Here is a 288,358-nt window from a genome sequence, read left to right on the forward strand (position 1 = left end):
TTCTATTCATGTGTAACCATGACCACATTTGATTTCAGTCACACAAACCTTGTTCTTGCCTCATCATTCAAGAAAGCAGGCAAAGCATTGCCTTCTTCAAGTATTGCAGTGGATGCCCCTCTCTTCCCACCAGGAACATGCTTTTGAGGTGCATCTGATTGCCCTCACTGCCTGTGCTTGCTGCATGCACATGACAGGGCAGCCACAGGCTACCACAGATGGTTTCATTTTGAGGGAAACTAAGTGTGTGCTCCAAGGATCAGCAAGAGCAAGCTTAGACACCATGTCCTGGACAGCACAGCTGTAACACCAGCCTAAACACTGCCTTGTTAAATGTGCCATCCACTGTCCACTGAGAGGAACCTTGTGCTTGTCAGCACACAGAAAAGCATCCTGGCTTTCATTTCGATGATGATTTTTATCTGCTTAGTTATGATGCAGGCTGCTCTGGTGAATGTGGAAAGTGCTTGTGTCTGGCCTGAATTTGTTTTCTAAGTTCTTGTCTCTGGCCAGATTTGTTTTCTAAGGTGTGTTCCAAACATGGCTTGGGTTAACAAGGGAGAGCTCTTGTCAATACTGAAGTCCACAGATGCAGTCATAGTCTATGGTCTTCATTTTACACTGTTTCTGGGAGGGGCTCACTTCCACAGTCACACAGCTCTTTCATTCATGAGCAGGAAGCAGCTGTTTCTCTGGAATAGCAAGGTGTGACTCAGAGAAGAACTAAACAGAAGTAAAACAAGACCAGATACTGTCTAATAAAATATATGCAGCTGAAGTTTTGTTTCAAGACTACAGCAGTTGTCAATTTTAGCTTCTTGTATTTTGGCTATATTAAAGTACAAGGCCTTTCTGAATTTATTAAAGGGAAAAAATGTAAATGAAAAAAAAAGTAGTTGAATCTAATATATAATATTACTGAAATAGAATTACTGTAGTGGAATCTCATACAGAGGATATCTATACATGCAGGGCAGAATTGCCTCTATTTAACACCCTTGTCAACTCCCAGCCTGCTTATCAATTCTAGCCATACACAAGAAGTGTTCTCTGTATTCACTAAAACTTATTTTTAAGCACTCAAAGATAAAATGAAAACTTGTGGAAAAAGTGCCTTCTCATATCCTGTTCTTAAACACTCCTATTTGTTTTCTGTTGGTGGAAGAGGACATATGGAACTGTATTTGACCTGCCAGCCTCATACATTTAATTACTCTTTTATTTGGCCAGATGTTCAGGCTAATTGCAAAGCTGAAATATGAGCACTAATAAAATAATAAACAACTTGAATAGGCAGATTTCTTGCATACCAAAGCTCTGTGTTTATGAGGTCCACCATATGTCTGAATACCAAAATCCTAACTACAACTCTCATTAAGCCCTTCTTCTGGTCTTGTAGATCAAATGCATGGAGACAGTTAGAAAGTGAAAAATTAAATGTGACCCCCCCTGCCCTGTATATCCATACGTGACTTGTACTTCAGTAATTGCCTCTGTGTATTTGTGATGAATCTGATCTCCAAAAATTTTCTTAACGTTTATGGAATCCTCAAGTTTAGAGTAATCCTAGATGAAAATCACTAAAACATGTGGTAGTTAACATAAGACGGGTCAGATGACATCTGGGTCATTCATTCTTTAAGGGACAGACATGCATATGTGTGGACATTGAAGCTGGCAGCTGAAGGAGGTGCAAGTCTTACTGAAAGTAAAATAGGGAGCACAGTCAAGTCCAGGAATCCAGGGATGAATCTATTTTCCTGATTTATGTTCCCTAGGGTATGCCGTGAGCTGTATGGAAATTTGATTCTCCCACTGCAGCTCTCTAAGCAAACTCTTAAGCATTCAGAAGGCTAAACTCACTACGGGTTTCATAGGTAAAATTTTCAAAAGGCTGAGAAAATTTGAGCACACAGCTATCAGGGAAACTATCCAGTGATGAAAGTGATGGGAAGACTTTCTGCTGCTCCTGCGTCTCTTGGTTGCTGGTGCTCATCACATTTTGAGGTGGCAAGAAACTTTTTAATCTTTCAGGCTTCTCCATAGGACATTTGTCACTTTGCAAAGCCAGCGCCTAGAGCTGAGGAAGCTGGCAAGGTGGCAACACATACTGTCCTGGGCTCTGTCATGTTGTGTGTGGCAGTACAGAGGGCACTGGGGGTCTCTTTGTGCCCTGGTGTTGTATTGGGATGAAGTTCAGGCAGCCTCTTGCCCTACTTCTGTCGGTAGGACACCAGGTCTTAAGGGGTGGATTGAGACATGCTCCTCTGGTGAGTGGAGGAATGACAAGTCTGTTAATAAAGACAACCTTTGTCCATGAAGCCTTGTCCTACCCTAGTTTTTCACCAGCTTTCCTCCGCCTCCCTCTGAACACTTTCATAGTGCATAGCTGAGAGGGACTCAGAGGGTAACTGGAGGCCTTGTCCTCCATCTGCCTCCACAGAGGTACCTACCTACTCCTGCATCTGTGAGCCTCCAGAAAAGTCTTGAAAATACATAGAACCAAACACCACTTCTTTTATCATGCTTCTTGAAACAGGTACTTTTTAAAGGCACAGGTTTTAAAACAAAGCAGTGGGGCTAGTTTTGCCTGATGCAAGGATCAAGCTGTGATGGCGGGGTTGTCCTGGCAGCACCCTCACCCCTCAGGGGCACCAAGGCTCAGGAAGCATGAAAACACTGGCAGCCATTCATTGATGCTGTAGCCACGTGATAGCATCTGCTCCTGGTTTGCCTGCTACAGCAGATCTTGAATTTCCTGGAGGAAAAGAAGGGAAAAAAGAAAAGCAAAAACGAAACTCCCTCCTTAGGCTGAGCACCACCTTTTATGTGGCAACGAAACATCCTCCTCCTGGTCATGCGCCACCATGTGACAAGGAGCACAGTATTCTTCTCACCAGCCCTTTCCTCAAGGCACCAGATGACTTCCCAAGGATCAGAAGCATTCCCGCAGCCACAGTAAGTGCCCTGTGTAACAACTCAGCTCTGCTAAAGCCCCATGTCAGGCAGTCAGCCATCCCCTAGGAATGCAATTACACCCAGAACAATGCAGTGGAGGCTAGATAAGGCAGCTTTTTCCTTAGTTCCCAGGGATTTTACAGTCTGAAAGCTGGTATACCCAGATTCCTTCAATATAATGTTTGAACGTAAAATGAAAAAAAAATCGCATCTACATTAGCAAAATACTTTTTGCTAAAGACAAAAGACTTTTTAATAAATATCTTTAAGTGTAATAGAGGCCTTTTTGCCTGGTTTGCTGGGCTCTGATGCTAGTGAGCTCCATGACTTCACTGGAAATAAGGCTGATGTTGAATAGCTGGAAACCTGTGAAAGGCATGAGCAGGTAAGCTGAAGACACAAAGGCAGCCATAAGGCTCCACAGGGAGAATTATTCCTTTCTTGTAGAGGAATGTGGTTTTGGTTTTTTTTTCATGGCACCATCTTCAAGTATTAGTTTTATTGGTACATTACGGGGAGACAAAAATGTCATGTATTGTTTTAATTTATTTCATGAAGATATCACACTGTAGATACCCACTTCATGGATTCATTTTATTCCAGATGAGATTCTGGTCATACCTATGAAACTGTGAGGTGACCTCTTGCCTTTCTTCTGCAGACACTTGTGAAACAAACTGATAAATATTCAGTTACACAAAAAGTCAGTGCACGCATACATTGCAACACATAATCGCAACACACACACACACACACACACAAGTACTCCTTAGGTTTTAGAAGCATAGAAACATAGTTTCTGATGATGGGTAAACTATAAATTAATTGGTTTTGGTTTAGAACATTTTTTTGTTTTTCTTCCCCAAATGTTATTGCCCTTCATTAAAAACCAATGACAACCACCCCAGAACCACCAATGACAACCACCCACTTGAAATGATGAACAAATATTCTGTTTATGAAAACTTAGATTTTCATAAAAATAGAATTTTAACATTCAGTTCACTGCTGCTCCAAAATATTCTTCAAAAACACTATCAAAAATTTCATCAACATTTTCTCATTAAATTGCTTTGCTGCCTTAGAATCTTTTTTTCAGGGCCAATTTCCAATGACAGCAGGGTGTTTGGCTGGTTTTGGTTTATTTCAACTGACTCAAGCAATAATTTATTACATGGGCCTCCAAGAGGCTACTGTAGAATATTTGCTTGGGAAAAGCAAGTCCAAAGACTAAGTCCATCTTTGGAAAAAATCCATTGAGAATGCCATTCTAAAAATTGGCAGATTGGGTTCTATTTTTTTTAAATTGCTTTGATACGTATTTCTTGATCAGGTCACGAGACCTGGACCTTCAATAGGGATACAAAAAAAAAAGGGTGTCTCTGTGGGCTGACTGAACTACAGGCTCTCTGCCTGTGTCATCCTCTGTGGAAGAAGGTCAGTGGGTGGATGATTAGACACGGTCATTTCATTGCACACGAATTTCTCATGATTCTCCCCAAACTAGCCTCTGGGAAAGAAGCTGACAAGCAGCCATTGTCCAGGGCTTTAAAGATGGCAACACCACACTGAGGACTTTTCCCATCAGATCTCTTAATCTTGGGAGTCTAGGTTTCCATTCACCCTACGTGCCTGTCATGTGAAAAGGGGAGATTATCTCAAACTTTTAATGTTTAATTAGTCTGTCAATGCCCTTAAAGGGCCCACATGAACAGGTTATGGTTTATTAATAAAATTGTGACAGGCTAAGATTTGAGGACTGCCTGTGATAGCATTTTACTGCAAAAACGTATCAAAGCAATATAGTAATTCAAAGCAGTACAGTAATTCAAAGCAGTACAGTAACAAGCTCTAATTCCTAACAAAAGTTACTTTGAGATGATCATCCAGCGTGCACAGAGCACAGTTCTTGCCCAATAGGCATCGGAGGGGGAGAGGTTCAGCCTGTCGACTGATCCCAGAATTTACTCCGGAGTGTTCCCTGAGTTCTCCCCATTCGTAACTTACTTTTATACTATTCTTTTATGTTTATGTGCTGTTTGAGTGACTTTAGTCACACATATTACTCACTGGGGGGTGGTCATACCTTGGAGGTAAGTATTTCAGTATAGTACCTGAGATAACCTTGTGACAGGTACATGTGTCAGTTCAAGGAAAGTGATTTTGCCACAACTGCTAATTCAAGGACATCTTCCTTTATCTCCCTTGCTTTTCAGCTGCTGCGTGGCTTATCAGCAAGGAAGTATCATTGACTTCCCTCCTCTGCAAGGGTTTTGAGAGAGCCTGATCATGGTGTATGCACTCCACTCCACGCTCCATTTGTTTAGTCTCTCTTAGATTGTATTGCATGTGGGAGGTCAGGTATGCTGACTGCATTCCACCCAGGAAGTAGCAACTGTATTTTTCCCTATAACTTCCATACTGTTATCTTTTTACCCTCAATCATCTTCCCACTGACAGTTACTCTCTGCATTTTCAGTCCAGTTGGCAGGACACCATGGCTGTAAGGGTGCAGGACATCTCAAAAACCCTTCTAAGACTTTAAGATCTTTCTGTTTTTCCTTTAAAGAAAATATTCAGAATTTTTCAGGAACATGCTGCAACACAGCATGTAGGGATGCAATGTTCACTTGACACCACGAATTTTCAGAAGCCTGGAGAGATAGTTCTGTTTTGGAACCACAGTGCTTCCCAACTAAATCCATTTTTGTTTGTTGTGCACTTCTGAGTGTGGTGAGTTACTGTAGTGAAGGATGAGAATGCCAAACGTTGTCCCAGTATTTAATGGGAAGGATTTGGAAAGTCATGAGAAGAATATTTTTTTTATCTTTTGTATTGAGATAGATACTAATTAATTACACAGTGAAGCCAAGGCTGCTTCTGTAAAGGTAAAAGATGTTAGATCTTGCAGCCATAAAAGAGGATATAGCTGCTTTCCTGAAGTTATTAGGTTTTGTATTGTTTTGGCTTTGTGAATATATTCAAAAGGAAATGGAAAAAAACTATCTCTAAGGAAACAAAGATCTTCCTTCCTATTGGGAAAGGAGTCAGCAAGAATGATAAATTTCTTGCCAAGTGAGTAATTTCTTCACTTAAGAGACTTCAAAGCTTTAAAAATTACTTTTTATACCACAGAGCTTAGATATAAAATTGCATGTGCTCTTAAAGGACAAAGCTGATCTCACCCTTGACTGGAAATGATACATAGAAAGATGGCAGGAAAATGAGTGGTTTTGAATGAGACACTGATATTACATCTTCCCAGAATAGTTCTAAAAAGTACCCTTTAATTGTATTGCACACTGACAGAAGCGAGAAGCAAGTGTTTAGGACTCCTTAATGCTTCCAGTGTTAGTTGTCACATAATTTTCAGGCTAAGTAAATATATATAGGATAAATAAAGGAAAACTAAACTACAATTTTAGTTTGACAGTGACATATTTTCTCAAAACACTCCTGCAAATCACATGACTAAAAATAGGATCATCGTATAGCATTTATTTAAGAAGCAGGTAAAGTGAGAGCTTTTACACAGCACTACCTATCAAGCTCCAGCCCTACTCTGGCTGCCGTCTTACCTCTCATGTTCTTTATTTTGAGTAGCTGTTATGAAGACTGCTGGTGGTCTTGTGAGAGCTGAACAAACATATTTGTCCTAATGGTACATTAATGCTGTGCAGATTTCAGAACATGAACTGACACAAGTGTCATGAAAGGGCATTACTTTCTCTTTTTTGAGTATTTGATGATGTGGTAAGGTACTCATCATCAGCACACCAGTTTTTCTAGCACCTGTGTCTTCCCAAATGTTATATATTAATCTTAACTTAATGCTCTAGGTCCTTAAACACCTAAAAACGAGATGATGTGACATACAGGACTGTTTCTTCTGAGTGCTAATTCCTTTTGAAGGCTTTTGACAATCTCCCAGCCTTAGCTTAGGTTCAACCTGTTACATGGTCACAAAGTAAAAATCCCATTTCATGTTGAATCTCCCAGTAAGTACCATGGATGCCATTTTGTCAAATAAAACCCAACTAAAAACTACAAAGCATCCAGTCTGTTAAAGCTAAACAACCCCCTCCCCCTGTATCCTTTGAGGTGTCAGTGCCTTGAGCCCCAAGCAGAGGAGCCCATGCAAGGGTACAACTGTGACATCTTTGCATGAGTTGGAATACTCTGGAGTTCTTCAAAACTCTCCAACTGATCAAGCAAAGTTGAATTTTAGCCTTGCTATCTTAAAGAAGAATTAAAAATTTACCTTGATCAGAACTACAGTCCAAATTATTTTATGTGAAGAAACTTCCTTTTCAGGTAATTTTAAGGAAACTTTTTAACCCAATCTTACTCAAATTGGCTCCTTAGCAGCTTCACAGATTTTCAGTAAACACATGATGGGAGCAGCCACAAAGATGACCTGGTTAAAAGGGAAAAAAATACTCAGTAGGAGAAGTCTGCTGAAATTCTGAGAGAGAAACTGCCTGCCAGCCCGGGAGCTGTGACCAGAAGCATCCTTGAGCAGCACAGCCAGCATCTCTGAAGTGCAGCTGGACACCTAGAAACCAAAGGCATCCCGAGACACCCTCGGAAAGTGCAAAACTAAGATACTGTAATGGTAACAATATCTGATAAGCTGAAAAATGGTCTGGAAAAAGGGAAGACACAATGAGAAAGCATTAGCATTGGTAACTGCCATTGGCTTTTTAACTGCAAGAACAGGAAAAGTTCCAAAATGGAACAGAAATCATAATCTGTTGGCTGTCCCAGGTGGAAACCAGAATTAACCGCTTCTGTTGGCTGCTTGAAGTGGTAGTGTCCTACACCCTCTTGTATCTCTATGATTTAGAAATTACTTTCTATCCAAATCAGCTCCTCTCTTCCCACACTGCACATACTTGCTCCTTTCCTGAACAGGTCTGCGTGAGCTTGTTCTGCAAGACCTTGGACCCTTGCTGGGGACATCTTGCTGACTCTAAACTCTGTGACATGGATCATCTTTGCAGGGAGACTCTGCCTGTTGTTCTGTTGTTCCTCCACTAAGCCCATGTCCAGGGCTGGTCTGGTTTGTCCTCCCACCTCTGGGATGGCTCTGCCCCTTCTGAGATTTAATAAGCTTGGGGTCACATCTATACATGTAAGTAACCTGTCATAACTGTATCTGCTGTTATATTATTGATAAGTTTCCTTCACTAATGATAACTTTATAGATAAAATATTATATACACACACATATACACTTTATTGCTGCTACTATTGGGTGCTGCTATAACTGAGTGTTGCTATCAGTTAATTGCTGCTGTATCATTGATTTTTGCTATACTGATGCTTGCAGATAATACTTTGTAATAGCTTGATATACATATAGCTGTACTTGCTAATGGTGAGTTTTAAAGAAAATTAAGAGGCTAAAGTCTCCATGCCCTGTGTATTACAAAAGCTATGAATGCACAGGTCAGGTAACCCCATCACAACTTAAGTCACCCAAACCCAGCTCTGAAGTACAGGATGCGAAATAGCCAGAAAAGAATAAGAAACAACACGCACAGAATTCTCTAATATCAAAATATAGCAATTTATTCAAGACACTGAATATGATCTGTTGATTCTCTCCTTAAAACAAATGAGCTACAATACACAAGGTGAATTTGAAGAAAGTGTGGGTGGGGGAAAACAAAATAAGGGTTGATGTTGTTTCAACAGAACCTGGGAAACGCTGAAATGAGAACCAAGTCTGGCTGCAAGTCTGACACAGACAATAAAAACTGCAGAAGCCAGAATTCAGAATTTCAGTGAGTGGCTGAAAGAACATTTCTGCAATTGACAAAGAACCACATATTTTAAAAAGGCAGTAAGAGGAAAAAAACGGAGGAAAAATTAAAAAGGGAAAAAGAAAAAGAAACCCCAAAACAAAGCAGACCCTTACATTTGACAAAGTGCACTTCACTTGGCTCTAAAATTAGCTATTTTTTTTTAAAAAACAAATTAAAAGGAAATTTCTAAGATGTAGCATGGGGTTAATGTGTGTATAACCCTGTAAGTCAGGCCCTTTATTGCCCCATAAGGGACCCAGTGTTTTCTACATAAAAGATTCAGTATCCTTCTAACCCACAGAGTGGAGTGGTTTTTCAGAAACTGGGGTTTTTTTCAATTCCAGGCCAGTTCCAGACAGCCAGCAATGATAAAAATCCAGCAAGTCTCTGGATGGTTTCACAATCCTGTGTGGCCACTTAGGTTTTTCCATTTCTCTTCTGTTACAAAGAACTATAAACAAAATTATAAAAAGAAATTTTATGAGAAAAACGAACTCCCCCAGCCTGTTGCTTCATGCAGTTCTGTTTTAGGGGAGCTGCAGGAAGGCTCTGCTGGCTGGAGAATGCTGCTGCTCCGCTGTGGTCGAGAAAAGCGAGAGCTCCTACGAGCACAGTTCTGCAGGTCTAGGCTGAGACGAACTACAGTGGAAAAGCCTCTCTCTCCCCAAGTCGTATGTCCTAAAGAAACCATCTCCTTAGCCTAGGATTAACCTTTGTAACTACACCTTCTGTCTCCCTTAATAGCTGACAATGATCTACTATAGAACCTTTGAGGATTTTCCAATCTTTTGGGTCTGGGGAGGGGAAGGAAGGTGTATTTTTTCAGCTCCTCAAATGTGCTGCTTTTACATCTGATGGTCAGTATAGAAAACTTACAGCAGCAGCCTCTCTCACACGTGGGCTTTGCAAACCAACTGATATTCAAATTTTGTTTCTCTTGGCTTCTTACCTCCATGTAGGCAGGCAAAGGAAAAGTGGTGTTCTGACAAATTAAAAAAACAGAAAAAGAAAAAAGCAAGAGGTGGCATGGACACTGCACTGTTATCTACAGTAGCTATCCTGGGAAAAAGCACAGCCTGGGAAACACAGGCTATGTAGCCAGTCAGTCATACAGTGTTGCTGAACTCAGATTGAGAAAGCTCATCTCTTCAAATCCTGAGGTCTTGCCTATTCTGGTGTCACTCAGGGGACAGAGGCAAGGCCAGAGCCCCATCAGTGCTGCCCTCCGCCGCTCTGCTGCCCACAGAACTGCAATTTCTGCCTGTTATTCTCAAAAATGCTACCAAAAAGCAGCTTAGGAAGTTAGTTAACCGTGTACATGCAATGACTGTAATTAAATCATTGACCCAACCGTGCTTTATAAAACCACATTATGCTCTTGTATTCAAATTCAAGCCTCTCTTTGAGCAACTAGTCTTTTTTAAAAAAAGAGTAATGATTTTAAATTCATATGTACATGTGGTTATTATAAAACAGTGCAAAACTGCCACATGATGATCTACAGCCCATGCTCTTGGAGCAGAAAATTAAAACTAACACATAAATGCATTTAACACCAAAAATAATCCTTGATACCTTCTAGCATCCAATTATTTGAGATAAATTACAAACAAGCCTAACTGACATTAATAACCAAAATTCCACATAACTGCTTTCGCCTCAGGATTGAGAAACACTTTTAGCAGTTATTTCTTTCTGTTCTTTTCTCCTTTCTGAAGATGTATTTTTAAGAAACATTGCTGAAGCTGGCAGTGACTAGTTCCACTGGAAGGACTAAGATCCTGTACAGATGCAAGCATAAAGAGAAGAAAACTCTGGAGAAAAAGTGGTGTACAGATTCCACGATGATGCTGTGGTGCTCATCAGGTCTTACACCATCACTTCAGCCCTAGGGCTCTGAATTTGCTCAGATGAAATCACCACTTCAACAGCTGTGATCAAACCCAAGGGGAGATGCCGTGTTACATCGACTTTGGGCAAGAAGGTACTACATATGTTAATCTCTCTCCTACAGATCCTAGCCTAGTCTGTGGGCTAGAGAGGACACCTGTTTGACTCAGCCAGTTCTGAGGATCTAAGTAACATCTGCCACCACCCCAAGGTTGCCTTATAGTTACAGCACTTTCAGTAAACTCTGCCTATGTGCCCTTCTTTGCATCCATCATTTCCTCTTAGAGTAATGTAGTCTTCAGTTGGCATCTGTGCAGGTGTCATGGTTACAGTAAAGAAATCTAGTCCAAAGTGGATAGGCGGTGCTTTGGAACTCTCCATTGTCATTCTGATCATTTCACCCACCTTAACTTTATAGTGGTATGTATGTTGAGATACAATTTATATATCTTTTATGATGATGTCACCTGATGAAGTATTCAAAGTTGTCTTCTGAGTACCACACTGAGGACTCAAGGCTAAACCTGCCTGGGTAGACAGTGAGCCTCCAAGTGCAGACCCAGAGCTTTCCTAGCAGGATGCAGCACGTGCACGGCTGAGGGTGACAGCAGCACCACATACCACCAGATGCAATGGAAGAGCCTGCTTCCTGGTGTTTGTGGTCCATGGATGGACAGGAGCCTGGCAAGAGCCCATTCTTCAACAGTGACAGATGCAGTCAATATATTTCAGTTCACCTGGTCTCATCAAGTCAGTGGTAAAACCCCACTGACTTACTGGAATAGAAACAGCTGAGTGGAATGAATAGTGGAAGACAGCACTGCTCAGTAAGGCCACAGGCAGCCAAATCCACGTTCTGTCGAAATTTGAACTATCTCTAGAGGGAAGAAGATACACAAGCATTTTCTCCTGGCTACCAAAAACAAACAAAAATATAGACTAGAGAAGAAAATGAATGTTGTATTTATAGTCTCAAACTTATGAACCTCTTTGAATAAGTGTACCTCATCAAACAGTCATAAAAAATGAAATGAGACTATATGAATGGCTGGATGCTGGAAGAGGGCCCTTAGTAAAGGACTGGTATCTATTGTATCAAATGACATTTTTTCTTACAGCACTTTCTGAGAAAGAGGAGAAAAAGGATACTGCACCTTTCATGTTACCTGGACTCTGTGTCATTCTTTTTCCTTGAATTACACAACTGGTCTACATTTTGTGGTAATTTTAGGCTTTTAAAACAGTTTAACATAAAAAATATTTTTTTTCCAAAAATACACTGGGTTCTTTCTGTTAAAAGTCATCTTTCTCCTGTAAAAATCTTCCCCAGCACTGCATTCTTATATAAAGCACTTATTACACAATTTGCTGAAAGTGCCCTTGAGACGTTAAGATCTGAAGCATGGAGGATTTTTTTTTTTTCTTTTAAATGGAGAAAAAGAAAGGAAAAGGAAGAGATAGAAGAGAGGAGAAGCAGTCTGTCAAAAATTTTCATTGTCATGTCCACCTGGTTGTATCTACTATGGGCATACAGGGAAAAAAGAAAAAAAAAAATAAAAAAAGAGCAAGAAGAAAGGGGAGGAAAAAAAAAGGAAGGAGAAGTTGGGAGTGGAAGGGAGAAATAAAAGGAAAACAAAAGTTTCATCCTAAGCCTGGGATCCTCCAGGCTGTAATATTCCAGCTGATAGAAAAACCACGGAACAAAAAAAGTAGTCTAGAAAATAGAAAGTGTTGTGATTACAAAGTTGAGCATTTCATCAGTACAAACTGGTCTTTGAACGTCCTTTGGGAGAGCAACTGTAGTGTCCAAATTGGAAGGAAAAAATACAACACCGCATGGAGGAGGATTTTTTTTCCCTTTTGGTTTATCACAGCATTTTTCTTTTTTTTTCTTTTCTTTTTTTTTTTTTTTTTAATTATTAATTTTTTTTTGGCACAGCTTTTTTTATTCCCAGCCATCAGAGCAAGTTCTCAGATGCAAACCAAACAGTGCAATGCCTAGCTGGTGGCTTCATGCTTCCAAGGCTGAATGTTCCAGGTGGAAACCATTCCCTCCCCCTCTGAAGTGACTGCGTTTTAACTCCTTGATGAAGGTTACGGACAAAATACTAGTCACCTGTGGCCAGGGAGAGTTGGTTTCATGGTACACTCTAACTTTGTTCAAGTTCGTACAGTTCTGGAGCTGTTAAGAATAGTTTTGAAGAGTGCTTCTCCCCACACATTCACTGCTGGTCCATTTGAAATTTCTTCTAAAACATTTCACTTCTACTTCCGCAGATCTAGAACACAAACCTGCGGAGAAAAGACCCAGCATTAAGAACCATTTCTGAAGGTGATGTGGCAGTCCCCCTACACAGGCTGATCATCCAGCTGAACATCACACTCCCCAGCTTCGAAACAGCCTGTCTCAAGCACTGGTTTGCACGCACACAAGTAAAGGAACAAACCCACATGGGAGAAAACCCAAACGAAACACACACATTTAACAGGGCTTCCACTGGGTTACAAACATTTTGGTGGCACATCCCAGATAACACTATGGTATGATACTATTCAGTTACCTAAATACAATTCCACTTCTGAGACAGGTCCAAAATAAATGCAGGCTCGGCAGGCATGACAAGTGGACACGTGCCCATTTGGAGCAGCTGTTGGAAGCCAGGCATGGCACCATCTCAGATGGCACAACTAAGCTCAAGCAACTGAATCATGTTCTAGGTGTGCCCCTTGTTAATACCAGTTGAAAACCACTGCTCCAAAGTAGTTATGCCAGCCAGCCATGTGTGTCCTTCATAAGCTGATCATGATACAACTACAATTTTTTAAAAGTAACATTCACAGTGAAAACAGTAACGAGTAATCAGTATTTCCATGGCAATATTTCTCCTTTACCACATGATGAAATCTTTGGGAACCATTCCTTTAGCTACTCTTATTCAAGGGTAAACTTCTGTGGGATCAAACTTGGAAAGCTCCAGGAAAACCGTTTGTTAGAGAGTTGACTGCTGTGGTATGATCATTAAAAACTGACAATGACAGAAACAACGCTTCTGTTGTTCTTGTTAAATATGCATTTAAAAGTCATTCTCATTTTCAGCAATATTCACCTATTCCATAACCATTCGTCATTTCCAATAGAAACATCACCTCTTAGCATTCAAAACCTTTCAAAGCAGGAGCGTTTTCAATATACTACACAGAGCTACTTATTTATGTCTTGAGCTGCCTTCACCTTCAGCTCTGTTAACAACAGGTGACACAGCATGCATGTATTTTGTTGGTGTTCCCCAGAAAAGAAATCTCCACTCAACCTTTACAATGTTTAAAGATCCTTACCGATCCGTCTGATGCGCTTGCTCCCACTTTGTCTCCTCTAGCATTCCAGCAGACTTCAAAGATGCCCCCGGTGCCTCTGTAGCTATGTACTAGAGTTCCACTCTGCAATGCAAAACAGCATGCAGACATTTGATACAGAAGTTCCCCTTCTTTTTCTCTGTCATGTGGCACTATGTTAAAAAGCGATAGTGAGGGGGAGCTATTCCCATCACCCAGCTATGGCTGCCTCCATAAGGTGCTGAAATTAGGAAACTGGTCTTTGAAAATGAAGAGCAACAGGCTCCTCCAGAACAGTAGGAGCGTTTTTGTCAACTCTGTAACAGTAAAGGCCTGGGGAGTTAGGCTGTAAGGTCTTCTCTAAAGTTCGTTGCTATTTCAGGTTGTGAGGCATCAGTATCCAGAATTAAATCTGTGGAATTATGATGTCCCACTTTTCTCCAGAATATCATCAGTCCCCAGCTTGTACACCCTTTGTATCTATCACTTCTTCTTCAGAAAGTCTAAGTCAGGAGCATCAGACTCACACCTGAACTCAGCTTGTAACTACATAAAAGTATCCCCTATTGCATTTAAGCTTTTGCTATTAATGTGTCACCTAAACCAGCATGCGCTTCACATGAACAAAACAGTACCTGAGTATTCCATATATGGACACATTTGTCAAAGGACCCACTGGCTAGATATTTTCCATCAGGACTAAAAGCTACACTGTAGACGGGCTCTTGATGTTTTGTTAATGTATGGATGCAGACTCCTCGGTCAACGTCCCACAGCCGAACAGTGGAATCAAACGAAGCACTGCAACAAGCATTCAAACACAAGCATGTAATAATTTGGGTGTTAATCCATTTGTAGTGTGATACTGTAAACGTTATAAAAGAATACCACAGAGATTCTTGGCTAAGCAAGACATAATGTTTCAAACAGAAAAGCTAATATGTACCACAGCCTTTGTTTTTTATGTTAAGAACTATAGCTCTAGAACTAAATTCTTGTATGAAGACCCTTTGGGCTTATCTATGTGTGCTGTATATAGCCCTAAGAGGGCCAAGCTCCCTCCTTTTGAGATTCTACCTGCTATTATTCAGGAAGGTCAAATATATATTATCATTAATAGGATAAAGGGTTCCAAACAGATCTTATTCCTAATGTGAATTCACACTGTTTAATGAATTAACATTCTGTAATTCTCTAGAACTGTAGTCCTTTTTGCTTTGTTTCAGGGCTGCTTTTTGCTACACTCCATGTAAATCCCAATCCACGGGCTTAGAGAAAGGCAAAGGAAATAACTGGTATTAAAAATAATATTAAAAGAATAATTCCAAGAAAGTGAAGTTTTTCACTGTCCACTCCCAGACTAAAGAGTAAAATAAATAAACCAGTTTTGACACAACTCCTCCCCAAACTCCATACCCCATGAACTAATTTGACAATCCCACAGTACTACCATCAACTGGCATTCTATAAGCAAATATATTTCCTAAACTCAAAGAATAATTTTGCACAGATTTTCTAGTGGATCTTTAAAGATTATCCAAGCTTTTCTCTGTTAGTTAAGAAGGCTACAAAAACTGTCTGTATCTGCCCAGGTGAGTTACCTGACCCTGGTTAAAAACCATTCCAGCTGGCTGAATAGGTGCCATCTGCCTCAGTACTTTCACTTATAACAACCCCATGCTGAATGTGAAGGCGCAATGTCAAATTTACAACCTTGTAACCAAGGCAGCTGAAAAGTTAAATATCATATGACTCAATTTTCCTTCTTTTTCCTCCTTCCTTTTTCAAATATGAATCCTTTCCCTTTGTATCCATCCTACTTTTTAGTAGAATTGCCTTCAGGAAGACTGATGGAATGTGACAGCAGGGTTACATGTCAGAAAGACGATCCTTCTTGGCAGGCAAGAGAAAGAGGTACGTTTTTTACCTTGCTAACATGATGTTGGAGTTTGGGTTGCTGGTGCCTGGTCCCGTAGGGCTCCATTTGATAGTATAAATCTCTTTGCTGTGAGCCTGAAGATCATGTACACAGGTATCTTGCTTCATACTCCAAATCTAAGTCAGAGTAATAATGAAGGGGATAAACAGCAGTGTTACTAATCTCTTCTCAGCTGAGTTATTTCAGTCCTATGTTATTCTCACCATTTGTTTATTTAAGATCTTGACCCACATACATACACATAAACATAATTTATTAATGCAGTAATTTGGCACACACATTAAAATAACTCCAATAGGGGAAGGTATAATAGTACTTATTCAATAGGTGAGAAGAATTAAATAGTTGCTGTACTACCCATAGCTCATAAGTGTATTTTCATAAAGAAGTTAAAGGTAATCTATTTAGAGAAGTTTAACTTGAAGTTTAAGTCACACAGTCATTTTAAAAAATGAGAAGAAAATTGCAGTAACTGCTTAGAACCTAGCAATTTTCTCTTATGCAAGTAAAATTTTCCTTTCCCTCTTGAACTCCATTTGTCTTCCTCATGCTTTTAACAGTGCAGAAGATGGAAGACGATCAGATATTTATGCAGTGTTATATGGCCAAATACTTCAGCATGAGATGAAGAATATGCTCAACAGAGATGACAGGTAATTGAGTCCATCTTTTCTTAAGCTAACTGAGAAAATAAGATGAAGCTAATTCACAGCAGGAAAAATAACTCAAATTTAGTCACTCAGTTTCAAAGAGATACCAAAAAGGTAGCAATGGTTTAACTCAGTTGTTGTAAGTCTGCACTATGAGAGGAATGATGAGCTCTTATGCTGAATTCCCATCAGTGGACCTGAGACTGCTTTTGGAAATGCTACATAAAGCTCAGCCATGTTCTATGGCTAACAGGTAGCATGTTCTAAGAAGTTATAGGAAAATATAATGAACTCCAAAAATAGAGAAGAAAAAGAAGTCTGGGAGGACTGATTTACGAAGAAAAACGAAGAAGAATAATTGCCTGAATTTGGAGCATTTGCAGTCTCCATCACTGAAGGTTTTTAAAAACAGGTGAGGTCAGGGATAGCAAACCATTAGTTCTTGTGCCAAATTCAGTGGTCAGGAATTTGAACTGGTACCAACAACACCAAGCCACAGTGGTTTTTAAAACACAGCACACAACTGGGCACCAAAAAGTTGTGCTACCACTGGGTCAGGACGTTTAAGAGAGCAAGAACATTTACTGCAATACTGCTTTCTGGCAGCATAACAGACAAGGTGCTCCCTTTTCAGCCCCATTTTCTGTAAATTTCCAATTCTGTGAGTAGTTTGCAATAATACATTTAGAATCCAGAATAATGAAAACCTCAGTGGGCATAGGTGGCAAAGCCAGAGCAGAACAACAGAAGTCAGGCTGCTTATGAAGAGGAAACATTTGTAACACTGACGTTCACTTAGCTCTCATCTGCAAGTTCTGCTGCTCTCTCAGTTTCATGCTAGAAATGTCCCATGCTTTGGCTGTGTCAATCAGCAAGGGAAAGAGGTATGAGTCTTAATTAACACAACCACACTATGAGGAAATTATTACTGGTACAATTCTATCCACAAAACCAAATCTTTCCTTGGATATTTGCTTTGTTCAAGGAACCAGCATAAATCAACAGTCCAGCAGGAGGTCTTTGCTTTTAGAACATACAGCCATTCCTACACAGATATAGCCTTCATTTGATGTCACTGGGAAAAGAGAATGAGAGAGAGGGCTTTGGGCTGGAAAAGCTCTATTGTAGAAAGCATTTCTGCAAAACAGATATTAGCAATACTGTGCTGATACAGTACCAGGTGTGCTGGTAAAGCACTTATGCTGCCTGCGAGCCAGAATATATATTCATTCCACACAACTTCAGGCCCCTAGCAGAGGCATGTACATCAGCAGCACAGCTACCACACACTTCCTATACAGGGAATGGATAAAGATAGGCATCTTCAGAGAGGAATTCAGATTTTTGGTGGGCTCTGAATACATATGTTGTGTTCCATTGCTTAGTCCAAGGCTACTAAAAAGAGAAAAAGAATATTCATATGGCTCTAATGAAGTTATTTCAGGAAAAAAAAAAAGACACCAAAGGGAAAGAAAACAACTTTTTATATTCTTTTTCAAAGTGCAACCAAGAGACTGCTTCTTATCAGGCTTGTGCTTCTGTTGACAGGTATGCAGGTGTATATATATCGGTGTATATTTAAAGTATGACTTTTCTGTGACAATGACATATCAGTCACGCAACACTTATTTGGATAGTATGTCTCAATTTTTCCAGTGCCTGCTTCTCTGTGCTCTGTCTTTCAGATTAACTTTTAAGAAATATGGGACAAAATGGAGACTACTGCTCATGCAGAGTTTTAAGTGGTACAGCACCATCGTTCTGGAGAAGATGAAAAAATAGACATAATTTTTGTCCTTACTTTCTGAACAGCAGGAATGGAAATTATATTACCTTTAATGTCATATCATCGGAGCAAGATGCTAGTAGCATGCCAGATGGGTCCCATTTGATTGCATTAACTTCGTTCTGAAATAAAGAGTGAATTTTTAAAGTAAATATTCCAGTCACTGCACTGTATTGGGCACTCAGCAGAGGGCACTCAAGGTTTATGTATGGAGCAAGTTAACCCACAAATTACAGTCCTGGGTGCTTTTAAGGGTGAACAAAAGCAGTGCTGCCTCCCCAACACACTATTTAAGTGGCATTTTGGAGTAGAACCATTTTATACTTGTGAACAATACAATCAGTCTTCTGATGTGTGTTCTGGCACAAAGTCTCTCATATCCTTTCTTCATATGCTGGGATTTAAATAAACCCTCAAACAAGACAGATAGATACAGCATTAGCTTCTTTTTAAAATGGAGGCATTTATTTCATCAATATTCTGACAAGTGTTCAATAGAAAACACTGATACTGGTGGGGTGTAAAGTTTTGTGGAGTTTATAATTCTTAGTATTGCAGCTCTACAACAATGTTGGTCTCTCTAAAGAGAGATATATATGTGCAAATGAATGCAAAATGGTGCATTTTATATAATCATAAAAAGCACCAGTATGTTGCTAGGAATGTTCAACCAGTCATGAAATATCAGTTTAACCACAGACTAGGAAAAAGGTCTCCAAATGCAGTTTTTCCTCAATGGGAAGATAGCAGGTTCTGGAAGTTAACATCTAAATTACAGGTTGGTAGATGACAGCAGTTTTTCTCACAAATGAAAGCTAGAAAAAGTAACCTTTGATGGTTATTAAATACCACAAGGAAAAGAGAGGGGAAATACATCTTAAATACATCTTATTAGATTAAATTGATTCTAAAATTGAACAATGGCTGGGGGTAAATTGTTCTCTCCTTATTTACAGCTTTCATTAACTAAAGGAAATTAAGCTAGTGAAAACCAAAATCTTATTTTTTAACATGCCTTTAGTCTGCAGCTCATGCTATGTATAAACACTCACTGTTTAAGCCGCAGGTTTTGCCTCCTACAGTGATTTAGAACATTTTATCCCTTCTCACAGACTGTGAATCACTCCCAAGGAATATGTTTTTAGGGAAGCAATGGGGTGTAACACCTTTAGTGCTAGAACACACCCTGCAAACACATCTGCCATCCTTGTAATATGCTGCTAACATTTTGGTCTTAAACTTACTGTGTGTCCTTGAAAGGTTTTAACGGGACGATCACAGCCAAGTCTGCATACATGAATGCACATGTCAGTGCTGCAGGAGGCAAAAGTAGTGTTGTTCTGCCAGTCTACATCCAGAGCAGGAGCTGTGAAGTACAAACAACAGAAGGAATATCAGGGAACATGGCAAAGAAACAGCTACCCCAAATAATTTTTCTCCTGTCACCTACATGGATCAAACAGACTACAGGCTAGTTCTTGGCCTGTCACCTGCTGCCTGTTATAGGGCTGATTAGGAACTGTCTGAAGGGCACAAATTAATTTTTCTACTGCAGTGGATAATATGGATGCTTTGCATGGCATCTGTTGATGAGAATCTTTTGGGTTGTTACGTAAGTGGGGGTAAAACACAACCTCCACCCTCTCTGCTCCCAGCTACACATGGCTCTTGGGCCATTTCTAGCATTCTACCCTCTGTAAGCCAGTTCAGTGAAGAAACTGAAAGAAAACTAATCCAAAAAAGCCCATGAATAATTCCATCTGGGTTAGAAACGATGTTCCTGTGAATGCCAGACACAACACATTGGGAAGGTAAAGACACAGGTGGCATCTCCCTTTGCACCAGCTTTATGCAACCACCAATACAAACCTATTGCTGTGTGCAGGCACCTGGATTATTAATAACACTGACATTCAGTTTAATTTGGTTTGGGACTGATTTTAGACAGGTACCATTGATCAAGCTGATCTGAAATGAGAGGAAGAGTTTCTGTAGAGGGTTTGGCATTAACTAATACTGAACTAATGAAACTTTGTACACAGATAGCACACGAACGCGTAACTAGTGTCTGTGTGCAACATACACACTTTGCAAAAAGTATGGGAAAAATACTCCAAACAACTTTTACAGCATGTCACTGCAGACTAAAAGCATGTGCAAGAGCCAGAGGGTGCTCCTGACAAACAGCTTGCTTGTGTTTTTTTGCTGCTTGGGTTTTTTCCCTCAGGAAAGAGTTTAGCTGCCCTCCAGAGGATGACATAAGACTTGCTAAAATACAGAAATCTTCATTCTCAGCACACTATAGTGAGAAGAAACTGTGTCAAAAAGAGACCAGCATATAGTAAACAAAGTTGAACCTCTTTCTGGCAAAGATACAATGCAAATTTATCATTAAAATGAAACCAAGAAATTCCTTATTCAAATATGTTCAGAAAGATACTTTGGTAATACAGAGGTGAAAGGATATCTGTTCTTCCAAGCCTGTTAGATTTAAGTATGTTTTTCCTGTTGTAATTTTTATGAACTGCAGAATGAAAGAGAATCCTCATCACCTTCTGAATCATCAGGCAGCTCCCTAAATGAGAATGGAGGGCTGAAATTGTTTCACATACAAGTATTTTTTACAGTATTAATGAAAAAGCTCAATAATTCTGTATGACAGGTAAGGAATTACTACACTGCAGAAATATAAAGGAAATTTCTTTAAGAAAGGTAGACTACTTTTGAGTTTTCCAATGAACATGAATGAGGATCAGGAAACAAAGGATTTTGTTTCTTTAACTGCCTCTTTGTCTTTCTTTTTACGCTGCACGCTTTGTATTATTAATTCAGAGCAAACAAAAATCTATCATCATTAATAACAATATGCCTTCAGGACTAATATCTAGTATGATATGTATGAAGCAAAAAGTAATTTTCAGAGAGCTATTGGCACCTAAAGCTATGGATTTACATTGCAGCATAATTTGAAACATAAAGTGCTGATAATTAACACTGATTCATTTATTTGTGTACTCAATCATATGTTTACTGGAGAAGTAACTACATAAAATGGTCCGAAAGAAAACAACCAAACGTGATTCTTGATGCAAGTAATCAAATTGCCAGAGTGTTCCCAAAAGCACAGGATACTAGCCAACTGCATAAAACCAATTAGAATATCATCTAATAAAAGTAGCAACAAATCTGTAAGAAACACAGCTAAAATAAAAACCAACAATAAAACTGTTACAATAATTATCCATTAATTTAGGCTTTTTCTGAACAAATTTAGGTGTGATTCAGAGCACTTAGATCACAGAATCACAGAAGGGCCTGGGTTGGAAGGGGCCTTAAAGATCATCTAGTTCCAACCCCCCTGCCACGGGCAGGGACCTTTCACCAGGTCCACCCAAACTGGCCTTGATGGAAAGGGGCATCCCACCCAGGGATGGGGGCGCATCCACAGCTTCTCTGGGCAAACTATTCAGGTGCTTCACTACCTCCCCAGTACAGAATTTTTTCCTAATATCTAATCTAAACCTAATCTCTTTCAGTTTGAAACCATTCACCCCTTGTCCTGTAACTACACACTTAGATATCTAAAACTGAGTCGTACAAATAGCTCTCTTGGTAGCAATCAACCAGTTTTTGTTCCTGCATGCATAGACATCAGTCCACATCTATCACCAGATGTCAAAATTGGATTTTTTTGCTCCATTTTAAAGAAATAAGTTTTGTGAATACATATTTTGATCAAATGCCCCACGATGACTCATAGTTTTGCAAAGAATAATGAAACCCTAGAAACTACTTATCTGCATAATTATGTATTTTGACTATAAAACCTTAAAAGTTACATGGGAATACTAATGCACCAATGATATGGAGGCCTTCAAGACCTAGAAAAAGGAGCTTTTCTTATGTATTTTAAGATGATAGTTTTGTTCATGTAGTTGTAAACTAAATTAATTGTTGTGAAGCAACAGGAAGTAAAAAAACTTACGTTACTCCCAGGCCAACTATCTCCAAACTTCAAAGAAGTATGTATTAAAGGAAGTGTACTCTGCCTAGACTAGACTTTAATTGTTAAAATGCCACCTTTAATCCTTATGTAGACAAGGTTTTCAGATTCCAGATACGGGAAGGAATTTGCTGTTAGTTTGTTCTGGTGAGTAAGTGATTCAAAGATGACAAGGTGAAGTCTTTGTGGCTTTAGACTTGTGAGGACAAAGATTCCATCATGTGAGGACAGACTCCGGCTGATTTTAAGAGGGTTGTGTAGGACATATGCTTTTGGCTTATCAACAACTTCCTGAACAACTAATTGCTTTACTTCCCTATGAAAACGTATTTGAAGTACTGAAAAAAAAATTAAAAATATTAGCTTCTCCACATCTACACTTCAGTTGTGTCTTATGGTCCAAAGACAAACAAGCATGTACATAAGAATTTTTTAAAAAAGTCTATTACTGCAGATGGACATGGGCATATTGCACCGGAAGATGTAGAGAAGTTTTCAACTTGCTAAAAGGGGAATGGAGGGATATGTCCTCGATACGCATCATGGCTAAGACAGCTTATATGTCAGTGAATGTGATTCTGAAGGGGCAACCAAGTTCTGGATTCACAACCATTTAGATTAATAGATGGGGATCAGAGGATTAAGAGTCTCATTAACTAAACCGCTCTACAGTGCGAAGTTTGCTGTTATGGAACAGTTACGATAGATAAATAAATGCCACTGTGAGAAAATCTGTCAGCAGACACCAACTCCTCTAAACTGACAGTTGCATTAATAAGCAAGGAGATGAGTGAGAAAAATGCAGAGTATGGATTTGCTGTGCGCATGGACATACTTTTGGTCTTCTGTTGAATAACCATTTTGATGTGCATATTATTAACATCTGTGAAACTGCGAGAAAAAGAACAACTAGAAATTGAGCTGAAAAGCATGGGCAAATTAATGTTTCAGAATTAGCAGCAAAATATGTGTTTTTAAACACTACTAAGCACCTTGTGAAAGCCTGCTGTGTTTAAAGATGGATTAGTTGCAGCGAACACACAGGAAGATGAACATTTCTAGTATCATCACCTGGAATGTCTTGGTGGTTTTAAACCTGATTTGACTATACCCCTTAAAAGTCTTCACTATGACAACTTAGCCAGTTTGGATCATAAATCCAGTCATCATCTTACAAGTCTGGTCTCAGGTGAATTTCAGATTGCATCACTGATTGCCTGATGGTCAAGACCTGTAGTATCTGTGCCATCTCCTGTCTTTTTGCAGCAGATCGGATCTACAAACGACCATCCAAGTGAGGTTTTGGTGCTGCAAGGTTTTGAAATTCAAGGTTGGCAACTGACTTCTGATAATCAGAGAAAGCAAATATTGAAAAATTTCAAGTCAAAATTAAAAGCTAAGTAATTCCTGAGGATCTTAGTGCAGTGGTGAATGCAAGCTACATGACAGATCTGCCTGCTTCTCTCTTAAGTCAGCTTCATAGGAACAGGAGCAGAAAGAATAGAAAAGAGCCCAGGAACCTCCACTGAAAATTCTCTCCATAAATCACCACTTGGTACTATTCAAGCACATATGATAACGACAGAATTGTTCAGTTAGGTAGACGTGGCTGGTGTATAAATCCTCTCTTAGAATCAGTTTGACTTTCAAAGCTGATTCTCACAGAACTGCATCTTTCTGAAATGAGAATAAACGTACAAGCCATGATACTCAGGATAGTTAAAGCACAAAAAACTTGACTGAAACTTTTCTCTGGCAGATACATTTTTACAAAAGGATAAAGTACATTGACAAAATTAAAAACTGCGTTTCATTTTCCTAAAAAGAGTTATGCAAAAAATTACCTGAATGGAAAGGAAATTGCTGTTTAGCTTCTCCTGTGTGAGCATCCCAAATTATTGTTGTCTGTATCCAAAGAAAGTGGGAAAAAAAATTAGTGACTGTTACAGCTCAGATTAAAAATAGACAGCACCTTCACTGAGGGGCAATTCTAAAAGATGGACTGATAAAATTAGTCACTGCAGAGCACCTTGTGTGCTAAACAGCTGAAAACCCAGAAATTGCTTCCACGTATTACAGAATAATAATGTAAGTGTAGGTAAAGAAGTAACATGCCTACAGAGGAAGCAACAGAACTATGAAGAATGGGCATATTCTCTTTGAATAATGCTGGAAGACAAAACTACGCATTTTTAATAAGCATTTTGTTAAGGCTGTTTCAGTTGTCTTCTTCAAAGAATACTTTTTCCCCTTGCCGAAGATGTAAGTTGCATTCTACTCTGAAACTATGCTGAAATACATTTCTAACAATCAAACCAACAGGTGAAATGTTTATCTATCAGCAGAGTACATATCTTGCCACTGAGGCGGGACTAGAGTGTAACTGGCTTACTACAGGTTTTAATCCATACTCACATAAGCATGTCCCCTGTAGAGCTCAATAACACCTTCTGAGCGAACTGTCAATTTATTGGGAGTATATACTTCCAGAAAATAAATTCAGGATGCATCATCCTGCTGAGAATGGATCATCTAAAGAATTGCTGCTTTTACTGAGAATGTAAGTTTGCCAGAGTAATGGAACTACCATTGAAAGACAAGTGTAGCTGAACATATACTGAGCATAAGCCACTATTAAAGGGAAGGATGTGAAAATACAGGGATTCATCTAGCCTACAAATCAAATGTACAGGCTTCAACTAATTTCCACAGACTCCCTCTTGCCAGGTGCTGGAAAGAAGCACTGTCAGTGCATCTCACTGAAACACAGGCCATGCAGCACATCACTTGGAAGTGTCATTTTTCTCTCTGAATTTTATAAAGGAAGCCAAGGATCTAATTTTTAGATCCTTGCACATGCATCTAATTTTTAGACATCGAAAGTTAGGCAAGATGAATGCTGCATACTTTCCAGTTTCAGTTTTAATGGATTTGTGCTTATCATCATCAGTCATCTGTTCATTTTAATCTCTAATGTGAACTTAGCTGTAACTACTATGTTTTGCTTGATTTTGAGTTCAGAACTACCATTTTTTTTCCTTATTTGCTTAGGAAGCCAAATATATTTTATTCAAATAAAAGTGTTTCAATAATTAGATGAGCTAAAAGGTGCAATATTTTTAAGATCACTTCCTTTCTGTCAATAATTAGTTGATAAAACTACAAAAGTACTGGAAGCAGTTCATTTCTTAACTGAGACACACTTAAGATACAATTTTACACATTTTTTTTTCAAGGTAAAATATTTTCCATAAAAATAGTACACATTTATGCAGCCTCAAAATGTAATCAACATGCACTAAAACATATTAAAGAAATGTAAACTTTCCAGGATGTCTGGAGAAGAAGAAAATAATCTTAAGGAATTCAACAGCATAAGCTCACTGATCAGCATATTTATATGTAACAATAATGTATTTTTAAAACTCACTTTATCAACACCAGCACTTAAAATATAATTCCCCTTTTTGTTCCATTTCAGGGCAAATATCGGACCTTTATGTTGACCTAAGGTGCTTGCAAGGTTACCTGGAATAAAGAAAAGGTTATTATTACAATTTGCTTACAAATTAGTCATATTACAGTTCACTGCTGCTTGATGTTTAAGAAAATGAATGTTGTTTTACTTACCATCTTCTGTCCATATTCTTGCAAAACCATCATACGAGCCTGTAGCCAATAGTGTTCCATCACTCTGTTGGGATATATATAAATGGCAAAGGTCAACACAAGATGAAATCTACTTTAACCAACCTTCTTTCTTCTTTTTAAGGTTTGCTAATTATGATTTATGGGAATTCTGAGTCCACTCATTGAGACAAATGATTTAAACTATGCAGACAGCACAGAGGAAATAAGTTGGATTCATGGGGCCCAATTTAGAGGAAAAAAAGACCATGGATCAGCAAATTACACATATTCTTCTGGAAGGAACCCTTCACAGAAGGGTATCTTCTGTGCAGCCAATGATGCTGCAGTGACTGGGCCACAATGAAAATAATGAAAATGGAACTTGACTCTTCCATCTGGTGAGATGAGTACTGTTGGAGCTGGGCATTTAGTCTTTCAGTTTTTCAGCACCTGGATTAAGAGTGAGATTCATCCCATTTATCTCCAGGTATCCAGAAGTTAGGAGTTAGTTTAAAAGTGCAATCTAGTCTCCCTGTATAACTAACAGCATCATATAAGTGCATCTCTGGAGTGTAATTCATGATTCCATTTGCTTCAGATTATGCCCAGACCAGCACAAAGGTATGTCTTGTTGTTTCTGCTGACTTAAAGTGAGTCTAGATGACTAGTTTAGATAGTTAAATCTGTGGGAGATGAATCCAATCTTTGGTACCATGATCTGAATATGACCTGTAGAAATAACCTTTCTTACTATAACATAAATCACATAAACCAGATAAGAACTGATTCGATATCACAAGTGTGAAAATTTCACAGGGAAATATGATTAATATTGTGGTTCTAAATAAACAATAAAGGCAGATGTCATTTCTAGCTTCATGAATAGAAAATTAGGAAAAAGCATAAAATAATCCTTTGAAACATATGCCCACTCCAATCCTCCAAAACCAGTGAGGCAGAGCAGTTGTAGATTTAATTAAAATGTATAATGATGATGGGGGAAAACAACAAAATCTAAGCCAACCTAATCTCACTGTGATATACTCTTATCTGGACCACTGATGAGAACAAAGGTGTTAAGGGCAAAAAGGAAAGGAAAGCTCAGGGACTAGATATAGAGCTAATCCAAATGTGTTTGTGGTAATTAACAGTTTTTGGAAAACTCAAAGTACATTGGAAGCATTCAAGTGTTTGAATTAGGAACATTTCCTTACTTTGAGTACTAGCACAATGCAAGTAAAATACTGTGATCAATGAAGTCTGGAAATGTAAGGAACTACTACAGGAAATACTACACAATGCCTTATATGTTTTGGACATCCTTTCTCATAACTGTTCTGCATCCATTACATGTTTTCCTCTTTCAATTACTCTTTTTCTACTCCTCAATTCAGTTTTTTCAAACTATTTTTCTTTAGTGTGATATCCATAGGAAACAAGTGATAAACATTCTTGAGTTTTATTTGCTTTGTTAGCCTACCTCTACTTTTTGTACTATTCACCAAGTTCTTTCATTCTGCAAATATAAATACATAGGGGAAAACTACCTTGTGCAGTGGCCTTATCTTTTACTTTTGTGAAGCACCTAGCTCACCTGAAGGACAATAATATTGCGGTGAAAATTAATCAAATCTTGGTCTCTGGCTAGCAACTGAGACTGTACAAAACTGCTGAGAATCCTTTCTGGTTCTTAATTTTTAATCTGTTTTCCTATGAAAACAAGACTAATGTGATCACTTTGTCTGTACTAATATCAGCAAAACAGACAGAATGCAAATGATCTCAAGATTAATTAAAGTTCCTGCACGGTCTTGTAAGCTCTTTTTACAATGCTTGGTGGCAGAAAGGAGACATGAAGCAGCCTTAAAGCTGCCCAGGGACACTGCCCAGACACTGGGGATTCTTAAAAATACCTGTCCTCTCTGCTCACTTCAGTATTCTCTGTGCAGGAGCACATTACCTAAGAGAGGAGGTTTTGCAGGATGAAAGTAAAAGGGTTTAGGCAAGACAATTTCACCCAGAAGGTGGGTGGGTAAAGACAGAACAACTACACATGCTCCTACCAAGATAAAGAAAGTAATGTGAATATGTTTTGCTGTGCACAGCATAATTCAAATAAAAGAGGGTCTTGAGAGTCCAACCTCAGAAAAACCTTCACTGGTGCTTTTATCTCCTTACATGCTAAAATAAAGTAACTCTGAAATGCAAATACATTATTAATTAGGCTTCATTATTACACAGATTGCTCACTTAATCTTCATTCTTAAAGTTAACTTAAGTTTATTTTTACCCATGCTCTTAAAATAGAGATACAAATATATAATTGTTAAGCTTGAAGATGGCAACAGTCCTGGAAAATTACAGTCTGTAGGGGAAAGTTCAGCTATTATGAGTATTTGAAACTGGAGGTCAGTAGGTTAGGACAGAGCTTCTGGTCACCTCAGATATAAAAGATTTGGAGCAGCAGCTGTAATTGCCTCTGAATTAAATTTAGACAGTTAAAAACCATGCACAGTCTTAGAAGTTAGCTTACATTCCAGTCCAGTGAAGTCACATCCTTATTGCTGGGGACATCGTGTCCTCCTTCTCTTATGCAGTGCCTCAGAACTAGCTGAGTGGAACCGCTGTTGCTGTTTTCATTGAGATTCCATATTCTGGCCGTTGAGTCTCCGGATCTATAAAAGCAATTGTGGAGAGTTGAAAACTCCTCTTCGTGTCGAACCATCAAACTGTAAAAACTGCTATTTCTGTTTTCACTGAGAGAATGTTACGGCCTTGTAAGAGACTGGAGGAATGGTTGACTGGCTCAAAACTACCAGGAAGTGGAGGGGGAGCAGGGTGAGCTCTGGGTAGGTGGGAGGGCGCGCCACCAGTTCCACACTTTAACGGGAGCGGCTGACCGTGTGCCTTAAAGTTTGCCAAGTTAAGGTTTGAGAAGTGCCTTACTTTGTCTGGATGTTTTAAAGATTGCTAAGTTAAAGTTTGCCAAATGCCTTGTTCTATCAGAATGTTCTAAATTTTGCAAGTAAAAGTCATTGAACCTCCTGAGAATTTTGTTGTTTCTCCCGCGCAGCGCCAAGAGCAAATCCAACCACCTTTCTCTAAACCTACTGAGCAGACCAGGGCATCATAAGCCTTTAAAAAGTAATTTTTCCTTTCCAAATCCTTCTGCACTCCATATAATCTTTAAAAAATGCTAACACACATTTAAATTATATCTATCATCTGAATCCATGTAATAATTTGGTTTATTCAAAGAAGTTTTACCCAAAACACATACACATTCCACATTTTGTACTTCATACCTTAAAGTTAGTATCACCATAACTGAGATAGTCTGGGGCAGGACACTATTACAAACATAACACTGAAGAGAGACAATAGACAGACATAAACAAGCTGTGCCACGTGCCTCCTATAAAAAGTGTGCACATTAGCTCCAAAAGGCTTGCCGAGTCCCTGGTGTTCTTGGAATTGCTGTAGGCTCTGAGCACAGTGTGACAGGACCCACAGGATCAGCACCTGCAGAGCTGTGGACTGTCACCATGGCAGCAGCCTCAGGGAAGTGGACCTCTAGCAGTGTGACAAAGGTGCTGCACTGTCAGCTCCCTGGTCCTGCCTGGGTTCCTCTGACAGCTACTGCAGGAGTAGGAGGGGAACTTAAGGCTGCCTTAAATTTGTCTATGGCCTGTTCATAATGTACTTCTGTTCAGACAGACCAGAACACAGCCTTTGACAGAAGACGTCTTGTAAAACAGCCTCTCTGCATTAAATCAAGCTACAAAGTCTAAAGATTAGGAAAGTAGAAAGGCAATTTAAATTATTTTTAAAAATCTTAATTTCATTTTCTAAATTCATGTCTACAGGGTCCTTCGCTGTCTGTAGCTTGGCTGTTTAGCTCATGTTGTTTGAAAAAGTGGCAAAATAGCTACTGACATAGCAGAACAAGACAGAGACAGTATCAGGATTTTGATCTATTTTATAGGCTGATTATTTTCCACAGAGGTGTTTTTAATGCAGGTTGAAACCCTGATTTTGCTTAGAAAAACTTTTGAGGAGGAAGAGTTTATCATTATCTGCTTGTAAATAATATATTTATTTTGACTTTGCATAAATTTTTCTTCTAATGAAAAACATCTCTGAGGCAGAAACTAATTTGCAATGGAGTGGAAGACAGTATGATTTCTAGTTAATTCTCTCACTCCCCCTCCTCCCTTATTTAAAAACAATCAATAACAACAAAAATCAAAACAATCAAAGTACCTGGATTGCTTGTTTTGCCCAGAGGGCAATTTTTATTCACATGTAGGTGGAAACCTGGAGCAGAATTAGAATCTCTCTTATACATCCAAGAATTCATACAGTCTAGATGAAATTCTAGTGTTGAGATACCTGTTGTGTTAGCTTTCTCTTTTTTAAAGTAATGACTAAAACTTCCTTTCCTATACACTAACAAGGAGGAAAAGTCTTCCTTCGAAGACTAAAAACCTGAGATCCATTTTTGCTTTGATAAGCCATGTTTTACTGAAAAGGAAATCCATCACATGTGAATACTAAATTTTCTTTTGGCCTACTAATAAAACATTTTAATTATTTATACTAAAAATCCCAGGCAAATTTTAAACACTTGACATGTCTTCAAGTGCAAATATTGACCATGCAATTATCGAACTTCATTGATCTCTGTACATTATTTTACCAATAATTTAGCCAAATTTTACACAAACAACAGTTAAACTGTAAAAGCAGAAACCTCTCTGCATGTATCAGTGGCTCTGAGCTCTGCTGGGTCATGGCACGTGGGGAATGTGCCCCCATCTCCTCTGAACCTTTTGTGCCAAGCTGAGATGTGATGGCTGGCCAGGACTTTGCTTAGCTACTGCTGTACAGCCATTCTTTAATTTTTGGCACTTTATCTTTCATGTAAGTGATTAAAAAATAATTCAAATCAGGGTAATTTTGGCCACCACAGAGAGCTGTGACTGTAATATAAATCCTTACTTCTTCAGAGGTCCGAAAAACTGACAATTTTACACATGTTGTCCAGCAAATTAACAAAGTTAATTATGAGGCTCAGAAGTTAAGGAACATATTTAATTGTGATCATTAACAATAGTGGGAACATAAGTCTTTCAAGGCCTGTTTTATTGGTTAACATGCTAACTAGGAAATTCCTTCAGTGTTGGTTTCTCCATATAAGACTCCAGGACAGTCCTGCCCGCATGGTAATAATCCAGTTTGTTATTGGACTCTGTGAATAAAGTACTCAGTCCCTTGGCTATCGAATACAATATCCTATTTGCTAGTTCTAAAAGGCTTATGTTTTGTTTTTCAACAGTTTTATTTAGTCAGTTTTCTGGCAAGGCCTAGGCAATCTTATTTTCCAGTATTTTAATTTTGTTTTTCCATTTTCTTCTTCCTAAGGCTACATAAGCTATTATGTGTCCCTGCAGAGAGGCTTTATAAGCCTACCAGTGTGTGGCAGGGGTATTTGTGTGTCTTCCCTTTTGTTGCTGGGGGAAAAAAAAGAGTATTGTCTGCTGTGAAAAATATTCTGATTTCTGTTGAATGATTCAATGAACCCTGACTTATTAGAGGACCATAGTTCAAGCAAAATTCAGTAAGATATTTTATCTCCTTAGCTCACAGAAGCATTTCTATCTGCATGATAAAGCAGCTCTTTCCAACATGCAAGTCATGAACACTCGAGCAGTAGGTGTACTCATCTGCACCATGGTAGAGTACTGCCAAATTTTAAGAAGGCTAGTTCTGAAAGAATTTTATTTCATGCTCTCCTGCCTGAGTATGTTCTTCAGCTGCAAGTCTTACAATCACTGTTATTATGAGATGCAATATTGCTAATGTGTATTTAACACTTTTTGGCTCCAACAGATTAGAGTTTTAACTTTTTTATTTTAAAAGAGATTATTAAAAGCATAAAGGGAAGGGAACTCCTCATAATTTTTCTGACACCTAACTTTTCCTTAATAAAGCAGGTCTCCTAAAGTAAGTGCCTAGTCTTCCTAGGTAATCAGTACAGGGAAGTGCCTCACAGGTATCCTGAGGGAGATCTCTGTCCCACTGATTCTACAACATTGCTCCCAGCAACAGGTTATTCAAGTAGACCTCCCCAAAAGCTGACCACTCTGCATTAATGCATTTGATGCACTGAGGAAAACAGTCCCAATACAGTCACCTGCTAATGAATAAGTACTTACAATTAGCAGAATTAATACCTGGCACTAACATGGCAGGAGTGGTGTGTGAAAAACACCCTCAACCTGGTAATTCAAAAAGGTAATTTATAGTGGATCCTAAACCACTGATATGAGCGGTACAGTAACCTGAAGTGTTATATAAAACCCAGAGACCATGACAGCAGATGGCCTGGAAACATCTTTTCTTGCTTCGGAGAGATACAGTCATAACTGAAAGATCCTGGACAACAGCTTTTACGGATAACTATTTTGCTGACTAGGGAGAGCAAAGGTGCACAGAGTGATTTGCAAAAGACAAAGTTCCCCAAGTGAGAGAGGCTGGCATAGATCAGCAAAGACAAGCAAAGAAATCTACTGTTAGCTTTTGGTAATGAGGCCAGGTCCTTCTGCTTCACAGCTACATGAATTACTTGAAGGGTATGGTTGGATGTCACAGAACAGAACACACTCTTGGAAGCAGCAGTGGAACATGATGACAGAAACATCCTGAATTCAACAGGAAAAGCTTTTGGAGTTCAAGGCTCTAGCAGCCTTGACATTTACAGTCCATCCACTTCCACACTGGGAAATTCAAGTATGTTCAGAACACTCTGTGTCACTGGACCATGATGACCTGTGCGAGCAAACTGACAGGTTATTCCCTGGCTAGATTTTGGCTGGTTTTAATTAGCAGTCTTGCTTGGGGCCCTGATGTTCTGTCTGAATAACTCCTGGGCATGGCTTGGTGGTTACAATGTCCAGAGACGATTCCCAGTGTGCAGTTTGTTTGGCAGCCAGGGCAGTTTGCTAGCACAGACACCAGCTGTTTTGTGCCAGCTGGCTTTGGTGCCTAGGAATATTCCCAGGCATGGTTAGTTTACTAATGTGAATGCAGCTGTAATGGGTTTCTACAATACCCAGGGAACATAACCATCTGCAACAATTTAAATGTGTCATAAAATTAAAACTTAGATATTGAAAGATAACTACTGGAAGAAATCAGTCTTTGGACTTATGGTTGGGAGTGGCCAAATCTTGATATTTACTCAAGTACCTATTTTTTTCTTTTTTTTTTCTTTTTTTTTAACCTGTCCAAAACACTCTGCAATTATTTGTTTTGGAATTTTGATTTCCTTCATCAAGGCTATATGTATACATGGCTGTATGCACACACTTCACTGTATTATTATAATGCTTCTGTTCATAACATCTAAGCATTCTTCTCATAGGCATCTGCTGACAGTCATGCCTTTCTTTGATAGCCTTTACTCGTATTTCTAGTCTCCCCATCCTCAGCTTTAAGGGTTATGGGTGCGGTGGAAGAGGAAGAGCAGCTGCAGAATATATTTTTTCAAGCTATTTGATCAGAGAAATTCCTGTCTCTATGTTGTATTTTGAAACAGTTCTTTGCAAAGCCCATAGAGTATATATTCCTGTGCCACTCTTCACACACTAAAAAATCAGCAACTGGGTAAATGCGACATTAAATATCAAAATCCCTTTCTCTCAGTGGGATACTCACTAAATCTGGAAACCAATGCTCTAGTTTTGGGTAATTCACACTATATTCCTCTTAAACAGCTTGCTTCAGATGAGGTTCTGAACCTGCATTATTCTTCTGGTTCTTTGAGGATTACATCAGGTTGCTGTCTAAACTGCTGCTGCTAATTGTTAGAAAAACTTATTGCTTGTATAACAAGGCTTGAAGAAAATACTTTGCCATGAACTGAGATTTGATTCAGCACTTTATAAACAAAACAAATGTTTATTAATTCCTCTATTTAATAGTTAGGTTTTGAAATGTATTTTTTAAGACAACAGATGGGTACAATCAAGCAGATGGGAAACCAGAAGAAAACTACGGACTGGGTAGCACAATATGGCTATTATAGAATCTAATAATTTGACGTTCATGCATCAGACTAACTGCTGTCTTTTTTGTTGAATCATTACTTTGTAAAGGGCAAACAGAACTGCAGCACACTGTAGATCTCTGGGAATTTCTCCCCCTTGTTCAATTGGTGCTGTAACACAGAGTTTACCTGTAGATAATAGCTCACACTGTTACTATACCAGACATCTCAAAGGCCTCTTTGTGCAGTGGCATAATCACTCAGCTCTCTTCCTTCAGTGTCATTCTCTTCTGTGCATTCCATGCCACTTCAGTCATGTAAACTTCATCAGGCACTGGCAGCTGCCTTACCCGAAGGCTAAACTGTGTCCCTACTTCGTTTCTTATGAGCAGGCTAAAATCTGATCAAGATGCACATGCTGCATTGCTGTTAGTCTCCATGAGACACAGCACCTGACTGTACTTCGTAACCATGAGTATATTTATGTGCTTCTACAGTCAGTAGCAAAGCTTATTAAAAAAGACCAATTACGCTGAAGGGTAAAGCTTCATTGAAGGGGTAGTGAGAGTGTACTCCTCTACCTTGGATGTCTGACTACTGGTTCTGATCATCACCCTCCAGGTTTAACTGAAACTGTGTAAGATACCACTCTCCCAGGGATCCATCTACCAGTGCTTAGTACTACTCTGAGGCAAAGTTAAACACACACTGGTTCCTCAGTCACTGCACTACATACTCTGGTTTATTAAATGCTCCCCCATTTAAACTGTGAACACTAGGACTGTGAACCATGGATTCTAGGGAAGCAGTCCAGTATGGCAAGCACTGACTTGCTTGAAATGAATAAATGAACATACTTAGGGTTGCAAATGCTAAAAGTACTACCAGGCCTGAAACAAAGCATTCCAGAATGAAGCATATTCAGCAGGCTTCTGCTTTTCAAGAATTCAGTTTGTTGTCTGAAATTATTTTTTTGAAATTTCTATCTTCACTCTCTTAGAGATCTCTGCTGTTTATCCAAGCTTGAATTTACTTGAATTTTCTTTCCCATTTATACTATAATTCCTTGTTCTCATGTATTAAGTGAATAAAGACAAGAAGACTATTCTGATGATCTTGCAAAAAGCTGGAAATAAAATAAGACTCTCCTCTTCCTTGTGAGAAATGTATTCTAATACTGCTAAGTAACATTGAGCGATTTACCTGGTCTAAGTTAGATCAGCTTTCCTCCATGTTCCCAGCTAGATTTCTTAAGTTTAGCCTTCACGTTAAGGTTTAACTTTAAGCATGACCAAACACAGATTCCAACAGTGCCTGCATGTAGCTCTTGGGGTATGTTTGCAATGGTACTTTTGTTCGGATCAAAAGTGCTTTTTGTAAGTCATTCTCCTGACTGATCCACTTGCCATGCTGTGGTGGTCATTGCTGAGCAGTCCTGCAGAAGATAGACTGGACTCCCTTCCAATGACACTAAACCAAAACATTTCCTCAAACCTCTCCTTAATGTTCAGCTCATTGGACAAACTTAGGTCCAGTCTGAAGCCTCCCATCTCTATACTTTTAGAAAGAAAACATGGATGCCAATGTCTGAGATCCCAATGCGAACCATTAACCAAGAGCAGTAGATTACACAAATTTCAAATATTCAAGGAATTATCCACAGTGATTTAAAAAATATTTTAAAAAATTTGACTGTATTCAGGGCCACAGAGTGCACACCTTAAATGTAAAAATGCTTCATATTCTGCATCATCTTATAATTTCTTAATTGTTACAGAGGTACTGCTGAAAAAAACCATGCTGCAGGCCGAAAAAACAGCTTGGAGAATATTCATACCCCGAACACACCTGCAAGTTCCTGCATTTCTAAATATACTCTAACTGTGGAAGCTGGCTTCAGTCATGGTCTTACCCAGATGCTAACAGGTCACTGACAGGGTTCCAGGCACAGATGAACACCTCTGATTCATGGCCCCGAAGGACTGTTGCTTTGTTAGGAGGAATTTCAACATCCCCATCAATTTCCATTGGCTTTGAATGATTATCTGTGAGGAGATAGATCAGAAAAAGCAGTTTACAAGATGCAGTTAGGTCTACTTTAAAAACAACCTAGCTACTCATGGCCTAAAGCTTACATCAACATATACACTATAAATAATACTCTGTGTTGTGTCACTGACCATATTACTCTATTTTCTTCCCTACAGTAATTCAAATTTCTGACATTTCCTCAAAATGTAGAGCTTTCCAAAATATTTTGTATCAATGCACGTAGCTTTTCTTCCCCAAAACAGTCAGCATTTATTTCAGTATAGTTTTTTTTTAAGCTGGCTTCATTAAAAATTACTTACAGATTTTTAACATACTTTAAAAAAGTAACATACAGCACATACATTTTCTTACACAGTGTCCTGTAAGTAATATGTGTGCTACTCACAGAGAATAAACTAAGAAAGGACCTCATTCCAAGAGCATGGCAGGGAAATGGCGAGTGATCACCTTCTCATAAAACATAAAAAGGTACCAAATGAGTCTTAGATATTACAACATATGCATGCTGTAACTCTGTGGTTCTTTAGACTGCAGTCTAAGTAACTTTGTTTTTATAAAGCTTTTTTATTTCCTTAACGAAAAAAAAAGTGAATTGTAAATAATGAATTTCTCTCAGTAACCATTCATTCCAACTTGCATCACAAACCATGTTTTTACTCCAGACTCTCACTGCTTCATTATAAATCTTCCTCATTAAGCTCTAGCTACACTTCCTGGCAGCAACACAAGATTATTATCCTCTGCAAACAAGACACCAACCAAGGACAGGTGACACACTGAAACAGCAGACAGCAGATGCTACACACAGAATTATGGCCCATTTTGCAGGGAGCACACCCAAGAGTGGGTAGCTGGCAGGCTGAGGCAAGGCAGCCTCATGTTACCTAATCAATGCCTTGGCCAGTTGATCTGCTCTGATTGATCAAAATGCAAGTGCTCTTTCTGGGTTAAGTCTTTTAGTTAGTCATTCTTTAATCACATATGGAGATCCATAGGTTTGCAAGTAGAATAATTATGCTCTCTTATTGCCACATCTTTATGGCATTTAAAATCAGCCATCTGTCCTCATACTCCTGCTTTGCTGAGCTATTGCCCATCGACTGGAAAAACAGACCTGCATGACACTGCACAACTGCCATCCAGATTTCTACCCTTACCCGGGCTTTCAAATACCTTGTTTGTCTCTGCCTAATTTATGCTGAGTCACACCAGTAGCACTTCTCATTGCACATTTGGTCAAGTACCCTAAAACTATGTCTGTGCCACATCTACGTTACAGACAGAATGGAATCTACATGTAATTCAATGAGTTGCACAGCACTGAGTATCAAAATCAGAAAACAACTAACAGTAGTTTCACACCCCATTTCTAATTAAAGATACCTGTATTTTTAACTACACTTATTACCTTACCTATGGACTTGTTGCAAAAATTAAACATTAGAAATGCTTATTTGTAAAATCTACAACTATGCTGAGCCCATACGTTAATCATTGTCCTTGACAATTCCCTATGTGTATGATTACTAAAAGTAATACTGTCAAGCTATACCAGTACTCAAGATTTAGCCTGACACTAGCAGCTGGGAGCTTTGATGTGATATTCTGAGCAGTCAGGCACTGAAGAACAAGCAATGCTAAAACCCTCCAGAACATACAAGCCCTGAACTCACAATTGTCTATTTCTCAGCACAGCACAGATTCACCAGGTTTAAAGCATATTTTCACGAGAAAAACAGCAGCGTGACAATGGCTATGCATTCATCTGTGTCCTGTTCACAGTGTGAGTTGGAAGCTGGGGGTAAATCAAGAAGATATTTCAAGCACTTTAATTTGAAAAATTTAAATGAGATGCTACTCTTACAACATTGGATCCTACTGTTACCTGCCTGGCTCTAAAGGCAGGTCTGCTTTTCACTCTCAATTAAAACCAAATGACAGCTGGGAAGCAGCATTACTCCAAGGTCCCAGAGTCAAGAGGTGTTATCAGAGCAAAGCCATCTGATACTCAGAAATATTTTTTGTTTGTAGACGGCCAGATGGAGGAACCTAGACACACACTTTGAATGTTATTAACTGCTGTGAAAAAAAAACCCCACAAATAATCATGCTGTGAAAAAGAAACCTTGATTAGCTGATACCTGCATTAGTACATGCAAGAATGACTGGCCTCTGGGAGCAATGAAATACCTGCAGGATGATTTTGTATTGTCTTCCAGTAATGATTTGCACACTACAGCCTTTGTGGTTCAGGAGAAAAGATGGAAAGATGAAGAGTCTTTCAGAAATCATTTGAAAATGTTCACATTATATGTGTTTTCTTCCCATTTTCATCAGTAGTCAGCAACATTCATATTTAGAGTGTTATTGTTCAGCACAAAAGTTAAAATGCCCCATTGAACAAACAGGACAGTTCAGGCTTCTGTGATACTGCCTCAGGCTCTTGTCAGATTCAGATAGACATTAGCAGTATACAATGGTTACAATAATGATAACACCAAAAGACTGCAGAAACCTCTGAGCACAAAATGGCACACTCATAGGAGTGACAAGCTCTTTACGTAGCACAAGCTCTTGTGAGCCCTGGTCTCACCTGAAAATTTGGCTTTCCTATGGATGTAGCCACAATGTGTGCATGGGGAATGACAATAAATAGGTGATATCTAGTAACCATCAAGAACAGGCTTCTTTTGTTTTAAAGTATCTTCAGAGCAGAAAGCATTTGGTTAAGAGCACATTTGCACAAAACTGCCTCTGAGAGAGTCTCTAAAAGAGAAAGCAGTTCTACCAAGTGCAGCAGATCCTCACAGGTGAAAAACATAATCTTCAGGTCACATAGAGGAGGATTCTGTTAACACAAACATTTTCTAAAGGTCAGAGGATCTCTGGTTAAGTTTACACTATATTCTAATTTTTTTCCTCAAATGTATTAAAAATTCCAAATTACTGGAAATCAGAAGTCTCATTCCCCCAAGCTATTACAACTGAAGTTATTTGGTTTTTTTAAAATAATAATTCAAAACACTGGTAATATTAACTCTCTATGTCCTCCAAATAAAAAAAAAAAATATATTTTAAAGGTCTTCCAACTGCTAACCCTGTCTTTTCTCAGGAAATGTGTTTTTTTTTACTTGAATCTTCAACAGGCCTTTCACTGAGGTTGTTCTTTATGGCTGCAGTTAAAAAGGAACAGGGCATAGTCCTCTTCCCAGAGCATTATTTTTCTTAAACCCAAGCCAATCTTTGCAATTAATATGAAACAAACGACACTAAAAATATTTGAGTTCTAAAACAATCCAAAGTTTGGCTCCATTTCTAGATGCAGACTTTAATTTTTTTCCTATAATATTTAAAATGACTTGAAACTGAAAACATTACTTGGGAAGCAACAAGAGAAGGCAGAGATTTTTTTATTCAGTATCTGAATCTGCACCTCAAACTGTTGTTATTTTTGTTGTCTCTTCTCTTTCTTAAATCTATCATTTTATACGTGTAATACCACACACAAAAATAAATCATATTATATTAAATATATTAAAACTTTTTTGGAAAGACTTACAGTGTCAGGGAGAACTCCGTGCCAGAATAAATGCAAACTAGATAACTTCTCAAAGACACCTCTTTCACCTGTCTTTTTATGTCTTTTTATGGGAGACTTCCAGGTAATGACTAAGGACGCTAGTTATCATTTTTCAATTTCACATTATTCAAACCCATCCTAACACATGCCAGTTCTATGGAATCCAACAAAAGTAAAAACTTTTGGTTTTGGGAATGTTTGAGAAGTTTCTCACAGCTTTCATATCAGCAGTCTTTTCTACCCAGTAGGTCTCCCAGTACTACTTTTTTCTCCCAGGAATAGTCATAAAGGACTTTTCCTTCTCAACATTCCAAGAAAAGGTCTGCAACTCTTTGTGAAAATCCTTCTACTAAAAATAGCTGTGAGAATCATTAATGTTAGATCTGAGAAATCAAGGCTTAGAGTGTGGCTATAAACCTGAACTGATCTTTAAGGCTTTCCTTTTATTAATACATTAATAATGTATGTTTCTTTGGATCAGAAGGAAATAAGTCTGAATGGTTCTCTATTTGTGATAAGCTGATAAGTCTTCTACCTTAAGAACTTCTTTTTTCCTGGTCCTGAGATAGCAAGACTTTCTCCAAAAATTTTCATGTATCAGCTGAATAAATGTGTCAAAAACCAAAATGTCAGCGTTTGATATGTTTAAAAGTACTTTTTTTTTTACATTTGGTTTCTCAAATGAAAAATGTAATTTAAATAATTGCATTTTTATTGGGGGAAACTATCCTGTCTAACTGGAATTCTCTGAAGAAAAACCTGGTTTGAAAGTATTTTCCTCACTCACCCACACAGGAATCTAGTCAGATCAAAGAGAAGATGGAGACTGATAAGGGTATCTACACTGCGGAACAAACAAAATCTGCAGTGACTACAATCCTGACCTGTCACTTGTCTGAGCCAAAGAGCTATTGGGACTTCTACAAAACCTGACATGCATGTTCCTCTAGAATTCCCTAAGGAGGCAAGTGGGCAATAAGGTCTCATTTCAGAAGTTAGGCAGTACCCTAATAGGACTTGCACACAGAAACCAGAACCAGTAATCACATCTGCCTCACAATGTTAGCACATCAGCAAGATCTAGTTACACAAGCAGGCATGTCCACTCCATGTTTGACATGTCTGACTTTAGATGTCTAAGACACGAGTGCAGTCTCCCTGAGCAAAGGTGAATTCAGAGCTCTTGAGAACTGACTGTTCCCACAAACCAAGGAAATCTCAGGAAGGTAGGATCTTCTATTGGGTACCTGCAGCAAACTGTATGACTAAGCACGTCCTATTAAATAAAAGGCTGAGGAACAATTTTCCTCTGTGCCTTCAAGACAGGTTGGGTGCATCCAAGCTGTCTGCTGGGAATGGTCCTTGGCACAAGTGACTCCTTATCCTGTGCTTGGCAATGCTGTATAGGGATGGATAGTTGGTACAGTACAAACTGGACTAAAGACCATGACAGTAAGGTTATGGATAATCCTATGCTCAGACCCATTGTACAAGAATGGAAGCTGATATAGGCCAAATTGGGCCAAAGACCATGCCAAGGCAACGGATTCTCATAAGACAGTTACTGCACAAGGCTACACTCTGGTCATACTGTATTTACACAGATATGGCTTGTAGGTCCCAGCCTCTCAACCCATCTTTCTCCTAGCCTGGCCAAAATGACAAGCTTTGGCTACAGCTTGTCCCAAATTTTATCAAATATCTAAAAGCACCTATAAAGCTGATAATATCAATAAAGCCTGCTCTAAGGAGAGAGCATAGAGTTCCACTTCTTGATCCTGTCTTCAACTTGCAATTCTGAGGACATCTGAAGTTTCTGGATTCTGAGAGGAGACCAGTAAAGCACAGCACTGTGACACGAAACGTCACTTTTACTTGGCAACCTTTCTAGAAATACCCCGTCCTCCTGAAAGGACTGCCCTTAGTTCTACCACCTTGCAGAAAGTACACCTTGCACCCCACCTTGCAATTAAGCACAAGAATATCACTGAAACAAAAACTGCCCAGAAGTGGCATATTGTCTTACTTATTGCATGTGCCCCATTCTCCTCTCCATTCACAGTGGCTTCTCCGTTCTTTGGTGTGTTCTGCTGGGAAACAGCGGTCGTCGTTGCTCCTGCTGTCGCTGCCGTTGCTGCCGCTGCTGCCGCTGCACTGGCTTGTTGCTGAGCGAGCTTCTCTCTGAACGCTTGCTGTCGGGTCTGAACAACATCAGGCATCACCGCGTCTATCAGAGACAGTGATTCTATTGGCCTGCCGTCAAATACTGTACCATCCTGCAGGAAAATGAGCAGAAGGGAAACCTCAAGTTTAGGATCTTCACCACTGAGGCTGGAAAAGAGGTAATGACGTAGGGAAACAAAACTAGGTTGTGCGAAGATACTGCACTTCGACTTATCCAACAGAGCCACATGACTGTGGACCGGTTCTCTCTCAGATCCATGACAGTGGTACTTATGGTCCACTTAGAAATCTGTTCAGTAAAAAAATATTCTGTTGGAATTTTATAGAAAATCCAACTATATAAATGCTTTACAGATGCAACAGAAATTATGCTGTGGGAAAAAATATGTCTGACAGATGACATAAGGTTTCAGTTTGTTTTCTATTTGAAAAAAAGAGTCATGGCTAAAGCCATGACAAAGGCAAACAGACTCTGGTTAAACTGTTTGTCTTCCTGCATTTGCAGGAGCATAGGAATGGAATGGAAGAAGCTGATGAATAATGAAACTCAGCCAAAACATGATGTATGCACAAATTCAGTGGTTTCTTACACAGTGTTCATCAGCCTAGCACCACACGTTACAGCTGATTTCACAGGACAGCCTTGCCATTATTTTTCCTTTATTCCACTACTTTTATTCATAACAGTAATGACTTTCCTTTTGATTTCTGTAAATTAGGCTTCAGATTTAACAACCAACTGAATAAATTTTTAAGGGCTGTTTTTTTAAGACTTAATACAGACTCAGATCAACAACTGCTGTATCTACTTAGCTTTTCTTCACTTTCACTCTCCTATTAAATATAGGAAGAAGATTTTAGAAGTCTTTTTAAAGTGCCATTTTACCAATCTTCTGCAAACTCCCTTTAATTCTTTGAAATAATAATGGCCCAGCAGTGAAAGATTTGTGCTTGAGAAATAGCAGATAAGATTAGGGTATGGATAGATGATGTAACTGGTAAACAAATAATTTTTAATAGATAACAACAACTAATAAGGAAAAGTAGCTGTTTGCCTGACTGGTATGCTTCTGCTGGACTAGTCATTGCATTACCCCTTAAAATTACAATATTAAGATAATACATTTTGCTTCCTCATGGTGAAGAAAAATGAGGAAAGAGTCATCAGACAAGAAAAATATCATCTCCCTTTCTCCTCAACAGCTTTTTATGTAAATGTCTCTGCTGACATTTATTTGAATATTGGCTCAAATCCTTGCTGTGCAATAAACAAAAGGTTTGCCAATGGATTCTGCCATCTTACATTTTCAACTGTAAAACTGCTCACTGGACTATGACTGCCCTCAACACACCACAAACAATAATTTTATACACACTAGTTTACAGATTATACACCAGTTTACTGATTACTTGCCACTCTTAAGTAATACAGGTAAAAAAGTATATATGAAGCATAAACTTAGCCCTTACTGGCATTCAGTTGTAGCAAAAATGGCCTTTGCTTAGTTGTAACATATTTAACAGGATGTATTTGAACAGAACCATAGAGTGGCTTTGGTTGGAAGGGAGCTCAAAGAACATTTAGTTCCAACCCCTGCCAATGGGCAAGGACATCTTCCACTAAGATGAGGTTGCTCAGGGCCTTATTCAACGTGAATCAAACCAGGATGAGAGCAACATAAACTTTAATGGTGACAACAGGCATATTTTTAGATTGTTCTCTCAATTTAGGGCAATTCTGAAGCTGGACCCATGAAAAGCAGGCCCCTACAGGTCTCATACAACCTGAACTGATATAGGTGCTGTTCACAGCTGAAAGTTTTTAACTGTGTGGCTCCAATTTCAGGCATGGGGCAAAATGTTAAGCAGCAGTGAATTGGGACAGCTTCCTAACACGGGTTTGTTATTGCAACTGCATCAAAGTGCAGCCTGGCATGAATGTCAAACGTCATTGCCCCAATTACAAAATAACACATACACAAATCTTATAAGTGATTATCAAGTCATAAAAAGAAAACCACACAGAATGCCTGGATAAAAACAAAAGAGTTTTCAAACTACACATTGCACACTGCCTTTTCTCCATTTTATACCCCTTTGTTCTCACCCATGCTGTTCAAATGCTACATTCAGGTATAGAGGATAAAGCAAAAGCTTTTTTGTATTAATGTTTATTATAGATGTCTGTCAATCACAAATATGTATGGTAAATATCTTGTAAAGCAATCCTTGCTTATCTGTCATGCTTCACTCCCTCTCAAAGCATCATGTCTTTAAGGTTGGCAGGGCAAAAACACTGGCTTTTCCCACATTCCTTCTTTGTTTCCCCTGGCAGTTCAAGGAGAACAGAGACATTTTGTGGCTGCTTGTACAATCCCCATAGACAACCTGCACCCCAGACACAATAAGAATTTACACACACCAGCTTCACCACATACAGGATGCCTGGTCTTATATGATCTGAGTCAAAGTCATTGAAATCACTCTCCAGTGACCTCCATGGATTTTTGATCAGGCTTCTCTCATGGCTTGCAAGCAGTGCTGTCTGCTAGGAGGTGTCAGGGAGTGAAGTTTTAACCTACACTGCAGGTTTTCCCTGCCAAATTCTGCTGTGACCTTGAAAACCCAAGACCGTAAAAACACAGATGGCTTTCCTTGTTTGCTGCAAGAACCTGTGCACCCCACATCTGTTGACTGGGGTAGCAGAAACACCATTAATATCCATTTAAACAGCACAAAGAAGGCCTCAATGCCACAGCTAAAAACTGAAATACGTCTCGGAGCTTTTCAGCTCTCACCTGGGGATGGGGTGAGGGATGAGTAATAAAATGAAAGCAGATCAAGAGAAACTGGGTACCAGTGGCTCGTGTCTCTGGGCTGTCGGGACGTGTTGCTTGGCACATTCCAGTGTGCTGGCCAGTGGGGGCAGTGGTGGTGGCACAGGGTGGGGGGGTTGGTGGTACTTACTTCGTTGATGCTGATCTCAGCCTCCACATACTGGAGCCCCTTCTGGAGGATGGAGATGAGTGCGGCAGGTGGCACTAGTGTTCCGTTGATGTTGGACTGGCTGATGTGGCTCTCGATACCGAAGGTAAAGGCCGAGTGGGAGAAACCTGAGAGCAGGAAAAGGAAGTCATGACATGAAATCTAAATGCACCAGTCAGATACACCTTCATGGTCTAAAAATAATTCTGTCCTGAGATCTGAGAGACACTGCTGTGTAAGCAGAAGGATGTGGGCTGGCGGCACGGAGCCGGGGAGGTCATCCAGAGCCATCCTGACCACCCATCCCCCACCACCTGGGGAGGTGTACAGAAAGGGAAATGCAGGCAGAGAAAAATAACTGCACTAACTGAAACAAAAAAAAACAAAAACAAAACACATGAAAAACATCAATTGCCAGAAGGGCAGGTCCAGCTAAAAAAAGTGCCTCAAGTCTCCATTTCCCTTGCTGAATTTCAGTGCTGGTTGTTTGCTGAAGCTGCACACTTAAATCCCTACTAGTGTGCAAGTTGTATAAAATCCAGGCATAGATGCAGCTGACACAGGGGAGACATTCCCTTATACCAGGGATTTCCAATTCTCTCTCATATATTGTATATATGATGGGCAGAGCATTATCATTAAAATGTGAAACTACAGAAAGACCTAATTTCTGTATGTGAACAGTAACAGCAAAAGCAATTAATTGGGATCTGTCAGGCAGCACATGACAAGCCAATGTGGCAGCCTGTATTTTAGACAGAAGTCTTTCTCTTCCCTGTTTTATTTTTGTCATTGTCTGAGTAAGTAAGTGGCAGTGAAGGTGATGGCACCAAAAATCAAAGGATTTCAGTGGACAAATTTTAAAGAGTGTTGCCTTAAATGCTGGCTGAAGCTGCTCAGAACTGTTGCTGGGTATGAAGGCGAGTGCTGCAGAGCAACTGCACGTAGGGGCAGCTGTGGGAGGGGGGAGGGGGAACAGGATGTAGATATAACTGTAGGAACCCATTTATCATCACACTGTCTCCAGAGCATTAATCTAACATTAAAAGCCTTGGGGAAACCACCCATGCACTGTCTCAAACAGGAAGAGCCCTCACAGTCTCCACCAACTAGACAAGAAAAAAAAAAAAACAAAGCAAAAAAAAAAAAGCAGCTTTCAAATGAAAATACTGCCATTAAATATAGCTGTGCCTCTTCCCCTTGTCAAGAGTAGTTTCATTTATAGTTTTGTCCGTTAAGGGATTTCCCCCGTATCACTGCAATGTCCACTTATGTGCAGGCTGGGGATGTGATTTTGGGCTCGTGCCACAGTAATGCTTTTTTTCTCTCTTTTCAACATCCTTTTTGCAGCTAGTTCAATTATGAACATAGACAGCTAACAAAAACAAGCTGAGAAACAGAATGCCTCCCACCGCAGGCATTGAAACTGAGGTATGTATTTCTCTGTGATTCTCCCCTTCCCCCCCACTACACATTTTATTTTGCTGCTGCTTTTCTCTTTTTCCTGGTAACAACCTCCATCCTCTCCCTTCCCAACCCTAACTTTCCTTCCTGGCACTCTCCCAGTTTTGGGGAATGTTTGGGATGCTTTGGAAATATTTTAGGAAGTGGCAGGTCTGCCTATCAACAGAATTATGTAGGATTACTAGGCATGAAAATAAAGCACAGAAAAAACTCACCTGAAAAACTGCAGTATCATTTATCTAACCCCTGGTCCAATTCTTATTCTGTATTGTTCTTTATGTCCTGGTCTAGTTTATGAGCTGCTGGACCCCTGCTGTACCCAAAACAGACTATAAGATCTGCAGGGTAGTGTTTTCCCTTGCTGTTAGTTTTGTAGGACATCTAGGTATGTTACTGGGCACCACAATGAGGAAGAAATCAAGTATCAAGCATACACAGTCTGCCTCTGTGGTCAGCCTGCCTGACCACTGAACACTGAAATCTCTGCGTATATCTATAAATACATGGCATGCAACCACCCAGAATTAGAGAATCAGATCCCTCTTAAATTTATATTTAAGTGGTTTTCAATTAATCAACAACAGTAACAAAACTTTCTTAAAAAAGAATGGACTTAACACATGACAGATAAATCAGCAAGTCTATGTAAGAACGAGAAAACGAAGCTGTTGTCCAAGAGCACTGAAGGTGGCTGCTAAAATCCCCAGCAGCTAGTTTGTAAGTCACCAGCTCAGCAAATTGTAACATGGTCTCTGATTAAAACAACAGGTGGATAGCATAAAAATGGCAATCAACAAACATGGATAGAAAATGAAAAAAAAAAAAAAAAAGGAAAATCATGACTATGGATCCATGGTAGGCATAATTTTAACCATGACTTTTTACCTCTCATTATTACATTTGGTATCTTACAGACTTTTTAGTTGTCTGCTGCCACATATTAAGCCCCTTCTTTGCCAGGAGACAGATGATTATGGAACACAGTTAACCTCTTTGTCCAGTACTGAGCTGCCACATGCCCAAAGAGCAACACAGCTCACCTCACTGCATGTGAGAGAAGAAACTTCTCAGTACAAACCCCAGTTGTGTTATTGCAACAAATCCTGTTATCTTACTGTTTCTCTTGATACTAAGAAACTATTACCAAAGCACCTGTTAGATGAAGAAACACAAAACTTCTGTCACAAAACTTCTGCTACACTGTCACTGAAGAGCAACCTCACCCACACACCTCCAGTTGTGACAAACTTTCCAAAGACTTTATCTGAGAAGATCCAAATACTGAAACATCAGTAAAGCAAAACTGTTTAAGTGGGTGCTGCCGGACATGGTGCTTCTCACCACTCTTGAAAAAATCCTCCCATACAATTGTAATTAAAAGAAAAACAAACACATCAGAAACATGCTAACCAGTCCTCCAACTGACAGCTAATTCCCTCTTAATTTCTTGTATTACTGTAGCATATATAAGGCTCATATGAAAGTAGATTGCTTTTTATAAGTAACACACACAGTTAACAACATCCTCAACGAAGCTGTACCTACATCAGTTTTCTGGTAACACCAAAGAATCATCTGAGCTTTACTTTTATAGTTACCAGATGTCATCAATGTACAATGAAATGCAGAGCAAAGTTGCAGCACTATAGTTCAGTCTTACAAAAAAGCGATTTCCATTAAACAAAGGTAATTTTTAAAAAATGTTAGCTTGCTAACTTGGCCCTCCTTCTACTTTCATGAAACCACACCAGGGATGCAAAGCTGAAACACAAGCACCACCCCCACTTCCAGTCTGTCAAGGCAGTTGAGGAGCACGAACAGAGACAGAAGGTGCTCTGTAGTCAGGATCTGAAGAAAGGATGTGGTAGGGATGACGTGAAATTACAGTAGACACAAACTGAAAATGCTGTAGCAGCAGTGAAATTAATGAAAGTTCCAAATCTGTGTCCATATGCATTCTTTCTCATAAATTCTGTCATTTTGGTGACTGTAATAATCACTCTATAAAACAATAATTTCTATTCAAATAGTACCAGTAAATGAAATCTTAACGTAATAAACCCTTTGAGGACACATGCAATGAGACTCTGAGCTTTTAAGGCTAAAGACATAAACACAAAGGGCTGAAGAGGAGAAAGCATGGTCACACACTGAATGGGTCTCATAGCAGTGACCCAGACAATCACTTGTGCTGTGACACGACCAGTGCCCTGAACTGCATCTTTCAGAAGATTTGAGAAAATGCTTCCAGGTATTTTCTGCCTTAAAAAAGATGAGAAAACAGAAACCATCAAACTATGCATAATCTGTAAATACATTATTATACATGAAAAATATATCCAAATGAACAGTTAAGATCTTGGGACAATCTTGGTATGAATGGAAGTGATCTCTTACCTGTGGAATAGTTGGGCTTGAAGCATTTTATAGAACATAAAAGCAGAGAGGAAACAATGAACCAAGAAAAAATTACTTAAATGACACCCCCCCCCCCCCAATTGTTATGCAAGTCAAAAACAGACTTGAAAACTGAGTGGAATTCCTCATTGGGAGTTTCCCACACTTTTTTGTACTGACAGTGGTAACAGGTTCCGGTTCTGTGCTGCATCTTTTCCCACACTGAGGTGTCTGTATATACTCTCAGTGGTACATACACAGCCATTTGGGAATTCTTGCCCTAGGCAGTGACAAAAAATGCATATGTAAGACTGTGTTTTGCAAAATTTCACTGATAGGTTTTGCTATAACTGCAAAAATGGAGATGATAGAGATTTTTTTTTTCCTTTGACAGCTCCTTTTTCAGTTAAAAATGGCCTTCCTTTAAAACTGGATTTGTCATTGATCATAAAATGACTAAGTTTTATTTAATGAACATAATGATGTTCTGCTTGTAGGACCTGCAGGCTACGTAGTTTTAATTGTTTGCAACATGCCTGGCTCACAGCAGAAATGCCTGTCAAATGTAGGTGTAGGAAAGACAACTAGGAAGCCACGCAGCCTGGGGAATGACCTGTCTTCTCCAGAGATGTGCCTCACCTCTTCTGGGAGCAAAGTGTTCCTCCTTCTAGGCTCACAACTGGGGTGGTGCTGAGTATTCCCCACACCAGCTCATCTGGTAGTTGCAGCTCAGTTAACTGACACCCACCAAGTGCTCCTTTCAGTTTCTGATCCTTTTAGCACTGCAAAAACCATCTTTTTTAACCTGCAGTCTTGTTACAGCTACAGCACCTACTGCCGTGGTTGTACAGGTGAGGGGAATGACAAAGAGGGGTCTGTGGAAGCAATGACTTCTGAACTCTTGCAGTCTTTGCTGGTTACTCAGGAGTTGCCTTGGGGATGCCCTGATGAACAATAGTTAAGCGATCTGTAGAACACTGTGCAAGTTTTCTGTTTGTGAACTGGACTTAGTTTTCTCTGGTAAATCCAAATAGTATGCCGTTTAAATAATTTTTTAAAAACCAGATGTTTTTAAGTTCTTTGCAAATTACTCAGTTTAATCATTCACACTGTAAGGTCCTTCACTGAAACATTTGTTACTGTAGAGAATAAAGAATTATGAACATGAAGTTGCCTTTTACACACACCTCAAGCATCTTTATCCCAATAGTGAGTACAAATCTTTGTATAACTAATGCTCAGTGTGGCCCTCTGTCCTGGAAACTAGTGAGATTTCATACGGAAGTCTATGTCATTCCTTCAGTAAATTTTCCTATTTCTTTAACTCAAGCACTCCAGACTGAGGTTTGCAAATACAGACATCTTAGGTTCAATTTCTGTAAATGACTAAATTAGTGACGTTATTACCTCAATAAAAAGGGAGGAGAAAAAAAAGAGGAGGCATGAACTATCTGACAATCCCTTCTTTTTCTCTAATAATTTAACCATCTCCAGGTGGAAATGGAAACAACCAGCACTTTTTATTTAATTGATTTCTCCGACATTGTGTTTTCCTTCTTTTTGGGAATTCCCAGTACAATCTCCTCCAACCCTCACCTCCGAAATAACATAGTGTTCTCTTTTAAAGTACAGGACACAGGCAGGTTCAGGATACAAAAAAAAGCAAGGCTTTAGAAGTTATTAAAACTTCTGGCTCAGTAGAATCAACCTGCAGCTGCTATAATGGGATCCACCAGCAATCTTGAGTTTTCCAGAAGCACAAGTGCCTATTTTCTTAAGGTAAGTACCTGGCACTACTGCTTAGACTTTGACCAAAGTACAATTCATGTAAGAATGGAGGGCACATAAGAGCTGACTACAGCTGTACAGGCTGCAGGGGAAAACAAAAAAATATGCTTGTGAGGGGTAAAGGAAAGTCATCTATTCTGACTATAAATGGGTATATGGGCAAAAGTCCTGGGAGATTTAGACAACATCAAGTAGGAACAATCCACTGTGTTATGAGTCAAAAGAAAATCACATGCAGGAGGAACAGACATCCCCACACTATCCCATCAGCTGCTTTACCACGTTACCAAACTCAAGTAATTCTACAGCTGCCTGCACAACTGCTTGCCAAAGAAATCAGATGCAACCGGTCGAAAAACATTCACCTCAAGTGTGACATCTGGGTCTTGGGAGTGCCATCTAAGCAGTTAGGCAAGAATGGAAGAGTGGTGCAATGTGGTGTTCTGAAATAAATTAGAGTCCAACCAGTGCAGTTGGAAAAAAAATCCACAAAAAACGCCAGTGAAATATGACCACTAATAAAGTAATTTCCTCCAAATACTAATGTACAAACAAAACAGTTAATGTTAAATTAAGACTTCCTTAGGTCTAGATTTCCCAGTGTAGAGAAGAGCAAGGGACAAGTATCATTACGGGCAGACTTGAATGCAATGTCTGGATGCAAAACCAGAAGCAAACAGCTTAACTTAGAGCAACTATATTTTCTTAATTGGGGGCCTAATGCTAATCTAGTTCCTCAAGTAAATGATGTAATTTCTTGCCATGGCCCAAGAGAATTACAGTGATGTTCTTCACTGTACTTGACTGCAGCTACCATCTTAGCCTAGTATTCCCCCTTCTGTATGATGCAGTGAGTGAGAACTGAGAATGTAACATGGATCCCTATCCTGCTTCTCCTTAGATTACTGTCTAAATTTAAGTATGTATCCATAAAAATATGGTCATAAACCTCCAGTGTACATACATGCAAAGGCTTCACAAAAAGGATACCAGCCTCTGTGAAATGTCTGGTTGCAGTTAATAAGTGTCTGGTGTCTCAAGCCACTGATAACAGTTAAAAAACAAAGGTGGACAAAATCCTACGGCACATCTTGTTTATTATTCACAGCAGACTGAGATTCTTCTCTTAGCTGAGCTTTTTCTTTCTCGGTGTTACATCCTAAAATGCCTCTCTGTTTTTGGCAGTGTCTGCTTATTTTGAAGTCTTACCTTTGCAATTACATAAAGGGCTTAACAAGGATGCATATTAGCAATTTAAAATAGAGAACTGCAGTTGAAATATATTTTTAGAAAAATCAGCTGAACAATAGGGCTTGTACATTTGTTTCAAGATTAGGATTGCTGAATGATTAAAATTATTTTCAGAACCCTGGGAAATGTGTCCTGTATTACAAGTGCTTTCACAGTTCCTGGGAAATAAAAAGAAAGGATTCCTAGCTGTAGGTAAAATTATAGTATGCCTAGTTACCCAAAGTTTTGTAGAAGCGATTATTCACTAATATTAAACATTCAGTTCTTTTTTCTTGGATATTTGACCTGTTACCCTTCTGCCAAGAATTCAGAGTAAATGTCTGCTACCCAAAATTATTTTATTATGTGCCAAAGAATGTTTTTGGCAGGTATCTTTTTTTTCTTTTTCATGAAGGAAAATATGCTGGAAAAGATTAATACAACTTGGAAATGATCTTTTGATGAGCAGTACTTGGCACACACTTGGCACAGCCTTTCTGAGGACTGCAAATCAACAAAAAGAGAAATACAATACAGAGAGAAAACAGAACATGACCAACAGAACTTATAAAAATCTCTTGAAAACAAGATCTGAAATAATCCTTGTTTTCAGTCACTCTGTGTAAATTAGAATGACAACTGCAAATAAATATCAACACAGATCTAGCAATTTAATGCAACTATGGGCAAGTTTTGAAGCTGCTTACAAAGGCCATAGCAAGGAAAAAAATAATCTTCTCCTTTAATCCTTTAAATTAACGGGATGTTGTTGTCTTTTAGTCATGTCTGTGCAACCAAACATCCAAAGAGAGAGACTTTTAAGGATTACATTTATAGAAGAGACTTTCACAGTCATACATATTGCCCTTCAGCTATGTTCTTCTCTCTGTTCTAATATACACCTATAAGTGGTGACCCATAATGAAAGGCAGTAAAATGACAAATGCTTAGCAGTGCACTGGTTTTGCTAGCAAAGCCATCTTGACCTTTAGACATCTGTCTTCCACCCAATATGCTATTTTCTTAATACCTCTAAAATCCTGCATTTATGCAAGTTTTAAAAAACAGAACACAAAGTGATCAGAAACAAAACTTGTGCTTTGGATTAAGTTTGCAAAGGTGTAATTGTTTACGTTTGTATAACTTAAGAATCAGTGTGTTTGCTCAGTGTCCAAGATCCAACAAATGGCAACTTTCAGGTCGAAGTAAAATAAAAACAGCCAAGTTTAGAAAACTGTGACAAGATCTAGAAGGAAATATGAGTAAGCAGGAAATACTCAAGTGTATTTCTTTCCTTCACATGAACTTAAAAATTCTGCCCAAAGTATTGCTTTCTTACGCAGCATTTAGCTTGCTCTTATGCAAGATAAATGGGTAGAATAAACAGAAGTTTTCAAAAGGACCTCTTGAGCTCCACCACAAAACATTTGAAACTATTGTTTATAAGTATATACATAAAAAGATATCTAGTCACAAATCTCTGTACATGTAAACCCACATAAAAATGGCTCTCATACAGCTTATTACATTGTTCTGATAATATTACCAGAAGAAAGCATGACAAAAATTACTTCTTTAGCTGTAAAAATACTTTTTCTTCTCCATTGTGAAATTTGGATTTTGTGAAAACAATCAGTACTGCTAGTTCATATTCACTGCTCTATGAAAAAAGTATGCAATTGGTTTTGACTTGCAAAGGTGCTGTTGGCTTAGAAATCAAGTTGCTTATCTTTAAAGGAAGCTGCGAAAAGTATTTACTTTTAACCTATCAGCTTCATTCTTCCCAAGATCTATATCTTTGATAAGTTTATAAAAAATGGCTTGGGAACTTCAGCCCAATAAAGCTTTTTGTCTTCTGATTTTCTTAAAATGTACTTAGTGTTTACAAAGAGAATAAATGTTTACTAGCAGAGACAGAAACTGTACATAATACAGTTCTGATTTTAGAAATGGATTTGTCTTTTTAGCAGTCATCCATTCTCAAACTATGAAGCATAATTTCAAATTCAGAGTCAGTCTCACTGTTTCTGGAATCATACAGTCACTATCTCCCTAGTTTAGAAGAAATACATGAAGTAGAGGAGAGATTAAAAAGAAAGGAGATGCAGTTCAGTAAAATCCCTACATACACCCTTTTGATAATACATTACTTTACTCCATACATATTATGCTGGAAGCATTATATATATATAATGTTGTATTATATGCAATATGTATAGCTACAGAGGGTTTCCCATTATATAACATTCATTCTGAGGTGACTTTTATGAAACACTTTGATTTAAATCACACCATTTTTTTGGTCAAATCTCTCAGGTTTTCTTATCCAAGGGTCACTTTAACACATATTGCACTTCTCGAACAACACTGTGGCTTTATTTATCTACAATAATTCATGAAAAGACACAAAAGTTGGTTCTATAGTCAACTTCCAATATATCAAAGATTTGGAACAAGCCTTAAGTCATTTTATTTTAATTGTAGGCTGTTCCTAAGAAGGATAATACACCATACAAAATACAAATGCCCACAAATCAGACCTGTGCTAAATCATAAGAATTAAAAGCGGAGTTTGTTTTGCTCCAAAGCCTTGCCATTGTACAGCTAAAAAGGTGAAAGAATCCCTGCCTTCAGTCTTAACACCAGTTCCTGAAAAATATAGTTAGCATCTCATTCATACTGTGTTTAGGGATTCACCTATTAATTCATAAACAGCAATCTGAAATAATTGAAAAAGACTGTTAAATATTGTCCCAGCCTCCCTGTAATAATCTTTACTCAGAGGATTTCAATATATTTTAGGACTATAAACTTTTAACATCTGCTTTGAGGTGCTGTACGTAGTATCAGCTTTATTTTCAAAGAGGAAAACTGAGATAGAAACTTTAGGGCCAGGTTTAAACACTCGGTTTTTATGTATGTCCTAAAAATGTATTACTTTATTTATTCAGTAATACCTGTTTCAGCACTCAGTTACACTAGCACAAAATACCTGTGCAAAGAGAAGGTAAACAAAATACACAAGTGTCCTCACATCTGTGCAGCTGAGTTCGGTCTACAAACTCCAGTTACTCTATGCTGTGGGCAGAATATACATGGCCCAAGGGAGAGTGATAACATGTATGTAGACACAAATAATGCAACCACAGACTCTTACTGAAACTACACTAAAATGTCTGTTTAATCTTTGGCTGGCAGGTTGTCATTTCAAGGATGCATTTTCCCCTCAGCAAACAAAAGGTCTCCATCCTTCCTTTAGAGTGTAGCTACATACAAAGCCTCAAGAACATTCCAGTGACTACCCTGCTAACAGCACCTTTACCTATAGGTTGTTTAAAAGATCTTTGAGGCTCTCCAGGCTTGAGCAGGAGGCTGGAGTACTTGAACATGAGCCAGCGATGTGCCCTTGCAGCAAGGAAAGCCAAGAGCATCCTAAGCTGCGCTACAAAATGTGTTGCCAGAAGGTCGATGGAGGAGATCCTTGCCCTCTACTCAGTGCTGGTGAGACATGTCTGGAGCACTGTATCCAGTTCTGGGCTGCCCAGTGCAAGAGAGAAATGGATACACTGGAGAGAGTCCAGTGGAAGATCGCAAAGATGATCAATGGACCAGAACATCTGCCATACAAGGAGAGGCTGAGAGAGTTGGGACTGTTCAGCCTGGAGAAGAGAACCTTATCCATGTGCATAAATGCCTGAGGGAGGTGCAAAGAAGATAGAGTCAAAATCTTTCCAGTGCTGCCCAGTGACAGAACAAGAGGCAATGGGCCCAAATGAAACACATGTGAAATTCCAAAATTTTATTCCACTTTCCTACTGTGAGGGTGATAAAGTATTGGAACTGTCTTGTCCTCTCGATCATTGGGAGATATTCAAAACTCAACTGGACACAGCCCTGAGCAACTCGCTGCAGCTGACCATGCTGTGAGCAGGGGAGATGGATTAGATGATCTCCAAAGGTCCCTGCCAACCTGAACCATTCTCTGATTCTGTCATCTCCTGAGACACCATCCAGACTGAACTCTCCTATGACCCTAATGAGCCAAACTGGACAAAAACATTAAAAAGGCAAAAGAAAAATCATTATCCACTGGCTCTGTCATCATTGCACACCACTGTCACACTGAACAAATGCCTTTATTGACAAAGTGATTAATTCTTATAATGAATTATTCTTCAAGGTATAGATTTTAATAATTTAAGAGAAAAACAAGCACTGTACGTTCCCCTTCTACCTAGCAGCAGCCTTCCTACACAAAGGAAGCAGTTAGCTTTGAAGCAAATTTAGCTGACCTATATATGCCAATCTTTTATGCTATGCTTAATTTGAATTATTTTCAACATGCACTTCTCTTATCTGTGACTCAGGAACTCTGTGTCATACACAGTTGTTCAAAAAAATACTCTCAACATACCTCATGCAGGAAAAGTATGGACTTCAGAGAAAAATTACACAGGCTTATATAAGTAGAGACTGTTGCATAAGGCACAAATTCAAAAGAACAGAATACTGATGTTCAGTCATTCATTATTGCCTGAGAACTTACCCACCAAAAATGTGATATTTACATTTTGTATAAAGTTTCTTCATTAAAAAGGAGCATGATTCTATAAAAAAGGTATTTTCCTTCAGATTCTGTTGCTTTCTTCTCAAAAAAATAAGAAATGCCATTGGACAAAATGTAATTTAGTACTTTTCTGATTACTAGTATCTAGTTGAACACCTCCACAATGATGAAATCCCAAAAGCTTCAGAACATCCACACTTTGCATTCTCTCATAATTTCCAAAGGCAGAATGACAGTAAAATGTATTGGATGTGGTTAACAGGAAAGAGCACATGCGTAACTACAAAGGATTTTGTGCTGTGATTCACAGAAGCCCTCTGTGCTCTATATGCCCTTGAATCTGTGCTTATAATCTGAGAATCTTATTTTCTAGGAAAACAAGAAAAATCTGTCAACTGTGAACCAAGCTGACTAATGTGCTGCTATCATCCTGATTTTACAGAAGGAAAAAACTATGTTTTCAGCCGCCTTCATTTTTATGGTTGGGAAGAAAACAAGTGAAAATTCTAAAGTGTAAGGGTAAGTCGTCCCAAGTCAGTATCTATAAGTATCATTGACAGCTTTTAGCAAAAACATCTAGCTAGAGCTTTTATTGTCTTAGATGTGGTGCAGATTATACACTGAGAAAGTGTGTGTCATAAAACACGGAGAAATTCACACCAAAAAGTAAAAGTAGGAGTGAAAATGGAAACTGCTACACCATCTTAACTCTAACCAGTCATTGCCAGACATCCATTACAATAAATGCCCTACTAGAGAACAGTGTAAGCCACAGACAACTGGGGAGCTGATTTTCAGACAAGAATTCTAGACAATATGCATTTAAGTGCTAGAAAAGGAACACAGTAAATTGATCAATGCATCAAAAATACCAAAGTTTTAAAAGCTTTAATAACTGCATTGACATGATGGGCTATGTAGGGAAGGTAATTTACTGTAGCATTTGGACTGATGATGGGATTTGTCACTCACAACTAATGACAGCACATTTTAGATTAAAAATTATGTGAGAGATTTGATTTCCCTTTTTTTTCTTGCCACCTCCCCTAACCTCTTAGAAATTTCCCTGGGATCCTTATTACTCCTCACTGTATTGTACTACTCCGACCTTCATTCCAAAAGACAAATAAATATATGTTTCTCTTTTGGGAAAAGCAGAACAGGAAAACTCTACATTATGAATTCTGTATGATTTTTTAGAAACAGAAAAAACCCAAGTGAAGTTCTATGTCAGCAATGAAGATGGCTGCTAGCAAAAGTGTGCTTCTCAGGAGTTTTAAGAGATACAAAGTCGAATCAATATAATTTGGATGCCAGAATTGTGGCTACTTTGGTATAGCTTTTTTCACTTTTGTCAATGTACTAGCTTTGTTGGTATAACTATGTCCACCTCAAGAGTATTTTGTGTGCTCCTATCTCAACACTGGTTGTACACTTCGTGTAGACATACCTAAGCCTGATTTTAGTAATTGGGGCCAACATTTCACTTAAAAGTAGACTTTGTATCAAGACACCTAAAAATAAATATAACCTGACTTTAAAAAGTTTGTGTCCTGAGATAAACAGTGCCTGGAAGTACTCAGCACTTTTAAGAGTGGCCACTTAAAACTGTGCACCAAAAAAGTTCATATGCAAAAAGAAGAAAACTAAACATTGCAAGACTTGACTTAGGATAGAAAGCAATAATTTTAAACTGAAGATAAACATCTATTTTCTTTATACCTCAAGAAGGGGTCATTCACTAGAAGAGATACCACCTAGTCCCCTTAGTGGTGGAATTTCTATGCCATTAAGACATGGAGCCTAAATGGAAATTATGTCAGACTGCTTTGTTTTTCTGGGGGTAGATAAACACTGAGACAGTCACCCATGTAAAGAGGCAACTATTTACTCACTTATTTTAATACAGCTAAACATTTAGAGCCTTAATTTGTCCAAGTCCTGTCTCGTACGGGGGGGGATCTGACTGTACTGCCCCTTGAGCAGACATCTTCTCCAGCAGCAGGCAACTCAAAGCAGTCTCCCTGGCTGTTAAACCACATGATCAGTCAGTGTTAACTCACCAAATGCCACAACTTACTATTTCATTCCATCTGCAAACTTACTCGGGAATCACTTTGTATTTCCTTCCAGGTAACTGATAAAACTATTGAGCAGTATTACACCAAGAACAGATTCCTATGAGTTCCCACAAGAAGCAACTTCTGAGATGAATACTCCCCAACTCTAATTACTTTTCAAGATGTTTCTGTTAGCCCATTTTTAACCCATTCGGTAACCCTGGATTACACTGATTATACTCACTGTTATTTCATTTTAACTGCAGTGTCAACAACACTAAGTAAATGTCATAAAGTAGACATCTAAGTGTATTAATGTCAGCACAGCTCTCTCTGTCACCTTCATTTCTGATCTTGGAAAAAGCAGTATCAAGTTTGTTTGACGAGATCTATTATCCATAAAAACTTGCTGGCTGGCATTTGGCATGAGGTCATCCCTTCATCTTTGTTGGAGATATTTAGTCTCAGCCTTCCAGTGATTTTGCTTGACCTATAGTTACCTGGATCATCTTGTTTAACCTTTAAAAATTCTGGCACAACATTTGCTTTTTCCAGTTCACTGAAACTCTCCTTAGTATGCCAAGGTTTGTTAAAAAGCAACAATAACGGTTTAGACAGTTTAACTCTATTAATACTCTCCCACGCAAGTTTTCTGGTCTGACAGAAAATTAAGGAGGAAATATAATTACTGAATTTCACATCTAACTTCAATTTTAGAAGAGGTAAATTTCCAGTAGAATCATCTGTCAGCATTTTCATAATGAAGCGTAGAGCACTCATCAGAATCTTTTTTATAGTGTTTCAAATAATCTCAAGTATTTCTGTGCATTGCAGATGAAAAATACGTGAAATATTATAGGGATATTATGCTTTTTTATACAGTTATTCGGCCATATGTATTTCCTTTCATCATTTCTCTCTTCCTCCCACCGTTTGCCTACACTTCATGGGAAAGCCTGGAAGCTTTACACATTAAGATTAAACGACAGGTACCTGGGGAAAAAAAAAGTGAACTTTTGTATGGTCTTGTAAGCAACCTTTATGGCTGTGTCCAATACAATTTTTAGAAGCTTTAGGTTCAGCTAACGTTAATAAATAATCAATGTAATAACTTTGGTTTTGGCAAACACCTTTAAATTGTAGGGGTTTGAACTCAGACTGTGTTTAAACACTGGGCCTTTAAATTTGGCATGCCTTATTTCTGAAGCTATGGATTAAATACCTTTCATCTGCTGTCACATCTTATGGCATTTTTAGTAGCAGGTGGAAAGGTAAAAATGCTGTATAACAATTTCTGTCTAATTACCCTACTTCATTTGAAAATACAGATATAAAAATTCCTTTGGGAAAACCCAATGACAATAGGAAAAATGATTCAAAATAAATGTGAGAAGCTTTTTAAACAGATTAGTGGATTCATCATTGGTTACAGCTCTTGTATGCTGAATAAAATTCCTAACAAACTGTCAGGTATATTTACTGAATCCATACCCAGCACCTAGATTTCAATATGCTCAGTTTGAAGCATATTTGAATATTTCTTTAAATATTTGACCTCAACTTTCACTCTCTTAAATGTGTAAAATGGAACAGAACACTGGAAACAAAATGCCTTTAGTATGTGTGGACTAAAAAAGAGAAACTTTTGGCCCTCTAGATATGAAGGTAAGAGCAGTACAACTTGCTATTAATATGAAAATTTATATGTAAACTTCTCTGTAAAATGGCAAAAGTGACTGCTTGCTTGTGGGAGATGGGTTACCTAGAATATCACCATTCTTGACTGACTTTGTAAAGCCTCCTGAATCACTACACAACACTAATCCACTTACTGATGTATCAAGAGGAATAAAAAAGGCTAATTTTCTTTTTTCACATCAGGAAAAGCTACTGCATTAATACACTGTTATGTATTATCTCCTACAACTCAAATATAAGAACGTAAAATAATTTCAAGATTCTTTACACTTTGATTATGTCCATCTGTGCACTGCTCTAATCTCTAAAAGCTCTATCCACTGTGGTACACAACAGCTTATTTTTAAAAGTAAACTTTGTCTGGATGATGTTTTTAGTTTTGTTAGTTCTTCTTTTTCTTTCATCTGTTTGCACACCAGATCTAGACTATTTTTTTATGAAGCTCTGTTATTAAGAGAGTGGAATGGAATACAACATGAGAAAAGAGCTAACACAGGCCACAACTGGACTCTCAAAGAACTGCTTTAAAAGACCAAATACTAAAAAAGTATGAAAAATTTTCTTCCTAATTTCAGTGGAGATTCTTTACACAAGGATTTAGGTTTTTGGGATCAAAACAGTCTTGCAAGTAGAAGAAACATCTCAAAATAACATATCTAATGAATGCTAGTTATAATGACCAACAGAAGTAGGCTAACCCCACATCTTTTTATCATGCTGGGATTTTGGTCCCCTGTGCAAGACATCTCTTGGGTCTGGAGGGTTTATTCTAAAACTGGCTTCAAATCTTCTGACAGGACAACATGTATTTTTCATAGAAATTTTTGTTCATTTCAGCATATGAAACATGAAATATTTTTAGTCAATTCTACTTTTACCAACACAAAACATAGGATCAGTACCAAGTAACCTGTGATGCTGCCTATAAATTATTTGTCAATGTTTCTCAACTCCCCTATCATCTCTAACAAAATATTTTCCATTAGCTAATAGACCCTCTACTTCTTGCAGTCAAAGAGTGGAAACAAGACTATGGAAACAAACCCAAAATTTAAGTTTCAATTTAATATTTTTTTAATTTTTCCTTCTAAAAGGAAAAGCCCTGTGATATTTTCCAATATGAAAACAGACAGAAGTGGAAGCGATATTGAGACAGAGCCACACCGACCCTTGTGCAGCTCAGTTTACATACATAATTACCCTAACAAAATTCTAAAACATCAGAAATTTGCAAACAGATTTACATTAACAGCCAACATAAAACCAATTTAGACAATTTCAGGTAGCTAAGAAAAAAGATACAACATATATGTGCTTTGTGCCCATGCTGCCAAAAAATTACTTTGGCTGACATGATATTACTCTACCAAAACATTTGTTAACGTAATGTTATTTACTTCCTTGTTTTACCTAACTGCAATATTTACTTTTGTACCTGTGCATGTTTGCACTTTTTTTATGTTCAAGACAATGATTTCAAAGAAATGTGGGTTTGTGCGAGAAATATTTAGTCTATCAGTCTGAAACACTCAAGGCAACATTCCTAGAGTAATATCATGCTTAAAGCCAATTTTCCCATTTCATTTATGACCAGAAGTTATGAGGAAAGACCAGAAATTTACCCGATTCCTGGAGATAGCGATACACCAAGAAATTCACTTCGTCACTGGTTATGCTCATCTTAGCCCAACCTCAATATGATGAGGTCTACGAGAAGTGTGATCCACGCTCTGTTCAAAGGAGAGAAAAGAACAGGTTTTGTTTTATCTTCATTTGGTATGAAATGTGTTATCAAAATAGAGGTGGGAATTGCTAAGGTATTTAAAGATCTCATACAGTTATTAGAGCTGTAACGTCCCAGTGTGAGGCACCCATTAAATATTGTGAATCAAGTACTCAAGCTGTACTGCACCTTTTATTATAATTAAAGAGCAGTATTTAACATATACGAGAAACACAGAGGGAGCATTTCATATCTTGGGAGACTTTTTGCAAATGTCAATCCTTTTACTTCAGTGGCTTTACCACAGGTTCTTTGGACACTCCTTTTTACCATGTGAGCACTTTTTTTCTCAGAACTGCTGACAATTACAGTCACATATAACACACCAAATCATAACCTTTCTGCAGCCCCAAATTTGAAATCCAGTTTTCTGTCCAGTTATTAATCCACTGAAGACAGATTCTCTCCTTACAAAGCCATGTTATGCAGTGAACGGTGCAGGGGGAAAGTGGGGAGAGAAAAAGAGAACACCATATACCTTGAGCCAACAAGGAATACGAATATCCTTGCATTATATAAACTTATAATATTATAACATTATGGTGAGCAAGAATTAAACTTTCATTTTTCACTGAAGTAATCGCAACCTTTAGGATGATGGTTTTACATTACTATTTTGGGCTTATACTCTGGTAATAAAAACACTATAGGTTTAGATGATGAATTTATTTTGAACATTTTCCATTAAATCTTGATGATTCATTCCTGCTTGGGAATCTGACATAAGTAGTTTGGTTTCAAAAAACATAATACTCCTCAGACATAAACTTTGGAACATTGTCATCCACACTAAACCTATAACTAATCACGTACAGATTTGGACACAGAGGCACACACTATGCTCTCATCGTGTCTCACAAATGAAAGACCGTGGGCGTGTGCTGTTTCTTTCAATTTCCCGTATGTCTCTTCCTGGCAAGCGGAAAGGTCGTCTTTGTTCATCGAAAACCTCTTCAGTAATTCCTGCTGCCTAAAGTAGCACCTGCTACTGCAGGCGACACTGATCGACGACGTTTCCCCTGGTGATGATTTAAACCAGCAGGTCACTCATGACTGTAACAGATGTCTCTGCATATTTATGTAAATGGAGGTCTTTTGAACCCTGGTAGGCCTTTTATTATCCTAGGCTGTATTTCATCAATAGCTTGGATGCTGGTTTTCCATAAGAAACCATAGTTCGCTAATTTGGGAGGCATCCTCCTCAAGTACTCCAGTCTTTATCACTACAGTTTGCATTTCACAGACAACAAGAAGAAATAAAATACTGAAAATCATGCAATCTTGGTAAGGAAAATTTCATCTCCTTTGGAAAGGATGAGCACTTTCTGCTAAGATTCTGGCTGAGGACAGCATCAGCTGTATCCAACAGCCAGTCCTGTCACACCCGCCACGTATTGCCCTGGGAAGCCACTCGATCTCTTTTCTCTTCAATCCCTCTTCTGCAAAATGGGCTCAAATTTGTCTGCCACATGATTTGGAGACTGGAAGCACTGACAGCGTTAAGGGCTTCAGTTACCAAGGTTGGCAACTGCAGCCAGTGAAAGCACCACTTCCAGTATAACTTTATACATACTTCTTCCAGATAAACAGACTTGGAGCTGAATAATTAATAAACCCCTATGCCCCTTTTTGCATAATCATCGTTGTACAATGAAGAACAAGACAGACATTCGTAGCAACAGTTAAGGCCATTTTCACATTTGAGTGCTTAAAATACATCTGTATCGTTGCTATGGCCATGATAATATTAAATCAAAAAAATCTGATAGCTGTGAGTTGAAAAAAAACCACTTTTAGAAGCATTTTAAAAATAGCTGTTTCAGAATTTGGTGGTAGGAAAGTTGGTAAAGATGAAACCTCTTACAAAAATTCAGTTTCAGTAATGACGTACTCTGTGGTAAGATGAACTTTATTTAAAAAAAACACAAGAAACTACAAATGCCATTTCTGGATTCATCCTGCCAATTTAAGACATTAACATGGTATTTCCCAAATACAGAGCGTTGCTTCAGGAAAGGGAAGCAAAGGAAAGGAAGAGTGCTGGTTTTTATTTGTTTTTCTAAAGATGACTTTTCTTTAATGAACTAAAATCAGAGAAAATCAGCATGATTGCAAAATAAATAATCTGACAGCCCCAGAAGAAAAAGCTCCATGGCAGCTAGCTACCTTTGCATCAGAATCCCAAGCACACCAAGTAGTAGTTGGATTTACAATGCATTTTCCCTGAAGTCAGTCAACAGGAATTACTTTGACGTACGTGTCAGATCATATCTTTATACACATTGTTACCATGCCACAAATAACTAGATGATCTCCACTCACATATTTAAGGTTTCTTCCCTCCCACAGATGCCAGTGTAGCAATCAGATACACAACTGTAAAGCTTTTACCCATCCACAGCAATACACAGTTCTTGGCTTTTACCCAGAGAAACATATTCATTAGAAACTTGGCTGAGCTATGAAAGACAAAGACCATACTCAATTTCATTAACGCTCTTTCTGATTTCCTTCTCCTCTGCAGATAAACAGCTCAAATAAAAGTGGCTAAAAAGACATTTCAGAGAGGAGAGAAACATACTTATATTTTGTGTATCTCCAAGGCTGATTCATAAGGCACAAACAACTAGCCTCCCCCACAACACAATATTTTTTAAATGTAGAAATGCAAACTTCTGTAGAAAACTGCAGAAACCTTCAGTTATCACTGTGATAGATTTAATTCTGCTAATTGATGATCTCCTTTTTTTTACTGAAGACTGGTATTACCTAGATTAATAGTTTTTTTTAACAGTAATAAAGTAGTGTATGAAGAATACCGATGTGCCTTTGGAGACACTTCACATTTATACCAGCAATAACATCTTCATTCTTTACAGTGTCAAGAGGATTAACAAAAGGCATTCAAATGTGCTACAACTCTCTTTACTTGAAACACTTTTTCCTGCACCCAATTACACATAATGGGAAATTCTATTTACTTAAACCTCACCTTAAAAATTTGGGTGGTGATGCTGCAGACATTTAAGAATGTCCAAACATGTGACCTGAGTCAATTAAGACTACTCAAAGTATAATGTATCTAAAACATACAAACCCCATCAGTGGATGGGTTGTCAAGATCATGCAAAATTAAACACTTATTTTAAATAAAGACTCAACTCTCAGATCTACCGAAATGGGTTTTTTGCAAAAATGTTTTGCACACAGAGGTAAAAATCTAGGATATTAGCCCGAATATGCCACCACTGTGCTTCTAGGGCTGCTCGGCTTTTGCTGAAGTGGTTCATCTGGCATTGAGCTGGCTCCAGCGAAGCTTAATGCTGCAGCTTCCCTGTGCTCTGGGCAACCAGGGTAGCTTGATTCCTGGAGTACACCACTGGATCTCATTTGGCTCTGTGCACTGACATACCACTGTTCTCAAATTAAACCTTCCTGGGGCACTGGGAATCCTGCTAATGGGCCAGGCCAGTGGCTCTGGAGAAGGCAGCCTCATGTATAGCTGTAGTTCAGCACAGTGCTGGTCAGGTGAACTAAGAACTGTTTCTTTACATCCCATGCCCCTACTCAAGGATTGCTCTCCCTTCATCAGGCATATTTTAGCACTGTTGCCATAAATAAGGGAGATCTGACTGAAGAATCAAGGGAAAATAACTTTTTTGATTTTCAAATAGTATCTAAAGACTCAACTCCTTTGCCCTTCTTCTAAATGATGGTCACAGGGTCCTCCAGGGCTGTGTCCTGCCCTCCAGGCTAACCCCAGACCAGGGAATGGTCAAGGTTATTTCAGGAAATGAGTTTACATTTGCTACTTGCTGCAGCATGCCATCCACAGGGACTGGGAGTTACCAGTCAATCTTCCCCTCAGGAAGGTGGAAACAGGCCCAGACATTTAGGGAAAACACCTAAAGTAAAACCTAAACCTGAAACCTAAATAGGAAGTCAGACACTTCCCATTTCTGCATCCAGCCCTGCTGACAGAAATGTATCAGATGGCTGGTCAGGCCACACTGTGAAAAAGTCTGCTAGCTCCAGTCTGCTTTAACTCAGTGCTGAGCAGTTGCCAACTTCTCGGAGGGTTTTTTGGGGGTCATTTTGTAATAACCCCTCAAAACCCCAACTTAAACATACAAATTTTCATTTTATCTCCTGGAGAGGTTTCACTATTTACCTACTTGTTCGACAAGGCTAGGCCAAAATGTCTTTTCACAACCGAAGTTTTACTGACAACAACACTGTCATTAAAATGATAGGGAGGTTTGAAGAGAAATTGCATATTTGCTTTGGGAAAAAAAGGCAAGGAGAGGTTCCATAAAAATAAACACATTGCAGAGAAGTTCAAACACGGAATGTTGTCAAATTGATGCCTTGCTGCATGGGAACTGGAGTTCACACTTTTGTGCTCCCATTTTCTCATCCAAGATGGATCCACGCACCAAGGTGCATCTCTCAGGACCCACTACAGTCTCCCTCTGTCAGAGAAGAGAATGTGAACAGAAGAACTAAAATAGACTCTAGGAAGGCACCATGACAGCATAGCCAAATCAATGTGTTACTGTTTTGCATATACTCTGTAGTTTAATGAAAAACATTTCCCAAAGCCAGAAGCCACTTCTCAAAAAATTAGTCATTTAGGCAATCTCAGTATTTTCTGTTGAAAAATGCTTTCATCAGAAACTTTCAATGAGCTCTATGCTTCTGTATTTCTCGGATGCTCCCTACCATAGAGCCAGAACAGAGTCAGTAGCCAGCAGCTCTTCCCCAAAGGGTAATGAGCTCTGCTTGGCCCACACCAGTGCATTCCTCAGTCTTGGCTTTTATCGCAGCTGCCTCCTCTTGTGGAAACTCCAGTATGCTACTTTCCAAAAATGCCAAACGAAACTTCTCGGAGAGGAAAAGAGCACACTCTGCTCCCTCTCCCCTCACAGTCTCTCCTGTCATTTTACGAAACTAAGGAGTCTTTACAAGTATCCTGACAAGGGAATGAGACCATCACACTCCTGATTACAAGGTGCGGGATGGTGTTTTCCAAACTCCACATGTCAGTCACCAAATTAACAGTGAGCCCTCTTCAAAATGCAGATTGTGCAGGCATGACTTCTTGACTCTTCCTTTTAAGGCTTGAGCAAGACATCACACTTAAAAAAAAAAAACCAACCAAAAAAAACCAGTTGCCCCTTCTGGAGACCTTGCACTTAAGAAAGCACATCAAGATGTGCTCACAGTAAGAACTGCACCATACCTCCCTGGCCTTTCATAGTGGGGAGGTGAATAGTTAACTATCCTCACTCTGCAAATGATCCTCACAGGTCACCCGAACTACTGAATGACAAAAAATGAGGGGATTGCAGCCTTTCAGACCTATTGTCCTAGGCTCCTTACAGATGCTCACAGATGTCTTTGCATCGCTTATGCTGTTAATATTTTGAAGTTTTTGTCACAAATGCATTTGCAAATTTGTTGTTTTGGGAAAACAAAAGCTGAGATTCTGCAGAATAATCTCCTTTGGGAATGGTTATTGAGCTGTACAGTATGTACTGTCTCACTTAGATGTCTGTCACCATCATTTATAGCAGATCACTAAGGACAAGGACCTCAAAAAGAGAAGGCAATAGGCTTGTCAGAAATCCTGCACTGCCAAGTGTTAAGCCTGGCTCTAATTTTGGTTTCAAATCTACTTATTTACACTGAACTGCCACTGATTTTTAAAAGACCACACTATACCAAAACAAACCCAGGGAGCCACGGCTCATTCCCATTCTCACTGCTGCCTTTAAGACCACACTCAGATGAAAAGGCCAATGGCATCCTGGTCTGTATCAGGAACTGTGGCCAACAGGACCAGGGAAGTGATTCTGCCCCTGTACTCACCTCGACTACTGTATTCAGTTCTGGGCCCCTCAGTTCAGGAAGGATATTGAGGTGTTGGAGCAGGTCCAGAGAAGAGCAACAAGGCTGGTGAAGGGACTCAAGCACAAGTCCTGTGAGGAGAGGCTGAGGGAGCTGGGGTTGTTCAGCCTGGAGAAGAGGAGGCTCAGGGGAGATCTCATCACTCTCTACAACTACCTGAAAGGAGGCTGGAGCCAGGTGGGGGTTGGTCTCTTCTCCCAGGCAGCTGTCAGTAAGACAAGAGGGCATGGTCTTAAGCTCTACCAGGAGAGGTTTAGGTTAGATATTAGGAAGAAATTCTTTACAGAGAGGGTAATCAGACATTGGAATGGGCTGCCTGGGGAAGTGGTGGATTCTCCATCCCTGGAGGTTTTTAAGATGAGACTGGATGTGGCACTTAGTGTCATGGTCTCGTAACCATGGTGGTTATGGATCAAGGGTTGGACTTGATGATCTCAGAAGTCCCTTCCAACCTGGTTGATTCTGTGATTCTATGAAAAGTTGTAACAACTTCATCTGTACCTGAGAGCTTCAGAAAAAATGGCACAGATGTAATAAAGGTCTAGCTTGGATCCTGACACTTGGATCTCATACTATTAACCAGCAAGCTCTACCATATCGGTGTTCCAAATCTGGTGCCAATCGGATAAAAAGGATGTCGAAGGAATGCCAACCATAGACATGTGGTACTGATCAATGAATCCATAATTCTGTCTTCACGAGGCCACTTCTGATGAATCAAATGTTGTGTGGGCAAACCAGACAAAAATGAGGTTTTCATTTAAATAAAATCAAAACATTGTTCAGGGAGAAGGTTGGTTTACTATGCAATATCTATAAAGATGTGTCTTTGAACAGATGAATCTCTATTTTTTAAAATCATAACAGTGCCTACTATATTTATATTTTTAAAAATCTGCAATAGATTATCAAAATGGTTGTCCTTTCCTGGAAAAAAATGTTAACAAAATAACACATCATCCAGGAAACTATCAAAACATGAAAAAAAAATAAAAGCAAAAGTAACATAAAAATATTTATAAAAATAATTTGGCCAGTTAAACACTTCAGTGAACATTGTTGCAGAAAGCTTTATTTCTGCATGAATACTACTTTTCATTAAATTATAAATTACATTTCAAACTGAAGGGCCACTTGGAACCAAATCCACTTGGAACCAAATCCACATCTATTTACTTAAAGAAAGGGCAGCAAGAGATATTCCAGCAATTTCTAAGTACTATTCAAACATTTTCAATTAATCAACAATTCCCAGAGCAAAATAACTAATCATCAACAAAAGACAAGCCTTTAATCACCAAATTCCCAGCAAACTCTACTTCCTCTATCTAAAGAGATGCTGAACTCTGCAACAGATCTTTCATACTTATAATCTCTTAGTTTGATCAGGTTGTTTTTCAGTTCTCAGCTGATTTACTTAATGACAGCAGCCTCCAGTATTTCAGTTCTGAGTTCAAGTGGATCTTTTCCAACTGCCTTTGCTGCAGAATGAAATGCGTTTTCCAGTATTGATCTTTCCTCTTTGTCTCTTTGCTAAGGGGAAAAAAAGCAAAAAACCCCCACTGCTCCTCTTAATTAGTGCAATTGTGTTAAACCTCTTTTACAGCTTGGTTCTAAAAAAAGGAAACTTCCTTTTTTTTAATAAACAAAAATATTGTTCATACTAGCATATTATATGGAAAGGTCCAGGAAGCAAAAAATAAGACTAATGGGAGAGCAAGACTAATGAGAGAGTTGACAGTAGGCCCAGAAATTGCAAACGAAATGAAATGAACTGTTTTAAAATAAAAAAGGAAGGAATTACAGAGGCTTGAGAAATCAAAACACATGATTGGATTTAGTTTGAGAATCAAGATCCCTTGGAACAACTGAAGTCAATTGGGAATCCTGCCACTAAAAAGAACCAAGGATTTTCATCCTTACATGAGCACAAAATGGCAATTAGGACAAGCAGAGGGACAATGGTATGTGTCCACTCATTTCAAACCAATTAGGTCAAAATACATGATTGTCTGATTGAGCAGTAACAGACTGTCTGTGTGCACGTGCGTTTCTATGCACGTAACGCAATAAAAATGTGCTTTAAATCTTACAAATTGTGCTACATGCTCAAAAAAGTTAAAGAACATTGCAACTTTAAAAAGATGGCACAATTTCTCTAGCAATATTTGATTTTCTTTAATTTTGGCCAGAGAGCCACTGTACTAATGCTCTCTCAAATTTAACTTCTCACTTAATATACCTGGATTTTTGCTAAAACCTCAACAAAATCAAATATTTACATTTTTCATCTGTGCTTCACATTCAGAGTTTTGAGGTGAATGAGTGTGATGGCATGAGTTCCTACCAGAACTGGTTGTACCTGTTTCAGATGTAAAATAACACAGATGAACTTCTAGAATGGACATCCCTCCTCCCCAAATATCTAGAATAAAGTGTAGTTTCTTTTTCAGCTGTTTGACACCTAATAGTAAAGATACACTTAAACGTGAGGTATCTCAAATCCCAAGCTGGCCTGCAAGAACAGGCACAGACAGGCACTAGCTGTGATGAGACAGGCCATGGTCCAGTTGAGAAAACATTGTCTTTGAGGTGACACCATGCAGCTGGAACACAAAAGGAGCTTCCAGAAACCTCAGAGCCACATGGGCAGTGGGAGTTAGCAGCCATGGCACCTGTTTTAAATGAGGCAATGCCAGGGCAAAGAATGTAAGAGCAAGGAGCCTGGAAGGACAACTGAGAGACAGTCTGAAGGCCTTGCTCAAAAGACAGAATATCTGAATAAGGCTTTTTTGATTATTTCTGATTTTTATCCTGCAACTTTGCTGCTTAAAATGGTCAAATTGTGGTAGCAGGGGCCAAAATCCTGCTTTTTCCCAACACATCTGAGCACTTAACTTGGCTGCAGAACTGGGTTGTGTCTGGCATGTGCACCTTATTTTTGAACAGCAAGGTAAGGATAAAACATCCTTGTGTGCTTTTTTTACCCTGCCTCTTACATAAACCACTTCCTATACCACCCTGAGGGTAAATTCTCATTTTAAAGACCAGACCACTACCACCTCACTGGTTGCAGTGGTGTCAGTGCCCACTACAGCAGAAGGTACTTCCACCACCCAGCACACCGTGCACAGGCACATGGCCTCAGCACCAGGGAAGAGACGCACAGAGCTGAAAGTGTAAAGGGCTTTGAGACTTGGTCCCATATTTTGCTCCTTTGTCCCAGAACTACGGGGCTCCTGCAATGCTCTCCAGGCAAGCAGCATCATGGACACAGCAGTGGCGCCAAGAAGCAGGGCCTGTTTGTCCACATATCTGCAGGTTTGTTTGTTACATCTCTCCCACAAGACCCAGATATCCAGTAAAACCTGTTTCAATTCCATGTACATAGAAATTTCATTCTGTTTCAGTATCTTTTAGGACACCCTGACACAAGTGCAGTTAGAGAAAGACTAAGAGTGAAAACCTTTGTGGTACTACTGTCTCATGACAACACCTGTAACTTGTATGACAAAGAGCACCCTTGGACTTAGCAAAGCTCTGTGTATAGAATGAGGTAAAACAACATGAATCTGTGCTAGGCTAACCAAACTACATTTTTTTTTTTAGCCATGCAGGCTGGCCCCACACAGCTGCAGGTCCCCACAAGTAGCAGACAGAAGAAGGACCAGCGTTGTTCATCACGTGTGGGAAGCGGAGATGGGCACATCCCTGAAACCTCAAAATGTGGGATCCATCCAGTAAGCGAGTGCCATGTGGAAGACCTGCGAAGGTCCAGAGGCCAGCAGGGAGCTACAGCAGCTTGGCTAGTTCATGTCTGGATGGCCTCAGGCAAAGGGAATGTGCAGCGATGTCATTAACGGGGTGGATTTTTATTAGTTTCTGCTAATAAGCTTAGCAGATGTTACTGGAAACAGTTTGATGTTATTTTTCCATCATTTATAACTTTTTTTTCCCCCTCAGCAAGCAAAAGCCTTGCCACACATTTCAACCTTCACTTGTTTCCCCTGTAGTATTGTTAAAAATGTAGTTGAAGATTTTCTTTATTTTTATTATTATTGTACAAAGGGAAAAAGCATTTTTCCCATTTGTCTAGAATTCCAAAATAGCTGAAAGGATTATACTCCAAATTAACGAAGCAGAAATAGTTTTCAGACTCACAACATGGAAAATTTTACCCCCCAAAAGCCGTATTTTGTAAATTTTAGAATATGTGAAAACAAAGAACTATAATGGAAACTATTTCAAACTTTTATTATGGCAGATCCTATTATAAACTATTTATAAAGATTTTAACTATGGCTATAAATACTTAATGTTTTCCCTTGAATAATCCTAAGAGAATGCCAATGTTAAAAGCCGTAAGGACAAAGATTACATAGAATAGTGCAATGGAATAGAAAAATACATACATAAATTCAGGATATTTCACTGCTGTGTATTTCTACTTCTAACATTTAGACCTTAGTGGAAATCTGTTGTGGGGGTTTTTTGTGTGCGTATTAATTTTTTTTTTAAATATAAAGTTTCACTGGCTCCTGGTTTATATTGGTTTGAGCTCTGGAGAAGGGTCTCCATTTTATAGAAGGCGTAGTACTACTTTCCTTGTTGGATGGTGGAAAAGGAAGGAAGAAGGATGGAGGGAAATAATTTGCTTTCAAAGAATGCCTGCCGAAACTTCTAAGCAACCACTGAAGTAAAAGCTTATTTCTAAGTTACTCTTCTGTATTCACATTGCTAAATATTGTAGAAAAAATTCCCATTAAAAATCAATACAAAGAATTAAGGCTAAGAATTAAGGTCTCATAAAAACCACCTCAAGTGCCAACTTCAGATACTAATTTATCTTTAACTTTTCCTCTGGATACTCCATACCCAGGATTTAAATAGCAAAGAAAATTTCATACAGAATGTATCCAGTATAATCCAAGTTGTACAACACTATCACACACATTATCTGCCTTTTCATCCATTCTCCGTCCTTTACATGCTGTAATTGGCCAAGAGGGGTGAGGCCGTCTCTTTGTCATTTGAGGTTTTCCTGCTTTCTGTCTTACTGGTAAGACCAGTGGAAGACTTTGTGCTTCTCTTTAGCTGAAAGATGTTTGACTATTTTGACCTCTGACCACATATGAAGGTACCAAACGTATGATGGTTTTACCCCCTCCCAATCTTCTATCAATTCTTCCATTAATTTCAATATGGAATTCTGATGTTTCCTCAAGTCTAGGGATAGCAGGAGACATAAGCAGCAGCATTTTCTAAGGTTTGTGTCTTCAGATAGTATTTTTAGAGTGAGTTGTCAGTCCTCATTTTTTTTTCTATTTGTAGATGGGTGAAGAATGTACAACACAAAAAGACAAAGAATCACATTTCTAGTGGCAGCATCATGAAGTCCTACACAGCCCTAATATAAATAACAATGTCTACAGATTAAAAGGAAATGCTAAGAAGAAAGCTTTTTAACCTATTTTTTGAAAAAGCTAACCAGCCTAGAAACTAAGATGAACTAAAATATCCTTGGGGAGTCAGAGACAGACATGACATAATCTCAGGTTTTCACAAAAAATTTCAGTTAAATACTTCTCTGGAAGGATTTTAATATATTATGACACAGCTATTAGTTAGCTCAGATTAAATAAAAAAAGCACTCCCCTGCTTTAAAAAATCAAGATAGAGAGAACTGAAGCCTTAAATCCACACGTACAGGGTTTGAGAAGCTTTTAAAGGTTTTAATCCCTAGACAAGAATTACTTCATCAGAGAATATATAGATTCTGAGTTTTTGGCCTTCACTCCAAGAAGGACTCTAGGGAGGCTACAGGTGATCAGAAGGGCTGGTGTTAATCATACACTTGCTATTACAGAAATATTATAAAGGTTGTTGAAAACAAGTAGGATTTTGGGTGCCTAAAGGCTTGAGGGGTCACAGGCTGGAAGGGACCTCCGGAGGTCTCTAGTCCTACCCCCTGCCAAAAGCAGGACCAGCTTTGGGGTCAGACCAGGCTGCTGAGGGCTTGCACCCACCAGAGCTTGAAACCCTGCTAGGACAGAGATGGCACAGGCTCCTGGGGTGATCTGCTCCACTGCCAACACAATGTGAACATGTTGGAAAACGTTTCTCCTTTTATACCCACTCTAAACCTGTTGCAACCGGTACCTCTTGCCTCCTACCCTGCACCACTGTGAGGAGCCTGGTCTCATTTCCTCAGTGATTTCCTGTAGGTGCTGGGAGGCTGTCAGGTGCCTCCAAAGCCATTCCTTCTTCAGGTTGCCCCATTCCCCCCCAGTCCCTCCTCACAGTGCAAGTGCTACAGCCCCGCTGCCCTGGGTCCTCCCAAGCTCCCTCCAACTTGTCCACATCTCTCCTGTGTCAGGTGCCAAAACTGGATGCAGTATCTAGATATGGTCTGACAAGCACCATATAGAGGGGGACAATCCCGTCCTTTGATCCCTGTCTGCACTCCCACTCATACTGCCCAGATTATTTGTTTCTTCTAGTTCGCACAAAGAGAAATCACATTGGCGTTATGAAGAGGCAAAACCTCCATACGGCTTTTAAATGAACATCAATATCAGCATTAATTCAAAGGAAGCAATTTTTCCAAATTGGAACAGTCTTACTCATTTGTCCTCTTCACTAATTTTATTTGGAAAAAGAACTTTTACTTGGAAAAGACATGCAGGAAAGTAGAGTAACACTCCATACTGTCATGCCTATTAGATCTTCTAAGGATATTGTAACCAAGAGAGTATTTTAGTCATCCAGATCCTGGAACATAATTCTCAAAGACTAGCTAGCTATGAAATTCCCTCTACAAGGAATGGGGAAAGTTATGTGCCTGTTTCAAAGATTTATGTGTTTTCCTGTAGACATGGATTAGACACTTGTCTGAGACTGGGATTCATTGCTTCAAATTTCCGCTCCAAATCCAGGCTCCAATTTGTACTTTTGGCTGTGGAGAACTGACTCAGTACTTTTATTTGAAAAAAAAGAAAAGGAGAAAGGTGGCAGTGGAAGTGGTATAACAGACTTTAAGAGACTGAACATTAAAGTATTCACTTAAGAATTAGCAAGTTCAAACTTGCTAAATTCTCCAGCTCCCAGGAGAGCACACTTTACACCTGGTTACAGGTTGCGGAAACAAAAACTCTATGGAGCAAAGAATTAGACTCCCACAGACGGGAAAAGAAACAGAGATCTGTAACCACTCTTAACGATCCTTTGTTTATTTCAAGTATCTGGCTGCAGAGTCATGAACCATTTACACTTCCATTTTTTCAGCATCAATGAAAAAGTGATGTAAATATAAGCATTTGTCCAAAGACGAATTTTCATTCATTTTTTCACTCTTCATCACAATTCTTTACATATGTTTTACATCTCCTTATTAAGGGAAGATAATTTTGCTCTCTTCTTATTTCTACAGAAACTCAAGAGCCTTTGTAGTATTATGCAAGGAGTAGACATCAATACCTATATTTAAGTATGACACATTATAAGCTTATATTATAACCTTTAATTTGACTCCATTTTAACTGTTTGGACTGTAAAGCTCCACAGTGAGTCTTTGCCTCAAGCAAATTTTTTTTCCTGAAAGGCATAAGCAAAAATAGTTCAGTTGTTTCAGAGTGAAGATGGTGAAAACCAGTTTTGCTGATATTTATACAGTTTCAGTGTTTCAGTGAGAATCTCCAGTGCCTCCACACCTCAGAGCAGGGACTTGACATGTGGCAGAGAAGCTGCTCCCATGGTAAAGTGTCTTTTCTGTCATAGTGAAAATCCTTCCACATTTGGCTAAAGTCTCCTGAAAATACTACTTGTATATGCATGGCACAGGTTTGTTAGAGGCTGTAATTGAAGTATATTTTCCTTGCATTAACTTTGCTTCCTACTCATGCCTTTGTATACAAGGAAAAGCAGACACAGATGCACGGGAGAAGGTGAGGGATGCAACAGGCACTGGGAAGGGTAAAGGGCATCATGGCTACAGACTTATGGACAGCTGACATGGCAGTCTCAGGTGTCTCTCCAGACAGTGGAGAATACTTTCTTCCCAACAAGTGTTTCAGAGGAAAAAATACTATAGCCAAAATATGACACTGATTTTTAAATTTCTCTGCTGGCCTTCATACTAATTTTTATCAGTAGTTTATTCCCGCAGACTTAGACCATGTGATCTTTAATGCCTTGTAGCTCTATTTATTTACGTCTTACTTTTATTATTTTTATGAGCTAAGGATTTTTCTCCTAAGCATTTGATTATAACACTTAGCTAGTCTAGGGAGTTATTAAAATATTTTAGAAGTATAATTTTAAAAACATAAAGTAGATTTTTTTTTTCCCTCTCCCATTTGTTTTTTTCTCAGTTAAGAACAGATTTAAATCACAGCACAGCTGTTTGCTTCTAAGTGCCTGTATTTTACTTGGGTCAAATTTAATTTGAAAATTGCTGAAATTTTTAGCTCTTAATAAACTGCTCGTATTTAGTCAACTCCTTCAAACATAAGAAATACACACAAGCATACATCATTCAATGCATTCTTGTCCTCAGGGATTGCATTCCAAGACAGAAAGGAAACAAAACTCGTACTTTCCAATGTCACTTTTACCATGGCTCAGCTGTCACTGAGCAATATTTTGGTACTATGAACTAGACAAAAGGCAGTCAAATAAAATGCATCAGTGAAGAGCCATCACTTAAATTTTTATTGACTACTAACTTGTACAGAGCTGACCTGGAGCTTGAGAAAAAGGATATTCTAAACCCTACCACCTGCAAAGAAAGCACAAGACTTTCACAACGATGCAAGAAATTATTCCTTTCTCTTTTATTAATATATGCCTGATGTAATCCCCTAGGTTCAAAAGACAGTTTTTCCCCACCAAATGCACTGATGCAGATGATCCTCCTTCCAATGAAAAACCTTGTGAAAGAAATCTTAGAAAAAGGTTTCACCTATTCTACATTTCATACTAATAAAATCACTGTTACCTGATAGGGTAATAGCTTTTTATTTTCTTCAGGAAAAGGAAAAAAATACTACAACAGATATTTTGTGAAGAAATTTTGGTTTTTAGCTGCTGACACTTTAAACCCAACATATGCACAAGTCTTCCAGGATTATTAAAAACTGTAAAATACTCTGTAACAGACATGTAGTCACTAAGATGCAATGGAGATATGTTAAATTGTTTTACTTTATGTGAACTAAGCAGTAAGAGGATTATAGATAGCATGTAACTTAAACTCTCAGTTTTCTTATTTTAAGACCTGACATAGACACTCCCATACAGCATTTATCATACACCCAGATCAAGCACCTTAAGGCTTTTTTTTGGAGGGGGAGTAATAATTTAGGGATATCTCACTGACAAAGAAAATCAGTTATAATTAGTAATAAAATCTGCATTCCTTTTATAAGAACTACAGTATAAAAAGCAGCAAAATAAAATAAAACACAATATGGGGTGTTTGTATACAATCGATAATGATAACAATAGTCTAAGAAAAGTATAGTTTTATGCACATGTAAATGCCAATTCTTACATAGAGATGAATCTCCCACCTCAGGAATTAATAGTGTCACATTAATGGCTTTTTATTGCTCTATCTTTCCAAAGTACTCTTAAAACATTACCTAATACATCTTAAATGTTTCTGTGTAGGTTTTGGTGTTACACAGAGGCTCTCATTACGTAATGTCATCAATGCTTAGGAGGTTAAGTCACCACATCCATTCTCTCTTAAAGTGAAGGACCACAGTGCATCTGTGATGAATATGAATATAAAACATGTTTCATAAATTCACATCTCTAGCCTCTCTGATCATTTCAACTGTCAGTACCAAGCACAAAATAATTTCTATTAGTTTTTTCTAAAAGTTTTGCTTTTCTCGAAAAGCAAAACTAACAACAGTCTTTCTAGTTCTACTGCAAGTTAGTCCATAACATAAACTACCAATAATGCTAGTGTGCAAGAATGGCTCTTAATCCCTCTAACACAACATATTAAAAAAAAAGATCTGAAACATTCATCCATGTGTCAGCTGTTCACTTGCCCCTCCCAGTCCTGCTTTAAATGAGCTTTCAGTTCCTACTGGTTCTATCTCTGTTACAGCAGCAGCAACCAGCTGAGCTGCATCCATCCTCACTACTGAACTTCCACAAAGCACCTCTTAATTAGTGCAGAGGGTGGCTGACATACTCAGGGTGAAGGTTCAAGTGCTAGATCATCTCCAGATGATTGATCTCTTCACTGAGTTGCATATTTGTTACCATAAAAATAAAGTAGTGGAGGAAGGAGAAGCCTAGAGACAGGAGGTCAAATAAATTTCTACCAGTGTGGAGGTAGAAGTAAGTAACAAATAAATCACTGAATTAAAATTAATCAAAAAGCCCTGTGAATGCATGTTCAGTGTTGTTACTTCATCACTAAATATGGTCCAGTTCTTTAAATTATTAAATTTGTAAAATATTCTGGAAGACATAGATTCACTAAGGTGCAATGAGTATCTATTAATATCAAATGAAACCCTTAAAAATGTTTTACTTCATGTGAGCTAACCAGTGATAACATCATGTCTCAACTCTTATAATCACTTTCTAAACAAATACTCTGTTGCAGCAGGTTTATTTTTAAATTGGGGCAATTGGCTTATCTAAAGTGAAATGTACAACTTTTATTTACTTTTTTATAAGGATCATTTTTGATTATAAAGACACTTCTATTTAAATTTTGTGCTCAGGTGAAGTCATTTAAAAGCCAGTTGCTACAATGCCTGTGAGGTGAAGCTGAAGGGGAAAACCATCTACACTTGAAGGCACCTTACAATGGGAGGCAAAGGCTACCAATGGCCTCTCCTGCCACCAGCTGCTGGAGCAGCAAAGGCAAACCCAACTCCTGAGCTTCCCTCTGGAACCAGCTGGCTAAGCTTGAGAAGAGGCACCGTGAACTTTCACATGTGGAAAGGTCTGAGCTGAGCTTGAACTGTGGGGCTCAAACTCAGGGGACTGGTGGCAAATTGCACTGTGAGAGAGACGATGGGCAGGATTGCGTACATGTATGTACATCCTGGGGGCATGGCAGGAAAGCTGCAGTGGAAGGGCAAGGAGGCACACACAGCAAAAATGGAGGCAGTGCCAAGTTGTGGGATGCAGCCTAGCAAGAGCTGTGACAGGTGAAAGTGCCAGCTGAAGTGAGGCTCCATTCCCAGAGCAAAGAAATGGTTTCCTATTTAATTCCTGCTGTTTAATTTCACCCTCTCATGGCATTTAGGAAACACCATTTACTTTGATTACAGGTGAGGCTATAAAACAGAAAAGTTGCACAATTGCTTCTGCTTCAAGTTAATATTCCAAAGATTTCACAACTCCTGAAACACCCACACTACATTCCCTCACTTCAAATCACTCAGTCGTGCTCAAAAAACCTGGAAAAAACCCCAGCTTTAATTTCCCCTTCCCCCAAGATCACACACAAATAAAGACTTGTATTCAGCAAGCGGAATAAATGTGTTACCTTTTTGTCACCAGTAGAACTGATGCCTGTAACTATACCTCTAACATAAAATGACAATTTTGTCCTTCAAGAAATCATCCATACCCTTTAGGTATAAGCAGGATACTTATGCCACTTTTCAGAAGTAACCAATTACACACAGTAGAATGGAAAACTACATTGTAGGCAAATATTCCCAAGACAGGGTCTGAAATATTACTAATATTAGATGTGAATACCCTATTCTGAAGATTTTGCCTTTATTCAGACAGAAGATCAAACTATTTATATGAAGACAGAACGGATTTTTCTAAATACTCTTGCACCCCTGGAAAAATAAAATAAAAAGTTCCTCAGGGTACTGAGTATATATCCTCTATGGTTTTCTTCCACATTTGAAGGAAGTGCATAATTCCTCTTTATGCAGTTATAATATAAAAAAAACACACAGGAGACCAAAGAGCTGCGAGCAGATCCCTAATTTTGTGTTAATTCAGAAATCAAACTCCCTCTAAAGTTAAAACTCCCCAGTTTCTATTTCCCATAAATCAGCCTAAATTTTGGCTGAATTTGGGGTAAGCTAACAAACAGAATTTGCTACTGTAGGCACTGGGGACACAATAGCATGGACCTGTCGAATCTCCAATCTCCATCCAAGTTCAGCAATAAGTATGAAAGATAACACAGACATAGTTAGATTTTACTCAATTAACAGGGCACATCAGAATTTCTTGCTTTTACACACTACTCTTCTGGTAGGTAGCATAAGTAAATGACCAAATGAGCCATTAGAGGACTCAAACTATTTAACAGAATAGCATCCAATTCCTTCACACTAATACATTCTCTTCAATATAAAATAGCAGTTTTGAGGTCAGAAATGTATGGCAATAATTAGATGCTCAATGTTAAACCAGACCAGGGAGGTGGTTTACAGCTATTCTCTTAATAGCATCTCTTAGGCTTCCTGACAGCATTTAAAATAGTGCCTGGCCTGCCTGATGTGGCTGGAGAACCTCAACAGCTTTATCTAGCATATCCATTAACAATAAAACTGGGAGACAGACTTGTCACAGGTTACAGTGTTCAGGTTAAGGGCTTCTACACAAGTCATTTAGGTATGATAACCTCATTAAAATCATGCTCAAAAGCTGCTATTGTGTCACCCGTGACACATCAATGCTTGTCAGAAAACCAGTCATTAATATCTCTATTTCTTCTTCTGCACAGAAAGGCTGAAACTGAGTTTCACTGTTTATAGCTATTTCTGTTGTTCTAGAATCATTCTTTCTAGACTGAGTTTTTAAGGAAAAAACCCCCATGTCTGGCCAACATTACCCAGATTTTAGTTGTATGTCCTGCATTCCTGTCGGTCAATGAAAACATTTCAATCTTGCTTTATAAACCATCTTCACATGAGATCATAGCATAAGCTATTTGGAGATGGCTCAATAAAGCCCACTGGCATGTGGTAGAATGTAGTAAATTGTATGACAAATTTGACACAATCTCATTTAAAAACATGGAAAAAAACCCTTTTAAAAGTTTAAAAACATTAAAAAAAATCTTTAGATGTGAGTTAAATTCTAGTATCACTCTCAATCTGTTTCAGATATACCAAGCCTGAAATCTTAAAATATTAAGAACAATCTTAACATTTCCACTGCCCACACTGAACCACTTCAGTTCACACAGACTCCTTCAGGGCATTCAGAAACTGTGTGGTCTAAAGTCTCCTTGTGGATTTCGTTTCATGAGATACCAGGCCATTCCCAAGGATGAAAGTGAGTCTGGATATTTCCCAACAAGTTTGACATTGTTTTGCCATTTCCTGAATGAGCGTATCAGTCCTTGGCCACCACACAAATCATCTAGTCAGGACAGGCTATTTTTATAGTTCCCAGATGGTCTTTATGTACTTTCATGCATGACATGAGCTTTGCAGGATACAACCACTCTGTCGACCTTGGTACATGTGAAACTGTTCTCTCCAAGTAAAGAAAGGTAGGAGCTGTGCTGTACACATGGGTACATCTATTCATAGTTAGGTCATGCACTTTAGCTAGCACTGCATCATTTCATTTTCACAATGTACCTTGAAATTTGTCATTGGCAGGAGTTCAATCTGTGTCATAAAAAACACAGTCTCCAGTTTCAGTTCATTCTAGTTATCTGCTGCTTCCAAAGGGAAATGTGGCAAGACATTTGCATTCGGAAGTCAAACGGTACTTTTGACCCCAGCTCCACTTCAGCAGCAAACAGCCATATTACTCATTTCTGAAATTACATTGGAGATACTATTGATAGTCAGCATCTGAATAAACTCTTCTAAAAGATTCCTTTGAGGCTGTTTTCACATAGTCTTGGAACTAGTAAAAAAAAAAGTCCAGACTCAAATGTTTGATCTCATCGTTATTAAAGCTACATGAACTCTAGAAAAGCCAACAGAAATCATGCCACTAATACATTCCTTTCTGAGGATAACCAGTTATTCATACAGATTGCTGCTTAGCAAAATGGGTAACTTACCGCCTGTTCAGCAATTCGCATAACTGAATATAAATGGTGTTAGTCGATGCAATAAAACAACAATTTTGGGACAATCAAGATGCTCACAGACACTGAAGGCTCCTTCCATAGCAAAGCACAGCAAAGCACAACTGTACTCTGGGAGACCACAGAGAAGAGGTGAAGCTTATGGTACAGAAGTAAAGAGGACTGTTTATCTGCCCAAGAATATTAGTTATGGTGAAACAATTTGCAAAGTGTTCCTGGTGCTTCGACCGCCCTTTTTGGCTCATTACCGTGTAGCTCCAGGTCATAACTGAAACTCACATCTCAGTATCACAATACTCAACGAGGGGTATTGACAGATGACAGAAAACGCTTGAGCTCTTGGGTTTGTAACTAAGATAGCAAATAACAACTTCTGTACAACAGCCATTCCAGGAACTTGCTAGACTGGTTTTCCTATTCTGCTCCTGTTCTGGGCACTACATTAATTTACAACAACTTAAAGAGAAGTTGATGATGATGGTGACGATGAATGGCATGCTGGTTTCAAATACTTTTATATACAGATGATGAGAAATATTTTATGGAGCTACATATATAATGAAAAAGTGACAGTATGCATAAAGCCACAGGACACACAACAAAAAAGATGCAATATGCCTTTTTTTTTCCTCACTTGGAACAACTTTATGATTTTAGTACAGTGTTACAGCAAAATTCACCAAAGAATGCTGTTTTCTATGCCCATTAGGGACTCACAGGAAAACTGCTCTGGGTGTCTGAAGCCCAAATTATACATCTTGGTCTATACTTTTGACAGAGAATTGACATTTTCCTTTTATGTGTTCAAAACTCTCTAAAGTTTTAAAAGCATGTCTGGTACTTGATACAGTCACACATTAACCTCTCTGACCTCAAACCCAAGGAAAATAAATACCCCTGAACAAACTACAAGAGTAAATACCACTCCTGGATAGCTGAACTGTGCCTGTAAACATGGTGATAGACTACTACTGGAATCATAAACACATTTTTGTTTGGTTGGCTTAGCTATAGAGACCAGGACCAAAGGCAGAATGGAGTCCCCAGATATGTGCTCGCTCGGCACACCCCAGCTTGCAACCTGCTAGGAGTGGTGGGTCTCACTGCAGAACTTTGCTCCTTCTCCCCAGCTCTCACCTGCTTTGTGCAGAAGCCTGCAGCGTGGGCAAAGAAGAACTGCAGTGTGTGGAAGAAGAAGGCTGCAGCAGGACAAGGTGCTGTGTGTGACCAGCTTTCAGTCCACACCGGCCAGGCATTTACACCGGGGGGTCCTTGGTGTCACTCCTCATCTAAGTCTGAGCTACATTAGGTGCCACCTTATATAAACAGCAGCAAGGGACCAAACCAAATGGATAAAAATCAGGATGTCTGACTGAAGTTTGGCTCCACTGCCTTTGTTTTGTAACCCTGATTTACACCTGAAAAGGCGTGTTCTATCAGCTTCAGTCAACACTAGGTGAGGTGGCTTTGGTGGGTGAATGATAAAATGGATGTATCACTGCAGCAAAGACTCCTGCCATGGTACTCTCCACTACAGCACAGCTCCTGCCATGGAAAATGTCTCTGCTCAAGTGTGAATACGGTGCAGAGGCAGCGATGCAGGCGTAACTTGTATCTAAAAATTAAAGCAAAAAACTGGGTGACACATTAAGAGATCTATGCATACAGTCACTTATTTTTCTCTACTTAACTAAAGAGAAATCCTTTAGAAAAAAATTTCATAAGCATTTTACAATCACTACTCTTAAGCTATCAGTTAGATTAGTTTGACCATGCTTACAAGCGAGCTGGACAGTAAATGAAAGTTACAGTAAATCCAGAAGACAATTACAAATTGTTAAAGTCTGTTTAAATTAGCTTAAAAATGTGTTAAAAAGAAACATATTTGTTTTCATGTCCTACACAATCCACCTTGCTTTAAAAGCTTGGAATATCACAAAATTTAGTAACAGTCACCAGCACGCATAGAGAAAAATAGTGTTATCCAGAGATATAATCCTTTGCTATCAAGTCTTGTGTTTGGTCTTGTACAACACCTAAGCCATTTTTGTGCTAGACAAAGAAAAACACCTGCAGGACCGAAAATTGCTACATTTATTTTGAACCACAACACGCTTGTGAATCAGACCATCATCTGAACATTGAAATTAAGAGATAATATTTCAAGCTTGTTCCATATTATCCTAATGAAGTACATTTTGTAATGCAAAATAATGGAGAAACTAAGCAGTTTAAGCTAAAGACAGATTCCCAAAAATTACATTTAAATCTCAATTCCAACTCTGCAACCTTGGGAAGTAGAACTTAGTATTTTTACTTAGAGCTCACCGCAAACTGCTTTATAATAGTTCTCTTAGGGTTCATTCATCTCACCAGCAGTTCATGGTAATTAGATGGACAAAATGTACAGAAAAAATGAAACAAAATCCAAAATTCTAAGGCAAACCTTATCGAAGGATATAAACCACCACGTCTTTTTGCTTTCAAAATTCCCTTCAAGATACATCATCATCATCATCAAAAAAACCCAACCCTGACTTTGAATTCAAGGTTGATTGAATTTCATCACGCTCCCAACCTTCCAGCTTCCTGTTAATTCAAATTATTAATTGGCAGATAGCCAGAAGCAGGGGAGGGGAAATCCAATTTGTGCATGTACTTAGACAACCAAAAATTCCCTTTACAATTGCTTATCTCCATATTCCCTCTGTTCATCTTCCAGAAAAGCAACAAAATAAAAGCAGAAGCACTTTCTTAGTGGAAGAGAACAAAGTGCTAAAAGTATACTCCATTTTTCAGCAACTGCACAAACACACATCCTTGCCTTTTTTGCCTCCTTTGTTTTCATTGCTGGTATTAGTAGTTATTTTTTAACTGCTGCACAATATGGCAAGTCCCTCTGACAGGAGACATAAAGGCAAAGCCTCTTTCCCAAAGAATTTTCAGTTAAAGCTCTCGACTAAACGCACTGGAGCTATTAAAGTAAAGGATGAGACTTTATGGCTCTCAAGTGAAGCAGGGGCATGACAGTGATGCTGTGGTACTCAAGACAATCTCATTGCTTTCAGGTCTAAGGGAGACACAGTTTACAAGGAAGAAGAGGAGGGATGCAGGGGACTAAATGTAAGTGCACAAAAAAATTGGATTTATGCACTTTCTAAGCTCACTCTTTTTTTGTCACCTCCCACGTTTATTTTTATCTTTTACAGTTTCTTTGTTATGCTTTTAAAATTTCTCTGTTTCCTCTCAGGGTTTGGGGTATTCAGAATGAAGGTTATCTTTATGCTGGGATGGTTGAAACTTTGCAGTTTTCTATTTCCAAGATACAGTTGACTAAACCTGATAACATTTACAGTATCTATTGAAATCAACACCTGACTTCCTTTATACCAAGCAGCATTAATTAGAAAACTGACAGTAAAACTTAAAAAAAAAAGAGAAAAGAGGGTGATGATCATTGTCACCTGCCCAGTTTTGATATCAGTCACTTTTTACTGCTACCATTAAAAGAATGAATGGTTAAATCTGGAAATATTAGTAGCATAAAAAAATACTCAGTTGAGTTCATACTCAATTTTGCCAGGTTATGTAGGCATTAGAAGGGCTGGAGCCAAAAGTCGTACATAAAATCATATAATCATCTAGGTTGGAAAAGACCTTTAATATCAAGTCCAACCATACAATATTGGTATTCACATGCCTTGCAATTTGTTCCCTACTGAAACCCCTATGAACGCCCGACAGCTGAAAGCACAAAGCCTGGAGGGTCCCAGCTGCCACCACAGTGCCGGTGACCCCAGGAGGATGCAGGTCACTTAGGGATTGGGAGAACTCCACCATGAGGAGCTCAGCCATGGCTAGGCAGATATAATACAGCCTTGCTGGGAGGTTTTGCACTTCTTGCTGTATGGTCCTAGAGACTTGGGATTTTATGTTGCTCTTCATTATATTAGTCCCATAATAAGTGGGAATAAAACTGACATTGGAAAATCAAAGTGTTTTTTCTTGCACATTACTGCTAATAAGATGTGTCAAAGTGAAATTTGCACTAATCTGCAGAGACAATACTCCAATACCACTTTTTGCAGTGTTGTTGCCATAGACAGATACTAACAACTGTATCTGACTGAAACTTATTCAACCATTTGTCTGCTTCACAGAGAAGATGAGTTACACTTGATTGTCTTTCATCAATATGGACTTTGACTAATATTCAAAAATGCAGTAAACACTCACTTGTTAACTGTGTGCACCAGCACCAGTATTTGGCAAAGATACTCTTATATGAAGATACCCGAGCTATGAGCTATGCTGTTACTTTCCAAAATCCATGCAAATCCAAAGCCATAACTTAGCCTTTACCATCACCAAATACCCTACAAATGTGAGGTGAGTTTGTTTCAGTAGGCTCAACACTCAGTTCAAACCTTTCAAAAGATGGTGCACCACACCGAAACTCATTTTGCAATTGCTCCCTCTCCTCCCAAATCTTTACAAATTCAGAAATACTTCAACTGTTCTGCCACCTCCAAGAGGTAAATAACTTCAGTTGTTGTTTAAACTGACTTGGAAAAAAGATGCACCCTACCAACCCTTTCCCGAGTCCCGGGCTTCTGCAAAACTCAGTCACATCTGCACTGCATACAGTAAGCAACCACATGTTGTTTTTAAGACTTGACCACATCTCTTAACCTCTATTTCAGCTTGGTGGGCCTAATTTAGGTAGTGATTTACTAATTAGATGAAAAAGCATTAGGAATGCCTGCAAAACTAATCAGGAATCAAATCTCAGTGGCTACTTTGCCTTCAATGGGCTAATTTCCTTAGCTGCCAGATCAAAGGTATTGCAGATGGGACCAACTCAACAGCAGAATTCAAACTTGAGGATTATCGACAATCAAACGCCACTGATGAGCAAACCAAAGCTAATAATGATAGCTTTTCAAAAAGGCATGGGAACTAAGAGGTTCATACAAATTCTGCTAATAGCCCACTTTTTTTTTTGCTTTGAGGTCTGTTTAGTTAACATTCACTGTACCGAACAGGTATAATACAAATGGGGATGGGGAGAACAGAGCATCAACTGGTTTTATTCTAATATTGGGCTGAAAAGCCTATTAATTATGTGAGATTACACACCATCCACAGGAAATGACTGTTGTTTTCAACTGTTACATTGAAATTACTAGGGGAAAGAAGTCACCGTGTTTTTAACGAAATGGCCTAACAACTTCTTACATAGTGCCTATGATCCAGAAGGAAATAAGGTAATGTCTAAGGGCAGAATGTTAATTTTTATCTTCTATATCAGTTAAAAATACCATATGGTAATGAAAAGCTATTCTGCATTGTTCAAAACAAAACTAGGAGTGGATAAATTAATAGAATTGTTCAGCTGACAAGGTACAGTATGCAATAAATTGTCATTGGTTTTAGGCTGTTTTATGCCTGGTTTTTAGACTCCATACAAAATACAATGTAGGAAAATGTGATCACAGATGCATGAATTTATCTGTTTTATCAGTTCAGTTCTAGTTTAAAGCAGTTTAAATGGGCTTTGATAATGAAAGGTGAAGGGACCAGATCAAATGGTGCAAGTGATTTGATTACCTCCATGCTAACCATCACGGGTAGATTTAATTTAGAACAGAGCGATCACGTCTGACTGCAGTAAACAGCTCTGCACCTGCCTTCTGAGGTAACATCATCATAGGAGAGAGATCGAGATTTGCTGTGTTTGTAAGGTTTTTAGCTAAATCACCTGTTTTAAACTTCTGGTATCTCCTCAAGACAAAAAAAAGTTCCATAAAGAGAATAATGCAAGTTTCTAGAACACCAAGTAAACACATGATGAATAAAATCTGCTGCGTAAATTCCCTCTAAAGTCACTGAAAAGCATCATTCAAATTATGTGAACAAGCCCTGGGGCTGACGTTAACAGAGCAACCTGGACAAGACCACAGCAAAAAACATATACCTCACTATTTCATCAACAATTCAACTCCAGTAGCAACAAACATGCCACAGTACCAGAAATCTTTATTTCCTCCATCTCTGTAAAAACAAAGCCCCTCCTATTTTGCTCTCTCTTTCAAAGGGACACACAATTCTTCTGCTGCATAGCAACAATGGTTTAAATCAATACAAATGCAATCTCATTTGTCTCCAATACACTTATGTCAAAATGTTAGGAACACAAAACATAATATAATGATGCAGACTGTTACCTGTCAATGAGGTCTTAATACTCACTCTCCTGTGAAATCCTAAACCAAACTCGACTTAAAAGTCAAAAGAACAACATGCAAAGAGGCTAGACTCCAGCAAAGCTCATATACTCTTGACGTGAAATGCTGCAAGGAGAAAGCAGACACTCATTACAGGACAGGGGACCACAGCAAGAGAATGCTCTGAGAGACAGAATGCAGCATGAAAGCTTTGGGGAATGAATGAAACAATCTCCACAAGATAAATGGCAATTCCATGTAAGGAGATTTTGTAAATTCTCAAAATATGACTTTGATGAAAAAGTTATTATAAATACAGATGGTTAGTTTATAGGAAAAAAAAGGTGGGAAACAGTTGGCAAATTTTTATTTATACAAAACTGATAATAGGCAATAACAACAGGTTTAATACCTAGTTTTCCCTCATTTTTTACTATTGGCCACACAAGCTAATAAAGCAACTATGGAGTAGAGAAACTCAGAGAATCCCCAAGCTTTGGCCTCCCAGCCATTCCTCCTCAGACGTTCCTTCCTCCCTTTTCACTTAACTTCCCTGACTCAGCTGCTTCTTCTGATCCCCATCCTCATTCTTCGGAGGAAAGTCGTCAGATTGATGACACCACGGGCAACTCTGCTTCCTTGATTTCTGCTGCTCTGGCCTAGGGTTATTTTTTAAAAAATTTATATAGCATTTATCACTTTTTTTAAAATGATGTTTGCATAGTTTTAAACACCTACGTATGAGGGGAATTTTCATTTTTTGAGCTTGCAAAGACTCTATACATTACCAGACTTCCAAAACATTATCTAATTAGAATAAATTTAAAATATTTGGGCTTATTCTTCAGCACATAATTTACGAAAATCTATCACTATATAGAAAGACATCAAAAGCACACAAACATTAAGAGGGAAAACAGCTTCTCCAGTTTACTACTCCATTGAGATTTATCAACTTAAATTGCTTAAAACAGAATCATCTCACTATGATTAACAGCTTGACATAAAGCTAGAGTTCTTTAAAACAAGGAAATGAACAGATTATTGGAATGATATAATTTAATCTGGAAGGGTTTTCAACCAGTGTTTTGTAAAAACATGGCTGTAAAGACCTCATGTCATATCAGATACCAAGTTTACACTTAGTCATATTTTATCACAGCTGAACTTTTGACTCAAAAAATAAAGAATTTGAAAAAAAAATCGTGAAACTTGCAATGTAAAATGAAGTTATTGTTCTAAAACCTAAAGTAATATATTTTTAAAACACAGGATTCATTTACATTTCAGGCCAAATTTTGAAGCATATTATTGACCATCAAATGACTAAAGATATTTAATATTTGTATTCATGGAATGGAATCACGTAAATAACAAGCAGACACACTTTTGCTTAACACCATATTACAAATGTTTATTCAAAAATGTGCACTACACACTTCTTTTGTGCCAGTAAAAGAATTATTATTTTTGCATGATGATGCTCAATTTTTAACACAGAGGAAAAGATTCATCTCCATGTCAAAATATATTCACGTTAAATCTTTCTTGGAACAAAGTTCATAACTTGAAAGCTCAAAGAACAAATAAGCATATTTTCTGAATTTAATTTCTCTACAGACATAAGAAGATATTCTAATATTAAGCAAGTCTTTAACATTGAACCTACCAGTAACAAGGCAAGATGATTAGCTCATTTAAAGTCTAGTTTGTGTTATATGGACCAGTATGCTTCAATTTCTGTATAAAAGCCAGCAGCTACAGTTCAACACCAAGATTTCTCCAAACCAATTTTGGTTTGCTGTCAGTGCTGAGCAGAAGAGGCAGAAACAGCAGCAGCATCCTTAAGCTACAATACCAGAAGCAGCATTTGGCTGCTCAGGAGGTATTTACATACCATTTTGAAGCAACTCCTTGCTATACCTTTATCTGGAACACTATTTCTGAACTAGAAGTAAAGAAATTGCCATTAACTACTATGGTATGAATACTTCTCAAGACAACTGCTGTTTTTCTAATCTTGTCAAATGCACTTAGTGGGACATATTCTGAACACATATTTTAGAGATAAACCAGCTAGAACACAAATTTGCCTTGATGCCTTTTGCAATTGCAAAAGGCAGAATTTGTTGTTTAGAAGGCAAAAGTATAGCAAGCAGCTGCAAAATACTACTGTAAATAAAGTCCAAGTTGATCTTTCACATATTACACATTTTTCATAATTGCCTAGCTAGACAAAAGTAATGAAATGTGTGATATACTATAAATGTATATAATTAAAAGATCATAGACAATTGATATATAGGGTAAGTAGTTCACCATAAAAGTATTATCTGCCAGCCAGTTTCAGTTCTGTGTGGGAATAAGGGGATGCAGCTAATCCATTAAGGAGGCTCTCAAACCATAACCTAAAGGGAAGTTTTAATAGTTTGGGCTTTTTCTAGTATCTTACATGAAGCCAACCTCAGGTTTTGCTTGGCACTTTATATTTCAATTAAGAGAAAAAATGCCTAGCCAGAGTCCTGGACTTGCTGGAATCAGAAAGAAAGGGGCCAGTGGCCTCAAACCAACTACAACTAAAAAGAATGAGTAGACATTACTAGAGGACAAAGTCTTCAAAACATGGTATCATTGCCATTGTGTTTACAAAGAGTTCTCTCAGTCAGACTGGCATTCTTTTCTGTGTTGTGGAGAAACAAAAATACCTTATACTTCTTTAGTTTTACAATGTTGAATGTAATCATCCTTTAAACACACGAACTAAAAAAAAATATTTTTTTTCTATCAAGGAATGTAAAAATGATTAAGGTAAATCATTAATCCTTGATTATGGGGGGATCTAAGTAGGGACTAGAGAGAAATTATTTTACATTTTCCTTGATCAGAGATATACAATCATGCTATAGAAGAAGGCAGCTATGATTGATTAGTCTGTTTATTAGGACTGCAAGTAGGCTAGATAAAAGGGAAATTAATTTATGCATGCATCAGATGAGCTAAGCTTATTTAAACTGATTTAGGTTGATGATAAACACAATTCATGTTACAGACACTTTGAATGCTTGCTAAATCACACTGTAGCTCATGGAGCAACCAATACAAAAATGTTAACCATCTCAGATATAATAAAAATTGCAAAACCACTTTGCTCTTTTACAACAGAGATGTTGTTTGGAAGAGTGCCTTCCCCGTTCCCCCTGTATTTCCTGAGTAGGTACCATCCATACTAACCCTGAACCCAATCTCCTGAACCATTTATTAGGAGAAGATACAGCATTATACAACTCCAGGAAGTTGGATTATTCAAAGGGAGTGGGCTCCACCCAAGTCAACCCAAAGACTGTTTTGAAACATACTGCACAAACGGTGGCACCGGTGTAAAACGAGGGGTGCTGCAGCCATTTGCCTCTGCTCCTTACCTGGAGTTTACTGTCCCTCACAGCTGAACCAGAGCAGAAGACTGACTGATCTCTCATTGCATTCCTTAAAGTTAGAACATCCTGGCCATTTTAACAGACTTCAGCAAGAGCTGCAAATGGACTTTGTACTGAAACAGTCAGGCACTCAAGGGCGCTGCTCTTCCAGTTCAGGTGTGGGATCTGTAATACCCTAAATCACCTCAGCTTTTTTTTGTGGTGATCACTCACTCTCCAAATATGCCATTACAACAATTTAGTTACTAAGTCAGTGTAATCACATTTATGAAAAAAATCAAGCTTGGGTCAAGGTCCTCTGTTACGAGGCCAGCTGTGAATCTGTGATCTCCATGAGTAAGTAAAAACACACTATCAGTGAGGACATGCTTGCAATTCCATTTTGATTAATTATACCTAAAATATCTCTGGTTCACACCAAAAAAATATCTTAACTCTCACCACTATATTGAATAAACTTTTGAGAAAAAAAATGATAATTTTATTTCTTTCATTTACAGATTCACAGTGAAGATTAGACAGTAAAATACCATGTGAAAATGTTCACAGGCTGATTAAAGATGAAATTCCTTCTGAAATTAACTGATGTTAATCTGTATATTGAGCACAAATCTTTAGCATGTACTATCTATATAACAGTATGTTTATCCATAAATTATATTCATGTTCCATTAAATCAAAGCAGTATTAGGAACAAGCTCATACAAAAATGTAAATATAAATACAGATCCTATACCTCTCCATGGCTTAATTTAGAGAGAAACAACTTACTGAAAGAACAATTATATTACCTGTTCTGGTTCTGTGTGGGATGGCTACATGAGACATTAAGATTATTTAGGAGTATGTTTAACTATACTGCCTTTAGTAATTCCATTTCTACACCATGATGTAAAAAAAAAAATGCAATACAAAATAAAAGCTTCAAGTGAACCAACCTTTAAAAAGCAGAAAACCCCATTCTTCTTCAGAGGAAAACTGTCCTAATTCTCCTTGGGAAGCAGCAGATTTACTGCACATACATAGTCCCTCATTACAGGCAGGTTGCAGAAGACACGGTGTCTCTGGAATGTACTACACACACAGTACTACACTACATGGTACATGTCCAAGGACATACCTGAGCTTTCCAAGAGTGCCACAGCCTAACCTGAATTCACCGACCTGGCCAAATTTCTGCAATTCTGTCCAGACAAGTTAAGCAGATTTTGGGTAGATGAAGATGCGCTGTTCACCTGCATGAAGTCTCTGCTGAGCAAACTCAGACAGCAGTCTTGGGCAAAGCAGAGCTCCATGCTCCCCTATCCTGTGCTATGGTGTATGCTCATGAAGGTATGCACCTTTCACTTAATCTGGCACTCCAGGTGAACCAAATATATTAATAACAATTACAACCAAAACTGCTTTTCTCCACTCTGCATATCTATTACTAAGCACTTTCAAGTGACTGGCATGGTCAACGTGGCATCTTAAGGTGCTCTACAAATCAAACAGTCCAGTCCTAAAAGGTCTGAGTTATGCCTTAATCACCATCTTAATTTAAAAATCAAAGGATAAGGCTTTTTACAATCTCATTTTGCAATGTTAGCATCCTCTTTACTATCACTGAAAAACTTCCTTGAAGCCTTAGCTGTGTCAAAGAGAAAAAATTTTAAAAAATAAAGAGCAACAATCTTATTCCACTAGCAGCAATTTAAAACTGTACTATGTAAAAGAAAGGCTCAAAACACGTATCTCAGAAGTTAGCCATGACTGAAATAGTTTCCTCATCTCTCCAGCACCATGTAAGGCGCAAAAGAGACAAGTTCATGTTCTAGCTAGATCGATACTTTTTTCTGACTTGGTTGATAGGCCAGAAAGTACTGATTAAGTAATATTTCATGAATAAAATCAGACTTCAGTTAACCATGATTCACCAAGTAACAAGAAAAGCATCAGGGAATATATAAATAAAGCCATGAAACAGCTGCAAATTTAAAGAATGTCCATGTTATTTTAAATATGTCTATTTTTAAAAATGTTATTACAACAGTTCACTATTTTTCAGTGAACAGAAAGTGTGCCATATGACTTTCAAGAATAACCACACTATGCGTAGTAAATGCTGAGTAGTCAGAAGGAATAGTTCATGTGTATGCCCACAGGTGCAATTTTAGAAATCAAAATCAATACAGAGCTTATTAACTAAACCCAAGAATTATAAAGGACACTGTTTAAAAGCAGATTGATTTTTCTAGTCCATAAATCTAACTGACCAATAAAATTATTTGGTGGGATTAGGTGCCAACAACTGTTGTTAACATACAGAAAGCCTTTGTATTTTCTGTCTGTGCAGTATCATTTTAAAAGTTCTAAATAAATTCAAACGAATCACTAAAAATCAGTAATTGTACAAAATCATAAAAGTTTTTAAGAAACAGTATGCATATATTATGGTACTTTTCAAACTCATGCAACTGCAAGCCAAGTTTTTTCTTATAATTTCTTGTACTTTTCCCTGAATAAAAGGCAATGTTCTTCTCAACAAAACATTCTTCTCCATCACACCAAATGAATGCTTCTGAAAAAGTACTGTTCTGGAAATATTTTCTTTTAAAAATTATGAATATTTTCTTATGTTAATCTGTGCCTTTATGTTTTTACCAACAACAGTCACAATTTGCACTATCACATTTCATTTGTGACATTCTTGAACTGCACCTATTGCAAGCTTCTTGAACAACAGACACCTGCTCATACGCTGATACGTTTGAAGGATCTTCCACTACATCCTATCCATCTCGCTCTTAAATTCAAAGCAACTAATTCATACAATAAACATCAAACTAGCAAATGGTGACCTGTTTCTTCCTAGGTATCATGTGCATATGCCTACTTTTTCTAACTGAACTTGCCCAACCTTTCATTTTTCGACATCTGATTTCACCTCATCTCTCTGTTTCATCTTGCTTTTTACAAGGTTTTCTAGTCAAAATACTGTAATTCCCAATGCATTTATACAACATATCACACACCATCTCGATAAAGCCAACCTCTTGTCACCCCCACCACAGCAATAACAATGATGACAATAAGAATGCATAGGACAAAATTAACATGACTAAATTTTGTTAAAACATATTTTGGTTAGTCTGCCTAGTGATTTTGGCCATGATTTTCAAAAGTCACAACTAAGTTGAGGAAATAAGTTTGATGACTACCTATTGGAACGTACCTAAGTGATCTGACACTCATCATGTAAAATATGTTGGTCTAATTCAAGCAACTAAACTAGTAAAACATGAGTGAAGAAATTTCTGTGTTCCATTCTCAGGCACAAAAGAAGATTCACTAAAAATTATTACTAACTTTGTAAAATCATAATGTTTTTCTCTGCTTTTGGGTTTCCTCTGACTGATTCAGGTAAATGATCATTACAGATGTGCCTGAGCAGATGTGCATTGCTGCTCCTAACAAATCTCCAAAATACAACAAGGAGTCTCCATAACATTTAATGCCAGGAATCTATGACATTTTCCTGGAGCTTCTTTCTTTGAAAACTGACATTTTCTCCCTGCATTGTCCCCAGATTGGTCAGAGACATTCTCCTGCAGAGAGGAAAGTCTCAGTGATACTGTGAGAGGAAAAGTGTTGAAGCATGTACTCACTCCCTGTTACAAAATTTCTGGATAGTCAAGACCAGCTGTAGGTTTCGGTAGGACATGAAAGAGGTCTTGGAGATCTGTCTGACCTTCAAAGCAACAGAAAACAAAAAGACTGATGATCAATTATTGGCTACATGTCTGGTGAGAAGTTGAGGTGTTCTAGCCTTCAAAACAGCAGCTGGTATGTGTGGCAAGAAGGAGCCCTAGTAGGGGAATAAACTTCATCTCACCGACATGTTACTTTTTGGTTAAGGACAATCTAGGGCAGACAAAAAGCTTTGCATGTCTGGGAGGTGTTGGAGAAACAGATGCAATACAAATTCAACCCTACACATGGACACCTGAGCCAAGAGAAGTATCAGTGGCCAAGGAAACGGGCAAGAGAGGCTGTAAAGTCTTGTTTAGGAAACGTTTTGTATAGTTATCAGTGAACAGAAACTAAGAGCTCACAAAATACATGGCACAGAAACAATTCAATACAAATGACAGTGAAATCTTATAACAAAAAGGAGTAACTAATCTCCCACACATGTAAGTGCATAACACCAGAGATACTACTTCTGTTCATAGCATTCATAGTACTGTAATAGTCAATACAGCTGTATAGTCCCTGCACTGCTTTCCCAAAAATGGCAAAGATCTTGTTCTTTCTCTATAATTCACCAAAAAAGGGGAAGAAGTCTGTACCTTCTTAAGATATTAACCAGAATGCCCCACATGCTGCTATTAGCACAGAGAGGGATTTAGAAACTTGTGTGAAAAGAGCACAGCAGCAACTTGAAAAGGCTGCAGAGTACCAATGAATGTTACATAAACACAGAAACAGTCCCTGATGCATTGCAGGAGAATAAGATTGCTCAGGCCTAATGTTAGAGACAGGCAGTACTGTTGGTGGTGTCAGTACACTGGTAGGATTGATCTTACTGCTGATGCATTTTGGAGTAATTTTTTTACCCTAGCAATTACTGAACACCAAAACCATTTAAAGAATTGCCCAGTGCTTCTTTGCATTGCTTCTTCAACCTGTAGCTTAAAAAGCAACCCTGATAAACGCAGACTTTCTGTCAAATATCTCTGTTCAAGAGAGCTGGACAAAGGACAGCACTGGTGTATGTACAGGGACTGCCTGGGTGGCTTGAACAGGGAAAAACCTGAAAGGCAGTTGGACAGGAAATAGTGCACTGGATGTGAGCTCTTACTAAGCAAGTCCTTTTGGCTTACCTGGTCGTGAGACCCTTGAGCTGCTGAATGTTGCTCCTCGCAGGCTGCTGTCAAGAGTCTGGGGGTTTGAGTTACCATGGAGATCACCACATCTGACAGCTGAGAGGGCTGCAATGAGAGAAAGGTACCTGTCAAGATGGTACGGTGTCCATCACCTCATGAAAACACAAGCATTTGACTCCTTTTGCTTTTGGCATTCACCAAAGTGCTAGCTTGCAAGTTAGGAGCTTTGACAGAACCTGAAGGGGAAAAAACCCAACACCCATCACAGAAAGATTTAGAGAGGTGAGGGGAAGCCCCAGTGACACACAGCACTCGAGCACTTTGCAAAGGTGTGCACTTTCTCAGGAATCTGGAAGAATCCTAATACATCCTGAACTTGGCTTAACAATTTTCAGCATCTCTGGTCAGGTAAAACAAAAGCAAGCAATTCACCCTGAACCACTGCTGAGCACAGGACTGAAATGCCAGTGCGCTGCCTCTGAACAGTGGGATGCACACAAAAGTGCTTCCTCAGAAAGCTTCCAGTGGGAACTGATTGAGCACCACTTTGAGCAAGAAGAAACAAGCAGGCAAAAGAAATCACCTTCTTGAATGTTTTTTGGGGAAAGTCTAAAGGCAACCATTTATGAAAATCAGACATGAAAGACAGCCTGACATTCTTCTGCAATAATAAACCCATTTGCACACTTTTCCATGCCTGCCATCGAGTGTGATGAGTAAAGCCTTATTTCTTACTTCCTCTGCCATTTGAGCACCATGTATCTTGACTAGCTTCCTACTTCTCCGTTCAAGCCTTAAGTTTTATGCTCAATTTTTGTCTATGTAATCTAATAATTAAATGTTGTAAAGTGAAATGAGATATTCATTGGAGACTTTTAAAATTAATTATCCTCTTCCACACAAATGTCTGACAGCTTTTAAGATTACTGTCCTGGTTTTGTTGGGGATAGAGTTAATTTTTTTCCTGGTAGTTGATACAGTGCTGTATTTTGGATTAAGTATGAGAATAATGTTAATAACACACTGATGTTTCAGTTGTTGCTGAGCAGTGCTTACCCTAAGTCAAAGACTTTTCAGTTTCCCATGTTCTGCCAGTGGGCAGGTGCACAAGAAGCCAAGAAGGAGCATGGCCAGGACAGCCATGCCATAGAATGTCATGCCCATATAAAAGCTGGGGGGAATTGGCTGGAAGGGTGCTGCTCACTGCTTGGGGAAGGACTGGGCATTGGTCAGCACGTGGTAAGCAACTGTATTGTGCATCACTTGTCCTTTTTGGGTTTTATCGCTCTCTTGTTTTGTTATCTCCCCTTTAATCATTATTGTATTATTATTATTAGTAGTAGTATTATTCTTTATCTTAACACATGGGTTTTATCATTTTCCAATTCTCCTCCCCATCCCACTGGGATGGCTAGAGGAAGTGAGTGGCTGTGTGATACTTATTTACCAGCTCAAGTTAAACCATGACAATTATACATTAAGTATCATTTTCTGATATAATCAATGTAATAAGTAACATATTTAAACATATAATCAGAAGCGTTCACAAATCCAGTTCTAATTCTCAGTCTACAGTACTACATACAACATGTTCTCATTTAGTTTTCTGTGAGGCAAGTACACCATCTAATCGACTACTACTCACTTCAGAAAGTTACATCTATTCCAATCAGAGGTGAATGACTACACAAGGGACAATAAATGCTATTTAAGCATCACAAAGTATTAACAAGACATAAGCTAGAAGCCCATAGTTTTTCTGCGTTCGTTTACTGAATGCATACAAATCTCCATCTGTGTGGCTACCTATCTAATTACCTATCTCAGATAGCATTCTGAGATGACTGTTCTTATCTCTCCACCCCATCTTTTTTTTAAATTATGGATTGATAGAATCATTTGGGTTTGAAGAGACGTTAAAGATCATCTAGTTCCAACCCCCTTGCCATGGGTAGGGACACCTCCTACTAGACCAGGCTGCTCAAAGCCCCATCCAACCTGGCATTGAACACTGACAGGGTTGGGAAATCCACAACTTGTCTCCCATATCATTTTTCTGTGGAGAATATTATGTTTATAAAAAACAAAACAAAACAAAACAAAAACCCCAAGAAGCATAATTGTGCGTAAATACAAAATCTAAAAATCCAAGCGACAATTAGAGGATTTTTCTGTTACAACTTCTCCATGTCTTATGGGGAAATTGCTAAGAGTATTATTATATTAAAATTATCTCTATTCAATACTCTTGACATTATGCTATGCAACAGTATCTAACATACTGATGCTGCTCTCATGTCAAGCACCAAGAAAATATCTGTACTGTAGGCTTCTGCAAGATTTATTGAGTTTAAAGGACACTGTAGAATACCAGATACTCACACTGTAGCACTGTAGATGGAAGAATGGTTATTGAAGAAATTCTGTGAATACTTTCTATCATAATTATACTCATAAATTGGTTGGGTCATTTTGTTTTCATTTGTTCTGTTTACAAATCTTACAAACTGGATCCCTGGTGGTTTTTATCCATGACAGGACCACTTAAAGGCTATTCATCTTCCCATGCTGCTACAAAGCAGGCAGAAGGCATCAGTGGAGGCAGCACTGGTAACACAGGCTGGAAGAGCTAATCAAATCCTTTCCTAAGACCAGCCTTGGTTACCATGCCAGACAAATTTTTGCTAAAAAAGTTCATACTAGCTCTCTGCTGAAAAAGTGAAAAACAAAAGGAAAGAGACATCCTAGAGGAGAAAAGATAAAATTTCTTTATTATTATTTTATTACTTATAAGTATCAGTGACATTGAAAAGTTATATAAATTTCCCTTATGAGTAGGTGAGAGCATGTACAGATGACTGCAATAACTGGTCATGCTAGCAGATGCCCCTACCCATAAGGTTTTACTCAACAACAAAAGAGTTTCTTCAAATCTGATTTCATACAGAATTAAGTACTAAAATGAGCTTTGAAACAAACAGTATGCAAAGATAGAAAAGGTTCTTTTAAACTTTCTTTGGTGATATTAGTATTGCAACCTATTGCTACTCAGAATAGGATAAGGTCTTCACGATTTAGAAAGAAATTGAAAAAAAACCCCACCACCAGAGATCACAGAATACAGCTGCAAAGTGTTAATATAAAGTATCTGGAGAGTTCAGCTTGTATAGTTTATCACCAAAAAAAGAGATGATGACCTAATTACAGCATCTAAGTATTTTCATTGGGAGAATATTCTAAGTACCAACTGGCTTGTTAATCTAGCAAAGGGTGTGCATAAAACAAATCAGCATCTGGAAGCTGACACCAAATTTAAGTGAGAAATAAAGTACATGCTTTTATCACCCGTGACTAACCATTAGCGCAGCTATCCAAAGGAGAATGCAGAGATTCTCCATTCATTGATATCAAGCTTTAGTGGGACTTCTCTAGAAGATGAGTTTTTGTGAAAATACAAGATATCTTGCAGTCATATACAAGTTACTATATAGATAGTTTGTTTCATATAGATAGACAATGATTCAGAGAACTACAGCTATCCTTCCAGAGACAGGTGGACTAAGTTCTGCTGTGAAAATATTCTGGCTTCTAATTTAGGAACCTTATTCTTTCCTCCATGAGCTGAAAGGACTCAGTCACAGGAGTGTGGCAGCAGGAGCTCTCTTCACAAGGGTCACTCAGGGCATCAGTATGACCAAAGGCAGGCAATACAAATGATGCTCTCTGCGCAGAGAGCCATAAATAAACAGCGCTTCATGCCAGTCCCATCCTTACAGGTAGTAAGCTTTCTGGTCAGAAAAACCTTCTTGTAGAGGTGTTTCAGTGGGTTAGCCAAGTAGTTCTCCACCTCAGCTAAAATCCAGGAGCTGCTGTGGCCCTGCAGTGTGCTTCCAGCTCTCTCCCTGCAAGAAGCAGAAGCCTCACTTTAGGCACACAAGTAACGTGGGCTTCTTACAAAAGGGACAGTGGGAGAAGAAACAGAAATAAAAACAAGAATGTTTTTATGTTACATTGAAGTGATCTCACAGTTAGCAACCTTAAAAAATTTCATCCTCTAAGGAAGGGATAAGGAAAGATATCAGAAGTGTTAATTTAGCTAGCAGTTGCTATATAATAGCTGTTGCTATTCTATGCCTTGGGCTGGGCTAAGCTGCCAGGAAATGCAACCAAAAATAAAAGTTAAAAAAAATCATTCATTTTTACTAATTGTAAATCTGGTACACATTGTTTGACTTTGGATTTGCACTAAACAGTACAAACGTGTTCATTGATCTCTGTGCATCTCTCTCAGCTACTCCACTGGACACAACCTCTGTGAAGCAAAACCATGGGAACCCCTGACACGGACTCCCATGCAGGCAGTTGATGTATAAACTAACTTATCAACCACCCTTCTTACATAAGAAGTGTCAATTTAACTGAATAATAGTAATGTTGCCTTTCACCCCTGTCCCCACAGCACCAGCCAGGATAGGGTAGAGAACAAGCACAGTGTCCACAGCACCATTTACACTAAGAAGTCAATAAAGCGACATTTCTTAAAGGAGGGATGAATTTAGTGCTGCCCTTAGTAGGCCATAGATGAAACACTGCATTTATCCTCTGCTTCATATGCAGATTTAAGTACTATTTCTGCAGAGTTTCAGCTAAATAATTTTATTTCTTTTTACTACACAACAGAGATGAGGAGAAACCAAACCAGTGTCATTACTCTTCTTAACTCTGTTTCACAATGAAAAAAACATTAAGTGGGTGACTATTTATTATCCCCCCTCCTTTCTGGCTTTTAGAGGCACTGGAAAGTTTAAATGCTAAACAGGCCATCTTCGACAAACACTAAATTACAAAAGCAGTTTCCAGAGATTTCACTATATCTCTGGGAAAGAAATGCAGAATACCTGGTGCACAACACGAATATTTTGCTTTCTTTCAAATTGATAAACAGCTTTAATATTTTCAAACTATCCCTGGGGAGTATACTCATAGTAAACCATGACTATACAGAAGATTCTAACAGGACATCAATAATTATGCCACCCATCTGCAAAAAATAACCTAAAATGTATTTTCTAAAGCAATTCCTAAAAAGTGTACACATGAGTGAAGAGAACACTCCAACATCTGCAAAACTTATGCTGATGTGCTAGGGTTTTAGTTTCTTTATGGATTTACATTATATATAAATATAATGTCATTGGTATAACCACAGCTGTGGCTCCCCTGGGGCATGACCAGCAAGTGCTCTGTACATGGATCACAGATGACACTGCAGTCACGTGGAGCAGACCACCACTTTCAGCACAACACAACATGCTGGGTTTCTCTACTATGTTTCCACAGAGTACCTATGCACTGGAACTCCAAATTCTGTTCAGAAAAACCCACACAATCCCTGAATAGTAATGTATTTGCCCTAAGGTCTTATAGAGTAAATAAACACTATTTAATGGTTTCCTATGATAAAAAATTCCCTCTTTCGACACTTATGCATCTATCATTCTCCCATAGCTGCTTCCTCTAAAGGAAGTTAAGAAAGGGTTTCTTATTTTAAATCTACTATAGATAAATGCTCAGATTTGATGAAGGAAACGAAGTCATGAATCAGTCAAAAATCAGAAAATCAACTTTGAAATAAATCTTCATTATAGTACTAGTGCAAAAAGTTTCTCCATGGTAAAATCTAAGTCAAAGCAACAAAAATACCCTCAGAAATAACCCATCTCTTCCCACAAAAACTTAAAATACTTAAGATTTGAAAGCCTCTCCCCAGAATACATCAGTCTTTCAGGTGCAGCTCACAGAGCCTGGGCTGTCACTTTGAAGCAAGTGTCTCCAGGGAAAACCAAACTGCAAGTGGAAACACTTCTCATGTTTCATCTTAACTACCTCTGTCAAAGCTAGTGGACATCATGAAATTAAGAATTTCAGAAGCACAGTCTCGTTAATTTGGCTATATTCTGCTAACCCTCTTACACAGGCTTCTTCAGACATAAATTAACTCTCAGCAGCCCAAACAATGACTCAATACAACCAGTCTTAGAGCCAGACTGGAAGACACAGTTACAACATCAACTCTCCAAATCATTTACCAGTGTCAGCACTTTGCCTGCACGGGTGCTTCAACAGCTTTAGCTTTTTTCTGCTTCAGCTGTGTATCTGACTGTAGTAGATATTCCCTCTACATGTGTAATAGTTTCAGAGACAGGACATACATGAGTTATCTACCATTATTTGATAGGCCTGAACTTTCAGTGGTAATAATGCATTTATGAAAATTTAGCTGTCAGTAACCAAAGCAGGTACCAAGACTGCAAATGCTTACTACTGTAAAAGGATTTCCTCAGTACTCCTATGGATTCATGGGTCCTGTGGCCTACAACACAGCATTTCTGAAAATTTTTTATCACAAAGACTTACACATATCAAATAGCACAGCATTTATTTTACCAACTCTCAGGCAAACCAAATGCCATTTTTCTAATTAACAAGTCCATATTTAAAAACAAAAAAAACCCCACACCCAAACTTCTCTCTTGACAGTAACTGATGAGATTTCTGCTGAACTTTATAAAACATGAAACAAATCCCATAGCACATCTAGGACTGTTGTGATGGAAACATAAAAAAGGAGTTTAATTATTAATTCTGTGATACTGCAGGTAGGTGGGAAAGAATTATCCCCTTCAGAAGCATTGAAGTGTAATCCTTTCATTTGTCTATTTAGCTGTATCTCAGGCAAAAGCATAGAAGAAGAAACAGAAAAGAAGAAATGCAGCCTCCTCTGCACTGCCCTAACAGTCACCATTACCTGATTTAATAGTGAGTGCAAGATTAAAAAGAAAACCACACAATTTCACTTAATTCATGTAATTTTTGTCCCAAGCAGATCTGTCATTCTAACCTAAGAAATGAACTTTCAAGTCTTTGGCCCCCAGTTGTGCAAATACTGTGCTGCTGTCAGCATGCACCTCTTGGAGGTACCCAACTGCAGAGCACCACGTGAAAGGATTTGCTGTTTCCCGTATTTGAATGATGCAAAGTCTGTAGAGTTTTCTCAATGTGCACCCATAATGTGAATTGCAGCCCACGGCAAAGAGACAGAGCCAGTATAATTTTCTTAAACAAGGTTTAATATGTCTTGCCAATATCATCAGCTTTGGTTTGGACTAGCTGTAATTTCCAAGAGATTTTGAAGGTGGGGTACGACAGGCACTGTGGTAATAAGACTCTTGATGTTGTGGAGGCATCAGTACTCGCTGCAAGGTCAGGCTTTAGGAGAAATTACTACAATCAGCTTAGGAGGAACAGAGATGGTAGGCACTGCGGACATGTCACGTGGGATTTGGGCAGCAGTTTGTCCCCGAAGGACCTTTTGAAACTTTGGGTGGAACTTCAGCTACACATCGTTGAAACAAAATGAATATATACATATGCAGTCATTAATATATTTAAGTCACATTTTCCCCTTATATTACAGCAATTGTATGAAATGCTCTAGGCTAGAAGCTGCTGAATCAGGAAATGGATCAGAAGCTAACTAAAATGCCTTTCTAGTTATTGATTCCTGATCTCTGTTTCCTGTCAACTTCCTAGAATCCATCCAACGCAAGCACGAAAGGGTAATGAGTTTCTGAACGCACGCTCTAATAATGCACACTGCATCAAAGCTTTCAGTAATTGCCTGGATGCTGCTTCCCAGCAGTACTAAACAACTTAAATATAATTATCTGGAAGCCCTATGGGCTGCATTTCCCCACTGGAACACCTCTTACACTAATCCATTTATCAGTCTGACAGATGACTGAATCACCGGCACTATGGACCCATTCTCCTAATAATATTTCTCAGGCCCACATTTTGGTTTGTGCTTTATCAGGTACATTTCTGCAAAAGAAAAACCTGTATTAAGAGTGGGGAGAGAACCAGACATATAACACATTAATCTCTTCCCAGTATTGAACAATGTCATTTGTTTGATTAGCCCACTAAGTATAAAATGCTGGAGCTATCAGGCAGAAAATGGAAATAAAATGTATGCATTATGGAACTCTATGACAGCAAAATTAGTAGGGAAACACACAAACACAGAGAACTTCTGTAAGTTTTCCAGCCATACAAAAGTTTAGAGAAGTTTGCATTAGGGGACAATTTTCAGGGCATCCTTCCTGAAGATGGCCTGGCTACAGCTGTCGAGCTAAAATTTCTCCATACTATTTCCTTCTTGTACATCTTTCTGAACAATGGGTAACAAAAGAAATTTTCAAGCTGTCTGAATTATATTCAAATAGACTTGAACTGAACATCATGCTGCCACAGAACTATGCACTTTGCAAGCTGCTAGAGAATTCTCATAAAAGTACCAAAAAATTTATCTAATTTCTTAGACAGAATTTTCTAATGTTGTAACAAAAACCACTTTATCACTGTGACTTTTATTTCCAGACAGGTTCCAATAAGTGGACCCCTGCAGAGTCTGAAATTTGGGGGACTGCAAGCAACGTCTTTTGAAATGTGCAACGCTGTGAAAATGAAGTAATTGTGAAACTGCTAAATTCTCATCAAATTCTTTTTTAATGATGAAAATAATTACTCTATGATGTTATAGTCTTATGATTCCTTTCTAACAAGTTGTGGTACAGGAAACAAAAAGGGACAAAGCTGGCAGTAACCAGTAGGAAGATGTAGAAAAAGATGGGTTTTAAAAAGTGCCCTTCTTCTAGACCCATTGTACTGCAGTCAATAATATATATTCTGGCTTGGAACCACAGGACCAGCTAGAGTGGTAGCATTGCTTCATCTGCTTATTTCTTCCAAATGTTCTCATCATGGACACAGAAAATCTCAATGTTCCAAAACAATAAAACAAGAAGGACGGACTCCTTGTACTTCTACATGAGCCTAACCAGTACCTTGCCAACAGTCAACATTCATAAACTCTCTTAAAAATAGAACTACAAGGTAAAGTTAACCCATGGCCTCATCCTTTTACCTGGAAAGGTGGTCATCAGTATGAATTCAAAGCGTAAATACAAAAGCTATATTTGAACATTCAACAATGAAATATATAATTAAAACATATGCAGTGATCTAAACTGATTTAGCTTGTGAATCAAGCAGCAGCAGCAGCAAGATGAGGTACAGTCAGCACTTCTCGGGAGCAGCACTAACCATCCATCTCAGAATAGGGCCAAAAAATAGCAGCTACTTGGACATTACCAGATTTGATTTTCAAAAATGTAATCACAGGTCTTTCCACTGCCTGCTAAAGTACCGAGCAGGTTATTAAAAACTGAGCTGCTTGAGATTTCTTCATGTGCACCCCGGAGCAGAAATCTCAGTTTCACTTGCACTCTCTACCCACTCCTTCCCTCCGGCCTGAAACTGGAAAACTCATCCCAGAGACACTGACACTTGCACATCAACGAGCCAACTTCCCTGTCGTTCAAAGACAGCCTCTTCCTTCCCAGTCTCATCTCCTCTGTTTAGCGTATTCTCTACTCCCACAAACAGGCAGAGAGTATCCTGAGCAAGGGCTGCCCTGAACCATACGAACCTTAACACTTGTCAGTCATCCTTTCACATGAAACGCAGAATTTCACACTCCTGTTAACACAGTCTCCTTTGAAAGGCAGTGGTACTGAGCAGAGCAAATGTCAGATCTAATCAAAAGAACATTCTGAAGTAAAAAATATCCCAAAAAAAAATCTTCTCCCATTTTTAGCCATTTTTAATAAAACAGATCAAGGTCCTGAATTTCCTAAGTAAGAAACCATCTCTGCCAAACAAAAAATGTAACACTGCCTTCATTTGTATGCTTTAAGAAGAAGCTTGCTATATTGTTGGTGAAGCTGAATTTGCTGGGTATTAATTCTGAGACAATTTTTTAATTCTTGAGGTAAATGGTATCTCTTTAAAGCACTTCCAAAATTATTCTTCCCTTTAAATCAGAGGCAAATTTACAGCAGCTTATAGTTAAAACAGTTGCACTGAATTCTGACTTTTTTTTAATAGAAGTCGAAAAAAAGAGTTTGAGGAGAAGAGAGGAATCATCTAAGATAAAACTTACAGCTGGAGTCATAGTCCACTAACTTCCATGCTTTGTATGGAAGAAGTGTACACCTGGAAGGACATGGCAGGCTAAGCAGTCAGATACTGCAAAAATGCAGAGGGTTTTATGAGTGCAAATAAATGTCTGTTCTAAAAAGCATGGCAGAACTGACCTAATACATTTATCTACAAACAGAACATTCATTTGTAACATCCATTTGAAAATCAGATTTTTATATTCAGTAAGTATTATCTTCAGCATTAGAAAGATAACAGATTTTCTTGCAAGACAACTTCTGTGCAGTTTCCATCTTTGGACTCCTGACTGGACCAAACACAGAACAGCTGGGACTAACCCCAAAGCTGGGCCTGCTTTGAGCTGGGTGTTGGACTAGAGACCTCCTGAAGTCCCTTCCAATTTGAATTATCATATGATGCTACAACAATCATCTCTCCATACTAAAACTAATTATGCTTCTTGTGCTATTTACATAGAAAATAAGGAGCTTAATAAAAAACAGCAGAGCACAAACTTACATGCTGAATCCAGACAGATCCAAGGTCTTAAAAGCATCAAACGTGAGGCATTCTTCCTGATCATATAAAGCTTATGCTGGTTAAGCAACTGTAACAAAGCTAAGACTGATAACTAAAGATACAGAATGCTTTTGTTATACTGCAGCTTACCTCTCAACATTATCTTTTCCTTTTACCTAAATCATTGTAGAGATATAGGAGTAAAAACTATTTATATTAAATTAAATTAAATTACAGTTTAACTTTGTGAATTTTAATCTTCCCCCAATTAAAATGCATGACAGATTAATAGGTTATACTGTCTGGATACGAAAAATGCAGCTGAGAATACTGGCTAGAGAAATACACTAAATGAAAAAAAGATCAGGAGCATGAATTAATCTGCAGTAAACAGGGCTGTGAAAAATCTGAGCATTTAAAAAACACACAGACAAAATAACCCTCCAACAAACATCCCACAGACTTGGTGGTAAAGAGCATTGATCTGGGGCCTTCTTGGTCTGAGGAATCCAGTCCTCTGAGTTGTCCGGGAACCTACGTAATTTCAACACATTTGAACTTTTTAATAAAATATTGTAAGAGTCACCAGTAGAAGTAAAATTTCAGGAAAAAATCTTCAAAATTACGATCTGCATGTTACAAAAAATAACTTCTCTAGATTTTGGTCCTGTTGATTCATTAATCTGATTAAACTGATGGTTGATATTAGCTGTCTCATCATCATATGCCCTTATAGGACTACATGGGTATCCATACCTCTACACTGAGACAAAATTCACCTCCTATGATAGCATATATGAGAATATTGACTAGTATATACAAGAAAAGTTTGTTCGTGCAATGAGATTAGGATAAATTCCTTTAATGAATTTCAGTAAAGTACTATCTCTCAATACAGATGATGTTCTATGGTTTAATGCAATTCTGATACCATAAATGGTATGATCTAGCCATCTTTGGTTTCTTTTATTTCAATTTCCTATCTACTTTCAGAGGTATTTCAGCTACTAAAGCTGACAGATTTTTAATGATTCTCTAGACTGTATTTCACTGAAGGGACACACAGAAAGAGTACTCAAGATCTTAGTATCAGTAAATGGTTATCCAATGATTCAGTCAAAACATGGTTTATAGTCCCTATTTCATGGTATGTTCAAACATAGTAAGGTTCACCAAGCATGTTAAAAAGCCATTAGCAAAAAGAATCTGAATCAAGTGTCAAAACTCTAATTAAAAAGCAACCAAACCAAAAAACCAAATCACACAACAAAACAAACCAAATGCAAACCCACACCAAATTTTGAAAATTCGACTAATTAGTTAAACTTGTTGCAGAGGGAGAAGGACTTTTGAAATGCAGAAAACCACAAAGTTAACTTGCTTTCCTTTTTCCTGAAGCTTCCTCAGGCTTGCTAGTCCAGCACGAAAGCTCAAAGATGCTGATTATGTTGCTGCAAACCTAATTTCTTGAAACCTTGCAAGGACCTTGCAAGGAGCTTAAAAGCGGAAAGGGAAAAAGCATTTATTACTTCCAGCACTGTGAAGTGTCTCACGTTGTTTAATGCTTCCCTGTGCATTAATTTTATTAAATAAATTCTTCTAGGTCTCTTCAATAAATAGTTCTCATTTTTGAAATGCTAAAGTAATAATTCAGAACATCTGGAAGTCATACAGATCATGACAATAATTCAAACTACAATGTAGACTGCTTCAATTTGTATATATACATATATGCCCTAATCTAACACTACACTGCACCTTCATTTACAACTTCCAGCACTGAATTTCATGCAGTCAGTATGTGATGCTACTTTTAGGCAGCATTAAAATGTGATTTTTCCCAGGGTCGCAGAAGTGCAATTACCACTGACTTCAAAATGAAAGGGAAGTGGCCTGCAGTTCTGGAAACCTGTCAGTCTTTTCATCTTGGAAGCTAAACTCTTCTTCTGCAAATTGACAAAACTATGAAAAGTGAGAGCAAGCATTAGCACAGAAAGATATTTGCTTTTATTCTGCTGTATTAAATGAAACAAAACCTTTTTATTTCATGACAGAACATGTCAGGGACATTCATGCCACTTAACTTTGATTCTAACAAGTACATGTATATGGATGCTGATGCCTAAGGCTGGGTATAAACACGCAGCCTTCATTATAATGAGTAGTTTTCTTGTACTACATTAGTGGGAAAGGAAGGACCTTACAGTAAAAGACTCACTGAAATCAAAGAACTACAGTAACAAAAAAAGGATCATTAAGAGTCTTTTTGCATCTCAGTTTACAGATTTTGTTTACATTTAAGTGTTTTATTGAGATGCAAGGTGTTAAGACATTTTTGGCCCTGGCCTTTGAAATTATTCAGGAAAATTTTGAGGCATAGGCTAGGAGACTTAAAAGCTCAGCTTAGAAATTTTGGAGAACAGGTATTAAAAAGTTCATTTTCATCATGGTAGCTGTAAGTCTAGCTATATACCTCATTCTATCCACTGTAGTGTGCAATTTCAGGTTGTTGTCAAGCTTCTTATTCTGAGTGAAGCTTCACTCGTGTAGCCTCATTCCCTTGTTTCTTGTAATCACTATTCCCTTACATTCCTGCTGAATATTGCTGTCCCTCAGTATCTCAGGAATAATTGCTCATATCAAAATGAGTCTTATTAAAAGAGTTCAGAGAGTTGGTGTTAAAAAGTGTTTAAACTAAGCTATAGTATAGTGAACAAATCAGGTTAGAGAGTGACTACATGATCAGCTAAGTCTCATGGGAGTAATACTGAACAGTTGTGGACAGTGGAGGATGGGAGCCTATTCAGCCAGTCCAGCTGCTGCCAGGATTGATCCTAAAATTTTAACTCTTGATTCAGACTGTCAGGTTTCCTCAAAACAATTACCCCCTCCAGCAGTACCCGTGTTCAGACTTGTGAGGCACATCCATAGGGTAGCTGAAAAAACCCACCAAATTAAATGTGCCCCACAACATCACTTCAGTAAAACAGCAATGAGTTTAAATACAGTCATCTCGGCGTCCTCAATTCACCTTGTTATTGCACCTCCAGTTGCTGCAGCACAGATGGGATGCAACATCTCCCACTGTTTGGGGACTGCCCCTAAAGGTGAGCCATATGTTTTGAAATACCCAGAAACAGCAGGATTAGATAAGGAAATCTCTGCAGCCTTAAGGCAGAGTTGCTTTGATTTCACTGCTTTGTGTCCTACCTCCTCCCCCAGCCTTTTTTTTTTTTTGTAATTTAATTTATCCGGGTTAAGACTACAGAAAAAAAATCCAAACAAATACTGTGTTTGCGCACGCGTGCATGTGCGTGAGTGTGTGTGTGAGATGCCTAGGAAATCTCCTGTGTTATCTGTGTAACGTTTTACCTTCCACTAGACAAATATATTTTTAAACAGTGTGGAATCAAAACAACATTCTCGGCATTCAAGACATTCTGTCATCACTGCCCATTTGTTGCCCTCTGGGTTTCTCTCACCTGGCAAATTTCCCATTTAAGGAGTTATCAGATTCATCTGCTTAGACAAGGCTGCAAAATAGAATGAAAAGCTGGATTATGCTAGAGAACTCATATTTTTCTTTCAGGGCAGAAAATCCAGTGCATGAGAGCTGAACATTAACAGCAAATGGAACCAATCTCTCAGAGTTCACAATTCTACCTCACTATAGTCTGTGAAATCTAATTTGGATTAAGATGCCACAGCATTTATTTTACATTCATACTTTATTTCTTTGAATATGTTTAGTGCCACATATTATGTTAACCTGTTTTGAAGCCTTAAATATTATGTTCATATATGAAATTTATTTTTAAACTGTAGTTCTAGTAAGCCTCTAGTGCATCCTGCTGCTTCTACGCAATTTATCATAAAGAATTACCAATTGCTTTGTTACCATTTTCCCTACAGTACATTTTTTGCAGAGTGAAAATGTTAAAAAAAGGGGGAAAAAATAGAAAAAAAGGAATAAATCGCCAGTTTTCCACAGCAAGATGGCTCGAGATTTACTTAAGTGATGGAGTAGCTTTCATGACAGAGGCTGTACTGCAGAACCATATTTGTGTTTCTGGGCCCGCTGGCTGCAGTGCTAAGATTTCTGTAGGGATATGCCATGGTTCTTAGTACTGTAATACACTAAAACTCCACACAAGCCTTTTGTATCAAAGTGTGGAACACTAGTTTCTCCCCCTAGGTAGAAAGAAAACTGTGGTAAGGTCTGGAGAAACATCTCAACAGCAACCTTCCTTACTGAGCAGACAAAGAAGGTCTCGTTTTCTTGCCACAAATGAATGAACTAACAAAAATTCCATCAAATTCAGGGAAGGGTTTCATGTGCTACGTATGCATGTGTATGTGCACCGAGTTAAGCAGAAGATGAACACAAGAGAAATGTTAAGTGATTTTAAAGTGATTAACATAACAGCAAACTCATTACTGAGCCAGACCTACTTTATGGAGACTACTGCCTTCCAGTATTCATACTAAACCACTATCTTATGATGGTCACTGAAGTAAAAGTCTATTTCAAGGTGTTATATTATTTTAGCACAGTGATTAATCAATTTCTTTTTAGAGTATCCTCTGAGAGCTTAAAAATTCATGATTCACTTTATTAGCATTCTGTACAGCTTTCCATATTCTTTGAGTGGTATGATTAAATTTATCTGTGGTTGCTAATGGTCGCAATATGGAAAACGAAGTATGAAAGTCACCATTCCACATACACCCGTGGATGTCCTTAAAACCCACCATGAGTTCCAAACAAAGAGGATTGCATGTGACAAATCCTTTCTTTTTATTCTCACAAGCTAGCCTGAATACACTGTTTGTGCAAAAGGCAGACAGGATGGACTTGTGAAGGAATACGGAACAAATAAAATAGTGCATTATATATGTCACATTTAAGGCTGGAAATTAGTTCCATAAAGTCATTTTCATCACTAAATTGAAAGATTTTCTACTAGGTTTGAAGGGTCTCAACACTGCCGTATTTATTTAGACTGCATGTTCTAGTAGTCCAGGCTTGTCATCAAAAGATAGTAAGAACTACACTTTGCCATTCTGGGCATAAAGTATTAAAAATTTATCAAAGAAATCAAAGCACCTTTCTAGTAACATTGAATCCATCATCCATAGAAAATGCCTATACAGACCTACAAATACATTTTAGGTTTACTGAATATAGCAAGATATAATAGTGTACAGTCTCATTAAAGAGCCAACAGATAAATACTGAGCCATCCAAAATGACAGTTCTTTCTAAAACCTGATGTCATGCATGCAGTAATAGTAGGATATTCTGTAACATAATAAAAATTGATATGAGCAGAGCAATGTATCGAGGTATTTATCATTAAGTAATACTATTATAAGGCTCTAGCAACGTAAACCATGGTTGATCCCTGAGTAATTTCTCTGTTGTGTGCATTGCAATATATAATCTGGAAGAATGAAGTTCTTCATTACACAGAAGTTAAATGATCTTCTTTCTTCTCCTGTATTTTTTTTTGTGAGCTGCTCTTTTTGTGAGCTATTCAAAATTATGTAACTAATTTTCCCTGTTTTCACAGGGAAAGAGTATCTTTGTTCCAAAGGAGGCACTGGTGTACCTTTTCAGAAATATCACATTAAAAATAAACCACCATAAAAATTGCATTGTATTGACTCTGTGACCCTAAAAATGCACTCCAGACTGTCACTACCAAAAAGGTAATGAGTATGTTTTAATTCACCGGTGATAACTTTTTGGGTACAGGCATCCCTCCACCAATGCATTTCACTTCCTCCCCCTGAAAAGGGGGCACAAATATTATCATCACATGACAGTGCAGACCCACCACAGGGCTAGAGAAGGGTCACTTTATTAGGAATCTGCTGACAGATCCAAACATTCTGCAACATTCTTTAAAGCAGAAGCACACCATTAATTTCCATATGTATTACTTTCTATGAAAGATAAGCGACTCAACATTGGGAAGGGCTTTACAAGGCTAATATTTCATCTCTGTCCAATACTTTTTTGGTTTGTGATGTGTCTGCCTATTATGAGACTAACTTATTCCAAAGAATAAATTAAGCAGCAAGACATGACAAGCAGGGCATTTGTATCCAATTTGCTTACAACCTGAGGCATGCTACAACAGCTCGAGGCCAAAGGCTGAGTAACCTTAACCATTCAATAAATGCAATAATAATCAAACTGAATGCACAGCATTGGGAGACGTATTGCTATTATAATATGGAATTTATATATAGGACCAAGCACAACTGTGCATTTAGTGACTGTTACTAAATAACTGATATTGTTGAGAAACTTTTTCTAACCATTGTTCTGAAAACGCTATCCAATACAAGTGAAATGTAGAGGTTTATATACCTTGTTCTACAACCAGACAATGCCTGTGAAATGACAGAGTTACACCCTGGACTGTAGGTCCAGTATCAGTTTAGAAATATCCATGCAGACATGTATAAATATTAAAGGACTATACGGCATAGGACAGGACACATAATCAGCCACTCTAGAGCAGCAACCAGCCTGTGCTATCCTGTTCATGTACCAATTAATTAAGGTCTAGCTGTGGAAGAAACAAAGAATTAATTTAAAATAATTTATTTTTTTCTAACAGCACTACCTTATCTCATTCTGAAGAGATTGTGCACAGACATAGGCTGTGCTACCAGAACACTATTTACTTCACTGCTCCAGCTTTAATGAATAAAACAATGACATTATTTAGGTTCATGATCCATTCTCCAGTCACAGTAAAGTTCATCTCTTAAATAAACAGTGTCACAAGCTGCCTTTAATTTGTACTCAGCATACCAACAATTGATTTTTCCCAGAAACTCACTCCCTTTCCGCTCTGCCTTGTGACTATATGGTCTGATTTATCCCTGGTGTGGAGAGCTGCCTTCTATGCACATTCCCAAAAACCTCCAAGAAATTAACACAATTGAGAATAAAACATGTGAAGATCTACTCCTGAGGTGGAAAGACCGGGCAGCAAACTGTTTCACAAGAAAGCACAGCACCTGTTTCCTTCTGACGTCTTCATTCTGCTCTGGTGAGTCTTAATCTGTAAGGAGGACTGTTTTTAAAAATGAAGATAGGAATAATCATTTTAAAAACTGAGAACTAGCTACTGGATTCTCTTTTCCTATCTTTTCTACCATACTCCCCCCCCAAACAAGGGAAAAAAAAATCCATCCATAATTGCAAACAGAATATGAACAGACATAAATAAAGCCCAAACCCTTTAAACATCAGCACAGTGGTGTTTTTTGTGTTCACTGGCAAATCACAGAAATGAATGATATCACATCTAAGCTCTTGGATGTTAGAAACATACTGCTCTGGGACAGGCTACCATTGCTCCTGATCCTGCACTAAAACATGCTAGCAAAAGTCCAAACAAGGCTATTGATACCTTCTGATTTAAGAAATCATATTCTATTAGGCTGTTTCTTACAGTTCAGTCCAGACAAAATGTAACTTAGAATCTCATACTAAAAGGCATTTGTGTTCCAATTTACATGTCTTATGAAAATTCTGCATAATATACACAATATTTAAAGTTATTTAAAATACATATTTAAAATTAAAAGACCATAAAACCAGACTGACGACATCCACTTAGCCAGTATCTCTTCTTTAACCACGACGAAAGTAGATACTTAATGAAGAATGTATGAACAAAGCACAGACACAGTGGTATTCTCTCAGCCTCCAACAGCCTACAGCTCTGGGACCTCCTCATGGTTCCAGTATTGAGACACACCAGGACATGCTTTAGAGGAACATTAATGTGTAATAATGCTGTATATTTGTGGCAGGTTTCACTGGAACGTTATGGGACAAAACAGCTAAAATCACAGTTAGGTATCTCAACTCTGTTACTTGAATACTATGGTGTCCTTAATTTTTCTATGTCCTGTTCTAAGTATGAAAAAAATTCTAGCATTCAGCTCCCTCCTTTGAACCAGACAAACGTGTAAATACTTCCACAATAAATTTGCACACTGAAGCTATCCATGAGAACTGGGGATTTTCACGCACATGTATGCAGCAACCATGAAATCTTCACATACATGGAGAGGTGATAGACCCATAAACAAATAAACAGAAAAGTGCTCTTGCATGTCTTCCTTTTTGAAAATCTTTAGGAATATTGTACCTCTGGTAAAATGGTGTTCTTTTCATGTGAGTATAATTACTTGGCATTGTGCCTAAGAACATACCAAAAGTATGGAGTGATCTTGATGACAATCCCATCACTGACACATTCTCCAAGCGTTCAGTGTTTAGACTTCTATGAACTTCCCCCAAGTCAGGAAGGAGGACAGAATTACTGGGCTATTACTGAACAATTCTTATATTTTGGAGATTTAGTACCAGTGTCTTATGTTACAGCTGCTGCTGCTGCACTGTCTTCCACTTTATTCCAGTTGAATAATTAAATACCCTTTAGCCCTTCTGACAGTCCTAGACTCAGCATGGCTGTTAATCAATATCACATAAGAGGGAATTAGGCTTAGGCAACTATTGCACAAGGTAGGATGGACAAGGCAAGATGGAAAGAGATCTCCTCTTTCAATCAGAAACCTGATTTTCTGTATTTTACAACACGCCTTAAAATGTGCACACAGACTTGTCAATACATGAGATATATACAGATGTGTGGGGGAATCAAAATTAACCTCAGAGATTTGTTCCATAATAATGGCAGCCAACAGTCACTTCTCTTTCCATTCTTTTATGAATTCCCTGTCTTCACATGTTTCTGGGATTAAAAAAAAAAACCCCTCAGCACCAACATTAAATTTAAAGTATTAAGTTTATAGGGAAAATGTGACTGCATGAAACCATTTCTGAAACTATTACCATATGACTGCAAAAGAGAAATATAAACAAAAGACATTTAGTAATTATTATCTGAATTCTGCTCAGTGCAAAATATATAGGAAGACTTATGTTTCCAAAGGTTAGGAGAATTTTTCTAGAATCTCTAAAAACTGCCCACAAGTTATGCATTTTTTTCATTATTTTCTTGTCCTGCAATGACTCCATAGGCTATTAAGAGCAACCCCAGGCTGAGAGTACCAACAAATGAAAGATTCACATGAAGGGGTGTGAATTTTCCCCATGCTGTCCTGCCACCATGCTTGATGCTCAGATCTACACAGAGAAAAGGTGACACGGTTCCCAAGTCTCAACAACTAGTCCTTTCTAATGAAATACTCCAGTATTGAATTTAGAAACACCTCAAACTTCCTATGGGGAACAAGACATTAACTGAAAAGTCAAACAAGTGAATTTCAGGTAGTTAAATAAATAAACAGTGATAATGACACCATCAAGCCACTGACATAGCGGTGGAAGAGTTCATGTACACTTCACATTCTTCTGTTGTGGGTGGCCTCTGGTATTTCAAGTTTAAAGACCTGTGTATTTATAAAACACACCAATTCAACTTCAATCCATGCACATCGTAACAACAGCAACTCTAAGTAATGAGGAATAATCAGCAACTAAAATGGAAATGACAAAGTAACAGATTATTCTCAATATTATATTTTCTGAAGCATTTAGCTGAAATTCAGTTTTGCAAAAAACCCCAAACAGTATTTTCCCTCCTTCCTAGTGGTAACATAAAAAGAATCTGCATGTTTTATATCTAATTTATTCCTTATTTCAATTTTCTTGTCTCACCAAGATTTGCTTCAAGCTTTAGGAAGTGTGCTTCCACTAGCACCTCCCTCAAAACGATCCAGAAAATATATTCCATACAGTACACTGTCCACACTCAAGGATCACAGAAAGAACAACAAAGCAACTTCAAACCAACCTGGGCTTTTCTAGTTTCTTCAGTCCCTTCCCTGGAACTGCTCAGCCTCAGGGAAGGCTGGCCAGCCTCTGGCTCCCAGAGGAAGGAACAGCAGTGCCAGAGCTACGCTGCTGAATCGCCCGTGGCAGGCACTTGCAGAAGGGACAGGGCACCCCAGGCGTGAAAGGAGCCAAGGCAGAAGGGATGGCCATGGCTGTAGCTCTAAGCCCAGTCTAACCTCCTTCTGAAGGGGGGCAAACGGGGCCTTGCTGCTCTTATCTCCCCATCCCAGAGCTTGCCCACTTCAATTCAGCCAACACCCTACATGTTTTGTGGATCTTAGCCAAAAAGATTCTGGAGCTACACAACCATTTATTTCTGTGGTTTTTTTTTTTTTGAGCTTCTCAGTACACAATGATTACTCTATATTGAAATACAATCTTTACATCAACTCAATACTGCAATTTGCTTACCATGAAGCTGTGTTACATACATATCTATGGAATCATATGTGGTAACTTACATTTCCTCTTTTTACACACCATTTAGCTAGAAAATAATGAATGACCCCTTCTTATAGATCAGGTTATATTCTTTTAAAACTGGAAATTAAACTTCAATTAAAATGAAGGAAAAAATTTCCATGTTTTAAACACAATAAGATCTTTTGAAACAGCGCTTTACCAGTTAATAAAGGTTTATGTAAGACATGCATGACATTAAATAAAACAGTTTTGCATTTTGAACCAATTCAATATATACAAGAGAAATTATCTATAACTAGAGAAATTAACTGAGTATTTCCGGTCCCTATGTCCTCCAAGATTTCAAAAGTAACAGATCTCATGCTCTCTTTCTTGGTTTTCTAATTGAGTAACTCATTGGGAGAAAGTAGGGGCTTTCCTAACTAGTAATCTCCCAAGCAGTTTCTCATCTTTAAGCTGTTCGCTAAATTGATAAGCAGAAATTAAGAAAAGCCCTTTCCCTGCTGGAAAGGCTACAATTGCCAAAAGCAAGTTTACTACATTGGCCAGATTCAGATCCGGAATTAGTCTTCTCACAATTGAGTCAATGACTTTCTCTAAAATTCCAGTAGCAAATACTCTCTGACTATTTTTTTCATTAGATCAATGCAAATATAATAATTCGGGAGTTAGCAGCTCCCAATTTTGCATAGGACTTATAGGCTGTGATTTTGTATTTCATATTAAATTGCTAAAAAAAAAAATCTGTTCTGTTTCTAGTGAACATTCAAATATTTTCTTTTTAAGATATTCATGTTGACATGTGATTCAGCAGAATCTTCTCCTGATGCAGCAATTGTCTGTAGTGGAAGCAGTGTGTCAGGCAGTACTGCTGGACTTGCAGAACGATGATTAAAAAGCATGTCTTAAAAAATGAAAGTGGTGAGCACAACTATAAAGAAAACACCCAGAGAAATCCAAGCAAAAGACTAAAGACAAAGATACAGAAATAAATGCATAGCTCAGTTCCCGAATTAGTTTGCAGTGCCAAACTGATCTCCCCTTCTGTAGGGTCACAGCCAAGTGTCATTCCATTTGTAATCTAAACTGAAGCTAAAAATATACACAGAAGTAATATTTGAAGAGCACAAGTATATATATAATTGATTTTCTATGAAGACTTTAGGAGATGTCTAAATCCAAAGTAATCTTTAGAAACTATGTTTAACAGAAATACCAATTCTTGCTAAATACTGGATTTCCCCTAACTGCCTTTATTTAACCTAACTGACCATAATGTCTAACAATTTAGCTCAGTTTACAAACAGTTTCCATCAAAACAGACTCTCACACAGACCAGTCTGTTAAACGGAAATCTTCGCCTCTCCAGACAAGTTTTCCTCTGACACTTTCCTCTTTTCTGTATCACAAAGGCTCTGCCTGGGATGAAAAACCGCATGAGATGAACCTTCCTTTAATTAGCGTAGATTGCTCTACCATGAATCAACAAATACATGACACCAGTCCCATCACTATGGTTGTCTTGGTCTTGACGGTCTATTCGTTTGCTTCCATATTCCACTACAACTTAACTGCCTTAATCCCCAACATGTCACTCACCTTCTTATTTCGCTGGGTGCCAATTCTTCACACTAAAAGGCAGTCTGTAGTACATGTATGGAATTTTTTTTAATTATGTCTCCAACTTACCAGCTGTCAAACTCTACTTGACATTTACAATAATGTCTGCAGAGTAACCTGTATCTATTCCAGTTTTTTTCCACTATGAACTACCCTTGCTCTTTCTTTATAAATTCACTTGCTTTGTACTCTTCATATAAATGTTATCCTTTTTTCATTTACATCTATATTATGACTGAATATGAAATTAGAAATAGAAAAACAGTACATTCTTTATGATGAGGTTGAATTGCATAATATGTACTGAACAATTCCTCTTTACTTTGGCAGGCAGAATGCATATTCTCCTTTATTCTGTTCAGGCATTCAACCACCACTTTGGACTTTGGGACAAAAAAGCTAAACTAAGTTTTCAGTGAAGATTTGCTTCAGACCTCCACTATAAAGTAAAAGCTATATCAAGCAACAAACAGTCAGCTTAAATCCCAAATGTTTTCATGTTTTGCATTTAAGCTTGGATGATAACTTTGCTCTTTTCCTTTATTGCAGCTCTCAACAATGAGCAGCCTCAAGAGAAGAAAATAGTTTCTCAGTTTGAAAATCATATGGAAAAGATCAGCTGCCCTAAAAAAAGTTATAAATGTCTGGACAAACTTTTCCCAGATTTTCCTTCTTCAGTTATTTAATGAACATATGGTTATTTATAATGTGAGTTACACTTGTAGTATTTCAAAAATTAGTTATAAACATGCCTAGAGCTACTCAGCTCCTCCCTACTGACCTTGCTCAATACACTCAAGCATTGCTTTCTTTGGCATGTCTTTGACAGTGAATCCCTGTTCTTCAACGTCTTCTCTCTGTGCTTTAAAATTCACCTTAGCTTTCTTCTCTTAGCAAGTACTTTATAACAGGTTATTTTAATTTCAGAAAGCTCATAACATCAGATATCAATTATGACAAATAAAAGCCTTGGCCAGCAGGCATAGCTGATTAAAAATACATATAAAATGAATGCAAGCTCAGCTATATTTTAAGCTAAGTATTTAAGGGACAGTAAGGAGTAATCATTTAGGTTAGTGAAACGTAGCAGAAGCTAATAGCTGTGTCGATGTCTTTTTGACAAGTACAATATAGACATGTGTCCAAGTGAGGCTCCTCTCCAAGTCAGGAGACAGGCGCTTCTGGAGCATGATGCACCTCATCAGTGAGACTCTGCCCCAGAAGGAGAGACCCTTTGCTGGGAGCACCTAAGCCTGGGTCAGGGATGGCTCCAAGGTAGACAGACACCTCTGTTATCTGACATCTGCGTAACCCATGAAATTAGGTGAGATGATCTGACCCAAAAGAAACTATGTTAACAGTAATAGGAATACAGTTAAGAGACTAGAAATACAGTCTTCTACTTTTCATTCTCATGAATGTATGTACGTGTGTGCATGTTTTGTTTTTTTCTTTTTTCCAAAGAAAAAGTGTTAGGCAACATCGCCCTGAAAATCCAAATTAATCTTCTTCGATGTTTAACTGTCTGTGGGGTTTAATGTAACTTTTCATGTAAATATATCAATTTTTTCAAAAATTCTTCCTATTTAATAGAGATTTAATTCTATTCAGTGTATCACTTAAAAAATGGCAATCCTTTCCAATCAATACAAACTGCAGATGTAAAATGTCCATCAGAAGATGGAAGGGCTTTTTACTCAACATCTAGCATTTACTCAAGTACTCTCATATACTGTTTTTTCTACTTTTGAATTCAATTCTATTGTAAAGAATCCAAAAGAAACCACTAACTGAAACATCAATGTTGCATATAGCCATGGCTTCAAATGAAAAAGAAACTGCTCATTTCTTATATTTCTTCTTAAAGTCTATGGAATTACTTTTTGTTTTAAATGTTTCTGTTCACCGTTAATTGCATTTTACACCTCACCTGGGGATTCCACGGAGCTCTGTCCTTGACTCTCTTATGCTCCACGCACAAGGGAAATCTCACTCAAAACTGATTTTAATTATCACCTATGAATAGATACTCTGTGCTCCAGACTTGCCTCTTCTATGCTGTCGACCAGAATCCTTATCCATTTCTGATGTGATTATTCTCCAGAATAATTTTGAACACTCAGTATACTTTTTCCCGTTCCTCTGCAGCCCTTCTTGCTAGACTACTACTAATCTTAAGTACTGTCAACATCACAGTCATCTTGTTTGTCACACAGACTTGCAACCCTCGATAACATTATCTTAACCTACACATTTGGAAAAAATCTCCACATTTACATAAGTAACTTAATTTTTCTATAGAATCATGCCATCATAGAATGGTTTGGGTTGGAAGGGACCTTAAAGGTCATCTAGTTTCAAACCTGTGCCATGGGCAAGGACACCTTCCACTAGACCAGGCTGCTCAGGGCCCCATCAAACCTGGCCTTGAACACGTTCAGGTGTGGGGCATCTGCAGCTTCTCTGGACAGCATGTTCCAATGTCTTTATTTTATTATTTTCAAAGTCTTTCACAGCCCTTCTCTAACCTCCTTTATCTTATTTGCATGTTAGTGCCCTTGTCTACTTACTACATTTCCAACTGGTAATCTGCATGTTCTTTTCATGTTTTCTCTTCTATTGGGAAAGTGTTTTCTTAAACATCCATCAAGCTACTTCACTAAGGTCCTTCATATTCTTCAGAACTTTAGAAAAGATGAGCATTTTCTAAGAAAAACGTTGCTTTGGTAAGAAAACCAAAATGTGCTTTCTAATGAGAAAAAAAATCCCTTCCTAAATTCCATTAGTACTTTGAGACGTTTTATTCCTTCAGGTGTGCCTTTGAAAATGAATGAGAAGAATGGCTATAATTAAAGGACTCCAGTTACTTGTCACTGAATCTGTTCAGACTACCACTGTTATTCCAGATTAACATCCTGGAAATTCATTCTAGACTTGAAAGTCGAACAGACTTACTCTGTTATGGCTAACTAAAGTAATCAAGATTTTCCACATAAAAATTTTTGCCACCACACCTGTTTCAATTCCATCAACATTACAAAGGCAGCCAGTTTGGCTCTACACTAGGAATTTAGTTAATGATCTAGTTGATGTCTCATCCAGAAAATAATTTAATTTACAATTCTGTCAGCAATTCTGCATGAATAAAAAAGCAGTAGACAGGAATTCAACACTTTAAAATACAAAGAATGTGAGGATCTGATCCACAGAATAAGAGAGGAACAAATAACCTAGAGTACAGGCTTTGAGTTTTGGAAAATAAAATTCTAAATGTTTAACTTTTTGTACTGTATGCTCATCTGAACATGATTCCTTGCTTGATCATGTTCTTACTGTGTCTTATTTTACTGTATGTTGTTAAAAAAGCAAAACCTGTAATTATATGAGAGTTTTATGGTACAATGAAACTCTTTGAAATCCTGGTCTCTCGAGCACCTTCACATCCCTCTGAACTGCTGAAATCAGGTGACACCATTACTGGTTATTTCACATTTACTGCAAAAACTCACTACCACCAAGGAAGGAAATTCCAAGGTGTGCTTCAAGAAGCTTTGCAAACAAAAAGCTCTCTTGGCAGATGTTTTATGTTTTAAGGTATTTTCCTAAGAAAAGCTACACAGTCTTCAAAGCTTTCTAACTCAGTCAGCTAGGAGCCCTGGGTGGAATTTCTACAAACCCATGGGTGACTTTGCGAGAAAGGCTTTTGATCATGGCCACTGGAAATCCCAGGACAAAGACAATAGCCTTCTCACTTCTTATTCTCAGCTGTTCCACAAAATCAAGATTAGCTAACCAACCCACATCCTCAAAAGACAGGGAGCTGGGTCACTACTGGAGTTTTATTTAGGTAAACCTCTACAATGCTTTCATCACATCACAAGGAAAACATCAAATATGTACCATTCGCAAGCTCTTTGCCTCTCTCTCAAATTTACAGCTTGTATAAAAAGAAACCAGATAAAAGGTCTAAGAGCAAAACTCAGACCGATAATACAGTTGAACACAAAACATCCCAAAAACCACAATGGATTAAGCAAACTTTCCTAATGAGGTTACTTAGTTTTCTCTTTCCTCATAGAAGTTAGGGGTCCATCCCCACCCCCATTCATTCATTTCTCCACGTTCAGGCAGAACTGATTAAACACTACGAAGGTGCATTGTTTCTTCCAGTCTTTCCTCATCATATTTCATCATGTAAGGTAAGTGTATAACTCAACTGGCTTATGTCCTCCTAAGATACAGTGGCTAAGATGGAGAAATAAATCCTTTGAGAAGACTGACAATAAACTCAGTATTCAGTAAGTGTTGTGGACATTATTAAATACAAAAGCATATGACAAGATCATCATATTTTAGTAATTGTGATTCGCTACAGTTTATCAGAAGACTCCTGCATGTGGGTAGGAGCTGTCGGACTGGGGGGAGATTTTGTTTTATAGGCAGTCAGTTATGGGAGATTACACAGTGAGAAGCACTGACACACACAGACACACATCACACACCCTCCTCCAGGCTTTTACACAACTTAAACATATGAAGACACAATAATTTGATGCGGGAATTTCTGCTTTAATTGAAATTAGCCCTTTGTTAATTTAGAAAAGATGATTCCTAACATGTGAGCTTAAACTTTTCTCTTACAACGAAGCTGTTTCTTATTTTCAGCTGAAATAATATTTTATCCTGTAACTTTACTAAAAAGAATTTTTTTCTTCTCCTAAGAAAATGTGTGCCATATTCTCACTTCATGTATAAGAATTTGGGTGGCTTAATTGTAACAGGTTTTAGCATACGAAAATCAAAGCTTTTTATGCACTGCAGTGTATTTCATAATATGATATATGACACACATTGACAAAATAAAAGAAAAGTTAACAATTTATATCCTATATGCCAAGTGTTTTCTTAATGGTACTAGAGAAAAGAGAAAAGGAAAATAAAGCCAAGGTTTCAACGTTAAACTATGTATCACAGCCACTGTACAGCAACGGCTGTGGCTATACTGGAAACAGAGAACACCAAGAGCTGATAACACTCCTCCTTTTCCTTCTCTGCCTCCATCCCCCAGTAGAAGCCGCACACACGTCAGACTCCTTTACTCTGGAAGGACAAGAGCAGAAATGACATCTCCTCAACATATGCCATGAAGCTACTAAGAGAAGACTATCAGTGTGAAATGTGGTTGGTACTTAGTCCTGCTAATTCCTCACTGGTCACTAAAACTTTCTTCAACTGAGGGATGAACACAGGCTAGGAACAGTACCCAAAGCAGTGTCATTTAATCCTGGTACTAATAGACTACAACAGCAGCACTGGTTAACACCTCACAGCCTTTTGGGGCCACATTATTTTCTTTATTTTGATAAAGAAAAGCACATGCACACAAGAGGTTCCCCAGACCAGCACCACTTAAAACAACAAAAACAACAACAAAACACAGGAAAAACCAAAGACTATAAAAAGACAAACACTGTAACAAAGTACCAATTAGTCTTACCCTTCAACAAAGCAAAAGCTTATCAAATAATAAATGAGTAACCTAATATCTCCTTCTGCCTTAAATCCTTTCCCATTCCTTGCCAACCCCCCCTTCCCTGTAAAACCAGATGGCCCCAGCAATATGCCCTGAAGGTCAACAGATGCACCATGTCTTTGGATGAAGAAAAGGTATATGTCTTTATTAATATTTCCAGATGATAAAACTGGAAAACACAAGGTGAAAAAAAGCACAAAAACAAAGCAAGTACAGTTACTGTGTTAAAATATTCAGGACACCAATGAAAATAAAGCCAAGTAGTGAACTCTTATTAACGCTATGAATAATAAATAACAAGTGAAAAGAAGAAGGTTTAAAAAAAAAGTACTATAAGAAATCATATAAAGAAAGGATACTAGATAACTCTGGGGACTGGTATGCATATGGCTGCTTATTTGTCATGGCTGTCAGAAGTTGTGAAATTCAAGATTTTCATGTTTTTACAAAATGTGCTCCTGCCTTTTGGCTTCATAGGAAACTGTGTCAGTGGGTGAGTAGATGAACACGCTCACAGGTGAATAAACAGGTGAACTATTTAGCCTGGAGTGGGTTGGCTGAGGCTTCATGCTGTTCCAGAAAAGTATGTCTGGAGAGACTCAAATGACTTACAGATTAAGCTACTCCAGATTTTCACTGGTGAATTTGAGGTACAAATACACATCTGTGAGTCTTAATGTGAAAACCGAGCGTAGTGACATTATTGTGCTTGATGCTTTTTGTGTTCCGTTACTTCCAGATCAAATTTGTCCAATTTAACAATAAAAACAACTTTTAACTGCCAAATTTATCAGATAGCCAGGCAGATACCTTTCCTCAGAACATCCATGATAAAATATTTTACCCTGCTCCCTGTCACGACTGGGAAGTTGCATGTTCTTTACCTTTTGTGCATGGGTACAATTGTGTTTATCACTGACAGCAATATGATTCCCTAAGTTGGATTCCAAGACAGACCTGCATTTTCAGGCTTAGTAACTGAGGTCTGTAGACACCCTGTAACTTATTACTTGTAGGAAGACAGAGGTGTATTTGTGTAGGTATTCTAAGCTCATGGCACATAAAAGTTGCACAGATTAACTTACCACCTTTTCCTCAACATGAAATAACTTGTTAGCCTAGAGTACCTTGCTCATGTGTCCTTGTACAAGCCTAGAAGATAAGGGGCTAATGTTAATGTGTGTGTCTTAAACACTAACAGTCAGACAGATGTGGAGCCAACCGAGGATTGTTGGTAATAACACACTGTGAGGAAGAACAGGATGTTGCTGGAGAATGGGACCACATGGAGGTAGGGCAGCCCTTTCCTGGGACAAATGTCCTCGTTCTGGCTCCTGGAGATAAGCACAATGTAGTCCAGGGCAAGCACAGGAATGTGGTCCAGAAGCAGGCATGGACCATAAGGGAGGATCAAGACCACCAAAGACCACTGAAACCCTCGACCCATTTCCAGCAGGGTCTAGAAGAATGGACTGAGAAACATCTCCAGGGCAGGGAAACTGAGCTATAAAAAGGCACCCCAACAAAGCCCAGGCACATGTACCCCCCAGAACCCTGGACATTCCATCAGGTGGATTGATGCTGATACCAGGACTGGTGATCTCTCTCTTCCTTATTTTCCGCCTTTCTTTGTCTTTCCCCCTCTTTAATTCATCTCTCTTTCTTCCCTTTTTCCCTACCCCTTTATCCATACTCACTGCCATGTGCTCATACTAGGAGATCAGGGACAAACTAATACATGTCAAGTGTGTAATTTACTAATAAAACTTTGTAAGTTTTTGCAGATGCTCTGACTTTTGTCAGAGCACACTTTTGACCACAAGCATCGACTTGGTGCTCCCTTCTTGGGTGCTCCCTTCCCCTTAAGGGACAACCACAGTCCTTAGTTTAAAACTCTATGCCCCAGAAAAAAAATATGATTCAGTTTAATTTCCTCATGGGTTCAGAAATACCAACAAACAAAACCTCTTCCAAGAGCATGCATTAACCATATAGCACCCTGCGTAGCTATATTATAAGAAAAGTAGCCTCTTTTTACTTAAAATAGATTTACGCCATCTTCTGAAATGAAATCTTTTATGCTTGTACACAAACAATATAATAAAGCCTATTCCTATCTGAAACTACAACCATATGAACCAAAAAGGCAACAGCTACCTGCTCCTAACAACACAAGGCCCATGTGGATATGCTACTGGGGCCAAAAGGTGTTGAGAACCTTTAGCCATGGACAGGTATCAGCCGTGCAAAGTAGCTTCCACCAAAGCAAATGATGCAGACAGATTGTACTTCACTGGCAAAACAGACAGGCAAGGAGGAATAACATAACCACTCCAGCTTAAACTCTGATGGTCAGAAGGTGTTCACCTTCAAATCTGAGGACCTGTCTCCAGTAGAAAGCCACTTCTGGCCTAGCAGAGATGCCATGTATACATGTAGAAAGTACTGCTTTGCCATCAAGGACCCACTGTCTTCCCAAACAGTACGAGGTACAATGGAGGCACCCACAGTTTGGCAGACATGGCCTCTTCCAACACTTTCTCTGGCCATAATACTCTTAAAGAGGGTTTGCAAATCCTGGATAGAGTTTTATGTTTCTCTTCCACTCTCTATGTAAGTCAGAATGCACCCAGTATACCACCACCTCACAGTCCAGCTAACATCCAAGCCAGAGGAGGTATATATCAGACTCAATATACCCTAAAGTAGCACTGCAAATGTATACTCTATTTTAAGAAAAACTAGAATAAAGTGCTGAGAAATTAAAATTATTAATCTGAATAACTGTACCCATTTCTATATCCCACCATAAAGACTGAAATCTGTAGAGAGGGTTCACTAGATTTTTTGTGCAAATAAGGAGTAACCATCACTGTGTCACTGGAGCACTACTACAACCTGGGAAAAGCCTGTTACTCATGAAATTGAAAAATAAAGCAGTGTGTATGTCAGTCCAGCAAAGCAAGCTGCTGATTTCTAGGTATGACTGTGTGGAAAGGGAGAAGCTATATGAGAATAAAAGACTGTGAAAGTTGCTCCATTTTTAAAACAGAGATTGCAAAATTGTAAACATTTTACAGTGGGTCAGGTTCAGTGCCTAACATCTGCAGCCTAGCATTCACACTGTGTAACAAAAATGTCTGCAGAGATCTCTCCAAAGCAGCTCCACATTATCAGTGCATTGAAATATTTATTCAGCAAGACAGAACATCAATAACATTACCTCGTAAGTTTTCTATTTTTAAAATATTTGGAATTGCACTAGATAGCCTAATGCTCAAACCACTTTGTTGCAATGTTTTCAAAAAAAATAAACAAAAACTCCTAGTCTCATCTGAATTATTTATTCTTCTCTTCAGAATTACAAGCCAGCGAATATCAGTATAAAAGAGCTCAAAGCATCCAATCCAACCAGCTGTTTTCAAGATATAACAGGAGACAGAAAGCCTGAATCAACAATAAAGTATCGTTATTTGTATTTAACTGCTGCCTAGGAATGCTAATCATGAATCTTATATGCAAGATTATATTAAAATCTAGAAGAATCCAGATGAAAAAAGAGAAAACTATCCTTATCCCCAGAAGGTATAATTTAAAATAAAGAGATGGATAAAGAGGTAAAGGGATAGATGTATTCTGGTAGATGAAAAGCAGAACAAAACAATGAATATGCCTCCAGGCCACACTGCAGAGGACACACTCATATTAGCTTGAGTACTGCAAGACATGCTACATTCCACAATTTTTCCTGTAGTAAAGTATGAGTGGCCCAGGTAAAGCATCACCCTAGAAAAGCCGCACTGTTTTGCTAACCATGCTAAACTTGGGCTTCTGTACAAAACCCCACACTGTGCAGTGCTGTTACAGCCAATAAACAAACACTGCTCAGCATTTTCAATGCAATAATTTGTTCTTCTTTGTTGCAAAGTGGATACCTCCTAGAGTCACCTGACCAGCCTGTTGCACTCTGCCCAAATTCATGTTGTCACAGACCTCGTGGGACCCATCCAAAACAAGGGACACAATGGAAGCAGGCAATCTGGTAACAAGCCTGCTCCAAAAAGCGCTGCAGTGGAGCCTTGCTCAGAGGGAGGGAGCAGCTCTGCCAGCTTCCATGCTGGCACAGCAGTATGAAACAGGTATGCTTTCCAAAGGGCTTTTCAAAACAAAACCTGCAGTTGTCTTACCAGTTTCATTTTCAGACTCCTCCACTCCAGTTGTTAAAAAAGAAACAACAACAGCAGAAGAATAAATATGAAGCAAACTGTAGTATCTCCTACAAATAGTACTCCTCCTATTCCTTTGGTACACACATAATTTGACTTTATTTTTCTTTTAAAAAACATTTTTTCCCCAATGAAAAAAAAAAAGGTTATCTGGACAGCTCTAAAAAATACAAAGAAAAGATAGGGAGAGTTTGATTCACAAGAACACATCTCCTCTTTGATACTGGTACAGCTGTGGGGTGAAGTGTTTTCCCCGGGCCTGCAGTGACACTGAAGCAGCACAGCTGACCTCCGGAACAGGGAAACAGCTACATGGGCACTCTCATGTTTCCACCCGACATGCAGTGCAGTTTTCACAGAAACAGAGGTGTTCTAGCACAGGTCTCATGGTGCTATGTTCAACCAAGAAAAAAGGTGCCCCAACCCTGGCAGTGTTCAAAGCCAGGTTAGATAAGGACTCGAGGAACCTGGTCTAGCAGGAGGTGTCCCTGCCCATAGTGGGGGGTGTGGGCTGGGACCAGATGATCTTTAAAGTCCATTCCAACCCCTTAACATTCTATGATTCTGTGAAAACATCTCTACAGCTCTTCATTACGAAATGCAGCAAGTACACTACCTTTTGCCTTTAACTCTGATTTGGACTACGTAAATTGTGAATATGCTCAAAAGCAACATCGGTCTTGCAAAAAAGGCTTATTGCACTACTGTGTTAAAGGGATGACAGGAAAGAACAGGAAAAACCTATTCAAAGGCATACAAGAAACCTATGTACATCAGTGCCATACTGATATTTGCTAGTACTTACCTGAAAACAATGCTTTTGGAACACTGCTTGGAAGCTGGTAGGAAAGCCCACAGTTAAACGCAATATGCCTGGCTCTGACTGGGATTTTTGGTTGGTTGGGTTTTTTCCTACTCTTTTTTTCTCTCCCTTATTACCATAAACATATGCAGATGGTTAAGAGCCTGGCTGTTAAGAGCTCTGGTAGTTTCAGCCCGAAGAGTCCCCAGGCAGGACCTACGAGGCAGAATGGGTTACATGATCCCAGAGCCATTGCTTCCACAGGCGCACACAGGCTAGACTGCATTTGCTTGAGCAGCTGATGACGGATTAAGCCCAGCAGATGAATACAACAGATAACTGTCACATCTTAAACCAGCACAGCTAAATCTACCAGTTTATGAGACAGTAGTTTATGTTAAAGGCCCAAATGCCAAAGGAGCTAGAAGTCCTTTTGAAAGACTTTCCAGAATATTCCAAGTAAGTGACTTTCTTGCTCCCTTAAGAATTTATAATTCCTTATGCCACTTCTGCCTTTTCCAACAGGATTCTGAGAGAATGAATTCATTAAAACATTGAGATCATTTGAAGAATAGAAGGAAACAAACTGCGGCAAAAAGCTAGAACAATTTGATAAAAATTGTTATTATCCCACTTAATGATGGGATAATGCATTTGAACAGCAGAGAATTTTGTAGTGGGTTATTCAGGGGGAACTGGTTTGTGCAGATCATTTCCGTATTAAGATTAAAACCTTCTTGGCCTAGACATCCTTCAATGTTAAGAGTTGCATGCATTTCTATTTCACATCACATAATGTCTGCTTATAATGCAATGCTATGTCACTCAAATGGTGAGAAAATTAATAAAGTCATTTTTAGAAGCACTAAATACTTAAGAAAACAAGACTTCATTATTATAATCGCTAAAAAGTAAGGGATTACAACACCTTGGAAGACAAATTTCAAGCTTAAAGTCTCACCTTGCATATACGTGCATTTATATACGTATACAGGGAGCACCCCTATCTGGGAAGGGTTCCCTCGGAGCACTGGTGAGGGTTTGGAATGTCTCCCTTCCACCCCTCCTCCCACCTTGCTGAATGGCAAACCTGCAAGGACTGAAGCGAGGCAGCTACCTGGAAAGAAAAAGGATCCTTCACAGTGTATTTATAAATGTTAAATGGCCTGGGAAACTGCTAAGAGATTTCTCATGCTCGGATTCTCATTTTCTCCTGCATGGCCATCCCTGGGACACGGCTGGAAAACAAGGCAGCCATTTTCTCATAAGCTGTTACATTCAGCAAACCAGATTGAAGTGCTTGATAAGCTGCTGTTCTCTTCCGTGCCTGCAGCGATCGGAAGGGAAAAACAACCCATCACCCAGAAACAGGTACAACCACAGCCATCTCTGCTGTGAGCTGGGGCAGGCAGCGCAGATGGGGCCGGGGGAGGAAGGGAGGGAGGGATGGATGGGGTGGCCTCCATGTGAACATCCATATTCCTGGGCAGCGCTACCCCTCATCTGTGCAAAACCTCACGGACATGTGACATAACGCTGCTTCCTCACGGTTTTGTGTTTCCAAGAATAAACTGCCACTGTGAGAAAATGCTTTTGTAGAACCTGTGTGTCCAAGATACTGCCCTGTGCGGAAAATGCCTCCAAACCTTGTGGTCTGAATGGGCAGACAGTGATTTTAATTGTGTTCGGCACAGGTACACATGCACCTGTAAGCCCACACATACTTGATGCAGTTTTCATAGGCAACATGGCTGTAAGTAACTTCTCTTACATGTAAGTAACCTCTCTGAAATAATTTCTTAAGAGACCAGACTGTCAAAACCACTGAGGACCCCGACACTGTACAGTATACAAATCTGGATATTCGAGATTGGTAATAGTTCGAGAATAGAAAGGTCTGTCCTTAGATGTAAAGCAAGAAGTCATGGCACTTAGATTTACCTCTGTCTTCTATTATAATCCACTTTCTTGTCAGTTTTGTAAACCTCCCTATTTTGTAGCAGCATTTCGAAACTGGGCAGCAAGAAGTCCTGGGCGCAGAGAGATACCTTTTCAGTCTCAGCAAAACATGTTCAGACTTAGCTATGCTCAAAGCCTCTGGAGAAAAAAAATTCCCACTCAGCTTCTGTCAACAGAGACTACTAAAACCCATTTGCTGAAGTCCCCCACTACCCTGTGCATGCTGCCCTGGCTCCTTGCTTCAACACAAAGTCAGGCTCCAGCCAGACCCCAGTGGGCAGGCTGCCCTGCCAGCTCACCCAGCCAGGCCCACAGGAAGTTCAGCAAGTGGAGGACACGTGCTCCCATTTGGCCACTCCTGATAGCTTCTGTTTGGCCGGCAGGAGAGTGCTGCACTGAGCTCCTTCTCCACGCGGACAGAGGTTGCACAAACAGAAGGTGATTTCCTGAAGCCATCAAAGTCCCCATGCCTCCGGCTCAGTTTAAACCACAGAGGGTCTGGCAGACCTGCCCAGCTTGACTCTGCTGGCACGTTTAATTCATTACATCCAATTCAGACACCTTTTTCAGGGGCTGGTCCGCAAGAGATAGCAGTACAATCCTGTTACCTGAGGTAATCATTTAGGTCAGCTTTAAGCAGCAATTTTGTCACGGAGTGCCAATGGTCAGGAATCCCAAAACTAGAACTGCTGTCAATACCACGTGTTTTTAGCACTACACCTACGAAGTTTCCTTTCTCTATAGAAAACAGTAGAACAGCCAAAAAGGTGACACACAAATAAAAATGCTATTAAGACCATAGAAAACCTAAATATGAGAAAAGCATACCTGAGCTGTCGAAATCTAAGGCATCATCTCTCCTTTGCTTTTTCCAGCCAGAAGCACAATTTTGCTCTGAGTTCTCCCTTCCTGTCACCTGCCTCCCCCGACCATAGGCAGCTCCCTCCACCACCCACCGCTGCTCCCATGCTGGGCAAACAGCAGCAGCTGAAATCAGGCAACACTACAAGATATTTCTTGCCCCAATCAGTACCTGCTCCAGCTCTTGAGCACAAGAATTAAGTTTGCCCCTGCAACCTTTGCACTTCCACTTTCACACATGCTCGCTAAGGCTGTTAAATCAAAATGGTACCCAACACATCATTCCTAATGCTGCAAACTCTGTAACTGTTTCCCGAAATTACTGCATGACACCAGAGGTAACTCTGGCCAGCTCTGTAGAACCTCAGTAAGACAGGAACAAACAGAAGTAGAGCACCAGTACTTCAAACATGTGATGCCCTCATCAGCTGCCAAAACTACTGAAACATAGCCCTGTTCTACATGATTAGCTGGTGAAGAACACTTTTGTTCTGTGGCCATTTATTTTTACTGGGTAAAGTAACAAGTCTTGTTTTTCTGCCAAGTATACATGCACCAAGGCATTTTTTAGTATCTTTTATTTTGAAATGCAGGATAGCATAAGTTTAAGAGTAGAAAGTCTCCTCACTCCACTAAAATTCAAAGTATGTAAAACCACAGCTCTATTAATCATGCCATCTGTGCTAGAAATGCCTTTTTTTTTTTGCCATAAGACTATTATATCATTTGCAGGTGGTAACATCTAAAAATATATCACAGAAGATACATGTAAAACCAGACTACTCATTTTCTTGATCAAGATAGTAAGGACAAATGAACCCATGCTGATCTAGCTCATGCCTCTTGGTACTGGAGGTTTTCTCACTAGACCTGTGACCCTCAAGCTGAAACGTCATTTTCATACCATCAAACTAGATAAAATGGCTTGATCTCTTCCAGGAAGGAAGGAGTTCAGCAGCGGACTGAAGAGTCAGACAAGCACCATATGGCTAGAAGGGACAGGAAGACAAAAGTGAGGGCTGAACCACCTCTCACAGCAGCAGCAAGAGTTACGTTGGCTCAGCTGTGTTGTCTAATCAAGTATTCTAAATCAATTAAGACTGAAGCCAATTTGTACACATGAATCTTTGTATTTATAAATGAACCTAAGTATTCCACAGTAATATTCCATATGGTTTATTTCCTGTAGTACATGGACAGAAACCAAGGGCTGGCTGAGCTCATTAGCCATGAAAACATGCTATTTCATAAGGCAAGCTTTTGTCCAGCAGTACAAAAAATGAGCAGTGAATGGATGAAGCCCTTCCCACCCTATAAAACAATGGTCTCTCATGCAGGAATGTCAGTTGATGTTAGTTATCAGTAAACATGGTCTCTCAGATGTTTGGAATTGTCACCAGTTTGTAAGTAATTCTCATACATCTTCCCAGAATACTTTATATATCACAGATTTTAAAGAAAACAGAAAGCTGCTTCTTCTGCCTGTAGAGTATTTTCCTAGGTTTTTGTTTGGGCAGTGATGCTGGAGCAGAGGCAGGGTGGCTGCAGAACCCCACGGAGGTAGTTCTCCACAGATGCCACCCTCAGCTCTCCCCACAAACAGCTGAGTTGCTCATCATTCAATGGCCTGGGACAGCAATTTACAGCCATCCTAGGCAGATCAGCTCTAGCAATGGTTGGCTTTAAAAAGGTGCACAGCAAAGTAAAGCATTTCAGCAGTGACTCAGCCCTGTGTATTAACAGCCAGCCTAAGCTTATTTAAGAGCCTACTGTTGCCATGTGTCAGGGACAGAGGCTGGATCAGACTATTGAGCTAACTGGACGCTCCCCTCACATTTTTCAACATGACAACAGAGCTGCCAGTACTCTGGGAGCAGAAGCACAGGTCAAGCAGAAGGGGAAGGAGGGCAGGACAGGCCCTTCGGAGCCACTGCTTTTGAATCGGCTGGGGTCAGCTGCGAAGAGTTGGATTCCCTTGGTCCACAGGAGGAAGTGGAAGCTGAGAGGCTGATGAAGTTGTGAAGAATTGGGCCCCATGTAAGTCTTTATACCCGCCATGCAATGGAACACAAAACAGTGTTTAGAAGAATCTTGTACGCTCATGTAAAATACCTGTGTGCAGAAATGAAGAGTATCGTACCCCAGTGCATGGCTTTTGGTCATACTGGAAAGTGCAAGGAGGTGAAAAATAGAAAAAGTCCCCATAATCTGATTAGCTGTGTAATAAAGACTAAACTGGGAGATCAATGAGGGAAACTATAAGGAGGGTTTTTTTCAGCACAGTATGCTGGAGAAAAAATGGGAAATCTGGTGGAAATCTAATGGGATAAAGTAACAGATGGTAGGTAGAGACCTAAGGGACATGGAATATGTTTAAAGATGATACTGGCTAACAGTATGATTAAGAGTACATGCAATATCACAGTGCACTGCATTGAACTAAAATGTAAGTATTAAGGCCATAAACCCCTTAATATTCTAGGTTAGATTTACATACTTTTATAGACACCTTCAAGACAAATACGAAGAACGCTTACAAGAAGGATCTATATAACACAAGTATCTGGGCTACTTAGGGGAAGGCTCCTGTCCCTGTCTTGAGAAATGTGGCAAATAACTGTCTACAAATATGACACAGGACAAGCAATTAAATTAATCAGCAAAGATATAACAATAAATAATCGAGTCAATATACAGAAAAGAACAAGTACAAACCACCATCATCTGAGTGACCTGAAGTCTACCTGACAGTATATCATTCCACCAGGCCTATAAGGACTCTTGGGGAAAAAAGCAGATCAAACCCTATCCACTTTTTCAATCACAGATACACCAGCAACTTCCAGCAAAATCTTTCACATAACCCACTGTTCTTCCAGCTGGTACATGAGCAGGAGGAGGAATTGTGGTCTAAAAGATGTAAACACAAGCAGGTCAAGTCAAGATGGCCACTCATGCTCAGGCAATGCTTTCAATGTTCTTTTAGGTACCATCAAATTTGCTACAGCAGTCTCACGGAACTATGGTGGTCCCATGCCTTCCAAATATTTGCCAACAGTTAAATAATATCCATAAACAATACAGTCCAGCTGTAGAACTGCTTATTTCTCCATAAAATAAACATTACATATATAAACTCCAGATATACACAGATAGATGGATACATACATACATACAATAGAGAGAGTGTTAAATGGAGTAGATATAAACAAATTATATAAAAAGATATAAACCAATGCTGCATTATTATAACCCAGTTATTTATGTAGATTTATTTTAAAATATGTCTGATTACATTCATAGCACTGATGAAGAGAATAGTAATGTACTAAATACCATTAAACACTTAAACTAAAATTCCTCCTTGATCGTCCCTTCACAACCACTTTGACTTTACTTTGCCACCCAGGACAAGAATAACCACATGACCTGAAGGTCAGAAAATTCCTCCTCTGTTATGAGAGCAAACTAAACAATTTTCAGAAGGAGAGTCCTCTCCCATGCACAATCCTGCTTTTGGCTCTCCCACGTCCGACTGGCACTAATTTAAATTAGAGGACTGGTAGCTTTAGCACTTCAGCTGATATCAATTACCATTATATCAGGCAAAGCACTCCCTGAAGTAATTAGGAACTAAGCTGCTTATGGAAATAGTGCAAAAACCTCACTAGAAATTAAACAGAAGCTGGTACACAGCAGAGACATAACCAGCCCCCCTGTAAGAAAAAAGAGATTTAAATGGGCAGCTGCATTTTGCATCAGCAGAATTACAACCATTTCTGTGAATGGTTTTAAGGTGCATAGAGAGGTCACTGCTTGGGTCACTTCCATAGCTTGGGTTACTGCAAAGCCAACAGATAATGACTACATAAAGGAAGCAACTGGGCACTGTTTTAAGGCACTGGACTGCCTTAAAACAGCTGAGGAAAAATAGAATGATGCAGCTTCAGAGCAAGCATCATCCTCTGATTTATTCACAGCTAGCTTATGAAAACTTTCCAGTGTTTTTACAATCATAAAATCCAATAAACCAAGCCCCAAAACACAGACTTTTTCTTTTAATCCCAGTCCAGGAAAATGGTGAGAGGTAATGAGAGTGGGCCCAATTAAATATGATGCAAGGAACAAATAAGAAAAACAGTCTTTGGAAGCCTAAGTTGAAACAGTTGTCTTGCATAGCTGTGCCTCTGTCTGTTCTTGGGATGTCACCTCAATGGCCCCTGCCCAAGGGCAAAATATTTTGTTTTAAAGATGCTTAACTAGTACTTGTTATGTAGAGCAAGCTCACTCAACTGAGGAGACAGCTAAAGTCATTCAGGGCCCACCTTACACGTTCTGAAAAGGCAGATATAGATAGGCTTCCTGGCACCTTTCCATCCTACAATTTCCTACTGCTATTACACTGATGATTCAAATCTAATTTTAACAAGCAAGCAAGCTTTCTGCTGTCAGCAACCATTGTTCCAAGAGAAAAGGAAAATATTTTAAGTACAATTTCGTGCCTTTCAACATCTGCATTTTTGAATTGCTTTTGTTCCTGGAGAGGGGCACGGAAAAGGAAAATAAGGGGAGCACTTCCCAAGATAAGGAGCTAAGATATCAGTGCTGTCACTTATCATTTCCTAAACAAGCCTAATTTCCCCAAACAATACATGGGTGGCAGAAGGGTATTATTCATTTAAGGACTAATGCTTTGAAAAATCTACAAAACTTGCTACAGTAACAAAGCAAGTTTCAAAAAAACATTCCTCTAAGAACATATAAAAACAATGGGGTTTTATTTTCAAAATTACAAAAATATTTTCCACATCCTTTGGTAAAACTGAGTCGTACACAGTCACAATGTTTATTTTTTAAAATAACTAATTCTTTACAGCTAAGTTTCTGTGTAAATGTAACTTCACCACCAGCTCAGGAAGAACCTAAAACTTTCCTTGATTGTATAGTCTCTCACAAAGAGGCAGCCACTCACCATGTTTCTAAGTGTTGGCCAAAGAGATCAGAAATGTGAAAATAGTTTGAATATTCTTTTACCTATTTTTCAGATGGCCTTCAAAAGCAAAGTCAACACAGAATAACAAGCTGAGTTCATTAGTTACACAGCAAAAGAAATCATCCCATATAATGTGCACTGGCAGTGAAAAGATATTCACTGAACCTAATTAGTTCTGAAGATTATTGTAAAGGGACATAAACTTGGTTTCAATAACCAAGAATAAGACAACAATGAGCATAGAAAAGTCTTCCTCACAAGGAAGAAACAGCTCAGCTGTTCTGAGTTCCAGCACAATTAGCTATGTGGCAAGTCCTGATGTTTGTATCATATGATTTTAATAACTTATAATAGAGGATTAAATACATGTGCAGGTCTCTTAAATAAAACAAATGCTATACTGTGGTGCTGCAATATGTAAGGTGTTTCCATTACCTAGAATTCATATCACAGAGGGTTATTTATACATTGGAACAGGAAATATTTAATGGCAGTTAACACCCTAAAAGGTACAGAAAATGTTACCTGTGTAATACACTGCTATACTGTTGTCTGAATGGCAGTAGTCAAAATATGGGGGATCAAATGTTGCAGTCCTCTTAGACAAACATTGTGGAACTTGCTCAAGGTATTTATTTTGACCCCTTTGTTCAAGTCACTGGCATTTGCACTCATTCACATTCAGCAAGTTATTAATCTAAAAAAGCTAAGGAGTCATTCATTTCTTCTTTTCTCCAAACTCCATTTGCTCTTCTATAAAATTAATGCCATAAATAAAATGTTGCATTTAGACCTGTTGTGATACTGCCAGCCAATTTTGCTGCAGATAAAGGTCAAGGAAAAATTGATTAAAAACCAAAATAACATTTCTTTTCCAAACTCCCAACAGTACCAAGCATTCAAATAAACTCTCAACACCAGTCAATCCTTACTGGGTTCTTAAGTGAGCTGTGTTCATTTTAAGAGCTAACCTTTGGAGCAGAACAAATTACTGTACTACTTCAGTTTCTTGCACAGCAACTACTGTGTTGCAACTGTCCTCCAGAAACCTACGACCATCATCTGAACTAAATAATCTGAGTGTATGAATGCCTGAACCTTAACTGAAGGCCTTAATAGGCATGAATCCAACAAGAAACACACAGGTTACCTAACTGAGTGTCCTCAATAACACAAGTTTTGAAACTCAAACATGCAATTCTTGCATTAAACATAACTTTGAAACAATGAAAGAAGTCTGTATTCTAGAAATTCATCCAAGCAGGATGTAAAAATTTCAGCTAATGGACAATTCCTCGTCTCAACTTCAATAGTTTTGCCAGCTTTAAAATATCTGTGAATATTGGGGAAATAACAAACTCGGTTTCCTCTTTGAATTCTTCTGTCTTTATCTTATTTCCAATGCATCTTTTTATTTCCATAGCATCCAAACAAAAGAGCCTTCTCACATCATAAGTCTTCACATGTTTATTACTAGATGATGATCAACTCACAATTTCAATTTCCTTTTAACAAAACACATTGGATTTTGTCAGTTTTCTACCAGAAAGATTAGCTCCTGCAGAACTCCCAAACCATCTCCCTAATAAATCCAAATTCTCTGAGCTTCTGGTAGGAGTACTGCTCCTCAACACTGCACCTCCATACTAGCTATTTATCATGCATTCCATATGGATAGTAAATACAGTTTTCATTTTTTACTATTGCAATCTTACATAAAAACATCACACTGAACAGGAGACCTATGTGCAAGCTGTACAATACGGCCACAATGCACCTTCAAGATACACAAATGACAACTTGTGAAGGAGCTTCAGATGTTATGGGCTTGCACAGATCAAAACAAGAAGACATCACTTTGCTATTCCTCATCACTGTCTTTACAACTGAGTAGGGCAAACTTCTTGTAGATCTGAAGTAGGGAAATGGGAAAAATGCTGATATTTAGTTCAGAAACAGCTCAACATAGCTTTTTGCATTAGTGCATAGTGCACAGTGACTACTGCATTAACTGCTGTATTCGCTTACAAATTCAGTCAGTGTTTTAGGGACAGCACGCAGGACAGGCTTCTGCAAAAGTAGGCAAGTCCTTCAGCATGCGTAATTATCACACAGTATTACCAGAACATCTGGCTTCAAAGCACAGGAGATACTGCATCCACTGCCTTCCTCGTCACAGATGTTCACACAAACCAATAGGCTGGTTTGGACTGATGCTGAACATTGACTAGATAGATTAGAAGTTACAGAGACAAGAGGGACTTGGATTTAATGCAATAAAAGGAAACACAGAAATATAAATGGAAAGCAACAGAGATATTACCTGGGAAAATGCAAGATATAACAAGTTGGTTATGAAAAAATCAGTAATAGGGAAGGTAGAGAAGGACGGGAGATAGTGCACTGAGACATAAATGAAGTAGGAGATGATATGGGCAGTCAAGCCATGGAGTAGAATTTAAAAAAGAAAAGCATCAGAAATCATGCTAACAGCAAAAAACATATTCTCTATAAATTTAGGAGGAACTGGACTCCTGAATCTCTTGGTTAAATGAAGAGTAAATATGTAACGAACTGAAATTTGAGTAAAGACTGAGAGATGGATTTTGTACAGGTGAAAAATGGTAAGGTGGAGCAAAGAGAAAGTGGGGTATTAGTTCACAAATATCTAAAGGAGGAATCTGCATAGCAGAAAAAGGAACATATTTTCTGTCAGCTATAGAAACTCAAGAAGGAGTACATGGAAAGTGAGGGTTTTTTTGGTGGTTTGTTTTTGTTAGGTTTTTTACATGGAAAATATTGAGTGACTAGCAGGAAAGGCTTTTTGGAGGGGAACGACTGTTGGCCTGTAAAAAAACTGCCAGAGGGAATACTGCAAAGCTACTGCTGGGCAAAATAACAGAAAATGCACTGACAGGAACAGTCCTGTATAAGCAAGGAATACGCTGGATAATGTAAAAGACCATCTCCCAGTCTGCTTATCTGTACACCATGCATACAACTAAGATATATTACCTGAAAATTTGTGCTCCCTTTTTAATATAACACTAATGTACTTTATTACTGATTTTAACAGGCTTTAATAGGAGGAAGCATATATTCAATTATTTTATTACATGCTTTGAATATAAATGGTGAGCATCTGCACTCTAGTTTATTCCTTTCATCCTTGCACTCTCATAAAAAAAGCACTGGCACATTTTAGAATTCAGAGCAGCCCAACCTCTTTCTTGGCTGGTTTGCTGGGATCTATATATCCAATCTAATTATTTTGATTCCCATTTCCAACCCTATCAGTGGTGCAGTGGTGCAAGAAATCAAAATGCCAGTCTCCTGAATGTGTTAGAACCTAAAAGCTAACAGCTACTCATTTGCAGAGGCATCACTGCATGGCCCAAAGCCCCCGTCACCATGCAATTTACGTTCAGTGTTCTGGATGTGACTCGAGAGGGGTTTCCCAGAGTACCAATACTGAGCATTTCATATCACATTTCAGATATGCTACAGGTTGTTGCATCAGCTTATTTTGTCACAGCAAAACTGACTAACAAAAAACCCCCAGCAACGCTTCAGTTCAAATTTTGTCTCTTTTTGAAGACTTAAGTCCTTCTTTGTTATTTTTCCCTTTGTTTTCTTAAAAGGGAAAAATAGGATCATACAAGCTAATATTCCCTTAAGTGATCAGAAGAGAAAGTCAGCAATAATCCTACCAAAACACCTAATACCCTCTCAAATCAGGGTGATCCCATGTTGCTCAGTAGCTGAATTCCCCTGTGGGTCCTTTCCTATATGCTTTCCCCCTCTTGAATTACAGTCTTACTTAGATTACTAACGCCTCAGCGCCACCAAAAATATTTCCATTCGTTTCCCCAGCTTTTACAAACATGATAACATGATTTGTGTTTAAATATAAGCGTCACCGTTTTACTTTTTATTATGAATATCATATGTTTGGCAAGCTGTCTGACCTTCCTTATGATGATGAATGCTGCAGCAAACAATTTGCTGTATCTTTAAAGAAATGGCCAATTCAATTACATTATGCCAGAAGCTTTCAAATCCCTCTCTGCCAAATGTCTTTGCTATATCCTGCCACAGACAGCCCATTTGTATTCCAGCACAGTAGGACACTTGTTTTGTTGAAGCACACAGTTCTAGTTAGGTACTATCAACAGAGCAGTATTTCAGTTCTGCAGCTCTATGTTCCTTCCCACCCCCTCAACCCTCGGTTATCAGGATTTTCAATTTTACTGACCAAACGTGTATGCATTACTAATTACGTGCATGAAATGCAGTAGTTATCGACTGCTACAACAAAATACATTAGTGACCAATTACAGGAGTTCTTGGCAGCAATGGTTATCATTTTAGTGGATTTAATCATTGCACTTAGAGTGAAGCTTGAGATTCCCTTTGAGATTACACCACTAATTGCTTCTGTTTTGCCAGTTACTGCATGAGTTGGTTTGCAAAAAGGATCACTAAAGATGCTTTCTAAATATGGGAAGCAGCAAACAGATGAAGCCTCCTGTAATGAGTGTCCCCCCCCATAAAACCACAGTGTCAATTTATTCACACTGCAGTGCCCATCTCCGATACATATCCCCCTTGCCACCCCCTCTTTCCTTCTCACTTCTTGTTATTTGGGCAGACAACAGCAATACAGCTGCACTGCTGTTCATGTGAATTGTGTGACACACTATCATTTATTTATATAGATAGTGACAATATTACACTGTGAAAATAAAAAAAATGTTTTCCCCTCTCTTCGGTGTTTGCAGAGAGGACACTACTTGTTATTCTTATTATGACAGAATGTTTGAATGGTCTTAGACCTTAAAAAAAAAAAAAAAAGGAAAAAACCCCAACCTAGGCAAAGTACATGATTTATTACATGCACAATACCACCGTAATAGGCTTCCACTCTCCAGGAATCCCTAAAAACAAACACTCCCCCTCCAAAGGAATTTGTAATATATTGTTCTTTAAAAGCCCACATCTACCTCCAGATCGTCAGCAGTGATGAATTATATGGTTTACGGCCCCATAAAGCAGAAGTGTCTATGTGTTTTAATGCTGAGGCCAACCACAGGACTTTGGTACCTTTCAAATGTAGTGATATACAACTTTCCAAACATCAATGAAAGGGTGTGACACTTGACTTCAGGCAAAACAGAGAGATATAATTTCATCAATATTTTAGGTCTGATCAAAATAAGTAGTCTTTCAAAGGCAGAAAGCATGAGGGAGGGTTGCAACTACAGTTCTGTTAGCTGCCTGAGAATAAGCTATTTTAATAAATAAAATTGTTTAAATAAATTTGTTTGGCTCCTTTTCATTAAAAATTTCAGCTACTGAAGCTTTCCATTACTCAAACACCACTTTGTGAATAACAAAGAAACCCTCTCAAAAATATAAAAAAACCCCCAATAATCCTCAAAAATTTTTTTTCATGAGATTAAAAAACCTACTATATTTATTTTAACATCAACTCTTTTAAGATTTCAGTAGATGCTAGGCTGATACAGCTTTAATTAGAAACTTAATTGATCTCTGTGAGAGAGATACTGTAGAGAATTTTAAATCCCCAGAGATTTCCAGACTATGAACAGCAGAGCATATGACATCTTTAAAAACTGTCAGAAACCATACACTGCAATTTACAATTAACTGCTAAAAGAAGCTGAAGAGCTTCATCCTACAGTATCAACAGGCTCCAGCAACAGTATCAGTTGGCTTCACTTCAGCCTCTAAATTCAGGATGGACTAATACCTACCAATCCCTGAAAAAGAGCACAATGCAGCACACAGAGGGCTGCAGCACAGATATGTTTATCTTGCTTCAAACCCAGATGCAGATTTGCACAAACCCGTTGATCTTTCCAGAACACCAGGCACAAGAACTGCTACGCACAGGATGCTCTCAAAACCAAGGCAAGTTCATTTTCATGCTTAACTGAGAAAATCTTGCCCCAAGGCACTCAATTTCAAGTCTGAATGAGAAAATCCGTAGGTGATGCAGTAACTACAGTAACTGGCAAAAAATAAACTGGATAAAACACCTAAATTAGAGATCAATCCTACATTCATAAAGGAACAGACTACACAATTCAATTGGATTATCCCCATCTCTTAGTTCAGTAATTCTTGACTTCTGCTTTATTAAACAACAATTAAGGACAATTTTCAAGTAAAAAGCAACATAACACTGACATGATATCTCTGTCAATGCAGAAGTCACTACAGATCCTCAAAGCCAGCAGATGACTGCCTTTCTTTTGTATGGCCAAGTTCCTGTCCCATGTACGCAAGCACAAAATCTAAACTATAATTTCAGAAACATTACCATTGCACCTGGAATTTCTAGTGCTGCCTTTCAAACAAGGAAACGGGAACAAAAGAGAAGAAAAATATTCCAAAAGAGAAAATATTCCCAAAATGAACAGCTGAGCTTATGAAGCACCCAAAATACAAAAGGTCAGAAAATACCTGCCTTTCATCACTGTCAAAAGCAATAGACTAAAATATGCAGAGTAGGACTGATAACACAGGAAATAAATGAAAACATTTGCTGCATGTTAGTAGAGAAGTTAAAAGAAACAAGGCAAACCCCTCTCTCAAAGGTCCTGCTGGATTTAAAACAGAGCTGTCGAGTCAATTGTGATTTCAAAATATGCCATTATTATTTAAGAACACTGAACTTCTTTTCTTTAATAAACCTTACACGTAGTAGTTCGCTATTCCAGAGGCTAATTCCTAAAACCATACAAAATGAGTGCAAGACAAGGAACTAGAATTTCAGTGAGAACTACTAATGCACAGGAAGGCAACCAATTACTTATAATAGAGTCTCAGGTATTATTTGTGATTCAGTACCTAATTTACAAATCAAAGAATGATAATGCTAAATGCTGCTATGGTGCATTTCTAAATGAATTTGAAGTCTTATGCATGTATAGCTCACAAAGCCTGGCATATTTTTAACTTGTATATTTAACTCTCTTTAATATCAAAAGCAACAAGAGACCTTTTTGTGTACTACTCTACTGCAAAGATAAATACAGTAAATACTCTAGCAAAATGAAATATATTTTTTAGGTAGACATATCAATTTCTAAGTTCACGTATTCCGTACAAGAATATAATTATTATAATTATTATATTATTAAACCACAGCACATTTGGAATAAACAGCATTGGTAACAAGTTTAGACCAGATTAAATTGAGAGACTCTCAACTGGTAAGTATTGTTTGTAAAATTTAATGCAGATACCAATAAGGATATTCAACTTACTGAAGCCTTCCAAAACCAAAGATAATTCTTTTAGTGTGATAAATGCCAGCAGGAAGAAAGGCTCCAGCTCTAGCGATTGTTTCAGAAAACTCAATTAACTTGTCCATTTTTAAAAATACGTTACCAGTAGAAAGAAGTTTCATGCCATACAATATTTATCTACTCATTAATATTACATGTATGCCCTATATGAATATGTATGACTAAATAAATACATTAAATAATAAGTAATACATCAAAGTACCTTTTTGACATGTAAAATTATTTTTTGTAAACAGAATAATCGTTGGATTGCCAGGAAAAAAACCTAGGTGGATAACTGGAAAATATTTTTTCTGTCATTTCAGAAAATTTTGTAGGCTGAGTTTGGAACTGGAGTCTTTCAGATCCCTAGGAATGTCTGCCATGTGCCATGTCCAACTGATGAAGAAAAGCTGTCCCTATCCTATTTTAGTGGGAGCAAACTCAACCCAGGTAATAGTTTCTGTCTCAAAAAAACAAACCATGGAATGAGCATTCAGCCTTTGCAAGACAACTGTATTAGGCTACCACGAGGTCACTCTCAGCCTTCACCCTCTGATGACCTCATACTTAACCTGGCCCATTCCCAGGACTTCAGTTCTGCTGAGTCGCCGTGCCTTACTATTGATTACAAACCAGCAAGATCAAGTTTAATCTTATGAAACTCAGGAATTAGCCTATAGATAAAAAACTAAAAAGGCAAACCACCAAAATACCAAGAAATCCTGCTTATAATCTGTGTTTCACTTTATGGAGGCTTTAAGGGCAAGAATAAAAGGAAAACCTACTGCAAAGCACTAGAGGCTCTATACAACATTCCCTCCCTGTAGCTAGTCCTAGTTCTTCCAGTCTCAATTCAAAAGCCAAAGTATTGTCTCAAATTATAGATTAGGTATGGAGATGCTGAAGAATATTTAACGGTTCTAACACTTTGTAAAGCTGATTTTCAGCTAAGCATTCACTTACTCAGGTGTAAGAACAGTCAGGCTCCCCAGTTTCCCCCAGATTTTCCCTTCAGGCCAGTTTTATCCTTAGGTACCTGTGTACAGTAAAAAACAAAGAAAAAATTAATCTGCATAACTTCTTATTAGTTCATCTCTTGATTATATCAAATTTTATGGCCCCAATTTAAAAATTCAGATATCCAGCTTTTCTAACAGGATTATTCCCCATCAATTTGCTTAACCAGAAGCAAACTCAAAGCTTTTTTCTCCCATGTAAAAAGACTGGGTTTTATTTGGCCAGTTCTATATATATTTTTTTTAGACTCAGCACGACCTTAAATGAAATGTAAATTCAACCCAGTAGTAGGTGGGATTGCATGATTTAAGTATATTTCATCACTTGTTTTTAGGAGTACAAACAGAGAGCACACAGTTAAGCCTTTGTCAGCCACAGATTTAAGATACCTCAAAAATGTTAACACGTGACAGGAAAATCCTACATATTCAATTAACACTTTAAAACTCGAAAGAAGGTTCATGTACAGGTGTACTGTCACTTAGTTAAGTAGGAGCTTAAAAAATAAAGTTATTCTACTTTCTTCTGGCAGTAGTATGAATTAAAGAAACATTTTCAAAATGTGCTATTTGACCATTTGGAATCAATTTTTGCAGACATATGGAGCTCCAATTAAACAAGTGTGGCTTTGCTGACACAAAAGTCCACCTGCATGTCTTCAAATCTTCCAGAATTAGACCATCTAATTTAGAGCACTCCATCTAACAATAACAGAGTAGAAAAGCAATGCATTTGATATGACAACCACTGAAACTAGTCTCTTTAAATAGTAATTGCAGCCTTACTTTTGACCATGGTCAGAATATAATCAGATAAAATGGAATTAGTTCCCCTAAAATACAGCCGTAATTACATCAGATTAAAAGAAAATTATTTTTCATCTTTTCCATCATGCAAGTATATATAATTGGAAAATAAACCAAGGTACAATCTTTCAAAGAAGATATTACCAGAAGTCAAGGGAAATTAAAAAACCTGACTGTAACCATACTTCCTAGTTTTTATGTTTTCTTTGCACATTGTGCATCCAGATTTTCCCAGGAAAAATGTATGGAAAGCATGCCATTTAAAGAAACAGAAGTCATCAAGCTATATACAAACATCAACATTCTCAACAACCCTAAAATCTTAATATAGGACAGATGTCCAATGAGGTGGAAACTAACACATTTTTAAAGTAAGCACTTCAGAAGTTCTTTTTTTGGTTTTAATTTTTTTTAAAGATTTGGAGTCAATTGGGCCCCCTTGTTCAAATGTAGTCTGACTGGCTTTTTACTAGGTGATGACGTGAATTTTTTTTTTTTTTACAGGACCTGATTCAGTGAATACAGTAGCTAGAAGAGAGTACTGGAAATCTACACACTGACTGCATTACACGTGGTCACAGCACGGCTCTGTATGTTACCTGCCCCAGGTCATTCTGTGCTGTTCCAGAAGAGCACTCTGAGCACAGAAACGCCAGTTTCCAGACAGAGCTCCTCTCTGGTGCTGTCAGGATAACAACAGATTGCATTACAGCCCCCTGCAAGGTAGGTTATATGATCCCCATAGACAAGACTGAAACTTTTGAATCAGAAGCATTACAAACTTCAGTGTTCAACCAGATTCCTAAAGTTCATTTATCAGACTACTTAGCCTCAAACTAATTTCCTGGGGAAGCTGTACTCATCTGGCTGCCTATTAAGGTGACGCACATCTTTCCTGGCTTGTTGTGCACTGCCCCTGTCTTCTACAACAAATAAAAGCAAGTTTTCAAAGACCTGTCTACTTTGCTGCAGTCTTCATACACCTCTGTTCCACTTAAAAAGACCATGCAAATCTGCAATCATATAATTTAAAACTATATCATAATGCATATGTCCAAGGGAGCCCAGTTAACATATTTTAGAAAATCTTAATTCTTCACCATCCCAGCTTTGCAGCACTTGTTCTTTGCAACTCTTAACAACTTTACTCAAGGCAACTTTCTGAGCTTGGTTTAACTTCCAGCTCTTTTAAAATGGTAACTATTCAAAAGGAGAAGCTCCACCTTGTTCAATGCAGACACTTAAGTCTCCCTCAAAACTCTCTCATCCAAGCTCTATCACTGCCAATCCTGTGGACATGTGCCACCACCCCCATCACACTCTTTGTCATCAGGCTCAGTTTCCTAGTTGTGATCCCAGTCCTGCCCCTCTGCCTCTTTTCAGCAACTGCTTCATTCTCATCAACTTCATTATACAATATATTGCTCCTTCCCCACAACCAGAATCCCATTTCCCATTAGCTTCCAGCTCTCCTATACTAGCTTTCCTTTTAATCTCAACATCTTCTCTCAGCTTTCTGTACCCTTCACAGCTCTGTTAGCTCTTCCTCACCGCTTTTCACCTCCCAATGTTTTTCCCATTGCTTTACTCTCCCACTCACTTCTCATGCTTGCCTCTTGCCCTGGCAGTTTTCAGATTTCTTCTCAACAACCAACTCCATATCTTTTCCTGGTTCCTACACTGTCTGTGATTAGCGTGCCATAGCCATTTGTGCTGAACTCACTTCCAAGGATGGGTGTTAAAGAGATCTGTACAAGGGCTAATGAGCAGGAACGCTTAATGTCAAGATCCCAAAAGAACTGGGGCAGGAGAGAAGCTAAACCAGCAGTGCTGTCTGAGCAGACACAGAATTTCAGGCACTTAAATCCCTCACTACAGACACCTACACATTTAGATGTCAATGCAGCTGTAATGAAGGCTTTTTGAACTGTAGGTACTTCAGTTTTGATGGTAGATTAACACCATTCAGCCTTTTAAATTAAAAAAAAAGTAAAATCATTCTATCATTCTACAAAGGATCCAAATAAAGTTACTTAGAGTCTAAATCTCAATCTAAACTCAATCTACATTTCAGTTAACAAGGTGTTCCTTACACTTCTTCAAACCGTTCTTTCTGAAGACAAAACAGTCCTTGATTCAGTCAAATATATTAGGCACTGTGGGGGAGGGAGGAATGGGTTTTAATTAAGAACAGAGTTCTCTTGGCACTGTTTACCAAGAAGAAGTGTTCTTATTTTTACTGTACTGGAAGAAAGTAGATTATAGCATACCTTCACCTATTTCTCCCAAAAAGAACGAACTAAACAAAAATATCTCCCTATCCTGTCTCAAACATGCCTGTCATTTGTGTGGGGAGGCTAAGAGGGTTAAGGCTGAATTTAAGATGATTTTATACAATCACAGAATCATAGAATACCAGGTTGAAAGGGTCCTCAAGGATCATCTGGTTCAACCTTCCATGGCAAAAGCACCATCTAGGCAAGATGGCCCAGCATCCTCTTCAGCCAAATCTGTAAAGTGTCTAGTGCTAGGCAATCCACCACTCCCTGGGGAGGCTATTCCAATTGCTGATTGTTCTGAATGTGAAAAAGTTTTCTCTTGTGTCCAACTGGAATCTCCCCAGGAGTAACTTGCACCCTTCATCTTTTCCATGGGACTCTTTGTAAAAAGGGAGTCTCCATCATCTTTGTAGACACCCTTCAAGTACCGGAACATGGTCATAAGGTGTCCCCATAGCCTTCTTTTCCCAAGGCTGAACAAGCCCAGTTCTCTCAGCTTTTCCTTACATGACAGGCTTCCCAGTCCTTTGATCATCTTTGTGACCCTTCTCTAGACCCTCTCCACCACATCTTTTTTGCAAAGCAGGGACCAAAGCTGAACACACCATTCTAGGTGTGGCCTGGCAAGCACTGAGTAGAGTGGAATAATGACTTTTTTATCTCTGCTGGTGATTCTCTTATTGATGCAGCCCAGCATCCTGTTGGCTTTCCTTGCCACAGCAGCACACTGTTCACTCATATTGAGCTTACTGTCCACCAGAAGACCCATGTCCCTTTCCACAGATCTGCTCCCCTGGTGGATAGATACCAGCCTGTGCTGCAGTCCTGGATTATGGATAGATCTCTCCTATGCTGCTACTGTATTGCTGCTACTGTGTCCATTTAGTAACAGCATAATTTACTTAATGAGTACAGATGAATGATTCCGTGATAGAAGCTGTCTGCTAGAGAGGAATTTCTATTACATCTTGATTCTTGCCATATTGAAACAAAAAAGAAAAAATAACTCTCTGATTTAACTGAAAAAGGTCAATAAAATACTTTTTATATTAAAATAATGAATTATCAAAAATATTTAGGTACACTACAAGGATGTAACCTTTCAACAGCCTTTTTGTGTGGCCGACATAAAAGTTAAGTATAAATGCAGTATTATTAATGAACACAGTATTTACAAATAAATCACTCATTCCTCTGCTGAGCCACACTGTGTTAAGTACATTTTAATGCTGCAGGTGGCATCTAATTATCTTTATTTGATCCCAAATGCAACAGGGAAATAAAAATGTTCAAAATACTTAGATCTTGCTGATAAGTACTCAGCATGGAAAGGTATGTGCCAGGATAATGTAAGATGCTATTTATTCTTATTTCTTCTGAAGAGGTTCAAACAGTCACAAGAATATACTTAATTCTGTACAACTGCTTGTTCTTCCACTTCGTACACTGTCTTGCTAGTGTCCAAGGCAGAAGCAGATTCAGTTATCCTGGCTCCCATCCCCAGCATGGCCTGACCCTCCAAATCCACTATTGTCACATCCCATGTAGGAAGGAGGACTGTCAATATGAATTATGCTCTTGGAACTAGGCTTCAGGACATAACTCATGCAATGACTGCAACTCATACACAAGCCAATCATCACAGGTGATCGGAGGCATTTCTCAAAAGCTGGCATTCTGAGTCTCCTATTAATCCCTATATTCACATATTTGCTACTTAGGGTAACAAGAAATTAGTAACACAACTATTAGTAGTAGATTGATCCTGAATTAAAAAAAACCCACAAAACCCACACACATACAACCCCTCCCCCCCAAAAATACAACAACAAAAAACTCTTAAAAAGAATGTCAGTATTTGCCTCCACTCACTTTAGAAAAACTTTCTGCTTTGTTTATTTTCTCTTCCTGCCCACAGGTTCCTGGCATCCCTTGTATTGCAATGTTTATGTTCTAGTTTCCATCACCAGTGACATGAAAAAGACACTTCATTTACCCACACATATGTCCTTGCCAGAAAAGTCAAGAAAATCATTTACAACTGAAGGTCCATCATTTTCCGCCACAAATCACACATATAAGATAAGAATTGCCCCCTTCCCCACCTGGTCACATTAACACGTGCCTGTGCCTCCCAAAACCTGCAAGACAGAAGGAAAGTAATGATTCCTACCATCTAATGGTTTCCTGGCATGGAAAATTTACCAGTTAATAACGACAGAATCATACACTGAACTAGTTTAAATATTCCATGTAAGGGTCTGGAGGGGGAGGGTTTGGCAATAAAAAGGTTTTTTGCCTAACAACCTTCATCCAAAAGAAGCCCAGCTCACCTCAAAATATCTCTCCTAGAGTAAGAAGATTTTAGGATCACCACTATAGCTGTTATCGTCTGTCTGATGCCAGTTAACTTGCTCACACAGAAAAGTCCTAGAACTTTCCAGCAAACAAGTGACCTGGGATTATACTTTATACAGCCTAAAGCCAATATAGTTAACATTTCTTTGATCCTTGAGTTTCATGCTTCAGAGAGCTGAAGGAGAGAAGAGGTGCCGGTACTTTCAGGAACCATTAATTACAGGATCTCATCATGAAGGGCATTGCTAGAAAGTAGTAGAGATAATCCAATGGTTTAAATATAAACAGTGCAGTTGGTGTCACACAGTTGTTCATGAAAGACAAGGTTTCAGTGCATTTTTTCCCCCAGACTGATGATCTATAAGGTGTTAAACAGGAAAGAAATTTACCACAGTATAAGCCCCTTCCATTAAAATGTATTTCCTAACATATTTGATCTCAAAGTAATTTATAAATCAGATTCATTTTAAGAGTCTAATATAATATAAATGTTATGGCCAAAATTTTCAAAAGACTGGCTATTACATTTAGTCAGCAAATACACTCTTCTGAACTCAATTAATTTTTGAAACAGAATTCATCCTGAATGGGAGGTACCATCTTTTTATGGTAAAAACCAAAAGTGACATTGAACTGGCCTCAATTATAACGTTAATGAGCTTCTCAAAATTATTTGTCTCCTTTTCAAATAATATGTATAAAAGCACACAAGTTACTGGTGGAAGCAGGAACAATATCTTATTTAACTAGTTTATTTTCTTAGGAATTCTCAGCTGCTTAACAATGTATTTTACAAATATTCAGGTTTACATTATAGCCATCCTCTGAATAATTTTTTTATTATTTTTTATTACGACAATAAGACACCTAAAGCCTAGAGCCCTTTTCACAGACAGCTGAGTGTTTGGTGGTACAATATAGCCTGACCTATCAAGCTCAGTAAATTATAATTTACTTTATAATCTGACCCTCCAATGAAACACTGAAAAGAAACTTTTCCCTTTAAATCCTGTCCTGAACAAAATCTAGAAATCAGTAGCCCCCATCCTTTATCAGCTGCTTTTTCATTTACTAATTTAAGAACAACACTTCCTCCTGTGGCACACTTACCAGGAAACAGCCATGTCATGAATGTATTATAAACACTACACTCCTCTCAAGCTGCACAGCTTTCTGCAAAAACAAGACAAACTAATGGAAGCACTGCTCTTTACCATCCTCTACTTCCTGCCCACATTCTGGTTACTTAATTCAATACCAAAGTTAGAGCCTATGAAAGAATTTCACATCTCATTTTCCTTCTGTAGTTCCCCCTCCTCAATCTGAGGTCTTGGCTGAATTCCCAGCAAATCTACTTTCTCACAGAAATGCCAAAAATGCAAAGGCAAGTGATAACCCATCTACAAGACGTCACTTACTGAGAACAATTCTTCTGGGGTACAGGAGGTGACAAATACATATATTCTCCAGACAACATGACCAAGAAACTTGTCTGCACCAAACAGTAAAGTCTGAGCAGCAGAAATAATGCAACACCTCCTCTGGACCCCCAACAGGCAATTCAGTGTGTGCGTCAGCACAGTTCAGAGACACAGGATGGTCCTTTCAGGACTGATGTGCAACTGCAGGCAACCACACGATGAATGTTCAGTTCTGAAGTTTCCATTGCATATCTGCTCCATGTGCCCTAAACCCCAAAAAAGCTTCTCAATACCCTACAAAAGGCAAAATAGCTATAGAAAAAGCTGTAATTATAGAATACAGCTTGAGGGCACTGGTTATATTCTATGTCTTTGCAATAGTTGCATATGTTTTTAATAATTGCTAAGTAACAACTTCTACATGATCACAGGAAGTGGGCCATGCTTCACACAACAAAAAAGGGATAAAAATATCTATATTATGTTTAATTTCCCGAGGGGGACTCATTCATTCCTGATCCCAGATCTAGTAATTGGTTCCATGGCGAATGCGAGAAGATGGGGGCTAGAACAGGGAACAAGTAAAATAAGTTGTTAGTAAAATGGTTTGGAAGAAGAGCAGAAAAAACATGCTTCTTATCCACTAGCAGCCACTGGAAATGCTGAAGTATGTTGTTAGTGCCAAACAAATACAATGAAAACAAGCAGTTTCAGTCTCCCTTCCGACCCCTTGGAGACCTCAATACTTCAAACCTAAAGACTTGTCTCATAACTTAACTTTCTATTGTCATTCCAGAATGAAATCTCCTGTGCAGCTTACTAAACTTGGGCTTAAAACTGTTCAGGTTCTTTGCCCCACTGCTCTGTTCAGAAGAAATGGTGGGGGAAGGTCTTGTAATTTCTTGTCTAAGTTCATTCAGGACCAATTGATAATACTAATACCAAAAAAAATTGAATATACTTCAGCTGAAAGAGGTCTTGGTTGCTGACGTTTACTCATAAATATTTTACAAAGAATAACTTCATCCTGTCAGAGCCCTGAGATGGAGGACCATGACTGCGAGAATGATCAACTCCCAGTAGACCCGAAAATTGTGCGGGATCTGATGCTCCAGCTGGATCCCTACGAATCTATGGGGCCTGATGGGATTCATCCCAGAATCCTCAAAGAGCTGGCTGATTTCATCTCAAAACCTCTCTTGATGATTTTTGAGTGGTCTTGGGAATCTGAAAAGGTCCCAGTTGACTGGAACCTGGCAAACATTTACCTGATTTTCAAGAAGGGTAAGAAGGAGAACCTGGAAAGTACAGGCCTGTCAGTCTCACTTCAGTGCCTGGTAAAAGCATGGAAAAGATTTTTCTGGGATATATTAAAAAAATGACCTGAAACACAACAGAGTCATCAGTCATAGCCAGCACGGCTTCATGAGAGGAAAGTCCTGCTTATCAAACTTGATTTCCTTTTATGACAAGGTAACCCACCTAGGTGATCAAGGGAAGCCAGCTGATGTAATCTTCTTGGATTTCAGTAATGTTTTTGATGCCGTCTCTCACAGGATCCTTCTGGACAAAATGTCCAGCACGTAGCTGAATAAACACATCATGTGGTGGGTGAGCAATTGGCTCACGGGTCGAGCACAGAGGTAACAGTGAATGGGGGAACATCGGACTGGTGACCTGTCACTAGTGGGGTTCCATATGGCTCCATCTTAGGCCCTGTGCTCTTCAACATCTTCAAAAATTACTTGGACAAAGGACTTTAAGGGATACTGAGCAAGTCTGCAGATGACACAAAACTGTGAGGAGCTGTTGACTCCCTCAAAGGCAGGGAGGCCCTGCAGAGAGACCTTGACAAACTACAGGACTGGGCAATAACCAACCACATGAAGTTCAACAAGGGAAAGTGCTGGATTCTGCACCTGGGATGGGGTATCCCTGGAGGTCTGTACAGACCGGGGAATGAGATGCTGGAAAGCAGTGCCATGGAAAGGGACCAAGGGGTCCTGGTCAATGGCAGGTTGAATATGAGTCAGCAGTGCCCTGGCAGCCAGGAGGGCCAAACGTGTCCGGGGGGGCATCAGGCAAAGCATCGCCAGCCAGTCAAGGGAAGGGATTGTCCCACTCTGCTCTTCACTGGGGCAGCCTCACCTTGAATACTGTGTGCACCACTATATACAGAAAGATATTAATCTATTAAAAAGTGTCCAAAGGAGGACAAGGAAGATGGTGAAGGGTCTTGAGGGGAATGAGGGGTATGAGGAGCAGCTGAGGTCACTTGGTGTGTTCAGCCTGGAGGAGGCTGAACAGTCTACTCATCACAGTCTACAACTTCCTTGTGAGAGGAAGAGGAGGGGCGGGCACTGATCTCTTCTCTGTGGTGACCAGTGATAGGACCCAAGGGAATGGCCTGAAGTTGTGTGAGGGGAGGTTTAGGTTGGATATTAGAGAAACGTTCTTCACCCAGAGGATGCTTAGGCAGTGGAACAGGCTCCCCAGGGAAGTGGTCACAGGACCAAGCCTGATAAGAGTTCAAGAAGCAATGCTCCCAATCACATGGTGTGATTCTTGGGGATGGTCCTGTGCAGGGCTAAGAGCTGGACTTGATCCTTGTGCGTCTCTTCCAATCAGCAGATTCAGTGATTCTGTGATTCTCAACCTTCACTTGACTAAGCTAAACAATAAAAGCTTTCTAATTTGCTCTTTGAAAGATAAATACTCCCTAATTCTGATCAGCCTAGTAATATGTCTTTGCACCTGTTCCAATTTAAGTCCATCTTTCTGTTCACTGCAAAGGAAGAGCATTGGACACAATATTCCAAATGAGATCTCAGGAAGGCTTCATGAAATTGCTATTAGCATTTCTCCTTCTCTCTACAAAAATATTATATCTAATGTATCACAGAAGCACATTAGACTTTTTCACAGCTGCATCATACTGGTGGCTCAGAGCCATTTAAGTGGCATCATGACAGTACTTTACCTAATTTAGACTGCTACAACCATTAAATCATCTACAGAACATCCTATGATGTTAACAGATCTTCTCCTAATTTTAAACATTGAGATAAAGATTAGTGCGACCTCTCTGAGACTAGGCACTGGGGGGGGCTTGCAGAACTGAATTAGCAACTGAGACTTTCTGATTCTTAATCCTAAATATACACCTCCAAACCCTAGGAGCAAACAGATGACCTACACAGCGCACAAGGGTACTCCTGTTACTACACACCAAATGCACATACCTGCACTCAAAAGTAATTTCTAAATGGATGGTTCTAGACAGCCACTTCTCTGCCATGTAATAATTGCATTAGCCTGCTGAGGAGCCACACAGAAGATACCCAGAAAGGCCAAACCTCCACCCACCCTGACTTGGGCGTGGTGTCCCCACTGCCTGCTCTCATCTTCCTGTCCTCAACTAGCACTAAAAGTGCCTTTCTGTGAGGATTACATCCACACAAGTCCCTAGGTATTAGGCCACTTCCCCTCACACCTACTTGCTCTTAGTTGTCAGAGTAAGAGCTGTTGAGTGATAACCTCTTCTACCGAAGCTCACATCTACGCTGATATAATTCTCCTGAAAAATGTTTTCAGGATTCTGAATTTACAATTTGAATGCTCTTTTTGTTTAAGAATTTAGATCATACTGAAAGTGACAGCCTCCTGGTTTCCCAAGAAAAAGACACAAAAAATCTAAAAATGCAGGAGCACAAATTCAAAGAACAAAGATGGACAAAGGAGCCGACTGTTAAGAAGCAAACACCTTGGTGGTTCCTATACAAGTCAGTTTGTTGTAGCTATTCACATCATAGTGTTAATTTCACTATTACAATCAAATACTCCTAATAAAAACGTACTTTCGTGGAAAGTTTGTTCAAAACATGAACATTACTAGAACCAGACAAAACAAGGACTTTCCCCTAAAGCTCAGGATCTCTTAACTGCCCAGAAATGCCATACGCAATTTGCAGCCGCATTCCAAAAAATACTTTTTCTTCCAAGTAACAAGCAGAGCCAACACTGTCCTCTGAGCTAAGCGCATGGGAGGATTTTTCTGTAAATAAAGCAAGTATTCTAGTCAGAAAATAAATATCCTAGCTGTATTTGAACTTGGTTTCTCTTTTTTACTCGTTATCACATACTTACCTTAACCATTTTCCATTTAGATCTGTCTTACACAGATTAACCCATTATTGGTATTGGAAAAAGCTCACAAATAGCAAAGACAGATGGGATGACTTTTGCTAGTACCCTGTGGTGTAGAAGTCAATGTTAACAACAATGCTGCACTGAAGTGAAACCGTGCAGCTGTGCAAAGCCTCAAGCACTACCTCACAGAAATTGCAGACAACTCACTACATCACCTCTATAGATAAAATAGATATTTCTAGATATTTATGTTTTCAGAGCACTTTCATGCATCACTGAAGGTAGGTATGGATCAGAAACAACTGAACTGACATGACCTAGCACCTTACTGCTGGCCAGCTGAGCTGAGTCAGCTACAGAAGAGGTAGACATTCTTCACATCTAGGCAACTGCCCAGCAGTGGGAGAGGGAAAACCTGCCCAAGGTGGCTTAAGTATGTCTTTTACTTTAAAACTGAAGGGATGAAAAGCCAGTTTTGCCAAGCCTGATGATGACTCATCTCATACAAAGCTGCAGTAACACCTAGCATTTTATTAAAAGGTAGTCCAATTTGCCCAAGGCTGTAAAGATGGTTTTCTGTCCTGTGTTTCACACATGCTCACGAGCTAGATGAGAATACATCAATTTGGTCCTTTGGTCTTTGATAATAGAAAAGGTTATGCTTCGCTAAAATTGCAGATAAATATCAGGCACAATTCTGGTTAGGTTCTCGGTCTATGACACGTGGAATACAAAATACACGCAGTGTTGACTGAGTGCATGCTTGACTCATACCAACAAAAAGTAAGTAAACTGAAAACCAGGACAACTATCTCCTGGTGTTAGTAGTTGGGATCTGTGTACATTCTATTTATATATTAAAATTTCAGTGTCCATACAACAGAGGTGTATTTTTTACTTCCAATATGGTACCTCGATGCAGAAAACAAGCAGCATCTCCAGAAGAATTCAAAATCTACTTTATTTGAATACAAATGTATGTACCTCTCATAAAATCCTGCCAGCAAAATCCATTCATATTCCTAGCTGGAAAATACCTTTGCCAAGATACATCTGCAAATAAGGTATATAGTTTGCGTGTATACAAACAGATACTGAAATCTTTGTATGTATACATGGCAAAAGAAACATCACAGTTTACAAGCAAAAATGAGCAGGTCGTGTTTCAAACTGACAGTGTGATATGGTGTTATCAGGAAGGACAAGAATTACAGTGATTTACAGTAAATTACTCGTACTGGCCAGGGATGATACACAGTTATGAGACTAAATTAAGGAAGTTTGCATTGCTGCCTTATGGTGCTTGATCTTTCAATTAATGCCTCAAGAATACTGAATTATCAGTATTTGAGCACTGTTTGTTTTTGATGTTAGCATGAAGGCAAGGTTTTTCAAACCACAACACACTTGAACAGATTCAATTATCATCATTACTTCCATTTCTAGTCACTAAGTGCCACTCATTCCTTCTAACTGACCTTGCCACTTTACTTTTTAATCTTTATATCAAAACTATCAGAATAAGAAAAAATAAAACATAAGGCCAACACAGAGCCTGCGCCTATGCTAAGAAGCCTAATGCCCTTCAAAACCAGGGAATCTAAAGCTCCTAAATGTATGTTTATCTGCAGCACACTTTTTTCTAACAGCGAAGAGTATCTTGCGATTAATGTATTTTGTGAATGTGGTGTACATATATGATGTGAAAGTACAGATATGACAGAGGATAAGGTCTGAGCAAATGCAGATGTCAAGTGGGATAATAACCTGCAAACCAGAAACAACAGAGAGCAGTTAATGGCCATAAAAAGGAGGCAAGAAAGTACAGGAGGAGCACTCAAAAATTTCATGAGTGGTATTTACCAGGTTTGCTAGGGGCATGACTCCAGTGATGCCTTTGGCTTGAGTTTTCTACCTTTGATCAATTTACAGTAAATTTAAATTTATTCAGAAGATCAAAAGCATAACACACAAGATCAAAATTACTTCCTTCAGTTTACTGTCTTGTATTTTGCATCGAAGTAACAGAGTAACAGCATAGGCAATTAAGATTTCCAAATACTACTCATGCCACAAAGCCCCACTGAAATTCTCCATACAGAGTAACTAGCTGGCCACTAAGACACTGAGCACGGGACTATAAACTAGGTGTCCCTTCACTTTAACAACATTCATGACATCCTAGTAAAATTATTCAGGGTTACCAAGAAAATTAATCAAAGAATGGGTAATGTTGGAAGGGACCACTGGTGGGGACATCTGGTCCAACAGGATTGTGTCCAGACATCTTGAACAGGTTCTTGAACATCTCCAGTGAGGGAGACTCCACAACCTTGCCGGGCGATCTGCTCCAGAGCTCAGTCACCTGCACAATAAAAAACTTCTTCCTCATGTTCAGGTTGAACTTCCTGAGCATCAGTTTCTGCCTGTTGCCTCGTCCTATTGCTTGGCACCATCAAGAAAGGCCTGGCTCCATCCTCTTGACAGCCTCCCTTCAGATATTTATATACACTGATGAGGTTTCCCCTCGGTCTTCTCGAGACTGAACAGGCCCAACTCCCTCACCCTTTCCTCATAAGAGAGATGCTCCAATATCCTCATCATATTTGTAGCTCTCTGCTGGACCCACTCCAGGAACTCTATGTCTCTCTTGTACTGAGGAGCCCAGAACTGGACACAGAACTCCAGATGTGGCCTCACCAGGGCTGAATAGAGCGGCAGGATCACGTCCCTCAACCTGCGGGCAGTGCTCTTCCTAGTGCAGCACAGGATGCCATTGGCCTTCTTGGCCACAAGGGCACTGCTGCCTCACGGACAGCTTGTTGTCCACCAGAACCCCCACGTCCTTCTCTGCACAGGTGCTTTCCAGCAGGTCGCTCCCAGACTGTACTGGTGCAGGGGGTTATTCTTCCCCAGGTACAGGACCCTGCATTTGCCTTTGATGAGTTTCAGAAGGTTCTTCTCCGCCCACCTCTCCAACCTGCCAAGGTCCTTCTGAAGGGCTGCACAGCCCTCTGGGGTATCGGTCACTCCTCCCAGCTTTGTTTCATCAGCAAACTTGCTGAGGAGGCATCTGCTCCTTCATCCAACTCATTAATGAGTAAGTTATACAATATTGAACCTTGTGGGACACTGCTAATTACAGGGAGATACTACTAGTTACATGTTATCACAGGTGACATTTGGCAAGGTTGCCCACACAGTGTTTGAAACCAAAACACACTGAACCTCTACACCATGCAGATCTAGTCTCTTAGGAACACATTACAGCTGAGTATAAGGAAATACACTGAAAGTACAGAGAACTTTCCATAGAGCAGAGTACCCGACATTTAACACAAAGGTGAATGTTGAGATACAAAGTTATGGCTTTGTCTCAAGATTGACAGAAATACTTGCATTACTTAGAAACTCAGTAACTCCTAAATAAGTTGGTTGGACCTAAATACCTGATACAGTTACTAAGCCAAATGATGCAGAGTAGTAAACTAAGCTAATTTCATGAAAACCAGACAGTATCAGTGGAAGAAAAAACATTTTTACAATACAATTTTGTATTATTCCTGTAGAACCTACTGATGAAGAAATATTTTTTAGAAAAAGGTAATATCATAGGAATTTTAATCTATGCATATTTTATTTAATAGACTTCTATTGTGCATGTCAGACTAAACTGCCCAGTCAAGACCTGCGAAAAGCAGCAGCATACTCTGCACAGTAAGACTTCTGAGAAAGGCTTTTAAAAGAAACACTTTGGAGAGTTCTTATTTTTTTCTGATAAGGCACATGGGAGTGCTTTCACTCAAGTAATTCTTTTATATCAAGATAAAACATACTTAAAGCTAATTGTCAGACACCTTCACACTTACAAGAGCCACTGATTTTACTCAAAGATTTCTTACTACATGCAAATGAGTCACTATTCACCTCAGCAACCTCCATGTCAGCAAAAATGCTTATCTGAGCAAGTTTCATGCATGCTTTGGTGTTTGCTGGATTAGCAGTTATCTGACATATGGGTCAAATATCTATTTAAAGAAAAAAAAAAGAAAATATAACCTTTTTCGGCCATTTTTTGTCTACTCAGAGCAACAGAAAAAGGATGCAAGATAGTAATATTTACTTCAGGACCTCTATGCCTTCCTGGTGACCAAGCATGCTAATGGAAATTTACATCCCCATTATCCTAAACATCAATATAACAATAAAACAACCCATGCTATCTGAAAGAGCTATGACTCCATGCAATTAACAGCAAATCATTTCTTACAGGTATTATGTTCACTGAAAATGTTGGCAAATAAGATACTAAAACACAGGGAGCTTTAGGAGAGCTTTCCAATTTCCCTCAAACATCGCCTTAGCTAATGACTACTAGCTAGACACTTGCTCTAAGACAGTTCTACCCAATCCGATACTACGTCAAGGTTAGTACATTATAGTAGCAAAAGACAGTAGAAAATTAGTCAATGTATTGTTTTCAGGTACATTCTGTTGAGATTGGGAAAAGCAAATGTGAAAAAAGGGGAGCAGAGCGACTCCACTCCACATTACTACACGGCAGGATACCCACGTATTTAAACACATCCAGAACACTGTAATTTTTCAAGGGAAACTCACTGAAGTAAAAGCAGTCACCAATGATATGATGGTTTTTCCAATGAAATGACTTCTTTTAGAACCTTTGAATATCTTAGAGTACTATTTTTAATAGATTTTTTTTTTCAGCTTTGGACTTCCATCTTTTAAGTATCCTCCTCTCAAAGACAAAGAAAGTAAGGAAAATGCAGAGAAAAAGGATAAGATGGAAATTTTAATGTAGGGTTTAAAATGTCTACTGTGTTAAATTCAAGGAAATTAGACTTATTTTTTTTCTATCTTCTGCTATTTTCTCTTTTGCAGCAAGTATTTTTGCATGTTGTCAAAACAGCCCTCATCAAAATAGTTGCAATCTAACAGTCATGTTGACCCTGTCCAATTTGAAGGAAATAAGGGGTGAGTTGACTTACGTGCAACACAAAAGTCAACACACTAACTACGCCTGCAAAAAGCAAACCAAAGAAAGGAAACTATAACCAGTTTCGAAATAACAAGGAGATCTTCTTCACCTGTAAGAGTGCTTGTATCGCAGTTAAGATCTTACTGGGCAAGAAGAAATGGAGAATTCCCCGTGATCTCTTGTACTCAGCTTTCCACACATTTTTGTCATTATTGCACAAAGTCTGTGTCAGCTAAATTCCTCTCTAGAGCTGCTGCAGAACTCCACTGTCCTCAGGTTTCACCTTTTCCAACTGTGGCCACCAGTTAAGGAGGACACTCTTGCAAAGAGCCACAGTTTCTCCAGTGACCTACTCTGACAGCAGGCGATTAATCCCTGGAAAACATTGTTTGCCATTCATTACCTATCAGCTCTTCAGAACAACAGAAGTACAGCCTAGGGAAGTATTTGGAGAGAAAACGCAGATTCAATGAGAATGGTCATGAATTAGGAATCAACAGTTTAATAAGAAAGGCAACCTCACAGAAAAAGGAGTGAGATTTTGAACACTGTACATGAAATGAGCTCTGCTTTACATATTTCAGCGACACTATTTATCAAGACATGGAACCAGTTTAATCACAAACGGAAAGGGAACTGTGAGGTACTTGTAAACATCATTAATACTACAGGCTGCAGCATAATGATTATAGACTTCATAAAAGCAATAGTGATTCTGACCAAAAGAGCTTTTATTTTCAGATCAGGCCAAGTTAAGGGCGTATCTTTGTCTCACAGCAACATAAATACTGCATGTGCATTCCTATATTTAGCCATCTCATGCACAACAGATTAAAAGAAGCAGCTAGATATTGTCTGTAAAAGAGTATTTCTCTTGACCTTAGCATAAAAATAAGCCAAATAAGCCACAGTGGAGGAGATGAGTTTTCCTCTTCCAGTCATTTAATCCTTTGTTTCCTTTTTCTCTAGTACAAGGCTTGACAAAGGTAGTATAATACTGTCCCATCATTTTGAGTGCATGCTCTCAATTGTTTTGGTAATGAAGTATATATATGCCAAGAGTTCAGGGAATTTTGGAAACTGAAACACATACATGAAGTTTTTCCACCTATCTTCTCTAATTAGCAATTCTAAATGGACCAACAGCACACAATTTCAGAACAGTGAGAGCCTACAGTACATACGTATGATCCCCTGAAATGAAGGAAGGATACCAAAACGGCCAGCCCTCCAGGGCTGAAACTAAAATAAGACCTCATCCTGAGTTCAAATAACACACAATGGATAGATTTCTAAGGCAAGAAGGTAGCTGGAAACTCTTCCACCTGCAAGACGACCCTGCTAAAGCCCAGGAAGGCTCACCTTTAACAAACTGACAAGGCAGCCTTCTCCTGTCCCCACCATAGTCCAGTGGGGATGGAAATATGTGGAAGCCAGAGCAGAGAGCTCCTGCACCACCAATCCTTCACTACATGGCACTATCTAGGAAACATATCCTAGGTCTATAAATTAGAGTAAACCTTAGGCTGCTATGAGTTATGATTACTAAAGACATTAAAGGCACAACAGGAGTTTGCTGCCTGGAATGCTGACTAACCACATGGTACATCCACTGCTCCAGTTAGGTACGCCTCAGTGGCAGGAAAGTGCTTTACATCAATCACACTGATTTTAAAATACTTGAAAAAATTATGCTTGATAATTATCAACTACTACTAATTTGAAAAATCGGTATTCAAACTAGTGAATACTACATTAAAAAATAGAGATAATAAAGCCACACTTCTTTTTAGAAAGTCAACAAGTGAAGAAATAGCATGTCTCCAATTTTAATTTTCAGTTCCACTACATGACACTGCGAAGTTCGGATTTGGCTGTAAAAATGCTGCTGTCAAATCTGTTTTCTGCACTCACAAAAGCTCCAGCCCTTTCACTAGAGTGTCCCTGCTGTGGAAATCAAGGTGACAGAGTTGGTGCTTGTTTAGTTCCCACCTAATACAGGTCAGGAGGTATATGAACCATGACTACTGCTTCATGGCTTGGAAATACTCCTGGGTCTGTTTCCTCATTGCAGGAATTTCCTTTACAGTCCAGGCTTGTGTGCTGTTTACTCACAGATTCACTCCTGTTTTCTCCCTAAATACAGTTCTTTTTCTTGATCTAACTTCTTAATTGTGTCTTTTAGTCCATCACCTTGATTTCCTGTTCCTTGCCTGCAGCTATGATTATTCCTGCCCACTGTTTCTAATTTCCATCATAAGTGCAAATTTCAAGTAAGCATCATGGAAGGACATTTGATTTGCTGAAGAAACGGTCGTTTTCAGTCACTGAAAATTCTGTCAGAGGCAATCACATCATATATTTACTTTCCTAAAGTGATGAGTTGCATCATTACCAATGGTAAGAAGCCAAAATCTGCAAGGGGAAGAATTTTTTAAAATAAAAAAACCCAACACACTTGCTTTTAAAGTTTTCATCTGGAGATGACTGAAAATGCATTGCGTCCAAAGGCTACTGCCTACAATCTGCTACTAGGTCAATTAGCTCTCTGCAGCGTCTCCATTTTAGTGTCTTATTGTCAAGAGCAACAAGACATTCATCAGACAAAAATACTGAGAAATGGCAAGAAACATCTTAGAGTAGAGACTGTCAAAAGAATCCTTTATGAATGAAGGCTGCTCACGAGTGAAGTTGTAAGGTATTCAGATGCCAGGACAGGAGGAGAAACGCATATACATACTCTGAACACTTCCCAGTCAGAGAAACCAATTAAAATTATTTCATAAATGCAATGGATCTATATCATAAACTCTTAGAAGCAAATATGACTGGCAAAACTCTAATCCAATTATCAGCAGTAAAAAAATATACGTATATGCTGCACATTTTCAATGCATGAGACACAAAAGCAAATTTTATAGCCCATCAAATAACAAAACCCAGGTATCAGCCTCATACTGGAAAATGGAAGATAAACAGAGGCTTAACAGACATGGATTTGAATTTGTCTAGAAAAGTACTTCCCTCGCTTTATCCCAACTGTTTGAGAGGTGATAAATATTTAAATATCATTAACAAAAAACCATTATTTAACTGACAGTTATGAAATCATACTCTGAATGTAAAATCTTTGAGACAAAATAATTCTGTCCTAGGATGGCAAATGCTTAGTTACTAGTGAACATACAGAGCAAAAGTAAAACACTTCACACTCAGTGTAGTTTGGAATAATATTATTCTGCTTCAGTAAGAATCTAGAAGTAAAAAATGAGGTATTTAACAAGCTATGCAGGATTTATTACCTTTGCGATGTTACTCTAATTTGCAAGATATAATCAGGTTTTCAAGGAACAATGCTAAAATGTAATAAAGGATCCCAATCTCATTCCTTAGCAACTCCTTCCATTTAATCATAAAAACAAGATAAATCCAGTTTGCCAAAAATGAAAAGATGGATGAGGCAGATAGGAAACAAATCAGTTAAGTACAGGCACCAGAAACTACAGTATGAGATGGCATACAAATCCTGTGGTTGACAGAGATAAATCTGTCAGATAAATTCAGAATTAGAACTGACACTGAAGTTTGAGCAGAAGCTAGTACCACTGCACAACAGGAAGAATGAAGCAGAGATGTTTCAGACTTGTCTCTACTCTAAAAATCCCCTAGCTTTATTGATTTGTGTCACCACTTCATCATAATTTTTACAATAACATACTTCAGAAAATACTATGTTCCCATAAACTGGGATTTTGAGAACTGATATTATTTGCATTGTCTGACAGTGCATTCTGAAAAATAACACTATTCCAGTGCTCCTGTGAAATATCACACACAGCAAGTTCAAAGGACATCTTACATAACATACAATAAGCAAATGCATAACTTGCTGTGAACACAAAATTCATTTCTGGCAAGGGATAATAGTATACTTTCCTTGGAGCTCAAAATAAGGTATTCCGGCCTAATCAAAAAAGGATAATATTTTATGTCTCAGAAGTGCTATGCAAATCAGGAGTAATACAGAAATTAATTGTTAATGAAAGTATTTGTGAGCCTGATGCACTTTTTTTTTCTTCTTGGGAGACCAACAAGGTCAGAAAGTCTTGGACAGCTGCTGCTGCTAGAGATTGCCAGAGAGGTGTTTTTCCATTGCCTGAAGACCACCACAATGAACCATCCTCCAGCCACCCTTTTTCCCACTGAGCCTGCACAGGTGGTAGTGCTCGTATCAGACAGTCCTCACTCACTCTCACACATGAAGTGTAAATAAGTATCCCTCTATGACTCAGAGAGCAAGAGGACAGAACCTAACAAAGCAAGGAAGTTACCAAAAAATTACAGAAATTTCAAAAGGTTTTTCTTAAACACTTAACCATCACAAGGAGTAGAACGCAGTGGCTACCATATTTACTATCTCATTTTGTCACCCTATAATGCCTAAGGAAAGAAAAACTAAAAGATTAAACATCTAAAACAGTTTCTGTCAATACAGCCTGATGATCAAGGGGATGAAGGGAACTTAAGAAAGGCTCATTAACAATTATTCAGCAAAAGGGGAAAACCACCAAGGCATGCAAAAAAGAGTGAAAACCTGAATGTTTTATGTTGATACGCCTGACGTGATTAAAAATGAAGGTTATACATTTAGCACTCTCTACCTCCTCCTAAGCACCACAGTTTTGTCACATGCAATGAGGTATTACAAGCTCAGCATTTCAGCACACCAGAGGGACTAATTAAGACAGCACTGTGTAATCCGTGTGCTTTGCTAGACCAAAACAAGCACCTCTGTATTGGACAGTTTCTTCAACTATCCTTCAGGTGCAGGACTCATTTATGAGTGTCTTTGCCCACAAATGACTGCAGTATGATCAGGTGACGTAAAACAGCATTAAACATAAGTATTATTTATCAAATATTTAAAAGGCCAAAGACTGTGCAATAGCATTAGCAGATCTACTGAAACATAAATGTGTCATATAGAGAGTTAATGCACTCCTAATCAACTATCTCAATTTATTATTTGAAGTAGTAGTCTTCTGATTATTGCAATATTTAATTCAGTCTCAGAAGAGAAAAAAAACCCCATCATGTGCCAAGTTTTTTATGTGGTGAAATTCCTGCCTGTACCACAGATAATCTTTAATTCAGTTCGATGTACTGTTTTCATTACAACAAGCTTACTTCCAGCATAATCATAAGAGGTAAGGATTATGTTAAACCATACTCTCAGCTGATGGCCCAGCATTTCTTTAAGTGATGTCATGACCTCCTCCAAATAAATTAACTTGTCCAGTGCAGATGTTGACATTTCATATCAAAAAAGAGATCCACACTGTAAATAAAGCGCTACAGAAATACGTGTCACCAGTGATTTGGCAAAGATTTAAGACTGATGCAAATACTTCTGCTATGAAAAACAGAAGAAAGCTGCAGGTGTGAAGAATGCTCCTGTGAAGGGGAAATAGGGCAGGCTGACACCTTAACACTAAGCCAAATGCTGTATTTGATGAGAATGCAGAAAATGGGTTAAAACCTTTGAAGCTACTACCTTTTAGAAAGTGAAGCAGGAAGAGAATATAGAAGAAAACTAGTTTCTTAAAGAATTCAGTCTAGGGTGATTATACATGTTTGTTTCTATGTGTGTGTGTGTGCACGCACATACATACGTGTGCATTTGTGTGTGTACAGAAAGACCACTGACTAATCATTTATAACAGCTTACAGCAAGAAAAAGCTTCCATTCGCTCCAGTACATACTTCAAAGAACAAGAAATAAAGGCTGCTCAGAAACATAGGAAAGTATGAGTTTGTGTCTTCCCAAACACACTAAAAAGGTAGAAGGAAAAAACAAAGTTTTCACAACACATTCAATATTAGACAAAACTCGGGCTAACACAGTACAGCAAATACATCAGACTTTACTTAAAAGATCCAAGAAAAAGAAATAATAGATCTGAAGCATCATTATTAGTGAGAGGTATTAGACACACAGCCCAGCCTTTCACCTTAGGAGCTCAGCAGAAGGCTGATGGCCCTTTCTATTGTTTCCTCTCATGGCTTTTTGCAGGGGAAAAGGATCTACCAAGGGAGTCAGAGGAGCTGCTGGCAAGGTCACCCAGAGAGCTGTGGGCAAACGCCTACACCACCACCCTACAGTTCCCGGGGGAAGTCCACAGTGTACAATGGAGACGAAAGAAGAGGAGTAGAAGAGGAAGGCTGCCCAATCTAAAATTGCTCACTCAGGTTAAAACCTGGGGAAATACACTGGAGAGTGCTTCCGGCTAGCAGCCCAAACACAAAATATTACAAAATCCCAAGACTGAAACTGAACAAATGGTCTAAAATCCAAACTGTTCTGTGTAGCACAGAACAGTGTTTCAAGTAAGTTAACTGACCACCTCAAACACAAAGGAAAATACAGAGCACATGGAGAAAAGATGCAGATATGGGATTTAAGAACTGAAAAGAAAATTTTCACTCTGCATCTAATTTGGTTAACTGGAGATTGCCACCACTGACAGTCACAGTTGCTCTCCTGGTTGCTTTGCTCTTCTTCATGTGTCTCAGAGCCCATGGTCCCATGGCTACAGTGCAGGGGAGTGGGGAAGAGAGAAGTGCAAGGCAGATCAGCCAGTCCAAGCAAAAATTACTCCCTCCTACACACACCTTGACTAACTTTCTGGTGTAACAACTCTTCTAATTGGACTCTCCCTCATGCCACGTGATTCCCAGGGCCTATGTGCTAAAGTCAACCAAAAGACAGCTACAAGGATATCCCTTTTTGGTATCAGTCTACAGAGACATCAGGTAATGCGAAATCACAAACTGGGAACACACCACCTCTCGCCTCTCCCCTATAGCCAAGTCAAAGTGCTAAGGACTGTATAGCTAACTGGGAATTGGCAACTCCAGAACAGACTCCAGTTATTCCCCTTCTGACCTGGAAAGGCTGGCAATTGTCTCACAGTCCCAACCAAAGGAGGGAGGCACTTGCACACCACTTCCTAGCCTTTTAGAGTAACTAGTCAAATTTCTAAAATCTGGTAGCACCTTGATCCTCTGTTCACTACCCCTGTCCCAGGTTAGCTGGGGTTCCATTTCTCTCCTTAAACGCACAGGAGAAGACCCAAGTGACACGTTAAATTGGATCAAACTGGATTATAGCTACCCAACCCTCAGCCCAAAAAAAAAAGCAATCTGGACTACCCAAACTGCAAGTACTTAATCTCAGGTATGTCTTCCTCTTCCACCTATGAATTCTGCCTGCACTTACCAGGCATGCCTAAATTTGCACTGATAGGGCTGGGGAGGTTAGTGCACCTTCCATCTAAGACCAGAGACCAAACCTGATGTAGTTTAGTGACCCTCATGGGCTCATCCTTGGTGGCTTCTTCCACAATAGGTGAGCTTTTCATGGATCACTATTTGGAGACAATAATGCTTCCTCACAACAGCAAAACAGTCTTGTCACGTACATGAAGCATGTTGGGCAAATTCGTGAGGAACAAGCAACTAAATTTTTAGGTGGTATAATGTCTACAAGTAAAAGGAGCTGGCTATATTATCTGAATAGAAGAAAATGTTCTAATTAACCTTCTAATTGGAATAAAACAGTACAAGTGAACAAATTATACTCTGAACTTTATCTTTGAAAAAAGGCGGACTACTGTTTAATTTTAAAAAATCACTTGCCCACCTTTGATCACTGATTTGATATCCCTTGACAACATAATTATATCAAAATTTAATTAATTCTTTACATTAGGTACAGAACAATTAATTGCTGAGCTTGGTCAGGCAGTTTGTGCTACAGGAGGTTTCCTCTGAGATTTATTTACCATTAGTCAATAAAAGTATTATTCCTAAATTTTTCCAAGATGTCTATTATTAGAGACTTGTACCAGAAAGTTTCTTGGATTCACTTGAGAGAATTGCAATTGGGCCTATTTCTGTTTTGTCTTCTGGGAAGCTCACAAGAGCATTTTTTTTTCTAGATAAAAAGTTCCTAACTATGGAAGTGATAGGTATTAACTTTTAGAGTAACAAGGGGTTAAAATTATACTGTCTATTTATTCCTCCACACCTGTAAATCTGTTCTATTAACAGCATGAGAGAAACTTTAGAGAATGAGTAGAGCTCTGAAACAAAACTACATTACCAAAACCACCTGGCCTCATAGAGCCCTTCCTACCAGAGGAGAGCCTTCAAAACCACAAACTCTTCGTGGTGTTAACAATAGTCAAGACCATTGTAGTAACTGTGAAGTGTCTTCATTCTTATTGTCACTGAGATTTTTTAGTCCTATTTTCACTGGGATAGCTTGTTGCTAAATTATCCATCAAAAAAAAAAAAAAAAGAAGGGAAAATGAAGTTAAACAGCTGACAAAACTGGCATATAACTAGAACTTAGCATCAGTAAATGGTCTCCCAAAGATGCAGGGAAAAAAATTTATGTGAATCATCCTGTTATTTTTTTTTTAAATTAAAATGCAATCTATATCTATTCTAGAGGTAGGAAGAAGGTGTATTGCCTACAATATTACTGGAACTGGGAAGCTCAATATTGCCTCCCTAGTGAAACACAGATCCAGTAAAGACAGTTAAAAGTTGTGGGTTTGGTTTTTTTTTTAAAGATATTTATCATTTAGTTGTGGTAATATTGTGCCATACAACTTGTAGACTCACTTCTGTAGAGGTTTAAACAGGACTTACAAAGCACACTGCAGAATATTCTAATGAAGCCCTGTAACTTCCAAGGTCACCGACACAGTTCTTGCCATTCCAGGCACACATGCGAGTTTCCCAACAGCCAACTCACACCCTGTATGAAAGCTATGGCATGTGTTGTGACAGTCTGGCCTCTGGCAACACCTCTCTCCACACACCGATAGCCCCGGCGGAACCGGGCACATGTTACACACCCACAGGGCTCGGGCCGCAGAGGGCAGAGTGCCCACAAGCAGCACTGATGACATGAGTCTCACTCGTTCTACATGGGGAAAAAAAAAAAACCTGCGGTAATTTTTGGGTTTATTTTTCACACAATTATTTGCATAACTGTTGAGATTACAGAATTGCACTGGTAGTTGCAAAACATATTCTCACACAGATATTTTTAAGTGGTTTGTGAACCACTTATACCTTGACACGTATTAAGATAATACTGCTGCTGCATTGTTACTACTGCAAAAATTCTTTCCATCGCTATACAGGTCTTTGTTGTTATCATTTAGGCCCTAAATATTTCCTTTTTCCATTGACTTTTGCACACCTGGTCTCTCACAAAATTAAATTTATCTTTCACAATGAAGAACTAATTGGGAGAAGCTGGTGGGCCTCAAAATTTTGTTAGATCAGTTTGGAGTAGAAACGAGACTTGTTTTATCAAATGATCTTATTTTTGGTCCAATGGGTAAGATGAATGAGGGGTCTCTATTAGACTCAGAAGTTTTCTAAATTTCATCAGCTTATATGAATTTAAATGTATTTGGCTAAAATAGTCAACACCGACTGAAATGCCTAGAAAATTTAGGTAGCACTGATATAGGGTGCTAATTTTGGAAAATGTCTATAACATTTCCAATGAAAGTTCTGAGTATCAGGCTGCTGAAAGGCTTTTATTTAAAAATAAACATATATATAAAACTTTCAAAGATCAAGACACAAATATTATGAGCTCGTTTTTCTCCAGGTTTTTTTAAGTCATTACCTGTTTTTATTTTGATTTGCCCAGAACTGAAAACCCTACTGTAACTGTGATGCATACCTATCTTAATCAAAAATGTAACTGACTGATCATTCCAAAGGTAGAAGGAGCAGATCATAACAACATAACGTTACCTAAAGAGATCAAGTATCTTTTTTACCCCTACCCCTAGTTCTCATCAGCAGTGAACAAACCAACCATATGTAAAAAAATTATTCGTTAAAACACTAAAAGATGTGCTTACCATTAAGCATATCACAAGCTTTTCCCTTGTAGTACTAACTCTATTTGAAGACCAGAAACAACTTAATTAAAAACTAGCCTCTGTTTTTGTATGAATGCATTTCAATTTTATTCTAATCCTCTTTGATTTTCGAAGTCTTCCTATGCATCTATAACACACAGAGCAGCTATGGGGCTGCCACTTTACAGAGTGCAGTAACCTTGCTTCCTGTTGCAGCTGTACTCTGGCTACTCAGAATTGCAGCAGAGCTCCCTCTTACTCCTCAAATTTCTCACTAGCTATCTGTTTTGCCAGCCTTACAGTTGCCTGTAGCTCAGATCACCTGCCAACTGCACCCACATGCACCTCAGGCCCCTCAAACAATTTCTGTTCCTCCTGTTATGGCAAAGTCTACCCAATCTCCTTTTTTTCAGATCAAGGACAGATGAAGTAAGGTCAACTTCTCCTCCTTTCTAGATCTGAAAGATGGAGGTGAGGCATAACACAGGTCCCAGGGCTTGTTTATCTATCCTCCTACACCTGCAATCAGGCCTGAGTAGGTAAGGATTGGGTGGGGAGAGGAGAACGGAGCAGAAAGAAGATACTTGTTTTTTCATAAAAGAGAAAGAGTAAGAACTCCATTTTCTGAAGTAGCTTAGACCAGCTGCTCTCCTTCTAGTCCGTGAACAAATGCGACATAATAGCTAAAGCAGAGTGGCACATTCATCCTTCTTGCTCCATCAATAGGGATGGCTGGAATTCATGGGAGCCTGGAGCATCTTCTATTATGGCAATACTGCTGGCTTCTGCAAAGAAGCAACACCTGACAGTTTGCCAAGACGGTAACACTGATTTCTATGCACAACATTTCAGTGTGCCTAGCATTCTAGTCAACTCATTTCTGTATTCATTGGTGGAAAACAACTTGATGTAAGCATATTTTCTGGCTTTGTAGTACAACTTCATTCAAAAATCCATTTGTGAAAAGGCTGCAGTAAGATGGCAAAAAGATCTCCCAGATACTGTGCACATGACCACATGCTGTAGCCTTTTTACAGGTAAATTGAAAGATTGGAAAGATCAAGTTCTTCATGAGCACTTAAAACTGTTCTGCCAGTGACACTTTCCCTCAGCACTCAGAGGATGCCACAGTGCTGAAAGCACTTCAGTTCAGCCCTTATTATTATTGCTATGCAAGGATGAATGTAAGGCATGTTATTCCCCATTTTGGGATGAATGAATCTAGAGTACAGAAAGCTTCAGGCTTCTGTAATAGCCAGGCTCTGATAGCCTCTGTTAGGCAACAATAATACTTTCAAATTTAAAAATTAGGTTTGCATGGCGTAACTACGAAACTTTTACATGTGGCTATGATCATACAGATTTTTATGATATTAAGTCAAATGACTTTTTAAGGAATCAACCAATACATTACTTTATATTCCATTGCAAAGCACTGATATATTCTGGAGTAAGGATACATTTGAGACCTTATTTTGGACTTAAGAGACACAAAACGAGCTATCAGAAGCTTACAATGCTTTGCCATTGTCACACATTTTTTAGCAAGTTCTCTTATTAGCTCTGTGTGCTTCAACAGGAACACATGCTGCGAGGAGCTGACACAATTGTAAACAAGCAGGAATAATTCTCCTAGTGATTCCTGATATCTGAAAAACATCTATATAACCAGCAAGGATGAGTGACCTAAAGCCACTTCCAGAATTCATACTGTTCACTCTTCAATCCACTGGGCACAGAGAACAGCATTCATGAGACAACACAAACAAAATTAGAAATCATATTTTTTTTTAAGTGCTGCCCATGGCAATGAGATCCATAGTTCTATGAAAGGGAAGCATGTAACACAAAACTATTTTCCTCTGTAACACATTTTAACATGTGGGACCCATGGAAATCACAGGGCAGCTTTATTTTCTCGTGAACACTTATCTATATCACTCATAAACATACCAAGAGACTCATGGCATCTCATATGTTTCCATAATGGAAACAGGCAGGTTTTAGGAAAAGGTGTAAAGACGGATGATGTGTGATACCTTTTTCTGCCAGGACTACCTTTTTATTACTATTATTTCTGGTATAAATGCAAAGTAGTTGTTCAATGTCCATAACATGAAAAATCATTTTGCTTGCAAAACAATTTTAAGTACATCTGATTAGAAAATTTGATGGAAAAACATTTTCCATCAATACATAGGAAAATTAACGGATTTTTGAACATATCTTGCAGAAATTGGATGGAAGAAATGCAAAAATAATTACAAAGACATACAATGCAAATCAACTTGAAATATTTGTTAAAAAGAAAATTGTATTTTTAAAAATTTCCTTTAAATTAATATCATACATGCTTAATATTGCAGAAATGGTCCAAGCAAAGTAATCAACACAATAAAACTGAGACTGTTAACTTGATTTAAAATCAAGTATTTTGGTTGTCCCATTTTTAGTATTGAATTTTAAAATACCAGCTTTACATTTCAATTAATAATAATTAAAAAAATAACAAACAAGATAAAAGATTAGCATTCCGCATGGTTGGTGTCTGACTAAACTTGGTTTAAAAAAACCCACACATGCATTTTAAAATAAAGGCTGGGAGCAGGGTATTACAGTCCCTTGCCTCATCCCTGCTCCTCCAAAAAAGTAAGGATGGGAAGGAAGTCACTGGATAACATTCTGTATAATGAATCATAGAATGGTTTGGGTTGGAAGGGGACCTTGAAGATCATTCACTTCCAACCCCTCTGCCACTTCCAGGGGCAGGTCCCAGGAAGGCAGGGACACCGTCCATTGGACCAGGTTGCTAAGGGCTCCACCCAGCCTAGCCCTAAACACTTCCAGGGATGGGGCATCCACACCTTCTCTGGGCAACCTGTTCCAGTGCCTCACCACCCTCACAGTAAAGAATTTTTTCTTAATATCTAATCTAAACCTACTCTCTCATTTTGAACCCCTTCCCCCTTGTCCTGTCACTACATGCTCTTGTAAAAATCATAATTTAATCTAAGCAACTTAAAATTTAGGATAGAGGTCTTCAAGAAAACAATGTAGTTAAAAATGGGATTCCTCTAATCTATGAGGACAGACAGCTGACAGAGGGAGAATTAGACTAACACCTAAATTCTGACGCAGAAAACACCAAGAGTAAAAATGGAAGAGAAAGTACACCAAGAGGAAGGACGACAATAATTACATATGATGCAGTATCATTGGGTCCTGCCATTTTCGTCACATACTGCTATAAATCACAGGAGAGTTGGGAAGAAGGCACGTCGCTCTCCCTTCCCCCAGGCACTCATCTCACAGAAGGATCCAGACTGAAAGAGACAGGTTAGTGCTGAACAGACATAGCACAGAGCTTAACTTCCAACATTAAAATATACTTGCATGTGAAATGTTTTGTTTCAAAATACATACAATACCATACATATTATTTACACCCAAAACTCTGCTGTAGTCTGAGAACACCAAAAAAAAAAAAAGGGGGAGGGAGAAAAAACTGATTCCTTTCTGCCTTTTTTTTCCCTTCCCTTCAAATGATACAGACTTCCTTCCTGAACCTCCCTGGTATCATCCAATTTAAAAATCTGTGTGTTTTTGCTTACATTGTTCAGATGTAAAAAAATACTACTGAGGAAAGAACAGTATTACACAACTGAATATGTCACTTTAGAACAGACTTCAGAACACACAGCCACAAATGTATTTACACATTTCACCTCTATCACCTGTAACACTAACGAACACTGACTGTTGTGACAAGTACACAACATGGAGAGAAAAGTTCAGTCAAGTCCTCAAGAACAAACACAATCATCCACCATCTATACACGAATACACATTTGAGGAAAATTCTCCCTGTTGATCACATCAAACAACAACATTACTGTACAGTTAATATTTTGGATTTGTTTTTTAAAGCAACAATGGCTAGAGAAGAAAAAAGGAGGCCTTGTTTCCCCCGGAATGAGTTAGGAAGGCTCTGAGCAATGACACAATTCTGACACAGTAGCTAAGTTAGTTCCGGTTTAATCAGCCACAACTTCTGTGTCAGGCTGCAGGGCTGAACCCTTCAGCACTGACCCAGATCATCTGCTGAACACTTTCTATAAACATGTGATCTCAATATTCTTATAATTTGCAAGACTGCTACATCTGTAATTCACTTCGGAACATTTCTGCTCGGTTGCTAAGAGTTCAGAAAAGGCTGAAGGCAGGACCTGGTGTTATTTGTTTGTTGGTAGCATAAACAACTCTGGTTTTACAGCTCACAGCACTGAAGTTCCAAGAGTTCATGTATACACACACAGCACTGAGATTTGTGGGTTTAATTTTTTGCCATGCATCTGCTGGGACAGTGGAAGGCTTGAGGGTTTTGACATTAAAAGACTGACCTAATTAAAGTTGAATCACTCTTCCCAGGTATAGAGTAGCCAAGTTCTGAAGCACCACACCCCATCATATCAGGAGGGTGGAAGCAGACTAGAACCTTGGAACATCTGCTGACAAGTTTATACCTGAGAAATAATTAATTTGACATAGGATAGCAAGTATGCAGCTATCCTTGAGAAAATTCAAATTGAGAACGATTAGCCAAACTCTGTTTAGCCAAATATATATAAATATATTTATGTATTAATATGAAAACTGCTTAAATATGAACTTTTAGATCCTATTTCCATGCCTTGTTCCTTTGTTTTCAGTCTTTTTTTATCTCCTCCACATTTTTGTATTGCACTTATGTTTTTCCTGCTCTACATAACCATAAGCGCTTTGCTTGAAAACACTATATTGTGTATTCATTATTCAGGTCACTATTTGCCTCCTGCTACTAATATAGGAAAAGACAGTGCATAATGAACATTTATGCAAAACGTGCAATAATAATTTAGCGGTTGTATTACTTCTTCTTTAGTATATATTTTTATGGTAAGAAATGGCACTAAAACTTTTCTCCAGCACCAGCATATGGCACTTCTTAAGACAGAAAAAAAAATTTTAATTTCCACAGAAATAGGATATATAAATATCCACACATATATATATACACACATATATATATATACACATATATGCATAGGGTATGATTCCCTGATAAATAAGTTGATGCATTTTTAGAAGTATATTCCCAACGTTTTCCTCTATCACACATTTCTTGACTTCACGGTCTTTCTCTCTAATATGCTACAGTTCACACCAGTCTCACCCGTTTGATTTTTCGAGTAGCCCATACACCAATATGCATGTGTGTCACTGGATAATTAAATAAACTATTTAATATATTTTTCATTATGTTACTGTTCACTTTTTGCAGTTATTAGACAATTACGAAACCATTAACTTTCCATCTTAGTTTCCACTGATTTTCAGTTTTAGGATTGCAGTTACTAAAACAATTCCTCAAGATCATAGCCCATATAACAAATATAAATTCTCTTTTAAAACAATTTCATTATAATGAATTTGGAAAGTTCACAGAACCATTTCAATGGACAACACAATTAGAAAATAGCCCTACCTTGAGATTTCTGTAAATGTACTCCACAAAAAATCCAGAAGCAGAACTAAAGCATGTGACTTTATTCCACTTTCTCCATCTATAAAATCAGGTGATTATATTTAACTACTTCACTGAAAACTCTTAAGCCATTATTATATATAAAATTCGTGAAGCTTTTAAAATTGTCAAGACATGACAGAACTGGGATCAGAATAGAGGGGCTCCATCATTCTCCCAGTTAGAATTAAACACCGAAGTTCAGGGATTTATACATTACGAAGGCTCAAGAGAATACATTTTAGCTTTCTGTTGACTTCAATATCTTAAACTCAAAGAACCTTTCTACTTAAGGCCTGTTTCCACCCTTTAATCCCGCAACTCTTCTTTGAACCTTCAGCTATTTTCTTCTTTAGTTGTGGACATGAGAACCAGAGAAAACAACCCAGCCGTAAACCTCTCAGAGTGTCATCTCCCTTCCCATTCCCACACTTTCTAGCTTATGTACCCAGAGACCATGTCAGCCTGTCAGCCATAGATGTTTTATACAGGATGGAGTCTATTGCTCTAGAAGAAGGCCCATGTCTTAGTCCCTTTCTGCAGAATGCTACATTTGCTATGTTAAAGCAACAGTCTTCTTTTTCCCAGTTCTACAAGCATAATCACTCAGCAATTTGCTCTATTCATTATTATTTTCTCAATCTTTGAATACTCTATAAACTTTTTAAGTGATTATTTTTACATGAGCAGAGACAAAAAAGAAAATGTTCAAGTGTGGAGGACTGGCAACCCACTGGTACACACAGACACACAGGGACCTCAAATGTAAGTGTATTAACCCTCCTTTAGGTCTGATTCAGCTACTGTGTGTCCTTCTCACTGTGTGTCCTTCTCACTGTGCGTCATTCTTGATTCTTCACAAAAATGCTGAATAGCACCAAGGGAGTAACCTTACCCAAGTCTAAATGTGTATTTTCACACTATTTCGTCAACAGCCCACTGTATAAGCAGCTGAAAAACATCGCAAGGGTAGCAGTCTTACAAGGCCTACTTTTAACTAACTCATGCTGACAAGCATTAGCAACATCCTGTGATTCTCCTCTGACCTTTATTTACCATGCCTTACATGAGTTATTCCATCGTTTTAGCTGGATAGGAATCCAAGCTTATAACTACCTTGGTTATCTAGTCTTCAATGCTGGTGCTCAGTCAGGTTTCTAGTGCCTTCATGGTATGCCAAGACTTGTAAATCAACAGTGAGTGCCCAACATTAACTCCTTTGTCAGCTCTGTTTGGATTAAACTATCTTCAGACTTTGAAACAGCCATGCTGAAAACTGGACTTCCATCTATGCATCTGCTGCCCCAGACTGTATGCCACTGGGAGGCAACAAGTTTTTTTTCCCACATTATTCTGCATTTTAAACAAAATGTACCCTTCCTATCCAACCACCAACCTGCTCTCTCGCAGGAAAATAAAATACAACCAACAATACATGGTTTTCCTTCCCACCGAAACATTTTAGTCTATGTAAGCAAAGGTACCTCAATATAAAGTCCTATCACTGCATGAAAGAGAATAACTGCAACACTGACATTCTTCCCAATGCAGGCTTGTTTTATTTCTTTTATACATATCTGATTGCAACACAGGCCAATAAAATGTGAACTGGACAAACAGAAGAAAGAGGTGCTTTAATTTGTTTGTACAACTATGAAAAACTAGAAGTGTTTCTGCTCAAGGAATATGAATGGCAAAATTCAGATAGAAGACTTCGTTTAAAATATCTATAAGGAAATAGAAGAATAGGCTGTTATTCTTTCTGTCTGAATAACTGGAGGTACCATAAATAACCAGGCAGAAAATTCACCTCCCCTTCTCTGTGATGCTTCAGCTTCTCTGAGAAATAAAGGTTCAAATGTATCAGCTTTGGTACCCAAAGTTGCCAATCTTTTGTGCTGGTTTGCATCAACAGTTTAAAAGTGAGGAAAAACAAATAAATCTCAGATCAAATATTGATCAATCGCTCTGTCCAGCCGATGCTGAACTCAGAAACATGTACATCAAAATTCTCTGCTTCTGAGGGTCCTCTGGGATATTTATATTGCAGATAATCAGGAGTTCTGTTTCATTAGTGAGTGGGTTTTGTTGCTGGGGACTAGAATGGAGAGTCAGGGAAGAGAAGGGGGAAGGAGGGAGATTTCATGCCTATAAAAGCGCAATTGAATATCTGACTAAAGCTCATTTAAAGGCTTCCAGTAAGAAACTGTGACCGAGGCTTAAAACACACTAAAGAAGCAGCTTCATCTTGAACTTAGAGAGCAGCTGTGCTCTCATTCCCCTTCCCCCAACACAGGAAACAGACCTAGAAACAAAAATAAGACAGGAATGCTCCTGTGCAAGCTAATGCTGTTGGCTTCTTCAACATCCACTATCCTTGTGCCAAAAAAAATGAAACCCAGGAGCATTTAACACTTCAAAGGATAGTGGGACACTGCTTTAAACATAGAATTTTCTACCAAAGACAGATATTCTTTCATTTTGTAAACAAGCTGCAAGAATGTTACCATGAATGCATGTCAAGACAGATTTCATTTATATCCTGTACTACTTATGCACAAATACACTACTGCATATTACACTTTTACCTATTAATGTTGCATCCATGTTATCTCCTATCAGAAAAAAAAATGCAGTTGAACCTTTTGATATCTTTCAAAGCATTCTCTTACAACATGCAGTTTGAAAGCTTAATGCTACAGAGAAATGTTTGACAAAGAAGTTCTCTCCTTATTAAGCAATGATACATAATTATATGTTCAAGGAGAATGTGAATAACATCTTGCCAAAGGAACATACAGCCACATATGCTACTCACAGTATTTCCAACTACAAATTATAGTTATGCTTTCACTTGTGTTATTAAGAACTTGGCCTCTGTTCAATGTATTTGATTTTCTGAACAAAGGTAAAGAGAATGGAAAAAAAGTGAGTGGTAGGCTACATACTCTGTCTAACTTTAGAAAAAAAAGAACAACCAACAACTTTATCTAATTTTGACGAGTACAAATCATCTCTGTGGCTTGCTCTGCTTCACTCACCACAAACAACTCATGTTTTCAACACTTAATTTAATATTTTGCAGGCTAATGGAAACTTTACATAATGCATTCTCGCTCATAAGGCTAAAATGTCAATGCAAATGGGATTGAGATCTTGATATGGAGAGAAAGCAAATGTTATCTTTTCAAAATCTTCAGCCTAACAAACATGATGTGGAGGATGGAACGAGCACTGATACAAAATAAAAAGGAGGGCAAAATCATCTTACTTATTTTAGAAGAGTGTCTGTATCTCTTCCTGAGCACCGCACTCCCAGCCATACCTCCCTCAACAGTGTTTAACATTTGATTAAAATAGTTTCTTAACCCCTCCTCAGTCTGCTAGTGTCCTCTCTGTGGTAGGACATGAAAAACAGATTGAAAAACAACCGTTGATGTGATCGTTAACAGTTATATTTCACTTTCACTTAAAATCCAGTAAGTATTGTCAGATTAGTCCTCACTCACAACAAATTCCAACTCCTGTGGTTTCCTTTCATTTTTTTAAAAAAAAGGGTATGTTTGATCTTTTCTTTGTGCATTGAGAGTTCAGGGCCATGCAGCAGTCATGCCTTCAGCACCTGTTAATAATTTCTCAGTAGAAAGGATAGAGCAAAAGTAGGTGAAGGGAGGCTTTCAAGTTTTAACCACTCCATCCATATATCTCATCCCATCCAACCACACAGTGCAGTCCCTCCCTTAAAGCACCACTTCTTTACAGCTATTCCCAGCAAGAGGAAATGACTTGCTGTGGGTGCAAAGTAATGTAAATACTTTTTCAATTTTATGGGATTTCATTCTAAATACATGTAAGTAAATCTGAGCACAGTGAGAAAACAAAAGCAAGCACTGGTCACACTGTGGACATGTCAGTCCAGGAAAGATGATCATCGTAGACAGTGAGCTTAATCCTGAACAGCTAATTTTTCTCTTGAGCACTCTTCCAGTTACCAATATAATCTCTTGCCTTCAGAATAAAAGCTTGGCAAATTTTTTTGACAGAAATTCTGCATGCTTTCAGAATGCTTGGTATACCTGAAATGGAACAAAAACAGTGGCTCAGCCGTCCACTCTACAGTCATTTCACAAGTCCTTTCTCCCTGTTTTCCATAAAGTCATATTCATGTCTATTAGATTTTCTGTAACCACTGCTAAGAATAAGGAACTCATTACTACAGAAGTGTTTTATAATCTAAGGTAACGTGGTTCAAACAACTTGATACTTGCTGACTTACTGCAAGGGGATAGGTAAATGGACTAAGTTTTAAACAGGTTACAACCGAATAAAAAAAAAAAAATCAAAAATGGCAGCACCTCAAGCACAATAGCTCCACCTACACAGGTGGTATTAGGTTACCACAGTTTTTTTACACTGTAATCACCACTGGAGAATAAGCTTCTTTATGCCTGGAAAACAATATCAAGAACAGATCGTAACAAACACTGACTTGACTGCTGAGAGTGGACATTTCAAAATGCCTGAACCCGCACTCAAAGCAGGCTTACTATCAAGTCCCATGTAAAGGAATACCTAGGTACTTCTTTATTTTCTTCAGGTTTACATTGTTACAGGATATATGTTCAGCCTAATCTGTGAGATACTACGCTCTACAGGTCTAGTAACAAAAATAACAGGAGTTCCATAGCTAAAGAACAGGATAGGATAGGATAGGATAGGATAATTTCAGTCAGAAGGGACCTACAACTGACTAGTCCAACTACCTCACCAATATAGGGCCGACCAAAAGTTAAAGCATACTGTGAGGGCCCCGTTCGAATGCCTCTTTAACACTGTCAGGCTTAGTGTGTCAGCCACCACTCCAGGAAGCCTGTTCCAGTGTTTGACCACCCTCTTGGTAAAGAAATGCTTCCTAATGTCCAGTATAAATCTTCTCTGGTGCAGCTCTGAGACATTCCCATGTGTCCTGCCACTGAATTCCCAAGAGAAGAGATCAGCACCACCCTCTCCACTTCCTCTCCTCAGGAAGGTGTAGAAGAATGAGGTCACCCAGCAGCCTCCTTCTCTCCAAGGAGCAGACAAGCCCAAAGTCCTCAGTCACTCCTCACAGGACATGCTTTCTAGCCCTTTTCACCACATTTGTTTTCCTCCTCTGGACACATTCAAGGACCTTCACATCCTTGCATACAGTGCTCAAGGTGAGGCTGCACCAAGACTGAATACAGCAGGATAATCACCTCTTTGAGCAGCTGGTGGTGCTCTTTGATGCGCTACTGGATGCAGCTTTCCCTCTTAGGACCAACCTGGATGAGAACCATACCACAACTAATTTCAAAAAAATGTACCTATTGACAATAGGTAGGTATTCTGTTATATATAAACTGTATTTTGGAATGCCAGCTGGGCCACAATTGAAAATAATCAAAATTAAAATGTAAAGAAAATCCATATTCCTATTGCAAGCTAGCATGAAAATGTGGTCTAAAAATAAAGCAGTCTTTTATGTATTGCACATCACACCCCAATACCTCAAAGAATTTATACATGCTTTTGTACATAGCTTAGTAACAGAAAGTCCTCATGCAAGAGTTACAGAAGTTAACTATATAAGAAGTCTTATCAGCATAAATTCTCTCGTTGCTTGATAAACACTAAATTTCTACAATGATTCTGCAATTCTGTAGATATTCAGAACCATGTTAAGCTTCTGTAACAATAAACCCACTTGATAAATAGATTTCAAAACATTATATTGTAAACAGAAGGCTTTAAACTTACAGCTTACAAAGCTGCTCAATACCTCCAGCATGTGGTACATGCTCATTTTCAACCATCTAAAAATATCACATTTGTAAAAATCTAATCTCTGGAAACATGACTAGTTGGGTTTAAAATAGTCAGTTCGCTGATGGATTTATAACTTTATCTGCATTTCACAATTACACTCAAAAGCATATTTTAAAAAGAGTGAGTTCATGCCCCTTCTGCAAATAGGCATTTGAATTAAGTTCATACCAGACTGCAGCCCACATAATGAATAAATATGTTCTTCTATAAGCAGCAGAACTAAAGGAATCTGGGTTTTGACACTTTCATACTCCATGTCTTCTGAAGAGCCTCACAAACTTCTGCTGTTACCCAGACGAATACAGCACGTCCCGCCCAGCCGGTCAGTGTTTCCATACCTGACTGGGAAGCTGGTTGCTGCCCCATGGAATGAAGGAAGTTACGCTCTTCTCATTTTGTGAGGGTCTGGCATGACTTTTGTCTCCTTCACCCCCATAGCCACTAATCCTTGTAACACCTGTAGGAATCCCCTATCTTTGAGCACATTAACACTGCCATATGTGGCTGCTGTTGTTTAACACAGCTGGGTGTTCTATTCTGGGAGACAGACAATGCCACATTGCACAGCAGGATAAGGTTCTTCACCCAGAGCATGGCTGGGCACTGGAACAGGCTCCCCAAAGGAAATGGTCACAGCACTAAGCCTGGCAGAGGAGGCATGTGGACAATGCCCTTGGTCCTATGGTTTAGTTTTAGGTAGTCCTGTGAGGAGCAGGGAGTTAGACTTGATGATCCTTATGGGCTCCTTCCAACTTGAGATATTCTGTGACTTTATGAATGCAAACCAAAGATTTTGTTTCTTAAGAAAACCTCAATAATCTTTAGACATATGATGCTCACCAACTCAAGATCCTCAAGCTCATTCGTGCTACCCAAGGCAAGCTTCTGGACTGACCTGCCATTTAGTTTTCACCATACAAACTCTGGCTTCTGCTGGCAAGTGCTTAAATCAGATAGAACTCACTCTTGGTGTAGCTGTCAATGTGTCCAGGGTATACAAACTGATTATTTTGGTTTCTTTTTCTTCTCAACCTTTTCATACTCTTACATTCAGGCAGTGCACTGAAATGGTTACACTTGTCAGCAGAGCAAAACAGCTACGGAACATAACACTGCACAGCACCGCAGCCAGTCCAGCCACTTCACAAGGGAAAAGCATAGTGCTTTACATGCACTTCCTAGTTACACAAAAGTCCATGCTCATATTCCACTCTGAACAGCTCTATTTTTAATAGACAACTGGATTTTTAAAGGCAGTAATACTGAGATCTTAATCAATTCTTAAATAGGATGAATCCATAAAAATATTAGTTATTTGAACCGAACTGTGCTGGTGACTAATATGCCTGTTCCTCGATCTATCTTAACTTTGAAGTTACAAAAATATACAGTAAATGAAGCTCCGGATGATGATATTTAGCTGTCTTGAAATTTCCTTTATGTTCTGCCAACTTCAATTCTGATTTGGACTAGAATGATCACTAGTAAACAATAATCTGGCATGCACTCATTAGCAGAAAAACAAACAATATATTTTTAAAAGTACAATATACCAGATAAATTTCCATTTCACAGCAGAAGACTTCAGCTTCCAGTCCAATGTACTGTCTTTATTTTGTTGCTGATTGCACAAGTGGCAAAGAAATACTCTATTACAAATTAGGCTTTTAGCTCGAAAGTCTCTTATTTAGCTATTGCTGTTTCTTCTCTCCCTTTCCCCCCATTTTAAGACATACCATTAGTGTGAGATCTTCTCAATTTCAAACAAGTGGGGTACAACAGTGTCACAGGTTAAATCAACTGTAATTCTTATGCTTGCTTTTATGGATTTGAAAATGATTTTTTAAAATTATTTTTGACTCAAAGACTGAAAGTATATTTTTAAATATGTACACGCAATAAAGAATGAGCAAAGTATGATTGTTTTAAAGCTTATGCTCCCTTTAGCTTCTAATTAATAGTATCTTTGTTATTTTAGGAGCCTCATGGGTATTTAGAGGGCTAAACTGCAATAAAACCAAGGTACATAAATGAAATCTATTAAGGTTGTCTTAGTCAATAAAATCTAATTAAATCAAACAATAGCCACAGCCGATGGACAGCCCCTGCCAGTGTGCAGAAGAGGAAGAGGAGGAGGAGTAGATGGAGGAGGAGGAGGAAGAGGGCATGTCCTGCAGCCCCTACCACCCAGGAAAAGCTGTCATGCATCCCTCTTCCCCAGCTCCTGCCTCCTCCAACCCTACCCTCCCACAGGGAGCACCCCAGCCCTCTTCGCCCACCAACAAGAAGCAATCTGACAGCAATACTTTAACAGCCATATGGCCATGCCAGGCAAATTTGGCCTTACTGCTTCATACTGTTGCTGCTAACCTCCTCCCCCTCCCTGGCTTCCCAGAACATCTGACAGATGCATGATCTCCTCGGAGAGGAACAGTGGCTCCCTCAAATGTGTCACACTGTCCCAGAAGATGCTTTACCCTGAGCAGGGGAGACTTGTGTGCAGCAACACACACGAGGAGCTGGCCATGGCAGCGTCTGCAATGCCTGGCAGCCTCTGGCACTGCCACACACGGCACACACAGCCCCACAGCTCTGGAAAATATGGTGAACCATGCATTTTACGAAAAACATCCACACTGCTTCTCAAAATGGCTGGGTAAACGAAGCCTAGTGCCTACTTTAGACAGAAAGTCTTTGAAAAATAGTGTGTTTAATGCAAGAGGAAAAAAGCACCCCAAATATTTATAAACCACTCAAACTCTGCCTATACACTGTCTGGGAACTCTATGAGTTCCCTTTTACCTACATTATGAACCAGACTGCACATTTACAACTGTTTCCTTCATCTGACTTAACCTTCAGCTGCGATTCCCACACCTGTCTTTTCATTCTACCCTTTGAATACCACTATAATTTATTCAGTTCCTTTGGTGACAGGCCTCCTTCATCTCAGAAGAGAGTATTAACTTCTCTAAGGATTTTAACAGGAGGAAACTAACCATGACTAGACAATGTTTGAAATATACACTTCTTGCTTTTAGTTGCAGAATGAGTCTGCATTGCTGGTGGATATAAAATTCAGATAGGAGATATGGAGATAACTTGAAAGAAATTTTCAAAGTACAATTCTACATAGGTATGCCTCATGAGCAATTATCAGAGTTGCTAACTTTCTCATTACTAAATGCTGTGTTATTTACATAGAAGCCTCACAGACTTGTTCTTCCTTAAGAGCACTGAGGGCAGCAGTCAAATATTCCTCTGCCCAGTCTTTGCTGAGAGGGAGCTGGAGGTACACAAAGATTACCACAAAGATGAATCAGAAGGCCCAGCAAGTAGGTGTTCACTGCCCATTGAAAGCTCTTAGTTTCTGGGTACTGTTTTTAAAATCTACAAAGTAGAAGTGAGATGGATTTTAAAACATTTCTAGTCCAGACAGGAAATTCTTAGAAATTATAAACTAGTAATTAGGGTCAAGTCCTAAACATACACACATTAGGCTTTCCCCACACAAGTGCTGCTGTTTACTCCTGTGAAACTATTGTGTACAAAGCTAAGCACAGACATAAATATTGAATACCTACAGCCACATCCTATATGAAGGAAATGTCTGGTCTACAATAAAGACACATTTTTCACAGAAATATTAAGTATATAAATACATTTGTAAGATGTCTTGCTTTTGGGGTTTTTTTTTAGTCACACTCTTTGAAACTCAGACATATTCATAGAACCATAGAATGGTTTGGGTTGGAAGACACCTTAAAGATCATCTACTTCCAACCTCCCTGCCATGGGCAGGGACACCTTCCACTAAAAAAGGTTGCTCAGAGCCCCATCCAACCCCGCCTTGAACACTTCGATTCATCAAAATGCAGCTAACAGCACTTTGGTTTCAATGTTACGGGAGAAATGGCTTTATTAAGTTACCTTTTACACTGAAGTAAGTTCAAGGAGGAAAAAGACATATCTGTAACTAGCAAAAAGATTAGTTCTTGGCTCTAAACACAGCTCCTTTTTAAATCAGTGTCAACCTGTACAGTACTGGTAATCATAAAACAGCTAAAATGGTCTGCAAACTATTACAGAAACAACTGGAATAATGGCATACATGTCTACATCAGGGAGCCTGATAGACAACATCAAAATTTTGGCCTAATTTTGATCTTACATCACCAAGTGTAATCAGTTCCTTTATATAAAAACTCTTTTTATTATCAGCATTTTAATTAAAATGCTTACAATTATAACGACAAAATTACAGTTTTTTAAAATAAGAAAAATTTATTTACTGGAAAATAAAGCATATCTTTCTAGCAGCCAAAAAAATGGATATGATCTAAAAATTGCATTGCTTAAGAAAAGTGAGACAATTCTTTGATTTAAAAGACTTGAAAACACTAATATGTCATTTCCCTTCTCCCCAAACATACACCTAAGTGTACCAGAAGAACCACAAATAGCAACTGTTCCTATGAGAATGTTTTTCATGAAAAGTTCACTTTACCTCCCACACACGTCAAGTTGACAATTGAGAATCAATTCAAAATGTAAGCACCTATGTCCTAAGATAACCCTCAGTGCTCAGTTAACAAATCTGTCATCTGCTTAATTTTGGTTTGGTGAGGGATGCTGGGGGTTGTTTTTTTGTTTGTTTTGTTTTGTGCTCTTCTGGTTTACTTTCATAGGGCTTTTTTTTACAGATTCATCAACACAACAATTTGTAGCAATTTATAACACTTGCAGAACCAATTTCCTCTTTCAGAAAGGCCAATGCTTAGTTAAAGGCTGACAACTGGTGCTGTGTAAATGCTTACCTTCCAAGGGATCATAGCCTTTTTAAAGCTGTTCTGCTACCAGATTCAACCAGACCTACCACCAGTAAGTATCAGGGAAAAGATCAAACCTGGTGGAAAGCTGGCATGAGTGCCTCTCTCCAACAAAACTGCACCATATCAGCACTGTTGTTTGCTTCTCTCTCTCTCTTGCTCCCCCCCCTCCAAAGGGAACATAAAATCTAATATGCAAAGCAAGACTTGCAGATCAAAACACAATTTATTTCTCACCGGCGTGATGAGGCACACACGAGCACCTCACCCAACACCACTTTTCACAGGAAGCAGGCTAGCCGAGAACAGGCTTTGAAACTATCAGGTTCAAAAACTGTGAAACCAATGGTGAGAGAAACCTTTTTGAAACAATAATTGCAAAAGACCAACGAGGCCAGCTAGGTGAGGGCTCCTCCTGCAAGGATCAGCTCATGCTCCTTTTCTCTAGGTTATTATCCTCTACTTATGAGAGGTCTCTTGAAACAGTAGCTTACCATGAAGTATCTTTCACATATTCTGGGAAGGTGGGGTTTCTCCTTATTTGAATACAGTTAGATGCTGGTACAACTAAGCAAAATGCAGGTGTTACTCACTGATCAGCTGAGGTTGAAGAAACAAATTAACTACTAAACTGGCCTCTTTCCATCCCAAGCTGCATATGCCTCTGTGACACTGTTCACTGGGACTTTTTACTGCATCAGCCAGACTCATAGCTAAGATTTCTAAGAAATTTTGTGAATCAAAAAATAAGTACTAAATAATAATTCTAAAGAAAGTTATTAAGTAGCATCTGTAGTGTTGAACAATTAACCCAACTGTTTTGCTAAGTCAACAATGCCATTTTCTTATATTGATTTTGGCTGTCAAAGACTTGTTACTAGCAAAAAAAAGATGACAACCACAATTTCAAAAGTATGTCTGAATTTTCATTTCATAGTTTCTGTGGCTTGAAATTAATTGATAATATTTAACCAGTCTACAGTATGGTCCATGCAGGCCAACATTCTAAACCTAAACAAAAAGAGAAAGAAATGAGAAGTCCAAGCTACTATTTTACAGATCCTAAACTTTCCTGTGGACAGGAACAGTACATCCCAGTTTGTTCTTCTCATCAAATTTCTTTTAATAAATATCTTCTACTAAGCTCTCAACCAACTTGACAACATTTCTAAGCTACAAAGAAAAAAAACAAACCTCCAAGCGAGTGCAATTTGCATGTAATTCTTATATAATACGGTTTATCATGTGATACTACTAATTTCTAGATATTTATACATATAATTAATATGTAAATCTGTCTAATTTAAAGAAGCATTTGAGGTTTGGGTTTTTTTGCATTAGGCCACTATACCTCATATCCTTGTTTCTTTAGTGTTTCTGCTTGTTTAAAGAAGAACAAGATTCCCAGTTCCTACTATTTCAACCAAAAAACAAGTTTTCATGTTTTTTAAGTTAGGAAATATTTGTAATAAATAGTAAACTAAATCACTACTGCAATAATAATACATCTTCCCACTACACCAAATATTACATTAAATAAAACTAAGCACGTATGGCAGAAAAACTTGCTACCAATTTACAATACAGACCCTCTAACCTCAATATAAACCATACACACCTGGACAGACACTCATATATTAAATGTGAGAAGCTGCTGCTGAGGATCAGGGCCAAATTTTGCCCTTTCAAGAAACATACAGAGATAGGGAAAAAAACCCACACATCTATATGCAGACTTGTAGTAGTCACTTGGTAGGATCTTTTTCTTTAAGGCTCAGGGGAGACCTCATCACTCTCTACAACCACCTGAAAGGAGGTTTTAGCCAGGTGGGGGTTGGTCTCTTCTCCCAGGCAACCAGCAGTAGGACAAGAGGGCATGGTCTTAAGCTGTGCCAGGGGAGGTTTAGGTTGGATATTAGGAAGAAATTCTTTACAGAGAGAGTAATCAGATATTGGAATAGGCTGCCCAGGGAAGTGGTGGATTCACCATCCCTGGAGGTTTTTAAGATGAGACTGGATGAGGCACTTAGTGTCATGGTCTAGTAACCAGGGTGGTGTTGGATCAAGGGTTGGACTTGATGATCTCGGAGGTCTTTTCCAACCTGGTTGATTCTATGATTTTTTTTTAAACAGCACTTTATATTTATCTTTGGGGAAAAAAGAGGGAGGTGACCTTCTGTTGTCAGAATCTTATGATGCACTCCTGTATTAATGCTAATTACTTATCCAGGCACTAAGCAGCCACCAGTTCCTCTGATTTCAACTGTGGCTGTACCTACCCAAGGCTTCTGAAAAACAAGCCTCTTATTTAGCTATCTGTATTCAAAAATGTTGGCTTCGAAAGCACCCAGCTAGTACACACTCTAGAGACACAAATTATTAACAACATAATCAGCATGAGCCATAGCCAGTATACAAACAGTCTTGAGTGTGTGTCATAAAAGCACAGGGATAATGAGGTGCAGGTAACGTTCGTGTTTACTTCCATTTAGGTTAAACTCAACAGTCTGATCTCGCCTGACAGCAGCCCCAAACAACCTCTGGCTTTAGATCCAGGTCACTACAGGAGAAGTGCAGTACTTTTTTCCTAAAAATGTAGTCAAGAGAGGTATTACCATGTTTGTCCAGGTTGCTGGTGGTCTAGCCGAAGAAGCCTACAGCTCTTCCAAAAGCAGTTTAATGCCTCTAAATGCAGATTGGATGGCAGCCACAGCTATGCAGGAAAGTTTTAAGCAATTAGCTGCCCTTGGGAAAAAACCCAACTGTATAGTCTGAATTACCTTTTGCATTGCATGTGCTAGGATGGTCTTAAGACTGAGGGTAACAGCTGTTATCTCAGTGGGACTGTCTTTTTTTGTGTGTGCCATAATTATATGGTAATATTTCTGGAGCACAACAAATTTTGGTCAGAAAGGAGAAACAACAAGAAGCTGAGCCACGTCAAGTCCCAGTGACAAAGTTGCTGGAGTGACAAAGTGGAATTACTGCACCACTTGGAATAAACTAATAATGTCATATCTAGCATACAGCTTTAAGAAATCCAAGAAAGCAAGCTTCAGGGAAGGAAATCGCATGTACACAAATATTGATAACAAATAACAATTAGCAGAAGGTCTGTTCATTACATTAGGCAGAACCTAGAAGAAATCATTATTCATCTGCCTGCCTGCTCAGTCTGTATTTTAGTGCAGGCTGCAGGAAATAATTTCCAATACTGACAAAAAAAAAAAAAAAAGAAAAAAAGACATGGAGGTGGATGGCTTTGTGTATCTGATTTCATCAGAACTCTGAAACACAAGTGCTGGAAACCAGAATGATAAATGAAGGACTACAAAACAGATTAAACCCACTACAAAATCAATGAAAAAAAATGCACGTATATACACACATTACATGGAAATTAGAGAGACTCATCATAAGCTCCTTGAGCCAAAGGTTATCATGCTGAAAACAGAAAATCTAGTTAGCAAAAATATTTTGATTATGCAACTTTCCCTTTGGAATAAGACAGCAAGGAGTCAAATTTTCTTTTAGATTGCCTTTTATAGGCAATTCTTGAAGAAAGTATAGCACTATTCATAACTTTCAGTATTTCTAAAAATGTCATATTCTAATTACAAAGTGCTGTTAATCTATTATTCTTATGCATACACACAAAACGCTAAAATATGGTTTATTACATTTCAATCTAAGAGATTAACACATTGCCATTTATTTTTATTGGCAGTGTGCCCAAATACCCCAGATCTGCAAGACTGATAGTGAAAAGGAAAATATTTCTGGCCTCAAAGCAAGCAGATCTATGGTTGCTTGGAATGTGTAAACAGCCAGAGCCTGTTTTACTTCCCACCCCCACTCTCACCATACACACCTCCTCTACCTAACCCCTCCTAACATTAGCAAGCAGTGCTGCTCTCAAGCAGAGGAGAAAACAGAAGTGTAGTAACATCAAATAACAAAATTCTTGACATTTTAAGACGCAAGAATTTGGATTTACTGAAATGTGATACTGCCATATAAATTGTTAGACTCTAAAAGCAAAACCAGTACTGCACAAGACCCCTCAAAAAAAAGAAAAGAAAAATCAGTTGAGCAGGCTTCCTATGTGACAGACCTGATAAACACAAACTAAGGGAATCCAAATGCTCCTCTATAGATTATTCTTTGTGCAATTAAAGATCAGCCAAATCTGTGTTATGTCAGAGAAAATACCCTTCACAGCCCTACGTAAGAGAAGGGATATTTTCATAAATATCTACAAAATGCCAAAATTTAATGTTGGTATAAATTACCTTCTGTGAAAACACAGATTATTACTTGCATAATGATATTCACACCCACAAAGCAGTAAGTCATAAAAATAGATATCATCACATCCTTAAGAAGTTTACAATAGAGTTAGACCAGGGATCTTTTAATTCTTTAAATTTGTGGGCCAATAAAGATATCTTGTACAGCGAATTTGAACTGAATTACAACAGGCTTCCTGTTTTTTTTAACCCCCAGATCTCTATAAAAACAGACCTAGCTGCTTGCAAACCATGGTTTGAAACTACAGAATTAGAGAACTGGTGAATATTATTGTTGTTATTTACCTAGTAGCTTTAGTCTTCAAAACCAAATCAAACAAAAGTGTACCCAAAAAAAAAGGGGGGAGGGGCAATTAAAAGAGCTGAGCAAATGGCTGTATATGATGGGAAGCTCATAAAACCCCAGAGAATAAAAAGGGAAAACTTGCAGAAAAAAAAATAAATGTAGTCTAGTATAGAGTCAAACACTGAAAGGAAGTTTCATAATGTTGTTTACAAATAACAGGTCACGCAGCTCTCCTACTTTCCCTTCTATTAATTTTACCGGTTCTATGAACGCGTTTAGCTAACATTCAAAAGAACACATCCATAGACTAATGAGGGTAAAATGATGGCTCAAAGGAGACACAAGCAAATGGTCTGTCAGCAGACTATCTGCAAACAGTTGAAATCAATAATAAATTCAACCTAACCAAATGCAATGCATACTAACAGAAGTTAAAACACTGAGGCAACTGGCAAATACATAAATGATGTTTCAGGCCACAGGGTATACTTTCTCACATACGTTAGCACGTTAAACAGGCTGGTAAGATATTTGCTCCACTTGAGACACCAGAAAAATAACCATATGTATTTCCAGAGACAAAAATAACAATTAAGACAATGCTAATAGCATAAACAGTTATATATTTAAGACAACTATCTGTAGGATGTTTGAGTCATCAAATGAAAAAAAGTTAGAAAATTTATTTTTAAGGTTAGAAAAATAAATGCAATGATCCTTCTGCGTAGTTTTCCTTATCTACTGCAGACAAACAGAGCAAGCATCCCAGAGAAAAACGGTACATTAAAATAAAATACACACCGCATCACCAGTACACAGACATACCCATTCTAGGGTTTTTTTGCATTTAGGAGCAGGGTAATCTTCATATTTTTTTCTTCAGTCAGCATCTGCTGTGAAGGATGAAGTGTTACACTATGCACTGTCAGGCTTCTGCTTTCCAGCAAAGCCTCCCTGGTGTCAACCAAGGCAGCTGCAAGACCCCTACCCACAGAAGGCTTTGCTCAGCTGGCATTAACCAGTTGGCTGAGGAAGGTTTGGCGCTGCTGTCTGTGCAAAATAACGAGAGCCAGACTGCTGAGATCCGTGGCAGAACAGACTAGAGGAAGCACAGCTCCAGCCTGCGGCCAGCACAAGGCGCAGTCGGTGTACCTGGGCCGGGGACACCTGTTGCTGTGTGGGAGCACTGGTGCACACTCTCAGCAGAGGGTACGGCCTTTGTAACCCCGACACAAAAGACAACCATCAGGTGCCACATCTGAGATGCTGGGCTTCTTATGTGGTACGTCACAGTTGGCAGAACAGTTTTGAGACTATCCATGATCTAGACAGGCAACACTGAGATCATCTCACCGCTGCCTGCCAGTCCCTTACGGGTGCTTGCTGCTAGTGTTTGTTAGACCTTCTAATGTGGCCTTCCCCGAAAAACTAAGGACACTTGACTGAAAAAGGTCACAGGTTCCAACCATCCAACTAAGCTGGTCGCTTTTTAATGTATGTGTTTGCAACCTTAAAATTGCTAAGCCTTACACTTTGTACTGCAAAATAGTAAGCCCAGTAAATTTCAACATAGCCGACACAGCTCCTTGCACGCTGTAAAGAAACCCAGCTCTAAATCTCAACTAAATGTTTCTCAGCTACAGAAACTTCCAAAAACACTGTGAGGATTCACATAAGAATGGTATTCAAGATAGACTTTGGAAGTTATGCCATACAAAATATACTACTTATGCGGGTAGGGGAAATGAGAAGGACACCATGATCTCTGTTTTACTACAAGAACATTGACTGACAGACTAAACCTAAAAGTACATCATCCATTGATTTAAAAATGGCTCAGAAATGTTTGCTTAATCAGTCAAGAATCTGTGCTGCCATCATATAAGGCCTGATCCTAGAAGTCTCCTGCACAAGCCAAATATATTTTTGCAACATCAGGCCACAGCTATAACAGGATTTGTTGAATGTTCAGAACACAAACGGATCATCAACTCCGTCCTTGCTGAAGTTACACAGGTATCGTGGAGCTGTCAGAAAAAACAACCAAAGCACACAGAAAATATCCATTAAAATTAAACCTCTAAAAGTTCACTGGAAACCCTAACTGATTTTTTACTGGATGAGGGAGGTAATGAAAAAAAAGTTTAAAAGTAATTACAAAAAGGTTGAGAAAAACCATAAAGTCTTGTTCTGAGGCAATCTAATACCCTAAACCCAACTCTGTTAGCCAGGAAACTAACTTACAGATTAAGAGAAGATTAACATATTAAAGCAATCATTACTTCTAATTCTAAACTGAACACTGAAAGGGAGATAAAACTTTTTTTTTCATAGTTTTCCTTTTATACCCTGCTACCCTAATTGATAAACTGATGAAAAATAGGATTATACTTTAGTAAGCAGAACTTTACATTCACATTTTAATAAACTAGCAACAAAATAAATAATGTATTTTGATCTTTAAAATTCTTCAAAAGCAGTCACTACTAAAACCTTCATAGCAGTTCTGTAGGACAGTAAGCAGGTAACATTCCACCATTCCATAAGTGGAATGTAAATTATTTACCCAGCTGTGGAAAGGAGTGCCCTATCAACTGCCTTGTAAAGATATTAAGGAACAGATTTTTTTTTTTCTTTTCATAGACATACATTCAAATTTACTTTTAAAAAAAGGAAAAATGTTGTACTTCAAAATCTCATGGCAAAACGAATACGGGAGCAAACAACTACAAAATCATTCAATGCAATTATCTGAGCAATCTTTAAATACGTACAGGATATAGGTCATGGTATTACTTATAGTAAGAGGAAATTAAATTTCTTTCTTTCATTTTGGACTCCATGTACATAAACACCTGCTATGCACAACAAACCTTATCTACAAACCCACCATTCAGTGCATATGATCTAATTGAGAATGCATAACTGCATTTAACTGCATGTTGCCATTAGAGAACACATAACTCTTCCATATTTCAGGTGGTTTTTAAACTGAAAATAAATGCTGTTGGTAACATGGCAGATACCACGAAGAATTTCTTGTTTGGTCTAAGTAAAATTTAAAATAAAAAATTTAATTCACACACAAATACATTAAACATTAGAAAAACCAAACACACACAAAAAGTAGTATCTGTAACCACAAAATAACGTATTATAAAGTATCCACATACCATATATACTACCCTCCTAACACTGAAAAATGCACAGGAATAAGTGTTTTGAAGATACATGACCTTAGCCAAGAAAAAAAAAAAATACAGTTCAGAAAATTCATTTAAAAATTTCTTTGGCTACTTGACAGTCCGCAGGTTAAAAATAGCCGAGCCCAGCTTTTCAGGTAGCTTACTCCCACTCTTCTTCTTCCTCCTTGTAAACTGCCCATCAGAGCTTAAGCTACATTCTGGTTTTTACCTAACCTCTACCCAGCACTACCAGACTATGTAGTAAAGACATGATGGTGGCCTCCCAGAATAGCTGGTTTCATTCATCAGCAGTGAGGTGAATCATTACATTAATGCTTTAGCAAATTTGAGCTGTACGTAACAAATAAGTTCTTTACTTCCACTCCGATATTGTGTTTAGGGCCACCTTTACAGCTTCCCTTATGTTTTTTTTCCCAAGCACATAAAATCCTGTGAGAATACAACTGGATAAATTTTTATTATACACTGTCATGCACTAATTTTACACTAACTGGTTTGTTTAAATTAAGAAGTTATGTAAGATACCTATTGATACAACCAGAAGTATCAGAGTTGAGAGTGCTTGGGTTTTTTAATACAAAACCAGATTCCTCCAAATACAAACAAGCATTGTTATTGAGTTACAACACCACCAACCCAAACAAACCCAGTAATAGTCAAAATGAAAATAAAGAAATCTTGAATAGTTTTCACAGAATGACATAAAATCTGTCTTGTGAACACCATGTAAAGTTACTAAAAATGAACTTGCTTCTCTTCCTTACTGTCATTTTTGAGAACTGATATAGGAAGGAAGATGTTTCCCTCATCAGAATAATCCTCAGGCCTACCTTTTATCTGTACCTTCCTCAGATCATAGTATTTTAGTTTAAAAGTAAAAAATTGAAAACGTAAACTTTATTAACTACATAAAACTACAGAAGCTCTTACATTAAAAAAGGACTAAACTAAAGCCAAAAAGAAAAAAAACCCCAAACAGCAAAGTTCAGCTGCAATTATGAGCTGAATCCATATAATGAGAGAGTTGAATCCATATAATTAGCAGCATTACCAATACCTTCTGAGAAATTTAGAAAATATTTGGTGTGTTTCAGTCAATTCTGTAACCAAATTCCTAGAGGTCCATGTGTGAGCATGTAAACAGGAATGAAAAGAGTTAAGTTTGTTTTGTGACTGTAAAAAGCAAAAGACAGATATCCTTGGAAACTAACCCCCACAACATGAATGGGCACTGTTTGTGCTTGGATTCCCTGTCCTAATCCATCAGCAAAACTCGACCCTATCTGTGGACAACATTCCAGTGGAGGGTAATTTTCCCTCAGTCTCTCTATCAAGATAATGGTTTAAATTTTACTTCTAGGAGCAACCAAAAAAAAAAAAAAGATATCATAATTTTGAAGTTTGAATGCATTTCTCAGCCATATACAGTAGCCCAGTTGTCACCTCCTGGGCTCACTATGCTCAGTCAGATGTACAAGCACAGTGTGCACTTCTGACCTTGCCACATTTCAACAAGTACATAATGCACCTCTGTCTTCTCCCAAAACCTGACATCCAGCCTGGCCCAGTCCTACAGTCATTTCACTGGGTTTGCACCACCCCAGGTGCTGCTGACTGGAGCTTGAAACCTGAGCACATCCTAGTTCGGGGTGTGAGAGCCTAGCCACCGCACTCCAGCACCGCTCTCCAACCTCAGGGAGACTCCTTTTTTCTCCAAAACTAATTTTTGGACTACCTTTAAGGCTATCCGTGTACATATACCTACATGCACATGCACACAATCACATACGGCAATTAGTGTAGTTCATTTTAAACAATTAATACTTGCAAAACTGCTTCTTATTCTACAATCCCAGCTGAGACTATGTGCTAACACAAGTCTTGATACTAATAAGTCTCTGGACACACACATATCCTCTGCCAGTAGCAATCAGACTAAACCCACTGGTACAGTGAACAAGCTACTTGTAGTTGCTAAACGACACTGAAACTATTGTGTAGTTATAACAATTCCTAATTCTGTTACCAACATGCATGGATTTGCAAAAAAAAAAAATCCATATTTTTACTTCACTTTATAAAAATATCATGTATTCATTAACTGGGCCCTGTGAAAGTCAATTGTTTTGGAAGAACATCCTTCCGATTATTTTGCTGTAGGCTACAGGGCGGTGTTCAAATTGACACACTCATCACTGGACACTTCTAAGCATGAAACATAACAACAGCTGTATACATGTTACTTATAACACTGAAACAGCTCCCTTTCAGCAGTGCCTCTATAACATGATTATTCTGTTCAGAAATATAAATCATAGATAGTTGGCTTCACTCTTGAACAAGAGAATATTCTGCAGAGTCTCCATTCAATCGCAGAGGGTTAATGAAGAGCTAATAGTGCTACACAGCAAACTGTAGCAGAAGGCAAAGTTGTACATCCAGTGCAGTTTACTGCCGTCAAAAAGGAGCACAACAAATATATTATTCTGCAGAATGACAAAGGGAATCTATCCACCAGAGTAAAATCCTCTTTGTTTTCTTGACAATAATGACAAAGGAATATTTTACAAGTATTTTTAATGCCTAAGGGAAAAAATGTTGCTTTTTTTGCTCTATCAATAACTTATTGCAGGTGTGGGAAAGTTCTGTTTTGACAGAAAAAAAATTCATATTTGATGTTACATCTTTTCATCTAATAAAATTATGATTTTATATAACAAAACGCATATATAAAGCCACTACATAGCAGTAAGAGGTTAAACTGTAACTAAGAATTAGCAGCTTAAATGAAATTTAGGTCAGTAAATGCAATCTCATTTCGAATGGCAGTGGAGTGATGTACAGAGCGACCGCTACATACTAATGGAGAACAATGCTCTTTAAATGCCTTGTTCCACCTTTCAAAAGCAAAGGGTCAATAAAATTTACCATTTAATTAGACAAAAGTATTTTGATGAGTATATATATACACAGTTATTAGACATTATAAGTCTACTTGTCTGCTCAGAAATAGGCCACAAGTCATATCATCGAAGCATCAAGGCACTGTTTTTGTCCATGTGTTCAGTGTGCTGTGTTAACTTCTCACAGTAAATGAGTAACATTCAACACCCAAGCCAAACTGTAGTTATGCAATGCACTTCGCTAAAATATTAAAATAACTGTTTCTTCATACCACAATACTATCATCATGATTTTGAACTGCATGAATACCACAGGGTTCTTCGCATAAATTTCTGTTGTAACTTCACATAAATTATCACTCCTTACATAGACTCCAGTTTAAATAGGTCAAGCAGACATATATTAATTGTCCACACTACAGAGAAAGTCAAGAAATGGGGTTAAACATCGTGATGCCCCTTTTTTTGCATTAAGTCAACAGGATTATAAAGATGGAAGGCATATCATCAAATGTTCCTACGCCCAAGCCTCTTTTCCTGATGCAATCATGCTCATAACCCAAAGTAAAGAAGGGGACTAATAGCTGGGATCCAAACAGAAGATATCAAAGGCAATATATTCTTCTCTTGTCAAACAACAAATGAAGAAATACAATACCTGTTGCTACAGTCCAGTATTTTTAGTATCTCTTAAAGTAAATACAAATATGCACAGGAAAAGCAGTGCAAGAAAAGTAGCACAAAAGGCCTGTGCAGCTCCACCTTCAAAAACGGTCACATACCCACTATGGAGTTAAACTTGCTTTCAATTAAGCTAACAAAAGCAATTTTATACCTCTATGGAATCATTAAACATTAGTAATTATAATTTATAAATCTCCATCTAGGACAAAATCTCTACACAAGAAGAAAACTGGTAAGAAACTATGACCTTTTCTTACTGAACACCCTTCTTCGATTGCTCCTAGCTTTTACACAGCACTAGCTTTGGGAGGCTTCTTGTCATTGTAAAATCAAATACTGTTAGTCATCCTTAAATGAAATTCCATTATAATAATGACCAGAAAGCAACAACAACAACAACAAAACAAAAACAACGACAAAAACAACAACAACAAAAAAGAAAGCCTTTAAAATATTCTCTTGTCTACCAAAGAAAAGAAAAATAACCTAAACGCCATTTTTCACCTTTGGATGTTTGTTTCAGTATCATCAAAATGCCAAGGTTTTGTCCTGACAGGAAGGCTGCTATTCCTACGTAGAGCTGTAGTCCCAATGTTTTTGTTTAATTTCAACCAACTTGTCCAAGTAGGCCATTTGGTAGAAACCTATAAATGGTACCCAGGGGGTATGGGTTCTTGCTGTAAAGAGGCCAGCTATTTCCTCCTAACTAAAAATAGGCAAGATGAGGGAGGGGAAGAGGGAGTGGAGTTTTAATTTAGCAGATGAAAAAAGAGTTTACAAAATTACTTCCATCTTGCCTCATAATGAAGATTATGAAAAAAAGAAGCTGTCCCAAGAGTTACAAAACCTGCATCATTTTATAGGCAGGCTGGCGTACATAACCTAAAATACCAGGAATTAAAAGAGCAATAGTAAAGAGAATCCAGGATATGGATCGCATGTTATGATGCCCACTCCTCTTCACACAGAGCAGACAGATTTACCAGCGACAGTGCTGCCAAGTGTTAACAACTCTCCTCTCTCCTACCAGCTGAGATCACACGGTGGCCATGGCTGTGCAGATAAGGCACTACAGTCGGCTGCTGTTCCCCTGAGTCAGTTTTTTCCATCATTTACCCTCCTGGCTTTTTGTCTCCCTCACTTACTCGCATTACAACCTGTTTAGGGCGAGAACCGTCGTCTACAATATTCCCAAAATGGTCCTGATTTGAATGGGGGCCCCTTGGCACTACTAAAACATAAACAACATTGGTTTTATACAGCATAAATTTTAACACTGAACTCTTTACAGCAGCAAACAGCAAGAGCTAACAGCACCAAAGCACATTTGCACTATCTGTGGCAAAGGCCAGGCTAAACCCCGGGATGGGTTTTCCAGCCTCATCCCCACAATGAACCAAATTCATTGAACATGTTGCTCAATCCTAAGTGTATCGCATCGCTGACTTATCTCGGACACTGAGAAACAAGATCCCATCTGCACTGAGGGACGTTCTCCTCTACTCCTTCCAAGCTCAGGGATGACAGGCCTTTAACAGCTGCTGCTGACAGAGGAGAAGCCTCTGTTCAGGAAGCTCTCCCAGGAGACATGGCACATTAGACTTATCAAGTGGACAAAAGGTCTGCTTCCGGCCCCTGTCATCACAAAAATGGGAAAAGCCCATCTGTAAATCAATGACAGTACCACACCAACATGAAGTTGAGTCCAGGGAGGTTTAGGATGGACATCAAGCAAAGGTTTTTCACCCAGAGGGTGGCTGAGCACTGGAACAGGCTCCCCAGGAAGTGGTCACAGCACCAAAGCTGATAAAGCTCAAGAAGCGTTTGGACAACGCTCTCAGGCACATGGTGTGACTCTTGGGGCGGTCCCATGCAGGGCCAGGAGTTGGACGCCATGATCCTTGTGGGTCTCTTCCAACTCAGGACATTCTATGATTCTATGAAAACTGGGCAAACTGGTAGAGCAGAAGCCTGGCAATTCCAGGTGCAGACAAGTTCCCCATCCTTATCAAGGATTTAATCTATCTTTGCTCCTTCAATACTCTTTTTGTGGAGAATACTTGAAATCGGCTGAAAAGAAGAACCATAGCATAACTCTCAGCAGTGGCATAGCAGAGGACACTGGAGCTACTTAATCGGGTGGGGGAAGGGCAGAAGATGTATTCAGAGGACAACTTATCTGCAGAGATAAGTTTTTTACGTCCTAGGAGACCTGGACAGTTGTGCAGTTGCCAGTGTTTACACGTATGCATAATTTTTAATCCTTTATGCTTCTGAAACACACTTTTTCATCTTTTGAGAGAAAAAAACAACCTCAGAATCATAGAATATCCTGAGTTGGAAGGGTCCCACAAGGATCACTGAGTCCAACTCCTGGCCCTGCACAGGTCAGCCCCAAAAATCACACCATGTGCCTGAGAGCGTTGTCCAAATGCTTCTTGAGCATTGTCAGCCTTGGTGCTGTGACCACTTCCCTGGGGAGCCTATTCCAGTGCCCAGTCACCTTCTGGGTGAAGAACCTTTTCCTAACATTCAACCTAAATCCACCCTGCCACAGCGTCATGCCATTCCCCCAGGTCCTGTCGCTGGTCACCACAAAGAAGAGATCAGTGCCTGCTCCTCCGCTTCCCCTCAAGAGGAAGCTGTAGGCTGCAATGAGGTCTCCCCTCAGTCTCCTCTAATCTGAACACGCCAAGTGATCTCAGCTGCTCCTCATACAGCCTCCCCTCTAGACTCTTCACCTTTTAGATGCTCTCTAGTAACCTTAGATCCTTCTTATACTGTGGCACCCAAAACTGCACACAATATTCAAGATGAGACCGCATCAGTGCAGAGCAGAACAGGACAATCACCTCCCTCGACCAGCTGGCGATGTTTTGCTCGATGCACCCCAGGTCATGTCTGGCCCTCTTGGCTGCCAAGGCACTGCTGATTCATATTCAGCTTGCTGTCAACCAGGACCCCCAGGTCCCTTCCCGCAGCGCTGCTCTCCAGCATCTTGTTCCTCAGCCTGTCTGTACATTGAGGGTTGTCCTATCCTAGATTGTTGCATAGCTCACTGAAGGTGTTAAAAACTGAAACGACTACAGTAGCTTTGCTCAAATCTCCACTGTTTTTGCCATTATTACACATAGCCCAAGAGAGCTTTAACGCATTTTTAATGTGATAGCATCCTCCCCCTCTTGCTTTCCCTTTTCCTCCCACCCCCTCTACAAATCTTCTGTGGAAAAGCTTCCCTGTTTTACTATTGCTGTCTTTGAGATGTTGCAATTATTATCTGTAATTGTTTAAGAAAAAAAACCAACGCCAAAACACACACTAGGACAAATCCTGCTCTCTTGCCAACAACATCTGCTATCATGGAATAAATATATTTAGTTCAAAACCTGCCCGGTGTCTCTGTACATGACAGAACACTGACTGCAGGACAGGGAGAGGCCTAAGCCCAGCATGTGCAGTCATATGGTAAGCAAAGTATATGACGTTAAACCTTATATATGCCACAGGAACAGTCTCAGTTAAAGGACTGCTAATAAATCGAATAAGGAAGAAAGATATGACGTTATATTTATCACCACTAAAGCCCTTGTATTTATTGCCTACAACCAGATCCCCCCTGGCACAATATATTTATTTTCATACTATTAGCCTAAAACATCAGTCTTGAGATTTTAATTTTACACTTTATTTTATTTGAAAACATCACTCTTTTCAAAGGGATATTTTAGGTTTCTGCAGTATTCTCTTTTTTTTGGGGGAGAGGCGGTGATGAGCCCAGCCGAACATCCCGCCTCCCCTCCCCCACCGCACACATCCACATCCACACTCCAAGGCTCGTTTGTCAGGAAAAGAGAAACGCCGTACGAATCCTCGTGGAGAACAGCGAGAAGCATGTTAAGACAACACATAAAGGGAAGCCTTTATTCCGTGTAAACGCCGACTTTGAGAAATTAATATACAAGCCGAACTTTTAGGGTGTGGCTTGGTGTTTTCCCCCCTTGTTGCGCTGTGCAGGATGCCTGCCCGAGAGCCCAACAACATATCATTAAATAGGTCAAGGGTCACTCGCTTTACATCACACCACACCAATATTCAGCCGCGCACCGAACCCATCTATCAGCCCCACCGCCGAGATTGAACCCGCACGATAAAAGGGGACCCGGCTCAGCCCGGTGACAGAAGCCGGAGGCAGGGTGCCCACGGGCCCCGCCGCTCCGGGGCTGGGCACGCCGGCCCGGGACGTGCAACAGGTCGCAGCCCCGCAGCCCCCGAGGGGCTCCCCCGCACCCCCTGCCCCGCCGGCGGCCGCGGGCTGGGAGCGGGGCCGGCAGAGCCCGCGTCTCCAGGGGGTGGGAATGGGGGCTGGGGGGCGAGAAGGGGGAACTTGTTTACCTACTTGGAAGTAAACTTCGATGTAGGGGAGCGACCGGCCCCTCCGCCCGCTGCTGATTCAAGCCCTGGCGATGAATGGGATCCCCTCCCCCACCCAGGCTCTGCAAACTCCACACTGGAGCGTGAATACCTCGCATTCCCCCCAACCCCCCTCCCCTGAGCATTTATTTTTTTTAATTAAAAAAACCACAATACTACCTCAGAAGTAGGGAGAAACTGCCCCACCCCCTCCCTCCCCACGCCCTGGGGTCGCTCTGCCCGGGGGCAGATGCAAAACAGCCGCCACGGGCACGGCAGTCCCACGCACACACATCGCCTCGGCCCAAAGAAAACACCCCTAAAATCCTCGAACAGACCCCAAAACCTCCAGGTTCAAAAAAACTTCGTCATAACAAGCAGTGGCTGAGCGACCCCCTCCCCCCCGGGCGGGTCAGGCTGCAGAGGGGGCGCCGGGGGCAGCGGGGCCCGGACTGGGCTGGGCTCGGGGGGCTGCGCCGGGGAAGCATTGGCGTGAGGAAAGAGGATGGGGGGGGGAGAAAAAAGGGAGGGGGGGAGAAAAAAAAACACAACAGGGTCTCCGGGATGAATAATCCGCCTCGGGAACTCACCTCGCAGCGCAGCGGGCGTTAAAGGCACAGCTCCCGCTCCCGCGGGTGGGGAGAGCCCCAACTTCTGCGGGGGGCGGCGGCGCTGCTGCTGGCGGAGACTTTTCCTCACTTGCCGCGCATGGTGCAACTCCTCTTCCCCCGGGGTCCCGGCCAGCCTGCCAGGAGGCTGCGAATCCCCCCTCGCCACCGCCGCCGCCGCACACGCCTCCTCCCCCCCCTCCCCTCCGCGCACAGGCGGCACAAGGAAGTCCCGGAGAGTGGGAAGGGGGAAACGGAAAGTTTTGGGGCGGAATGGCGGTGAGGGGGGGGGGGGTTGGCGGGGCCGGTGCGGGCGCGCGGCGGCGGCAGGAGCAGCGCCGAGGGGGAGCCACAGCCGCGCCCGGGGCCGCCGCCACCGGGCGGGAGCGAGGGAGGTGACGGCGGGGGAGGGGGCGCACCGGGAGGGCTCCGAGGGCCGGGGTGGGTGGGGGGCGAACCAGCTGCGCCCTCCCCCACCCGGGTGGGTCCCGCACGCCGGGACGGGCGGCTCGAGGAGGCGCCGCTGCCAACGCCCCCGGGGGTGCCCCGGGGTGGCCGCTGAGCCCTCGCCCCCGCTCTGCCTGCGGTTGTGTTGTGCTTCGACACCCCCCGCAACTGAAACAACTGTGACACATCACGCACACACGGAGGGCAACCCTGCCCTCCCCTCCCCCGCCGGTGCCGGCCCGGCGCGGGGGCACACGCGGTGCCCTCTCGCCCCCGCGCACGTTCGGCCCCCGCGGGACCCGCTCGGGCCGCGGGGGCGGTTGAGGCCGGTGGGGCGGCGCTGCCCGCAGGTCACCGCGGGGCGCGCTCCGGCCCTGGGACGCGGCAGCTCGTCACGGGCGCGGTGCCCGGCGGGGAGGAACGGGCAGCGCCGCGGGAGCGCTCCCCGCACCGCACAGCGATGCTCCCCGGTGCCCTGTCCCGGTCAGCGCCCCGGGGGGCGGGCGGGCTGTGAATCAGCACAAACGGGCTTTACTGCTTTATCACCGGAGCGCAACACCCGCGGGGCACCAACGCTGCGGCTCTTCAGCCTCCAGCGCGCCCGCCTCCCACGCGTGTCCCCGTGTCCCGTCCGTGTCCCCCCCCACCGCCCCCGGGCGGATGATGCAACGCGGCTCCATGTGCTTCCCCTCCCCCGCCCGGCTCCCGGTTTTTTTCCGCCTGGCGGGTCACCCGGCGGCTGATTGATTCTCCTTTCGCGCTGCCCGGTCACTCGGCGCTGGAAAGTAAATAACAAGTTGACATCATTACCGAGCTCCGCAGGGCCCCGCCGCTACCGCACCGCCGCGAGTAGCTGCGCACGCCAAACCGCGCCGCGCCCAGCCCCCCGCACACCGCGCGGCCGGGCCGCTGCTCCCCCCCCTGCCCCGCCCCGGGGGGGACCGCACCCCCGACACGCCCGAGAGGGGCCTGGCCGGGGCAGGGGCCGCCCGGCTGGTTTTGGCGGTCTTCTTCTTCTTCCCCTCCCCCCACCTTCAACCCTCCCCCCCCCCCCCCCCCGGCCTCATGGCTAATGTCATGCAAATAATAAGATTATCTGGATGTTGCCGGGGTGTCTGCCTCGGTGGGCTCGTCTCGGTGACAGCCAAACTCACGCCGCCCCAAAAGTCATATTTATTATTGTGGTTTGTTGTTTGTTTCCCCCCCCCACCCCCCCCATCCCCCCTACATGACCTCTCCACTCTTTGTTCTCTTTTGGTCTTATTTTCACATTAAAAGGAATTTCATGCTTGTTACACATTTAGCCTAAAGCCTTCGAATGTACTGTCACCCAGTGTTCTTATGGAAAAATACGACGTCATCCAAGGCAGGACAACAAAGATCGTTGCTACATATATTCACGTATGTGTTGAAACCAGAACTCTTGATTCACTGGGAAATGTTACTGCAGGCTGATGTGATTCATTTTCATATTCAGAACCTCGGGACTGTAGCACAAGGCCATCAGCACTCAGACAGACACATATACAAACACGTCTCTCCTTCTAAGCGAGCTCCCATTTGCGTTACCTTTTTCCAAAACAAAATCTACATTACATTTTATTACTTGACAATGTAAACAAACAAAAAACCCTCTCCAGATTTATAGTGAGGTGGCCCAGAATTTTTGGCTCTTGTGCTTTTTATTTTGTTTGCTTCCTTTTAAAGTGCTATGGGCTTACAAATGAGATTAACTCATCAGAAAGTGGTCATAAGTCAAGACTTGCAGAGCTTCCACGGGGCAGTCGCCCAGCAAGGAAGTTGAGACCATTCCCACTCCTGCACTCTGTGGGGGGCGACTGAGCTCTCACCCCTCCATGAGGCCCAGTCCTTGCTGCTCAGCCTGACAAGGCTGGCTCAGCACGGCCAGCACTGTGGCAGCAGCACAGGAGGGCTGCGTGCTAAGGAAGCAAGCTCTGCTAAGAGGTAGCACTACAGGGCCTGGCACAGCCTTCTGAGCCATATATTGAGTTTTTCACTGCTGAGGAGCAGCACATGCTCATCCTACACTGCCTGCGTGCTCTGGCCATGTACCTACCACAGTGTCCAAACCTCCGGCTCAGAAAGCAACCGTGTCCCAGCCAGGCACCCGGACAGCTGGTCCCAGGCTGGCCAGGGCCCAACCACACCTCCTGGTCTGCTGAGCGGGCAGGGAGACAGGCAAGGAAGGCTGGGGTGGTGGGGAACTGAAGGTACTGTGATGGCAAGGAAATGAAATTGCAACCTCATAGGGATACAAGGAAGCGACTTTTACTAACTGGGCACAGCCCTCACTGTCTATTATCAGCAGAGCCTAAGTCAGTCCTACAGGAAGCAGGACAAGCAGGAGATGGCGAGTCTGAAGGGCTGCATCTGTCTCACTTTCTGAACTGGTTCCTGTGGCCAGGAACCCTCTGCATACAGCTGTGTCTGAGCAGTGGCAGCAGCCGGTGTTTGCTACACCAGGAAGCCAGGTAGGTTCAGCTATCCCCAAGGGAGAAGAGGTTAAATATTGATGTAATGCTTGCCGAGAACTTAAAATTAAGTCTATCAGGGCAGGCACTTTTTTCAAGCTATGCTTGGCTAAGAGGAGCTGCAGAGACCCATCAAAAAATATGTTTTTTTCCGATTAAAATGAAAAAAACCCCCAACTATAAAGTGATAGTCGAGTAAAATGCAGAAGAGTGAATCGCTACTCTGGCCATTGCAATAATTTTGGCCTTTGTGTAACAAAAGACCCCAAAGTGACCACATATGAAAGAAATCACCATTTTTTTAAAAAGCCTTGTTTTTTCAGTTTCATAACTAGTGATGCCGCAACGGTGATCAGTGGCAGTGCTTCGGCCCTGCAGCTCAAAACGAAGGGAGACAGAGCTGTGGTTTCTTACCCTCATTAAAATGGAAACCCTAACCTGAAACAATCAAAGTCAAGGGCCAGCAGGGTTGGCCTACTGGGGAGATAATGGGATCACAAGACAAAATATTTTGCATTTTACAAGATAAAAGCCATTGTTATTTTTCTAGTGCTTCGTCATCTTGTATTGTGTTGGTATTGTGTTGGTAACTGTTCCTATGTTTTCCCCCCACACCATGTTTTTCTATTCTCTAACTAAAAGTAACTTCTCTTGAATAAATGAATAACTCAAAAATTAAATAGTTCTTCTGACAAAAAAAAAAGACAAAAAAAAAGTGCCTGAAATGCAAACTAATTATTTGCTCCTGTTATGAACTGTAAAGAATGCGGACCTGCCAATTAAGTTTTTAAGACATTTCATATACGAACTTTTGATACAATAGTGAAAACTGAACTGGTGTTTTAACTTGAAGAGATGCCCCAACAGTGTTGGGATAGAGGAGCGGTATGCCATTCTTCTGTTGCAATGTGTAGATATCCTATGAATGGAAATGTGACATGGTAGGAACTGGTTCTGCCACGCTTACAAATATGTTAAAGATAAATACCTAGCTTTCCTATTATGAGATGTCCTGCCAGACTACTTGTGGTGGGAAAGTAAAGACTTTTAGCACATTATTATTATTACTATTTAGCACATCTGTGGCAGCAAGCTTTGACTTCTATTTTGCGAGCATCTTTACAGTATTTGATATTCTTCAGGTAAATGTTCTCATGGATTCACTCATGCGAGCAACTGCTTTGCAGCATCAAAAACCGGTTTCTCATTTACCCACTTATTAATACCAAGAGTTTCCATTTTAAAAGGAAATTCAGATTGACTAAGATATTTTCAGGAATCAAGACCATACTGGTATTTTTTTTCTTCACATATTACTTCATTGATATCTTTGAACTAGACTGAAAGCTTTTGCTTAACTCACGAACACTTGTGCAAGTACCCCCTAAGTAAAATGACATTATTAGAAATAAAAAAGCAAAGTGGAAGACCTTGTTTCAAAGTTTTTGGAATGAGGAACCATCAGGGTTTTTTTTGTTTTTGCAAAGCAAGCATGGTCTGATCCTTTTTCTATCCTATTTCTCTCCATAGTTTGCTTCATGTGGGCTGTAATACCTGCACTTTGTAGTGATAATTTTTCATCCACCCTTTTGAGATGTAAAGATCTAGATTCCTCAGGCTTTAAAAGGAATTCAATCTAATCTAATAATCTCTGATAAGAATTTTGATGCTATTACGCTGTTGCAGAGATTGCAAGCAGGGATGCACTATTCATAGTTCCTTCCCCATATGCCATTATACAATCAATGCCCATCTGCTGCTCAGGGATACTGAGTATTAGGTAAGCATCACAGCAAATATATTTTTTTGTCTTTGTATAAGATGATAACGTATTTGATGATTCTTCCAAAGTGCAGTTTCAAAAATCTACCTAAGTTAGGGCAACACTCCTATCTACTATATGGAAGATATTGTTTGGTATGTGGAACGTGTAATTGTTATTACTTAAGGTAAAATAAATCAGAAACTTTGATGTATGTAATCTATACTCCTCTGATCTATTTAGTAGGCTGACACGAAGGGCTGAGTTAGCAGTATGAGTCCCTTAGGATCCTCAGATGGAACTGAGATTTTTTATGTTGCTCTCATTTACTCTTAGAGACAGTTTGGCCTCCTGCCAGTCTGGAATAGAAAGAAGAGAGGGGTGATCTTCTCTTTCCTTGTCTTCCCTCATCCATGCAGTGTTGCATGGTCCCAGCTGTGCTGTCTTGGACAGTTTATCGTTTCAAATCTTTTTTCCTCCCATGAAAGATTTTTAGAAGAGAAAATAGTTCTACCTAGGAGCTGGCTGCAGAGAGTGAAGCACCTAGAGAGTGAACAGGATCAGTTCTCCTGCAGAGAAGCCAGACTTACACCGAGGTTGTGCATGGATGTGAGAGAGGTTAACCATGTGTCATGACCCTTAGTTGCTCAGGTATTCTGGAGGTGTATGAATCCTGAGCATTATGATGGTGCTGTCAGATGTCTCCCCTGGTCCTGTGAGGATAATCTTACCCTCTGAGACCAGCAGTAGGAGCAGCCCTGCTTGCACTCTTCTCAAAGTGGCTAAAGTGAGGTGCGAACCAGGAGCCTACCCCCGGAGAAGGCCTTCCCGAAGATCTTCCTGAAGAATTCTTGTTAATACTGGTCCTTGGGGCCCGGTGAGGACTTTGTCAGGAAAAGCCCCAAGGAGATCCCAGTTCCTGTTGAAGAGTGTGTGTGCAGAGAAGCAAACAAATGTCATAGACATGTTTACGTCTAGATAAGCAAGTAGCTCAGTACAGATGGGCAGGATGAAACAGGGATTTTAAGGACCAAGCATCTGCATTGTGCCAAAGTCAGCATCTGGATGCCTCTTGGGCCTCCGGGTGTCCAGCCCCAGGCTGGTCCTGCAGGCTGCCTGACAGTGGTCAGTCAGCTAGAGCACCTTGAACACGCTCCTGAGGTTCACTGGCTGTGTTAGTTCACCCAAAGGGAAAACAGTTTTCATGCTCAGAAACCGCTCTGCTCTGAGTACCAAAGCTCAGCAAGGGGAGTGAGGAGATTAGTTTCAGAAGCGCACTCCTGACTTAAACTGCGAGTGGTGTAGATGCAGTCTGTGACAGTTCCCTGTTTATACTGACATTGCATTGTATAATATTTTACACTTTAAAAGGTTTCACTTAATTCAGTGGGATTACTCAGGATTTAAAGCATGATTCACTGTTGTAAAATGCAAGACATATGGATTGCTTCCCTTGCCAAATGCAAAATTTTTGGTTCAAGAATTCTAAAATAGTTTTTTTTTACACAGTCTCTATGGCTACTGAAGCACACAAGGTATGCTGTATCATTTCTAGATGCAAGCTGCCATATTTGGGAACAATGAATAGAGGGGAGGATTCTGAAGAAACTCATATATATGATGCTAGTGCTGGCAGAAAATTAACCTTGTGTGGTGCCATGGCCAAAAGAGCTGCTGCAATACTGGGTACTCAGAAATGGACATATCAGGAAGGAGAACAGAGGATATACAATCTTTCTGCTTGGCACTGGTGGTGTGATGTCTGCTAAAGCAATTCCGTTCAATTATCTGCATTTCAAGAAGGGTGATGGAGGAACTACAGAGAAGAGCACTGATAATGACAAAAGGATTGGAAAAAGGCTTATTTTTAAAAACAGTGATCCATTTAACTTATCAGTGAAGAAACTCAACTCTCTGGAAGAATGAATGTGTGGGAAAAGAGCTAGCAGAGGACTCTTCAATCTATCACACAAATGCAGAGAGATCTACAACTCCACGTTACAGGCAACTAGCAGGATTTTAAGAAAATTGAAACAGCTGGTGTGGATATCCTCTGACTGGAATCTTAAACCAAGCATTTCTACTGAGCCTCAAAAGACACCAAGAAGTCCTATGGCCCATGTTACAACGTTGTATGCTTAGAGCAAACTACTGCAATGGTGCTTTCTAGCCTTAAAATCTTCAAGCACAGACCTCTGGGATGTGGTATTTTTGAGAAGCCAAAGTGTAGTTGACTGGCTATTTACCTATTGGTTTATTTAATATAAATTTTCATTAAACATGTTGTTAATATTCTGACAACAGAGAAGTTTTACAATTTGCACATGCATTATTTCTGCAGGTGTGTGCGAAGTGGACTATCTTTCTATTTTTAACAGGAATAGCTTTGTATAAAATAAACACTTTCCCTGAAGTTTTAGGATTATGGTTTTTTCGTATTCCAAAAGTTTTCCCTAGGACCTTATCCAAAAAAGAGAAGAAACTAAGGATGAACGCCAAACCTTTTGCTCTAGCAGTAAACCAAACTATTACAAATGTAATGATTGAGGCCTGCTTTTCAGTCTTAATTTCTATATGGCTGTAGTTGACCTGGTACAGTTTAGAGCCTCTGTTCATTGGTTCCAGTGCTTTACATGGGCATGAATAAAAATGCACAAGAGGGAGAAGAAACTCAGTTAATTTTTGATGATTAAATTAAAAATAAAGTACCAGTAAATGTTTAAAAGATAGTATTATGGTATTCAAAATGCAATAAAAATTAATATTTAAAAATTTAAAATATAATTCCTAATTCTGTGCTTTGGCCAGCTGTATTTAACAACTGGATACTTAAGTTAAGACATTCAGGTGCCAGATCTATTTTTAGTCTCTGTCTTATTCTCCTTGAAACCAACAGTGGTTTTGCTACTACTTCAGTGATTTGAAAGACTAAGCAGCGAGGGAGAAATAAGTTCAATAAATCAGTACAAATCTCCATTACAACTGAAATGATTCTTTCATTCTTTACCAGGACAACTGTCCTTACTCTCAATTCAAGTATTCCTACCTCATCTATCAATTCTGCTAAGTAGCAACTTCCCTTCCCTTCCCTTCCCTTCCCTTCCCTTCCCTTCCCTTCCAGAACCTTCCAGAACCTTCCAGAACCTTCCAGAACCTTCCAGAACCTTCCAGAACCTTCCCTTCCAGAACCTTCCCTTCCCTTCCAGAACCTTCCCTTCCAGAACCTTCCCTTCCCTCTTTCCTTCCTCACACACCACAGATGCCATGGTTCCTACTTTCCATTGACTCCAACAGTATTGATTTTTTTCTTGCTGATTTCAGCATTTCCTTTAATGTTTGTATTAGAAACACAAGTTAGGGAAGACAATAGGAATGAGGTAGTTCCTGTCTGCCCCTTGACCATCTCCCTTGAATATCTTCCTAATGTCACTAAGTTTAACTATGCATTTTGAGACTTCCAAAATCATATTTGACAGCTTAGGCTTCAAACTATAGCTTCCTCTGCATTGTGTCATGGTAAATTTGCGACTGGTAATATTTCACAGAATGCAGTTGCTTATGATTTTTCTGTGTAATTGGCTCTGTGTAGACTGCTGGCTTTTTTTCTTTTTTTATCTTGATAGAGAGGGGAAATATTAAGAAGATGTAACTGATTACATTGTTTTGTATTTTCTGTACTAAGATCTTTTGTTCTTTAATTTTCAGGATTCTAAATAATTCATTTTAGTTAAATGAAAATTTTGTAATGAAGGATGCAAAACTGTGACTCAAAATATTTTGAATCATTTACATAAAATTCCTCATTATAAAATTATTTCTTTACTTACCCTTAGAATAGCACTAGTGTGTCACCCCTATAAAAAGTACTTGTTTCGGGGTGTTTTTTTGGATTTTTTTTTTAAGGATGCTAACCATCTAAAGCTAACTAACCTATCTCAGATATATCTCTAACTCTGTAAGCCATGAAAGACTGGAGAAAACATAACTGAGATATTCAAGCTAAGCCCAGCATTTCATAAATATAAAAAAAGTGGAACTGAAAGTACTCTTGGGTTTGTAGTGAATAAACTTACTGTGTTTCTTCTTTTTTTTTTTGGTAAGAAAAACTTTGAATTGAATATAACCCTTGTATACATTATCAAAAATTAAATGCTTTTGAAAGAAAGCTTAAGTGGAAAATCAACATTTTTATATGAGTTCTAGTGTAATGCTAATTGCAAAGTTTTCCGTGTCTATATGGAAACAAATTTAGATCAATCCCTCTGTGGTAAGAGTAGAGGCAATGTCTTTACATGCTTATCATGGCATATTTGTACATTTATTCACTTGCTTGCCTATTATAACTCAAAGGGGCAAGATACTGAAATTACCCTGAGGCAAAAATATTTAAACCAACATGCAGAGGATTTTTACAACACAGGGATACTATCAGGTTAAACGGATATCAACTAAAATGGCATCTAATTTCAGTATTCATAGAAGCAACTTCAAGATTAGGTGAGACCCTGTAATTGCTCAAGATGTCACTTTCCACATACAGAAAACACCGGTTTGTGGAGGAGTTTAAGTCTTTTAAACTCTTGGTTCTACAAATTCCAGTTCCTCCAGATGAACTTGGACTTAATTGCGAGTAAGAGCAGCTGCAAGATTTTCAGATATCACACAATTTCCCTAACAGTCTATATTTGCACTCATCAGTGTTTATGTTTACTATTGTAAGAGTAATGAGTAGTCCAGCTAGAAAGATTTATCTGCAAGCCAGAGCCATGTGAGCATTTGTAACTGGAGTGTGGTCACTGAAAAGAATATAATTACTTTTTATCTCTTTCCTTTGCCCAGTGCCAGGAGAAGATAACCAGCTTGCCTTCCATAAGGATGAGCTTCCCAATGTGGAAGCTTCCCAATGGCTTGCAAAGGCACAGATTGCCTGAATCTTTCTGGTAGGATGATTGTTAACTCCGGTGTTATCTTCTTTTACTAAGACTATGAATTGCTGTAAACCAACAAAGCAATCATCACATTTATCAACCAAAACAAAGCCATTAAATTACTTATTTTTCAGTATTGTTTGAGAGCTCACAACCATAAACATATTTTTATGTATATGTATTTGTACAAGTCAAGAAACACACAGACACAATATACAAACATGCTTCATTTAAAACCTCGCATGTTGAATTTCACGTTAGCCTTTACCCTCACAAAGATCCCACTGAATTCATTGGGACCAAGGTGCCACCAGTCCTTTACTCCATCCTATCAATTCAAAGACAACAGCTTTCCTGTTCCAGATGCATTGCAAGGCTTCTTTGTTTAGTGCTATACTAGGACCCTTATTAACATCCATCCAATTGCAACCATGTATGCTCTACTCCTCAGTAGTAATCAGAGCTCAAAGACTGGGATTAATCTGTGTTCAGTCCCTGGTCTACCCAAACCTAGGAACAGAGCAACAGTCATTTCTTGATGCTTTTCCTTCTTTTTGAGAGTAGTTTTATTTTGAGGTTTCTTTTTTTCTCAGAAGATATTGTAGTGACAGAATTGTAGAGAAGCAATTTCCCCTTTTTATTTCTAAAATAAAGACACTAGCAACAGGAAAGAAGGAAGTGTCCTTAAGTGGTACCAGGAGAAGTTCAGGTTGGACATCGGGAAGTATTTCTTTAGTGGAAGGGTGGTTAATACTGGAATGGGCTGCCCAGGGAAGTGATGGAGTCACCATCCCTGGAAAAATTCAAGTAATGACTGGATGTGGAGCTTAGTGCTGTGGTCTAGTTGACAACGTGGTGATTGGTCAAAAGTTGGACTTGATGACCTTGCAGGTCTTTTACAACCTTATTGATTCAAATGATTCTATAATTCTAAAACTAAAACCCTAACACTGTCATCAGCTTACTTTATTAAAACAAAACAACAAAAACTCAACCAAACTGATAACCAAAACAAGAAGTTGAAATGTAGCTACACACTACAATCTGTACCTTAGCATTGCTGAACCTGGAGAAGGCCATAGAGGGCTGGTGTGTATGTGTGTGCAGACACTTTTGCCCGAGAGAGAGACGTGCTTCCACAAGGATTCTGTCACAGGAAATCAAACAGCAGAACAAATACTCCAGCTAGGTGGGTGTGCTGGAGTGAATAAGCCAGGGCAAGTTTTCTGGAGGCCTAGACTGCTGCTGTGGAAAGCTGTGTCCCCACATTGCACCCCTGCCCTGCTCTGTGGGTCAGGTGAGGTCCCATGGAGGTGTTTGTGAACAGCTGTCGAGGACCTGAGCTCATGCCACAGCACAACATCCCTCTCAGACAAAACGCTGTCCTACTCACCCCTCAAAGGTAATGCAAAGGTAAACAAGGGGCTTGCCTAGAGCTAACTAGAATGGTTAACCGGGATGGTTGCAGGTTTAGTTTTATTATTAAATATAATTTTAAGTGAAACTGCTATGGTGTAGGGGTAGTTGCAGCAGTATGCTTTCCCTTCAACAAGGAATAAAATAAACTGGGTTTGGGTAAGGGACAAGAATTTATGATGGTATAATATAGGTTAAAATACCACAATCCTAATGAATGTAATTAAAGCAATGTATTTTTCCTAATGTGGATCAATCTGAAGTGACTGCTGACAGATAGCAAAGAGAAGAGGTACCCAAATGGTGTTCCAGGCTCTCCCCTCCCTTTTCCTCTGCATCAGAAATGGTTCAAAATGCAGGAGAGCGCTGTTAAAGCCAATGGAATTATTTCCGTTTACAGCAACCAAGGAGCTCGTTCCTATTTTCTTTCCCCAGAAGAATATGCAAAACAGATTTCAGATTTTTATTATGAAGCAGTGGGCAGCTTTCAGGCTTGATGTACTGCCTGGAGATGGTCCCAGAGTACAAAAGAATGACCGAGGGAGAAAAGGACATCTTGTAAGCAAATATCTAATTTGCTTTTTCACCCTCTAAACTGAATTTTGAACATTTTTTTTTCAGTGAACCTAAGCATCTCATTGCCATGATTGTATTGCTCCAAAAATGGGTTGCTAATACTCAAGAGATGCTGTCAACAAAAAAAGGAATCACTTAAAATGCTTATAATTGTCTCTACAATTAGTACCCCTTTAAAGAGTGTATTTACATGATCCATCAACAGATCAATTAAGTACTTTCAGTACATTTTACTTGAATTTGGCAGAACAATTTCCTTGCAGAAGTACACCAATGAGTGGGAGACACTGCAGCTAACAAAGTGAAGTAGAAAGAAATGTTTGTGGATTTTTTCCCCCCTAGGATCTGTAAAGAAAGAAAAAACATCTTCAATTCCAAGTTCAAAAAGATCTCACCTTACTCACACAAGTTGCCTTTCTCTTTTAAACCACAAGCCTCTACAGCTTTGAAAGAGCGTGAACTCAAAAAAGAAAACAATATGGACTCAAAATTCTCTGTATTGATATTCACCCAACTTCTGAAAATTTTAGGGTGGAGTTCTGGCTTTGTTAAAATTCATGGTAATATTACCATAGGCATAAGAGTACAATTGGAGTGTTAAAGGTGTTTTGTTTTAGTTAATGAAAGTTGGCACGTTATGGAATGCACGAGATTTCATTTAAAAAAAAAAAAAAGAAAGCAACAAACAAAAAAAATTGATTAATAAATGAATTTACCAAAGTAAAACTAGAGCTGCATGCATGTATATCTTAAGAAATGAGCACTTTTTTTTCCTAAAATGGTGGACAAAGGCACAATTAAAGTAAAATGAGACATGTGGGCAAACTTTGCCAATAAAGTATTTAAAAGTATTTTCACCGTTAATTACATTTTTTGTTTACATTTATGTTTTAGGATTTATTTTTCTTTCCCTCCCTGATTAGGAATCTATAAGCTTAGTGGGACCAAAACATTTGATTTTCTTTGTGAGAAGGACATACAGTTGCTGAATAATTTATATTGTATTCATAAGATAATTCATAAATGTTGGTGCTTCTCCCCCCCCCCAGACCTTCACAGATTAATAAATCATTCATCCTCCTGATGCAGCTGAACTAAGGTGAGGGTATTATCTTACAGAGAAAGTGACAAATGAATAGAACAATAGGTTTTTCTGACCATAGTTACAGCACAATCTTGGTCAAGACATTTTGATGGTGAATCACACAGTTTAAAGCAAGGTATGTGTGGTGGTGAGGCAGTTACTGTGGATGCAGACAGTATGAGCCAACAATTGGGAACAAGTTATCAAGTTGTCACAGAACCACAGAATCATAGAATATGCTGAGTTGGAAGAGACCCACAAGGATCATCGAGTCCAACCCTTAGCCCTGTATGGGACCACCCCCAAGAGTCACAACATGTGCCTGAGACTATCATCCAGATACTTCTTGAACTCTAGCAGGCTCACTCATGGATGGATCTCTTATTCCTCAGCAAGGATGATTTGGACGATTTAGTGGCACTTCCTATCTACCTGCATGTAGAACAGGCAAGCAAATTGAGCTGCTGTGGGATGAAGTGGGTAGGAAGGGAGTGATGGTCAGTATGCCAGCAGGCAGCTGCTGTTCAAGGCTGCAGCAATACGAAGTTCAGCAGAGACCAAGGTAAAGCCCTGTCCCAGGGCTGAAGTAAGCCCCTGCAGCACAATCCAGATGGGTAGGAGAGAGTAGCAGATGGGAGCAGGTCTGCAGGGGCACTCAGGGGGCTGGAGCCCACCCTGTTTGAGGAGAGGATGGGGGCATGGCATTAGTTCAGCCTGGAGAAGGGGAGACCCTGTGACTCTGCAAATTCCTGGTGGGAGAGGAAGGAGAAAGCAGTGTCCCAGCTTTGCACTCGGCCCTGTTCTGGGTAAGAGCCGGGACAGAGAATCCCCTTTCCACCCAAACTGGTGTGAGTCCATGATTCCAAGTTCACAAGCTGACTCTGCTGGAGCACTGAAAGAAGGCAAGAACGCCTCTATTCCAACAGGATATCCTCAAGAGCCTAATTTCTGAGAGTCTTATGTGATGGGAAAGTGTTTTACTTTGCCTTAAGAGTCTGCTGAAAGGCAAAACCATCCTACACATGCCATAGGGGAAGGCAAGAGTTCAGCACTTCCAACAACAGTAAAGAAGGAGAATGTTTGTTTAGAAATCTGAGCATGATTTTAATGGCCTAATATTAATCAGCCAGGTTTGAAAAAGAAGGCCAATTATAAATAGAGCTGAAAGGCATGGCATACAAAAATACAGTTGTATTTGCATTATAAATTTTGTATAAATAGAAAGAAAAATAACCCTTGACATTTTTCAGGCTCAAATTCCAACTGCTTTGTTAATATGAAACCTGTTCTTTTATTTTTCATTCCTGAGCCTATGAAACCTTGGTTGGGACCAGCCACCTCTCTCCTACTGCCAGCTCTTCCCTCTCCAACCATTACAGCCCTGAAACTGCTCACTTGGTTTGCATGAGATAGATCAAGAACAGGCTCTATGTTTTTAATTGCAATTTGTCCCTTCCCATGCTAAAATCTATTGTGGGATCATTAGCAGGTGGTTCCTGTGGAGATATTTGGGTCTAGCATGGCTGCAGCTGTCTGGATAAATATGTCATTTGATTAAACTTTTAAGTGCCCCTTTTTCAGCCTGTGCACAAGCTGCAACAGCTCAGATCCCCTGGTAGCTTGCAGAGAGCTACCCTGTCTGGCAGGAAGGCACTGATGTTGCTGTTCTCTGCAACCCTTCACACCAGAGGAATTTGTAGCCTGCTTGTTACTTAATCAGCTTCAGAAGAAAATGGAAAATATTTTTCTTTTTTACTTCTGGAAGTTTTTTCACTGAGTTTTAGATGCTATCTGTTAAAGAAAATTTGTCAGGCATGATGTGAGCTCTGCTGCCTACTTATCCTTTCCTATCCATCCTCCAGCTTGCCTTTTCCTCTTGTCTCTCTCTGCTACTGCTAATACAATATTTTCTCCTCCTGTGTTCTTCCAAAGGTGCCTTGGCATTTGCATATTTATTCCCTAAATTGTCCCAGCATGTCCCCATTAAAAAAAAACCGATTACATGTCATATTGTTCTTGGAATCACTTAGAATTTTCTTAGATTGTGTTGCATCTGTAAGAGTTGGTAGTGCTGCCTCAGGTGCCCCAGACACCAGGAGCCTGCCAGGTGCTGGCTGGCTCTGATGCAAGCCCTTGAAGTGCCCTGGTATCGGGCACAAAGAGTTTGGGCTGTGGCAAGCAGTTGGTACTGGGCTTCTCACTTCTGGGCAAAACCTTTGGCTCATGACAGCAGCAGATGTCGTGGCTCTTACTTCAGTAGGAGCCGGTCTGGATCCAGAGGATTTGGTAAAAATGGACTTCAGCTCACAGAAAGCTTTTCTTACTTTTGGGAGGTGTCTTACTCCAACAGGTTGGGAAGTAAATGGCCTGGGTTGTAAATCTATTTCTTGCCCTAAGTAAGAATATTCTGACTTGAAATTCCCAACTTGGACAAGAGGGTTATGTACTATACAGTGGGTCATAATGAAATATAACATCTTTTGCCTGAGTTTGCATTGATTCAGCCACTCTTAAGTGTAGAGTTATAGATTGGATTCCTCCTTGCTCTTCCTATCACTACTGTCACTCTTTCCTGCCTTAATTTGTTCATTATCAGATCCAGTTTTCTTCCATACTCAAACATATGGATTCAAGATGTGGGCTGGACTTACACAAGGATATTGTGTTTTTTACTTTCTCTAAAACTGAATAAGCAATTGTCACAATCCAAGCTATTGTGCTGAATTAAAAAAAAAAAGGCTATGAAATGGGAGACTGTATGAGTGACAAAACTGGGCGCTACATAAATGTGTAGAGCAAGAATATGCTTATTAAATAGGCACCAGAGGATTAGAGGAAACTATTTCAGTTTACATTCAAGTATACTATGGGATTGTTTATAGGGCCCAAAAGAACTTCCCCAGCATTAACACATGCAGCATGAGACACAGAGGTGGTAGAATCTATATAAAGGTGAACAGACACGTAAAACCAGAATAACTCGTTAGCATTTACATTGTTGCTGCCTTGAGGCTATGGCAACTATTTCACCCACCTTTCAGAAATTCATTCAACATTTTTTTTCTCAGTGTAGTGGATTAAAAGACAGCATTTTTTTAAGGTCAGGGAACAATGTCAGTGATAAATCAAGCTAATCTTGTGCTATTCTTTCAGGATAATGAAGGGCACATGTAAGAACCCTACACTGTTACTAATAACGGATTATGAAGAGGGGAGGGAAAGGTTTGGTTCATGTTCTTTTTCCTTTTCTTAAGTGTAAAGAAAATACGACACATTTATCCCTGGATCTATACATTTGTGTCATAGTGAAAATTCAGCTCTTATCACCCTTTCCTAGGTGACTCCTCAGTGTCTCCAGATTTCTGGAAAAGAAGAGGAAAAAATTATGACAGAAGAAAAGTCTATGCAAATAAATCCTCAGTAATGAGAGGGAAGGTGAGTTTTGCACTGTTTGATTTTGACTTTTAACTCAAGTACTGAAAAACACTCAGGAGAAAATTTATCTCCCCATCTTTCTTCAGGGCAGAAAAGGTTCAAAGTGAACATGTGAGGTCTCCAGTGACTCCTCGAGCACAGTTATGAGAGAATTAGCCTTCCTGGTAGCTTAAAGGGAAAAAAAAACCCAGAAGAAAATCCCATCCTCTTACACATTTTATCACGCATTTAACCTTCTTCTTAAATTATTGAGAAACATGCCAATTAAGAGTTTATCTTTGAAACATTCTTATCTAGAATTTTTAACAAATACAGATCGGATGGGCATTTATCCAACTTTTTATTACTTTTTTTCCCACAATAGGAAGCGCTACACATTTCCACAAGCCATAACAAATGGTCCCATTTGCTGCGGGATCTGCTCTCAGCTGGGACACAGACTGTGGTATGTCTTTATTACCAGAAAGATGTCTGCTTTAAAGCAGGGAACCAGTGTGCATTACTGTCCTGCTTCAAAATCCCAGTAGCATCAGATACAGTTTTTACTGCACTGTACCTCAGTTAGGCCAGTACTGAACTTTACAGCAGGAGGTGACTTCATCCAAGTAGTTTAGGAGAAGACCAAGAAAGATTTGTTTACTTGAGGGTTTTACCTGTGGGGGGAGGGAAAGAAAAAAAATGTCTTTAGTTATAATGAAAACAAAATAACCTTCTCTTGTTGGGAGTGGTGGGATCTAGGGTAGATAAGACACAGAGGAAAAAAGATCTGTCTGTTGACTCATCCTGTACACCACTGCATCTTGAGTCTCATGATCACAGAATCACTGAATCATTTAGGTTGGAAAAGATCTCCAAGATCATCAAGTCCAACCTTTGACTACTCTCCACCTTGTCAATTGGTCCATGGCACCAAGTGCCACATCCAGTCATTTCTTGAACACCTCCAGGAATGGCGACTTCACCACCTCTCTGGGCAGTCTATTCCAATGCTTAACAACCCTTTCAGTGAAGAAATTCTTCCTGATGTCCAACCTAATGATGTGCCCATTGAATGCATTCTGTAATTTTAAAATAAAGCCAGATTTCCAACAAGTATGTGTTTCTATCAGTCCCCTGCAGTACATGGAGTAATGGTTCTTATAGTAGTTGGAACCTTGACCTTTTAAACTCTTACCTCTGTCTATCTGTATTAGTGCTTTTCCCTTTTTAGCTGACTACTGAAACACCATAAAATTAATTTTTCAATAGCATTTCAATTACTGCTTACACTGACAGCCTCTAATAAAGTTTGAACACAGATGTATTCATATATAGGATTTATTAAACTTATCATTAAACCTTAATGACTGGCTTAATGGCTTAAGAACTAAGTCTGTACCTGAAGGAACACGCCTCCAAAATTAAAATCACAAACCCTGTTGCTGGAGGTTTTTTCCTGTGCCACAGAAAGAGTTCTCTTTCTAGTAGATTTAAACTATCTCCCCAAACCAAGATATGCTGATGAAAGACGTGTTTTGCTTGAGCGACGTCTTCTATATTTGGGGTTTGCTAGCTACAGCACTTGACGGGAACTAACAAAATGCTTTCACAGATCAGTTTCTTGCTTCAAAATTATAGCAAAGCCTTTATAAAACTTTTGAACTTGACTAGGAAGAAGAGTAAGAAGGTATTAATGATAAATGAGTTTGGTTGTGTCATCTAAGTCAAGCAAAAAGAAATTACACCTACTTTGGGTGAAACAGTGATTCAGATCATTCACCTTGAAGAGCCTTTAAAAGGAAATTTGGTTCTGTCTCTAAGTGGATGTGTGTGGGAGACTGACATTAACACCTTGCACTGAAGAAACTATTCTCTCGGTCCCTTTTCACAGCTGACTAAACACACACAGCGCAGGGTTAGCAAAGAGCCACAGACAGCAGGGCTGGTTATAACCCACGCTGAGTGAGGAGCTTGATTCAACAAGGTAAATGGAGGGCAGACCTATCATGGATCATATTTCCCCTACCCACCAAAGCCTTAGATTACATTAGATGTGCCATTGTGCTACATTTATTTCTAGAACATCAGCCCAAAGCCTGGATTCTCCACCAGCCTCATTAGCCCCTGCAGCAGACTCCGCTGATGTTCAGGTCCGTACTCACGCCACCTCTACTGCCTGAGCAGTCAGTGTAAAAATACATTAAAAGAGCCAGAGGGCAGCACAATTTTAAAGGTGTCAGTGTCCCTTTGTTAGCTACATAGCTGAGCCATATTACCCACAACATGAAAGATTTCTTTATTTAACAAGACAGGTGTGTAGTTTAAAAGATCATTTGACAATTACCTTTGAAAGCTGTTCTAGTAGCTTAGGTCACCTAATTTGTTCTCCAAGTCAGAGGTAACAGCTAGCATAGATCTTTAATTTCCCTGTTCTGGTATTGCTTTAAGATAACCCTATCTGCTCCACTGCATTTTTCCCCAACTACTCTATGAGGTTTGACTGCATTTAAGGAGGTAAGGACCTCAGGAGAAACTCTTGACATTTAAGACTTCAAGCCAAATATTTTTATTAAGATCTTTCTCACACCATGAATATTAAGTATTTATAGCTGTACTGGGCCAAGAGGAAGGCAGCACTCAGGTACTTCAGCTGGATTGTTTCCGTAAGGTTGGCAGACCTTCTAACTATTTAATGACAGCATAAATCTGGTCACGCAATTTAGAAAAAAACATTACCAGTGGCCATTTAAACTCTATTTCCCAAATCTGCCTGAAAATGCTTGGAAATCACAGTGGTGTACCTGAAAGCAGCTAAGAGTTTTGTGTCTGCACACCGTGGTGGGGTGCCCTCCCAGAGCAGAACCTCTCCCAGAGCCAGAGACAGCAACTGCTGCAGGGCGGGACGCTGTCAGCTGCTACTGCCAGCAGTCAAACTGCTTTTGAGATCTTTGTCTGACTCTGCACTGTGCAGGGTAGATACTTCTATACATCTCTACAGATGCAGACACATTAATGGATAAATCTCCATGTTTTCTTGGCAGGCAGGCACTTTGTGTACATTGCCCGTTTAAATCAGAAAGAAAATTTTAACTTCAGGCTAACAAATGTAGGACAAGTTTGAGGGAAAAGGTTGGAAGCCTGACCATTATAAAAGTTTTTAAAATATTTATTAGTCTTCCTTTGGCTTGGCCTGAAATTACCGTAGATTAAGTGTATCAAAAAGAGTCCAGGAATGACCACAATGGAGATTTATTCTTTTTTTAATGAAAAGAATAATATAAAACTCAGGATTTTCAGTGTGCATTTTGAAGCTGGTCTTTTGGAAGTGAAGAAAACCTAAGCAGAAGGTTTAGCATGGCTAGCTTTCCAATTAGAATGGTTTAAGATGCATGAAGAGACAGGAGTCAGGTTAGTAGTCAGGATATGAATGGCTTTAAAAAATAAGGTGAAATCCAGAACATAAGAGCTCTTTCCAAAAATGAGCTGACAAAAAATTATGAGGATAAAGGAGATGTGTCACAGGTAAAAACAATAATTGCAAGAAGGCTGGGAGACTATTAGTTGGCAGAATTATCTAGGACAACTTCCATTTGCAGACATCCTTGCAGTGACTGTAGGCATTTCCTGGTTTGGCTGCAGTTTACTCAGACACGTAATGGAAACAGGAAAAGATACTTGATGAAGTTAAATGCAGTCTTATGAAAGGTGTGAATACCATGGGCTGCTTTAAGCCCAATGGAAAATGCATACATTCAGGAAATGGCATAAATTGGCATAGCTGTATTTGATGGGAATGTAGCCATTTACCTTAGGTGAGTACTTGGCTGTTTCTCGCTCAGGTTGTGCCAAGCCTTTCGCACTCTCAGGGTGATTTAATTAATATACTTCTAGCTATTTATTGAACCCCACCTGGCAGGGTTCAAGGACTTCTTCAGAGATGCTGAAAGTCCTGAATAGACATTGGAAACAATGTACCTCAGAGGCTTTCAGAATTGGCCAGAGCATGCTTTGCATTGTAAGACCAGACCCTTCGTGTTCATCTTAAATGAAGTCAATGTCTTGGATTTTCACATGTATGACCCTGATGCATTAAAGTGTAAGATTACTAATAAGAAATATTATGATGAGGTGAAAGTACTAGAAAGCATATGACAACAAGACAGATACCTATGTTTTAGGTCTACATAAATCCCTTTGGACAAAGACTACTACTTCTATTTGTGTTTGTTTAACACCTCCTGTGCTTAGGCCCGGCTCTGCAGCTGCATATTTATCAGTTTTCACCACTGAAATAATATAATACAACACATATGCACATCTGATATTTCTTGTCACATTTTAAAGCAATATCTAATTAGGACATAAAACTAAGTTCTAGTAAATTGCTGGAACTGCCAGAACAGAACAATTGAGGAAGGGGGTACTGACAACTCTCCGAACTCATTAATTCTCTGTTGGTCACTACAGACAGAGCACAGACTGTGGCATGAAGGAATGAATATGACAAACTCTTGACCTGCTGTTGAGCCTGGACACTCCTCCTGGACCTCCCTAGCATGAAGCAAAGGAGGAAGCTGAATAAGGTGATATCAATCCCCATTAGTTCCCACTTACCCACCATTTATAGGAAAGTTTATTTCCCAGAAGGCAGGGTTTTATCTGAGATTGCAATACTAACTTAGAACCACATCATGATTTAATTAAAAAGCTTGTACTACAGGGAATTAACACGGAAAGGACTGAAACCTGTGTCACTTATAGATACAAAATGGAGTTATTATTAGAAACATATAAAAAAAGGCTGGCCTTTTTTGGTGGACTCACTACAGAATGAAAAACCATTCTAGACACTGACATTGCATCTGTGCTAATCATGTGTGTAGGTGACAGAGAAATTGGCCAGGGCAGTGAATACGGAGCAAAGTTGCTTGTGCCGTGCAAGCTGAATGGCTTAATTAGGTTGTCATGACGAGCACAATGTATTTTAATAAAACTAAATAGGAAATAATACACATGGAAGAAAATTTCAAGTTCTCCTTTGAGGATGGGAGACTGTCTTGGCAAGCAGTCACGCAGAGACATATTTAGTAATCCGTGGAAGGCTCAGGGAAGCTCCACAGACAAGAAAGCAAATGTCCCACAGGCATCTACAAATATCTTGGAGGCAAAAAAACATGGCAGAGAAGTGGCTGTGCCTACACATGTAATGCTGAATGTAAAACATTATGTCCAAGGCAAAAAGTTGCATTTCAGGAGGAAATTAGAAATCTGAGAAAAAGATAAAAATACAATACAATGCAGTAAATACTACCAGGCAAGTCCCATTATATGCAAGGAATTAAACTTAGAAGTTTGGAAGAGAAGATTACTGTGGATAGAGATTTAAATACTGAACAACTATTTGGGCCTGTGAGCTTTTTGACCTTTTCATAAAGACATAATAAAATCTAACCACCAGGAAGTGGAGTTTGAGAAATGAAAAATCAGAATAAAATGTAATTAGGATGATTAACTCCTGGTATCATCCTTCTACTGGATGCTCCATTCTGCCATCATGGTTTTGAGCCTCAAGAAATAATGAAAAATTTATGTCCAGCTACAGTTTCAAATTTGACTTTAATTTATGGAAGAAAATCTGCATGACCTGATTAAACAAAGACAAAGAAGCCAAGAAAACTAGCTAAGAACTACCTCTGTACTATTTAAATTGGCTTGGTCCTTATCTACTAGTTGATTTTATGCTAATGCTCATGCCAAGAAGTTAATGCAAAGGATCACACAATTGCAAGAATCAAAGCATTACTCTTTAAGCAATAAAAAAGCCTAAAAGTAAATATAAATGGAGCCTACAATAATATCTTGTTACAAATCCATTACTCACCCAAACTAAAATACCGATTTAATGGACAGGAATTTCTAACCACATGAACTGTTTGGATGTATTTTGGCTTTCTTTGTGTTAGAGCATATTTCACACCTCAACCTAATCCATCAACTGTTTACCTCAGAATGCCAGGCTTATTATGTCCACTGGTTTTTTTTATTACCTATAAAATCTGATTGTCTTTTACATTTTAAGGAAATAGAGTTTCATCAACACCACATGCACTACTGAAGATAAAACTTTCCACATTGTTAGGAGTCTTTGTTTCTGCTGTTGAAATAGATCTTGGGTTTAGACCTTTAATTTAGGTTAAAATTCCTAATCATCCCCCCCCCCCGAAATATAATAAGGGTGGGTTCACCTTTGTAATATAAATTTTATACAATTGTATGAGAATTTCTCTATAAAGTATGACCCAGCTAGTAGACCAGTTATCCTTTTAGCTGAGCAATCATTACAAAAAAGGTTGAACCAACAGAGGAGATATCAGTTATGTTGTTAAGATGTATATCACAGTATCCAACTTAGTCTTTAGCATCTGCATACATCGAAATAAGAGGTATGATATTTCATTCATATCTGGGAGACATCATAGAATAGAATCATAGAATCATTAAGGTTGGAAAAGATCTCCAAGATCATTGAGTCCAACTGTTGCCCAATCACCATCTTGCCAACTAGACCATGGCACAAAGTTCCATGTCCACTCATTTCTTAAACACCTCCAGGGACGATGACTTCACCACCTCCCTGGGCAGTCTGTTCCGATGCTTAACAACCCTTTCAGTGATGAAATTCCTCCTGATGTCCAACCTGAACTTCCCCTGAGACAGCTTGTGGTCATTTCCTCTTGTCCTGTCACTAGTTGCCTGAGACAAGAGGCCAACCCCCACGTGGCTACAACCTCCTTTCAGGTAGTTGCAGACAGTGATAGTGTCTTCTCCAAGCCTCATTTTCTCCAGGCTAAACAACCCCAGCTCCTTCAGCCCCTCCTCATATGACTTACTCTCTAGACCCTTCACCAGTTCTGTTGCCCTTCTCTGGACTCACTCCAGCACCTCAATGTCTTCCTTGCAGTGAAGGGCCCAGAACTGAACACAAGATTTGAGGTCCAGACTCACCGGTGCTGAGTACAGAGGGACAATCACTGCCCTGGTCCTGGTGGTCACTCTATTTTTGATACAGGCCAGAAACTGTCGAAGGAAGTAGATTCAGCAGTAATGACATACAGAATAGGCTTTACTGGCAATACCAGTATGTGGGTTACATTCCCATTTGTCACTCAGTTCCCCTGTGTCCTTATTATATCTGCTCCAGATGGGAGATGTAGAATACAAATAGACCTAAAATTTCTAGTTTTAAAATTATCACCACCACTCCACACCTTCAGTGAGAGCTGGACAAGTTGGTTGAGTTTTCCTTCAGCAAAATACGAACTCAGATTATTTGGGTATTAATTTGACTTCTAAGATGAAAATTACTCACGTTAACACTATGACAACTGTTCTATAATTGTGCGTGGGGCCAAAAAAAGTAAAAGATAATTTTTCAAATAAAAATGCTCCTGTGTGATTTTTGGGTGTGCCATTATTTTGATTTGATTGTCTGTATTTTTGTGAATGATAAAATATGAAATTTGATATAGCAAAATGATAAAAATCTGTCCTTGAAAGTTATAAATCATTGCATGAATTTAGCTGAGTAAAGTGGTTAAAGAGAAACTAAAACCCCTGTGTGCATGAGTGTAGGCATGTGTGTGTGCTCATGTAACTGTAGTTGACCTGTGTGCTAACATTTCTGATAGAGGGGCATTTACCTAAAAACCCACAATCAGACAAATCTCTGCTTTAAATAAGACTGTGACCATAAGATAAGGCAGATAAAAAGCTATCTTGCTAACTGGTACTATCAGGGCAGAAACATGAAATTCTTATGGTGAACTGCTCCTGCAAACACATTTTTAGCAAAAAAAGTTGGACAGCTTGAGGCAGAAGAATTTAGAATAAAAATAAAATGGACAGTTTGTGTTGTGAAGTTAAGTAACCACTGAAGCTACTTACAAAAGTGCAGTTGAATCTTCAGAACTTGAAGTATTCTTTAATATATCTACCTTAAATATTTATCTTAGATTCTTGCCATAAGCTCATAATCCAGAGCTATGTCGAGAGTCTGATCTTTCTATGGGATGATCTTTTGGTTTTAAAAATATACAAATATTTCTTTGAAATGACACTGACAAACATATGGACCATGGCCAGTGTCTGAGCACTGCAATCAGTCTATTCCACAAGTCTAGCTTGGTGGAACCTCATCTCATGTCCTTGTTTGTGATGCCTTGTTGAACTCACACGAAGGAGCTCATGTCATCCCGTGACATGGAGAAGCACCTCAACCAAAACTTCAGATGTTCATGTCTTTTCTAAGAGGAAGAGCTGTATTATCTTCATCAAACACAGTCATGGGTAAGGAAGCAACTTGCTGGCTCTGAATGGGAGGGAGGACTTGATGACCTCCAGAGATTCCTTACAACACACATTTTTATGCATCTGTGAGTTTGCTTGCTCAGTCACTAAATCTGAGTACAGTCACTGAAGTACGTTTTTGTTACTTATAACCTCCATGAGTAGACGTTAGTCTTACATAATTATCACTTTACACAACATTCCTAAGATAATTCAGACTTTGATGACAAAAGTTTGGCAATTTTGTCCACACTTACGTTGGGTTTCCTTATGCAGTATTGGGAAATTTCAGACATATCTGAATTGAATGGTGGATAAAAGTCGTTATAAACCCTGGAAATGGATATTTAAAATAACGACAATAATAATAAAAAAGTCTAATTCTGGACATTAAACTTACTAAAAATTTTAATTTGAAGTGCCATACTTGACACTGATTTTAAGTTTTTATTATTAAAGTTATTTTTAATGGTTTTTTTTTGAAAACAAGAACTAACTTTTCATGCCTATAAATACAGATATAAGAATATTTAAATTTTACAGACAAAATACCTGGCCCAGCATAGTACTTTTAGCATCTGTATTTCCATTTTTGCTTTGTGTATCCTTATACTCACAGAGTAGAAAGAAAAAAAAAACCAACAAAATGTGGTCATTCTTCGATGGGCAGATCTTCCCAGAAGCACAAATAAATTCAGGGTTTTGTATCAACATTGTTAAAAAACCCATTAGTTATAGAATGGATTCAGTAGGAAATCAAAGGCCAAACAGGACATATTCTTGCATGCGGAAACACAGAGGCTACTATGTTATCTCCACACTAAAATAAAGATGATGAATCATATCTCAGAAAGAAATACAAATAGTAAGACTTTTATGTAATTGTCAAAAAAAACTTTCTTTTTATATATGTATATTTAAAACTCTCGCTCTTTTAATACCCACAAGAGAACTGAAGGTGCCTGGGAAAATAAATCATGTGAGAATTTCAGTGCTGGCTGCTGCAGAGCCCAGAGGAGGCTTGGACAATGCTTTGGAAAAGTGAAGTGCTGTGGAAAATATTACAGTGTTGTGGAAGAAGTAATAGTTTATTAAAAATAAGGGCTGCAAAAATGAAATGATGTGTGGTCTGGCAAATGTTTTCTTTTTAAAGTTATTCATCCTGCTCATCCAAAAATATGCTAGAAGAACCCAGAGCTGGTTGAAGACCAGCAGCTGTACATGCCTGTAGAGCACAACAGTCAGAGGGAGCTGATGCAGATCTGCTCTTAGCACTGCTCTGATGCAGATCACAGCCATTTTTTTCCCTACAAGTACAATAATAGTGATAAAGTAACCATTTTTAGAGAAGTGCCGTATCTCCTTTAGGAATTATTTTGAAAGCAATTACCAGTATTTACAGTTCTGTGAAAACCCCAAAATTATGTTCTTAAATTACATGTAGTCATAACACCAATATTTTGTGTTATTACCGTGTTTCAGGATAACAATCTGTGCCCTAAAGCGTGCTCGTATTGCTGCTGTTGTCCCTTGACCCCAGGCATGTATCACTTACTAAAGACCCTCTAAAGTAAAACCAGAAACTGAGGCCACCAGGAGCTCTCATCCCCTAAGTTGCACGTCTGAAGTGTGATCCCACAGGAGGAGTATATGAACCAAGCCCACAGCTGTGGTACCACAACAACAGCACACAGTGAGTTTGTAGAGTTGGGAGCTGACAGCATCATGGCAGAGGAGCAGGAATGGCAGGAAACAATCTTGACTCCTGTGGCTCTTAACAAATCAACTAGTGTCACCTGAGTCCTTTGCAAAAGCTATTCTTATTTAATTATCATAGTTGCTATGAATGGTTATTGGTTTGTTAAGTTGAAACATTTTGCATAAAGTACTTTTGAGTTTAAAATTGGAAGATGTTCCCCCTAAAGTTCCATAAAGAAAAAAGATATGGTCCTTGTTTTGTTTTGAACTTGACTTCCAAAGTTTCTGTTACAGGCTTATGTAGATCTTCACAAACACTATATTACAGCAAAGCCAGTTAGTGTGCTGGTGCCACTGAATTTTGAACACTTCATCAAACAAACAGCAACATGTGATGAAATGAATGATGCATTTCCAAAGACCAAATTCCAGAGCTCAAGCTCCCTGAAGTATCTCATCAGCACAGAAAGCAGCCTGTGCCTCGTTTCTTGACCTCTCCAGCACAACTGGCTGCGGTAGGAGCTGGAGGTGAGAATCTGATAAAAATTGAATGAGGGCAGAAGGGGATTCTGAAGTGGAAGAACTGCTCTCTAGAGCCTAAAGGGGAACCCTAAATAATTGACATAAATGGCTGGTATGTCTGAAGACAGCAGGTGCTGAGTGGGCTAGATATATATCATTCTCTAAATAAAATGGATGTCAAGAAATAAAATTAGACTATAATCCTGAAGTGTAATCTTTCAGTGTTGTTATTAAAAAGCCAGCTATATATTTTCTGTCATCCAGAGTTTATAAAAAATTATTAGATTCATAAGCAAAATAATAACAAATATCCAAAACATCAAAATGTGACAAGCATCAGCTTCTCTATCTCTGCTTTGCAAAACTAAACTGTATTGAAGCTGCAATTGTAAATGCGGCACCTCTGACTTCACATAAGTAACTTAGCTAGGTTAAGTAACATTGTAGCTGAATTACAAATCTTAAATATTTTTCCAGAAGTGAGGAGTTTGTAAAGGAAATAAAAGGGGTTTTTTGGATGGCTGTTGTCATCTGCTGTTGATACCAGCTTAGGCCTGACATTGCAAAACAATCTAAACTAGCACAGCAATCCTCTCTGTACTGCGTGGGAAAGGGTTTTCCTCAGTAGGAAGACAAAGCAATAATTCAGCAAGTCCCTTCTAGAAGTGTTTGCCCTCTGCCTCACTGAATAATTGATGAAGATAGTTGAACAAAATCATCTCCAGCCAAGTCTTCAAGAGCAAAGAAAAAAATGACAAAAGTTTCTTTAAACTAAGGGATAGCTTCTTCTTGATTAAGCAATGCTTAAACAGCATCAGAGGAATTGTCCTTATGACAAACCATGATTCTTTAGGGTCTTTGCAGGCAGGTCTGCCTGAAGGCACTTTGCTTGCTCAGAACTCAGCAGCATTAGGCTCCGAGTTAGGCTGCTACGCCCCCAGGTACAGCTGCAAAAGCATAGGGGTGGCCACAGTCATGATGTAACCAACCTCTGTGTATAACACCTCATGATCCTACTGCAATCACAGATGTCTATACAGAAACAGCATCATTCCATACGTTTTGGTGACAGTCCCATTGGCAAGGGCCTCATGCTTCTGATGGCCTGGGTGCCCCCTGACACATGGGATTGCCCCTCTGGTCTGTCCTGTCTTCAGCATTGTGCAAGTTCGTTTGTGTAAGACTTTGGGACCATCTTGCCACAGACCTAAGACATAAGTGCATGAGATCATAGAAAACTTTCTTTTGCCCTTTAATTCAGAGACATTTAAAACTAAACATAAAACACTCAAGATGTTGCAATCAACAATTTTGCAATCATCAATCATTGTAGCAATGGACTTCTAGACACAGTGAGAGGCGTTTTTTCAACACCAAATTATCACAATTCAGGCAAGGAAAAAGAGTGACTATGCCATGTTTCCATAAATCTCCAGTCACAGTGGTTTGAGTTATGGCCAGTCAATTAATCTAAGCATGACGTGAGAACCTGATCAGAGTGGCAGGTCCATCTTTGGGGAGTTTTTTTGTTTCTTTAAGTTAAATTTTGGGTTCGGTGCTTTTGAAAGACACATTATTGGGACAAATTGTTAGTGTCCTTAGTTTGATTGTTTTTCAGATAGTTATAATGCTACCTGCATTATATCTAGCTGTTCTTCCCCTTTATGATTCACTGTTTTCCTGCACTACTTTCTTGTTCCAAGCCAACATGCTTTACAGACAGTAATTAGCTAGATTCCATATTTCTTTGTATTAATTTCAAGACTTTCTTTGCATTTTCTGGATGGTGAAACTGTAAACATCTTTCATTTTATTCTCATTTTAGATCTAATAAAAACAGAGCAATAAGGCTATTGTTATAAAATTAATGAAAAGAGATCCTTCTTCATATAGCAACCAAGTGGAAGACATCATGATAAACTCTCATGAAAAGAATTATTTTAATATACCAAACATGTATTTTGCAGCACCTACACTTGGCATAGCACTTCAGAGTACAATCCCAATGAGTTTATTCTTTCATTTCAGATGCACTGCAATTTAGAGCTTACTTCCCAGAGAAAAAGGCTTTGGAGGGATGCAGCCAGGGGACCTGTTACTGATGCCAGGTTTCAGGTTGCATGCTGGAGCTCAGTAGTCTGTCAGCTTGCTGCAGAAAAGCTCTGTTGGAAAAAAATGAATTTTAGGTTGCCAATCTTTGCTTGGCTCTGCCACAGCAGTAGTACTATGTGGATAACATTTTGAGAGATGAAGAATAATGGAAAAGCAGAAATGAAGGGTGATTTTTTTTCTCTCAGGTGGGGATTTCCCAGCTCTTCAGGGGAGGTGTGGAATGGAGACATAGCAGGCACTGACCTATCAGGCACCCCTGTTGTTTTGGTGGAAACACAGCTTGAAAATTACTTTAATAATTTTCTCCAGTGTCTGCATCCTCACTCCTTGTTGCCAAAGGAGTGACTAGCTGATTCAGGGAGTTGTTAGGACTGCATGGCTAGGCTATGAAAATAAGAAGAGATTAAAGGGCATCCTACTAATGTTGGCTCAGTCAGAATTTGTGCTGATGACAAACAGGAGTTCTTGCCTATGTGAGGCCATCTGGATTTGGCATAGTAATTTACAGAAAAAATAAAGTGGATGAGATCAGAATCCACTTCCAGTTACACAGCAGTAAATTCAGAGTAACTTTATTCACTGACATCATAGGAGCTATTCTGGATTTACACGAGCTTGAGTGAGAGCTTATAATGGTCTATTGAGAATTTAAGCTTCATGCCTGAATGTGCAAGAGGGAGAAATGGCTGAGTTATGCAGAGCTCGGCACAGACAATTCTGTCCAAAGATAACACTGAGGAGGAGCTTTTTATCACTGTTCTTATTGTGCTTCTTGCACTATTAAATTCTGCTCCAGTTTCAAATGTATCTGTAAGAATGAAAGACTTGCAACTACAAATGGACTATAAATTATTTATTGTTCTTGAGCTTATTGTAAAGATAATATCCAAGGGCTCACAGTTATTAATTCTGCATATTCCACAGATGGGTTCAATGACCCACTAGGCTCTTCAAATGTCCATTTGTTCATTCCTAGAATCTATTATAACAAAGGTGTCCAGCATAGTTCTTAATATATTATCAAAAAACTTTGTATTGGTGTGTTGAACGCTTTGTTAACACACTACCTCTGCTTCCCATGCTTGAAGATAAACCTTTCATAAGTTTTTGAAAATCAAGCTCTCCAAAGGAGAGAAGCAATGAATGACCTATTTGGAATCACCTGTATTTTTCAGCTCAATGCCAGCTGATGATGCCAGGAATTCAAAATCAAGTTCTTTATGGCTGGATATGTGTCATACAAGATGTGAGCCAAGAAAGGATCATCTAGCGAGGAAGCCCTGTGAAATAAGATAGCTCTAACTCCATAACATGTCTGATTTCCATACATCTATTTTTATCTCCTGTTATCTCTAATATGTAGAGGCAGATGTATACTGTCAAACTAGGAATCTGAACAGAGGACACTTTATTTAGACAATGCTATTTGTGTCTTAGAAATTATTATCCTGCATTGAGAACCTGATTTATATGAGGTTTTTTGTTAGCTGATGACCATCAGAATAGCACTGCAATTGCACGCTGAAATCACCTGTGTATTCGGGTATGTATTTTTTATAGGCAAGGTAACTTGTCAAAAGAAGTTAGGCACAGCAGCCATTTAGATTTCTTATGAATTTCACTAAGCATATATGTAGCTTAGGCAACACTGCAAATCTTTTCCCTGGTCTGTTCATAACCATTAAGAGAAAGTATGTTTTCCCTAAGGAATTACAGTCTATATTAATGGACATTCCTGAAGAGTTAGAAAATGGTTGAGAATTATTCCTACCCCCACTGCTTCAATTTCCAGCTTGCATGATATGGATAAAGTTTGCTTTTATTTTCAATAAATATTTTCTTTTGGAAAAATTACTCTTGGCTCAAGTCCAGCCTGTTGCATTCTGAAGCAGCAATTAAGCAATTACATTAAAGCCCGTAAATAGCAAATGTTTCCATTATAAAACCACTAGCAACTCTGCCTCTTTTAAAAGTAGTGTGATAAAAATGCCTCAGAAATTCTTTGAAATCAGATCTCTGACAACTATCTAATCATCATCTTTAAGATAGTGGGAAGAACAGAGGTTATGTAAAATCCATCTATTCCCTCCAAAACAGAAAGCACTCCTGTTTCCCAGCTACCTAAATTACCTTTGCAGAACTGTATTTAGTATTACTGTAGTCAAGACAGTACTGATATTCAGGTGCTTCAGTGCCATTGACTTTGTTTTTAATCAGTTGAAGAAGATGCATATTACTTGGTTTTTGTTACTTGTTTTCTTGTTGCATCCCATCTACTTTGTGGTCTTTGACATCTCTTTCATTATATTCCAGAGGTAAACAGATTCTAACTGCACAGTTTCTCTTCTTTGGTGCTGCTTTTTCAAAACAGCAGCATTTTTGGCTTTGGCATCAAGCTGAGAATAATTACCATGTGGTCTCCATTTGCTTGTAGGTTGAAGACCCCCACCCTAGATCAAAAACAATTTCAGTTGACTGAAACAGCATTTCCCAGCAAATGGAAATGATGCATATCTGGCAGCTTTTCATGTAAAATGAGTCATCAAAACACACTGAATGTAAGCATCTTCACCCTGCCTTCCCCCAGCTCTTAATCCAATGATGGCTAAGCATGGCACAAAGCTTCATCTTCAGTGTGTATACAAAACACATGGGGATACAGAGATAAATGCTTGATTGCGAAGCAACCATGTAATGAAAAACATGTAATTTGAATCAGATTGGATGAAATTAAAATTGCAACAAACTATTTGCCAGAGCTTCAAGCTCTGGAGAGTACATTCATTCTTTTCCTAATTTTTTTTTTCTCCATGGTTTCCCCCTCTCACTCCCCCTCTCTTCTCTCAGTGTAGGAGTTCTGCATTGTCACTTGCTTATTTGGTTTCTGATGAAAAAAAGAAAAAAAAGATTGAAAAAATCCACTACCACTTATACTTCAAATGAAAAGGAAAATCTAAAAAAGAAATTGTTGTAAATGTTTCTTTAAACATTTCTATGATGAAATATAATCTGCTCTAGATGGTTCTGTAACTGAAAAGTGATATTTGAAGCAGTATACAGAATTATGATATGGGCAAGGAAGGGAAAGAAAGGGAAAGGAAAGGAAGGGAAGGAGAGAGGACGGAAGGAGAGGGTAGGCTGTGACACTCTCATTTTGCTTTGCATCAGAAGTCCTACTGCCTCATTCAATATGCACATGCACCTGCAGCACTGCCTGAAAGGAAGGTTTGGTTGTGGAGTCTTTGGCATGTGATGATTTTTTTTATATTTGCCTTTCTACAGTTGTTCAATATAATAGTACAAATTATTAAAACTTAGTAATGATCAGGGAAAGCAGAAAAAAAGGCATTGTGGTATAATTTGGTCTATCCTTTAAAGGAGGTTGGCAAGTGTGCAGAAATTATTTGGTAAGAGATACATAGACCTTGGCATGCCACAAACACATAGCGTTATCCAGCATTCACAACAAGAGTACACACCCACAAACTTGTGATGGACAAAGAGTACAAGAAATCTGAGACTGCTGCTTCCCCATCTTTGACTTACACCCTCCTTCACAGAACAAGGTTCCCCCCCTCGGCACTGGCTCTGAGGGGAAGAGAAGCTGTGTGGCTGCATGAGCACAGTGCCAACCTTGAGCTGATGAACTTTCACTCTCCCTTTCGGATAGATCTTCAGATGGTGTCGCTGGCCCGGTGCCACTGGAGCCAGTAGAGCAGTGCCAATGAGAGGAGCATGGGATTTGGCCTTGCATTTTTAATACGTATAATTGGTTTGGACTATGAGATAGGAGCTGATGACCATCTGAATTGAGAAGCTGAACATCTTTAATGATGCAGGTGTTTAGAAAGTGTATCTGTACAATTTTTTAAAAAGAAAGGGGATTCTTTTATTTTTTAATCCACTCTTGTCTTCACTCTTTCCCAATCTGTAAACTTCTTTCCCTTTATCTGGCAAATCTCTGTTTTCAGGCACTTCATTTGTTGGTGTTTTTTTTTTTTTTTTTTAAATCTCTGTGCTGTATTTTGAAATTACATGTATATTTTTTAAATGTATATCTCCTTGCAAGGCATGATTTTGCCTCACAGTGCACTGGCGTTTCATGTTGTTCTCTTATATGGCTCACACTCAGTGTCAGAGCTATAAAAGCTGCTACTGTTAATTCACATTTGAGGAAGGAACAAAGGGAGCTTTCTGCAGCTTGTGCACCTGGAATGTGAAGTGAGAATGGTGACTTCTGCAGCCTTCTTCTGCCAGGTGGCAGCCCCTTGCTATATCACAAAATCATGAAAAAAATTGGGAAAAGGTTAAAGGTTTAACTGCATTTTATGTTTAAGAACTAACCTTGTTTTAGGCTGATTGCAGGTTTCATTTTTAGAGCCATTCTGTTTTGAATTGCTTAGCCATCCATCAACACAAAGCAAGAGGATCATTAGCTCCTGTAGGATTTTGCAGCAATGCTAAAGTACACTAAATTCTAAATCTTCTGTAGAATTTGTATTATCGTAATGCAAAATGCAGACTGCACTTTTAGTAGACAGAAAAGGAAAAGCTCCCTTAATGGATTTAGATGAAACAAAAAGATATTAAAAATGCATTTGTGTTTCTGCCAAAGCTAAATACAACAGCTACTTGTTTCCTCTAACAATACTTAACATTCATCTGTTTTCAAGGACTTTATAATAATATGTAGCTATCAGTTAGACAGTACTCAGAGCAGATTAGGTAAAAGAAATAAGTAGAGACTGGCTGCCCTTGCTTACCCCCAAGAAGTAGTGCGATAGCAAAATCCAAGGCTACAATATTTTCTAATGTGCTAAAATTTATTCCAGTTTTATCTTCTCTTACAGAAGTGCTGTACCCTGGAGCTGATGGTTTTGCACTGTAATATTGGAAATAGCATCTGCCTCACGTTTCTGTTGAGCTGGTACTGCAAAGAGCGTGCATGACAAGAAAAAAGGCCAGGAAAACTTGCTATGTGGTTTTAGAAAGCACAGTTGAGATCTAGTAGGTACAAAGATTTAAGAACAGTCCTGGAAGCTCTAGCAAAAGACTTTTACTTCAGTTCTGAGGAGACTAATGAGTACAGAAAAATTAGAAAATAAAGTATTTGGACAAATACCACTTCAGGATCGGTTCCCCAACAGCTTTCTGGAACCAAGTCAGAGAAACTTCTCCCATATTGCCAGGATTAACATTTCAATTATGTTTGAAAAATTGTGCTTCTGACTTTTATTCCTTCATGACTTAACTGTTGGTTTTTAATATTCTAAATCCCCTTTCAGGCAATAAAATCTTCCCAGTAATTCAAGTGGAAGTAAAATTAGCCTAAAACTGAAAACATCTCATCAGTATCTTGAGCTTAATTTCCTCCAAATTATCAGATAAATATCATCTTTCTCTGTTTACTTTCTGCACTTGAATATCTGGAGTTGCTTAGATCTTTTACCAAGGCTTGATCCTGATTGCCTTTGAAAGACAGATTAAGGCTTTCTTCATTGTCTTCTACTTGACAGAAACACAGACGTGTTATTTTAACAGCCTTTTTTGCCCTTCTGGACACATAAAGCCCACCTGCTCTTCTGGGACTCCCCTGTTTTCTGGAAACTCTAATTTGCACCTGAACTGAAATTGGCCCTGGGGGAAAATCAGATGGCTCTGAGTAGATCAAATACCATGTGCTTTGGCTGTACCTATTCATGAGCATCTTCATCTGCAACAGGCTAGTGAATATGGGATAACTGGCTTTGTGTAAATACAGGGGCCTCATTAGGATGGGAAATCTTTTGTTAAGAAGATCTGTTTGCCTTCTTATCCTTTTATTTAGCAGGGATGATGTAAAGAGTGTGAAATTCCATATGCATCTGGTTAATATATTTTAAAACAGTCTGAGCAACATACAGTTTGTACCACGGAGATTTACAGAATTCCCTTTAGAAGCAAGTTCATTTCTCCCTCCCCCTTTCCATCTACTTATGACTTATTGAAAGTCAGCCTTCACAGTTAGCTGCTAAGTTTTTTGTCTTCAGTATGGTTGGGTCAAATCTGATCTATTGTAATGTGATGTTCAGATTCTTTCTGGACTCATATATTTTTATTTCTCCTACTTTCTGTAGGAGAAATGCACTGCATGCATTTATATGCATGCACTGCATGCATTTATATGTACTGTAATGCATGCACTGCATGCATTACAGTACATATAAAAACCTCACCAGTGAACCCACAACCTTTTTTAAAAACTTCTCCCATATACTTCCATTTAGACCATACACTGCCTATTTCACCACTTAAAATTAATTACCACTTATTTCTTAATTTTAGCTACTTCATTCCTACCTTTTTTTCAGTTCTCTATGACTAGCCTCACATTCCACAGTCACTATGTTCTCCTTTGTCTTAAAAATAAGTAAAACTCCATGATTTGGCTTAGTCAACTTGTCTAGCTAAAATAAGGCAGTCCCTTAATTTGGTGTAGTAACTTCTGTGAGAAACAATATAGCCCCACTGTGAAAAAGTCCTCTGCCTCATGGTCCATCCCACCACCATTCTTTGTTTACTTCTAGCTTGCTTACAAATTTTTCTTTTTGTCAGTTTGAATTTCACCAAAATTTGTCGAATATATTTTCATATAATTCCGGTTTTCTGTCTATTCATTATCTCCATTTCTATGCCCTGGACACTTATGTTCATCTCTTACTTCTACTCTGCTTCCTCTTTTACAGTCATTTTTCTCTTCAACATCTGTATTTCATGCACTGTCTCTGAAGAGATTTTGCCTTAAGCAAAAACCTTGAGCCATGATCACAGCAATGCTCCTGGTCTCACTGTTATTATTTTTACTTCACCATTCCTTTAGTGCAAATCCTATTGGTTATGCAATGTCTATATATTTTGTATACTCTTTGCAGAAAGTGTTTACAGAGGCATAGCTTCAGGGACTGTGTAATTTACAGATCAATATAAATGAGAGCAAGCTGAAAAGTAATGCCATGTTGCCTTCCATTCCCACTTAGTGATTATATAATCTTTCTCTTGTCACCAGTAGCCTATTAATTTTTGCTAAACTTTTCTCTCTGCTATGCATAGCAGAGGCTCTTCTGCTGTGTGGGTACTTTTCTAGCTAATAATGGTCACAAAACCTCTCAGTGTTCTGTTCTTGCAATGTAAAATGATGCTTTCCAAGCCCTACACAAATTCAGTGTACACAAGCGTGTTTTATACACACATATGTATATGTATGTGAAGACACACACAGGAAAGAAGAATGGATGGCACAAAACTGAAAGGTTGGTGCCTGTCAGGCACTTGACACAAAGAGACACAGCCACCCACGCTGCTTCAGTCCACAGCATGTGGGACACCTATCCAGCACAACAAAGCACCTACTCGGTAAAAGGAGGGAGCCATAATGCAAAAAAGGTGGGTCAGACAACCTTCACCAGTTACTTCTCACCACTTTCTTATCCAGCTGTTATCCAAAAAAATCAGACAACAAAAGCAGATTGCAAAACAATAAACATAATTTATCCCTGCTAATCCTGTCCTTCCCCTACTAAAAGTCCATGCAGCTTCAGCACAGAAACCTACTTCTTTGGCTTCCAGACATATTAAATCACACATTTTCATGCAAGTGACCACATTTACAACCATCACATAATTTAATCATGAAAAGATAATGATTTATTCTGGTACTGAAAAAAAAATTTAGGAACCTGTTTATAGAGAAAATGGATATAATTTCTGGATCTTCGATTTAAAGCTAATAGAAAATTGTCCTTAATTTTAGGTCTAGCTGGACTGGTGGAAACCAGCATCAGATAGGACTATAGCTTTACTACATCTGTTTGGAAAATACTGATATTTGTATTAACACTTTTCTTAGGAAATCAAAGATTTTAATTTAAAAACGTTTTACACTTCGAGCTAGAAATGTATTATTTCTACAGAAAAGCTCAATCCACCAACACAACAGTTGGCAAGCTAAAATAGGCTGGCACAAAATTAGAGACAGAAAGTAATAATTGCTTGACCTGGGGGTTAAAGAATAAAGAATAAGAGATCAGCTCCAGTTATATGCTGTAAAGCTTCAAAAGCTTTCAATTGAATCTTAAGATTCATAGGTTATTTAGAAAAATCAAATTTATTTTATAAGACTTATTAGCTTGGAAACAGCACAGTAATAAATAAAGACTTGCAGTAGACCAGAGGTGAACTGGGACCAAATACATTTCCCTTAATATATTTCAGTCAAAAGTGGTATTAAGCAGAGCTTTTGTCACCTCTGTGACGACTAAGATATAGGGAAAACTTGCAAGGAAAGCAGGGGAAGCTGTAAGCCTCAAGAGTTAAAAACACGAATACATGTCTATCTGGCCATACACTGGCTTTCCTCAGCTCATCTGCTGAAAGGTCACACCTAAGTCCTGCTGAAGGACAGAGGTTTCCTACATCTACCTCTTCAGCCCCTTTAAACTTTGTTTAAAAGTTCACTTGATTTGTGTACTACTCCTTTGCTTGACAAATATTTTACTCCTGAAGCTGGGCTCACTCAGACCAAAGTAGACATGCTTTCATTTTTACTACTGAACATACATTTACAAATACCTGTGGTAGATGTGACATTTTAGTTGAGTTATCCCATGAATAACATGGACAACTTGTGGTGTTTATCTCCTCTGCCTTGGCAACCTGAGAAGGATCGTGACGAAAATACATATTTGTGCAATAAATTTCCCTTAAAAAGCAATTGAACAATTGAGGAGGAACAGGTAATGAAGGAAAACAAGTACTGAATGTTTTTGAATAAAGACCTTTTTCCCCCTTTCCAACCCTCCTTCACGACCCTCTCGTAATGGATGTTTTCCTTGCAGATGCCAGGGTATAAAGCTCCTCCTGCATATGAATTCCTGGGCACCTTCCATGGGCTGACACCGCAGGCTCAGGGTTTTCCAGATGGCTGGGACACCCCACTGCCATCACAGATGTGTCAGCTGGTGGCCCTGGCAGGCAGGCAGGAGGCTGAGGGGTCAAGAGGTGACATCCTCCAGCCCCAGCTCCCACTTAAACAGGCCTTGTTTCAGCTTCACTTGTGAGCATCCTGAGGTATCCATCCCTCAGCACGATGAAGATGCGCACAAAGGCCGTGTCCCACCCCAGTCTGACCGATGGTTTTGACATGTTGGTGGGGTCATTTCCACACTAGGCACTTTCAAGGAGAAAGGCACTAATTTAAACATATGATATCCTTAACTCCAGAATCTGGACACACATAACAGTCCCTTCATGTCAACCCACAGAAGAACTGAACTGAAGATGGATAGTAACTGAAATGGAAGAATGGCCTACTAAATCATACTCCTGGTATCTCTCTAGCAACACATTTCAAAACACTATTGAGATACTATAGTGGACTGCTCAGCATCAACCCTACCAGCTAGCACATGCAGTCGCATGACTACTCTTAAATTAGGAAAGACCAATCTGTATCCAGATTCTAAACAGTTTCTTTAGACCCTGCCAAAATTCCAGACATGTCATGTATTCTCCCCTTCTGCAAAACACACCCTGCACAGTTCAGACCCCTTAGGAGTGTCTGCAGGCTGTACACGTGGTGGTGGTGTGCAAGGCACAGATACACGGTTACAGATTTCTGTAAAAACAGAGCAGTTCTATAGCAGTTGTTCTAGCCATAGGAAACTCTCCAGACAATGGTTACAGTGATGCTCAGTTAGAAAACATAATCAATTTTTCCTAGCAAGCCTTCAGGTTAGGAAAAACAAGTTACTGAGCTCATGCATCTGGAGCTCATTGCAACTCAGCTGCAAGGTGTGTAAAGGAAGAAGGCAAGAGGGATGCCTTTCATGGTGGGAGAAGGAAATGGAAATATAGGTGCTAATGTAGGTGGCTAAGCTTTCATCTGGGTAAGAGCTTTGTAGTGTTTCTGTTTGAATGCTGGAGAAAGGTGAAAGCGCAGCTTGCTATTTTTTTTTCGTATTTTATTCTAGTAAACAGAAGAAAGAAGCTGTATTGAAACAAGAAAACATTCAAGATAACATTAAACTACACAAGAATAAAGAAAATACTATTTTCTATTTTTGAGTAAAGAGCTCAGCCAGTACCATTATAAATTATTTTTTGGATCAAAGGTCTATGCTTTGTCTGGAGTCACGCAATATATTATTAAAACTTTGGCTCTGTTGGTGGTGTACACTTTGGATGGAAAGATTGAGACAGTTTTCAAAGACATCATAGCCAGGTGAAGTAAAGTTGAATTTGCTTTCACTTGAATGAAATGTTCAAGTGAGACTTGTGAAGGACAGCACTGGAACTTTACAAAGAGAATGAAAGATAAAACTTTCATACCTCCTCTATTTCTTTTTAATATAGAAAATAAACTATAGTTTCACACTTTTAATGTAATTTCAATTGCCATTTGCATGTTTCTATACCCCCTTTCCACCTAATATATGTGAATTTGTCTCAGTTCTGTGCCTTTATGTGCACACACAAAACCTGTTTGCTCTTGTTCTGTGTGCCAGCGAGGGTTTTGGTGGCTGCATTCTCCTATATCAAATGACATACCAGGAAAATGAAATCTGAGAGATTTATATGGGAAATACTTAGTAAAAAATAACTTGATACTGAAATGTTAACCTAAGATAACAAAGTTTAAATGAATGGTATTTATTGATGAGATCTTTTTTAAGAATCTGAATCACCCCTTAGAAAAAAGCTGGGATTGTGCTTAAATGCTTGGTGGTCAGAGACATGCCCAGGTTCTGGGGCTCTAAAAATCTGAGGGGCTTCCATATCTTCTCCTTAGGACCTGCCACTCCTGCTTTCTTTTCTGCCTCCTGCCTCAGCCTACTACATAGACCTGCCCTTCATTTTCCACTTCCCTCCCCCCCCCCAACTTTGATATGGTTTGTGCACCCAACTACCTCTCCTTCTGTTAACTCTCCTCTTGTTATCTGCCCATTTCTGTTCCTGATGCCACCTCAGAGTTTTTTTTCTTATTGCTCCACATTGTTCTCTTTCATTGTTCTTAGCTATTTGTATTTCTCACTCTCCGATCAAGTTACCACTTCCCTCCACTGAGTCACTTGCTGGAAGCAAATAGGTGTGATAAGAACAACAGACAACTTGTAGTTTCAACTTTAAGAATCACAGTGGTAGTAGCTGTTGACAGCTAAAAAATTAGTTTATGGGAAGGTACTTATGCTACACTCCTCTGTAACACACATATTCTACAGTGAAGGTTTGTCATTTTTCATGAAGTCCAGCTGGATAAACATTTCTGTTGGAATGTCCCAGGCATCTGTGTCCATGACACATTTTTAAGTTACTTCACAGCATAGAAATGCAACAGTTTTCAATGAAACAGAGAGAAGAACATATTTAATTTGAAAAAAAAATAAAGAGATGACTTCATATTTCATTCTTGGGAAAGAAGTTGTATTAGGTGAAACTTACCAAGAAAATTCAACTGAAATACAGTTCAACTAATGTCTTTGCAAAAATTTTAACAAGTGAAAATCAAATCTTGACATGTGAAATGGTGCATTACTTCTGTTCATGTTATGCAACAAAAGGGATGCTGGTGCTGTCCAGTGCAGTGATATAAGTTGAGATAGCTCAGACTAGGTTTTGGTTGCAGAAGCAGAACTGCCTGGACTTACACTCCTTGCTTCCTGATTTCATGAGTTAGCACAAAAAGCTTTTGCTCAACTATAAATTTTTTCTGTGTAAAAATGATGCAGTATAGAGGCAGGACACTGCAGGTAGATTTATTTGACCAAATGCACATATTTATGATCGAGCTGCTGTTCGGATTTCCTTTATGGTTAGTGAGAAATATCATTTCTACAGTGTGACTCATCTCATCCTACTGTAGATATCAACATTACAGTCTAGAATTGCCTCTATTTTTTAATTGACCTTAAAGGAAGGTCATGGTGACTAGCCCAGAATACTGAAGAATGAAGACTTATATCCTGAAATCAAAGGGCACATCCGCAATGCCAGTGTCCTCTCTTCTTTGTGTGAAACCCACAACACTTCTTAACAGATAGAAAAGACAAACTATCCTTCACATCACCATCACAGAGGGACCAGTCTGCAAGACCAGCACACACAGAGCAGCAGCAGAATTTTAGAATTTGGTTCTGCACAGCCCTCAATTCCGAGCTGTGGCCTCTCGGGAAACTCAGTGGGAGGGGCCTGTCGTGACACCTCTTGGAGTGTACGCAGCTTTGGCTTGCTGTATTTTATATATGAAAGTGCTATGTAGAAACAAATTGCATTCGTACTCTGGCTTTTCTTTTTCCTTCTTAGTGCAAGAACATTCTTACTGGCTCTACTGAAAAGGTTCTCAAGTGCACTGTAGGCAGAAGCAGGAAATTTGCTCTCCTCATGCATCAAACGAAGGTGGCACTAATGACACAGCACAGTGAAAGGGGGAAAAAAAAGAGAAAAAAGAAATGTTTAAGACAGCACTAGAGAAGAGTCAAAACAGAACACACTTTGCTGCAGCCTGTCCCTGCACAGGAGATGTTCCACAGTCAGGCACAACATGTTTTGAAGTTTCTCTGTTTAATCTTCAGGTCAGGTTTTGGCACTGTGCTTTGACTGACATGATATAAAAGAAAAAAAGCCCAAACAAGACAAGGAGGAAAAAACCCCTAGGAAAGTGTGAGACTTAGTAAATCAAACTGTCTAAGAAGTAGAGCAACTCAGGTGATTTAAGGACTGGTGCAAAAGTTTTGTCTTAGACCAGAAAAGCAGTATCTGGAGTATTCTAATAACCAAATGTCATGGCTCAGCTGGGAGCTAAGAAATGATCTCATTAATGATCTGAAGGCCAGGTTGGATGGAACTTTGAGCAACCTGGTCTGGTGGAAAGTGTCCCTCCTCGTGGTAGAGGGGTTGGAACTAGAGGATCTTTAAGGTCCCTTCCAACCCAACCCATTCTATGATTCTATTATTAAAATCAATCCTAATTGCAGGGCCTGTGCAATGTGAGAAAACATTGCTCTCCATAAAAGATAAAGAATACAGTTGGAAGACAAAATCACACAGTCAGTGTAAACTATTGTTCTGAAAGTTTGTTACCACAATACTAATTTAATGAATATAGTTATATTACTGCAAATGCCTCTCCCTCAATTGTGACTCTCTGAGGAGGATGTGAAAAATTTCATAAATTCAAAATCTTCTCCATTTCTTGGTGACAGAGAGTCCCTTTATTACCATTTTGACCAGTGCATAGTCTGACAAGTTGTGAATGAATTCTAAGGCAAACTTGGACTAAATAAAGAGTGCTTCCCTACAAAAGCAATCCACCCCTTGTAAGCACAAAGAATGAGGATCCCTGCAGAGGCATCACAGTGCTCACTCTAGGGTGGATTGCCAGATAATCTCTCTTGTTTAAAAACAGAAGGTGCAAGAGAAGATAGGAAGAGGCAGACCAGATCAGATGGAAAATTCACTGTGTCCAGTGACAGCAGGTGCCTAGGAAGAATATACGAACGGCCAAAATATGGTAATATTTTGCCATGGTGCAGACTGGTCCAAAGTTGCGGCATCTGAACCTGCCCTGGGGAGCACAGCAGGGCAGTTCAGGAAAGCGTAAAATACAGAAGACAAAATTTTATTCATCAAGCAACAGGCTGAATCATGATATAAGGGTAACTGCCCATATCCTAGACTGGAAACCAAACATCCAATAGTAGCATTATCACAGTGAAGAGAAAATCTCTCATTGCCTTCAGGGTATATTAAATTTCATTCCAAGCCCTAGGTAAATAATAATAATAATAATAATAATAATAATAATAATAATAATAATAATAATAAAGCAGCTTGCCTCATCTACAGCATTTAACATGTTTCAGTGCAAAGAATTCCAGCTTCAGCTAAAGGCCATTCTTTATTAATAATTATTTTTTACTAGTGCATTATTCACTAAATTTGGTTCATGCACTTGTAAACCATACTGAAAAGGCGGCATAGTAGACAAAATACAAAGGGATGGAATCTGTTAATATGTAACTACTGCTTTCAAGGAAACACTTTGAAGTTTTTCACTGCATGCAGAATGTTAAATCAAAAATTAAAAGGAAAAGTGAGGGTCAGTTCTGTTTGGTTTTGCTTTTTTCTGACCTTGTCATAGAACCATAGAATGTTTTTTTGGTTTGGAAGAGACTTTAAAGATCATCTAGTTCCAACCCCCCTGCCATGGGCAAGGACATCTTCCACTACACCAAGTTGCTCAATGCCATCCAGCCCAGCCTTGAACACTTACTTCCAGGGATAGGGCATCCACAACCTCTCTGGGTAAACTGTTTCAGTGCTTCACCACCCTCTGAGTAAAGAATTTCTTCCTGATATCTAATCTAAACCTCTCCCCCTTCAGTTTAAAACTCTTCCTCCTTCTCCCATCGCTACCTATCCATGCAAAAACATCAGAAAGATTTTTTTTAAATCAAAATATCACTACGGAATCCAGAAGCTTTTACAAAGCTGATAAACTCTCAAGTCACTACTGACATAAAGAGATTTACTACGAAATATGTCAGCGTGGCGTTGGGATTTGGCCCAATGCGTATGTGTGTGGAGCTTTACTCTATAATGCAAGCATTCAAAGAATCAATACATTGTAAAAGCCCAGATTCCAATTTCCAGACTGAAAAGACTGGAAAGAATTATAACCATATTAGGACACTAAAAACCTTATTAACATGTTCCAGGCAGTAGCAGGTTCTTTTCTCAGCCAAGTCACAGAACAACCTTCACCTTTTTTATGGCTCAGTTGCAGCTCGGCTGGGGATTTGCACACAATGAGGCTGTTTTCACCAGCAGGGTGATGGCTTTCCACATCTCTGTTGTGTCAGCCTTGAGGTGATGACTAGCAGCGAGGAAATTGTTATCTTAAGGTGGGTAGGTTTGACGGATTTCCTTTCAGCAAAACAAAACCATATGGTAACACAACTCTTGCTTAGGAGGAGGTATGCCAGGTAACGAGGGGAATGCCAGGAAATGGTGATGAAGAAACATCCCCAGATACCTGGCTCATCTATTTGCACTACTCTAACAGGTTTCTGCAGCAACCTTGAAGGGCCTTCTTGCTCTTCAGGAGGACATACTGAGGCAGAATTACTTATTTCTCTGATGATCCTCAGCGAAGAATGGCTGTGTAACAGCTGAATGTGTCCGTCCTGGTTCCAAAAACACCAAACTGAACCTTTTGAGCCCTTGGTGACTCAGTTAACAGCCAAATTTCCAGCTAGAACCATTTTACGAAACTGTGTGTTTTGAAGGACAGGGCAGACCCCGTTTCCATGGGATCTCACACATACTGCTATGACCAAAACACACCCTTGAACTAATTTGCCAACACCACCACCGACAGAGAAAACATGTGGCAATGGCAACTGGAATAATTTTTATGAACAAAGAAAGCAAATTAATGCAGGAGTTATAAAATTTTACATTACAAAATACACTTTCTACTGTACAAATTAAATAAACCACCTTTTTTAATTTACAGAGACAACCCATGTTACACACCAGTCCGAAGTTTTCATCTACCATGAAAAAGGTTAGTAACTCATTTCAAACCCTAAATCTTCTAATTTTTACCTCATGACTGCATGTAACCAAACTATAGAAACTATATCTATTTTGATATTGTTCCTTCACAAGATAGCTGCTTATGTCTATTTGTCTTCCAATTTACACAACCTTTTCTTTTGGACAGGTGTCAGTGAAGAGTATACTCCTGAGTCTATTTTGGCTTCTAGTAAAGGTTATATTATAGTTACTCCATGATAGGGTGATCATGGAAGATATATGTCTTACACATCTGCTTGAAAGGCTGAATGAACATGATCAAACAGGAAGCTGATCCTCAGTCATAATTCTACTGAAATAAACAGGTTGCAGTTGGAATTTATGCTAGCAGAGGATTTTTATTTTACTTTGCTTTCCTTTTTCTGCCTAAAATGATCACATGCAAACTTTCTTCAACTTGTTTTTGAGGTAGAAATTAATAAGACACTGAACGTTTGTATGTCTGGAATTTGTAATTTAAGTTCTAATATATGTTATGAAGTCCAGAGATACACATACAACACAGTCAGGGATGTATCAAAGAGGGGAGACTGTCAAAAGACACGAGAGGAGTCATTTAGTCACATCATGTAATGCAGCTGGATTACTACAAAGCTGGTAAAAGAGGTGGTAAAAAAATCTACATATAATAGAATATGAATTTACAGTTCCTTACCTCACAGCTTAAAGTACAGCCCCACAGCTACTGCTTCAGGGGATTGAAGAAAGAAATAGCTGTGGTACCTATGAAACATTGCCTGCTTTTTTGGAGCAGCCAGCTGGAATTGGCTAAAATGCAGAATGTCACATCAAATCTCATACAGATGAGAGGTTTGCTTGCTTTCCAGTAGAGATAACAATCATGATGAGCCAGCAGAACTTAGTCTGCAGCAATATGAAAGACTCAGAGTCTGAACATTTAGTAACTCAATAACAGGATGAGCCAACCTGTTAAAAACACCACACCTTTGCAGGGCCATGAATGTATTCATTCCATATTTTTACTTTATAAAACAATGCTAAGAACATGACCTTTTTCTTCTAATCTTTTGTGCACCCAATTTGTAGCCCGGGTCCTAACAACCACAGTTTCCAGAGAATATGTTGTGCTGGCAGCATGACAGGTTTGGGTTTTTTTCCTCTCCAGCCTTGAAGAGCCTGAAAATTCCCTTTTTTTTTTTTTTTTTCCTGAAATGGCTCATTGGAGTGCAAGCAAAATCCTCCACAGATGGGGGACAAGTTTGACAAACAGCAGTAGGAGAGGTAATATTTTATAAAGAAAATGATGAATGATTCCAAGAATGAAATTACGAAGCCGAAATCATCTCAGGCTTATGTGGAACCACATCGTGATGCAATCGAAAATGGGACTGTATTATGGTTGGTGGTTTGATAATGAAGGGAAAGCTGTGAAGCTCATTTGTGACAATGTAAAAAAATAAAAAAGACAGAGCATGTTGATAATGAGCCTTGAATATTCTTTCTTTTCTTTTCCCCCCTATTTTGTCACCTTTGGTCTGCTTGGCATTCACCCAAATTAGAAGACTGACAGTCATTTCTCTTTAATAATCACTCTTGGAGACTCAAGAAGCACTCGCTTTTCAGCTCTGTCAACAGGGAATCATTAACACTGAAAAATAAATATATATATGCTTAATTGTTTTTACTGAAATAAACACTCTGGGTACCCCCTGCCGTTTAATGAACACGCACAGGGTTAACTACAAGGGCTGCTACCACTGCCATCTTTGATTGCTTGCTAGTGGCCAATAAAAGCTTAAAACACACGTATTTTTTTGACAGTAAATATGATTTCACTTTTTTGGCTTCCACATCAACCCCCCCTTTACAAAGTAGGGCAGACCAGCAAAGGCTGTCAAAATAAGGCTAGCAAGTAAGTGGAGTAGCAGCTCTCTACAGAGTTTGATTATTCTTCTGTGAAAGAGTCTGTAAACAAAACCTTTAGGCTTTTGTCTACTAAACAGTGCTTAGAAATTCTTCCAGCCTAGCATTTTTAATATGTGGGAACATGACTGCAGAAGGATTCAAGTGCACTCAACATTTTTGAAAGGAAGACAATTTATTTTTGTAACTAAATGTGGTCTCAGAAGCCAAAATGCAAACAAAAGACCATTTTTTTAAAAAAAGAACAGAAATGCTCTGTGTGTGTGAATCCTCTGAGCTGTCTGAGACACATCTTTCCTTTGCCTTGACTATACATACCAAGATCATAACAGAGCAAAAATTATTTTTGAGTGCCAATTGGTATAAATTTTGAGTCTGGAAAGTGAAATTTAATTGAAAACATATATTCAGGTCTTATTTTTCACTTCCATGCTTTGTGCTGTGATAACAAGCCACCTAGTCTGAGGCCCGATACCCCTTCAAGTAACAATCAGTTCTTTGAGACGGCCAGAACCTTTGGAACACACTATGTGCATTACCGGGCATGAAGACTCAAATCTCTTCCCTTTCTGGAAAAATATTTGACCTAGGGTTGGGAGATGATTTTCTTCAGATCAATTCACCAGTTTCTGAACATGGCTAGGAACTAGGTGCAAATTTATGCATGCCTAAAAGCAGAAACTGATGGGATATTCCCATTGGAATTTCCCTCCTATATACCTGGCATATGTCCTTAAAAGGAAGTTAAATGTTCCCTGAACCCTCCTTTGACAATGCAACCATACCCAAATCTCACCAATAAACTCTTTTAGCTTTCAAGTGGGGCATCTACATTAATGCTGTCCTGTGGAGACAGTCTCTGGTTTGTGTAAAGTCCTGAACTAATCTAGGGAAATGTTTGGGATAATGATGGTGGATCCAAACCCAGAAGAAGCCAAAGACCACTCACCACGTAAAAGAACAAAGATTTGAGTTCCAATGCCTGTAAACTTTCCCTGGCACAGCTGAAGTTATTATTATGGATGTGGCCATATGTGTCAAGGTGCTTTAGACAGCAGCTGAGTCTGGAGTTCGTCACTGTTAGCTTTGCCTAAATATCAGCCTTAAATGTCTTAAAGGGAAACCAGTTACTTAACAGCACCTCTCAAATTTAACTCCAAATGGCTGAGTAGCAGATATCAGTCCTACAAGTTTTTTGGGTAGGTTTGCGTGAGAGGTTGTAAAAGTTATTGCCAGTGTGATTTTGGTTTGCCTTCTACTACCTGAGATCTGCCAATCATTTCACCTCTAACATTAATGACTATCTTTCAATCATCTTTTAAATACATACTCTTCCATATTTATTATACAGTTAAGGGATAGGTACACAATTACAGAAAGCAAAGCATAATGAAATCTTTAAAAAGTACTTACATTTGGATTCCTATAAGGGACAAGATTTTATAACCTGGTTAGCTCTTCTTCACTTCAGGGACTCGCTGAAAATTAGGGATTACTGCATCCTCCTACCGTTAGTCATCAATCTTTATATACATCACTAGTGTTACACCCACCTAGTAGGGACAGTTTTAAGTGTCTCTTATAAAAATGTAAATACCAGCCAAACAATTTTTGCAGACTACAAATGCTGGTGACAATGAGCCCCCTCCCTGCCTCAGCTCTTACTCTCAACCTTTTCAATGCTTCCAGAGTGTTTCTCTGGAAGAAGTGTTACTCATGTAAGAGTAATTCCAAAGACAGACATCGGTAGGATCAAAGAAACTTACAACACAGGAAGGACTGGAGCAATACATGTTGTTGCTTATGGCCATGGCAACACCTAAGTTTTAGCTGTCTTGCCACCTCCTACAAATGACTTCAGCTAGTGTGACTGACACCAACGACTACAATTCACACCCATATACACATGCACATACACACATAAAGCCATCCGTTCCCCATCACTGGAAAAGAGTGACTTCTGGGACGAAACACAACTAACAATACACATCTACATTAAGAAAACTCTTGGAATGTAAAGACTAATATCATAGGTATATTCTGGCATGAATAAGTATCAAGTATACAGCTTTCAAAATATTCTTTAGTTGTAACATTATTTTGAAAACTTTCTACATATTTCCCTATTAAATATGCAGGGATAAAATCTCTAGGATTTTATTGAAAGGAGCAGGATTTTCCTTCAAGATTTTTTCCATGTAAATGTTGATGCAGCATGATTCAGTGTGATCTGAAGAAAAGCTCACACTGTTGATTTCTAGTATGGATATTATGACCAGAGTTGCTTGGAAATAGCTTTTTGATGGAAAGTGGAATCTTACCATTTAGTGATGTTTTTAAATTTGATTTTTCATTGGAAAATGAAATGGACCCAGATTTTCTGCTTTCAACTTATTTTCAGAGCAATGTAAGAAAATGAAGACTGTAATTCATTATATAGCTAAACACTGAAATAGGCCTCAAAGATCTCATACTTTAAAAAAAACAATTAGAGAAGATTACTACTTGATTTTTGTGAGGGCATCAGGAGCTAACAGTTAGAATAATATCAAGATGGAGGCTGAAGTCAAAACCCTCCCTTGGCATAGAGAAGGGAAGTAGTAGCTTGTAGTCCTCCTTGATGCAATGCAACATTCTGCAGTCTCCCTTCTGGACGAGAAGATCCCCATGGTGAAGGAGACATTTTCAAGACTATCTTGTGGATGAGTCAGGTAATTATTTCACCATTAATAAAATGAAAATTTTTGCAAAAGCTGCATCATGTTGTTTGAATATTCTCTCTGCTATTGTTCAATTCTGGACAAAAACATTTTATTGGAACAAGCAGAGAAGAGTTACATGAATACTAAGCATGTTCCTTTCTTTCCATCTCCTAGTACCATGTACCTCTTGGGTACATTTCATATACAGCAGTACTTGTGCATTTTGGTACAGAGCATATTGATTTTGAATATCCCTTTCTTGAGCATTTTCTTAGATATCTAAATTGCCATCAGAAATGTCCTTTGTCGTATTTTACTGCAACAGAACAATGCCATGAACTAGAATCTTGTTGCTAACTGAGCTTCCTTTGCATCACACAGATGTTTTAACCAGGTGCTTTGGAAAGGATTCCTTATTCTGTATCTGCTTTGTGTTATTTAGACATAGTACAATTAAGAGTTACAAAGAGAGATGTTCTACATTTCCAGTTTCCAGCTGCAATTATACAGAGACTCTTACTAACTGTAAGATCACACAACCTTTGTCTTAATTGGGTAAACAGGGTGTTTGGAATATCACACAGCAGGACCAGGCTAATTAAATATTGTTCAGATTTCCCACCAGGGAGTTTATGCAACCACTGAACTATAAGCCATAGTGTTGCAGCTCAGAAACCACGTAATTAAGGTAGATATTCTGCAGAATGACTGCTCTTTCTTTCCTAAAGAAATGCTGTAATCAACCTGTGGCATTTTGTTGAGATGGAATAATGAAAATCAGACTGATTTGAGCTGTTTGAAGAAAACTGCTGCAAATACAGATTTTTTTGAAGAAGAAAGTGAGCTTTTAACTTATTAGGTCTTCAAGTGACAGTCTTTTGAACAAGCATATTTGAAATTTTCGTTTTGAGTTAAATTGCTGTAGGTGAGTGAATTTCACCCCTTCAGTTGTATTTCTCTATGCATGTACTAGGAAATCTCAATCCCACACTTGGGCTGGAGAACTCCAGGAAGATTCACAATGGTATTATCATGCAGAGGCAGACATATCTGTGCTAGATGTTCACGCAGTTGGACAGTGACAATGGCAGAAAGCAACTCCCTCCTATGAGAATGGAAACAGAAGATAAGAGGACCATCAAAGGCGAGACAAGACAGTGAGTACTTCTAGGGATGTGGAGTTCTTCATTGCCTCACATATGTCCCTTCTCATATGTCCCATTCCTGGCCTTTATTGCTTCAAATAGGATACATTAACTTACAGGAGAAGGAATGAGAATATCAGACTGAAGATCTTGACAAGAAACCCCTTGTTCTGAGACATTTAGGCTACATTTGAACTATGGAACTTAGAAAAACATCCCAACTGCTCAGGTATGCCAGCATCATCCCATTCTGCTTCCCAGTTCTCTCCTTTTGTGTTTAAAATCATTTGTCCATGCTCCAACACGTTCTCCACATGGCATGACATGGGACTGCAGATACACAGTAGAAAGTACCTGTGGTGCAGTTTAGGTGTCTCTTTGCAGACTGGCTTGATTCTTGGGGCCAAGCCACAGCTGACGCTGCAAGTGGGATCCCATGGACCTAAACTGGGACACAGACCTTCCTGACCCTTGAGTAGACAATATCTTGACAGTAAATCTGAATCAAAAGATATAATGATGAACAAAGTCATAATTCCACCAATAAAGAATGTCTATTCCACTCCTGTAGTGAATGTTACACATGGATGGTAAAAACAAGTTTAACTTATCAGCTAGAGTAATTCCCAAATAAGGAGATATAAGATCTGAAAGAAAGAACTGGATTTATATGTTTTTCCTTTGCCTTTGCATATAGTACTTTCCGGGGTCCTTTGATAGTTTTATCTTAGATCAAGCAGGTTGGAGAAAAGCAGGACAAGAGGTCTTACTTTCACATTTAAGCTGTCACAGCTTGATATGGCACTCAAGGCTAAGTCATAGATGCCGAGTTCATAGTATGTGAATTCCTTGCAGTACTCATTGGAATTATCCTCATGTCACAAATAAGATAAATTTTTGTTTGAATACACTGAAAGTTGCTATTTTCTTCATTCAGGTAATAGATAGGATGCATAACTAAATATTTAAAACAGCTTCTCAGTTCTCACATTCAAATGCCTCCCAAAAGCATATTGCTATGAGACCTGAATGCACATTATTCTCCCTTCTCCCAACCAGACAACCTACTGGAAAGAATCCTGAGTGCATAGTTAGGGAGATAGCCATGGAGTACTCCAACAAATCCACAGGTCTGGAAGCTTTGCAGGGCAGGACTTTGAGTCGTATCATACAGCATGAATCTGCTCTAGAGTTTAGGTGCATCCTATAGATGCTTCAACTCAGTTCTCAAAGGGATTTAGTAATAACAAGTCTCAGGTGACTCCTAGAACGTAAATAAAAAGCCAAAATTTCACAGTCCTTCTGAACGGCTGTGGGCCTGGGAGCAAGAGTTACTCAGACAATGTGGTAGGTATGGAGATGCTTAAGCTGTCCAATAGGACACACTGATGCCTCTAAGCATCTCTGTATAGGCCAGGGTAGGTACTGGATGCCAGGTTAGCATCAGCATTCCTAGCCTGTGCTTTGGTGTCTAAATGTCCCTTTGGGAAAGAATTTCTATTCTGTACTTCTGTATTAACACATGCTCTGAAAGAAGTGAAATGTAGATACCTAACAAGTTCTGGAAGCTGAGCTTAAATTCTTTACAGGTCTCACAGGCAATGAGTGGCAGAGGCACTCCTCGAATCTGTCTTTCTGTGAATGCAGGGAACCCATCTGTCTGCCCTTGAGTTAGTTCAGTCTCTGAACTGTAACCTCTCTTTTATCTGGACAACATCTGAAATATCCTTCAGTTTTAGCAGCATCCTGAATCCAATAGAGAGTTCTTAATGCGCGGAACAGATGACAATATATTTCTACCCATTTATTATACCTGGAGCATACCTCAACAATCCCTTGACGTTTCCTGTTTTGCTGACTTGAAATACTAACAGAGTAGAAAAAGACAGACAAGTAATTTGAGCTATTCTGGGACTCCAGAGCCTTAAAGCAAGAAGTTTAGTCAGCTTGGAAAATATGTGGACTTTGAATTTGTTGTCCACTACTGCTGGAAACAGAGTTACAATACGAAAAATAATGTCCTGCAAGGATGTAACACATTCAACAACTGGAGATCACAATGTGGTTAGTGAGAAATTCCTGTAAAATCTGTACTTTTTCATTTTCACATTTACAGAAATATTTACTTGCAAAAATATTTTTGTAAGTTGCTGCATTTTTAAATGCCATTCTGAGAGTGTGCCTACACTTCCCAAGATGTTTTCCAATTGAATTTTGAATATATTTCAAAATTTCTTTTTAACAGACATGAAAAATATCCAGTAATTATAAATATAAATGAACTCTGAAAAATACACTGAGCTTGTATAAGTAGAATCCACTGCTGAGAAAGTTAGGGTGAGAAACAGGATTAGATGGTAGGGAGCACTGACTGCTGGTAAAAAAAGCAGTATGCAAAGAGACCAAAGGATGATTTTGCAATAAAAATCAATGTGCAGGCAGCTGCTATCAACACTGATAGACATAAAATGCCAGTCTAAGTGGGATTTACAAAGGCACTCGTCACTGGTTTAATTTACTTTCTGTTGCAGTGGATGGGACTTTTGCTGGTGAGACTAACTGAAGCCATGTTGCTGTGAAAACAGTGCTCTGAAATCACCTCTACCTCTCCTGCTCCTTGATCCCGGAAAATATCCACATCATCTTTACAATAAAAACTTCAAGACAGAAAAAGTTCCTTTGCTGTGTGGCCTTGCAGCAGCAACTGCACTGATACAAGAGTGGGGTATTTTTTAGAACTCGCCCTCACAGGTCATTCCCTCTGTGACCCTCCAGCAGATGCATTTAACTTTGTTTCAGCCAAATCCTGTGAGCAGAGCCCGTCGGGCTGAGACTCTGGACCTGAGCAGCGTTGTTCCCCTTTGACAGCACAAAATGCATGCAGCCGAGCCGAAATTGTGAATCAAGTTTCATTTTCTCTTTGCTCTGCCCCCTAAGCTAGTTCTGACCTGTCCCCATCCCCTCAGGGTGCCAGGCAGTCTCTGCTTTCTCCTCTCCTCGGCCATGTGGTGGTCTCTTTGGCAAAATCTGCTGCTTACCAGTTACTTGAGACATCTGGTGTCCCAGTAGAAGGGAGGAGAGTTGGGCTGTTGAGGGAGGCATGCTAGCTGGGCTGTGGGCATGTTTACAAACATATAACTTTTTTTTTTTTTTTGGTGGGCATGGGCACTATTAGGATTTTGACCCTCCCACCAAGCCTTCCTCTCCAAACCAAGAGTGATCAGACTGCTCACCTCATTGTATCCCCAGTATAATTATTAGTGTGTGTAGTTACCATTCAGCACACCCCTCAGTGTGGGAAAAGAACTGGGGGGTGCCAGAGATTTGGACTCATGAGAAGCAGAAGCACTGAATGAAATCCTTGACTATGTCACTGTACACTGTAGAAGGGCTTGATTGAAATGTGCATCAGCTGCATGGGGTGGCAGGGGAGTCACCTGGACACCTTGAACAGCTGTGGCAACAGACACACTGTTTCCCAGACTGGGGGAGCTCTCTAAAGCCAAATGTCATCTGGCCTTTCTCCCCACACAACAGCACTTGGTCCATTCAACTCTAGAAGATCTCATGAACTTCAGCTTTAATTTCCCTCAGAGCAGGATTATGCCACCGGGATACAAGCAGGCATTCAGCTCCCTGCTCCAGAGCAGACAGATGTGGTGAGGGTAAGGGCTCTTTTCCTCTGAAAAAATGGGAGGGAAGAGTCTCAGGTTTTTCACTCCATGTCTGGATTTAAGAATGGCAGAAAGCCAAGGAATAGCACACGGTGTGCACACCTATGGAAACTGCAGCTGAGGGATGTAATTTTCTAATCTTCACAGCAGCCCTTCACACGAGCCTGGGAGAGCATAGCCCAGCAGCTGGTAACTGTATTTTCTCACTCACTGCCATAAAACCCCACACTTTACATTTAAGCTCAAACTCACAGAAATTTTACTAATACAGAGCTTTCCATTTTTACTAATTTTTTTTAAAGAAGAATTCAACACATTTTGATTCTGGTAACATGAATTCTTTCTCACCTGCATGTCTGAAACTGTGGTTAGCAGCAGTGTGATTTCACATTCAATACTTCTCTCTTATGGTTTTCTTTTTGCCATCTGTATCATGAATTAGTACTTTTCCCTCCGTTTTCTAAGAGAAGAAAGCATCCTTAAGGAAAGGTTAAAATTAAAACAAAAAACACCCTTCCTTTTTCCTACTCCCAAAATCTAACAGAGAAAATTTATTCTGTTTCAGCGCAGCAGGTTAATACTGACCTGATATCAATAGGCATGTTCACGGTGTTGCATAAAATTAGACAAAATTACCAATTCTAACCTTAAGAAGAAACAGTTATAAAATTGCCACAGACTTATCATACAGGGTAGATCCTGGAAAAATAATGTAAAAATGTTTAAATTTACCCTCGAGGGAAAACCAAAAAATGCCCTGATTTAAACGTGTGACTGATTCATATTTGGAAAATAAGCAAGTTTTGTCTACAGGGATGTCATGACTTTTGGGGTGCTACAGGCTCCTGGATGTAGGCTGTTGAAAATGTGACCCACACAGTATAGGGAATTAAGGTAAAGGAATAACTGCATCAAGAAATCAATTGTGCCGTTACAGAATACATGTGTAGGCTTAAAATCCAGGTTTCTTAAGGTTAATGCATTAAAGATCAGAGCTGGGCACACAAGCGAATCAATTGAGAAGTATCAAACGTAGTAAGTTACCCGTGCTGAAAATAACAAATTGACTCTGACTTGCGCAAGTAGGACACACCATATGCCTTTCTATTCTAATGTTTCAGTGAACTGCTTGAGTAAATAAATTAATTGCACCATCATGAGGAAATGCACATGGAATTTGCTTTACCGCAAGGCAGAGGGTAACTCGGTAGGTGACCCAAATGGATGAGCAACAGAGCTGTGGGGAGCTTCAGCAGAATTCTTGGAAAACCACCGTATTTGCTGCAACAGTAATTAGACAAGAGCTGGTAAGAGCTGATGGTAGTGGAATTTTAAATAAAACTTGGTATTTGTTAAAATGCCTTGGATGATCATTGATACTCTTTGCTCAATATTCTTCATTGTTCCAACAGCCCTGAAAGAAGAGTTGAGAGAACTCCGAAAAAGTTCCCATAGCAACAGCAGAGAGATGGGACTATCTTTTTCCCAGCCCTGGATGAACAGCAATGACACATAATTGTGGTAGGTATTCCTTCCTGTGCTGAGCAGACCTACCCTGTTTTGCAATTTCACACAGAAGGTCAGTATTTTTATTGCCCTCCAAAAGAGATGACTGCCTTTTCTGTTAAAATTATTACATTATTTTCCATCTTAGGAAGACAAAGAAGCTTTTTTTATCCTCAGGAACAACTATGGTGAAACAACAGCCTGCATGCATGCACATCCTAGACCGCAAATAGGGCAAGCAAAAGGGCCAGCAATGAGGCTTGGTGACCACCTCCTTATGGAAACTCCCCCAAATCCATGTCTAATTGGTGCGTGTCCAGTTTTGGACTAGCCCCAGTTTTGCTCCTAGCCACTGGAATATTCCCAGGGCTTTTTGTGTCTCTTCAGGGACTCAAGGGTACCCCACAGCCCTCGTGTTGCTGCCGTGGTCAACAGAGTGCAGCTTCCCTGGGGATTCGTGGTATGTGGGCTTTTATACAGAAACGATGATGGGCCAGGCTATGAAGTGAAGGGAAATGGCTCATTTGTACCTCCTTAGTTTAAGATGAGCCTACCTCATCTACCTCATCCTGGGAGTTGCCCTCAGGAATGTGATGGCTAACCACAGACATTCAAAAGTCATCAGAACAGCCCTGAGGTAGCACACTTCTCTATCATGAAAGTTTTACTTACAACAGGCTTTTGTGCACTTTATAACACATATGTATTGTTAACAGCAAAAAACAGGGAACCAGCAATTCATGGACTCATACTTCAAGGAAGTGAATACCAGCCTCTATTATTTTAAGATCTCCTCCTTTTAGGAGGAAAATTTACTAAAAAATACCAATGTACATATTACAATTTACGTAACCTCTATGCACTGCATCTATACTGCATCTATAGAGGTGTCTTCATCACTCTAACACAGCGAAATATTTTCTGCTTAATTTTCTCTGTTATCCAAAAAGATCATTGATTTAATAAACTTTTGATTAACTAAGCACAGTTTCTACTTGATATATCGCTTTTGGTAGCTTTTTCCTCATCCGATACTTCCAACCAATTCCCTACATCAAAGAACTTTTTCGTTAGGGCTACCAGCTCTTCAGAACTGTGCCCACAACCCCAGTATGACTTCTTACACATGCAAATGCAGGAAATCCTTGGTCCCAGTAAGTGCAGGGTACATTCCATGTGCCAGACCGGTGTATACTTGCCTGTTTTCACTACGGGCTGTAACCGTGCCTACACAAAGCCTTGCCCACACAGGCTGGATTTTTTCCACCAAGTGAACCGGTACAACTGGTAGATCGGGCCCTGACCCAAATGCAAAGGCGATGGCACAGTAAGGAGAGAGGCTGTGCTTTGGGGTTTCCCTTTCACCAGCACTCCCCCTGTTGTTGGCCATCAAAGCCTGGTGGTGTCTCTTGAAACCACCTCACAATGCCAAGAGGTTTCCTTAGTGTGGTTTTGGGAGTTTATCTGGAATTTCTTGCCAACAAGGAAAAAAGAATAAAGTCACAGATGAAAAACTGACTAGATAAAAACCAGCGACTTTCTGCCTTCAGAAATTGTAGACTTTTGAAACATGTCTTTTCCTATAAAATTCTAAAAAATTAAACATGGGAAATACTTTGTGGAGCTTACTTTGTGGAGCTTTTTTTTTTTAAATATATTTTTCCTTTTCTTTAAAAAGCTCTGAAGAATTTCCAAGCATGTGAAAGATTTTATTTCAGGAGACTCATTTCTCAATGAAGGTGCTGGCTTGCCAGTTTACACAGCTAAAATTTGAACAGTGTAGGACCAACCAAAATGTGCTTACAGAGAAGCCATTCAAAGAAAGTTCTTGCACCTACAACTACCAGGCAGCTATTGATAATAAAGTATTCTTTTATACAGTTAGGGAAAGGTTTGCTCTTATATACAGCATCAATTTCACTGGTAAATGGAGCCATGGTGGTGCACTTGGCGTAAAAAGCACAGCAGATCCGTATTTTCTATTCGATTTTAAGGGTTGATGTTATAGATTAGAAATAATTTTAAAAGGAAGAAGTCAATGTATCGGCTGACAAATTTCAGGGAAGCTCACAAGAATTAAACCAGGCTGCAGAGCCCTCCTCCTCCTCCTCCTCCCTTGTACTTCTTCCTCCTTAAACAAGGGTGCTGAGAGGAGCTCCAGCACTGCCGTCCCCTCCCCCCAAAATAATGGAGCATGCCCGCAGCTTCCATAAAGTCAGCCTGCACAATCCCGAGGGAGGTAAAAATTCCCATGAAGGGATCATTCCAAATCCCCGGGATAAGTTTATTTGGCACGCTATTCAAGCAATAGGAGCCTTGCAATTGTTTTCCTTGACCTTTTAACCTGCTTTTCTTATCCCAACAGAGGTCAAAGGACAAGAACCCGGCTCCCATCCCCCTGCCTCTCCCTTCCCGGCCTCTAGCACACGGAGGCTCCAAGGCAAGGGTTTATTTAGCCCGGGCAGCCAGAAACAGATGTCCACAACGTGAGAGCTGGGGGCAGGAAGGGAAAGGAAGCGTAGGAAAGGTGGTTTGAAACTGGTATTTATTTAATTGATCATTAAGTCTGGAGAGAAAAATCGAAGAAAGTTTTCCTGCAGGCAAAGAAAGTAATGGGGATTAGGGCACTTGGTGTATCGACATAACAGCATTTTTTCTCCACTAGTTCCAGTGGGCCAGATCTTCCCAATGCCTCCGGAGATCCCATCTGACTGGGGCTGCTCTCCAGGAAGATGAGGGTGGAGAAGCCTCTGCGAGGGGATTTCACCACATCCGCATTCCCCTTCAGAAGCCATAAATTATGTTGCGCTCTGCTTATACTTTGAAGCCCCCTCAGTTTCAGCTCCCGAGGGGGCTGCAGAGGAGGAAGAAGAGGAGGAAGGCTGCTCTGTGAAGGGGGCAATGCCCGCAGGGTCGAGAGCCAAGGCTTTCTGCTAAGGCAGCCGTCACACTCCTCCCACCGAGCCCTCGCAGGGGTGAGGCCGAGCCCCTGCAGCTCCTGTGCCGCCCATCGGCGGACGCGGGGCCCCGCCCGCACCTCCCCGGGGGGCAGAGAGCGGCACCGGGTGTGGCCGCCCCGCTACGGCCCGGCCGGGGGGTCAGTGCCCCTCTCTTCGAGGGTTGTCGGTACCGCCCGGGGGCCGGCGCTGACCCCGCACAAAGCGCGGGTTCGGGTTCCCTCCGCCGGGACCACGTGACCCCGCGGGCGGACGCCCCCCCTTCCCCGTCGCCTCAGGGGGGCGGAGGTGCCCGGTCAGCCCGGGCGGCTCGGGGAGCTTCGGGAGTTCTGCGGGCTCGGCCTTGGGCCGCCCCGCCCGGCAAGGAATGGAACCCACACCTCAAGCACTCCAGAAGGAGTTGGCGGGGGGCGGCGGCCGCCGCCATCTTCCCGGTGCCCTGGCGACCTCCGCACCCCGCGGGCAGCCCGACTGGTGGGCGTCCGGCGTGGTTTTACAGCAATAAAGGGCACAGGGGTGGCCTGTGTGGGCTCTAAAGGGTCGTTCCCGTACAGAGCATCGCTGTAAATCACAGAGTCACAGAATCAATTAGGTTTGAAAAGACTTCTGAGGTCATCGAGTCCAACCTATGACCGAACACCACCGTGTCAACCAGACCATGGCACCAAGTGCCACATCCAGCCTTCCCTTAAACACCTCCAGGAACGGTGTCTCCACCACCTCCCTGGGCAGCCCATTACAATGTCCAGTCAGTCCTTCTGTGAAGAAATTCTTCCTCATGTCCAACCTAAACCTCTCCTGGTGCAGCTTAAGACTGTGTCCTCTTGTCCTGTTTGAAATCTCTTCCTTTGGTTCAAACCCAAAACAAAACAGAAGTGGGTGTTTGTGTATCTAGCAGCTCTTTCTGCTCCCAATAACTTATGGCTTATGCTGTGGGTACTGCCAAAATCATCCACGTTGTGTGTTCTGGAGCAAGGAAAGCCATGCATTCAATGGGTCATTTACCTTCACGAAATGCTGCTCATTTTAGAGTATTTCCATCTGCATTTTCAAGCAGAATAAGGAGGGAGGGAAGGGACAGGTGCTCAGGAAATCTTGGCTTAAGGTGTAGAGGCCTTAACCCACAAATGCTCCTCTAGCTCAGATGGTGATGGTGCGTAGCTACTGCCCTTGTGCACTGATAACAGGGAAGATCCTTCACAGAACACTTTTACCTGGGTTATTTTGCAGATTTTAGGAAGTGGGAACTTGAAAGCATTTGGACTTGTGTTTCCATCCTTCCCTCATCAGGTCATGGCAAGGACTGTAGCTCGTTGCCCTCTGAGGTGATTCCTGGTGCAGAGCTGTGCAACAGCAAACCAAAACCTACTGTCCCTGTGCTGGTTGCCCTCTGCAGTACCAAAATCCATGAACTCCTCCTCAGCTTGCCTGCACCATGATCTTCTATGTCAGCCCAGAAGGAGCTGGCAGAAGAAGCAGTGTGCTGAGCTGCCCATTCACGGGACCTCCTGCAGCCTCCTCTACAGCCTCAGTTAAAACAACCATAAAAGGGATTTCATTTCTTTGTGATAACAATGCCTTGCCTCTTGTCTTTCCTGAAATGTTCCTGAATGTCCACCAAACTAAGAATAAAGATGAAAAAGCCCAAGTCAAATGCTGCCTAAAGAAAACAGACTCAAGGAGGTCTCTCTGGGGATCCTGGGACAGAACAAATAGCCAAGTCAGCGATGGTATGAGACTGCACTGTGAGACAGCGCTGTGAAACTCATTCCAAGGGTGAAAGCCAGACTGATGTGAGTGATGTGGTATTTCATGGGGATGTAAAATTAGGATACATGCAGAGAGCCAGTTTCTCTGCTGACTTAATCTAATGCCATTCCAGTAATCTCAGAAAATTGCACTGATTAATACAAGAAGTGACTCGGATCCTGGAATGATGAAAGCAGGGTTTCAGCAAAAGCAAGTAAAGGGAATGGTAGAGTTCAGTCTTGGTGTAAACTGATGTTTACCTAAATCAACGACAGTGTCCATACTAAACATAGGATCAGTTCTGCTCATGAGAAATTCCCAGCGTGATTTAAAAGCTTTTGGAATTAGCTTTGAGTGTTAGAGCAGTACCAGTACTAATGAAAAACATTAACATCTATCCCCTTTTTACTAATTTGCTATGCAGCTTAAACCCCAACTCTCATCACAGCTGAGTTTGGCCAGTTAGCTTTTGTTGGGCTGTTTTAACACATGTCAAGAGTCTAAATAGAATCCAAGTGTATCCACTCCGTCTTAGAAGAAAATAAGGAAAAACAAAGCTTTTTTTGTGTGCTTGAGAAAAATGAAATGACTACCATTTATATTATACATTCGGATAAACCATCTTTTGTGGAAATAATTATTAAAACATATTTTTATTTTCATAGATTGTTTGACTTCTTTTGCTGCTGAAGGTATGTTGCCCAGTCTGTTGTCTGAAAGAAACCCGTGACAAAATGGGCAAACTGACAGGAAAATAAGACCTAATGATGGAGAAAATCCAAATGGAAAGCCTGCTGCAATTTGATGAGGATCCACCAGAATTACTGGACACATTACAAACACCACTAATGCTTGCAATCTCAACCAAAGTCATAAAATACTTCTTTCTTTTTTTTTTTTTTTTTTTTTTTTTAAAAGGGCTATTGAAAATTCATTGTCTAGCTAAACAAAATGCATTTATTCCATCCTGCATTGTTTGGGATTTTATTATTCAGTTTGCCTCACTAATGCATATGCAGTCATGTTTATCTAAGCTAGAATATCAATAAGCTTAAGCTTTAGCCCATTTTTTTTTCTGAGCAGTTACTGTGTAATGGAATGAAGTGGGGCAGCCAGAACCACAGGGTCCCAGGCGTTCTCTTCCTGTTTAAGTAAAATAAAGTGCTCTTCATAGGCTGTCAGGAAAACTAAAAAGAAAAATATGCAACTGCACTAGTCATCATTACTGATGAAACTGTGTTTGTATGCATGTGTATGTGAGCATATACTGGCATGTGTCAGCATGTTTAGTTCTGTAAAGAATTTTCCTGCTACACTGTAACAGCAAGTGCTTCACATTTGGTGCTGGAAGTTCCCTGATGGTGAACAGAAAACAAGAAGCCTTGCCAGCAGTCGATCATTGCTTTTAAAAATATGTCAATTCCTAATCATTTTTTTAAATGAGAAATGTTTTTGTCACGGGGGAAATACAAGTTCTCTTAGATTTGCTGGGTTTGGGGCCATAAAATCCATAGTGCCCTTGGTGGATGTTTATTCCAAGTGAAGGCTAGAAATGTAATTACTGTTTTCCGTTTGGGTTTTGTTGTGATGATGTGAGCATCTGTAAATAGTTTAATATCCCATTTATTCTGTAATGTTCTCGGTAGTTACAGTGGGATATGCTGAATCATCTGATTCTTTGGCTACCTTGCCATTTTCCTTTTCCTAAATAGCTCCCTGTTTTTAAAGCTGTCCTAGTCCATCTCTCCCTTTTTGCCCTTGGTCCTGGTGAGAGAGGTGTTGATTTTATGTTGCTGCAGGCAGTATATTGCAACTCATCCACTTGTATGGACACTGAAGCAGAGTTTGGAGAAGTTGGTGTACAGCTGGCTCTTGGTGTGAACACCAGATAATATGCAGTGGTGCCTGACTTCTATCTGTATACTGAAGTCTCGCATACAAAAGGTAAACCAAATATTTCTTTCTGTTTACAATTCAAACCCATCTTGTTTTTATCAAGCATTCCTCATTTCTGCTTTTCAAAGCCATAAGGATTGTTGACCTACTTTTCAGGTGGGAAGAAGAGATATGGAGGGAGCAGCTGGCTTGCAATATACTGTAAAATCATTTCTCTCCACAAGTACATAAACACTTATTTACATTCAACTGTGACTGGCCTTCCAAATCTGACTATCTCCTTTGATTCCTCAGATGTTGATTTTTAAAGTGAGTGGTCACAGATTTAGGGAAATGTAGCATTTGCTTCTTAAAAACAGACCTTCAGCATGTCTGTTTTTTCCTTCTTATTTGAATGCAGATTTTTTGTTGTTTCTCTAGACTCGTATTTTGGGAGTTTCAGACAAGGACTTGGATATATATGTGATCCTTCAGCCCTCAGGCCGAGACGATTTTAACCGTGGTGCATTTATGAGACCTGTGGGTGTGATTGAGGAGCAAGTTTTCAGAATCAATTAAACGATGGCGTGGTGTGCTGGAAAGGGAGGCAGAGATCTGAACGGAGTCATGGCTGATACTGTTTGGAAAGGGTCTGTCTGTGCTGCAGAGGATCAGCAGCCTGTCATTCTCTGCCTCCCACTTCAGTTTCACCCCATCCGTAAAGAAGTCAGAGTCTGGAACGCAGAAGCTGCTTTCTCAGATTTCCCTCTGACATCTAGTACTGAATGTACCTTCTGTGTCTGAACTGAAAATTTCATCACCTTTTTTATTCTTCTGATTTCACTCTCCCTGTTTCATTCCTTACATAAAGCAGAAAAAACAGGCAAGGAAAAGCAGCCAGAAGGTCCCTCAGTCTAGAGGGGGGCTGGGATGTTATGAAAGACAATTACTCTGGGAGACTGTGTAGCTATGCAATAGCAAAGCCAAAGAAGGAGCCCTGGGGAATTACATCAGCTTTTTTTTTTTCCCTTTCCTTCCTAAGGGGAAAAATCTTGAATAGGGTTATGAGCTGTCTAACTCTAATCAGCACTGCCCTAGTTCACAGCAAAGCATGCAGAATGAACCAAGAGCAGAGCACACACAGCTTCTGCAACAAGCTGTTTTCAAAAACCAAGGCACATAATTTCCTGTGAAGCCCTGAAGAATGGAAAGGATAATATGAAACGCAGGCTTTTTCCTGTTAATCCTCTCTGTGTATACTCTGTTTCACCTTCAATCTCCCTTTGTCTCCTTTCTGTCATTCATGACTCAGCACCGCCTTTCATAAAACCCCTGTGCCTCTCTCTAACACGCTGACAGCCTCACACTCCTCGTGCAGGGCTGCAGATCTGATTCCTTTGTCTGTCCATATAACCTGACTCATCTCTTCTTGGACACTGGCCTTTGCCAGTCACTTCCTGACAGAACAAAGTATCAGACTGGGTTAAAAAAAAAAAAAAAAATCATTCAAGGGCATGAATGCTGTAGGATTACTCAGCTAATTGCAAGGCCAACTCAGCAGAAGGTTTCAGCCACACCATGAGCTGGTACCTCCCGGCCGTGTCCCCCAGGGCCCTGCAGGAGGGCTGCTTGCTGAACGGCGCTTCAGCCCGTCCTGAAAGCTCAGTCCCGTTTCCTTCGGCATTGTGCCACCTGCACAGCTGCAGAAAAAAGCCGAAAGCCCCTTCACCTCTCCCGCTGTGTGGTGGCGGCGCCCACTGCTAGTTCTTTTTTGTGCTGCCACATCACTTGGAGCGCTGTCTCCGCAGGGCAGACATTTTGCTTCGCGTTGTGATTATCCAGCACCACCCCCCAACCTGTGACAATAAGGAAAGATTTAAGCAGTCACCAGCCTAATAGTTCTGACATGCAGACAAAATGAAATAACTCATAGTGGAGCTGGCAACCAGGAAACTTCAGAAACAAATTGATCTGGCAAGGAGTTTTCATTATGCTTCGGGGAACAGGTTGATCTGACAAAAATAGAAGTTGGCAAATAGATTACCTCTTGAAAAACGGCACACCAAGGTGGTGCAGAGAGATGTGGGGCGGTGTCTGATCTGGTTCCAGGAGCTGGGGTTGGCTGGTTCGGTAGAAATGAGGAGATCGAGCTCTTTGGAGCAGAGATTTTGTCATTTGTGTGTTTCCTAAAGCACCGTTCAGGCTTGCGGCTTTCTCCTGCGGCTCCTGTCGCAGCCAGTGCACATCATCCTTGACTTTCTGCAACTTGTTCAGCTCTCACTCGACACAATCATGGTGTTGGTGTGCTTCCGACCTTTCCTTGCTCTGTCTCCCAGGCTTCTGCTCCCCCTCAGCTTCGTTCCTGAGTGTGGCCAGGGAGGGTGAGGAGCCCTGGAGGAGATTTTTCCCTAATTGCCCCATTGTGGTAGCTGCTGTCATAGGTACCATGTGTTTTTATTCTTGCAAAGCATCCAAGTGCTTAATGCCAGGAGAGAAAAAACTGTTTATAACCTGATATATAAGCCTCTAGTATTGCTGATGGGGACACTAGGCCTCCAGAATGGTTTAAAGATTTTTACAGTGCACAAAAATATTTTGTCATCAGTATCAAATATGCAAATCATTCATTCTTTAAAAAGAAATCCTCTTACATGTCTAGCAATTAAAAATAACTTCTCTGTCTCTACCTGTGAATAAGTTTCTAAAAAGTAGCCTGTTTTCTTTCTGTAATTTTTCCTGTCAGCTCTCTCTAGTTTTTCGATTTTATTTTTAATGATTCATCTTTCAGCTACTCATTTTACCCTTTTAGGGATTTCCTATATGTCTGAACTTTTTCTTAATGAGTGGTATTGATGCTTGATTAGAATAATAACTTCTTACTATTTTGTAGCAGTATAGGCCTGAAGGGTTTAAAAAAAATTTTAGGCAGTATGGCTTTTCCCACAGAATAAGTCCCATCTACTAAATGATTTAGCTAAATTGTATGAAAAGAATAAATCTGAGTCTGAGAAGTTGATGAGAAATCCTTGGATATACTGTGGGAAAGATGCTAAATACTTGTGTCATGGCACAATGCAGACATTTTCCTGCGTATCTAAAGATGGAAAAATAGGAAATAAAAAAAATTGCAAAAATATTACCTTGACTTTTACTATGGTCATAATGAGGTACTTCAGTTAATGTTAATGCACTATAATAAAAATTAGTGCACATCACAGTCTGTACATTGCCGCGGGTCCTTTATTCATAGTTTGGGAAGGATGCCCTGTGGGCCCTTAGACTTTCCTGCTAGGATAAGAATATACCTTTGCAGGATAATAAGCATTTGGAAGGATGACACAAGAGCAGTGTAGTAGCTCAAAGGCTATGTATAGAAAGCCTTGGAATGTTTGCATTTTCTCCTTTTCTTACTGTCTTCCTGACAATTTCATGGTTTCCTGCTAGCAATCTGTCTGTTGCACTTTGAAGTTAAGGTAACGTATAAATCTTGCAGTACTTATGAAACCATTACAAGGGAAAGGTTTGGGGTTTATTTTTCATGTTATAACACTGTTTGGGAAATACGTGGATGAAAATGCCTAACAGATAATGATGAGAAGGTGTCCTAAGAATAAACATAAGCACACTATTCTAACCAGGAAGGCTTGACAAAGGTACTTCAGTTATGTGCAGTGCTAGTAATGAGTTGTCCAGGTCAATGACATCTGGATTCTTTTGTGTTACAAATGTTATGTAATCCAGTCACCGTTCTCAAAAATTCAAACTGTTTTTGCCCAAACCACAGTTTCTAGAATTCCTCATGAATTTGGGATTGATGAATCTAAAGAGCTTTGCATGATTTGGGAGAAAATGTGCCATGTTTTTCTTTTGTTTACGAATGCCATGTTATTCATTGTTTTAGTCTTTAGTTAAAATCAAGCTGAATTATTTCTAATAGTGCACTGATTATATTTAAAAAGTTTGTCATAGAGAATTTTCTAGATCTAGGGATGCTTATTGTATTACATGCCATGGTTTAACTGAAAGTTTATTAGACAGCTTGTGAAAACAGATCAAGTTAGCATAAAAAATTGTTGATTCGACATCAGCTTTGATGAGTAACTAAAGAACAATTATGTACTTGCAGTCTGTTGAGTCTCAAGCTAGGTTAAAGTTACACATCTCCTGAAAAATGCCTTATGACCTTATGAGTATAAATTGCTATGAGTTATGCAGGCTACAGTATGGTTTAGAGTTTGAAAGACATTGCAAAAGCCTGATGGAAAGACTTATATTTTATAAGATAGCTCTGCCTTATCTTCCATCATCTTTAAAGCCAATTTGAAGTATCACTGAATCAAAAAAAAAAAAAAGAACTCTCCATTTTCTGTCTCTTCCTTCCATTTGTTCTTCCTTCTTCCCTTCCCTTTCTCATTTCACTTTCCTGTTTCCCATTTCTGTTTTTCTTCACCAAAAGTGAAAAAAGATGCTTTTTATGTAAAAAGAAGTCTGTTCTTCTTCTTCTCTGACCTCAATCAAGAGCAGTAAAAGATTGTCTGAGTTAGTTTCTGTAATATAAGTGGATACAATATAGTATGAGTAGATGGAGGGTGAATAGACAAGAGGAAGGAGCAGAGTCAAGCCAGTCCTGCAGTGAACTCCACTGGCTGAGAACTGAGTGAGCTGGGAACTCTTTCCATTCTTAAACCACCTTTCCTGAGGGAAAAAAAAAGGCATGTGAGATTTTAACAGCTATGCATGTTTTAAAATGATTGACTGTTTTATGTATTCCAGTTGTTCATTACCCAGATCTTTCTGAGATAAAAAGGAAGTGTTTTGTTGCTATACTGTCTCTTCTGAAGGTTTTTACAGCCTGTTCTTTGCAATATCGCTATCATTTTCGCATTGTTGGAGAAAACATCCCAGTTGCCTTTGCCCCAAAATTTTAAGGGTATATTTTTCAAATGAGTGAATTTGTGTTCAGTCATGGAGGGAAAAGAGTCTGAAATGTTATACTTTCATAAAAATGTGAAGAAAAGAATTTTTTTTATAATTTTGAGTCTCCTGAAATTTCTCAGGCAAATGTCATTGTGTGATTACTGCTGCTAACAAAGGATTGAAGCAGTATGAAAAGAATAAGGCATGAGGGGAGGGAGGGAAAAGGAGGTGGTTGATTATGAATGTGAAAACTTTATTTACACACACACACGCACGCAAACAATCAGCAGCTTTGAGAAAAAAATGCAGAAAATAGCGCACACACACACATTTTTTACATTTCTGTGTGCATAATGGCCCTCTGAAAGAATGAACCAATTTGGTAATTTTGCTCCACAGAGGATTTGTTATGCTTGTAAAGAGGCAGCATTTTGAATGACGTTATGTTTTTTCTTCTTTATGTTTAGTGCTCATGAGATGAAGTTGACAGAAGGAGGATTTTTTTCCTGTAGTCATCCAGCACTCAGCATGATGCAAGGCTGGTTTTGAGGGAAGACACAGCAGTTGCCTGTTTTTTTGCAAAGTGTCGACAGCTCAGGCACAAGATTGGCTAAACATGGTTCCACTGACAGATCTCAGGATAAGTCCATAAAGGGGACATATAAGTGAACAGAGATAGAAGTAGAGCAACACACTGTGCTGCTCTTGTGTTGTCAGGAGCAGATCAGCCCTCACTGACCCATTGCTGCCTCTTGATCATCATGCCCACAGATCTGGAGGTTGATCCAAATGGTGGTGGCTCTGGTGGCCTCTCTCATATTTAGCACAGATCAGCTTCCCTTCAGGTCTTAGAGGTGCTGTGGGCTAAAGTGGAGTCCTCCAGGGCTTGATCCCAGTTAGGCACTTTGTCCTGCAAGTTGGGTGACAGCTGGCAATTGGCAGAAAAGGCAACGGTGCAGTGAATTATAGTCAATGAATTTTGCAATGTTGAGTCACTGGGCTCAGCCCAGTGAATGCTGGGCTACGATCATCTATATAACGGCATGTTAAAATAATTAATAAGACATGTTGAAGATAAGGATTATGTCTGCACATGTGCTTATGTGGGTGCATACTTTGGTAGAAAGACATACCTGTCAGACAGATTCTTGCTTCCCCCTCCTTTGGGTTGGGAATTTGCGGGAGACTGGGATGATTGTTCATTAAATTCAAAAGTCTTTTGGAAAGATGCTTCTTCAACCTGCTTTGGACCCTTTCAAAATTAGGAGGGTCAGACCTGAGCAGGCCCATGAGCTTGGCTTTTGGAAATTTCTTCTAGGAACCAAGAATATGTGTGCGAGCATGTACATGCTCCATAGGAGCTGTGTTCCTCAATACTATATTTCTCACCAGAGGCAGGCTCCTCTCTGTTCTGTCCATCTATCTGCTTTTAACTTGATTTGCAGTGAGGGCTGGAAGGCCTATACATGTGTAGTGAGGTGCAGTGTAGGGCACACTGCTATCTGTAGTGGTGCGCTTGGAATTTTGTTGGATGTCCATGTGAGGCTGTGTTAGACAGGCACCTTTTGCTGCTTGCCTGTGAAAGGGTCTTAATGTAGGTCTGAGGGAGCCCATGAGCTGTACTCCCAGTCGCAGGACCCCATTTCAGCATGTTAAAGGACAGGCCATGATTCTCTTTTGTCAATGCCATGCTAGGCATCTAAGAATCCCAGGGCACACTGGAATGTTATTTTTCGATGACTGAGTGTGACAGTTTTCTCTTGCCCCCCGTCCTTGTGAGAACGAGATCAAAAGCCTCTCACTGGCTGCTCTGGCTGCACTGCATCCCTGCTTTTCTACTCTCCTGTAAGAGAGTGTTTATTTAGAACAGGTGAAGCTGGAAAAATCCATTACAGTGAAATTTATTGTATTCACATTGCTCACATTGCTACTTTAGATATTGTCAAATATACAGCATGTTTAGCAATTACTGTAACAGTATGCAGAGTTAGGAAGTATGAAGTTAAAATAAAATGAGTTAATACTTGCCTTTGTTTAAAAATGCAGTGTTGCTATTGCAATGCAGCTGGAGTTGCATTCTCCAGAGGGAACATAACCTTTTATTTTAAAATGCTTTCTACACAATATTTTAATTTCTCTCTATTGATTTATCTGGAATGGCAAAAAATAATATAATGCTGTGTTAGATCCAGCAAGTAATCTTTGTTTTGAAATTCATTATGCTGTGGTGCAGACACATGGTACTGTAGTGGTATATAGAAGAAAATCAGTGTTATGCAAAATATGTTGTGAAGGGTGGATGCTAAGAATATCAAACATTTTCTACTGTAATTCCTGTCATGACAAAACATCTCACTTCCTGATGAGGTTGGATAAGTATTTAAAACTGAAACATCTTCCACGGAAAAATGTAGATTCAGTGGCATGAAAATAGTATATGGACTTGCGAGACTTTGTTGAATTCCATGTTGCAGAAAATCCAACACATGCCAAAGTAATCTGAATACTTTGCATCAACTTTCAAAATGAAACTTTCTTTTTTTTTATTTCAAATGGATTTCTTGCCTAGAACTCTGCTTTCGGTGAAAAAAAAACCCACTCAAAATTGAAATGATGTGTGCAACAGTGACAGGATTTTCAGTTCAGTGACAACTGCTTTTTCTGTCCTTGTTCCCTTTTCCTCCCCCAGCGAATTTGCTATCAACTAAAAATATCCATCATATTTGTAGGTCTGTGTCTGACTACTCTACTTCACAGCTCTTTGCCTTTGCACTGTGTCACTTCCACAGCTCCCACCCTTCTCAAACATTGATTTTCAAAATTTTCATGATTGCCAGTCATCTGTCTCACCTCCATCACACTGAGTTACCTTTACTCCATAGCTTATCAAGTGACAGAGGTGGAGAACACTCTGTTGGAGAAACTTATTTCTATCAGGTCAGGTTTTTCTCAACCTTCTCATGGCTTTGGGTTTTAGATACTGCCCACTGTGAACTGTGGTGTTTCTTGGCAAATTTCAGTGCATTTCATCATAACAGCAAAGCTCAGATGGTGTCTCCAGAACATCAGAGGTCTCCTTCCAGTCGGTGTTCGAAACACAGGAAACTTACTTCATAATGCAATGACTATTTTCCTTCTTTCCATCCCCCAACGTGGGGTTTGTGGAGGGCTGTTACAGAGGTGGGGGGCAGTGTCAAAGGATAGAGGTGCCATAGCCCTGCTCTCCCTTTCTACACAGCAGGTATAAATATTGCAGCTAAATGACTTGTCAGAGGGAGCACGGGTCTGCTGCAGGTCTCCTGCATGACTGTGCCACACAGCAGAGCCATTTTGCAGTCAAAAGCAGTTTAAACAGTGCAGGGGTCAGAGCCAGCAGCAAATCTGTGGTGTGACTGGGACCTACCTGTCACTGTCTGCTGCAGGTGTTATTTCACTGTCCATCTCTTGTGTCGGTAGGATGCCCTGATTGAACAGTACATTGTACTTAAGCAGAATGGCCTCAGTTGACCTCTAATTGCTTTAGATTGGAGGGGAGACAATGAAAAAATGCAGAAAAGGGGTCCTTTGTACACACATTAAGCTCCACAATAGGTGATTCATTACAGCTTCATGATGTTAAAGGCCCAGGACCTGCTCAGTGTAAAGCGGTGTAAGTTCACTGATTTCAGCAGGAAAATGCTTATTTTCACCTCTCTAGAATTTCATCACTAGCAAAGACTTGAATTGGCAGTCTAGATCCCAAACCTTACACTCCTGAGAGAACAAATCTCAATATAAATGGGGTAGATAAAATACTGTAAAGGCTAACATGCAGTGGGGGGGCAGACTGGCTTGGGATGGGGGCATAACTGTAGTTTGTTCACTCTCATGTGCTGCAATTCTGACGTGTGGCCATTCTCTGAATTGGAAAATTGGCTTTTTACATCAACAAAAGCCAGGTTACAGCAGCTTTTTCCTCTCAGACGTCCCTTATGCAGAGAACCAAGAAACAGCTGTGTCACTCCTGATGTGTTTGGAGGTTCCTTCTGAAAAAGGATGTTCTGAAGCTGCCCATGCTGCCTGGGCACACTGAAGCTTCCATGTCAGACCAGAGGGCCAGTGTCTGTGAGGGCTCCCATTGCAGGCACACCTCCTGTGCCCTGTCCCCACAATCAGCTCTGGCACTCATCTCAAAGCCCAAGGTGCCATGGAGACCTGGGTGATCAATCTCTAGACTGTCTGGGAGGACTAGACAGCCCCTAGAAGATGTGACTGCCTTTAATCCTAGGAAAAATTTTAGCCCACCCACAGGCCCACATCCCAGCCCATCTTTGGCCCATCCCTGTCCCCAGGGAGGTGTCTGGTGCTGGGACTGGGGCTGCCCTGCTCCTGGCTGGGCTGGCACAGGCCCTGACTACCAGTCCCTGCCATCACCTGCCGTGGGGAGCTGGAGCAGGGGCTGATGGCCATGGGGGCTGATGTAGGGTCTTGGACCATGGGCAGAGTGGAGTGAGCCCTGGGGGACTGGTGATGCCCCCAGGGACATGACAGAAAGGAGGCAAGTGGGCAGATGTTGTTGGTTGTATTCTGTAAGTGATTTAGTGATAGGCTTAAGGTAGCAGACAGAGCAAATAGCATGTCTCAGAAGGCTTTTAATATATAATGGCTTATTTAGTCATTTTAGTTAAATCTTTTATTTATGTGAACTGAAGTTTGGCCCTTTAACTGTAATGGGTAGGTCTAGTACATGATCCACTGTGCAGTATCTGACTCCACAAGCAGAGCTGTTTATATTCCAGGGTTTTGTAGGTTTCTCTAAGCTGCTTCTGACATATCTTTGTTAGATGGATTATGCATTTTATTTCTCGTTCCTAATAATGAAATACAAACCTCACACTCAGGCATTTCCCACAAAGCAAAACCCCTCTGCAACTCAGAAGTGTGGAACGCTGATTTATTGGTCATGTGTGAACAAATAAATTCCCCAGAAATCTGTTGTTTGGAACGAAGGGCACACAGCTTGCTTCTGCAGCTGTGTGGTGTGTGGATGAGGTCATTCCTGCCACACAGCCAGCTCTGTCTGCAGGCCTGCTGCTGGAGAAAGCCCCAGACAGCCTACAGCCTGGAAGAGGCAGGAAAAGTGTGCACGGAGGGTTGAAGACGGCGGTTTTTGTTATGATAGAATTCTTGCAGTTGCAAGCCGTGGGATTTGTAGCGTGGTCTTCCTCAGCAGTGACACATCCAAAACGCTTCCTCACCTGCCTGAGGAGAGGGTGAGCAGCAGTGTAATCCTCTGTTAGAATGACAGAAAAATAGATCAAAGCAAATTGTTCGAATGTATATGTTAGGAAAATGGATATGAAAATGCAAATAAAAATACATTGTCATTACTCTTACTCTGTAATGGGCTATCCAGTCTGGTTCCAGAAACAGAATATGACATATTTTAAAGTGGTACTTAAAGAAGATCCACAAGACCCTGCTGCAAGATCTAGGCTGAAGTCTGAGACTTTGCAAACTTTGCATCATTTGACACAAAGCAATATGCCAACCTATGAACATGCAGATGTTAATGTCTTAGTGTAAAGATATTAACACATTTAACATTTTGTGCAACTTTATGCAGCCTTTTTGCACATTATATTCATATAATTATGATAAAAATTTTTATCTGCCCAGAAGCTTTGGGAACAAGCTCACTGAACTGTGACTTGGTGAATTTTTGAACTCTTTTAAGGCAGAATATGATGAATTATTAATAAACAATGAAATACTTTTATGATGTTAGTGCTACTGGCAGTCTGGGAAACTTCAGTTTCTTGGGCATGCCAGCTAAAAAGAGATGAGATATTTTTTCTCTGTCTCTCTGATTTAATTTTTAAGCCAAAAGCACAATAAAATTACTTGTGAAACTGAAAAAAAATACTGTCTATTGAGTCCAAAGGAAAAAAAAAAACAACAAATAAAAAAAAATTAGTAATATGCTCTATTGAAAATGAAAAAAAATCAGAAAGTGATAAAACTTACTGAAATAGATTTAGACATGCCACAACAAAGGAAAAACTGAGAAAAAATGATATCCAAAAGAATCTGCCAGTGCATCAAGTCATGTCAGAGAAAGCCCTGTGGATGAGGCTGGCATTAAGAAAGGATTTTGTGTGTTGTTAATAAATTGTGCTGCAAACTCTTCCTCTGTTTATTGGGGAGAAAAAAAGTAATTTAAATAAATGAGAAGACTTATATAGGAATTCTGACCTCAGACCCATTCAATTTTACAGAACAGAGCCTGAGGTAAAGGAGGCTGTGTTACATTAGAGACAAAATTGATACGTTGTGTTTAACCCAGTCACTATAAAGACTGGGATTGGCACACACAATACTACAGAAGGACACAGAGGAAGAGGTATTTCTGGGATATCATGGTTCCCAGGACTTTACATTTAAATAATCACTGAAGAATCAGATATCATCAGCTGTGAATGATGTTTCATCCAATAATGCAATTGGCAGAAAATCCATGGTTTTGTGGAAATATATTGGTCTTTGTGAAAAAGTTGGTTTATTTTTTTGGAGGATGGATAGCTGGCCATAACAAAATCAACTGGAATAGCTGATAGCTTGAAGGCTATAGCACTTATATGAAAACTTATGTTTCTTCACTTCTCATTATTCTGGTGCCATATTGTGCCTTTCTTCTGAACAAAAAATTATAAGCCTCCTTTTCTTCATATGATGGAATGAAAACGCTTTCTAACACCATTATTTTACATGAAACTTTCCTTTTGCAGTGGTCCATTTATCACTTCTTAATTAAACATATTGGCAGATCATATCCTATTTATTATCTCACTAAAATATTGAGACCATTTTATTATAAGAAAAAAGATGGGTAAATAAATTTTACAGCTTTATAGTCAAACATTTTTCTCTGAAACCCCATGTTTTTATTCACAATAATAGATCAGTTTGCTTCTTGGAGAGTTAGGAGTCTGCAGAGCTGGGGAGTATGCACATTTAATTTAGATCACATCTCTGTGTACATTAGGCTTTATTCTGACTCAGGGAAGGCAGAAAACATCTGATCCATCATTAATCTGACAGGAAAAAAATATTAAAAAAAAGAAAATACATTCAAACCAAACTGAACAAATATGAACTTTGACTTTAGCAAAACCTATGACATTGTCTACCATAGCATCCTCCCAGACAAACTGATGAGAGAAGAACTGACTAAGTGAACAAGAAGGTGGGGGGAAGATTGGTAATACTGTTAGACCAAAAGCGTAGAGATAGTGCTAGGATGGTGTTGGTTCCTAGCAGTGTCTCACAGGCACTATTGTTAATGTCTCTGTTAGTGAACTGCATGGTGAAAACTGATTTGCAGATGATTTCAAACTGGAGTGAGTGGCTGGTACACTGGAGGGTGGGAGATGCCATTCAGGAACATCTTATCAGGCTGGAAAAGTGATCTGAGAGGAACTGAATGAAGTTCCACAAAGCTGAGTGGAAAATCTTGCATCTGGGATGGAGTAATACCATGCACTAGTAGTGGCTGGGGACTGAATGGGTGAAAGCCACTTTGCAAAAATGACCTGCTGGATTCAAGTTCATTTGAACTAGAACTGGACAAGTTCACTTTGCAAAAGAAGGTGACCAGCCTCACCCTGGGCTGAAGAAGCTTAGACAGTGGGTCAAGTGACATTTTTCCTCTATTCAGCACTTTTGAAACTGCCCTTGGAGAGCAGTGTTCCTGTTTGGGCTTGCCAGGACGAGAAAGACACTGACTTTGTACATGAGTGAGCCCAGTGAAGGGTGCCCAGGTGGACAGGGAACTGGATCAGCTGCTGTAGCTGGCTCTGGTTGGAGCAGGGGCTTGGACGAGATGGTCTCCAACCGGCATGAGTCTACAGTTCTGTCTTGCAGAGTTAGAGCCCTTCGTGTCACACGTGTGCAAACCCTTAAAACGGATCTCATGTGCCATGGCCTAATTTTCTTTAGCTGTGTCACAACGTCTGGTTTCCCAGAGTTTTAGAAGCAGTGGCAATCCTATGTACTTGTGCACATCAGCTCTGCCAGTTGTATAGGCCGGAGGATTTATTGCAACGTGAATAATATGCTGCCTTTCATTTCTCAGCCAAGGACCAAATACACATGAAGATGTGAAAGTACATTTCCTGAGTAGTGAAAAATATGTAACTGCAATTAAAAGATGTTCAGGAAGACTTAGCAACACTTTCTTCAAGGCAAGCTAAGAAAAATACTTAAAAATTACGAAGAAAATCTGGATATTACAGTTTTCTATGTTGTTACATTTTAGTTACAGTGTGGTATCTTAAAAGTTTTATGGATTTTTGAAAATGTTATACTGAGCATGAATATGGTTTATGAAATGTACAACCTGTTCATACATGGCCATAGTTTTACAGGTTTGTTTTGTTGCTTCATTTTGCTGCAGGAGGATGAAAGGAACATCTGCACTGTCTTTCCTATATGCTGACTTAGGTACAGTTTTCCCTATCAGGTGGATGTATTCTCTGGGTGCTCATGGGGGTTGATTTTGATAATATAAAAATTCAATTTCCTTTTTTCATCTTGTATATTTGGCTGTCGTGCATTGTTTTACAGTATGTTTCTTCTTGTTTAGTCTTGTTTGTGCACTATTGGACTTGCCCTCAGGTAGGGGCAGTATGTCAGAGATCAGTAACAATAAACAGGTAGATTTACCAACACAAATCAGCCAAATATGCATTCAGGATATTTTAGAGCTACTTATGATATAGCTCAACAAAAATTCTGTTTTATACAGCATTATTTCTTATTTTAATAGTTCTGTCAATAGAGAGGAAAGTGGAACCCTATCTTTTATTTAAACATCACCCAAAAATTTAGGTTTCTTAACAGAGGGTTAAAATCAAGATGTGGACCTGGACTCTGAAATCCAGACCTGATAGTGATTTTTTTCCATGATTTATTCTACATGCAGTGATAGGAAATGGTTTAGGAAAATAAGCCCATTTTCATTTCCTGAGGTTGAAAACTTCACAGTATTGAAGCATTTCTGAAGTATATTTATATTCTAACAAGGATAATGACATTTATTTTCTTTACAAAACATTTATTTTGGTTATTCTAGCTCAAGATTTTTATTATTTGCTCACTGGAGTATTGCTCACTGAATGGTTTTTTGGTATAGAAAAATTCAGAATTCCTCAAGGGAAAAGGAGTATTACATGAAATGTCATGATGGAATTCCTTGAAATGTTTTGACAACTGCTTGAGTTATTTTTAGAAATAATCAGAGAATCATCTGGTTTGAAAAAGCTTCTTCCTGAGCCAAGCAGTCCATGTTCCTGTGTTGTGGCAGAGCTGGATAATTCTGTGCAATGCAGAAAACAAGGGATGACACTTGCCAGTGAGTTTCCTGTGACTACCCCAGCTGTGCAGAGCTGTGATCACTGCTGTCATAGGAAAAGCCTTTGTGTGTAACCATATAACAATGTGCTGTGTGGTTAGCAAAGAGGAGTCTGTCCACTCTGACCCATTAAATTCCTCATAGTCCTAGTCCTTCATAAAGATCCATTCCCGTAAGCCTGATTCCTGGTGTACAGAGTTCATGGAGAAAATAGTCTCATTGCTTTCTGATTCCACTGCAGATTCACCTAAGTATTCATTTGATTTCCATCATACTACTAAATGAGTGGGAGTGAATTACTGTGAGAGGAGGAAGAGGGCAAAAATCTATCTTCGGTCCTAAGGAAATGAATTAATTTAATCTGATATGATTCCTTCTGAAAAGCACATACTGGCTACCATTTCAGATCACCTTGTCAAAGCATAAAGATGTTTACAAATGGGCAGAATCATTAACAATTTGCCAGCTGGCTAGCTAGGCTGCTTAGACTTTAACTGTTGAAGCTCAATTTTTTGGTGTGTCTCTATTATGTATACTAGAAAGGTATATTGATATTAACTATAATAGTAATTTCAGCTTATTTAAGTTTTAGAAGATATACAAAACTATTATGCCTGAGAATATGGTGGGGTAGAGTTCTGTTGTTACATAGAAGTGCTTTCTACAGAAACAAAAAGAAGGGTACCTTAAAATATTCACTGTTTATCCATTCACATGGAGGTAATTCCTAGATCAGGGAACAGTTAAGAAGTCTTAGGAGACATGACATATTTTCTAAATCGTGAGCTGGTTTTCATCTGAATGGACATCACCACTCTGATCAGCTCTTACCTGCCAAGTAGGTAAAGGCTTTGCCGGCCTGACAGCAATGTGTCCATGCTTATTCCATGCAGGAATCTGAGCTCCAGCAGTTTACCTCACGTGCTATGTGGGGACCGTTACACTGCTTCTGAATTACCTAGGGCTTCACCCTTCTGAATTACTTAGGGCTTCATACCAGTGGATTGACAAGTTTGTACGAGATCCATTTGGCCTCCAGTGTGGCAAAGCTGCTGGAATAACATTGATGATTATTTCCTTGTTATCTGTTGGAAGTGCACCGTCTAAGGGGAAATGTTTATTGCAAGTACGGCTCAAGTAAGGAACTGTTTTGGAAGATATTCAAACTTGGAGAACTAGCTTCAGAATAAGTGTGCAGAGACTGATTAATCTTCTGACACTGGAGAGCATTAAATAGCTCTATGAATTAATGGTTTCTTGGAGCTGAGATTGTTTATTGCTTTGGAAAAAAAAATCTCTTTCAGCAACTGGAGAGTTTTGAGTCCTAACACCTTTTTTTTCCCTGTGTTGGATTGTTTGTTTTTAACATAGATTGTTTCTGTCTGAACTGACTCATCTGTAAATTGAGTTGTGAGGTTGCTTTGTACCTTGGAGATTTTGTTGTGAGAAGAAATTTACTTTGTAACAAGGAAATGTGTGGGGAGAGAGGGAAACACAATGAAATCCTAAGTGTTCTTTTGATGGATTAAGTCATGAATTTACTTTAAGGAACCACACAATAAGATAATCTTTGGATAGACAAAATCTTAACTTGCTTTTTTAAACTGAGTGTGTTTTGATTGATTTTGGATGAATGCCCCTTTGCTGGAGGCTTTCATATTGTTTAGACTTGGCTTTCAAAACTGATTTGGGAAGGTTTTTTCCCTCAGAGTATAGCAAATACATTATGTATATATTTGGGCTAACTTCTTTCCATGTATTTGTCTTCTTTTTTCAACGGTTGATTTTTCAGCCTTCAGAATGGCTTTAGGAAACCTGTATGTGTATGTGTTTGTGTGCCTTTATATGGGTGTCTGTATTTGTCATTCTTACAAAGCAAACATAATTTATAATTAGGGGTTCATGTAAATCAGTATTGTAATTTCCACATTGCCCAATGGTAAACAAGGTTAGTTCTTTTTCTGCCACAACATCCTCAAAGTTTCATATTGTTTTTGGTTTACTGTAGGCAATTTCCATTGTACTTGTCCATACTTTATTTAGTATTTATATTTATCTCAGTATATTGATACAGGGCTTGCAGTGCCAGTTCTTGTCTTGCTCAGTGCAGTTCATTTATTTGAAAGAACAGAGTGGAGAAATGGGCATAGTTGGAGACAGCTGGGAAACAACAGATCCCCCGTGCAGCATTAGGTGGATTAATGATCCATTCAGTGTAAGATCCTGACTTTGGCACACACTAAAACTGAATGAATTAGAAAAAAAAAAGTGCTTCCCTTCAGCCCTGATAAGGACAAAGCCTTTTGGTGTCATCCTGTTGGTTGCTATTATAGACAATTTATGAAATAAAATTAGGTAAGGATACCCAAGTAGCCTGTAATGAAGGCAGAGGTGTGAGGAACAGTGAGAGAATGGAGAAGAGACTGAGAGATCTGAACAGGAGTGGGGAGGAGTTAGTCTTTTGGCTATTGGGCTAGTGCCCATTTATTAGGAGTATTAGATAGTGTGTTATGAATGAGACAGGAACTGAGGCAAGGTAAAGATTACTATTTTGTCGGGGCAATTTAATGTCATCATGTAGAACTGATTTTTAATGTGTTCAGGATATTATTCTGAACATTTGTGTTGAATCTGGTTTCATTCATGTGATAGGTCTGTTTGATAAATGTCACCAGGAAGATTATCAATACTATCCAGCCTGAAATTTTTTTGTAGGTTATTTCATGAAATTTGGTCTTGAAGAGACAGCATAGGCTGGAAAAGCCTTACTGCAGTATTCTCAAAATTCCATCCCAAATATGGATCAATGCTAGGAATGAGGTCTTGCCAGAGTTTGCTCTGGACTATGTTCTTTTAAAAAGAAGTTCATTAATAACAATAATGATGGAAGAATTCATATATTTAAAAACTGTAAACTTCTTAGGTTAAATTATAAGTTAATAGGAAAGATCAGATTTCAAACCGTGTCTGGTAAAAGGAGAGATGGCTTAAATCATTGCAATGGAATTTGGTACAGTGCCCTGTTTAAGAAGATGAAATTAAACCACAGATACACAGCGAGGATTAATTGATGGTATGACAGCTAAATCACAACACATTGCAACAAATTCAGAATACCTGAGAGAGTCTGGAGAAGAGCTTAGTTGGCACAAAATGGGTTGTACCTGGCTGTAATTGTCCTGTGGGGAAATGCTCTTGGCATGCAAGTTCTCATGCTCCTGCAAGCCAGAAGCCAGAGTTTAGAAATGGAGTAGACAAGTTTAGAAACTGAGATGTGTAGGTGTAGCAGGAGAGGTCTACATAGACTGTAGCTCCCCTTGGCTAGAAATATCCTTTCCATTCAAGCATTATGATTACATCCTTTCCAGGTGTCTCCAAATGCCAAGGTCAACTCTTTGCTGACCCTAGTGACTGGAAAAAACAGGGATACTTTCAAGCTGTTACCTTTACATCACACAGTTCACTGCAATGGTGGCTTCAGCTTTATGAGCAGCTTCTTCCCCTCTATATAACCAGACCAGTGTATATGTCTCCAGGTTCATGTTTGGTGTCTGGGAAAGGGGAAGGAAAGGCAGAGTGGTTGTCATGAGAACAGTGAATTGAGCTTTTTCTTTGCTATTCTTTTCCTTAGGAGCAGAGGAGGATCATCAGTGAAAGTATGATGGGGAGAGTTGTAGAACACTGGGAAAGGGATTGCCATTCATTTCCCAATGGCAGCCTGGGCAAGTGTGTATGTGGAAGTGAATTGCAAACAAGATGGGTTTTCTTGGTTGGCTTTATGTAACTTATAAGTCTCAGGCAAAGCACCAAACTATGGCTTAATGCATGGGATACTCATCTAACCATTTTCTTTTTACAGTGGTCCTTTCCCAGTAAGCTGGGCAAATGTTATTAGACTTGTTCTATGGGATATATCTTGGGTGCAAATCTATCTGTGAAACTGGGTGAATTGTTGAGTAACTAAAAGGTCATCTCTGTTTTACGAAAAAACCTTAAAGACTTAATTTAAAATTAGGTTAGAGTATGTCTGCAAGCATTTCAGTGACAGCAGTTTGGACAGACAAAATGCTAGGATTTGCTTGCAGGCTTATGGCCAAAATTTACAGTTTCCTGGAATTCTTCGAAAGTATAAATCAAATGTATGTACACACTTGGAAATATGTGTAACATAGACGACTGAATCTCTCTTGGATCCCTTCTCCTGAATGACACAATGCAGTCAGGGAAACAAAAGAAAAGACAGAAGTTTTTCTTTGTGTATGGGTATTATTTACAGAGCTGTTGCTCCCTAGCAGAGTTGTAAACAAAACGAATAGAGGTAGAGTGTTCTTTCGTTATTTCTTGTAACTGCAGAAGCAGAACAATTTCTATATTTAGGAAGAGAGAGTTATCTTGACTGGAGTTCAGCTGTTGCATTCACCCATCTAAACTTGCAGCTCCCTTTTTTGTTCATTCTGTATGTAGGGTTTTATGAGAGAGTATTCTCTCACATTTCTCCTAACACCTCCTGCACACAGACTTTCACAGACTGTCTGACTTAGTGGTATAGCACTAGACAAGAATGGGGCTTAACATTAGCACTGACATTGTGTTATCTTCAAAATGTGGTCTTTCTATCTTCCACTTGAGATATTAATAAACTTCAAAAGCTACTTTCAATCTGAAATAAAAAGCTCCAGGGATATCCTTAACTATGTTGACACTGCTGCTGCATCTTGATGATAATCTTATCATGCAAAGGTGAAAAAAAAAGGTTGATCTATAAAACATGTGTGGCACAAGCCACTGCTATTTCAAATTACAGATGTCTGGGTATTGACCCATGGATCATTTCAATTACTTGCTTGTGTAGATATGCATGATCAACCACTAGCCTACCACAATTTGGTTCAGATAGTGGATTGGCAAGTGTAGAGAAATGTTTCCTTTAAACTGTTGACATGCTGTCTGATAAGTAAATGCTTAAATTATGTCATGTTGACTTACTGTGATGTGATGGAAGGTAACAATATGAGCCATGTATGCAACAGAAAAAAAGACAAGGTCATTTTCTGTGATACTGTCACGCCCTCAGCAGGAAGTGCTGGGGCAGCAGAGTTGAGTCGTCAGTGCTGGAGTTCATCTATCAACAGTCTGCACACATTGAAGGCGACTCATTGGCAGAATTTGTGCTCCTAAATTTCTGTGAGACAGTGGATGAATTCAGTAGAAAGAAGAACTACTGTGTATTTAAATAATTAAACACATTTTGGGAAATAATTAGTCCTGTTTGGGAAATTGTAAGTGACAGCTCTTGCCTTAATGCATGTGTGGTGCAAATGTGATGAGGTGAAAATGCAAATGAAGACAAAATAAGCAATTCTCTTTTAAAATTTTAATTTGAGTTGTGTACCTACTTGAGGAGAAGTTTAAACACTTTTTCGTTTGTTTTCAAATGGCCTGTACAAGACACGATTTAAAGTTCCATCACTCCAGCCACTGTAATGAAAGATACAGGCTGATGCTGACAATAGTTTATTTTTAAATGCTGATAAAAATTCCACTGGCCATTCCTACCAGAGTTAACCCCTATTACCCATAACAGTTACCCCTAATTAAGTAAATGTCTGACAAAGGTTCAGTGTGCTTTATAATGGCAGAAAAGACCTAGTCAGTGGCAATACAAAAGTGTTGTACAGGCTTGGCTTCAGAAATGTGGGGGAAAAATCCACCTTGCACAGTCTCAGTGGAAAGTACAGAGCAAATTGATATATATATAGAATAAGTTACACCTATGTATATAAATATACCTGTATATTATACATATATTTATATATAAAAATATAATAATTATATATGTTATATATATTATACATATACATATATTATACCTATATTTATATACCTGTATATAAATATACCTTATACATTTGTATAATGCAACCCCTTATGCCTTCCTCCTTTCAGTTCAGCTAAGCCAGTTGCTGAACTGGGGCTATTTCCAAGTGTAGACAGGGCTGAGCCATGCATTATTGACTAAATAATTCTGGTCTCCTGGGACATATAAGCGTTTCAAAACCATTCATAATAACAGAGCCCAATCCTATGCTGCAGGGCAAATGACTCTGCATCAAATGGCCAGCACAAAGCAGCCAACCATGGCACATCCTATTACCTCCTCCCCCATGCTGTCTGTGTAAGGAAGTGTGGTCCAACATTTTTTTTATGCAGAATCCAACTGTGTAAAATTTGGCATATCTTTATCATGAGCTACATTAGATGGTCCTTAGCCATGGTGAAAGATTTGGTGAAAAATTTCAGCTCAGAAAAGTGTCTAAAAACAGCTCATGTACTGGTTTAGATTTCCTATTGAATTGCCCACCCCCAAAACAGAGGTTTTTAGGAAATCCTGGTGAAGCCATAATTGTAATCATGAACAAATGGCTCTCTGCAATGCTGACCTCCTTCTCTAGAGCTCTTCTAGATGTTAATGGCAGGGCTAGAGATCTATATTAGGCACTATGACAGCAGGAAGAAATCTGGCAGTCTTACAGTGTCATTTGGTGGAAAATACATTGAAGCTGCTTCTGGAATAAATTTACATGAGAGTAAAGAGGAATTAAATAGAGATGAAAGCACAGATTTGCTTGCAATGATGTGGATGAGGATGGCAATTGCACAGAATGTTTAGTTGCATGTCTCCCTTCTGTTATTGTGCTTCCGAGTGATCAGCAGATGTCACTGGTGATGGGTGACATGAAGGCTGCCTCTGTTCTTCAGATCAAAAAATTGTCACAGCATTTCTATTCCTCAGGGGCTTGGGAGAGAGACAGCTAAATTCCAGAAGTTTCACTGCAAATGACCACATCTCTTCAGCTAAAACATGTACTTCTATAGCTAATGTGCTGGAAGATTAGTGCCTCACAATCGGATACGCCTGTACTAAAATTGTCCCCAGGACATTTAAGCAGACTATGTGCTAATATGCATAAACACACACATACACACATGTGCATACATATAGGTAGATGTATGCTTATATATAAATGCCCAGGTGCTGGGTTGGGGGTGAAACAGTGAGACTGTGTGTGTATCTCACAGCATGGCATCTCTGCTGTTTGCAAGCTTCTCCTTCTGCTGTGTTAGGTCCTCTGAAATTCTCCTGACTGACACAATCATGGAGATCTCTACCTAAGGAGTAGAAAAAAAGGATAACTTTTTAATTCTATGATCAAAAAGGAGATAAAATTACTGTCTGAACAAATAATTGTGCTTGTTTCCAGATAAAAAACCATGTATTCCGTAACATGGTTAATTAAAGAAAAACTGGAAATACCTGGGGAACACCTAAGCACCTTCTTGTATTAGGGAATAAAAACTCCCACCAGTCTGCTTCAAAGAAAACTAAAAGCTGAGTAAATGTAAAGACTATGTCAAAGAAAGGGGAAAACATAACAGTAAATGTGCTTTCCAGCAATCACAGAGAGCCAAATAACCAGAGGCTTCATGTCAGAGAGATGTGAGTGAAAAAAACATCTTTGCAAACAAATGGATGCTTTTCAAACCAACCCTTTTCCAGATACATAACCACTCTACTGTTTGTATGGAATAGAAGGAAACACCTAAATTATGGCTGGTGTCAAATTCTGGCTTCTGAAAAGTTCTGCAAATTGCAATGTGAAAGGACTCAAAGCATTGCCATCTTGTGTAACACTCGCTGCAAAGTGCTAAGCATTATCTCAGTTTTAAACATTTTGCAGCACTTTAAAATCTACAGGCCAAAATGTTTTTCTTTGATCAGTCTGGAGTGATGTGTATAACGTGACAGACTTCACAGAGATAGCTCTCTGTGTGCTGATTCAGAAACATTTACAGAGGTCTTGGCTTATTACTATGTTTATTTTTTTCTGGATTCATTAACAGGTCTGTGAGCTGAGACACAGCATCATAAAAATTCTGCACGACAGGAGAGGT

The 288,358-nt window shown here is 39.2% G+C and overlaps 1 protein-coding gene across 6 annotated transcripts; it reads right to left on the reverse strand.

The window, feature by feature from the left end:
* Positions 1–8,511: 8,511 nt before the first annotated feature.
* Positions 8,512–204,578, reverse strand: TBL1X (transducin beta like 1 X-linked). 6 transcript variants are annotated; one of them, XM_032679464.1, is made up of 17 exons: positions 204,158–204,578; positions 145,508–145,580; positions 96,330–96,437; positions 61,677–61,784; positions 44,833–44,978; positions 41,708–41,957; positions 35,962–36,094; positions 28,533–28,674; positions 26,000–26,063; positions 25,800–25,897; positions 24,214–24,274; positions 19,611–19,732; positions 18,414–18,488; positions 15,919–16,046; positions 14,627–14,792; positions 13,995–14,096; positions 8,512–12,950 (listed from the first exon to the last, which is right to left on the reverse strand). In XM_032679464.1, the coding sequence occupies exons 4-17, from the start codon at positions 61,732–61,734 to the stop codon at positions 12,924–12,926; spliced, it is 1,572 nt and encodes a 523-aa protein (XP_032535355.1). In that variant the 5' UTR covers positions 61,735–61,784; positions 96,330–96,437; positions 145,508–145,580; positions 204,158–204,578; the 3' UTR covers positions 8,512–12,923. The 6 variants fall into 6 exon arrangements, with proteins under 6 accessions (XP_032535355.1, XP_032535356.1, XP_032535358.1 ...); XM_032679465.1 differs by lacking the exon at positions 204,158–204,578 and adding an exon at positions 180,364–180,475; XM_032679467.1 differs by lacking the exon at positions 145,508–145,580.
* Between the last annotated feature and the right edge of the window lie 83,780 nt (positions 204,579–288,358).

Source organism: Chiroxiphia lanceolata, chromosome 2 (assembly GCF_009829145.1).
Source record: "Chiroxiphia lanceolata isolate bChiLan1 chromosome 2, bChiLan1.pri, whole genome shotgun sequence".
Taxonomy (NCBI): domain Eukaryota; kingdom Metazoa; phylum Chordata; class Aves; order Passeriformes; family Pipridae; genus Chiroxiphia; species Chiroxiphia lanceolata.

Coding starts and splice junctions, on each gene's coding strand:
- TBL1X (XM_032679467.1), bottom strand. CDS start 61,734: ATGAGCATAACCAGTGACGAAGTGAATTTCTTGGTGTATCGCTATCTC. Junction 36,095..41,707: donor GAATGGGGCACATGCAATAA/GTAAGACAATAT, acceptor ATCTCCTCACAG/ATAATCATTCAAAGCCAATG. Junction 14,793..15,918: donor TCCAACATCATGTTAGCAAG/GTAAAAAACGTA, acceptor TGCTTGTTGCAG/TGCTTCGTTTGATTCCACTG.